At 42.9% G+C, this 239,617-nt stretch overlaps 5 protein-coding genes and 1 non-coding gene across 24 annotated transcripts; 4 read left to right on the forward strand and 2 right to left on the reverse strand.

Moving 5' to 3' along the window:
* Positions 1 to 702: 702 nt before the first annotated feature.
* MRE11 (MRE11 homolog, double strand break repair nuclease) lies at positions 703 to 62,855 on the reverse strand. Of its 4 annotated transcripts, none has more exons than XM_003129788.6 (20): positions 62,779 to 62,855; positions 61,947 to 62,064; positions 59,629 to 59,761; positions 57,043 to 57,203; positions 51,253 to 51,340; positions 49,581 to 49,722; positions 46,948 to 47,062; positions 44,389 to 44,574; positions 43,751 to 43,922; positions 42,304 to 42,384; positions 36,814 to 36,940; positions 35,130 to 35,230; positions 33,768 to 33,941; positions 27,813 to 27,875; positions 18,881 to 19,100; positions 17,652 to 17,732; positions 13,892 to 13,950; positions 11,708 to 11,775; positions 6,211 to 6,289; positions 703 to 3,857 (listed from the first exon to the last, which is right to left on the reverse strand). In XM_003129788.6, the coding sequence occupies exons 2-20, from the start codon at positions 61,964 to 61,966 to the stop codon at positions 3,801 to 3,803; spliced, it is 2,127 nt and encodes a 708-aa protein (XP_003129836.3). In that variant the 5' UTR covers positions 61,967 to 62,064; positions 62,779 to 62,855; the 3' UTR covers positions 703 to 3,800. The 4 variants fall into 4 exon arrangements, 2 of the variants coding, with proteins under 2 accessions (XP_003129836.3, XP_084831857.1); XM_084975731.1 differs by having other exon boundaries at positions 59,629 to 61,624; XR_014815015.1 differs by lacking the exons at positions 703 to 3,857; positions 6,211 to 6,289; positions 11,708 to 11,775; ... (1 more) ...; positions 17,652 to 17,732; positions 18,881 to 19,100 and adding an exon at positions 23,785 to 24,506 and having other exon boundaries at positions 27,007 to 27,875.
* Positions 31,226 to 31,332, reverse strand: LOC146399807 (U6 spliceosomal RNA). The gene has a single exon (XR_014816960.1). It is a non-coding gene; the product is annotated as a U6 spliceosomal RNA (small nuclear RNA).
* ANKRD49 (ankyrin repeat domain 49) lies at positions 62,650 to 70,996 on the forward strand. Of its 3 annotated transcripts, none has more exons than XM_084975733.1 (3): positions 62,650 to 62,812; positions 67,183 to 67,539; positions 69,505 to 70,996. In XM_084975733.1, exons 2-3 carry the CDS (start codon positions 67,282 to 67,284, stop codon positions 69,964 to 69,966), a joined length of 720 nt encoding a protein of 239 aa, XP_084831859.1. In that variant the 5' UTR covers positions 62,650 to 62,812; positions 67,183 to 67,281; the 3' UTR covers positions 69,967 to 70,996. The 3 variants fall into 3 exon arrangements, with proteins under 3 accessions (XP_084831859.1, XP_084831858.1, XP_003129838.1); XM_084975732.1 differs by lacking the exon at positions 62,650 to 62,812 and adding an exon at positions 63,044 to 64,081; XM_003129790.5 differs by lacking the exon at positions 62,650 to 62,812 and adding an exon at positions 63,044 to 63,071.
* Positions 70,997 to 76,547: 5,551 nt separating this feature from the next.
* On the forward strand, positions 76,548 to 98,197 carry C9H11orf97 (chromosome 9 C11orf97 homolog). Of its 2 annotated transcripts, XM_003129791.6 has the most exons (5): positions 76,548 to 76,769; positions 81,574 to 81,678; positions 93,513 to 93,638; positions 93,721 to 93,773; positions 97,682 to 98,197. In XM_003129791.6, exons 1-4 carry the CDS (start codon positions 76,628 to 76,630, stop codon positions 93,747 to 93,749), a joined length of 402 nt encoding a protein of 133 aa, XP_003129839.2. In that variant the 5' UTR covers positions 76,548 to 76,627; the 3' UTR covers positions 93,750 to 93,773; positions 97,682 to 98,197. The 2 variants fall into 2 exon arrangements, with proteins under 2 accessions (XP_003129839.2, XP_013834742.2); XM_013979288.3 differs by lacking the exon at positions 93,721 to 93,773.
* Positions 98,198 to 107,669: 9,472 nt separating this feature from the next.
* Positions 107,670 to 180,555, forward strand: PIWIL4 (piwi like RNA-mediated gene silencing 4). 13 transcript variants are annotated; one of them, XM_084974254.1, is made up of 23 exons: positions 107,905 to 108,322; positions 110,989 to 111,046; positions 122,988 to 123,051; positions 131,773 to 132,304; positions 133,845 to 133,923; positions 137,034 to 137,165; positions 141,203 to 141,417; positions 147,529 to 147,650; positions 149,258 to 149,338; positions 152,345 to 152,542; positions 154,623 to 154,734; positions 161,043 to 161,166; positions 162,491 to 162,608; positions 163,170 to 163,281; positions 164,052 to 164,236; positions 166,944 to 167,016; positions 170,914 to 171,114; positions 172,091 to 172,194; positions 174,606 to 174,676; positions 176,732 to 176,885; positions 178,415 to 178,540; positions 178,643 to 178,790; positions 180,016 to 180,555. In XM_084974254.1, the coding sequence occupies exons 4-23, from the start codon at positions 132,215 to 132,217 to the stop codon at positions 180,130 to 180,132; spliced, it is 2,562 nt and encodes an 853-aa protein (XP_084830380.1). In that variant the 5' UTR covers positions 107,905 to 108,322; positions 110,989 to 111,046; positions 122,988 to 123,051; positions 131,773 to 132,214; the 3' UTR covers positions 180,133 to 180,555. The 13 variants fall into 13 exon arrangements, 10 of the variants coding, with proteins under 10 accessions (XP_084830385.1, XP_084830380.1, XP_084830381.1 ...); XM_084974255.1 differs by having other exon boundaries at positions 132,010 to 132,304; XM_021102054.2 differs by lacking the exons at positions 122,988 to 123,051; positions 131,773 to 132,304.
* On the forward strand, positions 107,905 to 114,477 carry FUT4 (fucosyltransferase 4). The gene has a single exon (XM_013979290.3). The coding sequence runs from the start codon at positions 108,598 to 108,600 to the stop codon at positions 109,798 to 109,800; it is 1,203 nt and encodes a 400-aa protein (XP_013834744.3). The 5' UTR covers positions 107,905 to 108,597; the 3' UTR covers positions 109,801 to 114,477.
* Positions 180,556 to 239,617: the final 59,062 nt, after the last annotated feature.

The following is a 239,617-nucleotide window of genomic DNA, read 5'->3' on the forward strand; positions in this document are numbered from 1 at the left end:
TAGTATAATAAACTTACACGTGTCCATCACCCAGCTTCAATCCACTTTCCCTCCCCAGTCCAGATTATTTTGAAGCAAATTCCAGACATTAGATTATTATGACATTTAATTTGACACTTTAGGTGTTTCCATCGTGGTTCAGTGGAAACGAACCTGGCTGGTATCCCTAAGGATGCAAGTTCAATTCCTGGCTTCGCTCAGTGGGTTAAGGATCTGGCATTGCCGTGAGCTGTGGTGTAGGCCGGGAGCTACAGCTCTGATTTGACCCCTAGCCTGAAAACCTCCATAAGCTGCGGGAGCGGCCCTTAAAAAAAAAAAAAATTATACACTGGAAAGCAGTAAATTATCCTTACAAACAGACAATGATGGTTTAATTAGGAGAGTTTGAGAAAGAAGGAAAAATCAGGATGTCAGAGTAAGTACCAAGGTGAACATACATGGAGACTGAAATATTTCACTATACAATTTGATGGGGTGGGTTTTTTTGTCTTTTTTGTTTTAGAAATATTAAAAGGGAATGAGATACATAAATGATGAAATGTGGACATTTTTCATTCAAGAACATGGAAGCTCACTGGACTCAAAAAAACCCAAATCTTTATTCTACAAAACTTTTATAATAAATCTTAATGGCAGTTGGCTTTAAGAAGCCATAAAATACTTTGAGTTAAACATAGGAGAGAGACAAAAACAGACATCAGATTGTATTTGGGGAAGCTTATTTTTAATTATAGTACATTCAACAGAAAAAATTTACAATGGGAAACTTTTTAATTCAATTTTTTCTAATAAATTTTTTCCTCTTTATTAAAACATAAAACATTTGCTTCTTGAAATTTTCTATGTAAAATTTATCAAGTTTGCAATTTCCTTAGTAACAGGCTGAGCCAGGTGAAATATGTATAGCAATTAACGTGTAAAATTAGAAAGCTAATTTTGGTTTTACTGCATAGATTTAGTATTATGGCATAGGTTCCAAACTGACTGCAAAACCCACACTGACTTCTATATTCTAGATTTGGAAGCACCACCTTGTGGCCAAAGTCAGAACTTCTGAATGGTCAAGACTAGCTTCCCAGAGAAAACAGGTGGGCTTCAGAGGCACTGGTAAAATTCTATTTCCTGACCTATAAAGAGAATGAATGCCATGAGACTCCCCTTATCATTCATTGTCTGTTAAACCACATGACTTTCTTGTTATTGTGTCTCATAAGTTGAAAAGTTCAGGGGGAAAAATGTCCAATGGGCCCCTGAATTGAAAGTCATATGCCTAAATGCTTGAATTTTCTAAGTGCAGTTTTATTTCCTAGAACTGTAAATGCACTATTATATTTTTGATATAAAACACCGGAAAGAGAGCTATTCTTCGGTAAACGATGGAAGGATTTTTCCCCCGGCATGTTTCCATCACGGCTCTCTCCCAGCCGCTGCAGGGGCCCTACAATCATCTGGAATCCGCAACTATACCAACGTGTCTGAAAACCGCCCCCCAAACCCTAGACCTTACTGCATCGACACAGACTATCAAGGATATGGAGCATATTTTACTGTGGAGCAATATTCCTCAAAAAGGTCCCCTGTTTATTTACTGAATTTCCAGGAACTGACCCACGCTATTCACAAAATGACCCGAATTAGCTGAGAATTTCACCCTCTCTCGCTGCCACAGAAGCACTTCTCCCAGGAGCTAATAGCTGCATCACATTCAGTGCCTCTTTCATAGTGCAGAGCAGTTTTAGAAAGGGAGAAAGCCTTACTCTCGAGAGCTGTTGGGATGCTTTGCTAGGCTTTCCACCTCCTTCACTCTGACCCTCACCCCAGCACGTCTCGGGCTGAGCCTGCCCTGGGCAGGGGTGGCACTGTATCGCCCAGAGACCGCCACCACACCAGCTCCTCTCCCACCCTGGAAAGCAATTCTTGGTCATTGTTTCATCTCTGCTTCATTCAAATACTGGGGAAATTAAAGATGAGGGCAGAGGTGCCCGAGAATATTTTGCATGACAAGGCCTTCTGCTGAGTGATTGCTACCTGCTAAAATAATCGTTATGCTCCAGTGAGGTACAGAAAAGAAGACTCTTTTTTTTTTTTCTTTTCTTTTTAGGGCAGCGCCTGTGGCACAAGGAAGTTCTCAGGCTAAGGGTCAAATCAGAGCTGCATCTATGACCTACACCACAGCGCATGGCAATGCCAGATCCTTTAAGCCACTGAACGAGGCCAGGGATTGAACCCACAGCCTCATAGATATTAGTCAGATTCTTAACCTGCTGAGCCATGACAGGAACTACCAGAAAATATTTTTGAAGAAACTAAGGTTACATCACAATTCTTGACTTAGTGGGGGAAAAACTGTAACTGTAATGTATACATGTAAGGATAACCTGACCCCCTTGCTGTACAGTGGGAAAATAAAAAAAACAAAAAAACAAAAAAAACAATTCTTGACTTAGGCCCTTTCAAAGGGCTAAAGATATGGAGGCAGCCAGTACGCAAATATTGCCTTTTCCAGTTTGACTTATTCTAGGTATGACGATACCAATAATCAGGAATATCACTCGGTCTAGTGTTGATTTCTACATTTGAAATGTCAGGCTGTGGTACTGCCAAGGTCTATAACTTCCCTAAGGAGTTCTGAAATACAGCTGCATCAGAAGATGAAAAGAAGGAATACTCTCGAGGCTCTTTTAACTGAGTCTTAGAAAGGTGAATGGGATTTTGAACTTAAATCTGAAAAGGTCAAATTCTTACATCCCCCTGAACATAAGTAAGAAAATGTAACATGACCTGCTAAAATGACCTGCTTCTCTAAGATTTTGAAATTGCCCATGTTCGATGTTAAAATAAAATATTATAAACGAGAAACCTTGGCATTGATATCCCACAGAAGTTATATTTCAATATTTTCATCTAATATAACCGTAAAGGTCAACTGACCACTCTATCTAAAAAAAAGTAAAAATTCTTCCTCTTTTTCTAAGATACGGTTAAATTATTTTAACCCTTTCCTCCTAGAAACAGACGAGAGAGAAAGAGAAGATCATTAACAATGGAAAATTATTAATAATGGAAAATAATGGAGAAAACTACTACTGTTCAATGGTCACACAATTTTTTGAAATCTTGGCTACAACTGCAATGAAAACCTCGATAATCTGACAGGTCTTTTTAATATAAACATATCTAATTATTCAAAGTCTATGTCATCATTCAAATTCTCTGGCTGACACTATCACAAGCATTAGAAAAAGAACACATACACAGGAATAAACAGTGAGCTTAGGCACAATTTCACAGAGATTGTTTTACCTGCAGGAGATCCAAGATGTGTAGAAACTACTAAGGTTATAAAAGGGTTAGACTCCATAAGCTCTTTCCCTCAACTTTGGCTAAACATGAAATACTCACACAGTCTTTGATTATAAAGCAGAAACATACAATGGTGTGTTTATTTTAGTCCTTAAGAATGATATTTAAGCAAAGTTCTCACTCAGTAAGGCGTATACGAATGTATGTCAGGAAAATACCATTCCAAGTTTCACAGAGCATTTAGAGAACAGGTAACACATTGACACATAAGGAGAATCAATGCTATTCTATATGCCCTGAAGCTGGGAAGTTTCCTTATGGAGTCATGTTCAGGAAATATTAAAAAGCAAAAATCTTTACACATTAGTGTCTTTGTTAAGAATCATTTGAATTCTTCAGTGAACAGGACTACTCAAGAAACCTTCAGCTGGTAAACTTTTAATGCAATGTTTTGATCTTTCCCGACTCTTGAAAACTTCAAACTGCCATTAAATATATTATCTTCTGTTTCTTCTTAAAGAACTAAGGTTCATAAAAGGATCATCATCGTCATCCTGAAATGACATCCAAACGTCAAGTTAGTGACTGTCCCGTGTCCCACTGAGACAAGACAGTTCTTTTGGGCAAAACGATAGTAAGAGCTATTTTCTCCTTTCACACGGGATGGACTTTCACTTCTCTGCTTTCTTTATAAATATGAATAGTTTGTCAATGTTTTCTCTTCTTCCCTTCCTCAGTGGCCATTTTATTGTTAAAATCAATAAGTTCAATTCTTAGCAAGCATTAAAAATAAAAATGTATCCTGCTCTGTATGTGTGTATATGTACACTCACAATACATACCACAGATATTTTTCTCAATTATTCACCCTGATGAAAGCAAGCAAGGAGTGGGTAATAGATTCTCCAAGTCATTTCTATTAGTTTTTTTTTTTTCATTTACATTTTATTACTGGTGTATCTGATGTTCTGGAAACTCAGAGCCAAAAAAATAATGAAGCCACATGACCTAATTTAGAAATAGCTGTAATTTTTATTCCCATTACCCATTTAATGCTAGAAATAGGTAGCTACTCTCGGGCTGATGCAAGAAACAATCTAGCAAAGCAATCTTTTTAATATTTTTTTGGAAAAATAAGTAGATGGACTATTTTAGTTTCTAAGCGTTCCCATGCTGCCAGGCTGTAGATTACATGCATAGGAAGAACAGGCAGGAATATCAGATGCTAACGGAGAGTTTACTTAGAATGAAAATTAACAAAACCTAGATAAGCCCAAAATACGTAATTTGATAAAGATGACATATAATCAATGATTATATATTCTAATATTCTATAACTAAATATTCAGAAAAGAAAAATTTGTAGTTTTGATTTACGTTTAAGACATTAATAAAAAGGGATAATTATTTGGTGTCAGGCTTTGTTGGTGATATGAACATACCCAGATGTCTGCTAGATTAGCTGTCATCTAGTGATGCCTTGAGAAATACCAATTTGCTTTCATTTACTGGTTCATTTCTGCTATTATATAAAAGGCAGAACTTGTTAGTAAACCAGCAGGAAATCCAAATGAAAGAATAATAGAGAATTTGTTAATAGTTTTTCTTTGCAGTTGACATGAACAATGGATTTCGATTAAGTAACATATAACCGTATGTGTATCTAGATATTTTGGAATCGATAAGCCAGTTGACAACTGCGCACTTCTCTCCAGGGGGCAACATGTTAGTGTTTCGTAGGCAGACTGAGCTCATGCTGCCATTTTCCCCTGCAGCCTGAGTTCTGGGGAGGCTTCTCCTCAAGCTGTTTCAAAACCACAGCTGGGATACAGGGAACATGACAGCAGCAGCTAAAGCTCAAAATCAAAGGTGTGAGTCACATGTTACAACAGGGATGAATGTGGAGGACATGATGCTCAGGGCAGTAAGCCAGGCACACACACAAGGACAAACACTGTAGCAGTCCACTCACAGGAAGCACTGAGAGGGGTCAAAACCATAAAGAAAATAGAAGAGTAGCTGCCAGGGGCTGAGGGGAGGGGGAAATGGGGCGATGCTGTTCAATGGCTATAGAGTTTCAGTTTGGGAAGATGAAAAGCTTCTGGAGATTACTGCAAAGCAATGTGAACACCGGAGTTCCTGTTGTGGCTCAGCGGGTTAAGAACCCAACAAGTTTCCATGAGGATGCAGGTTCGAGTGCTGGCCTTGCTCGGTGGGTTAAGGATCCAGAGCTGCCACAAGCTGCAGCATGGGTCATAGATGCAGCTCAGATCCGGTATTGCTGTGGCTGTGGCGCAGGCCTGCAGGTGCAGCTCCTATTTGACCCCTCGCCTGGGAACTTCCATATGCTGCAGGTGTGGCCCTAAAAAGAAAAAAACAAAACAAAACAGTGTGACTATGCATAACACTAGTGATCTAACCGTATATTTAAAACAAGCTAGAAGGGTTCGGTTTTATGTAATGTGTTTCTGCAGCGACTGAAAAGCGCCACCACGTACCGCCTTAGGTGGGAAAAGGGTAGCGCGTGTACGGGGTCTCAGTGAACATTCTATTCTAAGGTGATGTTAAACGCTTTCACGGTCTCATCATCATCCTCCTCATCTCTCCAAGTACAAATGACAGAAGCTGGAAAAACGATTCGGATCCTACTACCACGTGGGCAAATTAAATAAGAGCGGAGTGAACATTATGTGTTAAAAACCCGCAAGCCTTTCACAGCTGCGATGTTTCCACGGATGAGCACTCAGCAGAGGCTGTTCACTAGCTCGACATTAACTACAGTTCAAAGGGCGGGGATCAATGGAACCACCTTTAGAAATAATTTTCGGGCAACTAGCTTGGCAGGCCCTATTTGGATTTCATAAACAGTTAAACACGTTTTTCAGATGTATAATATGACTTTATTACCTCATCTGATTCAAAATCGACCCCTCTAGCCACCTGGCTCTGGGACGCGCGTTTGCTTGATGACGACGTGCTCAACCACCTAGAGCAAAACACGAGAAAAACAGAGAAAATGAGCCAAAGACCTCATCACAGGAGGGAGCCTTTCTAAGTTTTCCATGTTTGTAGCAGCCGAGGATAAAAATAATACATTCCCTTCGAGCTACGTTTAAGAGGCAGGAAAAGCTTAGTGGCGAGGAAAAGGACTCTTCTGAAGTCAGGGTTTGAATTCCAGCTTGCCCTTCACTAGCTACACGGCTTCAAGCAGGTTATCCGCCTTTCTGGGCCACCATTTCCTCACCTGTACGAAGAGGATGATAATTTTTAAAAAATTAAATGTGTTAGGAGTTCCCATCATGGCTCAATGGTTAACAAATCCGACTAGGAACCATGAGGTTGCGAGTTCGATCCCTGGCCTTGCTCAGTGGGTTAAGGATCTGGCGTTGCCGTGAGCTGTGGTGTAGGTCACAGACGTGGCTCGGATCTGCTGTTGCTGTGGCTGTGGTGTAGGCCGGTGGCTACAGCTTCGACTCGAGCCCTAGCCTGGGAACCTCCATATGCCGAGGAAGCGGCGCTAGAAAAGGCAAAAAGACAAAAAAAGAAAAAAAGATTAAATGTGTTAGTGTACTTGAACACTCTGATCAGTGCCTGACACCTATGAAGGACCTCGCAGATGTGTGCTTTCATTACAGGTCTTAATGTGTATGAACATGTATCTTGCTACCATCCCCCACTCCTGAAAATGATGGGGGAAATACTGAAATACTCCATTTGAATATTCTAACTGAAATATTCTAATTCGAATCTCAGTTATGTTTCCATAACAGGATAAAAGGATCTTAGGAAAGGCTCATCTCTTTCTTGGGTTGCCTCCCTGTTTATATTACTTGTGTTCAGTCCAAATCAAACAGCAAATATTTACTTGCCAGGTCCTGTGATAGGCCCCGGGAAACAGCAGGAAGCGAGATAATTGGGAATCTACCTTTATGAAGCTGAACTTGTAGTAATGGAACTCATATTCCTATGTCTTTTTACTAATGAAAATTTTAAGTCATCTAAGAACAGAGACCGGCAACCTTGGCCAGCAGGCCAAATCCAGCCTGCCTGTTCTTTACGGCCTGTGAGCTAAGAATAGTCTTCACGGTGTGAAATGGGTACATGAGTACCTACAGAATATCCCCAATTTTGCCTCTCGGCCCACAAACCCTAAAATATTTATCACCTGGCCCTTTAAGAAAAAGTTTGTTGACTGCTTTCTTAATGAAAGCAGTGTTTGTAAATTCTTAGCCAACAATTTATTACCATGCTTTGGGATGATATCACAGCAAAAGAAATATATCTGCAGGTCTTGTCTGGACAAATACGTTGTGAGCCAAGAGGTCTTATGTCAGAAGGAAACAGAAAAACCCACAGGTTCTTAAGTGCAGAAGTAAAGGGATGCCGAGCAAACCTGAAGAGCATAGCTTTAGAGGTAAGAGACCAAGGAACTTAATAGTCATCTGGGGAGTCCCCATTTTCTGTACTTGACCTAAGCAGTGGCTGGCCATTGTTGACTTGTTTCCATCTGTGACAGGAAGAAGCAGGTCACTGAAGGCATAAAGCCACAGGGTCAGCCTGGCAGCTTAGGCAATGTTGCTGCAGAGGCTGGAGGAAGGATGGGTACAGAAAGACATACCCACTGAGACCCGACCGCTTGCTGATGTCTCCCCACAAAATGATGCTGAGAAACAAGCCAGGTATCTATACCAGATGCTGGCTCATCTGATCACAGCAGGAACCCTAATTCTGCACCAGGGGATCTAAGACACAAAGATCTAGTCTATGAGAGAGCACCTGTTCTTGGAGGGAATCGAAGAATGGTTTTACTGGTTGTTTTTTTTTTTTTTTTCCCCTGCTTTTTAGGGCCGCACCTGCAGCATATGGAGATTCCCAGGCTAGGAGTCCAATCGGAGCAATAGCTGCCGGCGTACACCACAGCCACAGCAACGCCAGATCCCAGCTCCGTCTTCGACCTACACCACAGCTCATGACAATGCCGGATCGTTAACCCACTGGTTGAGGCCAGGGATTGAACCCGAAACCTCATGGTTCCTAGTCAGATTCATTTCCGCTGCACCACAAGCCATGACGGGAACTCCAGGTTTTTTCGTTTATTTAATTAAAGTTTTGCAATGTTGTGCCAATTTCTGCTGTACAGCAAAGTTAAAGTGACCCAGTCATACGTATATACATTCCCTTTCTTATACTATCTTCCATCATGGTCTATCTCAAGAGACTGAACAGTTCCCTGTGCTGTACTGTAGAACTCATTGCTTAGCCATTCTAAATGTAATAGTTTTTATTTACCAGCCCCAAACTCCCAGTCCATCCCACTCCCTCCCCACTCCCCAACGGCAACCACAAGCCTGTTTTCTATGTCTGAGTCTGTTTCTGTTTTGTGGATATGTTCATTTGTGTCACAGTTTAGAATCCACATACAGTGATAGCATATGGTATTTGTCTTTCTGACTTCTCTTACTATGATAATCTAGTTGCCTCCATGTTGCTGCAAATGGCCTTATTTCATTCTTTTTTATGGCTGAGTAATATTCCATTTTACATATGTACCACATCTTTGGTTATACTGTTTTGACTGCTGGGTCAAATAAATGGGCTTTTGTCCTGGATGTCAAAAAAAAAAAGTTTTATTTGATTAGCTTCATGTGCATGGCTCAAAAATAAGGCAAAGAGGGTGTAATAAATCGAGTACCAGGAGCTACACATCTTCTCCATTTTTGTATAGATATAATTTGGAGCCATAAGTCAGACTTCCTACCTAGAGTCGTTCAGCCAATTATGTCAGTTGTAGCAGTGTTACAAGCATAGGATAACATATGAAATTGGCGTTGGCGCATAAAATGTGCCCCTAAAACGTTAGCTCCCCCCATTACAAGGTTTAATAGAATCCCATCAATCTCTCCTCCTCCCCCTGGCCTCTTGTTCGTTGCTTTAAGATAAGGGGGGTACCACCAGCTCCATCAACTCTGGATGGGTCCTCTTATCCCCAGTACAACCAGGGCAGAGTTTAGAACAATTTCTCCAGGGAAAAGTGGGCAGGTTTCCATTGCCCATCCGGCAAAAGGGAGTCTAACAGCTGGAGGTTTTTTCCTCTTTAAAGTTACCTGCCAAGAATATTAGTGCTTTTACTGGTTACCATTCTTCCTATTATTCCTGTTCTATTTCCCTGGCCTGTTATTTACTTAATAAGCACTTGCAGAGGTGTTCCTACGTGCCAAGCACTGTACTTAGCATTTCACAAACATGAACTCACTCAAGCCTCATAAAAACCCTTTGAGGTAAATATTATTATCTTTATTTTACAAATGGGGACACTGAGGCACAGCAGTCAAAAACCTTGCACAAGGTCCATCCTTAGTAAGTGGCAGAGATTAAATACTTCCCATTATGAGTGGAATAATTATACGAACCACACCATTGCTACATAATTCTTCAAAAACACCCTAAATTGTTGCTGTCATCAGGAACACAAATCTGCCAAGGCTCATTTCCGATTTCTTGCCAAAATGTTAGTTTCTAAATTGCCTCTCATTATTTAAATTATTATTACATGCACCGAGGTCTGAGAGCGGAATCTAGTTATTATGTTAAGAAGCCACAGCAGAGGTGAGTTCTAGAGTGGAACGCCTGGCTATGTGACTAGCTGGGTGACCTTAGGTAAGTCACTTAAGACTCCCATGCCTCACTTTCTTCAAAGGTAAAATGGGGAAAATACAGTTATAACTTTATTTACCTCTTGGAGTGATTGTAAATATTATACAAGCTAATTCACATGCAAAGGCTCAAAACAGTGCCTGACAGGTAGGAAGTGCTAAACAATTCAGTTATTATTACATCGTAAGCAGCTATGAAGTCAATAGACACTTATTCTACTGAAGAACAGATTACCCAAATGGTAACACAACCCAAGTATTTTTTCATTCATACCCTTACATATGTCAAACACACTAAAACTGTATTTTCATTAGTTTCAATAATGAAAAATAAGGACTTCCCCAAGCTAAGCTTCCATATTCCTCTCAATTATGGATTCACTACTGAGGAAAAAGAAAATCAGAAAGCTAGACCTGTTTTTGTTTGTATATACTTTAATTTACAAAGACAAGAACAACCAAACAAGCACTTAGAAAGGACTCTCTTCCTTCGATGTCCTGATATTCTTTCAATAAATCACTTTTTTTTTTTGGCTTTTTTGCTTTTTAGGGCTGCACCTGCGGCATATGGCGGTTCCCAGGCTTGTGGTCGAATCCGAGCTGCAGCTGCCGGCCTACGCCACAGCCACAGCAACATCAGATCTGAGCTGCGCCTGCAACCCACACCACAGCTCATGGCAATGCCAGATCCTTAACCCACTGAGCGAGGCCAGGGATCAAACCTGTGTCATAGTGCATGCTAGTCAAACTCATTAACTGCTCAGCCACGATAGGAACTCCTAAATCACCTTGTTTTCATTTAATCAAATTTAACTTTTATCCTTAAGCAATGAAAAAAAAAAAAAAAAAGCTGAGATTATGAGATTGAGAGAAACATGGAAATAGAGCTTTTTCCTTACTTTCCTGTTAATTTCTGCAACTTCTACTCTTAGCTTCCATGCTCACCCCCACTGATCCAAACAATCCCTATCGTTAAAATTGCTGGTAAATTTTACTCCATGAAGCTTTTCCTTCTATGATAACCTCCACTTCCTTGTTCCTTTCTCTGAAGGCCCATGCCCCCATCTAGTCTGTATCATAAAATTTCATATGCAATGATGTAGTGACTCAATCATCCTGTAATGGACTGAAATGTGTCCATCTCTCTCTTCCACCGGGATTCACCCTCCTGAACGCAGTGTCCAGATTAGAACATTATGTGCTCCATCAGACCTAATATACTAACACTCACACGGAAAATGAGTATAGAAAAAGCTGTGATTTTCTTAAGCAGAAATTTTCATGAAGTGAGCTTTTGTTAAGCAGTGTTCACCTAAAATGTTCACTCACAGAAAAAAATGGTTAATTGTGAATGCAGCCACGCCTGACAGAACCAGGCCAAAACCAGAAAGGACAGGAAAGGCATAGAAGTACTCTTAGCACAGCATTCTGTGTAATTTAGTATAGAAAAACATGAAGAAAAGCTGACATTGAATATTAACAAAGCTATTTTCTGTTCATTCAACAGAACACAGTACTCCATTAAGAAAATCACTGGGTGATAAAGGCAAAAGGAAATGAATCACAAGTTATTTGAATTTTCAATGAAAATACTTGTAATACTGCTGCATCAACTCTGTAGACTAGCCCTTGGTCGCATACATGACCAACTGAAAATAAATCTGTTAACCTGCTATGGCACAGACAAATGTATGAGTGGAATGCTGGATAATTTTCAGAGGTTTCTTTTTGCAGGAAATCACTGTACCTACCTTTGATCTGTTTTTGAAGTGGTAGGAAAAATGTCTTCTTCCGTATCTGACTCATCCACCTCAATCACCTAAGGGGGAAAAAACAAAACAGCAGTCTTTGTGGGAATGCACAATTTGAAGAAAAATGAATGAAATAACTCAATCTCAAAGTCTGTTTTTTAAGTGGCTTTTTTTTTTTTTCCTGTCCTTTTAGGGCTGCACTCACGGCACATGGAGGTTCCTAGGCTAGGAGTCTAATCCGAGCTATTGCTGCTGGCCTATGCCACAGCCACAGCAATGCAAGATCCAAGCTGCGTTTTCGACTACAGTTCACGGCAACGCTGGATCCTTAACCCACTGAGTGAGGCCATGGATCGAACCCACAACCTCATGGTTCCTAGTTGGATCCGTTTCCACTGCGCCACTACGGGAACGCCAAATATTCCTTTCTTTTTTAAGTTATAAGAAAGGAGGCAGAAACCACGTAGGCAGCAACCATTAAAACTAAAGTTCAGGCTGACCTCCCTGCCAATGTCACTCTTCACTTATAAACGGTGTTCATACATCATGTGTGAGCTCCCTTCTCTCCTGCCACCATGGCAGCCTGGGCACCTAAAGGAACATGCAGTTTGATTGATGACTGACTCACACAGGTTATGTGCTAACAGTGCCCTGTGATTTTCTGGGGTTCTTTTTTGGGGGGGTTCTTTTTTTGGTTGGTTTTATGCCCCATTAAAGGTACTGATTATCTTAATATTGATTCTTATCATCTAAAATACCTATATTTTCTATTATCTTGACACTTAATACATATATTTGCTCTATCTTCATCTGACAAAGCCCAAGACAAAATAATGAAAAAACCCCAGCACTTGAGACCACCCCCACCCGACTCCCCATCCAGTCTGACACTGAACTATTCATCAAATGCCATTAAACGAAGTGGTCCGAACAGCTATACATCCAGCCAATCTATCTGCGTGTTGTCCATGACACTCTCAGGAGAATTGTCTCGTATGTGCCTGGAAGGACTCAAATGTCTCCAGTGTTCCCCTCATCTACCACTTTGTAACCCCAATCAAAAAAATGAAAGAAAACGTTAGTTTGCCATGACTTGCTCTTCTCAAACTCATGTTCTTGACTTCTGAAAGAAAAATCCAGAGGGGAAGCTACCTTCTAGATTTTGTTTTCAGACACAGTCCTGAAGCAAGAGCAGGTGACAGCTGAATAGGAATAATGAAATGGAGCTCAGGATAAAAGCTAGCACTGGTATACCCATATATAAGTGTAAAATAGGAAGACGAGGGGGGAAAAAAAGAAAGATGACGTTAAGAGACATTAAAGAACAATAACAGAATCTGAACTGTGTCACAAACTTGAACCACCAAGCAGAAATGAAATTTGAGAAAATGCTGCTGGGGCGGTATGACAGAGCAATGACTTTCAACTAGGCGTCATTTTTAACCTCCACTCCCATTCCAGAAACATCTGGACACGTCTGGAGACACTTTCGATGATCATAAATAAGAGGGGGGCACTGCAGGCATCTGGTGGATAAAGGGCAGGGATGTCACCTGGGAAGTAAGACACGTGTTTCCAAAGTAAGGTGACAGGAGAGTCAAGCCCATATTGGACTCTTCTCAGAATCCAAAGGATGGGCACAAGTTTCATGTTAGATCTGAGCTGAACACAAGAGGTCCGTAGGCTTGCGGTTTGTCTTGAGTTTAACTTCAGCCATTAAGACACCAGTCAGCGCATTATGAGAGTAAAAGTAACAAGAGGAAGCCAGGAATAAATAAGACCTCTCTACACACTGATATGCACACTCCATACACATGGTATTCGTATTCCATGAAAGGGCCCTTTCAGTTCCACATTTAAAATATGACTGGGTCCATACATTTAGGATTTGCAATTATGTGATCCATTCTTTTAAAAAGAGAGAGACCAAAATAAATAAGTAAATCAATAAGTAAATACATGCATTCTCAGGAGGTCCCTGTTGGCTCAGCAGGTTAAGGACCCGGCACTGGCAGTGCTGTGGCTCAGGTCACTGCTATGGCACCGTCTAGATAATCAGCAAAGTTCTCCATTGTTCTAACAGTCCACACGTTTTCTTCTTTTACGTACGTTGTAGACCAAAGAACTGACAATCATAATGTAGGAAACGTAAGTTATCAGTACACAACTGTACATCTTTCTTACCTCCGAATAATTCTTAGGAGCAGCATTTTGAGACGGCTGCTTTCTTGCAGATTTAAAGGCTATAATGAAAAAGATGAAACATCTATTATGTTATTCGTAAAATAGCTTAGAAAAATTTGCACATTTCTTTAGCTGAAGATTTCCTAAGGCCTATGTGCACAAACCTCTAACCACGAATCAAAAAAACAGCTTCCATTTTTTAAAATCTGAAGGGAGATCTGCAATTATATGTCTGCCTGCCAGTCTCATATGATTTGCCGGCAAGTAAAGTAACCAGCAGTGTTCACAGGTACATCTACACCAAAAATATGTTACAGAAAAATACCTGAAGGATCAAATCTGGTCATCTAATGGACTGAGCTCCAAATACAATGAAAGTAAACCCCCCCATGTCTTCCTTGCCTTAGAGTGGGCACTGTCTTTCCCTGGAGCCAGCTTAGGAGCCCTGTGGCTCCAGTAAGCGCTTTCTTCCTCTCCTCTACTTTGTTAGAAATAGTCAGCACCTAACAAACAGTCCAGAGGGAGCTCTCTTAGAAAAGAGAGATATCTTTCATTCCGTGATAACTTTCCTATGAAAACCGGACATTTTCGGCTTTCTAAACTTGGGTTTAGAAACATGAAGTTGAGTTAATTTTTATTTTTCCAGAGACCAAAACTGTGATATTGTGATTTTATAGGAAGAAATGTATGTTGAGCCTTCCTTCCCATTTCTGGCACTGAGCTCCTAAAATCGTCATTTCCTAAATCCAGGAGCACCATCAAGGTGCCTTTTGTTATGTTAATGAGGTGATTTGGGGACCACACCTAAGAAGGGAGGCTGGTTACCAGGGGATCTGGCGCTGCTGTGAGCTCTGATGTAGGTCACAGATGTGGCTCGGCTGTGGGCTGTGGCGTAGGCTGGTGGCTACAGCTCCAATTAGACCCCTAGCCTGGGAATCTCCATATGCCGCAGGTGCGGCCCTAAAAAGACAAAAAGACCCCAAAAAACAAAACAGCATTAATAATACTTAAGGCTGAAAACCACTGGAAGAATAAAAAGAGGTAGATAATGTAAATTGCTTTGGCAAGGGTCTGGTGGGTTTTCAAATGATGTCACTAGTAGCAGTGGCTACAGCAGTGGCAGCCATGGTAAATTAAATGCAAAGGCTGAGGCTTCTTTATCACTTAGTCACTATCCTCTGCAGACAAACTTTGATGGAGAAATCTGGGCTGTCAACTCTTATTCACAGCTGCTGCTGGCTATAACGGTAATACATACCTTTCCCAATAAAACTCCAGTAACAGTGACACATCTCTACACTCCACGGAGCTTGTCATAACAGCTGAACCTTTATTTGTCTCTCTCTGCATGCCTCCATTTATAATGCAAATGTAGAAGCTATAGTTTTAAAGTTGCTTTTGTCCCAAAGTTATAGCAAACTATAGCTGGTACCCCATAGTTATTTTGTCAGAGATTGTATTAAAAAGTCTTTTTGGCTGAGTGCTGGAGGTAGCCAGTTCAGTTGCAAAACCATTAGACCAAATCAATTACATAAAAGACAAATCTAGACTAATTTCCTTAAGTTTATGTAAACAGTGCCACTCATAGGAACAGCAGCAATCATTGACTGGATTCTCACTAAGAGCTGTGCGCAGCAGTGTATATGCATAGTTCATTTAATACTTGTAACCACTCTGGGAGGTCAGTACTACTGTTCCAATGGGAGGACAACGCGAAAAGGTCATTCATTCATTTATTTAACTGAAAACTTAGAAGTGAAGAGAAAATGAATAGCATAGAGGTAATATCTGAAGGGATATAAGGGTTTCTAGAATTCATAAAAGACATCAATTTACAGTTTTATGAAGCTCAATAAATCCCAAGCAGGATTAAAAAAAAAAAAGAAGAACTGCAATATTAGATTCTTTACTCTGAAACTGAAGAACGCCAAAGATGGCCAGCTGGAGGAAAAATAAGTGTACTTAAAAAAAAAAAAAAAAAAAAAAAAAAAGGCAGCAAGTTAAACTAATAGCTGATTTCTGATACAGTGGTTAACTACTTGTTCTAAAGGCCAGAGAATGTGGGGTCAGGAGTTCCCGTCGTGGCTCAGTGGTTAATGAATCCAACTAGGAACCAAAATCCCTGGCCTCGCTCAGTGGGTTAAGGATCTGGCATTGCCGTGAGCTGTGGTGTAGGTCACAGACGCGGCTCGGATCCAGCGTTGCTGTGGCTCTGGCGTAGGCCTGCAGCTACAGCTCCGATTCAACCCCTAGCCTAGGAACCTCCACATGCCCATGGGTGCAGCCCTAGAAAAGACAAAAAAAAGAAAAAAAAAAAAGAATTTGGGATCAATCCAAGCCCTCGAGTTTACATGTTGTGAGACCCTGGGTAAGTTGCGTCTTTCCAAAGCCTCAGTTGCCTTTTCTGCAAAACAGAGAAAATATAAGTACCTAGCCCAGTGAGCGGTCGAGAGGCACGCATTAATTGTTTCATAAATATTAGTATTATCAGGACTATTAGTGGTTTTATTACTCTAGGGCAAATTGCTTAGTTCAATTCCCTCACCTATAAAAGAGGGAGCGGGTAAAGTTGTTCTTAAGTCTTCCAGGTCCAGTTTATCAGAAATAAACTGAAATCTGTATGTGATTAGCTTTTCCCATCTATCCTCATTGGGCCAGCAGTTCTTAGCCTGGAGCCCATGGATGGGCTTTCATGGGGATCCCTGAGCCCTCTGAAATTGAGTACAAGTGCATACACTTATCTGAGACACAGCTTTTGGAATCCCCATCTCAGAATGGATTTAAAGTCACTGCCTTTGGGACTATACAAATCAAATCTATTCAGTCGTTGACATGCTAGAACTTAATCGATATAAAGACCTGAATTTTTCCCAGGTTAAATATTCCAAATTCCTCCTACCCAATTTTTTACATTGAATGGCTTCTCTTCTGAAAAAAAGAAGGGTAAATAAAATTGATAACCTTCTTGATTATGTAAATAAAATGCATATATTTTATCTGAATGGTAGAGAGATAAAAATACCACGACCTATTTTAACAACTACTTTTATAAATCTGACTTACAACTTTGGCTCATCTCATAAACCATATTTAAAATAGTTTATTAAATATTTATGTTAGTTTTTTTTGTTTTTTTTGTTTGTTTGTTTGTTTTTTGTCTTTTTTGCTATTTCTTGGGCCGCTCCTGCGGCACATGGAGGTTCCCAGGCTAAGGGTCTAATGGGAGCTGTAGCCGCTGGCCTACGCCAGAGCCACAGCAACGCGGGATCCGAGCCGCATCTGTGACTTACACCGCAGCTCACAGCAACGCCGGATTGTCAACCCACTGAGCAAGGGCAGGGATCGAACCCGCAACCTCCTGTTTCCTAGTCGGATTCGTTAACCACTGCGCCATGACAGGAACTCCTATGTTAGTTTTAAAATGGTTTATAAAAATAGATTCCCTTAGTTTGAGGTTAATTTTTATTTATTTCTGTATTTAAGTAAAAAATTTTTTGGCAGTGCCCACAGCATGTGGTGATAATCGAATCTATCTAAAATAAGGAATTATAAAAATTAATTTTTAAAGCTCATCCTCTTCACCAACCCCCTTGGATGGCAAAGATCTTTTAAAATAGCATAATTTACCCTATGATTCTAATAGTGCTTTGCTACCCAGTGATGGCAACACAAACCAATAAGGTTTACTTGTGGGGTTTCCTAGCTCTTCCTGTGTTGGAATTTATTAATAACTTCTAGATGACCTGCAGTCTATACTCACCATCAATAATAGTCATATTTCTAGATGTTGACATAGTGGCTTTTGAACTTCTGCTTGGAGTAGAAGTCTCCAGACCAGTGCCTGTTGTTAGAATAAAGAGCAGTCAATATATAATCCGACCAGCAGCAAAGGTTTTTTGTTTTAACAACACCAAAATGAAACCCCAATAAAGTTAAATCAAAACATAGTTTGTGTGTAAAATGCCAAAGATATATAAAAGAAGAAACATCTAGGGTCTGATCAACTGATCAATTTGATCAATTTCAGTGACCACACTTAGATCACATTTGGTTCACATTGACCCCATTAAAATTTAAGGAAAAATTTTATAAATGTAAGGATAGCGAAAACAATTATCACTAGAAGATGGAGCTTTCTCTCCCTGGAGATTTTTAACTAAAGTACTATCCATTTTACCAGCCTAAAATTCCTATGGATAAATATTTAATAAAAATCATTTTTAGATATTCCTAGGGGTGGATTTTTATCCAGGAAGTCACTGGATGACTATATTGTTTGGACTATTCGATGATAGTAACACAATGATGGCGGCGTTCCCATGGTGGCGCAGTGGATTAAAGATCCGGCTTCCTTTTTACAGCGGTGCAGATTCGATCCCTGGCTGGGCACAGTGGATTAAGGATCCAGGATTGCTCCAGCTCCAGCTTGGATTTGACCCCTTAGCTCAGAACTTCCATATGCTATGGATGTGGCCAAAAATAAAAAAAAAAAAACTAAACACAATAGCAATTAATGTTAATGACTGCTTTAAGAAATCCACTTGTTTGGGGGCAGTTTTCTTTTTAAACAAATTTTAAAAAGCCACTTTATACGAATGTGGGCATTTGTGTTTTATGACACTAACAAAAATAGCAATTTTTGTGATCTGGAGTTTTCGTCCTGCCGTCAGTGGGCATTAGCGAGCCATGTTCCTTAAGTGTTTGCCTCGCTATTACTTTGTACATATGAGAGTACATATGTGTATTAAATGTACCTAATATGTGAGAAACAGTGAAATTCTTTAAAAAAAAATACGTGTTAAGAACTCCAGGTGCCTGTGGCCATTCAAGTAAAATGTACAAGTCAGAATATTAAAGACTGACTCTCTGCATTATAGAGACACATTTTTAGAGGGCTGTGCAACAGTTCGGACACGGAGCATATAACTCTGACTCTGCCACACCCCTGCCAGCTGTGAAGGTGGAAGGAAGACTGCAGTCGGGGCGAACCTCTTCCTCTCTGAGACGCTCCTCTCGACACCAAGCTCTGCCCTCTTCCTCCTCTCCGGCCTCTTCCTCGGCCTCTTCCTCTGCTGGCCGCTGCTGTGATGCTGTCATCAGAGTCATTGGCCGTCTGTTCTGCCATATCGATGCTCATGAGGTCTTCAGCGCTAAAGGCAGAAGCGGCGTCCTCTTCCTGGGACCTGAGGGCTCTGGCTCTGTTCATGGCCTGAGAGGGACGACAAGAGGAGGACAGTGCACGTCAGGAGACAGCGCAGCCTCCCGAGTCACTCAGCTGGTCACTCGGATGAACACGTCGTGTGGTTGAACTGTCTGAACGATTACATTTTTCACTACTCATGCTATCAAAATGTAAAATAGGGGCATTCCTGTTGTGGCTCAGTGGGTTAAGGACCCAACACTGTCCCTGTGAGGACGCAGGTTCAATCCTTGGCTCGCTGGGTGGTTAAGGATCCGGTGTGGCCACAAGCTGCAGCGGAGGTTGCAGACGCAGCCTGGATCTGGTGCTGCCGTGGCTGTGTGTAGGCTGCAGCTGCAGCTCCAATAATGTGACCCCTGGTCTAGGAACTTTCATATGCCTTGGATATGGCTATAAAAAGGGAAAAAAAAAATGTGGTATAGGAGAAGCCCTCTCCCCTATCAATCAAATTCTGTGCCTATAATTTGTCGGATCAATTTACAATACTGACACTACCTGTAAAAGGAGACCTTTGGAAAAGGTACACTGAAAACGATAAAATTTCACAGAATCAAAAGTTTCAGAACTGGGAGGAATGTTGGCAGTAACGCCATTTGTAAGAGATCATCATCATTTGAGCTACTTTGTACAACGGGCTCTTGATAAATAACGAGAAAAAACTTAAGAAAAACAGCTCTTACCTCTGGGTGGTGAACTTTCAGGGTGCTTTTGTTTTCTTCATTATTCTTAAATATTACAAATTTGCTATAATATATGTTTTCTAAAATAGTACTTTTATAATCAGAAAAACATAAGCAGTAATCGCGTGAAAACAAATGGTAAAAAGAATTAATAGAGCAAAGCAAATGAAAGCCTGGAAGACTAAAAGCCTTAGGACCATGGTTTTAATTTGATAAACTTTAATTTAATAAGAAACTGTCTAGAAAAGATAAGCTTGAGACTTAGTGAAATATCCTAACTCTGAAATGAATACAGATTTTCTGATTAAAAATAAGAGCAATACTGCCCTGACCTCTTCTTTTAAGCCAATCAAAATGTAGCAAGGAGGAGTTCCCATCACGGCAGAAGCAAATCTGATTAGTATCCGTGAGGACCTGGGTTCGACCCCTGGCCTTGCACAGTGGGTTAAGAATACAGCGTTGCCGTGAACTGTGGTGTAGGTCGCAGGGGCAGCTCGGATCCCACGTTGCTGTGGCTGTGGCGTAGGCTGGCAGCTGTAGCTCCAATTGGACCCCTAGACAGGGAACCTCCGTATGCTGTGGGTGGGGCCCTAAAAAGACAAAAATAAAAAAATAAAATAAATAAAGGTATAACAACAAGAAAAAAGGAACAAGGATAACAAAGCCCAAACACCATATATCTTCAATAAAATGAGAAAACAGCTCTACCTCTGAAATACAAAACCTATGAAGAAGAGTTGATGGGCAGAGGGAACATCTGGCAGGGCTTGAGGGGGAGGGGTACGTGCTTCAGCCAGTGCCCAGAGCTCCAAAAGTGGTCCACCCATCCCAGAAGGCCATGACGACAGCCTCTGTCCTTGGAATGACAAGCTCGGAGTCTAAGAACAGGAAGCTAGAGGATTTCTAGGCTCTCTGGGGCGCCACAACATAGGCGAGGCAATGAGAACAAAGCAGGCGGGGCAGAGGTAGGAGTAAAGTGGGAGGTGGGAGGTAATCAGTGTCACGGTGAGGAACTTAGTAGCTAAAGAGAAAGAACAGCGAAATGACTACAAAAAGGGCCCAACCTGGCACCACAGCTCAAAAAGAAAAAAAATTTCAGGGAATTTCACCCAAAAAATATGAAGAAAAAAACAGAAAAAGATGTCAATTCATCCTTCTTGTCCCAGAAGTATGGTCAAATCCTCATAATTTTCAAATTCCGTATTTGGAAAATCACCGACTCACCATAATTTATTTGTAACCCCCAAAACAATACTCCTGATACTTTTGGGGTCATTCACGGACATGTGCAGAGCAGTCATAATTCTGAATCACCTGACACATACAGTCCCAGGTGAGGTCACACAACACAACACTGAGTCTTCTACCATCAGCTTTCACACTTTTAAACAAGTGTCCTGGAAGTTTCTGTTGTGGCTCAATGGTAATGAATCCAACCAGTATCCATGAGGACACAGGTTCAATCCCTGCCTCGCTCAGTGGGTTAAGTATCCAGCATTGCTGTGAGAGGTGGTGTAGGTCACAGACAGGGCTCAGATCCCGTGTTGCTGTGGCTATGGTGTAGGCTGGTGGCTGCAGCTCCAAATTTACCCCTAACCTGGGAACTTCCACATGCCACAGGTATGGCCCTAAAAAGACAAAAAGAAAGAGAGAAAAGAAAAATATCAATCAACTCTAAACAGTAAAAAAAAAAAAAAAAAAAAAAAAAAAAATTATTATACTTTCTAATCACAATGCAATGAAATTAGAAATTAATTTAAAAATTCCTGATTCCAAACTACAAAACAAAAATTGTAGACTATCTAGAAAATAAAAGTAAAAAATATCGCATAACAGAACATATGAAACAAAGAAATGAATGGTTAAATTAAAGCAAAGAAATGAGGATGGAGGGAGAAAAGAAGACCTAAGGAAAATAAACAGGAGTTCCCGTTGTGGCACATTGGAAAGGAATGTGACTAGGAACCATGAGGTTGTGTGTTCCATCCCTGGCCTCGTTCAGTGGTGTAGGTTGCAGATGAGGCTCAGATCTGGCATTGCTGTGACTGTGGCATAGGCCAGTGGTTACAGCTCTGATTAGACCCCTAGCCTGGGAACCTCCATATGCTGCAAGTGCAGTCCTAAAAAGGACAAAAGACAAAAAAAAAAAAAAAAAAGAGAGAGAGAGAGAAAATTAAACAAATTATGACAAAACACTGCTCATTTTTAAGTAATTTGGAAAATAAATTAACTAAACTGAGCCAAGAAAAGATAAACAGTCTCAGCAGACTAATTAACAAAGAAAACTCTGAGAAAATTGTTAAAAGAACTAGGTTCCTGGAAAGGGCAACCAGAAAGTTTCATGGGTAAATTCTACCAAATCTTCAAAGAACAGATGATTCCGTGGTTATTTCAATAGTACTAGAACATAAAGAAAGCAAGCCTCGAATTTCTTTTTATAAAGCCAGCATAACATGGTACTGAAAACTGACAAAGGACAGCATGCACCAGAGGAAAATTACAGTATCTTACCTACGAATATCAAAGCAAACAAAGGGAATCCAAGCTCACATGGAGAGACCAGTACACCCACTACCAGGAGGTTCACAAAGGGATACCAAGGATGAGTCAGTAATAGGATATGAAATAATATAATTCACCATATTAACAGAACAGAGGAGGAAAATTCCTGCATGTTTATCTTCACAGATGGGAAAAGGCTCTTAATTCACTGCCCACTCTGGATTGAAACAAACAAAAAACCTTTCATCTTGTACATGACAAAAACCCTTGCTCTGCTACACAAATGCACACACAGTGTGCACACGCTTTAACCTGAGTGCTCTCATAAATCAGAGAAAGACAAACGCCTGAGCCAAAAACTATTCTGTGCAAAAAATATGACCAAGTGACTCATATAAAGATAACTTATACGAGTTACTCAGCTCACTAGTGATAAAAGCAGTATAAATGAAAAACCACAGTAAGGAGTAATTTCTCACCATTATTTCTACTACATCGAAAGACGCAGTAATACATCATGATGGTAAAAATGCAGGGAAATAGTCACTCCTAAATACTAATCGGTCAGCACGTAAACTGGGGTAACATATTTGGAGAGATACAGCAGAATCTAGCAAAACATAAAACGCATATGCCTTTTTATGATTATCACTTCCCTTTTTTCTTTTTCTTTTTACAGCTGCACCTACAGCCTATGGAAGTTCCCAGGCTGGGGGTCGAACTGTAGCTGCAGCTGAGGCCTATGCCACAGCCACAGCCACACCTGGATCCGAGCTGCAACTGCCAGAATGCAGGGTCCTTAACCCAAAGAGTGAGGCCAGGGATCAAACCCACATCCTCACTGACACGATGTCAGGTTCTTAACCCACTGAGCCACAATGGGAACTCCAACAACGATTATTTCTTAGACTGAATTACCATCATTGCTAAATTTCATACTTTCCCTTTGTCTAAATACTCTGTCTTCACTTTAGCATCCCAAACATTGTATGCAAATATTTTAACTCTATCTTTTCTGTGTAACAGACTGTGGAATTTACTGATATCTTGGAATTACACTACTTCTAAGAATTTATCTCATGAGGGCTAGGCCTACAGCCAATAGCCACGCAATGTTTCCACATATTTTTTTGTGAGATTTAAAGACATACTACCCTGGTATTACATTTTTTTTTTCATTGTGGTAAAATATACACAACATAAAAATTTACCATTTTAACCATTTTTAAGTATATATTTCGGTGGCACTAATACATTCGCACTGTTGTACAATCACTGCCATTATCCATCGCTGCACCTTTTTTATAATCCCACACTGAAATTCTATATCCATTAAACAATAACCCTTCATCCTTAACCCCCAACCCAATCCCTTGGTAATCACTTTTCTACAGTGTATGAATTTGACTACTCTCGGTATCCTGTATCACAGAATCATAGAGCATTCTCCTTTTGTGCCTGGCTTACTTCACTTAGTACGTTTTTCAAGATTTGGGGTTTTAATTTAAAAATTTTTATTATAGTTGATTTACCATATTCAGCAATCAAGGTTTCTTTTTTTTCTTTCTTTCTTTTTTTTAAGGGTTGCGCCTGCAGTATATGGAAGTTCCCAGGCTAGGGGTTGAACTGGAGCTGTAGCTGCAGGCTTACACCAGAGCCACAGCCTCACCAGATCTGAGCCACATCTGCCACCTACACTGCAGCTCATAGAAATGGTGGATCCTTAACCCACTGATCGAGGGATCGAACCCGAATCCTCATGGATACTGGTCAGGTTTGTTGCCACTGAGCCATAGCAGGAACTCCTCAAGGTTTATCCATGCTATAGTATGCATCAGAACTTCATTCCTTTTAAGACTAAATAAGACTCCACTGGGTGTATACACCACATTTTGTTTATCCATTCATCTTTGAAGAGATGCTAGATTGTTACCATCTGTCAGCTGCTACAAATAATGTTATGAACATTGGTGCTTAAATGGAACAAATATCTGTTCAGTGCCGCGGGAGGGGCCCAAGAAATAGCAACAACAACAACAACAAAACAACAACAAAAAACACAAGACCAAAAAAAAAAAAAAAAAAAAAAATATCTGTTCAAGTCCCTGCTTTCAATTCTTTCTGGTAAATACAGAGAAGCGAAATTGCTAGATCACATGGCAATATCATGTTAAATTTTTTTTTTTTTTTTTGCTTTTTAGGGCTGCTCCCGCGGCATGTGGAGGTTCCCAGGCTAGGGGTTGAATCAGAGCTGTAGCGGCTGGCCTACGCCTCAGCCACAGCAATGCCAGATTCGAGCTACATCTGCACCACAGCTCGAGGCAATGACAGATCCTTAACCCACTGAGCGAGGCCAGGGATCAAACCCACAACCTCATGGTTCCTAGTCAGATTTGCTTTGGCTGCGCCACAATGGGAACTCCCACGTTTAATTTTTTGAGAATTATACTGTTTTCCATAGTAACTTTTATATTCCCACCAGCAATGTGCAAGGGTTCCAATTTCTGCATATTTCTTGCCAATAAGAATACTAATACTCTCTAATTTTTGGACAATAGCTATCCAAAGATGTATGGCATGGTAGCCTGTGGTTCTAATCAAAATTTTGATTAGCATTTCCTAATGATTTTGTGACATTGAGCATCTTTACATGTGCTTTTTGTTTACATATCTTCTTTAGAGAAATATCTATTTAAGTCCTTTGTCCTTTTTTTTTTTTTTTTTTTTTTTGTCTTTTTGCCATTTCTTGGTCCGCTCCCGTGGCATATCGAGGTTCCCAGGCTAGGGGTCAAATCGGAGCTGTAGCCACTGGCCTACACCAGAGCCACAGCAATGTGGGATACAAGCCGCATCTGCAAACTACACCACAGCTCATGGCAACGCCGGATCGTTAACCCACTGAGCAAGGCCAAGGATCGAACCCACAACCTTATGGTTCCTAGTCGGATTCGTTAACCACTGCGCCACGACGGGAACTCCAGTCCTTTGTCCATTTTTAAATTAGGTTGTTTTATTGTTGAATTTTAGGAGCTCTTTACATATTCTGGTTATTAATCCTCTATCATATATATGATTTGCAAATATTTTCTCCCATCCCATTTGTTGCCGTTTTACTCTCTTAAGAGCACTTGGTATTATAGTTTAAAAGAGGATATCAATCCTGCCTCAATTCAGAGAGAACATAAGAAAGAAATCAGAGGCCAGTTCAATTATGAAGTATGGATCAGACTAAGAGTAATTTTTCCATTTTTAAGGGAGTATACGAGTTCCTACTGTGGTGCAGTGGGTTAGGAATTCAACTGCAGTGGCTTGGGTCAGTTTGGAGGTCTGGGTTTGATCGCTGGCCCAGTGCAGTTAGTTAAAGGACCCGGTGTTGCTCTAACTGCAGCACAGGTCACAAGCTGTGGCTCAGATTCAGTCCCTGCCCTGGGAACTTCCATAAGCCGAGGTGAAGCCATAAAAATTAATTAATTAATTAAAGGACTATTTTTTTAAAAAGAATATGTGACAGATGCCATATATGATCTGCACAATCTAAAATCCTTACTGTTTGGCCTTTTATTTAAATATGAACTTATAATTAAGAAAGTACTTGAGGAGTTCCCATTGTGGCTCAGCAGGTTACTAATTCGACTAGTATCCATGAGGCTGCAGTGGGTTAATGATCTGGTGTTGCTGTGAGCTGTGGGTTAGGTTGCAGATGTGGCTTGGATCCCACATTGCTGTGGCTGTGGTGTAAGGTGGCAGCTGTAGCTCCAATTCAACCCCTAGCCTGGGAACTTCCATATGCCACAGGTGTGGCCCTAAAAAATGATAATAAATAAATAAATATATTTATAATAATTATAAAATAATACATTTATATTTTTATTTATTATTTCATTTATAATTTATTATGCTTTATAAATAATTTATTTTATAATAAATATAAGTTAAATTAATATATTTTATTATATTTATATTTTATTATATATTATATTATATTATTAATATATTATTTTAAGCAATATATTATATTATTATTAAAATATTTGTATCTTTTTAAAAAATGGGGCTCCAATTAATTCTCTTTATTTTTGTAGAGAAAATAGTGGCGGCACAATACTGTAAATCAAGTATAATTTTTAAAAAAGCAAAAAAAGGGAGTTCTCTTGTGGCACAGCAGGTTAAGGATCAGCAGTGTCACTGTAGTGGCTCAGGTCACTGCTGTGGCAAAGGTTTGATACCTGGCCTGGGAACTTCCACATGCCATGGATGTGGGTTAAAAAAAAAAAAAAGAAAACTAAGAAAAAGAAAATAGTGGGACTTGTAAAAGTAAATTCGAGGGATGTTTCAAATGCTTCAACTATTTCTAATTCACTATCTGTTGGCTACAGTTCTGAAATATTTAGGGACCGAAAATGGATTAGCAGGACAGTTGCACTAAATCAGTGAGGACGAAACTCTAGGTCACAGGATTTTCTTTCTGCATATGTCTGTCTCACCTACTAAATTAAGACTCTCTGGAGTTCCTGTTGTGGCGCAAGAGTTAACGAATCCGACTAGGAACCATGAGGTTGCGGGTTCGGTCCCTGCCCTTGCTCAGTGGGTTAACGATCCGGCGTTGCCGTGAGCTGTGGTGTAGGTTGTAGATGCGGCTCGGATCCCGCATTGCTGTGGCTCCGGCGTAGGCCAGTGGCTGTGGCTCTGATTCGACCCCTAGCCTGGGAACCTCCATATGCTGAGGGAGCGGCCCAAAGAAATAGCAAAAAGACAAAAAAAAAAAAAAAAAAAAAAAGACTCTAATGGACACAGACCATACCTTTTTCATATTTACATTCCTAATAAAAAGCTGAATGGCTATGCATAACAGGTACTACACAAAATGCTGAACGAAAGCAATCAAGTCAAAAGCCCCAAAGTAAATAACTGAAAAAATAATTTTGAAATTCTAGGGGCAATCATAAATCAATAAGGACAATGAGAAAATAGGAAAATATATGTCAATCATAAATTCTCCCAGTACCGGAGAGAGGCCTGAAGTTTAAATTAACAGGGATAATCTCAAATTCCTAATCTGCAAAGAGACAGAGAGGACAGGGAGGATGGAGAGCAAGCTAATTTCAACATCTGAGAAAGGCCAGCGGACACCATGGATTTACCTATGACGACATTGCCAACCAAAGCACTAAAATTTCTTCCTGTTTGCTCAGTAGGGTAGAATTTTATCTTATACAGATAAGATGTTGAGAGCAATTGGGTATTATTTTGATTGAGAGCTGTTTTTGTAACAGATTAGTGTCCTTTCCCCAAACCCTGCCGCCCCCCACCCGCAAATACACAAACGCTCAACAAGAGCAAAAGGAAAAAAGAGACTATCAGCAAGCAGAATATTTGCAGATTTGACTGAAATAAGCCAAAGGCAGCTGATCACAGCCAACTCCTGCTCCGTTCTACCCACCAAACCTGGGTCCTGGGGACTGACTACTCCGAATAAACCTACTAGTTTCTCTGATTTAACGAAATGGCACATAAGCAAAGGAATTTACAGAAAAATTACCTCTTGAACTTCATCATCTTCCTCGTTAGTATTCTTCTGCCTGCTTTCTCTGAAACGACGTACCTGGATTACAATGAGTAAATCACAAACGTGTTAGAAACGTGTCTGTTGTGTAAATACACACCTGATTAACAGATGCTTTCCATTACAACATCGGACTTGGAAATTCAAGTATCGTTTCATTCCACAAAAGGTTTAAGAAGTCATATATTCCCAGGGACTTACATTAAAATTTCAGAAATGTACTCTAAAAAAAATGGCCCCAAGCAAAGTCATATTACCTGCTGCCAAAATATTCCACGTCACTGAAAAACAGCCTGTCAGACTGCAGAGGGAAAAATTCTAATGTGCTATGGGTATTATACATCAGTAAAATAGTTTTAAAAATCTCCCTTTTAGGAAGTTTAAATTATTTATCACATTGCTCAAATCATTCTTGGGCACCGGGCTGCAAGTCATCCAGGAGACTCTCTGAAATGGTACCGAGTGGGTGGGCCCTTGAAGATCCATTCGGTCAACAGTCAACTACCAAATATTTGCTGTTTGCCAACCCTGGGCCTTGTAACATGAAGATACAAGTTTCATTTTTACTTCACTTTTACAGAACTACATTTTCCTACTCATAAAGCTCTTACAGTTATGTAGCTAGAGATAAGCTCCTTTTTTGTGTGTGTGTCCTTTTGCCATTTCTTAGGCCACTCCCTTGGCATATGGAGGTTCCCAGGCTAGGGGTCCAATCGGAGCTGTAGCCACCAGCCTACACCAGAGCCACAGCAACGTGGGATCTGAGCTGCATCTGCAACCTACACCACAGCTCACGGCAACGCTGGATCCTTAACCCACTGAGCAAGACCAGGGATCAAACCTGCAACCTCATGGTTCCTAGTCGGGTTTGTTAACCACTGCACCACAATGGGAACTCCAGCTCCTTTTAAAAATAATTTACTCAGCACATCTCTCTCTCTCTCTCTCACTCACACACACACACACACACACACACACACTCTCTCTCTCTCAAAAGTCATGATGACGTCACTCCACGTAGGGATGGTTCCGTTTTTGGTGGAGATTTTCTTGGGCAGAGAAGTCTTTTTATTTATTTATTTTTAAGCAGCTTAGGTTCACAGCAAAATTGAAAGGAAGGTACAGAGATTTCCCATATCCTTCTGTCCCACACAGGAGTGTGCATAGCCTCCCCCATTAATATCAATATTCACCCCCGCCCCAGAACTGGCACATTTGTTATAACTGATGAACTCACACTGAGACTTTCCATTACAACATCGGTCTCAAACGCCACAGTTTACCTTAAGGTTCACTTGTGGTATTGGAGAGTCTATGAGTTTTGACAAATATATAGTGACATGTATCCAACATTATAATTTCAGAGAGTAAATGTCGCTGTCCTAAAAAAAAATCCCCCTATGAATCTACCTATTCATCTTCTCACCCCATCCCTGCCCAACTTCTAAAACCACTATCTTTTTACTGTCTACAGTTTTGCCTTTTCCAGAATGTTAAACAGTCAGAATCATACATGACGTTTTTTTCAAACTGACTTCTTTCACTTAGTAATATGCATTTAGGTTTCTTTCATGTCTTTTAATGGCCTGATAGCTCATTTCTTTTGAGCACAGAATAATATTCCCTTGTCTGGATGTTTCACACTTTTCTTCACCTATTGAAGACATCTTGGTTATTTCCAAGTTTTGGCAGTTATGAATAGAGCTGTTATAAACATCATGTGCAGGTTTTTGTTTAGACTTAAGTTTTCAACTCCTTTGGGCAGATAAGATAATGCTGAAAGAGTATGTTTCCTTTTATAAGAAACTGCCAAATGGTCTCCCAAAGTGGCTACACCACTCTGCACTCCCACCAGCAGTGTGAGAGTTCCCATTGTGCCCCATCCTCACCAGCATTTGGTGTGGTCAGTGTTCTGGAATGTTGCCATTCTGACAGGTGTGTGGTGGCATATTTCATTGTTTTAATTTGCATTTCCCTAATGACATGTGGTAAGGAGCATCTTTTAATACACTTATTTGCTAACTGCTTATCTTCCTTGGTGAGGTGTCTGTTAAGGTCTTTGCCCATTTTTAAATTGGATTTTTAATTTTTTATACTGCTTAGTTTTAAAAGTGCTTTGTATTATTTTGGATAACAGCCCATCAGATGCATCTTTTTTTCAAGTTTTATTGAAGTATAGTTCATTTACAATGTTGTGATAATCTCTGCTGTACAACAAAGTTATACATATATGCACACATCCCCAGTCTGTGACTTATCTTCTCGTTCTCTTTATGCTACACAAAATTTTAATTAATTAAAAATTATTTAATTACCAGCTTATCAATTATTTATTTCATCAATTTATTTTATGGCCACACCCATAGCATATGGAAGTTCCTGGGCCAGGGACTGAATCTGAGCCACAGCTATAACCTATGTCACAACTGATGCAATGCTTGATCCTTTAACGCACTGTGCCAGGCCAGGGATTGAACCCGTGTCTCCACAGCAACCTACTGCAGTCGGATTCTTAACCCACTGTGCCACAGTGGGAACTTCTCATGAATTTTTAAAAACTGAAGGTATACATGCATACATACACACATACATACATATATATATATGTTCTTTTTCAGATTCAGGTATTACAAGATATTGAATATAGTTCCCTGTGCCATAGTTGGTCTTTGTTGTTTAATCTATTTTATACATAGTAGTGTGTTTATGTTAAATCCCAAATTCCTAATTTATTCCTCTTCCCCCCTTTCCCCTTTGGTAGCTGTAAGTTTGCTTTCTATGTCTGTGAGCCTACTTCTACTTTGTAAACATCTTCATTTGTATTGTTTTTAAGATTTTGCATGTAAGTGATGTCTTCCTCTCACTTCACTTAGTATAATAATCTCTAAGTGCGACAATTCACTTAGAAGGATAATCTTTAGGTCTATCCATGTTGTTGCAAAAGGCATGATTCCATTCTTTTTATGGCTGAGTAATATTCCATTGGATATACATATATATATACATATACATATATATATATATATATACACCACACCTTTATCCATTCATCTGTTGATGGACATTTAGATTGTTTCCATGTCTTGGCTACTGTGAACAGTGTTATGAACACTGGGGTACATGCATCTTTCCGCGTTAGAGTTGTCCTGTTTTCCATGAACTGTGCTTTTGATGTCATACCTCAAAAGCCATCACCATACACAAGGTCATCTAGGTTTTCTCCTATGTTATCTCCCAGGAGCTTTACAGTTTCGCATTTTGACATTCAGGGGAGATGGTCATGTTTTATTTATGGCACTTATCTGAGAGATCCACCCACTAAAAATTTATGAACCTAAAATATTCAGAGTCACAGAGTGACTGGTTTTATTTTTTTGTAACAATGACTTAAAAATATGGAACGCTTCACGAATTTGTGTGTCATCCTTGTGCAGGGGCCATGCTAATCTTCTCTGTATAGTTTCAATTTTAGTACATGTGCCGCCGAAGTGAGCACAAGTGAGTGGTTTTAGAGTATGGATTTGCCTGCCTTCCCTGTGAAAGTACTTAGTATTGAATATTACTGGTTGTACATTAGTTGACACCATAAGACTTTGAAAGGACCATGTTAAATAACTAAAATCACAAAAAATAAAAGCCAAGGGGAATGAGTTTTAAAAATAATGTTGTTTACAGAGTTCCCATTGTGGCTCAGCAGGTTAACCTGACAGAGTCTCTATGAGGATGCGGGTTTGATCCCTGGCCTCACTCAGTGAGTTAAGGATCCAATGTTGCCACAAGGTGCGGCATAGGCTGCAGATGCGGCTGAAATCTGGTGCTGCTGTGGCTGCCGCATGGGCTTCAGCTGCAGTTACAATTGACCCCTAGCCTGGGAACTTCCATATGCCATATGCCACAAGTGTGGCCGTAAAAAGAATAAAAAATATTGCTTTATTCTCCAGCTCAGGGGGAATTTAGAAAATTAGGAAATGATCCCTATAATCTCACTACCTGAACATAAGCACTGATAATGTAGGGAATATTTTCTCATTCTTTGCACAGACACACACACACATAAAATAAAACTAATAGAGGTCACATTGCGTATAGTTTTACATCTTTGGAATTCTCTTCCCACTCAACACTGAAACTACTTTTCCATGGTCCTCAAAAGAGTACATTTTAAGAGCTGCATAGTATTCTAGAGTGTGCATGGGCCAATATTTATCTTCCAAAACACTTCCAACTTTTCCCCACTGCAGCTAACACTGAGACAAATTACTCCACATACAAATGTTTCATTACTGTCTTAGGAAAATTCCCCAGGGCTGACTTAAAGAGAAAATTCAGCCTCTTGAGGTACAGTGCCAAAACGCTTTCAGAGCTGCTCTTCAAATTCAATATCCCTGCTAGCAGGGTGCTAAATATCTTTCTCAAATTGTTACCACATTGACAAATAAAAAATACATTTAATTCTAGTTTCTCTCATTATCCTAAGTTAAATACCACTTTCCTAGGCTTATTAGCTATTTATATTTCTTTTGTGAACCACCTATTAAGGTCCTCAGTTCATTATTCTATTGAAATGTTTAGAATTCTTAGGATTCATAAGAACCCTTTATATTAAGACTATTAACCTTTTATTCTGCCCATATATGAATATTTTCTTCACAGCAATACCTTATAATTTTGTTTTCTGACAATTTGACATGCAAATATTTAAAAATTTGGTGTAGTCAAATCTAAAGAGCTTTTCTTTTCTTACGCTTAAAGAAATTGCATTTTCTAGTTGAAATTCAAAATCTCAAACAAAACTAAAAAATTGAAATAAGCAGAAATTTCCCCCTACAAGGTTCATTTTAAGCATATTCATGATGATCTTCAAGAGAAGACACTATCTATGGGGAACAAAACTATCATTTTTTTAAGATATTTATTTTTTTATTATAGTTGATTTACAATGTTCTGTTAATTTCTGTGGTACAGCAAACTGATACACACACACACACACACACACATACATACACACATTCTTTTTCTCACATTACCCTCTATTGTGTTTTTTTGCTTTTGTCTTTTGTCAGGACCTCACCTGTGGCATGTGGAGGTTCCCAGGCTAGGGGTCTAATAGGAGCTGTAGCTGGGGGTTCCTAGGCTAGGGGTCTAATCGGAGCTGTAGCCACTGCCCGTCTGCAACCTACACCACAGCTCACGGCAATGCTGGATCTTTAACCCACTGAGTGAGGCCAGGGATCGAACCAGCAACCTCATGGTTCCTAGTCGGATTCCTTTCCCCTGCACCACGAAGGGAACTCCTATCCTCTATCATGTTTCTCCACAAGTGACTAAAGTGACTACATATAGTTCCCTGTGCTATACAGAAGGATCTCATTGCTTATCCACTCCAAATGCAATAGTTTGCATCTACTAATTCCAAACTCCCAGTCCATCAAAACTAATGTTTACTGGACTTCCTGTTGTGGCACAGCGGAAACAAATCTGACTAGGAACCATGAGGTTGCAGGTTCGATCCCTGGCCTCGATCGGTGGGTTAAGGATCCAGTGTTGTCGAGGTGTAGGTCGCAGATGCGGCTCAGATCTGGCATTCCTATGGCTCTGGTGTAGGCTGGCAGCTGTAGTTCTGATTAGACCGCTAGCCTGGGTGCATATGCCACGGGTGCAGCCCTAAAAAGCAAAAAAAAAACAAAAAAACAAAAAAAAAACCCAACTAACGTTTATTGGGTATCAACCATATTTAATCCTCTATTATAGAAGATTAGACATTTTATAATTGAATACTCATTTTACAATCTCAATTTTATAAATGGAGAAACTAAACAAATCAGAGTAGTTAATTAGCGATTTATGAAAAAAAAACAAACAAGCCTCAGAGCTACTCTTAAAGAGAGACTGTGTAACTATTAGATTTTCCACCCCAAGTTAGTCACTCACCTCTTCATCGATTTTATCTTCCAGGGCATCAATATGACGTTCCTTAAGAAATCGCTGTGTTTTTTCCAACTGATATTTCACTAATTCCTGTATGGCATCTTTTTCTTCCTTGTCTACAAATTCTTGTACTGCTTTACCCATTCCCCTTTCTGTTAGAAGCGAGAGCTGCACATTCTGTAAGAGACACATACATCAACTGCATGCAAGAAACAGTATTCTTTACCAAGGAATTCTGTACGAGCAAGGAAAGTTACAGATAATGTTGCCAGGGAAAAAGACAAAAACTTCACCTGGTTATTGGAGGGAAAACAAAGCGAAGCAAAACAAAACAGTGGACAGTTAAGTAAGCCTGCTGACAAATATTCAGGGCTAGGAAAGCAAAGTAAAAACTAGAAATAGGAGTAGAGTTACAAGACTGAAAATGCAGAGGCCTCAGTGGCTGGGCGTGTGTTTGGAAATGGCAGTGAAGGACTAAAAGACTAACTCAGAATAACGGTGGGAGGCAGAATTAGGGCCCCCTAAAGATGTCCCCATCCTCATCTCTGGGACCTGACTGTGTTACACGGCCAAGGAGAATTAAGGCGATAGATGGAATTAACCTTGCTCATCAGCTGGCTAGAAAATTGGGAGATTGTCAGGGACTATAATCCAGGTAGGTCCCGTGTAATCACAAGCATCCTAGAAAATAGAAGAGGGGAGAGAGAAGAAGGGAGTCAGAGAGAAACACCTGGGGAAAGACAGCCAGACAGATACAACGCTGCTTGCTTTGAAGAAAGAAGGGGACCTTGAGCCAAGAAACCTGAGCATCTCCAGAAGCAGGAAAAGATAAGGAAATGGATTCTCCCCTAGAGCCCTGCCAATAGCTCAATTTCAGTCCAGGGAGACTAGTGTCAGATTTCTGACCTATAAACTCTAAAGCAATAAATCTGCATTGTTTTAAAGCACTAAATAAGCTTATGGAAACTTGTTTCAGCAGTATAGGAAGCTAATACAAACAGAGGGTCTCCAAGCGGCACATACGCATGACAGTAAGCAAAGCTTCACCATCCAAGGAGCTATATTAACAAAGTAATTCTGAAATTACATCCAGATGCAAGAAAATTAAATCCTGAATTCAGACTTAGAGATTAAAGAGGATAACAGCATCAACAAGGACAGATAAGATAATAACAATATTAATAACTAACGTTGATTAAACACTTACTTTGCATGATGTGTAATAATATAAAGGAATGTAATTATCACCCTACCTCATGGAAACATTTTGAGGATTCCTTTTGTTTAAACTATCAAATCCAAAATGAAAATCTGTTATTATAGGGCAGCCATTATTCAAATTGTGAACTGTAATGAAGAAATTACCTTCTCTGCAGTTTGAAAATATTGCTTGACAAGGTCTTCTACCCTGAGAGTTGTTCCTTCTGAAGGTTTTGGGATGAACTTCCCCAGGTTGATCTCTTCTCCTAGAAAAAAGGAAGTCCATGAAAAAAAAAAAAAAAATAGCAGCTTCTACTTTAACGTTAAAGGGTCCAAACCCCTTGCAAGTTGCTGTAAATGAAGGAACTCGGGCCAAACTTTATCAACTGTCAGCGTGCTCAAGGTAGTAAATTTTGAGGCAAAAAAATGGCATTTTTGCTAATATTGAGAGGCGTTTCCCCAAAGTCTGTATTTCTTATCCTAATCTCCAAGGAGTATGCCTCTCAGAGCTGGTCTTTCTGGGTGGTCCCCAGACCTCTGAGAGCCCCTCTTACCAGTTCGGGGAGCTCAAGGTCAAAAGTACTTTCACAACAATACTACGAGGTGAGGTGCCTTTTCCACTGTATTGACATTTGCACTGATGATCCAAAAGCAAACGCGACTCAACTACCCCTGCCTTGAGATGGATCAAGGCAGTGGCTCTGAGCTCTACAAACAGTCATCACCTTATACTCACAGCTCAAAACAAAGCCAGTTTCACTTGAGAATGTCCTTGATGAAACAGTAAAAAGTACTAATTTAATTAACTTGGCTTTTAGGCATACTTTTTATTCTGTGACAAATGGGAAGTATACTTAAAGCAACTTTGCTGCATTCCTAAGCAGAAGTGTTGTCTCAAACAGCAGATAAAGAATAAAAAGAGTTACTAGGTAAGACATTCAAAAGCATAGGGGCCAGTATGTGCTCTGCTCATAACCTTTGTCAGGGAAATGAATGCTATCTAGCAGGTGTGCAATCTGGTATGGAAAATACAAGGACAAAAATGATAGGATGCTGCCCATAAGAACAAATGATGACTGGGAGTTCCAGTCGTGGCTCAGCTGAAACAAATCTGACTAGCATCCCTAAGGATGCAGGTTCAATCTCTGGCCTAGCTCAGTGGGTTAAGGATCTGGCGTTGCCATAAGCTGTGGTGTAGGCTGACAGCTGCAGCTCAGATTTGACCCCTAGCCTGGGAACCTCCATATGCCACGGGTGCAGCCGTAAAAAGACAAAAAAAAAAAAAAAAAAAAGAACAAATGATGACAATACAAGGTGTTTAGTGCTACAACAGAGGTAAGAACAGAAAATATGACACACAGAAGAAATAAATGATTTCTTCTCAAAATAATGTGAAAATAATGTGCAGATAGCAAACACAGTGACCATTTGACTCAGGACTTTTAAACAATCTCTAGAGTGTGTGTGTAGTTACTTGGCAGCATGTTTAAAAAATCTATGTCTGCAGAGAAAGCTCCCCATTTCTTTATTGCCAGACTCAGGTGTAGATACCTGCTACCTAAGAGATCTAATTATTCCAACTATCAGTTTATTTGTCTAAGATATTAGAAAGAATCATACTAAAACATTTTCAATTATTTTATACTTTTATTAGAGATTGATTTATGTAAAGCCTACAAAAGTATTTTTATTTATTTATTTATTTTTTTGGCTGTATGCATGGCATGTGGAAGTTCCTGGGCCAGGGCTGAACTCATGCCACAGCAGTGACAACACCAAATACTTAATTTGCTGTGTGACCAGGGAACTCCTAAAGGCAATTTTTAATTTGTAAAAGTAACTAGCTTACCCATGTTTTCCTTTTGTTCTTTATGCCTGAAGAAGTGGATAATATCTTTTGGATTAGCTACTCGATCCACAAATTTTTGGCTAAAGCGAAGAACACTGAAAGGTTCAAAACCTCCACTATAGTCCACCTGGAAATAAGAATACAGATGACCAATTTCAGTATTTATATGTATGTGTAATATTTAAGTTAATATGTTAAATGTTCCACAATTAAGTTTAAAGATCATGATAATATATCATTTATTCTACTGAGAAGATAAAGTTTCAAAGATTTATGCTTATGCAAAAATTTATTTGATGCAATCAAGATGCGGTTAAAAATTCCTCCAGCGTCAGAATGAGCCCATCCTCCCATGATACGCTAACAGTCTAGGTACCAGGAACATTATCTGAAAAGGTGAAATTTCTAAAACAACTTTTAAATTTTTAAAACAGAAGGAGAAGTTCCCACTGTAGCACAATGGCATTGGTGGCATCTTGGGAATGCTGGGACATAGGTTCAATCCCCAGCCTGGCACAGTGGGTTAAGGATCCAGGGTTGCCACAGCTGTGGCTTAGGTTCAGCTTCATCTAAGATCTGTTCCCTGGCCCAGGAGCTCCACAGGCTGGCGGCAGCCAAAAAAGAAAAAATAGCTAACTAACTAACTAACTAACTAGCTAAAACAGAAAGAAATTCTCCACCGAAATAAAATGCTGGCCCTAAAGGCGTTTGTTAACTGTCTACTATGCTTTCACACTAGACCAAATCAAATGCTAGGAAAATCCATGTAGGAAAAGAAGCAAGTCTGTGAGCTTTGAGAAATGATTACCTTCAAAACACAGTACTGCCACCCCTTGGTATATGCATGGAATTGGTGCCAAAATCCCTGAGACCAACTTCTGCGGATGTCCAAGTTCCTTACGTAAAACGCATAACAGAGCCAGCCCTCCACATCTGCAGGTGCAGGCCTATAGATACAGTGGGCCAACGGCTTCTGGGCCAACCATTTCTTTTTTTTTTTTTTTTTTTGCTTTTTTTGCTTTTTTTTTTTAAGGGTCACACCTGTGGCATATAAAAGTTCCCGGGCTAGGGGTCCGATCGGAGCTGTAGCTGCACACAGCCATAGCAACACCAGATCCAAGCCATGCCGGCAACCTATACCACAGCTCACGGCAACATTGGAGCCTTAACCCACTGAGTGAGGCCAGGGATCGAACCCGCGTCCTCATGGATCCTAGTCAGGTTCATAACCTGCTGAACCACAACAGGAACTCCCCAACTGTTCCTATTTCAAGCTAACAGTGCTCTCAAGGCAGCCTCTGTCTGAAGGAGTACGGAGTGGTCCCAAGCCCTTCACAAAGAAGAACGCGATATTGCTTTCAAGAGATGTGACCATTTCCCTAAACAAGCTGTTCTCAAAGCAGCCTCTGGGAATGAGCACTGCACCACATCACCACCCTATTCAGACAGCTGCTAACCTCCACCCCACTCACATGCTTCAGCACACTGAGCACTAGTGAGATTTCTGTTCGCACATCTGCTACCTGTTTATTACATCTCCCCTATAAGCCTCATCTATTTTACCATCAGTGTATCCTCTGCTCGCAGAAAAAAAAAGATACTCAACAGATATTCATTCACTGAATTAATGAATCAATGAGGGTCCTCTAGTCAATACAATGTACTTTTTGAATATTATTTACGTGAAAATATTTGTTCTTTTGTTTCACCAATGAATGAATAACTTATTGTGTTTAGGAAAAAGAATGTCAACTTTCTATCGAAGTCTATTTGGTTCCAATGGTATCAGGTAGACACAGATGAGAAACAGGGAATCTTCTGCCCTGATAAAGGGAACTATGTGGTTGCCCCATAACAACCATGTTTGTATTACCCAGAACATTCTACAGCTGCTGTGTTCTGAAACAGAAAATGTCAAATGCTCGGGCTATTGGGTCTCCTCCAAACTCTTCAGATATTTTTAACAACTGCATTCCAGCCAAGCTTTACTTATAACTTTCTCTTCCTAAGAGTCACAAAACTCATTCACTAAGCAAACAATGTGTGGGTGCTCTGCTCCAGGCCAGGGGAGCAACCACAGATGAAACAGCATCTTGGATGTAAAGAAACTCACAAGCTGACTGGGATGATAAACCATGTAAATGAGTAACTGCAAACAAAATGTGACTGGGGCTGAAAGAGCTGTGTACAAAATAGACTGAAGACACGAAGGAAGAAGCATCGACTCTGAGGGGAGGGCAAGAAAGGCTTCTTTTACCCAAATAGACAATTCTCCAAAGGAGACATACAGATGGTCAGCAGGCACATGAAAAAATGTTCAACATCACTTATCATTAGAGAAATGCAAATCGAAGCTACAGTGAGGTACCATTTCACACCAGTCAGAATGGCCATCATTAATAAATCTACATATAACAAATGCTGGAGAGGGTGTGGAGAAAAGGGAACCCTTGTACCCTGCTGGTGGGAATGTAAAATGGTACAACCACGACAGAAAACAGTATGGAGGTTCCTCAGAAAACTAATTACAGAACTATCATGTGATCTAGCAATCCCACACCTGGGCATATATCTGGACAAAACTATCACTCGAAAAGATGCATGCACCCTTACGTTCATTGCAGCATAGCTCACAATACCCAAGACATGGAAACAACCTCAATGTCCACGGACAAATGAATAGATTAAGAAGATGTGGTACATATATACATACAATGGAATACTACTCAGCCATTAAAAAAGAACAAAACAATGCCATTTGCAGCAACATGGATGCATCTAGAGATTCTCATACTAAGTGAAGTAAGTCAGAAAGAGGAGGACAAACACCATTTGATATCACTTATACCTGGAATCTAAAATGTGCACAAATGAACTTACCTACAGAACAGAAACAAACTCACAGACAGAGAGAACAGATCTGTGGTTGCCAAGGGGAAGGGGGAGGGAGTGGGAGGGCCTGAGAGTTTGGGGTTAGTAGATATAAACTATTATGCTTAGAATGGATAAGTAATGAGGTCCTACTGTACAGTGCAGGGAACTATGTCCAATCTCCTGGGATAGAACATGATGGAAGATAGTGTGAGAAAAAGGATGTGCATATATATGTGTGTGTGTGTGTGTGTGTGTGTGTATATATATGAATGTATGTATGACTGCTTTGCTTTGCTGTACAGCAGAAATTGACACAACACTGTAAATCAACTACACTTTAATTAAAAAAAAATTTTTTTAAAACAAGAACGGCTTCCTTTGAAGAGCAGATGCTTTAAGTAGGTGTTCAAGGAGAGAAGTACATTCCATGGAGCAGGATCAGCGTGAACAAAAGAGTGAAATAAACTCCACTGGGCCCAGGGAACAGCAACGTTTAGTCTAATATAACTGGTGTTTAGGAGGGGTTAGCAGAAAATGGGGTAGAAGCAAAGACATGGGTTTGAACCATGTCATGTAAAGCCACTGAACGCCACCAAGAGTTTAGACTTATTCCTGTCTGTGCAAGGTGAGATTGTTATGTCATTTTCAGCAGTAAAGGCATGCAAGATTGGCTCTTACAAAGATGATTGTGGCATTAACGTGGCGAGGCTAAAAGTGGGGGAAGAAGGAAACTGAAGGCGAGTCAGGGAGGCAGCTGCAGCTATAGGCCAGGTAAGAGATAATCAGGGTGCAGCTACAGCAACAACAAGGGGACTGGGGGTGGGGGGGTGGGGGCAGGTTACCTAATTCATTTAGCTCTTGTAAATCTATGAAGGACAAACCAAGGGACAAGAGATCCAGTGGCTCAAGGTCATATAGCTAATGGCAAAGCCAGACTGAATCCCAGGCAGTGCGGCCTTAGACTGTACTCACTGTCTCACACTCCATATCCCAGGGCCTCTCTGACTGTAACGAGCATATAACTCTCTTGAGAATCTTGTTGAAATGCAATTCAGTGGGTTTGATGTGGGGTCTAAGATTCTGCATTTTTAAGAATCTCCCAGGTGATACCAATGCTGCTGGTTGGAGGCCCGCACCCCTTGTGCTCCAGGCTTTAGAAGGACTCTTGGACCTCAGCAAGGAGATTTAAGCTGGAGGTAAAAATTTGGAAGTTGTCATTCTACGGGTGGTTATTAAAGCCATATGCCCTGACTAAAAAGAAGACAATGAGATGGGAGGGGACAAATGTAACTTGTAGAAGAGAATGCCTAAGAGTGATGCAACACGATGAAACAAATCTATTGGATTTGACAATTGAAGGTCATTTTTCCACCTGAGATGGTGGGTCAGAGAGCCACGATTATGGTGAATTGAGGAAGAGAATGTTCGATGAGCAGTACATAGGCTATGCATTCTAAAGAGTTCGGAAGAAAATTAGAAAGGGTAGGAGCTAAGAGCAAGGCACAGGGACCAAAAAAAAAAAAAAAAAAGCTGCTGTTATCTGTTTGTATATATCATGGTGGAAAAGTTAAGCAGGTTTAGAGGCACAGTAAACACCTAAAAATTTCTTGGAATTTTTTAATTCTAATAGGTTTTAAGCATTTGCTATGTCAGGAACTATTCTGAGATCTTTGGCTATATTAGTTAGCAGGATTCACAAAGCCCCATGCTTCTGTAGAGCTGAAAGTTTTGTAGCTAAGGACAAACAATAATCAAAATAAATAAATTGTATATAGCTGTTTAGGAGGATGGGTTGTGAGGAAAAAAAGAAAAAAGAAAAGAAAAAGAGAAGGGGGAGTTCCTGTCGTGGCTCAGTGGTAAGGAACCCGACTAGTATCCATAAGGACTCAAGTTCGATCCCTGGCCCTGCTCAGTGGGTTAAGGATCCCGCATTGCCACGAAATGTGGTGTAGGTCGCAGACGCAGCTTGGATCCCGAGTTGCTGTGGCTGTGGCGTAGGCCAGCAGCTGTGGCTCTGATTCAACCCCTAGCCTGGGAATTTCCATATGCCATGGTGTGCCCTAAAAAGACAAAGAGAAAGAGAGAGAGAGAGAAGAGTAAGTGAAATCAGGAGTGTTGGAGAGAGGGCCTGGGGCACTGTGATCTTAATTAGGCTGGGGCTCACTGAGGTGACATCAAAGCAGAGCTGGAGGAGGTGAGAGTGTGTCTGATCCAGTGGAGGGACTGCAAGGAGGCCTGCAGGGGAGGGAGTAGTAAACAGTGAAGTCAGACAGCTCGGCCAGCCTATCAAACACAACAGACTATCTAGAAAAAGACAAAGAAAAAAAAAATCTAACTTATCAGAATGAAACTATGATTAAATCAAATCCCAACAGCTTTATCATTTTTTTCACCAGTGATGATTATGACTGTTCTTTTTTTTGTGTGTGGCCCCACCTGTGGAAGTTCCTGGGCCAGGGACTGAAGGTGAGCCACTTAGTGACAACGCTGGGTCCTTAACCTGCTGAACAAGGGAACTTTTCTCTTTCCTACTTTTCAAAAAAAAAAAACCACGTACACTGTACAGTACTATCCTCTGAAAATCAATAAAGCTGAACTGATCTAAACAGGACTTACTCGCAGTCGTATGAGAGGCTTCTCTGGCTGTCGAGAATTTCCTAGACGTTCCCGTTCTGCATTTTCAAGGATTTCTTCAATCTCAAAATAAAGGAAAAATATCATGATAACTAGGGGGAAGGGGTTCTACTGGCCAGCATCAGAAGCAGGGGTCAGAGGTTTGTAAAGCCCCTACCGTGCACAGAACAGGCTCCCACAGCAAAGCATAACCCAGTCTAAAATGTCCATTGTGCCAAAGTTGAGAGATCCTGGGCTTCCTGCCTAGGCCTGGACAATCCATTCATTTTTCATCTCTCTGGCTCCAGAGACTAGGGTTAAGGACAAGTCCATGACCTCAGTCCAGGGAAACTCAATGCTAGGGGTCTCTTCGGAACTACTGGGGAGAATGATTCTTCCATCTATAAGGACAATTTAAGTCTGTGGGCCACCACATGAAAATGCCTTCCTTAGAGTGAAGCTTAAGAAAAAACCACCAGAGAGGGTGGCGCAGGACTAGACCCAGAAACAGAGAGAGAGAAACAGCAATGAGCTTCTGGATCTTGAAACCGGCAAACTCTTGAGGTTTTCAGTTACGTGAGTGACATGTTGCTGGTGAAGCTGTGACCCCGGGTGAGTTACATTATCTAAGGTTCAGCTCCTCTCTCTCTAAAATGTGGATGGTAACCTCTACCTACCTCTAGCACTGCTGAGTGGATTAAATGCAAAATGCTGCCAACAGCACCCAGAATATATAAGAAGTCAATGAATAGCAATGATTATTATTATCATTACCATTATTTTTGTAAGAATAAAATGCAAAGCAGAAGTGACTACAGGATTTGAAATGCGTGTCAGCAATGAAGGTTATTGGGCTGTCAAGTCACACGGCATTAATCACATTCACCCAACCTCACAGGAGCCCTAGCACTTCTGCAGAGGTTCAGGGATGGCAAGCTGCATGGGGAGAGCGATGGGACTCTGCAGTACCTTGGAAGTGACAAGGTGCATAGCAGACACATTTTAAGATTTTTATCTGGGGGTAGCTTTCAGGGCGAAAGGGCTGCCTGATGGAGATTATTAAGAGAGAGAATGTGTTAGCCTCTCTAAATATCCTGCCATTCCCCAATCAAAGCCGGCTTTCATTAATACAAGGAACAAATTATCACATCAGCATAAAACGGGAGAAAAGATTATATAAAGGTTTTTGAGAAGGAGGACAGGATCTAAGAGAGTGGCTTAATTAAACAGAGGATCTTCTGTAGATAACATGCCTCCATCTCAAAGACTTTAAAAAAAAAAAAAGATCTTTGATACAAAACGAAACTCATTTACTGAACCACAGTGGTTCCTTATGGGCTTCCAGACAATGTAACAAATACAGTGACTTCCCTCTAATTCTACCCAAGTATTTAATTCAGGGAAAATAACCTCTCAAGTAATCCCATTGACCTTTATCTGCAAGAATTACCTTCTCCAAGCAGAAGCTTTGTATGACTTGGGTTACTTTAGGATTATCTGGGTTAAAAATGTCTGGATGATCAGCCAGGACAACATCCTCCATAAAAAACTGCCGCACCGTGTGAAGAGGAATTTTCTGCATATTCATCTTCCTTCCTTTAATACGCAGCAAGCCCACATGTCTGAAATGGGGGAAGTGAAAGCCTAGTCACACTATAAACCTCCTCAGGAAAATGTGTATATCAAAACAATCACACTTCTAAATTTCTACAACATACTTATAAAAATCATACCCTTAAAAACCATTTTTAGTAATTTAATGTTCTATCACAAAAAAAACCTAAACATTCTTCTTCCCCACCCATCCATCATTTTTCCTATAGCACTCTAACTTAAAATTTAATTCATAAAGATTTTATCCTTGAATTGGCCTAATGAGCAGCAAAATCATTAATAACACTGGGATATTCTCCTGTGGAAATTAGCTTGAAATCTGGGAAAATACTAAGACTATATTGAACGATCAATCTTTGTAAGTCAACCTATTACATAAATAACATCAGCATCAGTACCTAAAGTCTACGAGAGGATTAGATGGTTAAAGCACATATTTCTGAAAATGGATTTGAAAACATAATAATTACTCACTTCTTTACCGCTTCTCCTGGGGAAAGAGAAGTAACCACTGAACTTCCAGGTTGTGATACGTAAAAGAGTTGTTGTTCATTTTTGGTTGGGGCTATTTTACACTCATGTTCATGGCCCCAGATAACAAGGTCAAGGAAGTCATCTAAAAACTGTTCTGGAATGAAGTTAGTCCTTCCGTGTCTGCTCCTGTACCAAGATTTTTAAAAATAAATATTATAAATGTCCAGAGATAGCAAAAAAGTGCACATGGATAAGTCTATACAGCTCTTTCTTTCTCCACTCATTCAAGCTTTAGTACAGCCTTTCTACATGTCAGAAAATGTTCAAAGGATTGGGGCTACAAAGCTAAGAACTAATTCCTCCCCTCAAAGGGTTTACAAACTTACAGGCTATAGACACATAGACGCCTCAAAAGAGAAAGTGGTCAATTCGACATACAGAAGCTGGTCACAAAAGGCTGTGAAAAGGAATCACTCCCACTGTGGCAAAGTCAGGAAAGCAGGAGCTCTATCAACTGGAAAAACCTCAAAACTGGTCTGAGCGCATAGCAAACAAGGAGAGTACAGAAAAGGCAAGTGAGTTTAGTCTAAGTTTTATAGAATAAAAACAAATCTCTAAATATGTCCAGTCATTTTAATATGTTTCTTTCACTGATTACAGAAACAGTGAGAATAAGAATGTCAGTTGCACGTAAGAGATGAGTTTTCAACATTAAATAAAACATCGTGTGAATATGAGATTTGCAAACTCTTATTTTATACCCAGAGTCGTTGTGATTATTAAACAATACGTGAGGAAGACAAAAAGGAAAAGTTTTCCTTAACTTGGACTTATATCACTGGGAATTTAAGCAAACATGTTCAAATACTTTAAATACTTGAACCAGCATTCACTAAGGCAAACTGATATTCATTCGTTCAACAAATATTTACTGAGTGTCTACTATGTATCAGGTATCCCAGCCTCTTCTAGATACTGAAGACACAGCAGTGAACAAAAATCCTTGCTCTAATGGGGAAAAAAAACAATAATACAATATACAAATGTACATGCAAACACACACACACATCAGTGATAAGTGGTATAAAAATTAATAAAGGGGAAAATGACAGGGAAGAAGGAGGCCACTACACACAGGACGGTCAAGAAAGTCCTCTCTGACAGGTGACAAATGAGCAGAGAACTGAGATGACAGATCAGGAATACAAGGGAAGAGAGTCCTAGGCAGAGAATGAGCACATGGCAAAGGTGCTGACGTGGGAACGTGTTCCATGAGTTCCAGAACAGCAAGGAGATCAGGGTGGCTGAACAGAATGAATGCAGGGAAAAGCAGGAAATTAAATCAGAGTAACAGCAGCTCAAATATCCAGGAATGTTTTTGTAGAAATCATTTTTATGTAAAAAACAAATGATGCTATCACAATTACTGAAGAAATGCAGAATAACTCAAATACAACACGATATAACTGTGCCTTCATGGAGCACTGACTCTCTCATGACTTCTCTCACCGGGAAGATGGTGCTGGTAAGTTGACTCTGATTTGTGACCTAGAAGCTGATCAAAATATCCGTGTAGAAATATTTTGCATGGGAGTTCCCACTGTGGCTCAGTGGAAACGAATCTGACCAGCATTCATGAGGATGCAGGTTCGATCCCCGGCTTCGCTCACTGGGTTAAGGATCTTATGTTGCTGTGAGCTGTGGTATAGGTTGCAGATGTGGCTCAGATCTGGCATTGCTGTGCCTGTGGTGTAGACCAGCAGTTGTGGCTCCGATTCAACCCCTAGCCTGGGAACTTTCATTATGCCACAGGTGCAGCCCTAAAAAGACATTAAAAAAAAGAAAAGAAATATTTTGCGTGACAGAATCTCGTGCTCAGGGTTTACTTTCTTCTGCACAAGAGACAGAAACTGGTCCACATATAGAAACAAATGAGAAATAAAGTAAAATGTACTCCAGAATTCTTAAAGCTACTAACAAAAGAAAGCTGATCTAGGAGTTCTCTGGTGGCCTAGCATTTGTCACTGCTGTGGCTCAGGTCACTACATGGCTCTGGTTTGATCCCTGGCCTGGGAACTTCCATAAGCCGCAGGTATGGCCGAAAAAAAGAAAGCTGATCTAGCTACATTTAATATTCTAGAAACACATACACACACACCAGGAATAATGATTAAGAATATTCATCATAAAAGGTTTTTTTAAAAGAAATTGTGGAAGACAGTGCTTCCCTCTAGAGTATGTGGATAGAGATGGGGACAGGAGAGGGCACAAGATAACGCTCGGGTTATGTCCCACTTCCTTCTGAATTCAGGAGTATTCATTTTAGGGCTATTCATGTACCTTATCCATATGCTAGAACAATTCTTTGTATGTATGAATACATATGGAAAACACTTTCAAAATGCACTCACACAATGTATACCTAAGGTCTTGCCTCATCCTGCACTGGCAACCTTCAAAGAATAAGGAGCATTTCACTGAAACAGGTTAAGCTTGTAAATAAGAGATCTGCGGGAACCTCAATATCTGACTCAGAAAATTTTCAGGGAATACTTTTACCTGTTCTGATGAAGCACAAATAAGTTAAACCAAGAGTTCTCATCTTCTTTTGGTCTCAACATTGTTACTTTTTTATTGATGAACATTCGATAGAGCCTTTCATCTGGAATGGATCCTGAAATGGATATTACGTTATTGTAAAAGTGGTTTCTCACTTGGTTTTTAAAAATGAATATGCTTTGCTTCTAAATTACATGCTTCTCTGAATATTTTGTTTTCCTATTAGAGAGACATTTGAAAGCGGACTCATTATTTACAAATGAACATGTTCCAGGTTCACGCTGAGGACTGCTGGGAAGTCAGTTGCATTTCAAATGGTTTCTATGTCAGGCATACATACCTTTAAAATGTGGAAAATGAGAAATAAAAATTTGAGTTTTCTGAGCTTTAATTCTTAGTAAAATTTTTAATAACACTGTTTTTCACTCTCCCTTTATTATAAACATATATACACTTTCAACCTAACATATATATTATACACAGGATGAGATATTAAAAAGGATCAAATTAAAATGTATTTAAAAATAATCTTACATATGCTTGCAAATAAAAATGCTGTGCTTTTTAATAATTTAATGACTTTTAAATAACTCTTCCTGTACTCCAAAGGATCACCTTAGTCTAGTGGAAGAAGTCAATCAAACAAGTAAATACACTTGCAAATTACAATTTAAATACTATAATAAAAGGGAAAAAAGCCAGGAGGATAAGATGGGGCTTATCCGTGCGAGGATAAGGTTGCCACTTTAGGAAGTAACTGGAAGGCTGGAAAGAAAAGCCAACAATGCAAAAGTCTAAGAGCTAGAAGAGGTCTAGCTTCTAAAGAGAATTCCTAGAGGGTGGCCAGTGAAACAGATGTTGGAATGCAGAACATATAACTGGGGACAAAAAAGTCAAGGCACACAAAATCCAAGGCACTGGAAGGCTGATCTGCTTAGGTGTCAGAGAAGCACTGAGAACACCAACAAAACTGGAAGGTAGGCAGGTAAAAAATTTGAGGGAATGGAGAGGGCCCTTCAGCCAGTTGGCAAGTGGCTCCAAGGGGACTGGCTATTGCAGGCAGGAAAGGAAGTGGCAGCTGGGAGCAGGGAGAGCAGCGACTTGCCCTCCACCTCTTCTGCCCTAAAGTCCATACGAGGCCATGAGAAAGCTGTGTGGGACACAGTAACCTCTGGGCCAGTTTCACGGAAGGTTGGGGAGTGCGGGCAGCATTCAGAGACTAATGCTATGAGGGAACCTGCTAACTAAAAAGAGCTCTAGCTACAGAGAGAAGGGCTGGGCTGAGAGTAGCGGGGAGGGTAGAGATAGCATCCCTTAAGGAAAATAGAACAGGATGAGATAAGAGTTTGGGAGAAAACAGATGACTAAAGTCGTTTGCTTCTGGCAGGGACTGAGGCTTCAAGGGATCTGTCCTTAGTAGGAAAGTGGGAGGATCAAGCATTTTCTACAGATACGATCCCTAACAACGCCCGGGGATTAAAATACCTGTTAGGGGAGTTCCCATCATGGCTCAGCGCAATCTGACTAGTATCCATGAGGACACAGGTTCAGGCCCTGGCTTCGCTCAGCGGGTTAAGGATCCAGTGTTGCCGTGAGCTGTGGTGTAGGTCACAGATGCAGCTCAGATCTGGCATGGCTGTGGCTGTGGTGTAGGCCGACAGCTGCAGCTCTGATTCAACCTGTAGCCTAGGAATTTCCATATACCGCGGGTGCAGCCCTAAAAAGACAAATAAAGAAAATACCTGTCAGTAGCTTTTTAAAAAAGTGTGTTTCACTTCCTGCTCTCTCTCTTACAAAGTCAGACAGAACACCTCGATCTCATTTTCCGTACCTCTAAAATATAGATAACCATGATGCTGTTCTAATTGCTAGAGGACTGATGAAAACTGGGCAGACTATAAGCTTCCTAGAGAGAGTATTTTAATAAACCATCGTAATTATTCTTTTAAAAATATATACAAAGAAAAATGAAGTTAACAAGATCTTCTATAGCTTCTATTATACTAAAATCACTCAAAAAATAATAAAAACTACATTGAGGCTATAGCATCAATTTTTTTCTCAATTTCTCTTGGGACACTTTAGGTTGGTTTAACATGAAACAATTTTTAAAATACTCTTTCAAATGATGCAACTGACAAGGGCTTAATTTCTAAAATATACAAAACAACTTATACAACTCAACAGCAAAAAAAAAAAAAACCATTAAAATACTCTATATGCAAAGCAATAAAAACCACTGAATTCATACAACAAATATCAAGCTGAACATAACCCAAGGAAAACACAAAAAAATAGACTTTGAATGCATGCTAAGGTCTTTGTTCTTTCATTCATGTAGAATAAAGCCTACGAAACAAGCTTTTCCCTACGGGACGCTAAATAAACTCCAGAGAGTGAAACAGATAAAGCAAATTTTCTGATCACTGAAGATGACAGCTCTAGACTAGCACTGTCTAATTAAAATTTTCTACCAAAACCTTTTATCGCTCTTTCAAGTCATCCACAAGGAATAATTATATTTGCTTCACTTTTTTCCAAACAGCAGCAAAGTTAACTCCAGAATTTGATTTCCCAGTTGCTTAAACAATTAAACATTTATTGACATAAACAGAAAAACAAAACCATCTTACCTAAGCCATACAGAGCAACTTTTGTGCTTCCTTTTTGAAGCAAAACTGGGCTAATGTCTATCTTCTCCACAGACATTGAACGTCCAAAGTGATTTATAAGTCCAGCACAACTTAAAATATCCAGGGCACAAAGCGAGTCTGCCTATATAAAATATTTTAAAAGAATATTAACGTATATCCAAAAAATAGATAATCTGCTTATCACATCATTACCTATTAAAAGAATACTCTATATAGTAGCTACAAAAACATACATTAGAATAGTGTCTTCTCAAAACACAATTACAACTGTAAAAGTATTTGCTACCCTTTTCTATTTTAAGTGACCCACTGCGACTGGAATCACGTGCTAAATGCAAAGTTAACATTTCATCAAAACTTACCATGGTGCCTCGTCCACTGGAAAATAAAAGTCAGCTATGACATCCATGCTTTGGGAGTTCCCATCATGGCTCAGCGGAAACAAATCTGACTAGCATCCATGAGGACTCAGGTTCGATCCCTGGCCTTGCTCAGCGGGTTAAGGATCTTGCATTGCCCCAATCTGTGGTGTAGGTCCAAGATGCAGCTCAGAACTGATATTGCTATGGCTGTGGTACAGGCCAGCAGCTACAGCTCCAGTTCGACCCCTAGCCTGAGAACCTCCATATGACATGGGAGCAGCCCTAAAAGAAAAAAAAGAAAAAAGAAAAAAAATCCATGCTTTGTAATATAAAGTAGACCTTTTAAGAGGTGAGAAAAAGACTAGTCAACTCATGATTTATTAATGACCGGATAAAACAAAAAGACATTTTGAATTTAGGACCCCTATTATTAAAGACCTTCCTCAACTACAGTGGGTTTATGTCTCAATAAATCCATTGTAAGGTAAAAATACTGTAGTTGAAAATGTAATTAAAAAGCCCCTAACCTAAGGAAAATCCTAGTTTAGCCTAGCCTCCCTTAAACATGCTCAGAAATGCTTACATTAGCCTAGAGTTGGGCAAAAGTATAGTATAAATACTTTCGCAACCAAGTACTGAGTATCTCAACGAATGTACTGAATGAGGTACTGAAAGTGAAAACAGAAGGTTGTATGAAGTAAAGAATGTTTCTAAGCATAGCAGTTGTTCACCCTTGTGATCCCATGGCTGACTGGGAGCTGCGGGAGCCCAAAAAAGATCAACATTCAAAGTACAGTTTCTACGGAATGCGTATCAATTTCGCATCCTTGTAAAGTTGAAGAGTCTTAGGTGGAACCAGCATAAGTTGGGGACCATCGGCACTTCCATATCAAAGAGAAGATAAGATGATCTAATTTAGATTTAAAAGTGCTCCTCAAACAATCATTTCCTACCCGGGAGATTTATGAGATGAAAGATACAAAAGCACTTGGTAAACTGTATGGCACTGTACAAATGGGAGGGGTTTAGTCCTCCTCCTGGTTACTTGTTGTTAACCTCGACCTGCATGAAATAAAAGCATATCTCACATGCCAATTATTAGTCCAGATTTGTAAAAATTACCTAAAAAGCAGGAGAAAGCCTTCTACGAATGATAAAAGTCAACTTGAACTTTTGACTCAATTTGACTAAAAATTGCCAGGAAGAAGTAGAAGAATGCTTTCCCCAGACAAACTAAACTGATCCTTTCTAAAACTTCAACAAACTTTAAGAACCCAGTAATTACTTACCCCTGTGGGATCATCGTGATTGCCATGAATGCTAAACACTGGAATTGAAATGTTGAGGTTGCCATCTTGGTAGTTCACCCATGGAAACCTTAAAAAAAAGAAAAGAAAGTTAAAGTTCAATAAGAGACAAAAGTTGTTTCCTCATTAGCCTCCTTCAAAAAAGTAATGAATTATATTATAGGCAAACTGAATGATCGAAGCTGGCAACTGATGGCCAGTTTGGCGCCTCAGAAAAAAAATATGGAGTTCCTGTCATGGCTCAGCAGTTAATGAATCTGACTAGTATCCATGAGGACGCGGGTTCAATCCCTGGTGTTGCTCAGTGGGTTAAGGATCCGGTGTTGCTGTGGCTGTGGTGCAGGCCAGCAGATGCAGCTCCAATTTGACCCCTAGCCTGGGAACTTCCACATGCTTTGGGTACAGCCCTAAAAAGACAAAAAAAAAACCAAAAAAAAAACCAAAAAAACAAACCTGCACTATTTCCAAGCCCTGAAAAAAAAGACGAAATTAATAAATAAATTCATAGGTAACGATTCATTTTAACTCAAATTTGATAAGATCTCAAAGAAAAACACTTTAAAATTAAACCATACAATAAATGATGCTTGTGAACTATGACAGAGTTGAGTATCTGATTAATGGGAAATTAAGAGGCTTTCAAAACGCTAAAAGCCTTTGTATAAGGTTTATTATTTGTCAAAGGGGGAGCAGAAGAAACACAGCCAGTCTGGTATCCAAAACACCTAAATTAAATATTCCAGCTCTATCACTTACTACTTATACAATTTAAAGCTTCCCACCCACTTTTGTCCCTAGTCACCAAGCTCCTCCTCTTAGAAGCAAATGACTTAGCTATTTCCAGTGCATCTGCACAGATGCAAATAAACACATCTTCCTTCTCACACAAACGGTAGCACAATATGGATTCTGCACCTTGCTTTTATTTGGGGGGTGGGGGGGGATCAGACATTCTATGGATTATTTTAATGTGTTTAAATAGTTACCGATCAATGGACATTTAGATTATTTCCAGTCTTTTGTTTCATAAATAATGTTACAGTGAGTAATCTTGTACAAAATTGCCCTTATGAGAGTACAGGAGACTATCTAGAAGGAAACTGTATATCAAAAGATATGCGTGCATTTGTAAATTTGATAACTACTTCCAATTTTCCTCCAGAGAAGTTGTATAATTCACACATAAGACAATGGCAATGCACGAGACCACTTCCCCTTAATCCACCAACATAATACGTTATCAAGCTTTTTCAATCCATGCCAAGTGGTTCTAAAACCTAGCTGCATGTCAGAATTCTCTAGGACTCTTTAAAGATCCAGCCATGTCCAAGACACACACACACACAGAGATGAACTGACCTGGAGACTGGACATCAGCATTTTTTACGATTCCTAGGTAATGATCATGTGCATCCAGGATTGGAATCACTGACCTATGTCAATCCCACAGGAGAAAAATATCTCCATATACTTCATATTGTACCTTTTATGCTTAAATGCCACTTTACTTCCTTTTCTGTGAACTATGTCCATATTCTTTAGCTACTTTGTTATTAACTCATGAATTTTTTAAATGACTTCAAAGAACTATTTATCTATGGGGAAATTTAGATGTTAATTTGCAAATATTCTTCCTGGTTGAACCCTGACTTTTGACTTTGCTTTGGGTAGCCACTGCCATACAGAAATTTACAAAGAGAAACATATCAATCTTTTCTTTTATGGGTACTGGATTTGTATAATACCTAGAAAAGCCTTTTCCACATCCAAATTTTTTTTATAATGTCTAACAGTTTCTTCTAGTTCTTTTATTGAATAAGCCATAATTCTCCCAAAGATGAGGCACCACCTTTATCAAATACTAAATTCCTACCTGTATTGAGGCTCTTTCTGGAATTTCTAAACTTTTTCATTTATCTGCCTGTCAATTCATGAGTCATTCCACATTTTTAATTATTGCAGCATTATAATACACTGTATTTTTTTTCCAGCATTGTGACATAATTGACATAGGATGTTGTATAACTTTAAGGTATACAATGTGTTGATTTGATATACTCATGTACTGCAAAATGATACCCACACCTAAGGCTTACCATACACTTAGCTTAACACCTATAGTCTGTCATTATTGTGTAGAAATGTAACTGATTTCTATACACTGATTTTATATTTTGAAACTTTACTGAATTCATTTTTTAGTTCTAAACAGTTTTTTAGTTTTAGTTTAGGGTTTTCCATATATTATCATGTCATCTATAAAAAGATAATTTTCCTTCTTTTCTGATGTGAATTCCTTTTATTTCTTTTCTTCTTTCTTTTTTTTTTTTTTTTTTTTGTCTTTTTAGGGCTGCACCAGGAGCATGTGGAAGTTCCCAGGCTAGGGGTCAAATTGGAGCTGCAGGTGCAACTTAGGCCACAGCTCACAGCAATGGCGAATCCTTAACGCACTGAGTGAAGCAAGGGATCAAACCCGCAACCTCATGGAAACTAGATGAGTTTGTTACCACTGAGCCACAATGGGAACTTCCTTTTATTTCTTTTTCTTGCCTAATTGCTCAGGCTAGGACTTATAATACTGTTTTGAATAAAAGTGACTAGAGTGGGACTCCCTGTCTTTTCCTGACATTGGAAGATAAATGTTCAGCTTTTTACCACTGAGTTTGATGTTAGCTGCAGACTTATCATAAATGGCATATGCTGAGGTACATTCCCTCTCCTAGTTTATTAAGAGCTTTTATCAGGAAAGGATGTTGAATTTTGTCAAATGTTTTTTCTGCATCTATTGAGATATCATATGGTTTTTATTCTTCATTTTATTAAAATTATAAGGAATATTAAAGAGGGAGTAAGCTATAAATAATATTCAGAAAGAGAAAGAATGGGAAACAATGTTTGAAAACATGGTTTTCAAAGGTAAGAATTTTCCAAAATTGCTGAAAAAAAAATTCCTAGATTGAAACGCATAAAAGCCCAGGCAGGATAAAGGGAACTAAATCCACAACTAAATATGCCACAGTAAGACTGCAAAATGCTAAGGGCAACAAGAAAAATGTAATAACTACCTGAGTGCTTTCTTTATGCGAGGTACTAGTCTAAGAAGTTTTTTAAATTAATTACTCCTAACAACAATTCTGTAAGATTAGCACTATTCTTTTCCCACCTTATGATGATGAAACTGAGGTACAGCCAAGCCAGGATTTGAACTCAGACAGTCTTATATCAGAATCCATGCTTTTAACCACAATGTTATACAGCTTTTGCAGCAACTAAAATGACAGCAGACTCCTCAAAAGCAACAAAAAATAAGAGCTTACCACTGAGAGCCAATGATAAACTACAAAAAACTGTACTTCAGAAAAGAAACAGAATGTAGACAAAAGGAAGGAAATACAAGTAACAGCAAGACTGAACAAAGAAATAGGTAAACACATCTATGGGGCAGGTGAAGCAGTTCAAAAATAAAATGAAGGAAGAGGAGTTCCCGTCATGGCTCAGTGGTTAATGAGTCAGACTAGGAACCATGAGGTTGCAGGTCCGATCCCTGGCCTTGATCAGTGGGTTAAGGATCTGGCTTTGCCATGAGTTGTGGTGTAGGTCACAGTTGCAGCTTGGATCTGGTGGTGGTGTGGCTGTGGTGTAGGCTGGCGGCTACAGCTCTGATTAGACCCCGAGCCTGGGACCCTCCATATGCTGAGAGTGCGACCCTAGAAAAGACAAAAAAAAATAAAAAATAAAAAAAAAACAAATGAAAGAAGAAAACGCTAAAGTTTTAAATTTGAATAGAAGACAGCTAAAGACACTGATCAGAATTCTTAAAACCAAGACATACGTTAAAAATTATAGGAATCTTTTAAAATCTAATTCTTTTTTTTTTTAAGGGTCACACCCGTGGCATGTGGAGATTCTCAGGCCAGGGGTCCAATTAGAGCTACAGCTGCCAGCCTTCACCACAGCAACATCAGATCTGAGCCATGTCTGCAACCTACACCACAGCTCACGGCAACACCAGATCTTTAACCCACTGAGTGAGGTCAGAGATTGAACCTGCAACCTTATGGTTCCTAGTCCAATTCGTTTCTGCTGCACCATGACAGGAACTCCCTAAAATCTGATTCTATACTCATCAAATTATCAATCCAAAGTTAAAAACAGCCATTTTCTTACATACAAAAATCTCAATCTCAGTTTACCTCCCAATATAAACTCATTTTAACATATATATATATATATATATATATAAATAATAAGTAAATATGGCTGTGTCTGTTTTCATGGATCACCATATATATATGTATATGTGTGTGTGTGTGTGTGTGTGTGTGTGTGCGTGTGTGGCATGGAACAGCCAAAAAAAAAAAGTGAAAAAAACACCACAGTTACAACTGCTGTACGCAACGACCACTGACGAATGCTAAAATTACTGGGCAAACTTTAAAGAGGAACAGAATAGTTGCACAGCCTGCTCTAAAATATTAACTAACTACTGTGGTGGTTTTAACATGCCCATAAATTCTCAGACACTCCTTCCTCATTCCAGGAGGTGAAACTCAACTCCTTCTCTTTAAGTACAGGCTGGACTTCGCAACTCACTTCTCACAAAGAGTGTATGGAAAGGGAAAATTGTAACCTGACCGTGGTGACACCTGGCAGAAACCATCTTAACCAAGTGACCAAGGTTAACCTCACCAGGGACAAACTGGCTTGGCTCCCCCACCCCCTGCTTTTTACGGCCACACCCGGGACACGTGGAGGTTCCCAGGCTAGGGGTCATTTTGGAACTGTAACTGCCGGCCTACACCACAGCCACAGTAACACAGGATCCAAGCCACGTCTGCGATCTACACCACAGCTCAGGGCAACGCCAGATCCTTAACCCACTGAGCAAGGCCAGGGACTGATCCTGCATCCCCATGGATGCTAGTCAGATTCATTAACCACGGAGCCACGACGGGAACTCCGGGACAAACTTGTTACTGGCAGGTGCTCCTCACATGCTGGGAGAACCATGAGGAACAGTCTTCCCCCCAAACCAATAACCCCAGTTTCATCATAAGAAAAATCCAAGTTTCAACTTTCAAGACATTCTACAAAATACCTGACCATTACACCTCAAAAGCGTCAGTGTCTTTCAGGAAAAGACCAAGACTTTGGCATAGGCGGAAGGAGATTTTCAGACCATTTCAACTGAGGGCAATGTGGTACCTGCATAAAGCTTAAGAAAAAACATGAGAGTACCTTTATGACGTGGGGTTTTAGCTGGATAAATAAGCTAAAGAGCTTGTAAATAAGTCCCCAAAGCACAAATCATAAAGAAAAAGAACAACGTATTTGACTATGTATGTCAAAATTAAATATTTCTGTCAACAAAAGGCCCTATAAACAAAGTTAAAAGACAATCCACTGATTGGGGGGATAAAAATGCCTGACAAAGGGTTAGTATCTAGAATATATAAATAACTCCTGTAAATTCAGTAAGAAAAGACAAAAAATAAATAAATAAATAAAAAACCCTCAATCTTTAAAAGGGACAAAGGATATAAACAGAAGAGATACCAAACGTACAATAAAAATTTGAGAAGATACCTAGTCCCATTATTTATTAGAGAAAAACGAATGAATACAATAATGTGCAGGAAATTCAAAGAGCGACATTTACCAAGAAAACAGCTTATAATGAAGGTAACATGGCGGATTGTTACTGTTTATGTGTCTTATGCAGAAAATATTATGCACAAGGAAGCATTCACTTAAGCACTTAAATATACTTACTTACTAAAACCAAAGTTGACTGACTGATCGCTGATAATTTCAAACTGCACAGGACGATCCCCCATGCAATATTTCCTTAATAACTCGAGGCAGGTATGTAATGTTTTTCTTGAGGGTTTATTTTCATGAAAAAGGTCACCACCTAACAAAATAAAATCCACCTAAATGAACAGAAAATAGTATGAAAATTAGTATGTTTTATAGGTGAAAATTATTTTTTAATTTCAGATCAAGAGATAGAAAAAAATCATAAGATACTATCACGGGAGTTCCTATTGCGACTTAGTGGTAATGAAGCCAGCCAGTATCCATGAGGACACAGGTTTGTTCCCTGGCCTCACTCAGTGGGTTAGGGATCTGGATCCAGCATTGCCATGAGCTGTGCTGTAGGTCTCAGATGCAGCTCAGCTCCCATGTTGCTGTGGGTGTGGTGCAGGTCGGCAGGAGCAGCTCCGACTGGGCCCCTAACCTGGGGACCTCCATACACCATGGGTGTAGCCCAAAAAGAAAAAAAAAAAAAAAAAGACACTACTATGTACGGAGATTTAAAAGATTTTATTTTTTCAAAGGGCCTTCCTACCGGGTTATGTATCTGATTCCAACTTAGAGTCCTAGGCCATCTTCGAAAAAGTCATCTCCAAATTACTACCCCAAGTCTCTGACTCGAGCTACCCAAAGTGATCACATTTCTTGTCTTCAAGTTCTCCAAATCAAACATAAACTTAGCACTTTCGTAAAACCTATGGAAGGGACAGTCTATGCAATCTAAGCTATTCATTCCATTCATTCAACGAGCAGAGTTCTACAGGCACTGGCAGCTAAGGCAACAGTAATCTACAAAGTAGATGAGGTCCCTGCCCTCATTAAATACAGACAGTGTGCTTACCGCATCCTGGGTATGATGAATAAAATACGATCCCTGTCCTAAGTATGTTCGAAATCTCCTGGAAGAGACAAACTGCTGTGTATCTAAACGTAAATCAGACTCTGACAAGCACTAGAACCAACACATAAACAAACCAGGAGGAGAGATGACTTTACAAACAACTCTAACTGAGGGAAGGAAACACATCTGAGGACAAAGTCTGGGAAGAATGCGCTAACAGGGCAGCACTGGAGTTGTACCATGAAGGATAAATGAGGTTTGGGGAAGAGAACTCAGGAACAACCAGAGAGAAGGGAAATCATATGGGAAAAAAGTCCAACACACTTTCCAGAAGTATACCGTCAACCTAGAGAAACTGAAATTCTTAATGATCCAAAAGAAGCCGGAGTCCAGATCACTGTGGGCTACGCTAGTGAGGGGGACAGAACATGTCACCCCAAAATGGGCCACTCTGGCATGTGTTCAGGCTTGAGCTGACGACAACTAAGACCCCAAAAGAGTCACGAAAAGCTTTTTCGCCTTTTTCTCAACTGCTGAAAAGAACCTCAATAGGGGGCAGGTACTAGGAAGAAGCTATGACCAGAGATAAAGTCTTATGTACAAAAGACTTATTTGCATGGCATGGCAAACACCTATTTACCAAACATCTGCTCCTAACATCTGCTCTTCTCATCTTTCTGCCACGTGTCTTCCTCCCCTTGAACCCTGAGTCCTCTTCCCCCTTCTCCTTAGCGTGGGATGGCAGATAAGCCTCAATTATACCACTTCCTGGGGAGTCTCCTATTTTTGTGGGGTTCCCATAAGTATGAAATTTGTTTCTGTTCATCTGTCTCACGTCAACTGAATTATCAGACCAGCCAAAGAACCTAGAAGGGAAAAGATTTTTGCCCCCACAGTGGCCAGAGAAGCTTCCTCTTTTCCATTCCACACCAGCACTTTTAAAAAGCCTCAAACTCACCTTGCTTTCGTGCTATACTCTGTTGCCCGAAGACTTTTTATTAAATTGGGTACAAACTCCCCAATCTGGCATTTGAAGCCACTGATGCAGCTCAAACCACATGTCTGGTCTTTCAGCATGTTTTCTAACATGGGACCTATGAGTGAGGCACACAGAGTCGACGTACCTACTGTCTCACCTCCGTGCCCTTCCTCCTGCTTCTCGGGAGATGTGCGCGCCTGTATGCCTGCCACCCCTGCAAGCCCAAGCTAAATGCCGCTTCCTCCATTAATCTCATCTTGCTGTCCTCGGCCAAATGCCATCTCCTCTACCTTTAAACTTGCAGGAAGTGCTGTGTATTGTTTTCTTAAGGCTCTTATCACACACAACCTTGCACGAGCATTGTGGACATTTGTCTTATCTCGGATACTGACTGGCTGTATGTTCTTTGAGAGCAGAAACTGTGATTGTCGTAGTTTCTGATGATGTTCGTTTGAAATAAAAGCTGCCACAGGGCGCTGTACTCAAGTAAACACTCCACAAATATTTAAAAAATTTTTACAGACTATTTACAAAAGTACTCCTACCTGACAGAAGAGAAAAAAAGCACACAGAATCTGCTTGGGGCTTTCACGTATACTGATATTTAAGCTGGCAAGGTGAGCACACGGGTCTAAACAACACATCTCTAATGTTAGGAAGAAAAAGAGCGTGTTGCGTAAGGGAACTTGGTAGAAACTACAAAAATGCAAACCAAACTCACATCGTTTTCCTGGGCAAGTCCTAAAATTTCATCAAGTGTAGCAAACGTATCATTTCCTCTGATTGCATCTTTTTCCATAAATCCGAGATGAATATCCGTGGCAACTAAGATTTTAAATGTATTTTCATCATCACTGTATTAAAAAGGAAGAAACACTTCAATGTAATTCATTAAAAGATGTTCAAGCAAATTGAAACCTAAACCTATAAAATAACAGCAGTTATGGAGTAAAATCATCTGTTCAGCCTTAAACTAGGTCTGAAAATTTGAAGCTTTCAATAGATTATTCATGTCATAGTTTTCCTAACACTAATATAATACAGAAAAAATGTATATACATTTTTCAAAGGTTCTGTAACTGCTTCAAAAATCTACAACCTCGTTACAACCGGTTTTATACACTTACACGTAACCTGGATCAGAAAGCTTGGTTGTTCTCCTATTCTGTTCCAAACAATCAAGAAGATTTGACCCCAGTATCTAAACTTGTTGTTTATCTGCTTTGCACTTTTCTAAGAAATTAGAGTTAACAGTTTAATTTTAAAAGGTCTTCTATGAGTTCCCGCTATGGTGAAATAGGTTAAGAATCTGACTGCAGCGGCTAGAGGAGCTGTGGAAGTGTGGGTTCAGTCCCTGGCCTAGTGCAGTGGATTAAAGGGTCCAGTGTTGCTGCAGCTGCAGGCATAGGTGGTAGCTGTGGCTCAGATTCAAGCCCTGGCCTGGGAACTTCCACATGCCACAGATGCAGCTGTAAAAATAAATAAATAAATAAATAAATAAATAAATAAATAAATAAAAGCCTTTCTTCTTACTTTTTTTTGGGGGGTGGGGCTCACCCATGGCACGCATAAGTTCCTGGGCCAGGGATCAAACTCAAGCCACAGCAGTAACAACACTGGACACTTAGCCCACTGAGCCATAGTGGAACTCCTCAACTTACTTTATAAGTAGGTTTTATCCTAATAAACTAGCAACTTACATCCAGGCCCCCGAAGAGGCTTGCTAGGCTCTACCCTTCATATAACTTTAGTTTTTCATTAACAAATTTGGCCAAGTAACAAAACAGTTTTACAATTCCATTTAAATTTGGCAGTGTTCAAAAGTACTTTCATGTGAAGCAGCAATGTAATAGTTATTAATACTCTTACATTTAATGTAACTTTTAACTTTCTTTAAAATATTTTGCTATCACTGATCTCAATTCCCACATGTAAACAGGTTAAGTATTATTATTTCTGAGAAACCGGAAGGCTAAATACAGAGAAATTAACTGACTTATCATGAAACAAAATGGCAGAAACAGGACTAAAACCCAAGATTAAAACTCAGGCTGTTTTCTCTCAACCATATGAACTTAAAGAAAAAACAAAAAACAAACAAACAAAACTTTATCTCTATCTCCAAAATTCAAACCTTTAAACACAAGAAAATTTTCCAGAAAAGATTTCTCTTCAAACACTCCAAAAATGAGGAGCTCCCGTGGTGATGCAGCAGAAACGAATCCAATTATACAAATGAAGAAATTGAGGCAAGGTTCACAGACTTGCTAATCTGCCCAAGGTCACATGGTGTTAATCAAAAGTTAAAACCAAGGTGAAAGACTCTACCTACGTTTACGCTTTTTCTACATAACTTTTTCTAGTCCTTTTATTTATTTTCATTTTAGTCAGACTCATTTCCAATATACTCAGTACTAAAGCACTTTCCTCCCCTAAAAATCTGCTTAAACCGACTTGCATTAGCTAGTAAGACTTAGTTATTAAAAAATATTTATAGGAGTTCCTGTCATGGCTCAGCGGTTAATGAATCCGACTAGTATCCATGAGGATGTGGGTTCAATTCCTGGCCTTGCTCAGTGGGTAAAGGATCCCGTGACCCTGAGCTGTGGTGCAGGTTGCTGATGCAGCTTGGATCTGGCCTTGCTGTGGTGTAGGAACTGCAGCTACAACTTGGATTGACCCCCACTTGGGAAACTCTATATGCTGTGTGTGCAGCCCTTTAAAAAGAAAAAGAAAAAAAAAAGATAAAAAACATTTATAGCTTCAATATTTTACCAAAAACCAAGAATATAAACATATAACAATATGCCAATCTACCGCAAGACCCCCAACTATAGCTACATATTATCTTTTGTCAAAAACCATACAGTATGATATTTACTGACATTCCAAACATCCTTTTTGATGACTAACACTTCTGTTCATAGGCAAGCTTTTGATTTACTCGTAATTTATTACATAAGTTTTCTTTTATGATGATCATAGTTGATGGGATGTAGAAACCCAAAGCAACAGAGATTCTGGAAGACAGGAGCTTACAGGGTATCTGCAGGACTCATTTCTGCGGTCAGTCCAGCTCCTCCCGGATCAGTTTTCTCTCCAAGTACCCCTGGGTCCTGCGATCAAATGTGTCAGAAAACTCACTCGATTCCAAATCCTAAAACAAAATTATATTATTTAAAACACATTTTTAAAAAGCAGACTGGTAATTTTGGAAGTCTCATTTTCATCTAAGCACCTACTATACTTTTTTAAGAACAGAAAATAGTGTCTCCAGTGCCATTCTAGTTTGACCATTATGTTTCAGCTCCTCTCCTATTTCCCTTCACCATGCCCTGTGGGAAGCTAACTTCTGTTAAATGAATGGGCAATAAGGGTCACACCCAGTTCTGTTTTAATACATCAACAACTCTCCATGTGCCGCAAAGTTTAATTTGCATAGACAGGCTACTATGAAGCAGGGAAGTGACGCCGGTATTTCCTGCTTAAACACAGAACTGTTTTTAAAGAAATGGGCTTGTTTTGATAAGAGAAGGGCCCAGTGTTTAAAGCTGGTGTAAATAAACAGAAACACGTGGTCTGCGGAGAGACAACATCAAGTGTCAGCAGCTTAAGAAAAAGGGCCAGGCTATTTGCGGGAGGAGCGCAGCCACCGCGGAACGGTGGGAATTCCAAGCCTCAACAAGCCCTCACCACTGGACTATCGGAAACCAGAACGCGCCAACCTCCAAGGCTCCTCCCCAGCCTTCTCCGCCCATTCTTGCCACAGGGTCAATCCTCTCCGAGCCCGGGATACAAGAAACGACTCCTAAATTACCCCACACCGGGACTCTCCAAAGCCCCACCCTGGGGACCCGAAGTTGTGTTTTACCCGGGAAGAAGGAGGGAGATCCGCGAGAAAAAAGGTAACGGTACAGCCCGAGCTGGTCTCTCAGTATAGGTTTGGCCAAAGACCTGAATTAGGCGGGAGAGAAACAGCAGCTTTTTCTCGCGAGACTTCATTGATGACGTAGTAGTTTAGTTCTTCTCATTGGTTGAGGATGCTGTGAGGTCGCAGGGAAAGTAGCGGCGACGCCCCGCCCTCATAGAGGAGCCAATCCTGAGTAGCCGAGGGGACGAACCCCGGAAGCGAAGTTCCCGGCGGCGATTTCCCCCTCCCGCAAGGTAGGTAGCTCTTTCTTATCCGGGGTCCGCTTCCAGCTTGCTTGGCGCCACCTAAGAATTCTTGGGCTCAAAGGGGCGGGTCACCTGTCGACCCCTGCGGAGCCCTGTAAATAGGGCCGCCGCATGGGTCCTAGGTAGAGCAGGAGCGGCTTCCTTGTCCTTAGCAGTTTGGAAGGCCGCAGACTCGACTCCCGGGCCAGTGAAGTGACCGGCGGGGACTGGTGGCCTTCTAGCCTCACTCCCACTCCCGAGATTGAGCATTCGGACTCTAGTTTGCAGGCCTTTCCCTGCGTCCTCTTACTGTCTCCCTGGATCCTTGGTTCAGCACATCTATGTTGCTTTGTGCAGACGGCAGTAAAACAGGGTGCAGTAAAAAATAATGTGAAACTTTTGAATTAGAAAATATGGACTTTAAGTTTCATTGAAAGTTGTTTAATCTATCTGAACCTCAGTGCCTTCACCTGTAAAATGGGGTTTACACACCCCCCACCCCTGTCACTGGGTTGTTTGTGAGGAGTTGATATAGTTTAGATCTCTATGGAATGTGATCTTTAGCAAAACATAGACTGTTTCTTCCTGGTGGGGTATCATCAAATAGGAGTCTTGATGGACTCTTTAAATCCTGAATCAGGAATATGCATCTCGGTTTAACTTTTTAAATCCGCTACAGAATCTTTATATGTAATTAATTTTATCTGAAACAGTAAATTCAAATTATAAGGAGCTTTTTTTTTTTAAGTACTGGATTTATTTTATTTTTTTAATGATTTTTATTTTTTTCTTTATATTTGATTTACAGTGTTCTGTAGTTTTGGGGTTTTTTTTGGGGGGGGACAACACCTGTGGCATATGGAGGTTCCCAGGTCAAATTGGAACTGCAGCTGCCACCCTATGCACAACAACACCAGATCCAAACCATGTCTGCGACCTACACCACAGCTCACAGCAATGCAGGATCTTTAACCCACTGAGCAAGGCCAGGGATCAAACCTGAATCCTCTTGGATACTGGTAGGGTTCATTGCCACTAAGCCACAATGGGAACTCCGAGAGTTTTCATAAAAAGGAGGGGGGGGCCTTAAAATTTGTGCTATAATATTACTATAATTGATATAATTAACAAGTGAACTTAACATTATTTACTGGTATTTATTTAGTGTTTAATGAGTAGATGTATGATCTTTTATGTCGTAAGTTTCAGAGAATAATTTGAGAAAAAAGGAAAAAGTGAGATTATTAGAACATAAAGCCTTTCTGACAGGGTCTCTCTGTTGACTCTGAAACCTGGACAGTTTTTGGAAATCCTTTAGTAAAATTCTTATATTGTGCAACAAAGAAGTAAGTCCAGAGAAGGTACTGATCATATGTGATAGATTTAAACTTGAGTTTACTGCTCTTGGCACTAGTAATAAAGTGTAAAATGTAATGATGCATTTAAGATTGTATCAACTAAAATTTGTGAAATTAGGTAGGAAAAAATCATTGTGTTAGTGGTATGCCTAACTCTTGAGCTTCTCAGAATTAATTTCAAGTAAAATCAAGTGATAGGGCTTTAATTCAGTTTAATTTTGCAAGTATTTCTCTCTTTCTTTGTCTCTCTCTCTCTTTTTTTTTTTTTTTCTTTTTTCTTTCTTTTTTTTCCAAGGCCGCACCTGCAGCATATGGAAGTTCCCAGGCTAGGGGTTAAATCAGAGCTGCAACTGCCAGCCTACAGCATAGCCATAGCAACCAGGATCTGAACCTCATCTAAAACCTACACCATAGCTTGTAGCAACACCAGATTCATAACCCACTGAGCGAGTCCAGGGATGGAACTCATATCCTCACAGAGACTATGTCAGGTCCTTAGCCTACTGAGCCACAGTGGGAACTCTGAATTCTACAGATAGTTCTTAACACCTGCTGTATATAAGTGGAACACAAAGGTAAGTTAAATATAGCTCCTGTCCTTAAGCTGACAGTATTTTAAGAGGCTCAAACAAGAACAAAATTAGATAGTATGTAGCAGCAAAAAAAGTAGAAACGAGAGATGATTTGGAAGCTCAAGAAAGATTTAATGAGATAGGCAACCTCTGAGAAGAATCTTGAAAGACTGGTAAGGTTTCAACAAATATAGTTGGGAAGCCGAGAAATAATATTTTTTAAATATCTATGATTCTCATCTCTTTTATTGAAGTTTAATATGCTGAGTAACTCTCTAAGTTGATATTGGTTTATAAATTATTATGGCAGCCTAGCAGAGTAAATATTTCCTTCAGGAAGCCTTCTCTAATCCCTTAGGACTGGGTTAATGGCCTAGGTTATGACCTTCCTGTATATTCATTGTATCTGGACCTGGTCTTATCATGGTACTCATTACACTGTGTTTGCCAGTCTCACTGACTAGAGAGTAACCTTTTTTTTTTTTTTTTTTTTTTTTTGGTCTTTTTAGGGCCACACCTGCGGCACATGGAGGTTCCCAGGCTAGGGGTCAAATCAGAGCTGTAGCCGCTGGTCTACACTACAGCCACAGCAACGCCAGATCCTTAACCCACCAAGCAAGGCCAGGGATCGAACCTACAACCTCATGGTTCCTAGTCGGATTCATTTCCACTGCTCCATGATGGGAACTAGACAGTAAGCTTCTTGAGATTAATTGTTCATTAATGAACAATACTCAGAGACTGGCACAGACCAAAAATTCTGTTCATATTTGTTGAATGAAGGAGTGAATAAGAGCCAAAATTAAGTTTCAAAACAGGAAACCAACAAAGATCTGTAGTTGCCTATCAGTGAATAAGACTAGGTTTTTTTTTTTTTTTTTTTTTGGCTTTTTGTCTTTTTAGGGCCCACCCACAGCATATGGAGGGTCCCAGGCTAGGGGTCTAATCGGAGCTGTAGCTGCCTGCCTACGCCACAGCCACAGCAATGCCAGATCCTTAACTCACTGAGTGAGCCCAGGGATCGAACCCAAAACCTCATGGTTACCAGTCGGGTTCGTTAACCACTGAGCCATGACTGGAACTCCAAGACTACTTTTTAAAGTAGTGAATTTTTCTAAGCCTAAAATTAATTGCTAAAGTAGGAATAGAGTAATTACTACAGATGTCATTATAAAGATCTCTGCATTGATGAGACATTAGGACATATGTCCTTAGGGGGCTATTCCAGCTCTTAAGAATCTCTGAATCTTGGAAGTAGGGGGTTTTGTTTGTTTGTTTTTAGGAACTAAAAGGTTTTGCATCTGTTCTGTAGGATTTGTGTCTCTAGTTTCTACAAATTGTGTTATTGTGTTAAAGTTTCAAGCATTGTAGTTCCAGTTGAGGCTCAGCTGGTTATGAACCCAACTAATTATCCATGAGGACGCAGGTTCGATCCCTGGCCTTGCTCAGTAAGTTAAGGATCCAGCATTGCCTTGAGCTGTGGTGTATGTCTCACACTCGGCTGGGATCTGGCGTTGTTGTGGCTGTGGCGTAGGCCAACAGCTGCAGCTCCAATTTGACCCATAGCCTGGGAATTTATATATATGCCTTAGGTTCTACCCTAAAAAGCAAAAAATAAAATAGTCTTTAAAAAATAAGCATCAAGCATTAATCACTTAGCATAATATAGCATAGTATCTGAACTAATAGATTCAAAATAGTTATAACCCATTGACTTAGTAGAAGAAAACAACCAAAAAATAATGAATATTAGACCATTAAAAAAAGAGATGAGGAGTTCCCATTGTGGCTCAGTGGTTAACGAATCCGACTAGGAACCATGAGGTTGTGGGTTCGATCCCTGGCCTCTCTCAGTGGATTAAGGATCTGGTGTTGCTATGAGCTGTGGTGTAGGTCCCAGAAACAGCTCGGATCCAGTGTTGCTGTGGCTCTGGCATAGGCCAGAAGCTACAGCTCTGATTAGACCCCTAGCCTGGGAACCTCCATATGCCGCGGGTGCAGCCCTAGAAAAAGAGAAAAGAGAGAGAGAGAGAGAGAGAGAGAGAGAGAGATGACTGAAATCTATCAGCTCCACTATTTGGGTATTAATAAATATCAAAAAGTTTAGTGTTTATTTGTGTGTGTTTGCAATACTTACCTATGCTTTTGATAAAGCTATTTTGCTCCTAATTTTTGTATTTGTGATTTCAGATCTTGATGAATAAGAGAAAGCAGACATAATTCATCCCTGGAAAGATTATTTATACCCTGGCATTTGAAATGCTTTATTATTTAGAATAGTAGTAAAAAATGGAAAAAGAGAAAGTAAATGATGATGGAAAACCAGACCCAGAGGACTCCTTGGACTTTTCTGAACATTTTAACCAACTTGAATTGTTGGAAACACATGGACATCTTATTCCCACTGGTACCCAAAGTCTCTGGGTAGGAAATTCTGATGAAGATGAGGAGCAAGATGAAAAAACTGAAGAGTGGTACCAGTTGCAAGAAAAAAAAATGGAACAAGATCCAAGCAAATTGCTTCTTTGGGCTGCTGAAAAAAATCGGGTAAAGAAAAAAAAAAAAAAGTTAAAGAGGAAACCTTAATTTAATAGAGAAAGCCATGGGAGTTCCCATTGTAGCTCAGTGGTTAATGAACCTGACTAGTATTCATGAGGACACGTGTTCATTCCCTGGCCTCGCTCAGTGAGTTAAAGGATTGGGTGTTGCCATGAGCTGTGGTGTAGGTCACAGACTCAGCTTGGATCCCGTGTTGCTGTGGCTGTGGTGTAGGTTGGCAGCTGCAGCTCCAATTAGACCCCTAGCCTGAGAACCTCCATATGCCATAGGTGCAGCCCTAAAAAGACCAAAAAAAAAAAAAAAGGGAAAGTAAAAGCCAGAAGACCTGTCCCTAAACTTTGCTTTGGTCTGTATCATTGGGCAAATCCGCTGTTTCTGACCCTCTCTCTTCTTATCTATAAAAAATGGCCACCATAATATCTGCCTCTTTTACATAAGATATAGAGGATCAAATGAGGCAATGTACACGAAAGCACATAGTAAGCTACAAGATGACAGGGGTATTTGGGGGGCTTTAAGGATATAATTAACTATAAAGAGAGCAAGCAGTCATCCATATTTTTAAATCATTTATACTAAGTCATTACAATGATCTTAAAGACAAGTACCATTTAAGAAAGAAAGGGTGGGAATTAACATCCCTTAAATCCCAACTCTACTGTGTGCCTTACTACATTTTTTTGCTGAAGTATAGTTGATTTACAATGTTGTAGTAATTCCTCTGTACTGCAGAGTAGCAAAATGATTCAGTTATACATATATGTACACACTTTTTAAAATACTCTTTTCCATAATGGTTTATCGTAGGACATTGAATATATTTTTCTGTGCTGTACACAGGATCTTGTTGATTATCCCTTCTGTGTATAATATGTTACATCTGCTCCCCGCAGCCTCCCATTCCCCCCCTTCTGCATCCCCCTCCCCCTTGGAAACCACAAGTCTGTTCTCCTTGTCTTAGTCTGTTTGTTTCATAGATGAGATCATTTGTACCATATTTTAGATTTCACATATAAGTGATATCACATGGTATTTGTCTTTCTGACTAACTTGACTTACTATGATAACCTCTGGTTGCCTCCCTGTTGCTGTGAATGGCATTATTTCATTCTTTTATATGGCTGAGTAGCCTTACTGCATTATTGATTTCATTCCTATGAGATAGGCACTATTTTTCCCTTTTACAGATGAAGAAGTTGAGATTTGGGAATATTAATTTACCCAGAGTCATCCAAGTAGGATGATCTTAATATCAAAAATCTATTCTTCCCACTTGGCCACTTCTACCTTGTTTAACTCAGCTCCTCCATGTCTGTGTTAATAAACTAATACCTAAGAAATCTTGCATTTGGGGGTAACTTTTTAACCCAAGAGCAGACTGCATCCCACCAGAGGTCCTCAAACCAAACGTAAAGCCACTCCCAGAAAACATGTGTCTCAGGTTGTTTTAGTTAGAAGGAATCGAGCTTCTTAATCTCTAGATTTCCTTGTTACCATGGCATTCTACTGATGAAAGTTTATTTTTTCAGGTTTTATACTTTGTGAAAGTATATTGTTTTGATAACCTTACTACGAAAGATCCGTCTGTTCCATTATTATGTCTTCATCACAGATGAAATATAAAACGTTAAATATAACTCTAGCCTGTATTATTCGTCCAGGACCACAGCTTTTGTGCAATAAGACTTGGACCAGGAGTAAGTGTCTGGTTTGGTATTCAGAGAATCCCGTGCTCAGAATCAGCAGTTTCTGGTGAATACTAACTTGTTATGGTTAGTTGCCCTCTACCCCCACCTCCCAAAGAAAAATGTGATTTTTCTTTTGCAGTCGTCTACTACCAAGGAAGTTTCTAGCTAACTTAACTCAACCTAACACCACTAGACACTTGAATTTTCTTGGTCTCGCGTTGCGTTTTGCGTTGGGTGTTTAAAAGAGCTCTCACTTCCCTCTCAGCTTAGCACTGTGCGGAGACTGCTTTCAGAAAAGGCCACCCACGTGAACACTCGAGATGAAGACGAGTACACGCCACTCCATCGAGCAGCCTACAGCGGCCACTTGGACGTGGTCCGCGAGCTCATCGCGAACGGGGCAGACGTTCATGCCGTGACGGTGGACGGCTGGACACCCCTGCACAGTGCGTGTAAGTGGAACAACACCAGAGTGGCTTCTTTCTTACTGCAGCACGACGCGGACATCAACGCCCAAACAAAAGGTCTCTTGACCCCCTTACATCTTGCGGCTGGAAACAGAGACAGCAAAGACACCCTGGAACTCCTCCTGATGAACCGCTACATCAAACCGGGGCTGAAGAACAACCTGGAAGAAACGGCGTTTGACATCGCCAGGAGGACGAGTATCCATCACTACCTCTTTGAAATCGTGGAAGGCTGCACAAATTCTTCACCTCAGTCTTAACGGTTCTAAGAACTTTCTTAAGTTTCTACGTCCCAGTGCCTCCTTTTGTGTGAGATGTGAAGTATCCCCATAACACAAGGTTGCCGTCCAATGTCTTAAGACAGTGATTCCGTGGTACTCAAGATCCCACCCTTCCAAGTGGACTGCCTGACCTTGACGTCAACATATATTAGAAAGTTGTTTGGATCTATCCTCTAATGATTTCCGTGGAGTTTGTGCTTTTTATCACATCATTTTAACTTACCTATACTGAAAAACTTGTCACAGGTTGTACAGAAAACTAATGATATTTTTGGTGCTGACCCAAGAGAAATGTATTTTTAAATATCCCCATCCTAGATCTTTGTTGAGTATTTAGTATACTGACATGTATTTTTATAAGGTAAGGTAACTCAGAATTTCATTTAAAAGTCTTAAATACACAGGTGCAGTTCAGCAATCTTCTCTGCATTACCAATAGCCATTTGCTTTCATTGGAAACCGTAAGATTCAAGTGACTTACAGAAAAAAAAAATCAAGAAACCTAAATCTTTGTCTTTTAGAACCTAGACCATTTCTGGGAAATAGTCAGCTAGGTGTTTAATCCACGAATGTTCTCTACTGGCCCACTGACCACAGTCTACACAGTCCTGTGGACCGTGCTACCTCGCCCTGTTCAACCTGCACCACCCTTCTTTCTGCTGGTGAGTCAGCAGGACCCTTCAGACACTCTCCCAGCCGTACCTTGGCCCAGGAGGCCAGCATATACCTGCTCTCCAGCTAGTTTCACCTGCCTGCTCCTGCTGATTTGGGCACGGCTCAGCTAGTCTCTCAAGTTCACAGGAAGTGTTCTTTTCCAGGGTCCTCTCACTGTACAAACCACACAAAGTGACAAGGGAAAGGGAATTCGAAGAGTGAAGGGATGATGATTCTATCGGAGCTAGAACCCCAAAGTGGCTCAAGCTCTTATTAAAGGCCACAGTGTGGATAGCAACAAAAGCTTAAATATAACTATTCCAAAAAAATAAAACATTTTGGACAACCAAAAAAAGCATGAATTCTTTTTTTACCTGTGTATCTCTTCCCTGGATCCACAGCATACATTATTTAGTATAATATGCATATATATAATACACATTTTATACATTTAATATAATATACATTTGGTATAACATACATTTATTGAGTATCTACTCTCTTCAGCAGCGGTTTCCCATTGCCTACTTAGCCCCTCTGTGACTAAACCAAAGGGTTTTCTCTTAACTTCCCAAAACCAGAACTAACACGGGAAAGGTAACTAAACCAGTAGCCCTTTGCTTTGGTTATTTTTGTGTGTGTATAGATATATGTGAGTTATCTAAAAATTATACATGTTACCAATTCACCGGAATTTTAAAAAACCAAGCAAAAAGTCAGTTGTAATTGCAAGGGGCAGTTTCTCCATTAAATGACAGAGTAGGAAACTGGAGTTCCCACTGTGGCTCAGCAGGTTAAGAATCCAACTAGTATCCATGAGGATGCGGGTTAGATCCCTGGCCTTGCTCAGTAGGTTAAAGGATCCAGCATTACCATGAGCTGTTGTGTAGGTTGCAGACGCAGCTTGGATCTCTTATTGCTGTGGCTGTGGTGTAGGTTGGCAGCTGTAGCTCCAACTCGACCCCAAGACCGGGAACCTCCATATGCCCTAAGAAGCAAAAATAAAAGAAAGAAAAGGAAATTTGGTTTAGTTATGATAAGAAGGATTTTGTTGGTTTTAAAATACTGAAGACTAGAATCTAGAATAGATACCAAGGTGGTTATAGCATCTACTCTAAAGAAAAAACGATAGCATTAAACATCCCATTGCTTACTCAATTGCCTTATTACTTAAGCAGAAGAAAGACTGAGATGACTTCTGGAAATGTGTTTGAAACCTAGAGAATTAAATACAGAATGTAAAACTTATCTACCCAGATTTTTACTAATATTCCATTAAGTAGCACAAAGTAATATATTACCTTGGGCAATATATTGTTTTACTTCTTTGATAAAGACTTCATTTTTTTACACTAATTTTTTTTTTTTTTTTTTTTTTTTTTTTTTGCTTTTTAAGGTTGCACCTACAGCTTGTGGAAGTTCCCAGGCTAGAGGTTGAATTGGAGCTGCAGCTGCCAACCTACACCACAGTCAGAGCAATGCAGGATCCGAGCCATGTCTGAGACCTACACCACAGCTCATGGCACAACACTGGATCCTTAACCCACTGAGTAAGGCTGGGGATCGAACCCACATCCTCATGGATACTAGTTGGATGCATTACCACCGAGCCACAATGGGAACTACCCCCACTTCTTTTTACATTAAATTAAGTTTTTGTTACAAGAAAAATTTAGTCTTGGGTTTTGCCTCCATCTAGTGGGTATTTTTGTCTTTTCCATTAAACTAAAAAAAAAAAAACATTCTATTTTTATTCTTCATTTTTAATTTTTTTGGAATAAAAAAAGTAAGGAAAATGGTAACCACAGTTAGTGGGTAAAACAGTACATTTTATACTTATTTTAATCAATATTTTATTCCCAAGAAGATTTGAGATGGCATATAATTAGTGGTATGCATGTAATAATTGGAAATAGAAAATAAGAAGCTGTTTAGGAGAAGGAAGGAAATAAACCACCTAAATTAATACAGTTACAATTGACAAATTTATCACCAAGCTTTTTGGTATTCAAGGCAAAAGGAAAGACAATAGGAGTTCCCTTTGTGGCTCAGCAGTAGCAAACCCGGCTAGCATCTATGAGAACGCAGGTTCAATCCCTGACCTTGCTCAGTGGGTTAAAGGATCCCATGTTGCCGTGGGCTGTGGTGTAGGTTGCAGATTTGGCTCTAATTCAACCCCTAGCCTGGGAATTTCCATATTCTGTAAGTGCGGCCCTAAAAAGCAAAAAAAGAAAAGAAAGACAATAATTGCATTATTCTTTATTACTTGATCAAAGTAAACCACACTGTTTTTTATGAGTAAAAATATCTTTAGACCAATATTTTTCTAGCTAAAATATGCTTAATTTTTGTATAATTTTGTGGAGTTATAGCAAACACAGTTCGGAAATCTTGATGAATTCTACAGAGTCAACGCACCCATTTAACTACCATCTAGAACAAGCTGTAGAACAAAACCTGCATCCCTAAAGTCTAGCTTGTGCTCCCTCTCCCCAAGCTCCCTCAAAGGTAACTACTGTTCTAACTTCTAGCACCATTATTTCTTTCTGCCTACATAAAAAGAATAATTTAGGAGTTCCCGTCGTGGCGCAGTGGTTAACGAATCCGACTAGGAACCATGAGGTTGCGGGTTCGGTCCCTGGCCTTGCTCAGTGGGTTAACGATCCGGCGTTGCTGTGAGCTGTGGTGTAGGTTGCAGACGTGGCTCAGATCCTGCGTTGCTGTGGCTCTGGTGTAGGCCAGTGGCTACAGCTCCGATTGGACCCCTAGCCTGGGAACCTCCATATGCCGCAGGAGCGGCCCAAGAAATAGCAAAAAGACAAAAAAAAAATAATAATAATAATAATTTATTATATATATTTTTGTGTTTGCTTCTTTCACTAACCATTATATCTGGGAGATTCATCTATATATTTGCATGAAGAAGGATCTTGTTCTTTTTCATTGTTTTATTCTGTTATATGAACCTGGGCTACAATGATGAAAGCGTGAAGTCCTAATGATTGGAGCACCAAGGAATTCCCTAGAACATACCACGTATAAAAACTAACTCGAAATTCATTAAAGACATAAACATATGACCTAAATCTATAAAACTTCTAGAAGAAAACACAGGGGAAAGTCTCCATAACACTGGTCTTGGCAATAATTTCTTGGATATGGCACCAGAAGTACAAGCAACAGAGGTGAAAATAGACAAATGGACTATATCAAGTTCCAAAACGTCTGTACATCAAAGGCAATAATCAACAGGGTGAAAAACAACACAGGATGAGACAAAAATATTCACAAATAACATAGCTAATAAGGGGTTAATTATCCAGAATATACATAAAGAAATTCTACAACTCAAAAACAAAAGAACACACACACAAGGAATACAAAACAAATATCCTGATTTTTAAAAATGGAAAAAGGACTTGAGTGAATATCTCTTCAAAGAAGATGTACAAACGGCCAATAGAGAAAAAAGAGATTCCAAAAAATAATTCAATAAAAAGTCTTTAAAATGAAAGGCATGCATTTCTAGATTGGAATGATCTGCTGAGTGCCCAGGAAAATGGTTGATTTGTACCCACATTAAGATGTATCATCATGAAATTTCAGAACAATGAGGACAAAGGGAAGATGTTTGTCTCATGTTTCTAGAAAGAGCACATCCTATCCAAGGGGTCAGGAATAGAATGGCAGTAGAATTCTCCACGGCAGCAATAGATACCAAAAGACAATAGTGCAATGACTTTAAAATTCTGAGGGAAAATTCTTTCCATCTAGAGCTCTTTTCCAGCTAGACCCCTGCTTTAGTAGAGCATAAAATAAAGACACTTTTAAACCTGTAAAGGACTTGGACATTTTATCTTCCACATACCATTTCTCAAAAAGCGCCTGGAGATATGCTTCACCAATAAGTAAACCAAGAAAGAGAAGAAGACAGAATCCACAAAGCAGGGGTTCGATGCAAGTGAGAGGCATGATGGTGAAGGGAAGTCCTTAGACAATAGCTGTGCAACCGCAGGTCTGGAGAGCAATCAGTGCAGATTGAAGCAGATCGGAGGTCTCTTTGGAAGGAACTTTTTCAAGATGATGAAACTGATAATTTCCTCCTGTGTTTGAACATATTAAGAGATTTAACAAGGAAAGTTTGGGAATTAGTGATTAAGGACATTAAAAATCAAGCAAATTAAAATGCAAGGCAATTACTGACTGCAGGTAATTTAAAAAGAGTGTACAGAAAGAGGAGTTGCGGTTGTCGCTTAGCAGTAATGACCCCGACTGATGTCCATGAGGATGCACGTTTGATCCCTGGCCTCACTCAGTGGGTTAAGGGATCCAGCGTTGCCCTTGAGCTGTGGTGTAGTCGCAGACACGGATAGGATCTGCAGCTCTGATTGGACCCCTAGCCTAGGAACTTCCATATGCTGCTGGTGCAGCCCTAAAATGGAAAAAATAAAAAATAAAAAAATAAAAGAGTGTACAGAAAGAAAAAGTAACCTCAGGTTATTATGTGGTGGATGAGCTCAGCTACAACTAGAGTTTACACAGCCGTAGTAATGAAAACTCTCTAGGCAAAATTTCAAGTTATCTGCGTTGGGAGTTTGAGGATGCAGTAAGTATGCGTGCGGTGTGAACCATGGAGAAGAGCTAAATCCTCATCTTCTATAGGAGGAAATCAAGATATGATACCTAAAACTGAAAAATATAAAAAGCAGCAACAGTTGCTGTGGCTCTGGCGTAGGCTGGCGGCCACAGCTCTGATTAGACCCCTAGCCTGGGAACCTCCATATGCCGCAGGAGCGGCCCAAGAAATAGCGGAGAAAAAAAAAAAAAAAAAAAGCAGCAACATAAACACTTGGTTAAGCGGCTGTAAATACTAAACTCTGGGCCAAAAGGTGCAAGTGGTTGCCTCTGAAGTAAAATGGAGGCAGATGGGGTCTCCTGTATTTGGCTACAAACCTTATAGAAGTATTTAACTTTGCATGTTTAACTTTCATAAAAGTAAAACCATAACACGATTCACTTTTTTTTTTTTTTTTTTTTTTTTTTGGTCTTTATAGGGCCACACCCTTGGCACATGGAAGTTCTCAGACTAGGGGTCGACTTATTTCCACAGCCACAGCAATGCAGGATCCAGGGCCACCTCTGCTACCTACACCACAGCTCAGGGAAAGACGGGATCCTTAGCCCACAGAAGGAGGCCAGGGATGGAACCCACGTCCTCATGGGTACTAGTAGGGTTGGTTACTGCTGAGCCACGACTGGAACTCCCATAATTCACTTTTTTAAACGACTGCAGAAACAAAACAAAAGCAACCTCACTCTCCAAGTAAAACTCTAGATTTTCCTATTTGCTATTCAATTCAAACTTTTCTGAATTTTTGTCTGTAAAGTTATTATATGGATTGAAATAGACTGTGAATACAAACGTGCTTGGATACTACGAGTCGTTTAATAATAACAAGAACTTAACAATCCAAAAATTGGGACTCCTTAACATTCATTTATTCAGTCATGCTCTGTGTGTAGCAGGGAGCAGGACAGGTCAAGAATAGCGCTGCGTGAAACCGGAGACCTTACCTTGAGCTCACCTGTCTTGTCCCAGCTCCCACCCCTACCTGTTCCGGGTGGTGATCTATTCTTCAGCCTTCGAGGCAAACTTTTCTGAACTCAGATTCCACTGCTTGCTGAATGTCAGTTTCCCAACCGGGGACTAGTAAAGCTTGTTTTTCAAAATTGGTGTGAGAAACAAACGAAAGATTAATGGAAAATTCTTTGCTTTGGTCGGTACGTAATCGCAGCTCCCCAACTGCAGCGCTACCAGGGAGCTCAGGACACCTGGTGACGCTAGCCGGAGAGTTGCTGGAGGCGGGGAGGATCCGCAGTCACCATGGCAACCTGAGACGCCTCGCGTTCCGGTTCCTCCCCGCGGGCAGCAAAGCCGAGAGGGCCAGCCAGCCAACCTTCCGCCCTGGAAGAAGACCCCCGCGGCATGAGGGGGGAGGAGGCGGTGACCGCGGGGGTGGTGCCCGAGGCGGGCCTTGACCGGGAGCTGCCTCCGCAGCCCGAAGGCCTGGGGTACGGAGCGCGTGGGGACCCCGGCGGCGGCGGCCCCCAGGAATCCCGTAAGCAGTGTGAGTTCCTTTGCAGTCGCGGACGCCGCGGGAGGGGGGACCTCGGTGTGAGGAAGCGGTGAAAGGGGAACTGGGGCACACCGGAGGGAGACGCGCTGAAGCCGCCAAGGTTTTGGAGGGAGGGAGTAGAGCTGTTGTTTTGGCAAAGGCAGGGGTGATGGTTTTGTGGCCAAAGGCATCTAGTCCATTTCCCCGAGCCCTCCTTTATAAAAGGAGGTAGCCTCCAACTTAATTGGTAGTGGCATTGGCCTGAAAGCTATTGAAAAAAACTGTGTGTGTATCAAGACCATTAAACTACAAATATATTTGATATTTTAACATAAATATATAAATATTAATATTAAAATATCGACTGCTAATTAACATACATTTAAAATTAAAATATTAAATTCCGTGTAAAATACAATCTATAAATTTAAGTTTTACATATAGTAAAATATGAAATTTATTTTTTAACTATATAAATAATACATATACATACTTTTGGCAGTACCTTCATTTTACAAACCAGGAGGTCTAGACCAGAGAAAAGGAAGCGACTTGCCTCCTGTCCCTCAGGGCTGGAGAAATCCTTAAAACATTTAAACTTCCATCTGATTCTCCGTTTGTAAATTATGATTACCTGTCTTTTAGAGTCTCACAATTATGGGCCACGTTTTAAGGTATTGCTGTTGTTTCCCCCTTGCCCTGCCGAACACACAAACATTCAACGGAAGCAAAGGCAGTTCTGGTTCACCGCCGCAAATCAAGGTGGTTGAAACCCGAGTCAACGCCAGGTCGAAGTGCTCATCCATTCTGTTCCATAAATTTACAGATAATACACAGCCCCCTGTGCCCCACGGGTCTTCAGCGGGTGCTAAGGAATGATGAGGGTGAAAATAAGAGGCCAAAGGGGAAGGAAGTGGTTCCCAGCCCTTCAGCAGCGCTTCTTTAATTGCCTCTCAGGAGAGCCGCCCGCCCAGGAGTTCTCTTGGATCCCTGGGCGCAGGGGAGAACCGGGGAGGGGGGGGGGGGCTGAAGCGCTCAGCTTCTGCGCCTCAGGGAACCACACCCCCTTCTCAATTCTCAAAGGGACATATCTCCCATCTGGGTAGCCACCTGGCCCCGGAAGCCACCTGGCAAAAGGACCGCGTCCTTCTGCATCAGCCACAATATGCCTGTTTATGATACCTCATTCCTGTTATTCTCAACAGCATGCAGAGGCCTTATTTAGAGCCTCTACATTCAGTATATTTAAGTATTCAGTATATTTAAATAATTCCTTACTCAGAATTAAAATTCTATCTGGGAATTTTGCTGTTAAAGATGCTGGAATTTAAAAGTTCTTTATTCCCTGTGGCTATAGGAGTAAAAGGTGGAATTAACCTTTCACTCCTCAGTTTTACCAAAGTCCTGGGGTTTACTGAGTCCTGGGGTTCCCTTGTGGCACAGCGGGTTAAGGATCCTGCCGTCTTTAAACTGTATAGTGGTGGCTATATGAACACCCACCAAATCTCTCATTGACTGAGGGTTACCTTTATTATTTTCCTTTTTTCTTTTTTCAATGTTGTTTTGAAATAATTTGTAGTGCTCTTACTGTGGTGGCTGAACTTAATACTCTCCATTTTATTAAATCACTGCATCCAGTATTCCAGGTACCATCAAATTAGTATAGTGTGGTGGGACTATAACCTCCCTTGATCTGAATATTATACTTCTGTTAAGTAGATCTAAAATTACAGTAGCTGTTTTGGCAGACACGTTGTATTATTAACATACATAACAAATTCAGTCTATGACATCCTGCTTTCTGTTTTCCCCTTTGTCCAATTGAAAGCATTTGACTCCAGTCTATTCTATCCTTTACTTACGTAGTTCCTGTGTTTGATCCTAAATATAAGTCTATATTTATCCCCATCAATACCATCCTATGGATTTTAGGCCTTCATTTCAGGTATAGAAGGTCCTCAGTTTGCCATTCGGCACGTAAAACGTTTACCAGGTTCGTGCCATTTTCACATTTGGTGATTTGGCTGAAAGTTCCTATATCCAAATTAGCAAATTAAATGATGACCCCAACGATTCGAAGCAGAGTCTCTGGGAAGCCTCTGATCCGTCCATCAGCATCTTTGGCGTGGGCGCTCTGCTTCCTATAAATGCACATTATTAAATGCCTTGCTGAAATGCAGATACATTGTGGTGACATCTCCCTAATCTGGCTCGTTTAGTAACTTGGGTTTGAGAGAGTCAGGTAGGTAGGACTTAATTTTTATGACTGGTTTTGTAACTTCTAGGAGTTACTTTCTCATCTACAAAGTAGGAATAATTACGCTTGCATGTGGGGTGATTGTGAGGAAGAGAGAGAGTACATGTAAGCTGGGTAGGGCTTGGTAGCTTTCGATAAATTACAGCCATCCTTACTAGCCAGCTTGCTTGCTTTCCTTTCCTTCAGCAGGGAATATTTGCCTATACTGGCGCTTTATTACTCTCATTTTTTCATAGTTCCTCAAAACCTTTAGTGATTTCCTCCGTAAATTCTCATAGCATAAGTTCTGAAATTTATCAAGAGACTTGAACTTAGAGCAAGCGATCTCTTCTTCTCTCTACTGAACTGTCATAGGCTTTTCTTCTTTCTTTCTTTTTTCTGAGCCACACATACGACATGTAGAAGTCCCCAGGCCAGCAATCCAATTCATGCCATAGTGGTGACCAGAGCCACCGCAGTGACAGTTCCAGATCCTTAACCCGCTGTGCCACCAAGGGAACTCCTTTCTTAGTCCCATTTCATAAACGCTTTTTCTGCCCAAAGATCATGATTTAACCCAAAAAGTTTAAACCACAGAGTTCCCATCATGGCGCAGTGGAAACGAATCTGACAAGGAACCATGAAGTTGTTGCTCCGATCCCTGGCCTCACTCAGTGGGTTAAGGATCCAGCGTTGCCGTGAGCTTCGGTGTAGGCTGAAGATGTGGCTTGGATCTGGCATTGCTGTGACTGTGGTGTAGGCTGGTAGCTGTAGCTCTGACTCAACCCCTAGCCTAGGAATTTCCATGTGCCTCGGGTGCGGTCCTAAAAAGCAAAAAAAAAAAAAAAAAAAAAAGTTTAAACCAAAGTTAAGCTTGAGGAATACTGACCCTCATTCATCTCTCATTCATATGACTCCTAACCTGGGGGAAACAAGAACAAGACCCAGAAAGTATCTAGTTCTACCTTGCTCATGTCTGAGGTTTCATGACCACCCAGACCCACAGCCAGAAGCAGCAGGCCCCTTACTCCCTTTGAGCCAATCTGCACACAAGTCAAATATATATACTTGTGTTCTTTATTGGTTATTCTAGAAAGAATGATACCTGCCACATTATTGTGTTGGTTGTTTAGGTTTTCCACGGTCCCTTGGATTGAGCTTTTGAGCACTAGCACGAGAACTACTGGTTCCCAGACGTTTACAAGGCTGTATGGGCAGACGTGCACATAGAAGAATCTTTGGGCTCCACCTAATTGAACAGTGTTTAGTTCCACTTGAACACACACCTGTTGAGCATTTATTGTGATGTCAACCTCTGTCCTAGGACTCTGATGAACTAAACAGACAACATCTCTGCCTTTATGGCCTAGTAAGGAAGACAAATAAAAAGCTAACAGTTGGAGTTCCCATTGTGGCGCAGGTGAAACAAATCCAACTAGTATCCATGAGGATGTGGGTTTGATCCCTGGCCTAGCTCAGTGGGTCAGGGATCTGTTGTTGCCGTGAGCTGCAGGGTAGGTTGCAGATGCAGCTCAGATCTGGCATTGCTGTGGCTGTGGTGTAGGCCAGCAACTATAGCTCCGATTCCACCCCTAGTCTGGGAACTTCCACATACTGTGGGTGCAGCCCTAAAAAGCAAAAATAAAATAAAAAGTTACACAAATGTATATAAAGTAAATAAGGTCAGATGCACATTTCAATAAATCAAATGAAAGAAAAGAGGAGAGTACTATGAGCAGAAGTAACCAGGAACAGTTGAAGATTGTGGGATCTGGGAAAGTTTCCCTAAAGAACTGACATTTCAGCCTAGACCTGAAATTCAGGTAGAAGTTACCCAAGCAAAACAAATACGAGAAAGGCAGTTCAGGCAGAAACAAATAGAATGTGGAAAGGCTTCTGGGTGGGGATGGACAAAGGGCCATGAAGTTAAAGAGTTTAGAGAAGAAGAGAGAGAGGCTGGCAGGAGAGACTGGAGAGACAGACAGACGGACAGATGGGCTCAGCGGGTGTAGAGCTCCCTGTGGTGAGCAGAAGAAATGGAGCTAAAGTACTTAGAACAAATAACCCATCCTCTACTATAGCAGTAGTATCTTACAGGGTCAGGTTTAGAGACCAGGAAGTCATATGTCCATCAGAGGTTCACTACTACAGTTCAAGTTTAATCTTTTTAAAAAGCATGATTAAATACTGCTAGATGGTTCTATATTATGTATCTGGATTGTAGGCTCCATGCATATATCTGTCTTATTCACTGCTGTGTCCTCTGCCCTGAGCCAAATGCCTGGCACAGGATTGGTCTGCTTAATAAGAATTTATTGAATAAATGAACATTTTCTTTGAACTGATAAGGAAAACTCTTTTCCAACCTAAAAGAGGTATGGAAACTTTGTCCCAAAATGTAAAAGTCTCCCCCCAAGTTAAGAGTTACAATGGAAATGATCTTTCCAAACTAAAATCTGTGGGATGAATGGTCTGCCTTTTTTATGGAAGGATTTCTCTCTTAAATAGTTATTTGTGTAGGTAATGGCTAGAGGGTTGGGCGGAATTTATAAGTAATTAATTTTGTTAATGTCTTTGTAGGGAAGAAATTTTTATATTGTGAGCCACATAGGAGAATTAAGGAAGTACTGGAAGAAGAACTTTATATTAAGAGAGATGAATGCCACGTTAAAAATCCACCTGCAGGTAATCTCTGTGACAAAAGATGTGTATTTGTGATATGGATGTGAAACTACCTACTTGATGGCAAAGCGATTATTGCATTACAAAACCATGACTATCAAAATAAAAATGTCTCCTTGGGACATTCTTGAGCTAATTTTATAATTGTTTGGTCTATGTCCAAACAAACTGGGAAAAAAATGCGCTAGGTATCAGTATCTGCATGACTGTCCCTCATTTTTGGTGGTTATTTCTGTATTAGTGACAAGTAGAATTTTTTCCAAGTGACCCGAAAAGCACAATAACATCTTCGATCCTTATCTATAGCAGGTATGACCTGTAACAGTGGTTCCCAAAGTTTAGACTGCATCAAAATCATCTGAGAATTACCTGTTAAAAGCAGATAGCTTGCCCATAGAGTAACTGGCTCAGTAAGTCTAGGAAGGGGCCCAAGAATTTGCATTAATTCTTAGAACTACTAAATGCCAAGGGGGTATTGATGATACTGGTCCAGGGATCCCACTTTGCAAAGCACTGACCCAGAAGACTCTGAGTCATTTAAATAGGTTGAATCATCCCAGGACTTTATTCCACGTATACCTAGTATATGAGTTATATGGTCTGGGCCTTGACAGCTCTCACTGATGGTTCATTTGAAAAATACTCTGAAAAATCCCTTGTAGATTTTATTTTGAAACCACTGGAGTCCCTCATTTTCATATTTCCTTCTCAGTGATTCCTCAGTGCACATTTCATTCTTTGCAAACCATGAGATTTTTATTGCAACCATCGTGGGTCCCAGCAGTTGCCTGAAGAAATAAAAGCTGCAGAATGACCTACTGAATTGTTTCTCTGAAACCCAACCTACATATGCTATTTCCCTGGTTAAAAAAAAAGAAAAAATTAAGTCTATACTGTTACATTTTGGGTTAGCGTTGTTGTCTTCGCAGACTACATAAAAGCTGATTTATACACTACTTGGATGTTGTATTATTCTTATTGGATACATTTGTTATGAGATGGTCTAAATGATTAGGAAAAATCATTTGGTTTCTAAAAATTTGTTTTCTAGGCAATCCTTTCAAATATTCTTCATATAAAACGGACAAGGTTTGGGCTACATTTTTACAGCACCCAGCAGAGGTCGCACAAAGGTGCTATTTTAGCCTAGAAAAATCTTTCGAAGCTAGTATTGATTCTGTAAGTTTAAGTTTTAAAAGGCTCTATTGAAGAAAAACAGAAACCGGCTATATATTTTTTTTTCTTTTTCTTTTTTTAACAGCTGGAAGTCCCATGCCTTTGGGGCTCATTTTGCCACTTAATGAATTAACTGAACAATTAAAAATCTCTTAAAATCTCAGCTTATTCTTCCATTAAACGGGGATCTTTATACCTCTCTCACTTGGCTTTTGTGAGGATTTGTGGTTAGAATAATAAAGCCCTGTCCTCAGGTAGCTTATGTTCTAGTGGGAGAGATTATCAAGAAGCAAGTATACAACTAAATATATAATTTCAGGTAGCATAGGAAACTAGCACCTAGCAGGGCGCTGGCAGCTGTGAAACCGCTGGGTGGCGCCTGGGGGGCGGGGCTCCGGTTCACTCCGTCTCAGAGCTGGAAGAATTCAATGAGAGGCAAAGTGAAAGTTAAGAAGTGATTTATTGGAAGAGGACATCTGTGAGAAATATAAGTAGGTGGGCAAAAGAACTTAGTGGGCTACAGTTTTTAATCAAAGGGAGAAAAAGGAGGGGGGAAAGACCGCCTTCTTCCTCATTCTGGAGTAAACGTCAGGCGTCCATCATCAGCTCCTCCTTGTCCCGCAGGGAGCCGTGTTCTTATCCGTACTTGGTCAAAGCGAGACTGCAGTGGCGCAACAGAAATGAGCAACAAGGTGGTAACACTGAGTAAAATATTCTAAATCATCTCCGGTTTCAGTATAATGTCACCTTTCTCTATATGTTGGGTTTTTGTGTGTATGTGTTTAAAGAAGCATATGCCCTGGGACTTATTAACTTACTAATCTCACTGGGCAAGGATGTGGGTTTCATTCCACCATTGTTTGTTTGGGGGCATGGCTCTTGTTTCAGTTTTGTAGCTTTGCTGTGGAGCTTTTTTTTTTTTTTTCGTCTTTTGTCTTTTTAGGGTCGCACCGCGGCATATGGAGGTTCCCAGCTTAGGGGTCTAATCGGAGCTGTAGCCACCGGCCTATGCCAGCCCCACAGCAACACCAGGTCCCAGCCGTGTCTGCGACCTACACCACTGCTCACAGTAACGCCGGATCCTTAAACCACTGAATGAGGCCAGGGATAGAACCTGCAACCTCATGGTTCCTAGTCAGATTCATTTCTGCTGCCCCACAACGGGAACTCCAAGTTTGCTTTCATGAGTGGTCATTAACTTACAGGGGTTTCCTTTGCTCTTTTTCTACTTACGGTCCCCTAGTGGGATTAACTATTAAATCATCTATTCTGTCCCTACCAACTGGGGCCAGACATTGGAACTCCTCACACAGTGTTTTTAGCTCCTTTAAATGTCTGATGAAAGATTTGGCTTCTCTTGCTGGAAAACACACCTTGTTATTTTTACCTGGAATGCTGCATGGACCTCTGAGGGGCTTCTATGACTTCTATAGCAGCTGTTCCTACATGTTAAGAGTAAGTACCCTTGACCCATTGTTTCCACTTCTTTACTTAGCATTCGCTCTTTTACCTACCCCGGCTAGGCTTGTGCTGCCACATGTACAGAGAAATTGTTCTTTTCCAAATCACAAATGATCTCTTTCTCTCCTTTTTTTTTTTTTTTTGGTGACATGTGGAAGGTCTCTGGCCAGGGATCAAACCTGCGCCACAGCAGTGACCAGAGCCACAGCAGTCACCACACCGGACCCTTAACCCACTAGGCCACCAGGGACCTTCTAAATGACCTTTCTTTTGAAGGTCAAGTCCAGTGATCTAGAAAGCCAAATCCAACCCACTAACTCAACTTCTCTGCAGCATCTGACACAATAGTTTATTCCTTCTCTCTAGAATGCTCTCTCAACTTAGCCTCCAGGTTGCCATACTCCAATCTCGGGGTTTGGCTCATCCCACTCTTTCTCTGTCACCTTTACTTATTCGTCTTCCTCTTATGCTCTGAAATGTGCGGGATTTTCTCTAGCTTTACACCCTCCCAGGGGAATCACATCCAGTCCTAGTTTGCTATTGACTCCAAAATCTATATTTCTAGCCTCTGCTTTTCCCCTCAAAAGTCCCAAAAGCCTTACCTAACTTGGATGTCCAACAGCCTCGCAAAATTAACAGAGTTCCAGAACTGAACTCTTACTCTATATCCCCGCTTTTAGTTTTTATTTATTTATTTTTAATTTTTATTTGTATTTTCTATGGCCACATCTGTGGCATATGGAAGTTCCCAGGCTAGGGGTTGATTTGGAGCTACAGCTGCCAGCCTACGCCACAGCCACCCCAACACAGATCTGAGCCATATCTGTGACCTCTGCTGCAGCTTGTGGCAATGCTGGATCCTCAACCCACTGAGCGAGGCCACGGATTGAACCCACATCCTCACGGACACCATGTTGAGTTCTTAACTTGCTGAGCCACACCGGGAACTCCACATATCCCAGCTTTTAAAATTCTGCTCTTTGGTGTTCCTTTCCATCTCAAGAAATGGTACCACCATGCCTAGTTTAGACCTAGAAGGCAAATCCTTTCTCCATATTCAGTCTATCAGTGAATCCTGTTGAATCAACATTTAAAAGCTATCCTAAATTTCCCCACCTGTGACCTTGCCAAAGCCCCCATCATCTCTTGCAGGGCCAGCAATAGCCTCCTATGGCAGTTTCTACTGTTGTCCCCTACAGTCTGCTCTCTGTCTCTAACAGAGGGATCTCTTACAAACATAAAGCATTTTCTGTCACCTCCATGCTTAAAACGCCCCAGTGGCTCCTTATTATTCGTAGGCTAAACTTCAATTTCCTTGTGTGGCCTGCTCACCTCTCTGACCTCCTCCCCCATACAGTCCTGCTCCACTTTAGCCACCGAGGCTTTCTTGAAATTCTGCAACATCCCAAACCCGTTCTTATCTTTTTACTTTACCCAGAACATCAAATGTCTTCCTCCCTCTTTGAATGGAGTTTCAGTTCAAATGTCACCTTCTCAGAGGGAACCTCTTTACTAGGTTAAGATAGAAAATATACCCCAACTTACTGTCTCATCCCCTTCTTCTTTCTGCTTTCTTCTGTCATTACCTGCAATTATACATTTATTTCTATTATCGCTTATTGACTCTCTCTCCCACTAGACCATAAGTTACCTGGAGACAGGGGCTTTATTTTGTTTACCATAAATCCTCACAAAAGCCATTTGATACAGGTAGTATGATCCCCACTTTATGGCTGAGTAGACTGAGATTTCGAGAGAGTTTTAACTGCCCAAGATTATGCATTAAATACGATTATGCATTAAGTAGGTGGCTAAACCAGATTCCAAACTCAGGTCTGACCCCAAATTCCATTGATTTTTTTTTACTCGCTATAATGTCTCTGATGACCTGTTATGGCTAAATTCAGTGGATACTGTTCTGCCCTTGGCTGGCTTGAGATTTCTGCAACATCTGACACAGCTGATGGCTCTGTCCTTAAACCCTGCTCTTTTCTCAAGCTCCTTGGTGCCCAAATGTCCTAATTATTCTCTTACTTCTCTAGATATTCTTTCTTACCCCCCTTTAATAACTCTTTTTACTCACCCTCCTCTTCAAATATTGTATTTATGAGGGTATTATCCATATTCTTCTAATCTTGTTCCATTGGCTGTCCCTGAATTGTCCCAGCATTTCCACCGCTATCTCACTACGATGCCTCTGAAATGTGTCTCCACGTTAAACTTTGCCTCCTGGTTGACCCATTTCATACTCTAGATCAACATGTTGAAAACCAAACTCGCACCTCTTTCCTACTTGTCCCTTCCCATGTATCACCCACCCCAGAGAGTGGCACAGGCTAAGGTCCAAGTTCAACACCAAAGAGCATCCTCCACACTCGCTCCAGATCTCATCTCTTCCACATCTAATTAGGCTGTCAGGGGTATCTTTGTTTGCCCGAGGATCCCAAACTCAGGTTGACTCACATGCCAGGTTCATCTTGCAAAGAGACAGACTATTCAGCATTGTATTTTTTCAAAATATACAAACCAGCGGCCAACATCTTAAAAATCAGGAGCTTTTACATACAAATTTAGATCGCTATATTATCTTGGGTGAAGAGGGAGGAAGGAGGAGAAAGGAAGATGTGACAACAGAGCTGACATTCACACCTGGCAGCAGCGGCTAGAGGCGGGTTATACTGCCCCCCCACCTGCCCACCCCGCTGTTAATCATGGCACGCCAACTTCTCCAGTCAACTGGGGCAAATCACAGGTTATGTTTAGCCAACCACTGCAGACTTCCTCTTCTCGTAAAAAATATTTCCGTGGTATTCATACCTACAACAAAAATGGAGAAAGAGGGAAAATTGAGAGAGTCAATTATTTCTTACCTCTGGCTTGCTTTATGTACAATTACCTGCTGGCCCTTTCTCTCTCTTTCTAAATATATAAATAATATAAAAAATTTATATATACATATATATGTATACATAACACACACATATCTAAATATGTATATATTGTGTATATGTTTATATATAATATATATGTATACATAATAATATATATGTATTTTTCATTTGAATTTATGACTCGAGAGAAACAATATATACTATTTCTCATATTTCTTAGATACACCCAAATATTTCTAAATTCTAGGGATATCAAGGTATATGCATATGTTTTTTAATTTATGGCTTTAGATAAAAGTATATACTATTTCTTAGATAACACACATCTATCTAAATTCTAGGAACCCTAAGGTGTTTGCATGTACCCACACATATTTGTGTGGTTCTCTATGGATTGGTTGGGTTTGCTTGATATTTTTTCTCTTTTGTTTCTTTTTGATTAAATTGAAGTATAGTTGACTCATAGGATTATTAGTATCGGGTATATGAAGTGATTTGATATTTTATAGATTATACTTTATATAAAGTTATTATAAAGTATTGACTATTATTCCCTGGGTTGTATATTACATCCTTGCACTTAGTGTTTGACTTTTTAAACACTCAGACCTACATGTTCTCACAAAATCTGATTCGCGAATGTGAGATTTCAATCACAGTCCAGATTTTTCCTCAGCCATCAATGCAGCACCAAAACACTGTGTAACGTAGCAAAGGGCGGGGAACTTACCCAAGAGTTTATGCCTTTTATTGAGGGGTGTTTGTTCTGAAGTTAAGCAACTTAAATTAAAGCATGTTTTGCTTGTGACTGAGCTAACAATGACAATTGTAGAAGAATCCCAAAGCAATGGACCTACGTTTTTTCTGTCCATTTTTTCTTCTCCTTTGGTTGAATGAAATTAATAAAAAGTCAAAAATTTCTTCTTCTTTTTTTGTCTTTTTAGGGCCGCACCTGCGGCATATGGAGGTTCCAGGGCTAGGGGTCCAATCAGAGCTGCAACTGTGGGCCTACGCCAGAGCCACAGCAACGCCGGATCCAAGCCGCGTCTGTGACCTACACCAGAGCTCACGACAACGCCGAGTCCTTAACCCACTGAGCGAGGTCAGGGATCGAACCCCAGTCCTCATGGATACTAGTCAGATTCCTTTCTGCTGAGCCATGACGGGAACTCCAAAAGTTTCTTCTTTTTTGAGTTGAATGAACTTGGCCAAAGGTCAAAAGCTCCAGAAATTAGGTTTAAAGGATGTTTCGCAGAGCAACCATTATATTTCTTTTGAAATATGGTTGTTTCAGTAGCAAGACGGCACTCAGGAAGAAAGCTGTTGGGTGTAGGGCCCTCGGCTGAACGAGGTCTCCCAGCTCTTGTGGTCGTGTTATAACAATAGTTAGTAAGAGCTGTGAAGATCTTGAAATGGCCAAGCTGGCCCAGGTGTTTGCTACTGTGGACCCCATACCCGGGTCTGGGAAGTGGCATCAGGGAGGAAATGTGGTCTGCCAGGTCTCCAGGCCTTCCTTCTCTGGGCGTTGGATGCTTTTCAGGCTCCTGAGGCAGAGATAGATGGATTCAGTGAGAAGGTGGGGGGCAGAGTGCGGGAGGGGTGTCTGTGATGATGCGGTGGTAATTGTCAGGCGAGTGTGGAGACAAAGAGAACGGGCTGGGCGGTCGGGCAAAGAGAAGGCAATTTATTGAAGGGAAACGAGGGGGCGAGGGGGCGATGACCCTTGAGAAGAGCCAGCCCCCTGCCCTTCTGGCTGGTCCTTTTTATACCCCACGGATGGGAAATTGGATCCCCTGGAGGGGGGTTAGTTTATCTTTAGCCTGAAGCTGGACTCTGGTGGTCTTGCACTCTTGAGAAAGCCGGAGGTGTCCCACGGTAGGGTGGGGTCTCGTCTTGGGAAAGTGGCACCAGCGGCGAAAACAGGATGTTGCCTGAGCAAGGTGGTCAGTCTCATGGGTCACTGTGACCTCATGTTTTGTTTTCGAGGTCAGCACAATGAGCCATTTTAACAATGAGCCCCCACGTAGCCCCTGACAGTAATGATGAATAATGATCATTATTTATCTATTATTCTTATCCTGGCCGTCATTCACAGTATGTCTCCTGGACATCAAAGATTTTACAAATTATCTCTTTTAATCTCTATAACAATCCCAAGCTCTTCTTACTCCCCTTTTGCAGGTCTGGAAGCCGAGGCTCAGGGGGAAGCACAGTGACTTGACCGCAGTCACTACAGTAGAATAACACTTGGAAGCAGGCTTGTCAGAAGCTGAGGTCTTTGCTCTTAGCCATTGGGTTACATGTTAAAACCTGAGATTATGTTTTCTCACAAGAAAAAAGATTTTGAAACTGTAGTGGGAGCAAATAGTATTTCTCTTCAGTAAAAACAGGATCTTGTCCAGGCTTAGGTTCAAACTGGAGGCAGAACAGGTTTCAGAGGCTTTACATAGACCTGTCAGGTAAGCACAGGGGCCTGGATCCACAGGATCTCATCATTCTGAAAAAAAGAAATGCAATTTTCCAGTCAGATCTGCTGTCAGATGTAATGGAATCTGGGCAACCTAGAGAACTCTCTGGATAAGTAAGAATTTAGCCAACATTATCATTCATATATTCTCAGTGGTTCCCTGAAGATTTTCCCCTCCTTAAGACTTAAAAAAAATGAGAGAGAGAGGAGTTCCCATTGTGGCTCAGTGAGTTACAAACCCAACTAGTATCCATGAAGATGCGGGTTTGATCCCTGGCTTCGTTCAGGGGGTTAAGGATCCGGCGTTGCCGCGAGCTGTGGTGTAGGTTGCAGACACGGCTGGGATCTGGTGTTACTGTGACTGTGGTGTAGACTGGCAGCTGCAGCTCTGATCCAACTCCTAGCGGGGGACCTTCTATAAGCCACAAGTGGGGACCTAAAAAAAAAGCAAAAAAGAAAAACAAGAGAGAGAAGTAGGCTTATGAGACATGCATTATGGAACGATTGCATACATTTTGCCATTTGTTTTAAAACTATTTCTACATTTCTAAACATTCCTATAGAGGACCATGTGGAAATAACATATTAAGTTAATATTTTCAAATTGCCAAGGGCTCGTGTATCTTTCTGGCTAAAACCTGCAGAGGTTACAGTAGTCGTGAAAAATCTGATTCATGAAGCTTACTAGTTTTCTTTCACACAGCCTTTCCTGTCCCAGTGAATATCAAAAGCATACTGCCAAATCCATTCTTTTAGGTCTATATGTGCCTGAAGACATGGAAACTTAACTTTTGTCAAGTCTGGTTTGTTTATTATGTTTAGTACAGATTTAGGAAATATAAAATGTTGCTCAGCAAGTGTGGATGTGTTTACTCTTCTTTAATTCATTCAACAGAAATGTTTTGTGCACCTACAGTATACAAAGAATTTACTAGACGCTAAAGGCCTGTCAAGATAATTACAAACCAAACAAACCAAACAAAAAAAGATAATTTCAGAGCCCAGAAGTCACCGAACATAAATTTACCTAAAATGTTCTTCCTCTGACCATGTTTATACAAAGGAAGCTAAGACAATATGTTTGTAAACTGGCTTTTCAAGCTCTAATGTTCGTTATTCATGGTCCGGAAACAACACAAAACTATATTTAAAAGACACACTTACCTTCTCTGATACACCAGGCCAGATCCCACTGGCTAATATCTTCAGCATAAAGACTTGGTTTTGTAATTTTAAAATTCAGGATAAACACACATCTAAAAAAGCTGCTGAGTAGAAGAGATTTGGGGGCAGGAAAAGGGAGAAAAAAAAAAAGACTTTCTGGAAGATTCTGAGCTTCAATAAAGGACTTCATTCCTCTCTCTTAGCTTCTCTCTGGTGCCTGCTGCCCTTTTCCTTTTCAGGTTAAGCTGCGACACCAAGCCCCCCACCCCCACCCCGCCGCCCCCCGGTCTTCCTTCCTCCTCCTGGAGAGCTTTTGCCCAGAGCTCAGAAAGCTGGATTTCCCTTTCAAGAACCGCTGCTTCAAAGGAGATTCATGTTTCTTTCTGGTCCTCTTTTTCCCCAGTTGAATATATCACTTTCCGTAATTTCTTCATCCAAATACCGTATCGAATCAAAATCATGCTATTTTTTTTTCCTGCAGCCTCCATCCCCAAGTACAGTAAATACTTATGCAGAATTGCATTTTGCTTTGAGGGTTTTTTCCATGCGTCTTTGAGCCCATGCACTTACATTTCAGGTATTTTCTCTGTGAGGCTGCAAATGTTCAGCTCTTCCTGTGACTGCATCTGAAAGAGCACAGCTTGATTAAATGAATACCATTCTATGAGTTCTGCCTCTAGATTTTTAACTGTTTTCCATTTGCCAGATCTTCCCACAATGCAGGACAAATCTCAATCTATGTCTTTGGTCTCTTGTGGGGTGCCACAAGGGGAAGTGACTAAATGTTTGTGGGCTCCTGGATCTGAGAGTTTATTAGCCTAGAAAAGGGAGCAGCCTTTTCTCTTTCTAGATGGGGCTAAAAGAGGAAACTGGCTTGATCAGTGGGGGAAGATTGCGATTGGCTATAAGGAACAGCTTCAACTTTGTAAGGCTCTGGCAGAAGGAGATTGTGGCTTCTTCCTTGAAGGTTGTTGAAGAAGAGAGAGGAAACTAATCTCCGCAGATAGCCTCAGCCCCTCCATTCAGGATGGGGTGAGCTCTGACATTCAGTTTGCTGAGTCAGCTTAGTGACTGTGCCTTTGGGAGTGGAACCTCTGTCCACGCTTGGACAAGAAAATGATTGTCTCTATAAAAATAACAGCTACCGGAGTTACCGCTGTGGCTTGGTGGAAACGAATCTGACTAGCATCCGTGAGCACACAGGTTCGATCCCTGGCCTCGCTCAGTGGGTTAAGGATCTAGTATTGCCATGAGTGAGCTGTGGTGTAGGTCACAGACATGGCTCAGATCTGGAGTGGCTGTGGCTACAGCTTTGATTCGACCCCTAGCCTGGAAACCTCCATATGCCGAGGGGGAGGCCCTAAAAAGACAAAAAAAAAAAAAAAAGTAAAAATAATAGCGACCACTTTTTTGAGTGTAAAGCACTTAGGGGCACTTTATCCAAGTCCTATAATAATCCTGCAAGGTAAACATCCCCATTTCCAAGGCAAGGAAACGAAAATATAGGGGGTTAAATAACTTGCCCCAAGACACACAGCGAGGAGCCGGAGGAGGAAAGACTGAAACCCAGGTCTCTGACACCCAAAGGCTGTGCCCCTACTCCTTACATGATGCAGACTCTTTCAGGGAGGGATCAAATGGCAGGGTGTACGCCTCTGGGAGCGCCTTGCACCTGCGGAGAAGAGTGGACATTTTCAGCTTCAGATATGGGAAAAATAACTTAGGGCACCTGCCTGAATTCACTTCTTTGCTTGACTTGGGTGACAGTTTTCCACACAGTAGATTTTCACTGAATGCTTGTTAACTGCTTCTAAAAACCTAAACAAGTGATTTTTAGAATATGGAGGAAAGTCCAATGCAAATCATGACTAAACCCATGCTCGTTGATGGTATCAGGATTTAAGACTTATTTGCAATGTGTGGACATCACATCACCCATATTTTGCTATGATGTTTTCCAGTGCGTTCAGTGTTTCTTTCAAGGGGGAGCGTACACGGCATCTAGTTTTGATTTAGAAGATTGTTGGATCTATTGGATGAATTAACGTGGTAACTAGGTTATATTACCTTTAGAAATTGTTGTGCTTCTAAGAGTTAAATCAGAATCAGAGGAGATTGACTGAATGAAGTCTATATAGGAGCCATTATTTATTCCCGATCTCTCTGTTTGGCTATTTGTATTTCCTCACTGACTTTTCATCTCTTTCTTTAGGGGCAGGTTAAATCATTGACTGGTATCATAGATAGAGGTTTAATTGCATAGTGAGTAATTGAATGAGTGAACGGAAGTTACAGATTAAACAAATGCTAAAACCCTTGGGTGGTTTGATTAATTAAACCTCCACTGTGAGTGAAAAAAATAATCACCATGTAAATACTTTAAAAATGCTTTGTGTAAAGAGAAGCTAATCTGGGAGTTCCCATTGTGGCTTAGGGGTAAGGAACCCAACTAGTATCCATGAGGATGGGGGTTTCATCCCTGGCCTCACTCAGTGGGTCAAGGATCCGGCGTTGCTGTGAGCTGTGGTGTAGGCTGGCAGCTGCAGCTCCTATTCGACCCCTTGCCTGGGAACTTCCATATGCTGCAGGTGCGGCCCTTAAAAAAAAAAAAAAAAAAAAAAAGAAAGAAAAAGAAAAAGAGTGAATTCTCATCATCTTCCTTTTGAAAACCTTGACAGTGGCCCTGGAGGGGATCTGGAGCATCCAAAGGAATCTCCCTGTGGGAGGCTTGAAGCCAGGACCGCCAACCAGAAACAGTTTACTGCCGCAAGCCAAGTACTATTCGAGGCACGGAGGGCTGAGAAGTAAGACCCGATACCCTGATTTCCACCCCAGCTTGGAGGGTGCTGAGCAGTGCATAACCAGCCGTGTGTGTTTTCTTTACAGTCCTCAGTCAGAATCCAATCTTCTTTTGACTCGCTTCCTCAGGTTATGAGCAGGTGAGCCGTAGTGCCTCATTGCAGAACCGCAACCGTGACAGCTCAACTAACCACTTTATCCCATGGATACAATAGAAGTGCACAAGCTTTTGAGTTAGACTCCGGACTCTTTCCTTTCCTTTTTATCCACATAAAACTTTCCAGCGCACAGGCTCAGCGGGGTGGAATCTTCCTCTGCCCTTTCTTCTCGCTGGATGATGTGTGTGTACCAGTGGAAAGAGGAACGGGAGACCAGGGAAATTCAGGAATGATAAGGCAGCTGTTTTACTTGGCCCCACTCGTGTTGCCCTATTTCACGTAGGCGGCAACCAGGCTGGCCCGGAAGACAGTTCCTCACAGACACTATATTTGGGGGAGAAAACATGACTCATCCTTCGCGGTCTCAGCTGGTGACAGCCAGCAATATTTGGGGCAGGCCGTGGAGAAGGCAGGGGTCTGCCAGGGACGCACCCACAGTGTGCTCCTAGCAGACGGACATGCAGTTGGGGCCACACGTCCTGAAAACGGCTCTGCAGTTGGGAGGGAACCCTGGGAAGAGAGAAGTGGGGAAGTGCCAAGCTTAGGGATTCTTAACCAAGATAGGAATCACTTTTTTGCCTGGATTCTTCATGTATAATTATCTATGAAACCTCTACCTCGGAGTTCCTGTCATGGCTCAGTGGTTAATGAATCCGACTAGGAACCATGAGGTTGCAGGTTCGATCCCTGACCTTGCTCAGTGGGTTAAGGATCTGGCATTGCTGTGAGCTGTGGTGTAGGTCACAGACTTGGCTCGGATCCTGTGTTGCTGTGGCTGTGGTGTAGGCTGGCAGCAACAGCTCCGATTAGACCCCTAGCCTGGGAACCTCCATATGCCATGGGAGTGGCCCCCCAAAAAGACAAAAACAAACAAACAAACCCTCTACCTCAAGCACATCTAATAGGTACATTTCATTTCACAGAGGAGGAAAGGTTTTGAATACTTGGCCCAAGTCCCTTACTGGTGAGCGGCAGTCCCTAGACCAGACCAACTCTGTGAGCCAAGCAGTGCACAGGAGCTGGAGTGTCTGGAGACCCTGGAACAGGGTGAGGGCTCAGCCAAAGGGCCACAAAGGAGGGTGGGGGTCCCCAGAGAGGCAGCCTCTGGAACATGGATTCAGGAGGGGGAAATTATAGCTACTAAAGACTGAGACCCAAGGTGAAAAAAAACTTGTTCCTTAAGGGGATTCATGTAGCAAAAAAGGAACCAGTGATGGAGTCCTGGGTTTAATAATAAAGAAGTAGAGTAGCCCCCATTTACCATGTGCCAAGCATGGCAGTGAGCGTTTTGTATAGTTATGTAATCCACATGGTCCCGAGATGAGGGTTTTAATCTCTCTTTTGCAGGTGAGAAAGCTGAGGCATAGAGACTTTACATGACCCAAGATCCTATGTCTAGGGGATGGTGTGGCCAGAACTATAAACCTGTGTTCATTCGACTTCTGCCACTATGCCTCAGCTTCTGGGCCAGCATGGCAAAGGCTCCACTCATTGGACAACAAGGGTGGAACCAGTTATGGGTGGTGGTTAAACGGGCACAAATGCCAGAGCTATGGGAATGCAGAGGCAACCACCTTCAAAACACACAAAGATATCAGTGTCATGAAGCAATGGCTGATTCAACCCAAGTCTGGGACACTTGCCCATTAGGGGCTGTTTATTTCGCCTTTCCAACCACTTTGTCAGGTCCCAATTCAAGTAGGCAAATCCATCATTCTAAGAAAACCCACGAAGCAATTTACAGATGATATATATATATATATATATATATATATCATACACATATATATTTCTTTTGCTTTTTAGGACCGCTCCCACGGCATATGGAGGTTCCCAGGCTAGGGGTCCAATTGGAGCTGCAGCTCTGGCCTATGCCAGAGCCACAGCAACATCATATCCAAGCTGCATCTGTTTCCTACACCACAGCTCCTGGCAACGCCGGTTCCTTAACCCACTGAGGGAGGCCAGGGTTCGAACCTGCAACCTCATGGTTCCTAGTCGGATTGTTTCCGCTGCACTACGACAGGAACTCCAAGATGATTTTCTAAATACTGCATTTTAAGACTGGTTTGGAGAACAAATTACCTTCTTTTGACAACATAGAAATGCAATAGATCACCCAATTGGTTAATTACCCAATTGATCAATTGTCCCAATGGGGACATGCGATAAAATGTGTGTCAGATGTTGATCGTCACTACTTGACTTTCATCCATAGAATTTAGGAGAGACTTGTTCACAGCTCCTGCTCACTGACACTTGTCCACACCACCTTCCCAGCAGCCCCCAGGCTCTATCTCCAGCCCATGTCAAGCGCTTACGTAGTGACCACATTACAGTAGAGAACTGTTATTAGCTTCATCTCTGTAAGTTACCAGCTGCATTTTGCCATATCAACTGCTACTATCTGCTATACAAATCCCTATGGATGAATCCATAAGAATCAGTCGATGACTGATAACTGAGAATTAGATATTTCTCATTATCAAATGAAAAAAGAGACAAGGCACAGACATGTCATAGATGAACAAAAACCACAGATAACTTTCAAAAACTGGTCAGTACTAATTCATACACTGTCAGAAGCTCCATGAAGGCAGGACCCACGTCTCTTCTGCTTACCGCTGTGTGTCTCGCTCTTAACACCGTGTCTGGCACAGTAAGTGATCAGTTGCTGTGTGTCACGAGAATGGCCGGTGAATGATGAAACAAGAAATGCTTATGTGTTAATGCCTTCTCTCTGTCCAGAATCTTCTTGCTGCTAACCCACATAGGTTTAGCCCAAAGATATACGGTTTTGCCCACTTGAACTGCTAAATTAAACAGAATGCAAATGATAGAAGGAAAAGCGAGGGAACTATGTGAATTATGAAAAGTTACACAGACATAAATTTTGGAACGGATGCCTTCAAAGGAGATTTTTCCATGAAATATAATATTTCTAGGAACCACTCTTGTAGAGCATCCTTTAGGTAGAGAATTTGGCCAATCCCTACTGCCCTCTTTTTCCTCTTCACTGGTGCTTTTCCCCGTTTTCGCATGAGCAACGAGATCATTGTAGTTGTTCCTCTTCTAACATTTAATATACATCATTTCAAATTTAAACTTAGGGAGTTTCCACTGTGGCTCAGTGGTAACGAACCTGACTAGTGTCCATGAGAATTCGGGTTTGATCCCTGGCTTCACTCAGTGGGTTAAGGATCCAGCCTTGCCAGGAGCTGTGGCATAGGTCTCAGATGTGGCTTGATCTGGTGTTGTTGTGTCTGTGGCATAGGCTGGCAGTCGCAGTAGCTCTGATTAGACCTATATCCTGGGAACTTCCATATGCCACAGGTGCAGCCCTAAAAAGCAAAAATAAAAATAAATAAATTTAGACTCATGATCGTCTATTGTAGTTCTGAATTCTAAAATACTTTTCAGTTAGAGACTTTGAAGCATCTTCTGCTTTCACTATACTAACAAAATGGAGTCATTTAATTTTATCATGTCCTTGTTATTTTGTGGCATGTCACTAATAATATTAAAGTTGTCTAGTCCAGCTCTTGTCAAGCTTTAATATGCCTACAGATCACATGGGTATCGTATTAAAAAGCAGTCTCTGATACAGCAGGTCTGGGGTGGGATTGGAGAGTCTGCATTTCTGACCAGCTCCCGGGCAATGCTGATGTTGCTTGTCCAGACGCTGGACTCTGGGTGAGTAATGAGGGGTCTAGACGACTGAGTTCCTCAGTTGCTTGAATCACATGGGTATGGCTTTTACATTCTGCTTTACCAAATGAAGCACTGTTGGGTACAATCGATCAAATTTAGATTAAAAGAGGGTTGGGATGAAAGGACATTTCCCCAACATAAACAACATACTTATCTGTTTGCATATTTCTTTACTCTAGGATGAAATGGACAACTATTCCATTGAGAAGAAACCTCTTTCCCCTGATGCCTGAAAAACAGAAGAAACCCAAGCTTATTTCATAGTTTAGATGTGTTAAAAATGTATATTTGTCTGGGGGGTTCTTATTGTGGCTCAGTGGGTTACGAACCTATTATCCGTGAGGATGCAGGTTCAATCCCTGGCTTTGCTCAATGGGTTAAGGATCCAGTGTGGCCATGGGCTGTGGTATAGGCTGGCAGCTGCAGCTCTGATTCAACCCCTAGCCTGGGAACTTCCATGTGTTGCAGATGCAACCCTAAAAAGCAAAATAAAAAAGTATATTCGTCTGTAATTCCTATTATTTGTATAAGCTCCTATCTATAAATGAATCCAAAGTAATGACAGACTATTGGTAAAATTGCTAAGTACCTGAAAACAGTGAAGGAAAATATTATATTTATTTTTGGTTGTCACAGTCGAATACAATCAGGCTTCTAATTCAACTTATTAAATATGTCAAATGTGATCAAACAAAGGCATGTTTATTGAGTCTTCACTTCGAGGTAAACATCATAAATATTAATCTTTCACTGGAGTATAATTACGTTCATCCATTAAAAAAAATTCAGTTATAGGTAAAGGTTAGTGAATAAATAATAGATGAAAAGTTTCTGACTCAGAACCATTTTAATGCTCTCCTTGGTAGAGCTAGTCATTTCTCTAGAATTTGTCCACTAAATAGTAAAGAGCCAGGAAATTTATGAGGAGATCTTAAAAACGGTTCGGGGGGCACAATTTACAAATACTATTTGGGCTAAAATACAAATACTACTGGGCTAAAAAGAGGTTAAAAAGGAGAGGGGAAAAAAAACCCCTTCCTTTTGCCCCCAGTTGTCAAAAGTAATGTATAAACAGTATAGAAGAAAATGAAAAATAAAGAAAAATAAAGGAGCCATTCCCGTTGTGGCACAGTGGAAACCAATCTAACTAGGAACCATGAGGTTGTGGGTTTGATCCCTGGCCTCACTCAGTGGGTTAAGGATCCAGTGTTGCCATGAGCTGTGGTGTGGGTGGCAGACATTGCTGTGACTGTGGCATAGGCCTGCAGCTGTAGCTCTGATTAGACCCCTAGCCTGGGAACCTCCATATGCCTCGGGTAGAGCCCTAAAAAGCAAAAAAAAAAAAAAAAAAAAAAAAGAAGAAAGGAAAAAAACCCATCTATAATTTAATACCCAAAACAACCACTGATAGCATGCTAATATACTTGTATTCTTTTTTTATGCCTATTTTATTTTACATGTTTAAAATCACATTTTATAGTATATACAGGGATTTGTTTTCCCTTTTAACACAACGTAATTTCCCTTTTGTTAAAATATAACAATAGTTATAAATCTTTATATGTTTATACTCGTGTTTTTGCATTTATTACACTACCTTTTTGGACATTTGGGTTTTTCAGATTTTTCATTTTACATGTAACCATTGTGATTTGCTTACCCCCTCCTCAACTTAAAAATTTCTTTTTCCTAGTATTTTGGTAACACACCTTTCATTCTCCTTCCTCTCCTAAGCTCATCTTAAAACTTCCTCCAGTTCATGGTTCCCAGACTTATTTCTCAGATGTCCTGAAATAAATCAAGTCAGGTCAACAAAGAGGCCTGGCTATGTTCCTTCCCTCCTGAAAAATATTTACCCTATGAAACAGTCAATAATCTCGAGTCAAAATCCAAACTTTTCCAGATTTAATATAAAAATTTCCACTTAGTTAATACATATTAGAAGAGACCCCACATGTAAGCCAAGTCCAGCCACTGCCATGTTTATGGAACGGTCTCATCCCTGGCTACTTCAAAAACAGTGCTGTGAGCCAGCGGCTAAAATTGGAGAGATTACATTTGCAATTAGTCAAGAAAGAGAACACCAAAAACTACATGGAGTTGAGGCAGAGAGAACATTCACTCTTCTTACAAATCTGAAGTCTTAACCTCCCCCAAATGCTTACCATCAATCTTTTTGCATGTGTGTTAGGACAATACACAAAAGGTGCCTTGGGTGGGGAGAACTGACTTTTATTCCTTCATTAAAAATGATGTCCTGTTTGCACTTGGGCTCCCAGTGAGACTTTACAAACACAGCCTCAGGCGTTTCCTTCTGCATTTCCATTCTACTCCAGCCCGGTAAACAAACCCCACGGTTTAGTCTCAGCCCTGCCACCTGAGCTGGGCGTTCTGCGTCAGCTCCTCCCTTCCTGCCCCACCCCCCATCCCCAGGACTGATCTGGCACTGCTTCCTTGCTAGGGCTTCTAGCCTTCCCTTGGGGGCCCTGAGCTTTGGGGGGTTAAATTCTCTTCTTTATTGCCCACTTCTTTCTTTCTTCCTTCTTTCCTCCCTCTTTTCCTCACCTTCTTTTCCTTTTTTTGGCTGCATTTGAAGTATGCAGAAGTTCCCAGGTCAGGAATCAAATCCAAGCCACATCTGCAACCTGCCCCACAGCTGCGGCAATGCTGACTCCTTAACACACTGCACCACAGCAGGAACTCTCCCACTGCATATCTTCTGAACTGAATTCATGGACAGGGTTTTTCATGCCAAGACTGTTTATAATAATGATTTTTTAAATTACTATATAATATGATGCATCTTTATAATTATTATTATTATTACTAAACAAGCATTTTTGGCCATTTTTGAATACACATATAAAGAACACAAAACTTAAGCTCATAGGTCAATGCTTTTGACCTGCAACTCTCCCTCTCTATTAATAATTAGCCTGATGAAGATATGAAACACAAAAGGCTCCTTCTCCCTCTTCCTAGTCAATAGTCTCCAAAGGAAACCACTATTTTTTATAGTTAAATTTGTCATTTTTTATTGTTCCTGACTTTATAATACTTAGAAAATCATACTTCTCCACCCTAATATTTTTTTAAATCTACCCATATTTTCTTCTTTACTTTTATAAGTTTATTTTCAATTGAAATATTGTAAATTTACAGTGTTTCAAGTGTGCAGCAAAGTGATTCAGTTTATATCTATATCTATCTTCTCTTTATCTGGAAACCACTGTTTTGTGTTCTGTCACCCTAGATTAGTTTTACTTGTTTTTCAAAATCTGTACATGGATTGCCCCATATGTTCCTTTTTTTTTCTTTTTTTTTTTTTTAGGGCTGAACCTGTGGCATATGGGGGGGTTCCCAGGCTAGGGGTCAAATCAGAGCTGTAGCCGCTGGCCTATGCCACAGCCGCAGCAATGCCAGATTCAGCTGTGTCTATGACCTACACCACAGCTCACAGCAATGCGGGATCCTTAACCCACTGAGCAAGGCCAGGGATTGAACCCACGTCCTCACTAATGCTAATCAGAGTCTTTGTTTCCACTGAGCCACAATGGAAACTCCTAAGTTCGTTTTTTTGTGTCTGGCTTCTTTTTGTCTTTATAATGACTGAGATTTCTTAGTCTAATGTGTTTGATTCTTTTTTGTTTTCCTGTGCCTTTCCATCGTACTAATATTTTACAGTTTACCTAATCTCTTGATGATAGACTTTGGGTTATTTCCATGTTTAGGCTATTTTGAATAAAGTCATCACAAACATGTTTTACTGTCCTTTTAAGTAGCACTATCTACTGTGATAATGACAATGATCAATTCAGAAATGACGACCGAGTGACAAGGCAATCAAGGAAATGTTGCTTCAAGAGGTGGCTGGGCAGGGTCACAAAAGCCTAACACATCGCAGCTTCGGAAGTCAACCCTTGGACTCTTTGGGTTTGGAATTTCTCTACAGCTGTAATTCACAGGGGTGGGTCAAGTATAATAGCAGGATGTCCCACAAGGGCAGAAATGTTTGTCTGCTTGTTCAAACATACTTCAGGTACCTGGTACATAATGGACATCCATTAAATGTTATTTCATGAAGTGATAGCTTTTGCAAGTTTTTAAGCTGAAACAAGGTCTGAACTTAATGTCCTGAAAATATCAAAATAGAACAATTCCTAGTCTTTTTTTGTGTGTGTCTTTTTGTCTTTTAGGGCCAAACCTGGGGCATATGGAAGTTCCCAGGCTAGGGGTCCAGTCAGAGCTGCAGCTGCCAGCCTACACCCCAGCCACAGCAATGTTGGATCTGAGCTGCATCTGCAACCTACACCACAGCTCATGGCAACGCCGGATCCTTAACCCACTGAGCAAGGCCAGGGATTGAACCTGCATCCTCATGAATATTAGTTGGATTTATTACCGCTGAACCACAACGGGAACTCCACAATTCTCGGTCTTGTACACTTTAGAAATAGCTCTGCAAGCTGATAATGGCAAAGGAGTTATGTCATAATAGATCAAAATAAAGAAATACTGCAGTCTTTTATCTTTCATTTATTTATTTATTCTTTTTACAGCTGTACCTGTGACATACAAAGTTCCCGGATTGGGGGTCAAATCAAAGCAGCATCTGTGACCTATGCTGCAGCTTGTGGCGATGCTGGATCTTTAACCTACTGAGTGAGGCCAGGGATCGAACCCGAAACCTCACAGGGAAAGGTCCTTAATCTGCTGAGCCACAGCAGGACCTTAGTCTTTTATCTGTTAGAGGAACATAGCAAATCCTAGGGTCATCAGATCAAAATCTCGTAACAACAATCCCCCCATTGTTCTTTCTCAAACTGTGGACAGGGAAATGGGCCCTGGAGAGTTTCAAGGGAACCATAGAAGCAAAGCGGCTGTTCAGTGACGAACAGTGGGCTCTGGAAATGGGTGACCAGACAGCATCTCCAGCTCATTCACACCTAATTTCTCTGACTTCAAGAGGGGCTGCTATTCCCTTGTTGTCTTGGATGATCCTAGAAATTAAATCTTTGAACAGTAAGCTCACTCAAAGAAGTTTCCTTTTTTTGCAGGGTCCCCTGGTGCTGCCAGGATAAAAGTAGTTCCTGCAAGGCAGTTAGACAGTCAGGGCACTGTTTATTCTCCTGTCTTTCTTTTCTTCCCAAGACCAAATGTTTGTTAAATTGAGTTCAACATTGCTAAGGGTAAACACAGACCAACAGTTTTTTCAGAGAGGCTGAAAATAATATAACCACTATTTTATTGTGATTTCATCCTGTTGAGTCATGCAGAATTTCTGGGCTGTGGTTTATCTGGCCACACTCAGTTGGATGCAGAACTATGTGGCTGTCCCACTGCTGCGGGAATGCTTTTTCCTGGCTGTGCAGGAGCAACATGCATTTACCTTGCATTTCCGCACTTTCCCAAAAGCATGAATATGTCACTGATTTTGTTTAATCCAACAGGATTCATATTTCAAGTACCCCAGACCTCTTTGAGAAGAACAATCACAGGAACAAGTGTGATGAAACCCGGTCTGACCACTTCCTGTTCTGAATGGCTGCTTGGAGAGGAGTTTGCTGGTCAAGGAAGAATCCCCTGATTTCTGTGGAAAATCCATCTTCTCTCCCTTTCTTTAGCCTGGGTGTGTGTGAGGAGGGGGGTCGGGACAGTGTGAAGGAGGAGGTTGTCACAATTCTTTCCTCTGTCTTATAGAGACCTGGGCTGCCTCCCTGAGGTGGGGTCTTGTCTTGAGTTAGGGTCTGATTGCCTTGAGGATGGCCACACATACGTTCTGAGGTGGAGCTGGTACCAGAGTGAGCCCAAATCAGACATGTCTGAGTTCCTGAGACTGTACATAGTTTGGGCCAGCTCGTTTGACTGAGGACCCACGTAGACGTCAAGTGAGTGGGGGAGATAGTGCTGGTGAACCTGAAGAGGGTTTGGGGAGACCAGTATGAGTCTTACATTTTAACCCTGCACTCGTGCTATAGTGTTTATCTTAGTCATTATTTTACAGTCCAAAGTCTTTGGCATATTCGTCATGAATTAGGAAGGTGAATAGTTTCGTAAGTGCCTCATTCATGTAAAATTAATAGTGGTGTTCACTTATTGCTTTAACAAATATTTATTGAACCCCTTACATATGCTGGGCATTGCCCTGTGTGATATTAACAGATTTATTTCAATGTCAAAATCATTTTCTTTCGTGTAAGTCTTGTATTCCATAAATTTTACATGTGACTGCAAACAAACTCTGTGCTATGAAAGTCGTTTAACAAGAAGAATGAAATAAGCCCTACAAATATTTTAAATATGGTACAAATGTTTCTGACGTTAATCAGGATTTCACTACATAACTTCCTGAACATCCAACATTTTTGCATTACTTATTCAGTCAAGTAAGAGTACAGGAAGAACTTGAGTGCATAAGAGTAAAACCCTAAAACAAATGTAATAAATTCTCTAATTGACTAATTCCTAACAATATCTCTTAGGGGCTGGACATTTTTACTCTTGGATAAAAAGAAACAATTTATAAGTTGGTACTAGTTTTCTTTCTTTCTTTTTTTTTTTTTTTTTCTTTTTCAGCTGCACTCACAGCATATGGAAGTTCCCAGGCCAGGGATCAAATCTGAGCCACAGCTGTAACCTACATACACCACAGCTGCAGCAATGCCAAGTCCTCAACCTGCTGCACCACAGTGGAAACTTCAGTGTTAGTTTTATTTCTCTCCAGGACTTAATAGGTCAATGAACAATAGCTTGTGGATTGTCGTTGATCTCACTAATACTTTTAAACTAACAATCATACCATTCTAATCTGCCCCATTATATACAGTTAAAAAAATTGTACCTGACAAAGGAAATCATCTCGATAATCTCTACTTTTCTGCATACAGATTAGCTTTTCCAGCTATACCTGCTTATCGGCTGCTCTCCTTTTCTAGTAAGCATGTAATACTGGAACTCTTGCTCTTTCCTCTCTTCCAGGAAAACAACACTGAAGGATACTTGTCAGGTCAATGTTCGGTCGCAGAAATCCCAGATCCTACCAAAACCAGAACTCGTTTGCGGGTAGCCTGGTTCACAGCCCCCAGTCTGACTGAGTTTGGTGCTGGTGGGAAGCTGAAGGCAGTGAGAACATGTCCTGAGGTGTCCCCAGAAAGCATCAGATGTCTCTGGTGAGGCGCAATAGGACAGGCTTCAGATGAACTCTTTCCCTGGGGAAGAACAAAGCATGAGTTAGGCTGTTAGGAACCACAGTTGGCCTGGTTCTTGCCCCCAAAGAACTCAATAGCTGATTCTTGGACCCATTGTATATGGATCCCTCATTCATCTTGATAAAATGAGCCTTGAATTCTGGAGCTCTGTTCTACACACCTTTGGCAAATTCAGGGGCCAAAAGCCCTTCCTTATACCTGAATTGTCATTGTGCTTGCGACTGAAATCTAGTTTTTGCTGTAGGACATTTTGTGGAAATTGAGAGGCTTTTTCTTTTTCTTTTCTATTTTTTCTTTCTTTTTCTTTTTCTTTTTTTTTTTTTTTTTGCTACACCTGTGGCATGTTGAGGTACTTGGGCCAGGGATCGAACTCATGCCACAGCAGTGACAATGCCAGATCTTTAACCTGATGAACCACCAAGGAACGCCCACAGAGGCATTTAATTATACAAAGAATCACTTGTTTATTGTTACCAAATTTAAAAGAATCATAGGGGAGTTCCTGCTGTGGCTCAGTGGAAATGAATCTGACTAGTATCCATGAAGATGCGGGTTCTATCCCTGACCTCGCTCAATGGGTCAGGGATCTGGTGTTTGCCGTGAGCTGTGGTATAGCTCACAGACACGGGTTGGATCCCGAGTAGCTGTGGCTGTGATGGGACCCCGAGGCCTGGGAGCGTCCATATGCTGTAGGTGCGGCCCTAAAAAGCAAAAAAAAAAAAAAAGTCATAGGATGTTTGAAGTTCTAAAGTGATTTAGAATTCATTTAGTGTAAGAGTAATTCCTTTGCATAAAGCCAGTAGACACACTGTTCGGCTTGCCCACTATCCCTTTCCTCTTACTCTTCAGATGACAGCACTTCGCTTTTTCCTTTGGGGAAAGGCCTTCCCCCCCACTGTTAGTCCATGAGGCTTGCGTAGAACTGATTCTACCACCCAGGTCCAGGAGAGGGTCTAAAGAGAGCCCACACCCCCTGACCACAGTGATTACTTCAAGAATGAGCATTCAGTTCAGGTTGGGCCATTGAGACCCAGCCTAATTTGATGGCATTTCCGATGCATGTCACCAGGGTTCTGATTATTATATGTGCAGTATTTTCCACTGAAAACTTCTGAAGGGGCTTCTTACAGTCACAGGAAGTCATTCACCTGGCCATTTCTCCTGATACTGACCCACATTCTAGTGAGGAACAGAGATTCTAAAAGGTCATTTCAGTAATATACGAAGAACCTTCATTCATTCATTCAAGTATGCGCTGAGATGATGCATCCTACTAGATGCCCGGTTCTAGAGGTGGATACAAGCAAGCAAGTCAACAATGACCAGATGCCAGGGATTGCTGCTCCGGCACAGTAGGTTAAGGATCTGGCACGGCCACAGGTGTGGCCCAGTTTGCAACTGTGGGGAGGGTTGGATCCCTGGCCTGGGAACTCCCACGTGCCATGAGTGCAGCCAAAAAAAGAAAGAAAGGCAAGAAAAAAAATCGACCAAATGCCGACATAAATGTTAGACTCTTATCTATGGTGCCTTATGTAATGGAAGTTGGGGGGGAACGGGCGTAAAGGTGTAGACTTTTGAATTGCATTAAAAGAAAAGCCAATATGTCCTTTTCTTCATTTAGCTGAAAAATGAGTCATGCCTGTACAACGTTTTCCTTCTTTCTTTCCTCCTTTCTTTCTTTCCTTCCTTCCTTCTCTCTCTCTCTATCTCCCTTCCCCTTTTCTTTCTTGCCATGCTCTGTGGCATAAGAGATCCAACCTGAGCCACAGCAGTGACCCAAGCCACAGAAGTGACAGTGCCAGATCTTTAACCTGCTGAGCCACCAGAAAACTCCTAGCCTTTTCTTTTTTAATTAAAAATAATGGAGTAGGCGTTCCCCTTGTGGCTCGGTGGGTTAAGAACACGACATAGTCTCAATCCCTGGCCTCGCTCAGTGGGTTAAGGATCCGGTGTAGGATGCAGATGCAGCTCTGATTCGACATCTAGACTGGGGACTTCCATATGTCACAGGTGTGGCCGTAAGAAAACGAAACCAAAAAACAAGAGTGGAGAATAACTGAAGCTCCTGTTTCAAAGGCAGTCTGCTTAATTAGCTTGAAAATGATTCTACAGAAAGAAAAACATTATAAAAGGTTTTCGTGTGTAGAAGTGCCACTAGATTGATGGGTAGCCCGAGCACCTAATGCTGTCCATTCAGCTCCCAAACTGCCCCTGTGGGCAGGCAGGCATTGCCACCTGAAAATATTTTTATAGAAGCTTTTACAATCTGTACATGGTTTTTAATGAAAAGGTTCCACACAATAAATCCAATGGGCAAACCTGGTTTACTTCTTCACAGTAAAACCCAAATGGCAAAGCATCAAAAACACATGACAAGCTGGCCCCATTCCTAGCAAATCTATTTCTTCCTAACATCGGTAACTTACACAGCACTGGGCTAGGGCACCAGGGATCTCCTCCTATGATCTAAAAATTCTCTCAAAACTGCCTCCTTTCCTTAGGTCAGCAGCCCACTCATTCCCTATTTAGAATTTGCTGACTAAAAGTTTAATTACATGAATGAAAACCCCAAAGTCAGAAATTCAAATTCAAGCCCTAGGCGAAAAAGAATTCCAGTCCCTGTAGAAGTAGATGCCTCCTTGCTTCATTAATAAAACTGAAGAGGCCAGTGTCATACTCCTTTATACCCTAAACTAGGGTGCTATAATATTTATTTATCTTAGTCATCATGTTATAGTCTAGAGTGTTTTGCGGAATCGTCCCCAGTGCAGATTTTCTGCTGTTTCTTAAGCGCTTAGTAAAATTAAGGTGATGTTCATTCATTCGTCTCACTGAATAGGCAGGAAGTTCCCTGAGGACAAAGGCCTCAAGGGCCATATTTTTATGTTTGAGTTATGAGTTCGCCCAGCGCTGGTACAAAGAATGCTCTGAGCCAGCAGGCGGAAGGGTTCATTCAGAGGGGGGAGCAAAGGCAAAGAACTGTTGCATTGCTCAGAAAACATTCGAGTCTTCTCTAGCCTCTGCTGCGGAGGTAAGCAAAGCGAATGTTCTTATGACAGAAGGGTTTCCTGAACACGTGGTTTCACAAAATGCACCGTCTTTGTGGGTCGCACCGCGGGACAGGCGGGTCACGAGGTCAAGGTCATCTGGCCCGTTTCCGCGGTCTCGCCGGCTCCCGCCCTCCGGCAGGCGTCGCTGGCCCGTAGCTGGGCCGAGAGGAAGGAAGCGGATCTTCGGTCCTGCCCCGAGGCTCGGCATCCCCGGGCCGTCTTCCTCCCACGCCCGCCTGCTCTCTCGCCGCAGCGGCTTTCGGAGGGTCTCGCGTCCCCTGCACGTGCCCACGGCTGACCCGGGCCCTCACTTTGGAAAGCGAGGGTTCGGGCCACCGCGATTGAGGGCCGGGACGCAGTTGGGAGGGAACTCGGGCGGGCGCGGCCCCGGGAGCCTGGCCGGGGAGGAGGTTGCGCGCAGAGAGGCCCGGGACCCCTGCGACGGGATCTGGAGTGGCGGGGCGGGGAGCGTCCGCGGCGAGGCGGAGGAGTCCGGGAACCCTGGAGGAACCGGAGAGAGGGCGGAGGTGCCGCCGGAAACGCCCGGGGCCTGGCAGGGCAGGTCAGGCCGGGGGCGCGGTGGAGGGGAGGGACCGGGCGGCGCCGGGCTGGGCCTCCGGGCCCACTCCCCTCGCCCTGGAGGTGCGCGGGGCGGGGAGTGGCGGGGAGGCAAATGGGACCCGTGGAGCTTTAGATCCCGGGACCGCCCTCTCCCGCTCCAGGGCCGGCGGCGAGTGGCAACGACGGCCAGAGCCGCAGCGGCAGTATGAGAGCCGGCGCCGAGGCTCCAAGCCTGCGGACGCGCGGCGGGCGGCGGCGGCCCTTTCCGCGCTGGCCATGGGTACGCGCTGGGGCCGACGGCGCAGCCGGCGTGGAGGCCAGGGGCTGCCTCTGGCCGCCTGGGCGCTGGCAGCCGTCGGCCTGGTGTGCACCGCCCTGACCGCCTACGTCTGCTGGAAGCAGCTGCCGCCGCTGCCCCGAGCCGCCTCTGCCCCGCCGCGGCCAGTGAGCGTGCTGCTGTGGTGGGAACCCTTCGGTGGCCGGCACATCTCTACCAGGCCGTCCCCCGACTGCCGTCTGCGCTTCAACATCAGCGGCTGCCGCCTGCTCACCGATCGCGCGGCCTACGGGGAGGCCCAGGCGGTGCTTTTCCACCACCGAGACCTGGTGAAGGGACCCCCAGACTGGCCCCCGCCCTGGGGCGTCCAGGTGCGCCCAGCGGAGGAACAGCAGGTGCTCGTGTTGGACGACGAGGAAGAACCGGTGGCAGCTGCGGCCGAAGCCCTGGCCGCCCGGGGTCCCAGGCCCCCCGGCCAGCGCTGGGTGTGGATGAACTTCGAGTCACCCTCCCACTCCCCAGGGCTGCGAAGCCTAGAGAGTAACCTCTTCAACTGGACGCTCTCCTACCGGGCCGACTCGGACATCTTCGTGCCTTATGGCTACCTCTACCCTAGGACCCATCCTAGCGAGGAGCCGCCGGGCCTGGTCCCGCCGCTGGCCCGGAAACAGAGGCTGGTGGCCTGGGTGGTGAGCAACTGGGACGAGAGCCAGGCCCGGGTCCGCTACTATCGCCAGCTGAGCCAGCACGTGCCGGTGGATCTGTTCGGCAAGGGCGGGCCCGGGCAGCCGCTGCCCGAAGTCGGGCTCCTGCACACGGTGGCCCGCTACAAGTTCTACCTGGCCTTCGAGAACTCTCAGCACCTGGATTATATCACCGAGAAGCTGTGGCGCAATGCGTTTCTGGCTGGGGCGGTGCCGGTGGTGCTGGGCCCAGACCGGGCCAATTATGAGCGCTTCGTGCCCCGCCGTGCCTTCATCCACGTGGACGACTTTCCAGATGCCTCCTCCCTGGCCGCCCACCTCCTATTCCTCGACCGAAACCCAGTCGTCTACCGCCGCTACTTCAGCTGGCGCCGGAGCTACGCCGTGCACGTCACCTCCTTCTGGGACGAGCCTTGGTGCCGGGCCTGCCAGGCTGTGCAGAGGGCCGGGGACCAGCCCAAGAGCGTCCCCAACCTGGCTGGCTGGTTTGAGCGGTGAAGCCAACCTCCCTGGGTATAACCCAGGGAGACTGAGTCGTCAGCTTTCGGGTCCTGTGCTGTGCATCTCCTTAACTGCTGAATCGTGGGACTAAATTTTCTAAACAACCATTTTTAATCTGTTGGAACAAGTTGATTTACCAATGAATATTACTCAGCATAGACTGGGGTGGGAAGGATCCTGGCTGCTTATGGTTTGCGCACAACTAACAGTTGGGCTCCCTCTGTTGTCCAAGGGCATCCGTGGTCTGGCATGAAGACGTGGTCCTTTCTCACCTTGGAACCGGTGCAGAGGTGAAGAGGCAGATTGACTACAAGAAACCATTGTCACTTGCCCTGAATTTCCTCATCTGTCACAGGTCATATCTGTGGCCTGTGCTGAGTCCAGATCTCAGGCACTGCCCCACCTCTCACATGTCACTGGGCCAAATGCAGCAAATTCCTGATTTGATAAAGAGTTTTGTTACAGGATAGTGAGAGGAAAGTGGGGCTTTCCCCATGTCCCTGGATTCCTCAGGTGCATCTCCTAAGGTGAGGAGGTGATCCAGGAATCCATGGACTTCCTTAGAAAGTAGTTTGTTCTCCTGCTTTATGAATGGACACAAGATGCTGGATGTCCTTGGAGAAGAGTTAGGATGAATCTTTGGTGTACCTCATTTTGCATAAATGTATTCCTGAAAAGCCGCTTTTGAATCAAATTCTCTGCTTTAGGAGAGCACAGTATTTAACGGAACCCTATGGAGAATCCCTTTACAATGTGAAAAATCGTCTCCTAACTGATTTCTTCTGTCTATGTTTTTCGATAACTTGGATTTTTACATATTAAAATAACAGATGTGAAAGTAAAGCAGAAGCACCCGTCTTCCTTCTTCCCAGAAAACCAGCCTGTGTTTACAAACAGAAGAGAAGGAAGCCACAGTGGCACTTTTCACATTATTTATTTTGTATCTTTACTGGAGCTGAAATTTACACTGGAATGTCATTCTCCAGGGGTGCTGGCATTACCTGTCTGCGGAACAATGAAGGAGGTTGTACTGCTTTGTGGAATCCTTTTGCAGGAAAAAAGTTTCCTGGTGTCTGTTAATGGCAGTTTTTGTTTCTGTCTGCCAGTTTGTAGTTAAATGTTTAATCGCTAGAGAATAGAACCTTCTAAGTGCCTGCAGTAAAACGTTTATCCTTTTTTTTAAAGAAATCTGCACTTCCCCTGAGGGCCACCAGGTTCCCCTCCTGAACTGCCTAGTGGTACAGTAAGTATATCCTCACCTGTCTACTGCCCTTGAGACTGTGCTATGGGACCAACTTTGAAAATACATGCATTGACTTTAAGAGTTGTTGAATGAGCTTATTAGGTGTCACCATGTGCCTACCCTATCCTAAACACTGAGCTTGGGGCATGAGGATGTGTAAGGCGAGTTACAGCTCTTTAAGGCCCTTACCATCTTCTACTGTCAAAAAGTAAAGAGTGAATTTTGATAAATCACTTAGCAGAACTTGTTTGTTTAAAGGGATATTTGTTTTTTTAAATTGAAGTATAGGTGATTTCCAATGTTAGTTTCAGGTATACAGCAAAGTAATTGTTTATACATATATATATATAATATATATATGTATACATATATTATTTTTCAGATTCTTTTCCATTATAGGTTATTATAAGATATTGAATATAGTTCTCTGTGCTGTACAGTAGGTCCTTGTTGTTTATTTTATATAGCATAGTGTATATCTGTTAAGCACAAACTCCCTATTTTGGGGGGAGGGATAAATTAGGAGCAAACTGACATTCTTAATAATACCGTAAATCAATTATGAGAAAGCCAGTTGATTTAAAGTCTGAAATAATGGCTTTTTTTTTTCCTCCTTGGTTTATTATAATAAGCATCCTCAGTGATTAAGCATTGCGGGGAAGGTCCACAATTGATTTGTGCTGTAGACAGTAATTGTGCATTTGATTAGTACAATTAGCTGCTTCCTAAAGTAACTTTTATCTCTATGCATATAATGCAGACTCACTAAAATCTAGGTGCTTCACGTTTCCCCTTTTCCCTAAAAGGAGAAATTAAAATTCCTGGATAAAATTTTCTCATTAAAATATTATAGAATATTCCAATATCACAGTAGCAGCCAACCAATAAAGAAAGAAAAGTTCTCTTCCTAAAATAAGTATTTATGACCTATTGGCCAATGATCTTGGTGTTACTGGGAATTTACATGGGACAGTGGGGGATAATTTGGATTTTGGAAGTAATCTGGTTTAGATTTGAATTCCAGCCATGTGACCTTGGGCAAATTAGTAATAACCCTGAGCCTTAGCTTTCTTATCTGTAAAATGGAGTGAGAAACTACTTCATAGCTCCTATGAACTGTTCAAGAAATAAAGTAACGAGGTGCCTGACACATAGTGGCTACTCAACTGGTGAGAGAGAGAGAGATTTTTTCACCCTTCTTGGCAATGATTTCAGGGTACCTCCATATCCATTTATATGGATTATAAAATTAAATCTCATGATATGTTACAGAATAATCTGAAATAAAAAGGAAGGGGCCTCATATTATGTATTTCAAATGAATCCCTAAAACTGAGCCATACTGTTTCAAGAATCATTGCTATTTACACTGAGCTGAGCTTGAATTTGCAGACTAGGAAGAAGCACCTCTTTGAAAAAAAAAAGTTGTTTTTTTTTTGGTTAAGTTATATAGTTAAGTAAGTAATTATTATTTTACTAATGCTGTCCTTAGTATTAACTAAGTATTTAAAACTAACCAGGTTTTTTTGTTGAATACTTACCATAAGGAAAGTATAATTGCAGTTTTATTTATAAGCAAATTTTGCATAAGGAACAAACTATCTTTTAAGCTAATCTCATCAAAGAGCAAGCAAAATGCAGCAATTGCTCATTTTGTTATTTTTCAAGCCACTTTAAATTGAGGAGGTTGGAGTACCCCTTGTGGCTCAGTGGTAATGAACCCAACTAGTATCCATGTGGATGCAGTTCTGATCCCTGGCCTCACTCAGTGGGTTAAGTATCCTGCATCGCCCTGACCTGTGGTATAGGTTCCAGATGCAGCTTGGATCCCGCATTTCTGTGGCTGTGGCCGTGGCTGCGGCATAGGCCGGCAGCTGCAGCTCCGATTGGATCCCTAGCCTGGAAACTTCCATATGTTGCAGGTGTGGCTCTAAAAAATAAGTAAGTAGGTTAAAACTTCACCTACATTAATATAAAAAGACATATATTTCAAATGACTTTCATAAACTTGTCTTTCAAATTTATTACAGATTTCATATTTTTAGTGCTTGATGGCTAATTACAGGAGTGCACGTGGAATGATGGAGACAGTATGACTTGCTTTCAGTTATTCACAGGTCCTTTTCCTCGGCAGTAATTTAGAGAGAGGGTAGCTTCATGGAAAGAGCTTGCAATTTGGAGTCAAAACCTGAGTATGTGGTTCTACCACTTTCTGCCCCTGTGGCCCTAATTAGGCAAGTTACTTAAGTTAGCGTCCTCCTTATAATGCAGGAATGCCCCTGCGAAATAAGGATTAAATGTGAAGATGTCTGCCAAGGTGCTTCGTACATTGTAAAGTGCTAGACAGTTATGGGATGCTCTAAATTTTCAAAGCTCTAGAACAGGGATCGGTACGCTTTTTCTGTACAGGGCCAGAGAGTCAACATGTCAGGCTTTGCCAGTCCTACAGTCTCTGCTGCCCCTACTAGCTCTGCTGTTTTTGGTGCCAAAGCAACCATGGACCATCTGTGAATAAAGGCAGTGCCTGAATTTGGCCCCTGGGCCATACGTTGTTAACTCTGCTCAGGATTTTTAGAGATATAAGGAATTTGAGAACTTTCCTATTGAGGGTTTCTTAGAAAGGATTTAAGAGTTGGAATTTAAGAACTTTGCAGGCACTTCTTCCTGGGTTACCAGACCAGCTTTACGGCATTTCCTAACTGTTTATCTTGGGCAAATGATTTAAGCTTTCTGTGTTTTGACATTCTCATGTCTAATTGGAGGTAATCATATGTAATTTACGGAGGTGTCGGGCAAGTTAGAAAAGACACTCAAAGTACTCAGGACGGTGTTGGGTACACAGGAGGCATCTGGAAGAAGCTGGCTGTGATGATCACCAGTCTGTTTTACAGAGGAAGGAGCAGAAGTCCAGATCCATTTAAGGACTTGTCTAAGGTCACAGTAATAGTGGCACAAACCCTGCTTGCGCAAGTCACAACCCTGTCAAGCCTCTGTCACTTGAACTGCAACATGAGGAGGTTGGACATCTCTTGGGACCTTCTAGTTTTGTTGCCATCCTTCTGCTAACTGGCACCCTAGGGCTTAAAGAACTATATTTACATCCCTAAGTGTCTTCCTTACAGTCTGGAAAAGACTTATTCTACACCGCATTAGTAAACTGGCAGAAAAACCAGGTACCAGAGTTGGAGACTCTGATTTACCATATACATATGGTAATATATGTATATTATATATATATGTCTTTTTTTAGTCCCATGCTTTAAATATCAGGGGAACCAAGTTCTTGGTAATTAGTCTGGTGAATAATTGCATTGAATACATTTCAAGTCATTCTTGGGTGTGTCTCAGGGACTTTTATGTTACACATTCTTATATTTATGTGTGCTCGTTCAGGTTATTTTGACAAATAATTAAAGTAATGAGACAGAAAATGACTCCTTGTTTATAATATATATGCCCTCCATGCACTAATGCTTTCAACCACGATATGAAGGATATTTCTTGGTCTAGGGGTTTCTGTAAGTTCACTGGTTCTAGAATGGTAACTGAAATGTGATGCTTTGCCTCTGCTGAGCCACACAAGGTCTGGTTCAGCTCATCCTCTTGTCTTTCTTGCCTGGCCTCCTCACTTTAACCTGCTGACTCGTCTCCAAGGACATAAGCAGTATATTCCATTCCATTTCATTTTGCTAAGTGCTCTGATGCCCTCGGTACTGTCTCTAGCTCCTGTGCACAAAATTAAATAATGGTTTGTTTTTTTTTTGTTTTTTTTTTTTTTGTCTTTTTGCCATTTCTTGGGCCGCTCCCGCGGCATATGGAAGTTCCCAGGCTAGGGGTCGAATCGGAGCTATAGCTGCCAGCCTAGGCCAGAGCCACAACAAGGTGGGATCCAAGCCGCATCTGCAACCTACACCACAGCTCATGGCAACGCCGGATCCTTAACCCACTGAGCAAGGGCAGGGACCAAACCCGAAACCTCATGGTTCCTAGTCGGATTCGTTAACCACTGCGCCACGACGGGAACTCCCAATAATGGTATTTTTAAAAGAGGTGGAATAAAGACTTGGAGCACGGTGGTGGGCAGGAGTACCTTTCCTCTTAATTTGGATGCTCAAATTATGAAAGGGAAAAATATGAACTTGGAAAAACAAAAAACACTGGCTACTTTCTCTACCTTCTCTTCTCCAACAGAGGCTCACTGATGTGCCCATTTAAGTATAGAGTTTGAAAAATGATGATGGCCAGAGATGACGGCCAGCTGAGGGTAGGAGCAGGTGTGACAAGAAAAGGGGACTCAATAATGAAAGAGTTAAAAGAAAAGTGCATTATTCAGCAGAACAGATGGTGAATGTATGTGGGGAGTGAAGATAAAAGGAGAACCCTTGGAGTCAGTGCTTAAGAAGTGTTTGAAGCGAAAGGGAGAAGAGAAGATAGAGGAAGAGGGAAGATAAGGGCAAGATGACAATGAAAGAAGCAGGATAAAGGAGGAACATAGCCCCGAGAATGAGGAACAGTGTAAAACCTACCATGCGATGCCACTTTCCCCAAAAGACACCTTTGTGTCAACTTGAAATGCCCCATCTGTTGCCAAATGGAGGATGACATCCAGGAGTCTGAACTCAGTGACAAGGAGTCAGGAACTTCACAAGGAATAAACTAACATTTCAGCAGAAATACAGAACTGTCACTTCATTGATTACAACAGCTTCTTGAACTCTTATGAATGCTTCTTTCTCATTGTGGGAAAATGAATTCCTTGCAGGGTTTTTTTTTTTTTTTTTTTTTTTCTTTTAATTTCCAGTCAGCATACTTCAATTGTACTCAGTACCCACTATGATTGATTGATTGATTGATTGATTGATTAAGGGTCACAGGTGTGGCACATGGAAGATCCCAGACTAGGGGTCGAATTGGAGCTACAGCTGCAGGCGCAGCAATGCGGGATCCTTAACCCACTGGGCAAGGCCAGGGATCAAACCTGCGTCCTCATGGATACTAGTCAGGTTTGTTTCCACTGAGCCACAACTGGAACGCCTCAATATCCACTTTTAGAAAAGTGTTTTATTTTTTAATATAGCCAGAATCACCAGTTGATGCTTTTGAAGAAGGGTCGAAGGGAAATATGGAAGGACATTTAATACCTTATGAGTTTCATGGGGAACCCAACTGTAAAACTCTTTTTTTTTTTTTTTGTCTTTTTGCTATTTCTTGGGCCGTTCTCGTGGCATATGGAGGTTCCCAGGCTAGGGGTCCAATCGGAGCTATAGCTGCCAGCCTACGCCAGAGCCACAGCAACGCAGGATCCGAGCCGCGTCTGCAACCTACACCACAGCTCACAGCAACGCCGAATCGTTAACCCACTGAGCAGGGGTAGGGACCGAACCCGAAACCTCATGGTTCCTAGTTGGATTCGTTAACCACTGCGCCACGACAGGAACTCCTCAACTATAAAACTCTTTCAGGTACGTTGTAAAGAAGTGGATTTTTTTTTTTCCTTTTTTTGTTTTTTTAGGGCCACACTCGTGGCATATGGAGGTTCCCAGGCTAAGGGTCAAATAGGACCTGTAGCCACTGGCCTACACCACAGCCACATGCCAGATCCAAGCGACATCTGTGACCTACACCACAGCTCGTGGCAGCACCGAATCCTCAACCCACTGAGCAAGGCCAGGGATTGAACCTGCCATGGATGATAGTCAGATGTGTTTCTGCTGAGCCATGATGGGAACTCCAAGAAATGGATATTTAAGATCTTCAAATTAATTTTTGAACATTACTGAATATTCCCTAAATCTACTAAAAAATAGTATCCTGTTAGATCATGAGTGCTAAAAATCTTACTCTGAGTTATTTTGCAAAGGGGAGGGGAATGGACTATTCAGCAACATTTGACAAACTTTTTTTTCTCTTTTTTGGCTGCCCCCTCAGCATATGGAAGTTCCCTGGCTAGGGATCAAATCTGAGCTGGAGCTGTGACCGCAGCTGCAGCAACACCATTGCACCGGGGATCGAAGCAGAGCCTCCACAGAGACGAGCCAGATCATTAACCTACCACACCGCAGCAGACATTCCAACAAACATTTCTTCTCTGTGCAGGCACTGTGCTAGGACTTGGGGGTGTAAATAAAACTAAGGCAAAGACTGTGCTCAAAAAGTGTATGTTCTGATGGGTGAAACATTTTGACAATCCTAACACATAATAAGCGCTGTCCTAATAAAGGCATGTCACACAAGGACAGATTAAGTCATATGCGGAATCACAGAATTTAAGGTGAAAAAAAGCAAACTTTCAGTAGTAGCCTTGGAGGAGTCGGGATTGCAAGCCAGGGAGGAACTTCATCACAAATTAAGTCTTCTTCATGAAATTTTTCTTTATGAAAATTTTCTTAGTGAAATTTTTCTTTATGAAAAATACAAGTGCCGCAGCCTGTGGTCTCAACACTCATCTACCTGACTATTCACTATTCAGTTAAAAATAAATGTCATTATTAAGCATCACCTTCAAAATGACTAATCCCTATAGGGATTTTCCTCTCCTAGCCACTAGGAACACCTACCCTCACCCTATAATTTTCTCCTCATAACATTAGGTAAGCATTTTAGAAATCTCTGTTCCACTACCTGAAATTTATTCTGAAATATAATTAGGCACAACTATCACACCGATCAAACAAACATCTTTAGATAAAAATGTCTCATCTAAGGTGGATCAAGCCTCCTTCTTTGGGAGGTAAAAATTTGTGGCTTTTAAATAAAGTTTTTTTTTTTTTTTTTTTTTTTTAAGAGTTGCAACGTTTATTTCAGGTTCTCTCTCTCTCTCTTTCTCTCTCTCTTTTTTTTTTTTTCACCACACAGGCAGCATGTGGACATTCCCAGGCTAGGAGTGCCACACAGCAGCAATGAGAGCCACAGTGATGAGAACACAGGAGCCTTAACCTGCTAGGCCATCAGAGAGCTTGAACATTTGTCTTTTTTTTTTTTTTTTTTTTTTGTCTTTTTAGGGCCACGCCCTTGGCGTATGGAAGTTCCCAGGCTAGGGGTCGAATCTGAGCTGCAGCTGCCAGCCTATGCCACAGCCACAGCAATGCAGGATCCCAGCAGTATCTGTGACCTACACCACAGCTCACAGCAATGCTGCATCCTTACCCCACTGAGGGAGGCCAGGGATCAAACTCACATCCTCATGGCTACTCCTCAGGTTTATTACACTGAGCCACAATGGGAACTCTTTTTTTTTTTTTTTTTTTTTTTAATGGTGCCCTTGGCACATGGGAATTCCTAGGCCAGGGATTACATCAGAGTCACAGCTGCAGCAATATCAAAACCTTTAACCCTCTGCAATGGGGTGGGAATTGAACCTGTACCTCTGCAGCCACCCAAGCCGCTGCAGTGAGATTCTTAACCCACTGCCTCACAGCAGGAACTCTAAACAAGGACTCTTTGCTGGAAGCTGTAGTTCACTCATCTGTGCTATTTTTTAAGCTCCTACTGTGCACAGGGTGCTTTACATTTTTTTTTTTTTTTTTCAACTCTACATTAAAGACATTGTGGTAGTCAGTCTCCAAGACCACCTGCATTGGTCCCTGCCTCCTGGTATCCATTGGTTCTGATTTAGTGACTCATTTCTCCTTCCTTCCTTCCTTCCTTCTTTCTTTCTTTCTTTCTTTCTTTTTCTTTCTTTTTTGCCTCACTGGGGGCCTGTGGAAGTTCCTGGGCCAGGGATTGAACCCATGCCACAGCAGCAGCCTGAGCTGCTGCAGTGACACTGTAAGATCCTTAACCCGCTGTGCTGTCTCTTTTGAGAGAACTCCAGTGACTCATTTCTAATGAAGAGAAGAATATGGCAGAAGTGAAAGGTGGACACTTTTGGGATTAGGTGATAAAAAGCCTGGTTTTCCATCCTGGGACTCTTGCTTTCGAGCTTGCTTGCTCTGATAGGATGTGACCTGCAGTGGGGGCAGGAAACCGAGGGAGGCCCTCTGGCCAAGCCAGTGAGGAACTGAGAACCTGGGTCCAACAACTTGAAAGGAACAGGGTGCTGCCAGCCTTCAGCTGCATGAAGTTTCAGATGAGACCCCAGGCCTGGCTGACATCTCGACTGCAACCTCCTAGGAGCCTGCAGGGCACAAGGCGAGCCACACCCAGATTCCTGACCCCCAGCACCTGTGAGGTTAAGTAAATGTTTGTTGTTTTAGGGTTTGTTTGGACATATTCGTTATGCAGCAATAACTAACTAATGCAAGAATTATCCAGATTTTAGAGATAAGAAAACTGAGAAACAAGACTCGTACAGTCATGCAAATTGTACCCCAGCCAGGTGTCCATTTGATTCCAAATCTTTCATTATAGGACTTTGCCTTTCATTAAGTCCTTTAAGTCTAAGCTCTGCAGTAACTGTGACTATGCCCCTCTGTCCTAGTTTACATAATTTTCATTCATCTTCAGTGGCTTATATGGGCAATCTTCTCAACTACTCTGAATGGGGATTTTCTTATCTGTAAAACACGGGGGCCCATATTTAGCACGGGTTTACCAGGAAGCTTGCTGGGACCTCAGTGGCTGGACATTTGGAAAGAAGCAGGAGCCATGCCTGGGAAGGGCTTAGACAAGGTCAGATGACTCACTAGAGGCCGTCCCTTTGGGTGGTTGCCAGCAGCTCTTACTGTGGTATCGACAAGAACCTAGAGACCTCATGGTGAGGGTCAGTGTCAAGTTAACATCAGTTGTGATCTTGTGGGCTCAGTACAAGGGTCTCCAGGTGACACGACTTGGGACCAGATGGGTGGCAGCACCATTGCTGTTTCAGGTGGTCAGTCCATGTGGTTTAAAGGAAGATCACAGCAACATGCCAGGAGTGTAGAAATGAGGTCCAGTCCCTAGGAGGATGAGGTTGCCAAGCCAGAGAAAATTCTAGGTCTTCTGAGGAGGGCTGGGGAAGGAAGGACTAGAAAATTTAACTGCTGTGAGCTGCAGTATAGGTCACAGACGTGGCTCGGATCCCACATTGCTGTGGATCTGGCGTAGGCCAGTGTCTACAGCTCTGATTAGACCCGTAACCTGCCACGGGAAGCGACCCTAGAAAAGGCAAAAAGACAAAAAAAGAAATGAAAGAGGAGACATTACAACTGACACTACAGAAATACCCAGGATCATGAGACTACTAAGAACAATTATAAGCCGACAAATTAGATAACCTAAAATAAATGAATAAATTTTTTAGAAATACACAACCTACCAACACTGAATCAGGAAGAAAAAGAAAATCAGAACATACCGATAGGTAATAACAATATTCAATCAATAATCAAAATCTCCCAATACAGAAAACCAGAACCAGAGGGCTTCCTTGGCAAATTCTACCAAATATTTAAAGGAGAATTAATATCAGTATTTCTTGGCGTTCCCATCATGGCTCAGCAGTTAAGGAATCTGACTCGTATCCATGAGGATGCAGGTTTGATTCCTGGCCTCGATCAGTGGGTTAAGGATCCGGCATTGGCCTGAGCTGTGGTGTACGTCGAAGATGTGGCACGGATCCAGTGTTGCTGTGGCTGTGGCATAGGCTGGCAGCTACAGTTCCAATTTGACTCCTAGCCTGGAAACCTCCCTATGCTGCAGGTGCAGCCCTAAAAAGACAAAAAAAAAATTTTTTTTAATTGAAAAATGAGCCTACCAAGGTGAAAGTGCTTATGGCCAAGGAAAATTAAAATGGCATGTTGCAGTCATTGGGGGGTGTGGTTTTGTTGCTGAAACAGCCTCTGTCCACCAGTGCCTAATAGAAACATGGAGAGTTTTGAGCAAAAGAGAAAAAAAATAAAAAGATTTATTGCTTTGCCAGACAAAGAGGACCAAAGCAGGCTAATGCCTTAAAAATTGTGCCCTCCTTTGAGAGAGAATAGGAAGGGGTTTTATAGTTCAGGAGTAAACAAGGCTAGAAAACAAGGCCACAGATAAGAATCAAGGCAGATGCAAGCATTCGTTCTTCAAAGTTGGCGTTTAGTGGCCCTGGGACTGGTTCTGGTGGGTCCTCCTTCTTTCTGGAATAAAGAGTACTTTATAACATCTTTCATTTTGGAGGGGTTTAGTTCTGCAGAAGAATTCAAAGCTATTTTTATGTAGATTCCTTGAGGAGGAACTATGACCTGGCCCAGTCTTGCACTCTTGAACTATTTGCTCACTATTCCTCTCCTATCTCTGTATCTACACACCCTCCCCTTCCCTGATTAGCAACTGTTTGAATTTGCTTTTTGGAACTCAGGGAAGGTTATGGAGGCCGAACAAGGCCTCTTTCCTAGAAACAAGAAATGGGGGACACAGAAAGCCCTTCATGCCCAGTACCCCCAGAGGGTCCTGCATGGTTGCCCCTTGTATGTGTGTAAATAAATTTAAATCTTTCCTGAAGCACCATGGAGCACACACAGATAAACAGAAAACATTTTTGCTGCATGGAATCTTCGGTGCTTGTAAGTTCCTCTCTCCAGAAGCAGTTAATTGACTTTCAGAGCATTCACTATAGACCAAGAGGCAGACGTATGTTTTGGAAAGATTTCCAGCATAACGGCTAGTAGTTAACATGCATAAGGGGAATTTTTCTTTCTTTGGATATTTTTTTTTTGAGAATAATTTTTAAAAAAAATTTTAAATAGTTATTTCCTTTCTTTGGATATTTTAATAACATATTTCGTTTCTTTTCTTTTCTTTTTTTTTTTTTTTGGCTTTCTGCCTTTTCTAGGGCCGCTCCCGTGGCACATATTTCTTACAAATTGTTGAGAGAGACACAGGCACTCTTCATGTCACAGATAAAAAAACTGAGGCATAACAACCAAATGCAATGTATTATCCTGACCTAACTACTCTGGACAAGAAAAAAAAAAAAGATGATTTAAAGGACATTTGAGGATAATTGTCAAAATTAGCTATTCACTGTAGATTAGACAATAGTATTTTATCCATGTTAAATTTTGTGGTTGTGTAACCGAGCAGGGCCCCCGTAGGGCTTCTGGGTGCAAAGCCTTTCCGTGTCCTCCCTTTCTTATTTTTAGGGAATAAGCTTCGGGCTCCAAGACCTTCTCTGAGTTCCAAAGAGCAGGTCCGAACAGTTGCTAATCAGGGAAGGGAGGGGATGCTGAGACCAGGGAGGAGCAGTCAAGAAACAACAGGGCAGCTTCGGGGCAGGGTCCTGGTTCAGCCTCAAGGAAACATCTTTGCGCCCTTCTGCAGAACTAAACCCCCAACGAATGGAAGATGGCAACTACTTGATGAAGCATTCTTCATGCCAGAAAGGAGGACCTCTGGAACCAGTCCTGGGGCACTAAACACCAGCTCTGAAAGACAATGCAAGCTTGCCTTGACATCAGTCCTCATCTAGGTCCCTATTTTCCACTCTCCAAACTACAAAACCACCTCCTAATCTCTCCCAAGGAGGGCACAGTCTTTAAGGCTTTAGCTGGCTGTGGCCCCTTTGCCGGGCAAAGCAATAAAGCTCTCTTTTTCTCCTCCACTCAAAACTCTGTCTCCACATTTCTCTTTAGCAACAGCAGACAGAGGCTGAGTTTTGGCAACAATTGGATTGGGTTGTATGAAAGAATGGGAAAATATTCTTAACAAATACACACTAAAATATTAGGGAGTCAAAAGATATGATTTCTATAACACACACACACACTCACACAGTCACACACACACGAAGAGAAAATAGTAAAGCGCAAACACCAAAATGTTACCTGAATCTTTGTGGAAGGTTCTTTATGCTAGTACTGACATTTTCCTGTAAGTGTGATATATTTCAAATTAAAAAGTTAAGAAATGAGACCGTTCAAAATTAACCTAGCAAGTATGGTTGAAATAAAATCCAAAGAATACAACACTATTGATATACTAATTTCACAGGTATGCCATTATTTACAGCATTTTCCTAATAAAAATCATTTTTAAAATTAAGGTACAACCACAGGACTGAATAAATGAAGAACTGATTTTACAGCTGACTTGCAGGGTGAGTTTAGGTAACTCTTTTAATTGTATTTTCCCTCATTGATAAAATTCAGACACCCCTGCTTGAGTTCACAGTGGACGTGAAATATGTTTTAAATGAGTGAATATGAAACTGAAAACATCTCTGACTTGAACACAGCCAAAAGCCACATTGGGACTTTAACCCTTTTTTTTTTTTAAATTGGTCTTTTTGGGGCCACACCCATGTCATATGGAGGTTCCTAGGCTAGGGGCTAGGGTGGTCAAATTGAAACTAGATGCCAGCCTACACCTTAGCCATTGCAACTCAGGATTTTGGAACTGACAGCACTAATTTGCCTGAACCTAGCCAGAACCCAGATTGGGACTTGAACCCAGGGTTTTAAGTTAGAATCACTCACCGTGTGTCTGGACTCACCGAGGTTCAGGTTCTTCATGTCTCCGCGCAGAAGGAATTCGGCGAGAGACAAAGTGATAGGCAAGAAATAGATTTGTTAAGATAGGAGCTTGTGAGAGATGCAAGAGGGCAGGCATGGAAGCTCTGCCCCAGGATCTGGTGGGCTACAGTTTTATCCTCCAAGGGGAGTGGGGGTTGGAAAAGCCTGCCTCTTCCTTTCTGGGAGTAGCAGCTCCTCCTGGGTATCTGGGTATCAGCAGAAGAGCGGTCCTCAAACTCTTGCCCTTGGTCTGACTCTGAATGCAGACCTCGTCCCATCCCCCACCCAAGGACCTGAGGCAGTTCTGGTGCCTCCACTAGTCAAGCAAAGCTGCCTTGCTCTGATGGCTTTTTTGAGCAATTTATTTGCTTACAGTGATCTCCCAATGTCCCCTAAGTGTCCCTCTTTAACTATGGTCCTTTATGGGGACTTTTACAACTACCTGTGCCTACTCCATCCCTATTAATCTGAGCCGTGTCTGCAATGTGCACCACAACCACATCGATACCAGATCTGAGCCGCATCTGCACCACAGCTCATGGCAATGCCAGATCCTTAACCCACTGGCCAGGCCAGGGATCAAAACCTCATCCTCATGGATACTATCCAGGTTCCTTAACTGCTGAGCCATGATGGGAGCTCCCATGTATTTTTTTTTTTTTTTTTTTAATTAGAATCATTCACCTGGTGTCTGGACTTACAGAGGTTCAGTTTCTTTGTGTCTCAGCACAGAAGGAATTCAGTGAGAGACAAGTGATAGGCAAGAAATAGACAAGTGATAGGCAAAAAAAAAAAAAAAGAAAAAAAAAGACAGGACACTTGTGATGAATACAAGCAGGCAGGCAAAGAAGCTCTGCCCCAAGGATGAGTTGGGCTACATTTTTATAATGCAAGGAAAGTGAGCTTACATGGTTAGCTCCTCCTTCATACCCGTTAAGAGAGTATCTGACCCTATGAGGTCAAACTAGCAAGGTGTTCATTCGAATCAACAGAGGAGGGATAACATATGCTACAATATGTTAAATTATCTCAGGTTTCTGTATAATGAGGGTCTCCTACTTTGGAATGTCATCAGGAGGTCATCGTTCCCTTAAATGCCTGTCCTTGGTCCAAGGTTGATGATCTTGCCGAACTTGAACGCAGGCCTCATTTTATCTCTCAGTCAATGACCTGAGATATACCCTGTCATTTTATTTATAGTTTTATAGTTAAAGTAAGCCAGCTTCATTCTGATGACTTTCTCGAGCAATTATTAACGTACAGTGGTCTCCCCAAATTCCCTAGGCTTCCCTTGCTATGGTTCTCTTCTGGGACTTCTACAGTTCCAGCTACCTGTGTATCTATCCTATTCTATCCCTATCAGATACTACATTCTTTTTTTGAACTAGGCTAACCTAGGTTCCCTCCAAGATAGAACGTGAGATAAGAACCTGAGATAGAACCTGCTTGCATGCAGGTAGTTAATTTTGGGAAGTGATTGCAAGGAAGGAGAGTGAAGCAGGGAAGGATGAAGTCAACCCAACAGTACATTACCAAGGTCATCGCCACTGTGGTGTCTGATACTCAATCCCTCTCCGACCCTCTGTGAGGCTACAGAATGCACCACACAACAGTTTGCTCCATGGGTGGGGAGGGAGTATTTACCCACCATCTCCCACATCACAATGGCCAAGCATTCCCCAAGGGATGTTAACTCCTTTGAGCTTCTGGGGTTGTTCCTGTGGGTATGTTTCCTGCAGTAGCAGAGAGAAGTCCGGGGACAGAAGTGAGAGATTAAGTTGAGGTTACACTGTGTGAAGCTGATGGCCACAGCCATGACTGGGGTTGAAAGGTAGGCAGAAGAAAACGTGAAGGGTGACACAAGATGAGAGTTGCCTGTGCCTCGAAACACCATCGCCAATATGTGTACCTGAAGGGTTTTTTTTTTTTTTTTTTTTTTTTTTTTGTCTTTTTGCCATTTCTTGGGCCACTCCCACGGCATATGGAGGTTCCCAGGCTAGGGATCTAATCGGAGCTGTAGCCTAGGCCAGAGCCACAGCAATGCGGGATCCGAGCCGCGTCTGCGACCTACACCACAGCTCATGGCAACGCCGGATCCTTAACCCACTGAGCAAGGGCAGGGATCGAACCCACAACCTCATGGTTCCTAGTCGGATTCATTAACCACTGTGCCACAATGGGAACTCCCTGAAAGGATTTGACACAAGTACAAAATATGGCAAAAATTGTATTGAATTGATTTTGTAAATTGTGTCCATCACACATCCTTATAATGATAACCAATAATTCAATTTTTATTACAGGCCAAACATTACACTAAGGGTCATTATTAGTATTTCATTTAATCCTCAAAACAACCCTGAGTGGTAGCCTTATCTCAATGCTTCTTAATCTAGGACAATTTGTCCTACAGGAGTCATTTGGCAGTGTCTACAGACATTAAATTTTTAAAACAATTTACCTTATTGAAGTATAGCTGATTTACAATGTTGTGTTAGTTTCCAGTGTACAGTAAAGGAATTCAGTTACATATATATGTGTATATGCAATGTGTATACATTCTTTTCCATTGTGGTTTATCACAGGATATTGAATATAGTTCTCTGTGCTCTACAGTAGGACCTTGGTGTTTATCCATTTTTTCTTTCTTTCTTTTCTTTTCTTTTTTTTGGTCTTTTTGTCTTTTTAGGGCTGCACTCATGGCACATGGAGGTTCCCAGGCTAGGGTTCCAGCCACAGCAATGCTGGATCCTCAACCCACTGAGCGAGGCCAGGGATTGAACCTGCATCCTCATGGATGCTAGTCAGGTTTGCTAACTGCTGGGCCACAATGGGAACTCCTATGCATTCTCTATATAATAGTATGCATCTGCCAATCCCAAACTTCCAATTGACCCCCCTCCACCTTTGGCAACCACAAGTCTGTTCTTTATCTATGTATAGATATTTTGGGGCCCCACAGCAAGGACGAAAATATACTGGTGTCTAGTGAGCAGAAGCCAAGGTTACTGCTAAACATCCTATAATGCATAGGACAGCTCCCTAAAATAGCAAATTGTCCAGCCCCAAATGTGAATAGTGCCAAAGGTGAGAAAGTCTGGCATAACTTTCCCCCATTTTATAGTTGAAGAAACTGAGGCTAAAGGAGGTTAAGTGTATTTTCTTTTCTTTTCTGTTTTCTTTTTATGGCCACAACTACGTCATATGGAAGTTCCAGGGCTAGTGGTCAAACTCAAGCTACCACTACAGGTCTACACCACAGCCACAGCAACACCAGATCTGAGCTGCATCAGTGACCTATGCCACCGCTTGTGGCAACACCAGATCCTTAACCCACTGAGCGAGGCCAGGATTGAACCCATGTCCTCACAGACACTATGTCAGATTCCTAACCTACTGAGCCACAACAGGACCTCCAAGTGCATTTTCTTGAGTCATAACAATAGTAAGTGATGGAGCTGGGATATAAATTCTAATCTGTCTGACTCTAAAGCCCATGTACATTGTAACCATGCTATTACAGGGAATATACAAACGCTTTTAAAATCATATGTGGAGGGTACAGTGTGAATGATTTGTAGGTCAGTTGTAATTATAACAGAGTTAAAATGCAAGTAGTGATTGGAAATAATTGATATTTCTGATTTCATAACGAGTTAGTATTTGCACAATTGAAAGGATCTGACTGAAGTTGCCTACATGTGTTCTCAGCCTTTCTTGTTCCTCTATAATAATGGTCTCACATCAATGAAAATCAAATTTACCAGGAGGTGGTCAATTTGGAAAACATGGGATAAAGATTATTTTTATATTTGGAAACAAAGCATAGGCTTTCGAAAGTATATTCCTTGTCCAGATTCTGTTTTCCACCTGTCTTACATTCTACATAGCAATTTATGATCATGCACAACTTTTAGATTTATTTTCAAAAGAAGAACTTTCTTCTTTCTTCCTTTCTTTTCTTTCCTTTTTTTCTTTTTTTCTTTTTAGGGCCACACCTGTGGCATATGGAAGTTCCCAGGCCACAGCCACAGCAACACCAGATCTGAGCCGCATCTGTGACCCAAGCCACAGCTTGCAGCAGTGCCAGATCCTTAGCCCACTAAGCAAGGCCAGGGATTGATCCGCACCCTTATGGATACTAGTCAGGTTCTTAACCTACTTGGACCACAAAGGGAACTCCCAGACTCATTCATTTTCAAGAGAAATGTATTATTCATTAGCGTAGTTTCACTGAACAAAGTCCAAGACCATCATACCTTTGCACTTGCCAGCCCTCAAAGTTAATGATTTCCCAGGACAATGTAATGAAAGAATATTCTGATGTAAAATAAAGAGAAGGCAAGGTGTGGCATTTTACACTTTTTCCTCTAGCAAGGGCTATATCTAAAGCCAGGCAGATGCCTTAGAGGGAGGTGAATAAGAGACAAGTGGATATGGTGTGGGCTTGGCAGGTAGACGGACCTGAGTTGTAATTCTCAGCTTTGCCACACACACTTGAGTGAGTCACTTAAGTTTCCTAGGCTTCAATTTCCTCATCTATAAAGAGGCAACAATAATGTTTTCAACAGAGCCTGGCATACTACAGGTATTCAGTTAACATTAGATACTATATTTATCTAATTGTAGGGTTTCAAGAACAGAAAATTGAATGAATCACCTTCTTCAATTCACTGTACATGGTTCTCATTGATCTGTGCCAGTTCTATACTGTAATGTATTTTCTTTTCCTTTCCACTTTCCCCATTACCACTCCTCTTCTTCTCCCTTTGTAGATACTCAGTTTACTGTGTTTGGCATATATCCTTGGCTAATTTTTTGAGTAAAGATATATATTGGATATATATCTTTACTCAAAAAATTAGAGTTCCTGTTGTGCGGAAAAAAAATGAACTCAAATAGTAACCATGAGGATGGGGGTTCCATCTCTGGCCTCGCTTAGTGGGTTAAGGGTCCAGTGTTGCCATGGACTGTGGTGTAGTTCACAGATGTAGCTCGGATCCTGTGTTGCTGTGGCTGCTGTGGTGTAGGCTGGCAGCTACAGTTCCAATTCTACCCCTGGGAACTTTCATATGCTGTGGGTGTAGCTCTAAAAAAAAAAAAAGGCAGAAAAAAAAATTAGTACATATCAGAGTTCCCATCGTGGTGCAGCGGAAAGGAACCTGGCTAGGAGCCGTGAGGTTTCAGGTTCAATCCCTGGCCTTGCTCAGTGGGTTAAGGATCCAGTGTTGCTATGAGCTGTGGTGTAGGTTGCAGACGCAGCTCAGATCTGGCATTGCTGTGGCTGTGGCATAGGCTAGCAGCTGTAGCTCCTATTAGACCCCTAGCCTGGGAACCTCCATATGCGATGGGTGCAGCCCTAAAAAAAGCAAAAAAAAAAAAAAAAAAAAAAAAAGAAGTACATATCAATGTACATGTGTCCCTGATGTTTTTTTTTTTTTTTTTAAATAACAGGTGTTATTTTGCCACAGAGTAGATCTCAATCTTTCCTTGTTTTGTTCTTAATTCATTACAATGTGTTAAAGACCTAGTTATGTTGCTGAATGTATCTCTAGGTCATTGCTTTGACTGCTGGCCTAGTATTCTACTCTATGCATCTACCACATTTTACCTACTTATTGCCTCATCTGATGGACACATAGCCTGCTCCCCACACAAATGTGCCCTTATAATCTCAGCACAAGCTTTTTGATATATCCACAGCTCAATTTACCAAAGTTTTACATATATTCATGATTCAAATAAGCTTTGAAAATTAGGAACAGAAGGGAGCTCCCTTAAAATGATAAATACAATAAACCAGATATTCATAGCAAACTCAAAACAGAGACATTTCAGAGACAGTGTCCTTAATATCAGGAAAAAAATAAAAAGAGCAGCTATCACAGTCATTTTCAACATTGTACAGGAAGACTTGACCAACATGATAAGACAAGAAAAAGAAATAATAATAAGAAGAAGGAATGAGATTACATTATTATTTGTAGATGATATGATCATGCAAATTCAATAAAAGCAAAAGACATGTGATGTGAAATGAGTTGAAAAAACTCGATAAACAATATCAACTTACAAAAATCGATACCATGTATCTACACCAATGATAACTAATTAGAAAATATAATGAAAACAAGATACATTTCAAAAGACTGTTAAAACCACAATTTCCATAAATAATACACAAAATTTTTATGAGAAAATTAAATTTTATTCAAGGATATAAAGAGAAACTTGAAGAAATCTAACACTGTAGGAAGGACAGTTCTTTCCAAACTAATTTATATATTCCATAAAATGCCAATTAAAAATTTTTTTTTTTTTTTTTTTTTTTTTTTTTTTTTTTTTTTTTGTCTTTTGTCGTTTGTTGTTTGTTGTTGTTGCTATTTCTTGGGCCGCTCCCGCGGCATATGGAGGTTCCCAGGCTAGGGGTCGAATCGGAGCTGTAGCCACCGGCCTACGCCAGAGCCACAGCAATGCGGGATCCGAGCCGCGTCTGCAACCTACACCACAGCTCACGGCAACACCGGATCGTTAACCCACTGAGCAAGGGCAGGGACCGAACCCGCAACCTCATGGTTCCTAGTCGGATTCGTTAACCACTGCGCCACGACGGGAACTCCCCAATTAAAAATTAAATAGGCATTTTAAAGAAGGCTGACAAACTTCTTTTAAAACTTATATGGAAGAATATGGTTCACAAAAATAAATCAATTGAAAAAATAAACAAAGAGTAAAGACTTACCCCACCAGATTTTAAGAGCAATAGCAAGAAATAAATGGAGTTCCTGTCGTGGCTCAGTGGTTAACAAATCCGACTAGGAACCATGAGGTTGCGGGTTCGATCCCTGGCCTCGTTCAGTGGGTTAAGGATCTGGCATTGTCGTGAGCTGTGGTGTACATTGCAGATGTGGCTTGGATTCTGTGTTGCTGTGGCTCTGTTGTAGGCCAGCGGCTATAGCTCCGATTTGACCCCTAGCCTGGGAACCTCCATATGCTGCAGGAGCAGCCCTAGAAAAGGCAAAAAGACAAAAAAAAAAAAAAAAAAATTAGTTAAACATGGTAAAGTACTGATGCAGAGCAGATATAAATAAGTAGAGCAGAAATAGAGGGCACAAAATTAAACCTAGGTTTATTGATACGGCAATTTGTCATTTGCTGGATGTGGCTCCACAAACCATTACATAAAGAATATACTGCTTAGGAGTTCCCATCATGGCTCAGTGGTTAATGAATCCGACTAGGAACCATTAGATTTCGGGTTTGATCCCTGACCTCGCTCAGTGGGTTAAGGATCCGGTATTGCCTTGAGCTGTGGTGCAGGTTGCAGATGCAGTTCGGATCCCATGTTGCTGTGGCTGTGGCATAGGCCATCAGCTACAGCTCCGATTTGACCCCTGGCCTGGGAACCACCATATGCCACGGGAGTGGCCCTAGAAAAGGCAAAAAGACCAAAAAAAAAAAAAAAAAAAGAATACACTGCTTAATAGATGATAGATGATGTTAGGGGATAATGGCCCACTATATGGAGAAAGAGTTCAAATCCTTACCTCATACCATATAGATCATATAAACATACATGTATATTTATTATTTTTCATTTTAGGGCTGCATCTGCAGCATAAGGAAGTGCCCAGGCTAGGGGTCAAATTGGAGCCATAGCTGCCATCCCACACCACAGCCACAGCAACACCAGGTCTGAGCCACATCTGTGAACTACACCAAAGCTTGCAGCATTGTAGGATCCTTAACCCACTGAGAGAGGCCAGGGATCGAACCCATATCCTCATGGATGCTAGTCTGGTTCTTAACCCACCAAGCCACAGGGAACTGCTATACATTTATAAATATAAATGAACACTTGAAGGATACAAGATAGCTAATGTGAACAGTAAACTAAAAGAAAATATCATATAATTCCCTTGTAATCCTAGGGCAGAGACAATTTTCATTTAACCACCCCCCCCGAAAAAACCCAAACACCGTAAAATTAAAAAATGGTAGATCTGACTACCTCAAAATCAAGAATTTTGATGAAAGAACTTTATAGTTAAAATTAACAAGTGATAAATTGGGAGTAGATATTCACAATGTTAAAAAAATATTTAGAAATTCCCCTAAATCATAAGAAAAACATGAGAAATCCAATTTAAAATCACAACGGATATAAACAGACAATTCATAGAATGAAAAAAACCAAAAAAACCCCAAAAACTCTACAGCTATTACATCCATGAAGATGAGGTCACCCCCTCCAACCCTCTCCGTTTTATTTTATTTTGTTTTTCATCCATGCACCTTTTAAATTAATGCTCCCAGTACCACTGTAGGCGAATGGGCTATCTCCCAGAGACAACAGTAACATGACAAATTCGGAGACATCCAGAAGCCAGGAATAGAAGCGAACAGAAACTATAGATGAAAAAGCAACAATGTGATACAACCTTACCTATACATAGGATGGGCAAATACTAGCAGGTTGCAAAATGTCAAATTTGAGTGGTAAGGGGAGGGAGAAGAGAAAAGTCTGGGCCACAGCCCTCCCACCCCCTCCAGTCCACGCGCCCCCGCGCCCGCGCCCCCGCCCCGGAGCCTGGCGGGCTGCGTGCCTCCCCCCACCCACGCGTGAGGCTCCAGCCCAGGAGCCAGAGAGCCACCGCTTCCAAGTCCTACGTTGCAGCTTTGCCATCTGGATGCCAACGAAAAAATACCCTCGTTGAGACTTTGCTGCCTTTGAAGACACTGTGGGCTCACTGGGAACATGAGTGGACGGGCCCGCGTGAGGGCTCGAGGCTTGGCCCGCAGCCTCGGTGCCACGGACGTGGGGCGCATCCCGGCCTCGGCGGCGTCGGTGGGTAGACCGCTTGCTGACGTTATCCCGCTCCCTCCTCCCTCCATCTCCTTTGGGACACCACTTTCCTGGGCAGATAGCCCTTCCTCTCTGCCTGGACGTAGTGGCTTATCTTCTTTCTCAACTCTAGGTCTTTCCGGGGTTTCTCATACTTTTGTTTGTTTGTTTGTTTTTTCCTGCTGGGGAATTTATTTAAGTAAGATACTAATTAATGTAGATATTTTGGCCAGTGAAAAGGGCTGCAAATTGGAGGCAAGTGTATTATTCCTTTCTACTTTCTGAGTTTAAAGTACTTTATTCGGTTTGAAGTCTCTTGGTGAAAATGGCTGTACCTTCCTCGGTACCATTATATAACATATAATCTAATATGACCTGTCTTGCTAATTCTTATGTAAAAATGAATAATCTCAAACACTCATGTCATTTAGAATCTACTACTGCTTCTTGAGCAGCCGCTGTGCACGGGGCTCTTACTAGACTTGGGCGACTAGGTAGAATTGAGCGGCAAATCAGCCATGTTTCAGTGATGTTACAACCACATGCTCTTAGGACCTGGAGCCTCTCTTATAAGGATGGAGAGTATTGAAGTGGGTAGTGTGTGGTCAGTATGCCTTTATTTACTCTTAGGAAGAAGGCGTCTCTGGACCTCAGCCTTTTTTTTTTTTTAAAGCAGGTCAGAACAAGTAATCTCACCCTGAAAAGAAAATACTAATGGCTCCCTTCACCTATTTTCTGAACTAATTTTGGACCAGTTTATTCAAGAGAGTCATCATCGGAACTGGTGGCTCAGGTCCTCTGGCTCTATTTCTTTTCTTTTTTTTTTAAATCTATGTTTTTTTCATTTTTATTATTTGAAGTGAGAATCGCAACTATTTATTTATTTTTGTATTTATTTATTTATTTTGCTTTTTAGGGCCACACCCACAACATATGGAGGTTCCCAGGCTAGGGGTCGAATGGGAGCTACAGCTGCTGGCCTACACCACAGCCACACCAGATCTGAGCCACGTCTGTGACCTACACCACAGCTCACGGCAACACCGGATTCTTAAACCCACTGAGCGAGGCCAGGGATCGAACCTGCAACCTCTTGGTTCCTAGTCGGATTTCTTTCAGCTGCACCATAATGGGAACTCCTCCATTTATTTTCTTGCTGCAGACATGTTCACATCAGAGGGCCATGTCTGAGGGCTGCAGAAGCATGAGGCCTGCACTTACCGGTACTGCCTGCTCTCTGAAGAGCTCCTTGGGTACAAGGATCACACCTTTGCCTCTTTCCACCTCCAGGGACTAAGGACTGTATCCGGCTCATGGCTGGCACTGAAATCAAAGATTGACCAATGGGGAAAACCATCACTTATCCTTACCTTTTTTTTCTAATCTCATCGCCTCTCTCCAGCATCTTACCTGTTAACATTTTCTTTTCCTAGTTCATGGTAATCTGATGCCATAAGACATGATACTGTTCTCATCTTGTGATAGCATTTTAGTTTATGATTTAGCATCTTAAATCTGACCAAATATTTTTTGCCCATTTTAGCCTCCCTCTGTTGCTCTTAGTGACAGTGAAGCATCTTCTAGCACTGACCCCGTGGGAACAAGCAGGATTTCACAGAAATGTAAGTGCAGCTTTGTCTGTTCCATCTAAATGGAACAGGAGGGATCCTGCTAAGTCTTACAGCAGCAAACTCATTTCTTGAGCCATCCCATCTTCTCTCTCTTTCTCTCTCTCTTTTTTTTTTTTTTTTTTTTTTTTTTTTTTTTTTTTTTTTGGCCGCCCCTGGCGGCATATGGAGTTCCTGGGCTGGGCCAGGGATCTGATCTGAGCAGCATTTGTGACCTCTGCCACAGCTGCAGCAGTGCTGCATCCTTTAACCCACTATGCCAGGCAGGGGATGGAACCAGCATTTTGGTGCTGCAGAGAGTCTGCCGATCCCGTTGTGCCACAGTGGGAACTCCCCATCCTCTCTTTCTTAAAGGATCTCCCTGTGTGTGTTGTTTCGTTGGAACTTCCAAACACAGAACCTGCCACTGAATTTCCTGACTGTCCTAGCAGTTGGGAACCCACAAACACTAGAAAGATAGTTTTTCTGATTCTGTTTACTGAATAGTTTTGGGAAAAGTATTTAAAAATTCTTTGTGAATATAAATGCCAGTTGCCTTGCAGGGATGGTAGAAACCTGCCGTGCCTGTTGCCCCATCTCTCTTCATCCTTCTCCACCCTTGGTAGACGTCACCATTTGGTGGTAGCCCTCTTCCCTGCAAATCCAGATACAGCCTCAGGATACTCTACATGCTGCTCCAAGTAGCCTCTACCATACCGTGCAACTTGGCATGCGGATGCACTAGTTGCCTGGGGCTGCCATGGCAGAGTGCCACGCACAGGGTGCTTAGACAGAAGAACGTATTGTCTCATAATTCCAGTCCTACCACCACCATTCAAGTGTTACTTGGCTTTTTCTCTGGGGTTTTCTTTCCACATTCGCTGCATATTCTTGTGACTAGCACATGATGGAGCCTTTCATCTTTTAAGGGTAGATTGAATTTTTTTTTTTTTAATTTAAAGACTGGAGTTGAATACACATTACATAACATTTACCAGTTTCACAGTGTTTAAGTGTGTATAGTCCAGCGGCATTAAGGACATTCGCAGTGTTGTGCAGCCATCATCACGGTCCATCTCTAGACTTTTTCCTCTTGCCGAACTGAAACTCCGTGCCCATTAAACAGTAACTCTCCATTTGCCCTCTAGATCCTGGCAACTATTATTCTATGGTAGAGTATTTTTCTATGAATTTTTATGAAAATGTCTACAAATTTTTATGTCATTATTCTGTGGTAGATTGAATTTTTAGAAACCCTAGAACAGTAAATGATATGGATAATCTAGTGAGAATAGTCAAATTTTTAAAAATTAAATAAATTTTGTGGTCTTCCTGGGAGACTTAGACTCCAGAGGGAAGGGTATGTGTGGACAGCAGTTGGGGGCATACCAAGTGGTCGTGCCATGTGGGTAGCTGCATACAGTGACCATGTCAAAGGGCAGTGATCAAGTCAGAATCCCAGAGATTTGTCAGACTATTAGTCATATTACTTTATAATAATAATTCCACACTATAAAATTTCTATTTTCCCATTATCATCAAAGTGCCAACGTTGTATCCAAAAAATTAGCATCTTTTTGTACTTGTTTATAACAGAAAATGTTCATCTGGAAACATTTTAATTTCACATTTTCTAGAATCTAACAGTACGTGGGATGCCGCAAGGTGAAGTGCTGACTTTCATGCCTGGGGAATGATCTGGCATAAAAACTGATAGCAGTGTCCGGGCGTTTCTCGTCCGTGGTTGTGAAAAGTGAGAGGTTTAGCCCCAATCTGTATAGAAGTTGATGTGGACAATCTCAGTCTGTAACTCTTTATTTTATTTTTTTTTAGGGCCATACCTGTGGCATATGGAGGTTCCCAGGCTAGGGGTAGAATCAGAGCTGCAGCAGCCAGCCTATGCCACAGCCACTGCACGCCAGGTCCAAGTTGTGTCTACAGCCTACACCACAGCTCATGGCAACACTGGATCCTTAAACCCACTAAGCAAACCTGTGTCCTCATGCATACTCATTGGATTCCTAACCCACTGAGCCACAACAGGAACTCTTCGTCTGTAACTCTTTGGGGTGTTAACCAAGAGCTACAGGAGAGAGACCAGCTCCCCATAAATGGGTGTGGAGCAGGGATTAGGGGGAGATGCCTCCTTAGCCAAGAGAAGAATCAGACCAGCCTCAAATGTTCTGAAGTAGGACTAACTCACAGTCTGCTAATTGGAACAAAGCATGCCCTGCTTCCTTCACAATTTTCAGTTTTCAGGCTGAAGACTTCTGTATAGTCAGGATTGTTTTCTGCAATGTGGGCTAGTTTTATTAAAAGCCACAAAAATCTGAGTTTTGGTTCTAGATGCATTTTTTTTTTTTTCGGGGGTAGGTGGGTGGTGGTCTTTTTTAGCTCCACAGCTGTGGCATATGGAAGTTCCCAGACTAGGGATTGAATTAGAGCCATAGCTGCCAACCTACGCCACAGCCACAGCAGATCTGAGCCATATCTGTGACTTACACTGCGGTTCATGGCAACGCTGTACCACAGAATGAGGCCAGGGATCGAACCTGCATCCTCATGGATACTAATTAGGTTCTTAACCCACTGAGCCACAGTGGGAACTCCTTTAGATGCATTTTGGATATCAAAATTGTAAATAATATCATTAACCTGAAGCATAGTTGATATATATAATCTCAAGAATATATAATATTATAGTATCCTTATTATTATTACTTTTGTTGTGCTGCACCCATGGCATATGGAGGTTCCCAGGCTAGGGGTCTAATTGGAGCTACTGCTGCCGGCTTATGCCACAGCCACAGCAATGCCAGATCTGAGCCGTGTCTGCAACCTACACCACAGCTCACGGCAACGCCGGATCCATAACCCACTGAGCGAGGCCAGGGATCAAACCCACAACCTCATGGTTCCTAATCAGATTCCTTAACCACTGAGCCATGACGGGAACTCCTGTACTATGGTGTTATTGATGCAGAACTTAGTGCTGGCAGCTGATCAGCATAGCGCACAGCAGCCCAGAACTTCTGGGCTCAGGTGATCCTTCACCTCAGCCAGGACTACAGGTGTTGCCACAAGGGGGGTCAATGCCCACTGGCATGTTTCTCTTCATATTTTAGATGCAGGTGGTATATCTTCTGGAGATGCTGGTTGTACCTTCAAGGAGAGAGGTGGGAAAATCAGAGGAGACATCATGGATTTGGCTGTTTGTACTCGAGAGACATTGGCCCACGTGAGAGACTGCAAAACAGGTACCCAATCTTCATGTTACTTACTTTTTATTTTATTTTATTTTATTTTTTGTCTTTTTGCCATTTCTTGGGCCGCTCCTGCGGCATATGGAGGTTCCCAGGCTAGGGGTTGAATCGGAGCTGTAGCCACAGCAATGCGGGATCCAAACCGCGTCTGTGACCTACACCACAGCTCACAGCAACGCCGGATCCTTAACCCACTGAGCAAGGCCAGGGATCGAACCCGCAACCTCATGGTTCCTAGTTGGATTCGTTAACCACTGAGCCATGATGGGAACTCCTACTTACTTTTTAAATGTTACAAATCTTGCTCAAGAAATTTTAATTTCTAGATCTAAAATAAACAAGTTCGTATATTGACTTAAAAGATATGTATTGAACATCTGCTATATTCAGGGCTTTCTTTAATACTAGTTTTAGCCTTAATTCTCTACTAATTTTAATAGAAAGAAGAACATTTTCTCCAAAACTACGTTTCATTGGTTGAAAACATTTGCTCCTTACACCTGGAGTAGGGGGGTCCAAAAAGGTGCTTTGTCTCTTTCCCAACCTTTTGCCTATTTGGGGAATAAGAGCCTTTCTGAACTTCAGCTGTAAAAAGAAAGATGTAGCCTATGTGGGGAATTTTTTACTCAGAGTCTGGGGTCACCCCTGAAGTTGCACCTAGAATTGTGGGTGCACGTACTGCGCCACTGATGCAGATCAGTTTTTTTCAAACTTTTAAAAACCATGCAGCAAAGTCAGTAGAAATATTGTTATCAAGCCTGCGTACACACACAATACAAATACAATTGAAACAAAGTTTCATGAAACAACTGTTTGCCCTTCCTATGGGCAGGGCACTCCGGTCCATTCCTTTGTATTCTAGGCTTTTCATGAAATCGGATGGTTCACCTCACTTTCAGAGCTGCAGCACTAATGGGTCATGGTTACTCCATGTACTGGGGCAAATGATCTCAGAGGGGTATTGCTAACTCTGACATGCTAGATGTGACTTCTCTTTGTCCATTCATTTGAGCAGCTGAAATGCCTCTGGGAGAACAAGAACAACCAAAAAACCTTTTAATGAAAATAGCACAGTGATTCCTTACTCCTACTGCATATCTGTAGGTCAGTGGAAAAAATGTTGCCTGCCTTATCAGTAAACAAAGGATGTTGTAGCCATCAAACCACTACAGCCAGCCCGATAGTGAGCGCTGAGGGAACTCAGGATGGAGACAAATGGGCTGCATGTTGCCGAACCCCCAGCCACTGCAGCCACCCCCACTTGTACACCTGAGGGGATTCAGGATGGAGAGAAGCAGGATACTGGCCCCAGGTAGCCACAGGGCATGTCAAAGGAATGGTTTCCGTGAGCCCTGACTTCCGCATCTTCCCATACAGAGAAAAGTGCTAAATGCCTTAACTCGATATATCTTGTTTTCTTTTTCTTTTTTAAAAAAAATTTATTGAAGTATAGTTGGTTTACAGTGTTGTGTTAGTTTTATTGAGTAGATTTTCCTGTACCTTAGGTCCCTGTTCCATATGCCACAGTGTGCATATGCCATCCCAAGTTCCCAATCCTTCCCTCTCCCTCTCCCCCCCATCCTTCCTTTTGATAAACATACGTTTGTTTACAAAGTCCGTGAGTCTGTTTCCGTTTTGTAAATAAGTTCATTTGTATCATTTTTTAGATTCCATATTTAAGTGATATCATATGATACTTGCTTTTCTCTGACTTACTTCATTAGTATAATCTGTAGGTCCATCCATGTTGCTGCAAATGGCATCATTTCATTCTTTTTTATGGCTGAATAATATTCCCTTGTACATATACATGTCTTCTTTATCCAGTCCTCTGTTGATGGACATTTAAGTTGCTTCCATGTCTTGGCTATTGTAAATAGTGCTGCAGTGAATATTGGGATGCATGTATCTTTTCAAATTATGGTTTTCTCTGGATATATGCCCAGGAGTGGGATTGTTGGATCATACAGTAGTTCTATTTTCAGTTTTTTGAGGAACCTCCATACTGTTTTCATAACAGTAATACTTTGATGTTTTGACTACCTGATCTTTGTTGCAAAAACTCCTGTATATCCTGGCTCCCCCATCACCTCCTAGGAGCAGTTTCTCAGAGTTATCTGAGATGCTGTCTCCCAGGCTTAAGTCCTCAGTTTTGTCCACTGAATAAAAAATAATTCTCAAATTTAGGTTGTGCATTATTTTTTCAGTTGACACTCAGGTCAAAACTGAGGGAATACGGCATAAGGTACACGTGACACTTTTTCTTTCTAACCACCCCAGGGCTCATGTTTGCATTTCCTCCATGAGGAAGGCGCAGGAGTGTCAGTTTGGTCATTCTTTTCTATAAGACAATCACTGGGTGATTCTCTAGCAGGAGAGGTGAAAAGTACTTCCTTTGTGCCCTCCTAGATTCTCTCTTGGAGGGAGCTTATGCCAACCTGGGCACTGACTAGCTACATTGTGGCAATTGCTGAATTTGTCCTGCAGATGTTGAAGAGGTGGATAAAAAAATTCTGTAGGGGATCAAATTCTGGAAGCACATGGCCTCCTTGTGCCTTTAAGAAACAGGGAGCCCTGTCTGTTCTCACACGGGGTGGATGTGAAATTTCCTCCTTCCTCTCCAGCCCCTCCCTGCCGCCCACCCCATCTCTCAGGGCCATCTGAGAATTACAGATGGAATCACAGAGCCATCACAGCCAACACTGATTGCAGTTGTTCAGAATTTTCTCAAGTAGGGTGAACTTTTGATTATCTGGCTTTCCAAGAGGAGGGGGCCTGTAATCATGGTAAAAACTGAACAGCGTCTTTATAATCTGAGAGCACGGTAATTTCAGAGCCAATCCATTGACATGGGGTTGTGGTCAAGGAAAGTGTGGTGTTTATTGTAAGGCGCTGTAGGAGTCTAGGACAGCTCGTGCTCAAAAAGCCCAAACTCCTTGATGAGTTTCAGTAAAGCATTTTTTTTTTTTTTTTTTTTTGGCTGTGCTGTCGGCATGTGGAAGTTCCAGACCAGGGATCAAACCCACTCCACAGCAGCAACGCAGGATGCTGCAGTTATAATGCCAGATCCTAAACCTACTGCAAGGGAGCTCCTCAGCAAAGCATTTTTAAAGACCAGGTGAAGTAGAAGCGTCCCAGGATATGGGATCAGCTCGCACACAGCTCTCTGGTTGAAGTGAGGTGACAGGGGTAAACATTATCAATCTTTTGGTGCCAGAAGTTCTGGGGGTTGTGTGCTCCTGGCTGTGTCATCAAGTAGTTAATTTCTTCCTTTTTTTTTTTGGTGGTTTTTAGCATCTGTAAAACAACTGAGGAAATATGTGTCAGATACTATTATCTAGGTACTGTTATACTGTTATCTTCAGAAAGGAGCTAAAGCAGAGGTCCTGATAGAAGAAGTCTGTCCCAGGAAGGCCCTGGGGGTTCCTGCTTGGTTACAAAACTATTTCTTGAATGATATGAGTTGCCTAGAATCAGCTTCAGGGCAAGCTTTGGAAGGAGTCCTAGGGTAGTTGAATTTGTATATTTCTCTTCTCCCCAAAACAAGAATGCTAGCATCTGCTCTTAGGTTCTTAGGAAGCCTGGTTTGAATAAGATCCTTTTGTTTTCAGGACTCCCATAAGGTTATCAGGCTGCTTGTTACTAGAGCTTACAGAGGGTCACTGAACAGGAATCCTTGCTTTCCAGGATTCATATGCAAATACTTTTTTTTTTTTTTTCTATTCTAGGGCCACACTCGTGGCATATGGAGGTTCCCAGGCTAGGGGTCCAATCAGAGCTCCAGCTGCCAGCCTACACCACAGCCACAGCAATGCAGGATCCGAGCACCCCAGCTCACGGCCACACCGGATCCTTAACCCACTGAGCAAGGACAGAGATCAAACCCGCAACCTCATGGTTCCTAGTCGGGCTTGTTAACTGCTGAACCACGAACGGAACTCCTGTATGCAAATAAGTTTTTTGAAAGCTGTGATATGACCATAATGTGGGGTTTGGGGTGTTTTTCTTAATTAAAATTTTTTTTTCTTTAGGTTCCAGTGGAATACCTGTGAAGCTGGTCACAAATCTCTTTAATTTAGACTTGCCTCCGGACTGGCAGCTGTACCAGTATCACGTGACTTACAGTCCCGATATAGAATCTAGGAGGCTGCGAATTGCTCTGCTTTATAGTCACAGGGAACTTTCCAGCAAGGCAAAAGCATTCGATGGTGTCATCCTTTTTCTCTCGCAAAAGCTAGAAGCAAAGGTATAGTATGGTTAATCTGGTAATACATACACACACATGCATACATTTATGCTCCTCCATAGACATTTAAGAGGTTAGCTCTTTTCTCCACAGCTGGAATCAGTGTTTCACTCACTCCTTTTCTCTTTACTGTTCCTGTGCCTGAGAGCAAAGGACTTCTTAATTAAGACCTCATCAGTAATTGATATCTTAATTAAGAAGCGGATGGTCTGGCATTTAAAAAAGAAGAGCTGTAATATAGACACTGCTTTTTCAACTGCCTTTTTTTTTTTTTCTTTTTTTAAAGGCAAAGTGTCCTTGAAATAGGAGTCCTTTTCAAACTTTTCCAAAATAGGCAAGAGTTTAAGAAATACCACTTAGGGAGTTTCCATCACGACTCAGAGGTTAACGAACCCAACTAGTATCCATGAGGACGTGGGTTTGATCCCTGGCCTCACTCAGTGGGCTAAGGATACAGCATTGTGGTGTTGCTGTGGCTGTGGTGTAGGCCAGCAGCTGTAGTTCTGATTTGGTTCGACCCCTAGCCTGGGAACCTCCATATTCTGTGGGTGCAGCCCTAAAAAAGGCGAAAAAAAAAAAAAAAAAAAACATAAACGAAATACCATTTAGCCTATGGCCTCCGAGCTTTAAATTTACTTTTATTTATTTATTTCTTTGGCCCCTGCCCCATTGTATCCATGTGTCAAAGAGCTTTGCATCAAACCGTAGATCTGTCATTTCTTTCATGAATTGTTCCATCATATGAAATATGAGTTTTTAAAATCAATCTTAAGAATTTTTGGGAGTTCCCGTCGTGGCGCAGTGGTTAACGAATCCGACTAGGAACCATGAGGTTGCGGGTTCGGTCCCTGCCCTTGCTCAGTGGGTTAACGATCCGGCGTTGCCGTGAGCTGTGGTGTAGGTTGCAGACGCGGCTCGGATCCCGAGTTGCTGTGGCTCTGGCATAGGCTGGCAGCTACAGCTCCGATTAGACCCCTAGCCTGGGAAACTCCATATGCCGCGGGAGCGGCCCAAGAAATAGCAAAAAGACAAAAAAAAAAAAAAAAAAAAAAAAAAAAAAAAAAAAAAAAAAAAAAGAATTTTTGTAACGGTGTGACCACTGGATGTGGCAGTTACATCAGTCCTATCCCTTTATCCACTTTTTTTTTACACCTTTGATACTTCCAAGGCTAAAATCAAGATATTGGTATTGTAGTTTTTATCATATACTTTGTTCTAAAGCAATAGTATAATCACTACAAAGAAAAAGAACTGGTTTCTGTATGAAAAATTAAAACAGAGTTTTCTCTCTCTTTTTTTTTTTTTTTTTTTTTTTTTTGGCGTTTCAGGGCCGCACCCGTGGCATATGGAGGTTCCAAGGCTAAGGGTCGAATCGAAGCTGTAGCCGCCGGCCTACACCACAGCCACAGCAACAGGGGATCCAAGCCATTCTGAGACCTATGCCACAGCTCAGGGCAACACCAGATCCTCAACCCACTGCGCGAGGCCAGGGATCGAACCCTAGTCCTCATGGATGCTCGTCAGGTTTGTTAACCACAAAACAGAGTTTTGATGCTTCTGTCCCTTGGAAAGCTTAACCTTTTTTAGTTCAGAATTTTGAACAGGATGGCAACAAGGACATAAATGTAAATTCCTAGATTCCATGTGAATCTTTGTGAATTTCCTCAAGAAATGTGTTTCTGAGCACTCTTGGGACCTGTATGCTTTCATGAGATGTTGAGACTTAGAGGAGCTGCTTGAATGTAGAGTTTTAAAATTATACCGTATGATTAGACTTAAGGACTTGGAAAGTCGGGATCTATACATTTAGAAACATAGTTCTATTCATCCTAAGTCCTTATTGATCCTTCAACATTTTATCCTATAGCCAGATGTTGCTAGCATGCTGATATGGTCTCTCAGTCTTAAATGATGTATTATAAGAGTTTTATTATCATTAGAGCTCAGGGAGCTCCTGCTCTGGCGAAATGGGATCGGTGGCATCTCTGCAGCTCTAGGATGCAGGTTCGATCCATGGCCCAGCGCAGTGGGTTAAAGGATCTGGCGTTCCTGCAGCAGTGGCTCAAATCTAATCCCTGGCCTGGGATCTCCATATGCCATAGGGCAGCCAAAAAAGAGGAAAGAAAGAAAGAGAGAAAGGAAGGGAGAGAGGAAGGAAGGAAGGAGAAAATGATTAAGGATCATCTTGTTTTTCTAAAGACATTTGTCCTAACAGTTTGGAAATTGGGGAACATTAAAATTATATATACCTTCCTTGAATGGTCCACCATTCCTCACTATTACCTGACCAAAGTGGAGAGGTTTTATTCTGCAAATGCCAGGAGTAAGTTAATGTAACTCATTTCATATTCAAAATAAGCGTGTAGTGTGTGCCACACATCTTATCGTTGGAGATGGAGTCTGATGAGGCAGGGAGTAAACAGCCGGCAAAAACCTGGTGCGACAAATCAGGCCTGTGGCTTTTATTTTTCCAGACACAGTTGCTCCTGTTTGCTGTTCTCATGCATTCATTCTACACTTATAAAGAGCCTACTGTGTGCCAGGCAGGGTGCTGCCACCATGGAGGAAATGATACAGTCAGTTTCCTCGATCCCCGTCTCGCCCTAGCAAAACATTGGAGCGGTGGATATTTTACAGATTTATTAAACTGAAAGTACATTGTCACAGAGGAGGAAGAGAGAGAACTCATGTGCATGCAGGTTAAAAAAAAAGAGGGCCCAGCTCACTCTGCAGTAGTCTTTATACCTCACCATGTGGACCTGAGTGGAGACCCAATTTGATCTTCTGATGGGTCTTGGGCAGGATGCCTTATTTGCATGGGGAACAGGTTCTATAGAGGCGGGATGAGGAATGGGCGACATCCCTTCTCTAGCAGGGAGTGAGCCTCGCAGGCTGGTCAAGGTGGGGGAAGGGGAATTACAATGAGAGGCAGCCAGAGGCTTTTGGGTTTCATCTCCTTAAAGGGGACCTGAAGCCTAGAACAGAAACAAGGGTAAATAAAACAAGGTTCTTGTCATCAAAAATATTACAGTGTAGTGCTGAGGTTATTGGCAAATAAATGCAATGCAAGGTAGAAGGAAATAAGTGCCATGATGATAACGAGCAGTTTTGTTGAGTACTTGTGAGGTTTTAGGTCCTGTGCTTGGTTGTTCTCTGGCTAAGCACGGGCACAGCTCTCTTGAGCCGATCTGTACTGTATGTCCCAGCTGCTATTACACTCAGCAGATTACGATGGACAAGCATGTCCTCTGCCAGACTCTTTGGATGCATGGACTCATTTGATTTTCTCATCACCCCTGGAGCCTCAGAGAAGTTCGGTATCTTACCCAAGGTCTTCAAACGGAGATGATGGAAGGAAAGCGTATCCCAGCAGGACCCTTCAGTGGGCATGATCTTCCATTTCTTGGGTAGGATTTGGGTCAGTGAAGGGGGCGAGGGGGAGGACCGGAAGGAGCAAAGGCACAAAGATAGCAAGTGAACGGCATATTGTAGAAACTTCTGGTTGTTCAGTTTTAGCTGGGAAGGAAGGGAAGTTGTGGCTCCTAAGGTAGGGAGACCTGTCCTGCTGAGAAATGGAGAGTGTCCTCCATGGACTGCCGCTGGAGCCTTTGAGAGAGAGTTTCCATGGAGCTATGTTAAATTTCAGGGACTCTGATCACATCCTATTGAATGGTGGACAAGAGAAAGTGAAGTGGAAGATGAATGAAGTGTCCCTGGAATAATCTGGACAGGATGTCGATAGAGCTTGAGCCTCGCACCATCTTTAAGGCTTGCCTGGCAAAGCAATAAAGCTATCTTTTTCTCCTTTACCCGCCCCCCCCCCCCGCCCCCGCCAAAAAAAAAAGAGTTTGAGCAAAAGTACAACACACTGCTGTGGATAGAGATAAGATCCATGAATTATCCCCCTCAATCTTCACAAGCCTGGTCTCATTCCCACAGTAGACATGGGAAAAGATCTTAAAGAGTTGAAATAACTTGCTCCATGTCATACAGGCTGCAAGAGGCAGAGAACCAGGGTCTGTCCACCTCTAAGTCACATGCTCTTGAGCTTGGTGGTAAATAATTGATGTGCGAAGCTGCCATGGGTTGGAGACACTGCTGGTGTAGAAGGGCAAAGCCTTGCCACCCCATGAGGCAGTGGATGGAGGGCGGGGCGGGGGAGGGAGTGAAAGCTCACTCTGAGGGTGAGGGTGTGGGGTCCAGAACAGGCAGGAAGCAGGGAGGCCGTGGTGTTTGGTGGTGGAGGTGCGGGGGTTGGGGGCGCTGATGAGTTTGCGCTTAGATGGCTGTTAGGGATGTTGTTCCTGGAGACAGCAATCTGGGCGGGGACCATCTGCTGCCCACCACTCATCCCAGAAGCCTTTGTTGTCTTATGCTTTTGTCCTGACATCCCAGCAGCAGTCTGAGAAACGCCTCCCTTCTCTCTTAAGCCCACCCCTCTCTTCCTCCCTCCCCCACCTCTGACTTCTGTACAGTTTTACTAGAAGCAAGAAACACCTCAGTGTTTCCCTGGGAAAGGATGCATTTCTCTTTGCTTCCATGCTATGAACCACCCCTGCCCTGCATTCTTGGTTCAACCTAAAAGCAGGCAAAACTACAGTTTCACTATAAAAAATAGGGCTAAAATACATAAATGCTTGCTAATAAACTGACCTCTTCTAATTCCTTACCCTTCTGAAAAATCCTTGATTATTGATTTTTTTTTTTTCCTTTTCTTTCTGGCCACCCCTGCCGCTTGTGGAAGTTCCCAGGCCAGGGATTAAACCCCAACTATAGCATTGACCCAAACCGCTGCAGTGACACCACGAGATCCTTAACCCGCTGTGCCAGAAGAGAACTCCAATCACTGACTTTTATTGACTGATGTGTTCATTCTTTATTCCAGAAATCTGTTCTGAGCCCTACCTGGTCTAAGGAGCTTTAAAGTTAGCTGGGCATGGAGTTCCCATTGTAGCGCAGTGGAAACAAATCTGACTAGTATCCGTGAGGATGCAGGTTTGATCCATGAGGATGCAGGTTTGATCCCTGGCCTTGCTCAGTGGGTCGGAGATCTGGCGTTGCCGTGAGCTGTGGTGTAGGTCACTGGTATGGCTCGGATCCTGCATTACTATGGCTATGGTGTAGATCACAGCTGCAGCTCCAATTCGACCCCTAGCCTGGGAACTTCCATATGCCTCAGGTGCAACCCTAAAAAAGCAAAAAAAAAAAAAAAAAAAAAAAAAAAAAAAAAAAAAAAAATTGGGCAGCTGGTATAAAGACCTATTCCTGCATTCATTATATTAGTAGAACACTGTTCCTGATGATAAGAATCTAGGGATTTCTCTAGACCATTTGAAAATTGATAATGCAGATTTCCTATCTGTTTAAACTGTCACCATTTTCTCCTCTCTCTTCCCACATTCATTTCCCCTCTTGTCTGTCCCCTATCCTTTGCTTTCTTCTCTGCCCGTCTGTTTTTTTTTGATAAACTTTTCAGAGGCTTCTGTCTGAAATGCATGAACTCTCAATGGGCAGGACAGTCCACTAATAGGCTTCTGGGCATCCATAAACTCTTGAAAATGGGTACATTCTGTACATATATGGCATTTTCTTGGGAGAATGTCAGTGACTTTTATCTGACTTTCAAAGTAAGCTGCAATCTATCTTCCTGCACCTCTCCACACCCCAAAAGGGTCAGAACCACTGCTCTAGAATTTTCTCTGGACTAAATCTTTTTTTTTCCGGGGGAGAGGGCTGAACCTGTAGCATATGGAAGTTCCTGGGCCAGGGATTGAACCTGCCGCCATAGCAGTGACCCAAACTGCTGCCGTGACAATGCCTGATCCATAATCTGCTGTGCCACAAGGGAACTCAGGATCTTTGAATGCTGAGTCTGGCCCTGATGCTCTATTAAGAAGTTTGAAAGTAGAGAAATAGGTTGCTTTTCCAGGATTAGCAAAATACAGAGAAAAACCCAAACATAATGTGATGATTCGATTATTGCTCACGTTGCTAATGCCTTCCGTTTCGTCTGTGTTCATGCGCATCAAGTTGTGATGGCTTTAGCATATCGACATCCGGTGTACTTGAGGAGTATCTACAGAGTGCCTTTGGAGTGCTCGTTTTTTCCAGGTCACAGAGTTGTCCACTGAAACTCAAAGAGGCGAGACTGTGACAATGACTATCGTGCTGACGAGGGAGCTGCCGGCAAGTTCTCCCGTGTGCATCCAGGTCTTCAGTATCATCTTCAAGAAGTAAAGTGCCTTCCATGTGAATTTAATTGAGGCTAGGGATGCCTCTCAGCGTAGAGTCTGGGTATCAAAATTATGAAGGCAGCGTGCCAGCAGCAGTGTCATCTTTAGGGCCATTTTCCATGTGCTTTCGTGTCCTTGTGCAGTAATTGCACTACGGTCCATCAGAGCCTCTAACCGGTGCCTCTGGTACTTTCTAGTGTTCCCCATGTTGAGATGAAGGACTTCAGGGTTATGATGTCTTGGTGGTAGCAAGGCGGGTGCCTGGATGCCTTTTTCTTTTCTTTGTTTTCTGTACCCACTTTTAGCCTCCACCCCAGACTTGAAAGTTGGGTGTGTCTAGCTTAGTAAACGGATGGACTGGTTTTTCTCCTAGTTGATTTATTTGGGGTGTGAAAGGCCATCGCCCTCTGCTTTCTGCTCTCACTGCCTCTCTGATCCCATCCCTTCCCCATGTGACCCCAGGGGCAGAAGGAAAGTTGTCACCGAGCTTTTCAGTGATCTTCAATCTGATCTGAGGATCACTCGCTTCTGTGTCAACTTGGGTGTGGGGTGGCCCTTGACAAAATACAGGTTCCCCAGCCCCTCACTGGAGCTAATGCACAGAAGATCATGAGTAGGGCCTGAAAATCCACAGCTTTGGCAAGCTTCCCACATGACCCGTGGGAGCCCAGAAGGTGAGAAGCTCTGTTTTCCTGCTACTTGTGTGGGTCCCTAGGATCTGTTAAAAATCTAATATTCGAGCCCTTTGCTCAGCAGTAGCCTCTGGACACGATGAGCACAGGGGAGCCTGGGGTTTGCTGAGCAGGCACAGAAAGAACTGCCCACTCACCCAGATGCATTGTTTCCTCTTTCTAGAAACATGCCATCCAGAGAACATGGATGCAGAGATTTTCATACTAAGTGAAGTCAGACACAGAAAGACAAATCTTAAGAAGTCACTTATATGTAGAATCTAAAAAAATGATACCAATGAACTTATTTATGAAACAGGAATAGACTCACAGACATAAAAAACAAACTTAGGGTTACCCAAGGGAATTGAGGGGAGAGGGAAACCAGGAGTTTGGGACTGACATACACACACTGCCATATGTGAAACAGACAAACAGCAAGGACCTGTGTAGTGCAGCAAACCATATTCAGTATCTTATAATAACCTGTAATGGAAATGAATCTGAAAAACAATATATAACTGAATCACTTTGCTGTACCTCTGAAATTAACACAACACTGTAAAGTAACTATACAAAAAAAGACAGAAGGACCACCCATCTCAAAATAGGGAAGGGACCTGAAGAGCCTGTGGACATGGCTTGCCTCACCCCATCCAACCAACAATCACAGTCATAACTGCTAAGTGATCACCTCATTATCACTGGAGTTAAACCCAGACAGGTAGATCGCATTCCACTTGTGTCATCCCCAAATATAAAGGGATAGTTTTTATATACACACTCATATCTGTATTTAGTAGCTAAACCCTTCCGGCATTATAACAATAAGAGTTCTGGATTTTCTACTATTTTTATTTGGGCATGGGTACAAACTTAGAAGTATACTGTTGTTGATTCATGCTTAACAATGATTTAAAACATATATACTTGCAGGATCTTAAAAAAGTTGTCCATGTACCAAATTGGACGGAACTTCTATAAGCCTTCTGAGCCGGTGGAAATTCCCCAGCACAAGTAGGTTTATTTATATTTTCTGTGACACTGAAATTGTTCTAATGTGAACATCGTAATTTATGATGCAATATTATACCATTATGCCTCCTATGAGAGACACCAATGGTATGAAAAGTAATGGATTTTTTTAATTTTCAAGTTTTTTTATAGAGTGGTGAAAGTCAAAAGCTAGCAGCCTCTTTTCTTTTATTAGTGTGCTGGGTCATTACCATAAATCCTAGAAGGAATTTATAAACTGAGTTTTCTGTGTATGACAAGTAGTAATGAGAGCATGGAGTTCTGTTGTGGCTCAGCGCTAATGCACCCGACTAGTATACATGAAGATCTGGATTCGATCCCCGGCCTCCCTCAGTGGGTTAAGGATCCAGTGGTTGCTGTGAGTTGTGGTGTAGGTCGAAGACTCAGCTTGAATCCAGCATTGCTCTGGCTATGGCGTAAGCTGGCAACTGCAGCTCCAATTTGACCCCTAGCCTGAGAACTTCCATATGCCTTGGGTGTGGCCATAAAAAAAAAAAAGTAATGAGAGAAGAATAAGCTGTATTATGTTATACCACATAGCTTGTGATTTGTTTTCTTTTTAGGGCCACGCCTGTGGCATGTAGAGGTTCCTGGGCTAGGGGTCGAATCAGAGCTGAAGATACCAGCCTACACCATAGCCCCAGAAACACGGGATCCAAGCTGCATCTGCCACCTACGCAGCAGTTTACGGCAACGCCAGTTTCTTAACCCACTGAGTGAGGCCAGGGATTGAACCCAAATCCTCACAGACACCATGTTTGGTTCTTAACCTGCTTTGCCACAATGGAAACTCCTGGTGCTCTGTTTTCATGCTGACATAAAGTTAGCACCACCAGGGTGGTCGATAGGAAATTATCAGGTAAGCAGAGGTCACACAAGCCACTAGGCTAAGCCACCCTAACGAAGGATAGAAGTGTTAGGAACACTTGCAGAATTTTCAGCCTCAACTGGGAAGTCGATGCGGCAGGGAAGGTGGTCAGCTGGGTCTTAAACTGGTTATTAGTCCGTTCTCCAAAATATGTGGTTGAGCCAAATACAGAAGCAACCAGGAACCCAAGTGAGAAGTACAGATGTTCCTTGACTTAGGATGGTTCCATGTAACGACATTTCATTTTTTTTTTTTTGTCTTTTTGCCATTTTCTTGGGCCTCTCCTGTGGCATATGGAGGTTCCCAGCCTAGGGGTCTAATTGGAGCTGTAGCTGCCGGCCGATGCCACAGCCACAGCAACACAGGATCCGAACTGCGTCTGCAACCTACACCACAGCTCACGGCAACGCCAGATCCTTAACCCACTGAGCAAGGCCAGGGATCGAACCCACAACCTCATGGTTCCTAGTCGGATTCGTTAACCACTGAGCCACGACGGGAACTCCAAGGACATTTCAATTTTACGATGATGTGAAAGTGATACACATCCAGTAGAAAGCATCCCTTGAATTGTGAGTGTTTATCTTCTCCGGGCTCTCCATATGCGGTGTGACGCTCTGTCATGATGTTGGGCAGAGGCAGGGCGTGATCCCAGGCAGCCATGGGATCCTGGGGGTAAATAGCCAGTAAACAGACACGCAGTCCGTGCCCTTGTAACTATTCTGTTTTTCACTTTCAGTACAGTATTAAATAAGTGACATGAGAAACTCAAGACTTGATTATAAAATAGGCTTCGTGTTGAATAATTTTGCCCAACGGGGTCTGCTAATGTCAGTGTTCTGAGCATGTTGAGTGGGTTGGGCTCAGATGTTCAGTAGGTTAAGTATGTTAAATGCATTTTCGACACGGGATATTTTCAATTTATGTTGGGTTTATCAAGGTGAAGACCCATCATAAGTCAAGGACGATCTGCGCATTAAAACATAGAAGGTGGGGGCAGGGTGTTTGGTCTTCCACCAGGTGGAGGGAAAGGTGGGGTTTCTGTGCATTAATTTAGTGTGTCAGGGTGATCTGTGTAAAGCATCTTATTCATTCATCCCTGTCGCTTTTCTCTCCACCTGGGTTAGCAATTCTCGTGGGTCTGGTGTGTGCTGAGCTGAAGTTGGTCCTAGTGTACATGCTTGTCCTGAAGGCTGGTGCTCGTATCATGGTGAATGAAGTCCACAAAATATAAGAAGAAAGTATTATTATTATTATTTCTGCTGCCCTGCCACATATGGAGTTCCCGGCGGGGGGTTCAGATCTGAGCTGCAGTTGCAACTTACGCCACAGCTGGGGCAACACTGTATCCTTAACCCGCTGTGCCTGACGGGATGGAACATCCCTCCTGGTGCACAGAGATGCCACCCATCCTGTTGTGCCACAGCGGGAACTCCCAGGAACTATTTTTAAAATATTTGTCTATTTTTTCATGCTCCTTCCCTAGTTTTTTTTCTTATTCCAAGACTTCAGACCATGATATTCATCAAAGGAGTTGTAGCCAGCGATAGTTTGCTTGGTTCAGCTGTATGTGGTATCACTTAGATTCTTTTAATTCTCATTAGTAAGTCTATGCATTGTCTCCACCAGTGAGTCAGGGTGCTTTTCTGAACCTAAGTGTTTGCATGCTGGGCCAGAGAGCTCCATAAACAGGTTAACCCTATAGCTGTGTTCCCAGCCTGGAGCAATTTTGCTCCCCAGGGAACATTCGGCAAGGTCTGCAGGTGTTTTTGGTTGTCACAGCTTGTGACACTTCATAGATAGAGGCCAGGGATGTTGCTAAAATCCTGCACTGGCAGGACAGCTCCTAGCAAAGAATTATCCAGCCCAAATGTCAACAGTGCCAAGGTTGAGAAATGCAGAAATGCAGCTCTAGAGGAATGTATTTTTATCCTAAATATGTCTTTAAAGACATTCTAGCTGAAAAGAACTAAAAGGGATTCGTCAGCCACTGAGAGAAATCAGACTAAAGAAAGACGGTTTCATAAAATCCAGAGAATGGAAGTATAAAATCACCATTGAACAATGTTTCTCTAACATTTAAACCATTTATTGAAAAATGCGTATTTTTATTTTTTAAGATTATCCCTTTGGCCTGGGTTCGCCGTTTCAGTATCACATTTTGAAAGCAGGCTCCTGTTTAGTGCTGATGTGAGTTATAAAATACTCCGGAACGAGACGGTTCTGGAGTTCATGACTGATCTCTGCCACAAGACCGGCAGGTCCTGCTTTATCGAGACGTGTGAGAAAGAGCTGCTTGGGCTCATTGTCCTCACAAGGTAAAAGCCTGCATTGAAATAGATTTTTCTCTAAAGAATGTGCTATTTATGCCACGTGGGAACGGGAATAGCATCAGGCACTGCCTGAGCACGGATCCGATCAGCCTACTCACCCAGGTTTAGACCTGGTCGTCTGCATTGTCTAGAGTTCAGGCTTCCTCATGGGGTGTGGGGGGCTGGCCGCAGTTCCTTTCTCCTGCTGTACCCCCTCCCCGGATCCCCCGCGGTCTGTGCTTTGCTGCCCCAGGCTGGCTGCTGGATGCCGCATCCCTAGTTCTGCCTTGTAGACTCCTATAGAGTCTCCCAGTTGTTACTGCTTTTCTGAAGCCCCCACCTGTCCACTCAGTTGGAATTATTCGGTTCCTGCCCCTGTGCTTCTCCCAAAGCCCAGGGCTTAGAGCGACCTCTTTGGACCCACTTTATTTCATTTAATTACATCACAGTGTAGCCGAGCCGAACCCTATGTGGCCTTCCCAGGAAGACCCCAGCCCCATGTCCTCTGCGTCAGCTCCCCTCTGAAGCACGGGGATAACAGTATCTGGTGCACTTCCCTTCACCACAATCCGGGGTCAGTGGATGGGCTTTCCTTCACGTGGGCCAACGGACCCAAGTTTGGTACTGTAAAAACAGGGTGGAACATCAGGTCTGTGCCTCATCTTTGCTATAAGATTATGGAGTCCCTGGGCTGAGCCCTTTCAAGTCTGTGGGTTTATCTCTGTCTGTTTTGCCCTCAGTGCACATTGAACTGAATGGAACATGGGCAGTTAGGTGACTTTTTTTTTTTTTTTTTGCCTTTTTAGGGCCGCACCCACAGCATATGGAGGTTCCCAGGCTGGGGATCTAATCGGAGCTGTAGCTGCTGGCCCACCTACACCAGAGCCACAGCAGCGCCAGATCCAAGGCACATCTGCAACCTCACCACAGCTCACGCCAACGCCAGATCCTTAACCCACTGATGGAAGCTAGGGATCGAACCAGCATCCTCATGGGTACTAGTCAGGTTCGTTTCCGCTGAGCCCCGATGGGAACACCCATGAACACTTTTTTTTTTTTTTTTTCAGAGAACCCACTAGCCTGCTTCTAGTCTGGCTTAAAATTTCCACTTGAAGTCGTTTTTCTAGGTTACGGAGCAAAGAGGCAGCACTAGTTGAATTCCACGCCCCCTACCCCCTTATCCTGCTGTCAAGATCATGAATTAGTTTATCACACTATTTCAAAGTCACCTTGCAAGGCACCAAGAGCCCCGGAGAAACTTGACAAGGAGGTTTCTGTCCCCAGGCTGGGGCAGCCTGAGAGGATGCTTTAGGCCACAGTGCTCGCTGAAGGGGAGAAAGGGCTTAGATGAACTTAGCCCACCTGCTTTGCAGTTTTGTGCAGGACCAGCCTTCGATGGGAGGTTAAGTAGGCTGCCACAATTGTGGCCAATCAGCCTTCTTGGAGTACTATTTTATTTTAATTCATTTGTCTTTTTAGGACCGCATCCGCAGCATATGAAGGTTCCCAGGCTAGGGGCCTAGACCACAGCCACAGCAACGAGGGCTCTGAGCCGCAACTTCGGCCTATACCATAGCTCATGACAACACCAGTTCCTTAACCCACTGAGTGAGGCCAGGGATCGAACCCACGTCCTCATGGATACTAGTTGGATTCATTACTGCTGAGTCACAACAGGCACTCCTCTTGGGGTAGTTTTTAATCAGAAAAACTAGCAGGGAATTAAGAAAATCTGAGTGACTCCAGGAGCTGATGGGAAAGTTTTGAGCAAGGCTTTGGCCTCTGAACACTTAAGAATGATTTCCCTGAAGTTGCAGCATCTCAGTGAGAAAAGCACATGATGGGTCTAAGGATGCTCCCGCTGGTGTTTTTGGAATATGGAGGTCTTCTTGTCAAAGGAAGTTATTATAAATTCATGCTCTCCTCGGATGAGAGCTGATCATTTTTTAAAAAGTGATTATTCTTGAATTACTATTTTCATAATTTCTGAAATTCTAGAGAATACTCTGAATTAAAGCTGTCGTGACCTTGCCACTGAGCCTGGGGGATTTGGGAGAAGAACTTAAAGATTTCTTGCATTTACCAGATACAATAACAAGACCTATCGCATCGATGACATCGACTGGTCCGTGAAGCCCACACACACATTCCAGAAGCGGGATGGCACTGAGACCACCTACGTGGATTACTACAAGCAGGTCGGACTTGTCTTCCTTCAGCCTCATGACCCTTCCTTTCGGCTCACAGGGGTCTCGCAATTCCTCTCCAGTCTCCAGAGTCCCCTGGACCATCAGGCTGAGTCTGCCTCCAACATAATTCTCTGACCTGTCCCTTCCCCTCCATCGCTACCACCCCTGGCTTGGTTCAGGCCCTCCTCCTGTTGCCAGCTGTCCCTCCTGTCATCTGAGCTATCTCCTAGAAGCTTATCTAGGAGCTCCCGGGTGGTTCAGTGGGATAAGGATCCGGCATTTTCACTGCTGTGACTCTGGTTACTGCTGTGTCACAGGTTCATCCCTGGCCTGGGAACGTCCACACACTGACGGTGTGGCTGAAAATAAATAAACAGGAGTTCCCCTTGTGGCTCATTGGGCTGAGAAGCTGACTAGTATCTGTGAGGATGCAGTTTCGACCCCTGGCCTCGATCAGTGGGTTAAGGATCTGGTGTCGCCGTGAGCTGTGGTGTAGGTCAGATGCAGCTCGGATCCAGCATTGATATGGCTGTGGTGCAGGCTGGCAACTGCAGTGCAGATTCGAGCCCTTGCCTAGGAACTTCCATATGCCACGGCTACAGCCCTAATAAATAAATAATACAATTTAAAAAGCATGTCTAATAATGTCACCTCCCTGCCTTACATATTTCCACGGCTCCTTAGAAGGCAGTTCTAAGCTGGTGGGCAAAATTTTCAAGGCCCTTTACGCTCTGGCCCCTCATTGCTGACGTCCCATTTCCTCCTGCGTCCTGCTGTGCTCACCCTCTGTGGTTCCCTGAGTCCCTAATGCCCCTGTGTGTTTTCCACATGGGGCTTCCTCTTCCTGGATGTGCATTCACAGCCAGCCAGTCACTGAACACCCTTCAATATGCAGCTTGGAAGTCGCCTCTTCCGAGATGTCCTGACGCTCTGCCCAGGGCTCTCCTGCCTGCACTTAGTGCTCCCAGCTATCGTGGCAGGACCTGAACGGCTCGACTTCCCCTCTCAGCTTGGAGCTCCTGATTTCCGACACCAAGGGCTAGCTCGGTATCGTGCAGGTCGTAGATACTCAAACATTCACTGATGGAATCTCCTGCTGATTCTGGGAGCCTGATTTATAAGGATGACACATCTCTCATCCCCACCGTCCATCCGAACAGTTCCTTTCAGAGGTGCCTTCTCTTTAATGTGCTGTCATAGTCCAGTCTCCAAAAGCTCACTGCTGTTTTATTTACTTATTTATTTTGCCCCTTTTTTTTTTTTTTGGCCATTTCTTGGGCCGCTCTTGTGGCATATGGAGGTTCCCAGTCTAGGGGTCCAATCGGAGCCACAGCTACTGGCCTACACCAGAGCTGCAGCAACATGGGATCCGAGCCGCGTCTGCAACCTACACCACAGCTCACAGCAACGCCGGATCCTTAACCCACTGAGCAAGGCCAGGGATCGAACCTGCAACCTCATGGTTCTCAGTCGGATTCGTTAACCATTGAGCCACGACGGGAACTCCTATTTTGCCTTTTAGGGCCACATCCCAAGCACATGGAGGTTCCAGGCCAGGGGTCGAATCAGAGCTACAGCGGCTGGCCTATGCCACAGCCACAGCCACACCAGATCCGAGCTGCATCTGTGACCTACACCACAGCTCATGGCAACGCCGGATCCCTAACCCACTAAGCGAGGCCAGGAATCGAACCCGCAACCTCATGGTTCCCAGTCAGATTCGTTTCCACTGCTCCTTGATGGGGACTCCCTCACTGCTGTTTGAAAACCAAAAACAAACATAAAGCAAAACCTGGCCTTGACCTTTCTACACCTTCAAGAAAGGTGATCTCCTCCTCCTTAGCTCATTTCTGTGGAAGGTCGTCTAACTAGATCTGAGCGCCTCTTTAGTTCTTCCTTCCTGAAACCTCAGCCGTCTGGTATCTGGTTCTGCTGCTATGGAGGTAGCTCTCTAAGGTCAAGGTCAGTTACTTGACTTCTTAAAATAAGTTGACTTCTTATTTTAAGGGGTTTTGGGTGGCTTTGGATGCTAGTGACCACTCCCACCGAGCAGAACTCTCTGCCTTGGCCCCTCAGCCCATCCCTGGAGGTTCTCAGGTCTTCCCCCGCCTCCTTTGACCCCACCCCACCCCCACCCTGCTTTCCCCGGGACAGTAAAAACTATCATTCGCCATGGTCCCCTAGGTCGGATCTTTTCTTCATATTTTGAGATCGTTCAGATACAACATTTTTGCCTTGCCCTCATTCCCCATCTGCGTTTTCAGACCGTATTTGCATGAATATCCCACAGGCACTTAAACTAACATCATTCAGACTGAATCCACTCTTCCCCACTCCTGCTTCTCCTTGGAATTCTGCCTCTCGGGAAATCACAGTGCTTTCTTCCTCTCCTTCACCCACACCTCCTTGTTCAGTTGTTGCCAAGATGAATTCTGCCTCCTTTATCCTTGAGTTCTCCCTGGACCCTCTTCTCCTTCCCAGCCATGTTCCCCCTTCCCTTCCCAGCCCTGTCCCCCCTCCCCAGCTATGTCAGGCCCCTGTCCCCTTCCCCCTCCCCAGCCCTGTCCCCACTGCATTAGTGCAGAGTCTCTCAGAGATTTCTGTCCTGGGGATCGCAGCCCCCTTTGTGGTTTCCTCACCCCAGCTCTCTCCTCACTGGGACCCATCATCCTCAGAGAGACTTTTCTGAAATGCTGCCCAGAAATGTGGTAAAGAGCCTAAACTCTGAAATGAGATGGTCCCGCACTAGCTGTGTAACGTTGGGCAAGTCACTAATGGTGGAGCCTCTGTCAAGGGAGCCATCTGTCAGCCTTCATGGCGCCAGGGAAGCACTAACCCAGGAACTAGTCTGAGCTGAGCTTTTCATCTGGTGCCTGCAGGTATGAGCACTGGGTAAACAGCCTTCAACTCCAGCATCACGCTGTTTGACTCCATCTCACCCCTTAACCTCACCCGCACGGCATTCCCACCGTGCCTCCACGCTGCCATCCACCCCCCCACCCCCGTCTACTTACTGTCACTCAGCCTTCACTCATGTCCAAGAGACACTGGCATAAAGCCATACTGTACCTTTCCTCTTCCCCACCTGGTGAAATACTAGGTCAAGGTCAAATGTCATCTAGTTCCTGAAGTCCTTTCTGACTTTGCTGCCTGTCACACACAGAAGAGCTGGCCATTCTCTCTCTGAGCATTTGTAGCGCAGATCACATTGCTTCTGGAACACGTTTTCCCTAAAGAACTCGGATGGCGTTTGGCATTTGGCAGAGCATCTTGTGCAGAACTGTGCTCCATATGTGTTTGTTTATTAAACACAAAGTTTGTTAAACATTTGGCTTTTCTCCTGCATGGTTGAATTCATTTTTCTTTAATGTATTTTAGGACCTGTGACATTCTGAAAAGAGAATCATGATAAAATCCCCCTCACTTTCTCTGTAAAGAGTTGTGGTGTGCTGCATATATATTGTAATTAGGGAGAAAAAGAAACAAAATGGGGCCACTTTCTAGAATGTCCTCCTCTCTGTCCCAGGAAAGGAACGATCAATTTTGGTGTAGTCAGCTCTCAAAGTGGAAGGCATCTTGGAGTTCCTGTTGTGGCTCAGTGGGTTAAGAACCTGATTAGTATCCATGAGGATGTGGGTTCGATCCTTGGTCTCGCTCGGTGGGTTAAGGATTCAGCATTGCCGTGAGCTATGGTGTAGGTCACAGATGTGGCTTGGATCCAGCCTTGCTGTGGTTGTGGCAGAGGTTGGCAGCTGCAGCTCTGATTAGACCCCTAGCCTGGGAACCTCTATATGCTGTGAGTGTGCCCCTAAAAAAACAACAACAACAAAAAAGTGGAAAGCATCTTGATATCGACCTTCGTATTTCTCTATTTTATCTTATCATGAAACATATTTTCAAATGCTCAGAAAGTGGGGGCACAGGAGAGAGTAAAGTTCACCTCCTACCAGAGCTTAGTGGGGCGTGTTCATGGCCATGCCCCGGGTGAACAGAACTCTCTCTTCCTCTCTTCTCTTCACGTCCCTGTTTTACTCGAGCTGTTCTGGGAACTCCTTGTGCTTCCATGTTTTCTTCAAAGTGCTCTCTTGGATTCCACCTCCTTCGTGAAGCCTTCCTTGATTTACCAGCCATAAAATGTTTTCCCTACCACCCTGTCCCCACTCCTCGCCAGGGACCCGGTCTTAAGTGGTGTAACAAGCAGAGATTCCCAAGTCTTAAGGGATGAATCCTGGCTCTGCTGACTTCCAGTTATGGGACCTTGGAAAAGTTCTTTGATTTCGGATGGTGTTTGGGCATCTGTGAAGGGGATGATGATAGCATTTGACTCATGGGTTTGTTGTTAAGATTCGAGGGGGAAACATGTACGTGCTTAGTGGATATTATATTATATTGTGCTTCTGCCTTGCTTTGTAGATGCTGTCGTTATATGTGAAGGCAGGGACTGTGCCTCTTACCTTATTCCTGCAGTTCCTGAAATATAGGAAGCACGAGATGTGAATTAATGAAGTTGTGTATGACAACACTCTTTCTATGAAGACTTCTCAAGCTTTTTAGTTATAGCATTGCTGAAATCACCATTTTTAAATTTCTTTTTCCTGAATTGTTTTTTATTTTTTATTTTTTTAATTAAATTTTTTTTTTCTTTTTATGGCTGCACCTGTGGCATATGAAAGTTCCTGGGCCAGAGGCCACATCTGAGCTGCAGCTGCAGGCCTATGTCACAGCCACAGCAAGCTGTATCTGTGACCTACATGGCAGCTTGTGGCAACGCTGGATCCTTAACAACTGAGCAAGACCAGGGACTGAACCTGTACCCTCACAGAGACAGTGTTGGGTGTTTAACCCACTGAGCTGCAAAGGGAATTCCTGTTTTTTATTTTAATGACTTAAAGTCCTTATTGAGTAGGGAAACACTCACTTCTGGCCTCCTTAATTGCAATTTTTGATGTCATCATCGCTTAGTCCGGGGCATTTTGTAAATTCTAATTCCAGTCATTCTGTCATCAGTGTTGAGTAAGTTATGCTGGGAATGAGTGTGAATGGGAACCTTTGCCTTTGGAAGGTAAATGAACTCCTAGCAAGGTGAGAATGTTGAAATTCAAGTTTACCAAGGAAATGGGGTGGGGTAGGAGCTAATGATTGCCGAGGAGCCCTTATACCTTGTGGTTTACTGGGGACACCTCTGAGCCCCTGTGCCCCCCATTCCATAGATGAGGAAGGGTCAGTAACTCCCTCAATGTCACGTTCCAAGTAAGGAGAAGAGCTGTGACTCAGGTTTACGTTCATCAGACCTCAAACCTGCTTCCCTCTAACATCATATTGTCCTGAGATGTAAGGACAGTTATGCTCTTTTGGGGAATCTGAGGTTGACTCAGTATAACATCATATTGTCCTGAGATGTAAGGACAGTTATGCTCTTTTGGGGAATCTGAGGTTGACTCAGTATAACCCTTGCCTCCAGCTTGTGTATAGGTATTTTCAAAAGGAACACAGATACTTAGAGCCTGTTAATTATGCCTGGGGTGGTCTGCCTCAGTCTCCAATGATGGAAATGAGGCTGTTGAGTCAGCCGCAGTGGGGTCTTTGCACTAAGGATGGAGCCATCTGCAGGCTGTTTGACTCTGGATGAACTCAGAAGAGAGCAGGGAAGGGAGTAACAAACAAACAAAAACAGTGTCGGAGTTCCTGTTGTGGTTTAGCGGGTTAAGAACCTGACTAGTATCTGGGAGAGTGCGGATTTGATCCCTGCCCTTGCTCAGGGGGTTAAGGATCTGGCCTTGCCTTGAGCTGCAGTGTAGGTTGCAGATGCAGTTTGGATCTGGCATTGCTGTGGCTGTGGTGTAGGCTGGTAGCTGCAGCTCCAATTTGACCCCTAGCCCGGGAACCTCCCTATGCTGCAGGTGAAGCCCTAAAAAGAAGAGAGAAAAAACAAACAGTGTTGCGTTATAAACGATAATAAAATTATGAAACTGGCCCTGAAGTATAAAAGATAGGTCCTGTGGAGGCATTCCCTAGTGGCTCAGCACAGTAAGGATCTGGTGTTGTCACTGCTGTGGCCCAGGTTCGACCCCTGACCTGGGAACATCCACTTGCCATGGGCGTAGCCAAAAAAAAAAAAAAAAAAAAAAAGTGGAAAGGTCCTGGAAAGGAAGTAGAAAGGAGTAGGTAACCATAGGGATTGGTGGAGACCTTCTTTTTTTCTCTATTGAAAAGGATTGTTTATTCACCTTGATATGACCTTGCTGCTTATACGCAGGGATGCGCATTTTATGGTATTTCTAAGTTAACTTTTCCTTCCTTCCTTTTCCATTCTGTAGCAATATGACATTACGTTATCTGACCTAAACCAGCCAGTGCTTGTTAGTCGGTTGAAAAGCAAGAGAAATGATGACACTGAGGCTCGGATGATCCACCTGATTCCTGAGCTCTGCTTTCTAACAGGTAAGGTTTATGTTTTATACTCCATCAGGCTCTCCATCACAGGCTCCTGACACTTAGCTGTGGGGAGAACCTCCTTAAGTTAGCTGAGTGCCAGAGCTCTAATTTAATCCATGGAGGATGGCCCTTTAAGTTATTTCTTTGATCGTAGAGAATGTGGGAGGATAGAGTGCCCTTGGAAATTGCTTGGCACCATGAAAGTTACATTTCCTCTATCGTGTGTTTTCCATTAGTTACTTTTTTGGGGGGGGGGGTCTTTTTAGGGCCACGCCTGTGGCATACGGAAGTTCCCAGGCTAGGGTCCCATCAGAGCTGTAGCTGCTGGTCTACGCCACAGCCACAGCAACACGGGATCCGAGCCATGTCTGGGACCTACACCACAGCTCACGGCCACGCTGGATCCTTAACCCACTGAGCAAGGCAAGGGATCGAACCTGCATCCTCATCAATGCTCGTTGGATTCGTTTCCACTGAGCCATAACAGGAACTCCTCCATTTGTTACTTTGATGTTAAACTGACTTCCAGGTATTTTCCTAAAACTGAGCTGCTTGCCCTCGTTTTTTTGGAACGTCGCTAGTTTAGGAAACTACAGGACTTTAATTTTCTTCAGGTGTATTCTTTGGGTGCCAAAATGATCCTTACTTTCTTTCTGCATGAGCTTCCAGAAGGTAAACTCCACTCATTGTAGAATCTGAATAACTTGTCTCAGGCACTTTTCATCACATTCCTCTGGTTGCCAAGGTGAGGCTAAGAAGGGAGGACTTCCTACATTTTACGTTTTTGTTTTGCTCGGATCAGTTATGATGTGTATGTATTTCTTTTGTGATTAGAAAAGTTAATAAGGACATCAGCCTTGTGGGGAGAAATGTCTGTTTTTAGAGTTACTCTGACCTTTCAGATCTGCAATTTCCATGGTAGCCTCTAGCGATGTGTTCACTGAGCACTTGACAGGTGTCTAGCAAGGCTCGGGGCTTAGATGGGCGAGCGCTGTTGAACACAAGGTGGATGTCTAAGGTGCAGTTAATGTGGAAACGACCTCATTAACAATGTTTTTGCATTGGTTACATGTTGATAATATTTTGGATATACGGAATTAAGTGATATATACTATTTGAATAATTGCATCTGTTTCTTTCCGGCTTTTTAAAAATGTGGTTTCTCGAAAAATTTAAATGCCATGTGGCTCGCATTGCTATTGGATGGTGCCGTCCAGATGGTGAGGCTGATTCAGTTTAAGTGAAAAGTTTTATTACCCTGTGCCTGAGATGGGCCGGAGTTACATCAAGGCCTGTTCATTTTTTCTTCGTTTTCATTCACAATGAATAGGGCTTCCCGGCCAGGCAACCTCTGATTTTCAGCTGATGAAGGCTGTGGCCCAGGAAACGCGTCTCAGTCCTCTGGGAAGGCAGCAGCGTGTGGCCAGGCTCGCAGATGACATCCAGAGGTATGGGGACAGCTCCACATCCAGACGCTCCACAGCATCTCTTTATTAACTAGCTTGTTACCAGGAATAATATCTCGCCTTTATTAAGCACTTAGCATGCGCCAGGCAGTGTGGCAGCCCTGTCTGTGTATTGTGTTTAATCTTTACATCAACCCTATGGATTGGGAATGAATGTAATTAGTCCTACATTTTGCCAAAAAAGAAACCATGGCTTTAAAAGCGTTTCGGAGTTTGCTCAAGGTCACATGTTATTACATGGCAGCACTGAGAGTCGAAGCCTGGGCTGTCTGGCTTAAAGGCCCATTTTGCCACCCCTGGGGCCACACCAGAGCCTTTCCATCTCTGCGTGTCCCCCGTGGGCCCAGGCTTCCCGTAAGTCTCTTGAGCAGGGGGAAAAGGGTAAGTAGAAATAGAGGCCAGGAATTCTCAAAAAAATAAGAAACAAAAAATAAATAAATAAATCTGTCTTTGGATGGTTCAGAGAGTTATAGTTCTGTCTTTAATGATTAAAATTCTTTCGAAAATAAGCACTTTAATGATTTAAAACTCACCTCTCCACAGAAACAAGGATGCTCGTTTTGAGCTCGAGACCTGGGGGCTGCACTTCGGATGCCAGATGTCTCTGACTGGCCGGGTCGTGCCTTCAGAAAAAATCCTCATGCAAGACCATATAGTAAGTGCTCTGATTTTATTTTCATTTGAAAGTATTTTCCTAAACGCGTGTCCGTTTGCTCATATGTGAGAGTGACTAGTGGGCTTTATAATGTAATATTCATTTGGTTTCTCCATGGCCACATCTCTGCTCTTCCTTTGCTCCAAACCTGCAGGTCCCTCAGGTTTCCTTTTGCCTTTTCCGTTTCTTTTTTTAGGGCCACACCCATGCCACATGGAAGTTCCCAGGTGAGGGGTTGAATCAGAGCTGCAGCTGCTGGCCTACACCACAGCCCCAGCAATGCCAGATCCGAGCGACTTACCCTGCGACTTAACGTCACAGCTCATGGCAACGCTGGACCCTTAACCCACTGAGTGAGACTAGGGATCAAACCCTTGTCCTCATGGATACCAGTCGAGTTGTTAACCTGCTGAGCCACAGCAGGAGCTCCCCTCTGTTTTCCTTTCTTTCTTTCTTTCTTTTTTTTTTTTTTTTTTTTTAAGGGCTGCACCTGCAGCATGTGGAGGTTCCCAGGCTAGGGGTCCAATTGGAGCTACAAGCTGCCAGCCTACGCCACAGCCGAAGCAACACGGGATCAGAGCTGCGTCTGTGACCTACACCACAGCTCACAGCAACGGCAGATCCTTAACCCACTGATCGGGGCCAGGGATGGAACCCACATCCTCATTTGTTTCTGCTGAGCCACAGTAGGAATTCCCCTCACTGTCTTTTTTATTTAATTTTACTCTGAGTAAATGTATTCAACCTATCAAGATCTTAATTTTTTCCAGTGTCAACCTGTGTCTGCAGCTGACTGGTCCAAGGATATGCGAGCTTGCAAGATTTTAAGTGCACAGTCTTTGAATAAATGGCTGATTATATTTAGTAACAGAGCTGAAAGTGTGACGGAGAGCTTTCTGAACTGCTTGAGAAGAGTTGGAAGTCCCATGGGATTTAAGGTGGATCACCCCAAAATGTGAGGAGATGCTGAAAATCATCCCAACTTTTCCCCTGTATTAATTTGGTTTAGTTAGAGATAATGGCTGATATAGCTACAAATGTTACTTTATATCAGTAAAATTTCCTAATATAAAGGGCCAAGAAAATAGTTACAAGTAGATAGATGTGGCAAGTTTTATCCAGTTAAAATATATTTTATGTTCGTCTTTTTTTGCTTTTTTTCTTTTTGCCTTTTTTAGGGCCGCTCCTGCGGCATATGGAGGTTCCCAGGCTAGGGGTCAAATCAGAGCTGCAGCTGCCGGCCTGCACCACAGCCAGAGCAACTGGGGATCCGAGCCTCATCTTCTACCTACACCACAGCTCATGGCAGCGCTGGATCCTTAACCCACTGTGCGAGGCCGGCGATGGAACCCACAACCTCATGGTTCCTAATTGGATTCTTTAACCACTGAGCCACAACAAAGACCTTATGTTGGTCTTTGTAAAACCTTATTTTCATAGTTCTTCCTAGGCAGTAGCCTCATTCCCTCAACAGCTTTCCAGTACCAACTAGGGTATAATTCTTCAATAAATCCATGTATTGCCTCCTCAACTTTTCCTTAGTTCTTCCATATCACTTATTTATAAAACTTAATAACAAACAGGATATTAACAAATAAAAGTTGAGTTTCCTGACTTATTGGATAGATTTTATGTTTTGAAATTTAATGTGAAAATATGTCTGTAATAAGTTTTTCTTATTCTGTTACTATAGCCTGAGGTTTTTTTTTTTTTTTTTTTTTTTTGCCTTTTAGGGCCACCCCTGCAGCATATGGAGGTTCCCAGGCTAGGGGTCAAATCAGAGCTACAGCTGCTGGCCTATGCCACAGCTACAGGAATGCAGGATCCGAGCTGCATCTGTGACCTACACCACAGCTTATGGCAATGCTGGATCCTTAACCCACTGAGCAAAGCCAGGGATGGAACCTGAGTCCTCATGGATACTGGTCAGATTTGTTAACCACTGAGCCACAACAGGAACTCCACTATAGCCTAAGGTTAGTCATCTAGCTAGTTTTCTGATAAAACCAAGGTCATTTTTTTAGCTTTTGAACATTTATTATCTACTACTGTATGCTAGATAGCATGCTGTTTTCATGGAATGAGATAAATATGATGCTTTCAGTTTACGAAGGGGTCCATTCATACTCAGTCATACTCAAAATTGAATATTGTTTTGTTTTAGAAAAGCCATAAAGTTGGTCATACATTACTTCATAACTTGCTATGCTTAGAAGAGAGCAACAGATACTTGTTTTTCTTCATTGTTGTGGAGGTGCATGTCCTAGTTGCAGGGTGGAAAGTTATTCTTTAAACATGGTTATGAATTAATTACATTAGCATCACAAGCATTCTTGAAAACCATAGCTGTCCCAAAGTCTCATTTTACACTGGCGTGTCGAATTCTCCTCTTATCAAATCTGTTAACAAATCTCCTGGTTTGAGTTTCACCTGCTCTAATTTCTCTTAACCTATGAGGTAATAGAGCAGGAAAAGATTCATGAAAGAAGCCACAGTCCAAGAACTTGGACTTGCACCATAGGGTCCTACACAGATTCCAGCAAGGCAGTGCCCATGATCTATTCTTGGCCTGATTTCTTTTAAAGTTCTTTTATTCCATCATTTTCTTTTCCATGAAGTATTTATTTACCCATGAGATCTATAAGCATAGGTTTGCAACCCATCTGAAACAGCACTGCCAGCCATTCCTGAAGTTCCCTTGGAACCAGGAAGTGGCAGACAGTGGTCCTGCCACCTGCTGGGCAGGTGTTAAAAGGCTGCTGGGAATTGGGACAGCCTATTCATATATATGTATGAGAGGCTGAACCTATGTCAAGAAAATACATATGTAAATGCCTCTGCATGGGAATTTTTTTTAACCCTCTGGCCCCTAACATAATGTATGCACAGAACTGATCATTGCTAAGTACTTGTCCACAGGTTGATTGATTAAAGCTAACTATTCCAGGCTTCAAACAAGGTACCACTAAGGAAAAAAACAAATAATTTTATGTCTGAATCATAGATTATCTGAATATCTTGATCTAATTAACCTAATTATTTTTATTTTCAATTCCCGGGGAGAATTGCTAGTCTCGCTTTAACTTGAACTCTTTTTCTGATGTTTGATATTGAGACTTGTGGTTTCAAAAGTTCACTTATTTTTTTTAATCTTTTTGTCTTTTTCTAGGGCCGCTTCTCACAGCATATGGAGGTTCCCAGGCTAGGGGTCCAATCGGAGCTGCAGCTGTCAGCCTACACCACAGCTCATGGCAATGCCGGATCCTTAACCCACTGAGCAAGGCCAGGGATCGAATCCGAAATTTCATGGTTCCTAGCCGGATTCGTTAACCACTGAGCCACAACGGGAACTCCAGAAAGTTCTCCTTCAACCCCAATTTAAACAACAGAATTGTTATTTGAGTAGCAGACCCTCTATACAATGGAAAAAATTTTATTTTTCAACAACCTGTTTTTTAAACTAATAAAAATGCTAATTAAATGTTTCTGGTTTATCTTGTGTGGGAGAAGCAATTTTAGATTCAAAAGGATTTCACTTTAATGATTTTTTCCCTCAAATTATAGTCTGTTATAAAAACTGATGAATATTATTTTTAGCTGCGTGTGACTTTGTGCTACTAAGAAGAGAATGACGCATTTTCAAAATTAATCTTTTTCTGTAGCATAAAAGTACAAGAAAATCCAGCTGCGTTTCTTCACGCCATACAGAAGCATGTGGATCCTGAGGTTCAGTTGGTGAGTACAGGGTAATGTTTTTGTGTTTCGGGGTATGATTTTGTTTTTTCCTTATACCTAACAACTTTGAAAGAAGGCGTTTGAGCATATTCTCCCATGATATGTTTGCAAATTGCTGTGCATTTTCCCAGGCACCCAAGAAAGAGCCCCCAAATCTTAGTATTTTAATCAATATATTATTTCCCTTCATGTTTCCATTATTAATTCTTTTTAAAAAATTTTTTTTTATTTTGGTCTTTTTGCTATTTCTTTGGGCCGCTCCCGCGGCATATGGAGATTCCCAGGCGAGGGGTCTAATTGGAGCTGTAGCCACCAGCCTACGCCAGAGCCACAGCAACGCGGGATCCGAGCCGCGTCTGCAACCTACACCACAGCTCACGGCAACGCCGGATCGTTAACCCACTGAGCAAGGGCAGAGACCGAGCCCGCAACCTCATGGTTCCTAGTCGGATTCGTTAACCACTGCGCCACGACGGGAACTCCTCCATTATTAATTCTTAAATGCTCATTGCTATTCAGCCTCCTGAATGTCTACATATTTTCCAACTTGTTGAGGGGTCATCTTTACTTAAGATTTAAGACAAATCACCTCCCGTCATATCCCATAAATGTTGTGTCAGTGTGTTCTCCCAGGGTTTCAGGAGAGTCTTGGAAGGTTTAGGGTTTCCCATGTCACCTCAGGCCCCATGTTTATGCTTCCTCTGAATTCTTGCCCGCCTTCACGAGGGCTTTTTCCTCCTGCATTGCCATCACCCCAAGGAACCCATAATTGCTTCATTTCCCAAAGTGTAGTGTGTGCGAGTGCTGTGTGTGTGTGGGGGGGGTGGCGTATATAGCTGACTTTGCTGAGGGTTTGGGGCCAAGGCATGGTTATATCACATGCCAACATTCCATGCACATTAAAATTGACATCCCTTTCCTTAAAAATCTCAGCCATTTCTGTGACTTGGAAATGTTCACTACGTCTCCCACTGTTTGTGGTGCTTCTCCTGCCCATCTCCTGTCTTACCTCCCTGGCTCATCCATCCCAGCTCCCAACATCCCTGTTCGTTTCTCACGCACAGGAGTTTAACTCTCTGTTTTCCTTTTAGTCAGAGACACACACACAAAATAGTTCACAAGGATGTTATAATAAACAAAGGAAATTCTCACCATAAGAGCATTTATTTTTCACCTAAAAAAAGTAAAATCAGATTTCACATTGTGGCGCAGTGGAAACGATTCTGACCAGGAACGATGAGGTTGTGCGTCCGATCTCTGGCCTCGCTCAGTGGATTAAGGATCCGGCACTGCCGTGAGCTGTGGTGTAAGTCGCAGATGCGGCTTGGATCCCTAGTTACTGTGGCTGTGGCGTAGGCCGGCGGCTACAGCTCTGATTGCCCTAGCCTGGGAACCTCCATATGCCGCAAGTGCGGCCCTAAAGAGCAAAAAATTAAAAAAAGTTATATCAAACTTACAGAAAAGTTGCAAGACTAGAACAAAGAACTCTAATATTCCCTTCACCCAGATTCTCCAATTGTTGACATGTTATCATATTTACTTTAACCCTTCCTCCCTCCCTCCCTCCCTCTTTCTTTTCCTATGTATGTATGTGTGTGTGTGTGTGTGTGTGTGTGTGTGTGTGTGTGTATCTATCTATCCATCCATCTACCTACCTGCCTACCCACTTAGGTACTTATCTACCTACCTACCTATTTTGTCCTGAACCATTTGATAGTAAATTATAGGCGTGATGTCCAGGTTTCTTGGTAGGGAGCTACCTTGAGACTATGTGAATATCCTCTTCTCATCGAACTTTTATCCACTAGTTTTAGAATCCATTGTAATTCTTTGAAAATTTTGTATTTTTTCCATTTTTCTTCATTTATTGATAATTCGTGTCTGAATCCATTACTGCTATGATGGTTGCCATATAGTGACTTTCTAATTTCATACTTCCTTCTACATTTATTAAGTGGCATTATATTTTAAGGGGGAGCTTTCTCTTCTCCCGTTTTTTGTTCGTTCACTTATTTACATCAGTATGGATTCCTATTTTATTTACCAGCTTATAGTCTATTACTATTATTATTTATTTTGATGTTCAAATTGTCCCTGGTTTTGCCAATGGGAGCCCCATTCGAGCTGGCTTCTGTGTCTATTTTGACCTGTTCCCATCTTTTTTGGAACACTTCCTTACTCTCTGGCACAGCAAGATATTCCAGATTAATCTAAGTTTTGCTGCCCAACTCTAGATTCATATATTTCTCCAATAAGCCCAGATTCCTTTTTGTAGAGACCCGTATTTAGAGACCAAGGTCTGGGTACTGGGTGTGTTTATTTGCTACTGGGGTGTCACTGCCCCTCAGTGAGAAAAGCTAGGAAATTGTGCATGTGTGTGTGTGTGCACACACGTGTGTATCTGATGTACTTTATACACACACACACACACACACACATGATACTTGCATCTATTTTATTACTGTATGTTGCTAGGTATATATTAAAGCATTTTATTAACATTTTAAAGTATTAAAAACGTTTGCATCTCCCAGTACCACAAGAAAGTGTCCCCTTTTTCCATCTTTGTACCTCTTTTCTCTGACAGTGAGAAACGTGGCTCTTATTTCCCGCATTCTTGCTTAGCTCCCCATCCCTGGTGTGTGCCAGTCTTACCTGGCTCCCACCTTCTGATCCTGGTCCGCACTGGGTCACTGACTTTTACTGCCGTCTACTTGCTTAGCTGGAACTCATGGGATGGAAAGCAGGAAGGCCCTTAAAAGAATTTTGCTAATAATTTAAAATAGTTTCCCCTACTTTATGTAATTAAGTGTAAATAATTTTAGCCCTCGACATAGTGATTTTGAACAGTTCTATAAGTAAAAAAATAACTTTATTTTCTGTTAATTATGACAGTGCCTGTCTTTTTTTCTTTTTTCTTTTTGTAATTTGAGGGTTTTGAAAGTAGAGAATAAAATATAGGAAGGAGATGGAGTTAGGCCAGGAAAGGGAAATACCTGATGGGAAGTAGAGGCAGTGACCGAGAGGGTAGAATTTCAAAATACCAGGGCAGGTGTTCCCGTCGTAGCTCAGTGGTTAATGAACCCAACTAGTATCCATGAGGTTGCGGGTTCGATCCCTGGTCTCGCTCAGTGGGTTAAGGATCTGGTGTTGCTATGAGCTGTGGTGTCGGTCGCAGACGCTCAGGTCCTGTGTTGCTGTGACTGTGGTGTAGGCCAGCAGTATAACTCTGATTTGACCCCTAGCCTGGGAACCTTCATGTGCCACAGGTGCAGACCTAAAAAGACATAATAAATAAATAAATATTTAAAAAATAAAAATAAAAATACCAGGGCACCTGATCCTTAACCTACTGAGCACCTGAAGCTTCTTTCTCCGTGTTTTCCCTCCCCTCACACCTTACACCCAAGTCCTGGTAAACAAAACCTGTTGTTGCAGCCTTCTTTTATGTTGGCTGTCCAGTGCCTAATGGGAAAAAGCCCACAGTTTTAGCGACTGCTCCACTTTGCTTCTCTGTGGCTGACGTTTGCAGGGGAAACAGTGGGGATGAGAGCTGGAGAGCCACAGGGAAGGGTCGCTGCAAAGAAGGGAGGCAGCTGGGGAAAGAGCCAGGACAGAGGGAATGTGAGGAGACTAACAGACTCCAGCTGGTAGAGAAGCGAGGTAGGGTTGGAAGGAGGCTTTGTGGAGTGGATGGCTCATGAGACAGAGTTTCAAGTGGCTCAGCTTCATTGTCGGGTCTTCACAGACCGCTTAAGAGAAGACCTGTAGGTATGTTAGTATTTGCTCCTTGGGAACAAGGCCAGAGATGTTTGGAGAATCCATAATTCATTTTTTAAAAGCTTCCCCTAAACATAAGTAAATCGACTTTCTTTGTCCTGTTTTTGTTGCATTTAGGTGATGTGTATTCTGCCTTCTAATCAGAAGAGCTATTATGATGCCATTAAAAAGTACCTGAACTCCGACTGCCCGGTCCCCAGCCAGTGCGTGCTTGCCCAGACACTCAGCAAACAAGGAATGATAATGAGCATTGCCACCAAGATTGCCCTGCAGATGGCCTGTAAACTCGGCGGCGAGCTGTGGGCTCTGGAGATCCCTGTGAGAAACCCTCACTCTCTTCCTTTTGCTCATCAACCCATCTCTTCATGTGTTTTTAAAATGAAATCCAAGTAGGAGATATTTTCCCTTGATCCCGGAAATACTTGCTTTGTCTGTTTGTTGGGTTGATTTGTTGCTTGCCTGTGTATCTGCTGTGGGTTTCATCACCCCAGCCTCCAGGAGGGGACCTGGGAGGGAAGGTGAGCCATGGTCCCTGTTCCCAGGGAGCTTCAGTCAAGCAGACAATGGAAAGAGCATCTGGTTTGGCACAGACTTGGAGGGAATTGATCTGGAGCTTCTCAGCCATGGTTTGCAATCTGGGCTCCATGGCCTCTACCTTTCCCTGCTTTCAGCAGGATGCTACCTCATAGAGTAGACTTGTATCCTGGATGGGACCCCCCAACCCCCAGACTTCCAGGGCTTGGGGAGCTGACAGAGCGTGGGATCCAAACCTCCAAGCTGTGTTGGGGACTGACAAAACCCTCTTCTCGTTCCTGAACCGTAGCCACCCTTGAGGGGGAGGGAACATTATCCATCCCCTTAACCAGAATGTATGAGGTTCCCCCTGGCTGCTCCTCCTGGAGGGTATAGACAAATGAGGATTCTTAGCTGAAGAACGGGGAATGGAGTCTCTTTGGATTCTTTAGGCCCTTAGGCAGGGGATAAATGGACTGACCACTTTGCCAGAATCTCTTAAGCCGCTGATGGGTCTTGCCCACCCTCGCAAAGGAGGGTGGCTGTTTGGACTGCAGTGGGTCTCTGAGGCAGGGCATGTGCTGTGCTCCTCCCTCTCTTCTAAGTCTCTTTGATTTCTGGTTTAATAACCTGCCTCCTTTGGACCTTGATCACCCTGGCACAAAGCTTAAATCAACTGCTTTAATAACCAGGGACAGTCTTTTAAAAACTTCATATTCAGTCATTGCTTGAGAAAATAATACCATCATTCCATTAAATCATGACCACTTTCACGTTGCAGTTGAAGGCCCTGATGGTGGTTGGGATTGCCGTCTGTAAAGATGCGTTCAGCCAGGGAACGGTGGTGGTGGGATTTGTGGCCAGCACCAACCCCAGAATCACCAGGTACTTTTGAAATTGCCCCAGCATCTTCAGTTATGTAGACTATTGTGGTTTCTTCTAAAGACACTACAGAAAGGGATAGTTTTTATTCTTCACTCATTTTTATTTTTATTTATTTATTTATTTATTTGTCTTTTCTAGGGCCACACCTGCAGCATATGGAGGTTCCCAGGCTAGGGGTTGAATCGGGGCTGTAGCCACTGGCCTACGCCAGAGCCACAGCAGCTCGGGATCCGAGCCGCGTCTGCGACCTACACCACAGCTCATAGCAACGCCGGATCCTCAACCCACTGAGCAAGGCCAGGGATCGAACCCGCAACCTTATGGTTCCTAGTCGGATTTGTTAGCCACTGCGCCACGACGGGAACTCCTTCTTCACTCATTTTTAAAATATGAACACCTATGGCCCTAAATTATACTTACATATACAAACATGATGGATAATACTGAGCTAAAGTGTAGCTTCATTAAAAACTATTTTTATAGGTGTTCCTGTCATGACTCAGCGGTATCAAATCCAACTAGTATCCATGAGGATTCGGGGTCGATCCCTGGCCTTGCTCAGTGGGTTGAGGATCCGGCATTGCTATGAGCTGTGGTGCGGGTCGAAGACACGGCTCGGATCCCAGGTTGCTGTGGCCGTGGTGTAGGCCAGCAGCTATAGCTCTGATTCGACCCGTCACCTGGGAACTTCCATATGCCGAGGGTGTGGCCCCAAAAAGCAAAAAACAAAAACAACCCCCCCAAATTATTTTTGTACAGACATTAGGACAAACTATTGCTTATATGTAAATCATATTCCCCAAATGATGGCTGTGTAGAAATTCCTGTGCAGTTATTTCTCAGAACACCTGCATTATATTGGGTGCTGTTCTGGGAAGCTTATCTGTTTTATGTCAAGCAGTGGAGAAGCAGATCACCTGGCTTTACATCCTGATCTTCCACTTATTTTATGTACATGCTCAATACATGTTTGTTACTATTGCAATTATTATGTTACTATACTATTGTTACTGTATAGTTTGTTGCTGTTACTATTACTTTTGTTTTACTCAAAGCCCCTGGATGTGGTGGTGGTGCACACAGCTGTGAAAAATGTAGGCAGGATGACACATGAAACATGGACTCACAGCACCCATGCCATTGTAGTTCTTAGAACTGGTGTGGCATTTGTGTCTAAACAGTGTGCTTCCAGGCTGCTTACAACATGTCTTCTTCCTAGAATTAAACTCTTTGATTGACTCCATTCAATTTGTGATTGAGTATATGTTTGGGATTGTGAGGCCCAGGAAAATCGTAGCATAACTGCGTGCCTCCAGCTTCAGTCTGGGCTGCATGAGATCCCTGTTCTGTGTGTCACTTCCTTAATCAAACACATAAGGGACTTCTGGCTTATCAGTAGCAGTTTTAATGGTGTCATGACTGCTGGCATATTGAGAGAACTAGAATTGACGTGGCCACATAAGTCCTGATCTTCATTTTCCAAGTGCTTTTAATGAATAATTTTAGGAGGAGAATTGCTTCTGAAATCTAGATAGGTTAATTCATGTTAAAATTTCAATTGCTGGAGAGCCCGTCGTGGCTCAGTGGTTAGCGGACTCGACTGGCATCCATGAGGACACAGGTTCGATCCCTGGCCTCGTTCAGTGGGTTAAGGCTCCGGCGTTGCTATGAGCTGTGGTGTAGGTCGCAGATGTGACTTGGATCCTGAGTGGATGTGGCTGTGGCATAGGCACGTGGCTACAGCTCTGATTGGACCCCTAGTCTGGAAACTTCCATATGCTGCAGGTGTAGCCCTAAAAAGACAAAATGACAACAAGATAAAAAAAAAAAAAAAAGATTTCAACTGCCAAAAAAGCTCACCTGTAGAAGTGAAGTTTATGCCTGAGAAGTCTTTGAATATTTTGAACATAGAAGATCTACTGCTAAACCAATAAATTCCTTTATAATTATAACGCAGTGGTCTCTATTTATCTGTGCTTATTATGTACCAAGTGCTGTACTAGGTACTTTTCATATAGTATCTAATTTAATTTTTACAACTCTGTGAGGTACTGACTACCTACTATCATGTACATTTCCTTGGTACAGATGAGGAAATGAGACTTAGGTTCACATAGCAAATCGCCTAGCTGATGAGTGTATCAGCCAGGAGTAGAACTCAGATACGGCTGATGCTAGCTAGCCCTGTAGCAAGAAATGGTGTTTGGGGGTGTATGTGAGAGGAAGAGCATTTGAATGTATTGTGATCATATTAGGAACAATTGATTTTTACACATAGTGTCTATTTTTAAAATTGAAATATAGTTGATTTACAAGGTTGTTATAATGTCTACTTCTTGATTTCATACTGGTGCATGTGTACCATAGAACTTTTGAAGGTGAACTTCAGTTTTCTTCTGTGTTTACTCTAGGTGGTTTTCCCGCTGTATCCTTCAGAGATCAACAGCTGATATTGCAGATTGCTTGAAAGTCTTCATGACGGGTACAAAAAATGTAGTGGCGGGGAGGGGCTGCAAGGCCTGTTCCTTCAGACCCAAAGGCCACAAAACTCTAGCCCACCAGACAGGTGGAAACAGGCTCTTTTTTTATTTTTAAAATTTTATTTATTTTTTTATTGCTCAATGAATTTATTTCATTTATAGTTGTACAATGATCATCACAATCCAATTTTATACGATTTCCATCCCACAACCCAAGCACTTCCCCCCACCCCTCAAACTGTCTCCTCCAGAGACCATAAGTTTTTCAATGTCTGTGAGTCAACATCTGTTCTGCAAAGAAGTTCCGTCTGTCCTTTTTTCAGATCCCACATGTCAGTGAAAGCATTTGATGTTGGTGTCTCATTGTATGGCTGGCTTCATTTAGCATGATAATTTCTAGGTCCATCCATGTTGCTAAAAATGCTGGTATTTCATTCCTTTTAATGGCTGAGTAAGAATATACACAATGGAATATTACGCAGCCATGGAAACAGACTCTTTAAGCCTGTCTGAGTCAGCTGGTACCCAGTTGGAGATTCCAAAGCTGTGTCCTGACTCAGGCTAACAGACAGGCTGTGTAGAATTTACATTTGTCTGTGTGTGACAATCTGAAAGCCAGCAGGAAAGAAAGTTTGTAGTTGCTGGTGGCTCTGGCAAGCAGCGTGAAAGCCAAAAGAAATCTATGCTGGAGGAGGAAGGATTATGACAGACTAGCATTCAGTCTAGAAACAGGAGAGAAGTTTTGGGGACAAGGAAAGGGATGCTGGCGGATCAAGTGTGGCATGGCAGGAGGAGATGGGGAAGCTAGCACATGGGGAGGTGCCCTCCTCCCAGAGGGATGCGGGGGAAAGAGGGACCTGGGGCTCCCATGGCCTCCGGGACCCTAGCCCAGATGGGGCTTGGCCATTCCCTGGCTCCGTGACCAATGCGGCCCCCTACCTCCCTGATCTGTAGCGTCCTATCTGTAAACTTTGAGGGGTTGTAAATATTTGCTTCTCAAGAGGTGAATTTGGTAATGAATTTACATTATGGTCATCTATCAAACTAAAATGGATTCCTTTCTTCCTTCCTTCCTTCCTTTCTTTCTTTTGTGCTTTTTAGGGCCATACCTGCAGCATATGGCAATTCCCAGGCTAGGGGTCCAATGGGAGCTGCAGCTGCTGGCCTGTGCCACAGACACAGCCATGGCAGATCTGAGTTGTGTCTGTGACCTACATCACAGCTCATGGCAATACCAGATCCCTGACTCACTGAGCAGGCCAGGGATCAAACCTGCATCCTCGTGGATACTAGGATTCATTTCCACTGCGCCACAATGGGAACTCCTAAAATGGATTTCTTGGATGATAAATTCTCCTAAAACAGTGGTGCCATATATGCATGAAAATAGATTCTATACCATATCACTTTCCCCTCACTTCAAAACCTGGTTATTATTATTATTTTTTTAGTAGTTACGAAAAGTTTCCATTGGGTTTTCTGTTGGGTGGAACTTACTGTCTGGTCTCTGCTCCTTAGGCAATTTCTAGTGAGGGTGAATGGAAATTTTTCAGGGTTCATATTGTCAGCGAGATTAACAGGCGAGTCCATGTAAAGAGATGCTTTTAGAGGAACAGCCAGCTCTTTTCCTCATGTTTTCATGTTTATGCTCATTAGAGAAGAAAATTACCTGAAATTATTCTTTCCTTATTGAGAGGATTTAAAGATTTAAAGAAACCAAATTAGTATTAATTCAGTTTGGGGGAATTGGTATGTCAATTGCATGAATGAAATTTTAATATATTACTTAAACATTGAAATTTTACTAAGGAGATATGCTAAGTTCGAGAATATGTTATGCCATAGAAACCATTATGAGTCCTCAAATAGCGGAGATGCAGGGCTTTCTGTAAAGGGTTCTATTTTTATATTATCGCAAATACAACCCAGATTAGGTGTCACCCTGTCTTATTGTGGTCTGAAATAGCAAACTCTTTAAACCTTGAACTATATGGGAATTTTATTCTTTGCTGGTATCGGACAAGTCCTTCTTTGCTGACTCACACCCCTTTCTGCAGGAGCACTCAACAGATGGTACAAGCACAACCACGGCTTGCCAGCCCGGATCATTGTGTACCGGGACGGAGTAGGGGACGGTCAGCTGAAAACACTCATTGACTATGAGGTTCCCCAGCTGCTGGCCAGTGTGACAGATGCCAGTTCAAATACCAGGTATCAATTTAGTGTGCTTTCCCCCACACTCCCAGTTCTAGCACATTCACCGTAACTATTCACTGTGACTAGATACCAGCATCTCTCTCTCTTTTTCTCATGTCCATAAGGTTTGATCCTTTTCTGCCTCATGTTAGATACGAGGGTAGCTGGGATGATCTAATGTAAATAGTCTGGGTGGCATGAGCCTCTGCGGACTCTGAGTGGGGCGCCAGAGGAAGGCAGGACGCTGCGATTCAGCAGGAAGCCTGCGGGCGACTGGCAGCTGAAGAAGCCTCATACATATGAAGATGCTAAGGGGGAAAACAAGCTGTGGTTTTGACCTTGAGGCCCAATCAACACATGGGGGAAAACCTCCAAAATGCGGGCACTGGTGTGCAGCTCAGGTCTGCGGAGGTGCTGAGAGCAGCGTGGGTGCCATGAAAGCTGGGCACGTGAAAGCTTGTAGAAATCAGACTGTCACCATCCTAACACCGGGCACCTTGCTCTGCTGCGACATTTCTTCCTTCCTTCCTTCCTTGCTTTCTTTGAGGACTGCACCTGTGGCTTATGGAGGTTCCCAGGCCAGGGGTCCAATCAGAGCTGTAGCTGCCGGCCTACACCACAGCCACAGCAACTCCAGATCCGAGCCTCGTCTGTGACCTACATACACCACTGCTCATGGCAACGCCGGATCCTTAACCCACTGAGTGAGGCCAGGGATCAGACCTTCGTCCTCATGGATGCTAGTCAGATTTGGCCCTAATGTGTAGCTCATCCATCCATCCATCTGTCCATCCACCCAGGCTTGTGTTTTGCAGGATTCAGAAGCAATGATTTGAGGAGTAAGAGGAACTTGTGGCTCTCCCTTTGCTTTCAGAAAATGAGAAGGAGCGTGAAGGTGAAACAGGGAGATGATTGATAATGGGAAGACCAATCTGGTCTCCATGGATAATTCTGGAAAATCTTTTTTTTTTGTCCTATGAACCATTCTTCCCTGACCTCCTTAAATAATATAAATTGGTCAGGTGACTGGGCATAACACGCTTTTGCAACAAATGAAGACAACCCTTAATTTAAATCACTTTGTGTCTGGGTGGAGAGGAAATTGGGGGTAATTTTAATTTTCTTTGTTTTGCTAATGAACTAATTTATTTCCTGTAAAAATTGCCACAAAATTTAAATAAGTAGAAAACTGGATTTCTCGTTGCAGCTCAGCTGGTTAAGAACCTGACATAGTCTCTGCGAGGATGGAGATTCGATCCCTGGCCTCGCTCAGTGGCTTAAGGATCTGGCATTGCCACAAGCCGTGGTGTAGGTTGCAGAGGTGACTGGCATCTGGCGTTGCTGTGGCTGTGGCGTGGGCCAGCAGCTGTAGCTCCGATTGGACCCCTAGCCTGGGAACCTCCATATGCCACGGGCGTGGCCCTAAAAAAAAAAAAAAAAAAAAAAAAAACAGAAGAAGAAAGCTGCATGGCTCGATTTTAGTTATCTCGTTGTTGTTGTTATTGTTGTTATCGTTCTTACTATTTTGCCTCTCTGGTTCCAAGCCCCAGACTGTCGGTGATCGTGGTCCGGAGGAGGTGCACGCCGCGGTTCCTGACCGAGAGCGGCCGGACGCTGGAGAACCCGCCCCTTGGCACTGTCGTGGATCTGGAAGCAACTCGGCCTGAATGGCAAGTCTGTCGGAAAATCCCTTGGAACAAAGCTTTGACTCTGGGGTCCGCTTTGCCCTGTTCTGCGTGCCTTCTCCCTCACACTGCTTCCTTTCCCCTCAGGTATGACTTTTACCTGATCAGCCAGGTGGCCCGTCAGGGAACCGTGAATCCCACCTACTATAATGTCATCTATGATGACAATGGCCTGAAGCCCGACCACATGCAGAGACTCACCTTCAAACTGTGCCACCTGTACTACAACTGGCCGGTGAGTGACCGTTGTGGACTTAGGTGCAGACTGGTACTCGAGGTGGCCACCCAGGAGCTGGCACCCGATGCACTTTTGTATCTTCAGCCCTGGCATCATGTCTGGCTTTATTTGATTTATTTATTTATTTTTTTTAGGGCCTCATATGGAGGTTCCCAGGCTAGGGGTCGAATCGGAGTGGCAGCTGCCGGCCTGCACAGGCTACATCCTAGCAGCGCAGGATCCAGGCTGCATCTGCAGCCTGCACCACAGCTCATGGCAAGGCTGGATCCTTAACCAACTGAGTTGAGGCCAAGGATTGAACCCGTATTCTCATGGATACTAGTCAGATTCATTTCCACGGAGCCACGACAGGAACTCCCATGTCTGGCTCTTTACCAAGGAGGAATGAATGAACGATGATTCCCTTCCTCCACTGTGAGTGAAACACCCTCGCTCATAGACGTAAAAGAGCAGTCACTATTATAATGCATTAGCACTTATAATTTCCATAAGTCTTTATTTATTTATTTATTTAATTTATTGCACCTGTGCCACATGGAGGTTCCCAGGCTCGTGGTTGAATCGGAGCGGTAGCCACTGGCCTACACCACAGCCACAGCAACTCGGAATCCACGCTGCATCTGTGACCTACACCACAGCTCACAGCAACTCAGGATCCTTAACCCACTGAGGGATCGAACCCGCATCCTCATGGATACTAGTTGGGTTTGTTACTGCTGAGCCACAGTGACAGCTCCCTGGAAGTCTTTCTTGTATACGTTATTTGAGGCCAGCCTGGGAGGAAAGGGGTACTGGTATTTCTAAGTTACGGATGAGGCAGTTGAAGCTAACTCAGAAGTTTCACACCAGGTAATGGTGTCTGGTGGGAAGGTAACAGGTGTGGCTACGTCTGTTTTCCTGTCCATGAGGCCCAGAGCGGCTGTCAAAGTCCAAAGCCAAGACCTGCTCTGAGCCCCTCGAAACACCAAGTCGTAGGAAACTTAGATCAGCCCTCAGTGTGTGGCTCCCAGATCCCAGCACCACGAGACCAGACTGGCCTTCCCCTGCCTACCCCCATCCCCCAGTGAATTTCAGTTCCCAGGGAGCAAAGTTGCCCTTCGTTGGTTGGGTTTAGTTCTCATTGACTTACAACCCCTTCTATCTAGTGGATGAAAAAACTCAGGAAGAAGTATCCTTGGAAGAGCAAGTTATTCTCTTCATTACTGTCAATACTTCTCCGCAGGGCTTAATCAGTGTTCCAGCCCCGTGTCAGTATGCCCGCAAGCTGACCTTTCTGGTGGCACAGAGCATCCATAAAGAACCGAGTTTGGAATTAGCCAATTCTCTCTTCTACCTGTGATGACACGAAGCACTGACATCCTTAGAGGAAGGATCTGAGGAGCACTTGGTGTGCTTTGTACAAATCCACCAGGAGCTCGAGGCTGTGACTGGAAGGAGATTTTTAGTTTTAAATAACTTCTGGGGGAAAAAAAAAAAAAGCCCCAAAACCTTAATCTAAAATGGCTCAAAAGAAATGTACCATGTGCTTGGGGGTGAGTTCTCATTTTGGTATGTGGAATTAAAATGTAGCATCATCTGTGAGTAATACCACAAAGCTGAATATGCTCTCAGAAAATACGTGTTCGTGTGATGACTTGATGGTAGGTAAATTGGGTCTAATTTCCACCCTCGGTTTTGCAGAAGTTTTCTTAAGTAATGTTATAGAGTGTTTTGTGGAGTGGCTTAAATCATTGTTAAAAAATAAAGAAAATTCAGAGCATCACCTATGTGTTTATTGTTATTTGAACCGCAGTTGATATTTCACGTGAACTTCATTTTTTACAGGTTTTCTGCAAAGACTCTTAGGCAGTAGACCACCTCACCATCCTTATTTGAGTTATATTTCTAGAAAGGAACATGCCATTTATTCTCATTTTCTCTCTGGCTTTGCAAAGCCAAAGCGTGTGGGAGCTCCTGAGCCAGGGATTGAACCTGCACCACAGCTCTGGCCTGAGCCATAGCAGTGACAAGGCCGGATTCTTAACCCACTGAGCCACCAGGGAACTCCAATTCTCTCTTTTTTTAGAAGTATAATTTACAATGTTGTTTTAGTTTCAAGTGTGTAGCAAAGTGATTCAGTTATACATACATATATATGTATATAAGGAATATATATATTCTTTTTCAGATTTCTCTGTTCTCTTGGGGGGAATTTTATTTCACTTAATAGCAACTGCTGTCATTGATGACCTTGCTTCCTACTGTGCGGAAAAGCCAGATGCCATCAGAAGAGAACTTGCAGGAGTTCCTGTCGTGGCTTGGTGGTAACGAACCCACCTAGTATCCATGAGGAGGCGAGTTCGATCCCTGGCCTCACTCAGTGTGTTAAGGATCTGGCGTTGCTGTGAGCTGTGGTGTAGGTCACGGATGCAGCTCAGATCTGGCATGGCTGTGGCTGTGGTGTAGGCTGGCAGCTGTAGCTCCCATTTGACCCCTAGCCTGGGAATCTCCATATGCCTTGGGTGCAGCCCTAAAAAGACACACCACACACACACAAAAGAAGAGAACTTGTACAGGCTCCCATCCCATTTACCCATCTAAGGGCGTCTCTGCACATAGACTCCGCCCTTCCTCACGTGACCATAAACAGACTTGTGGAAGGTGCTCCCCGGGTGTACAGAATCCTGTTCCCTCTGACATACCGAGGATGCTGCTCTAACAATCCTCCTCCCCCTTTTGCATCATCAGTTCCCCCCTCACACTGGATCATTCCCATTGGATTGTAAATAAACTCTTTCTTCTCCCATATTAAGAAAGAAACTTTTGGGGAGTTCCCGTCGTGGCGCAGTGGTTAACGAATCCGACTAGGAACCATGAGGTTGCGGGTTTGGTCCCTGCCCTTGCTCAGTGAGTTAACGATCCGGCGTTGCTGTGAGCTGTGGTGTAGGTTGCAGATGCGGCTCAGATCCCGCATTGCTGTGGCTCTGGCGTAGGCCGGTGGCTACAGCTCCGAGTGGACCCTTAGCCTGGGAACTTCCATATGCCGCTGGAGCGGCCCAAGAAATAACAAAAAAAGACAAAAAAAAAAAAAAGAAAGAAAGAAACTTTTCCCTCTCCAGCTCCCACCCCCATTTCTTTGCTCCTCTTTACAGAAAGTCTCCTCAAATGAGTACTCAGTGCTTGATGCACCCAATTCCATACTTGGCACAGAATTTCACCACAACCACTACAGCAAAATTGTTTGGTCAAAGTGACCAAAGACCTCCGCTTTTGCTAAATCCGAGTGTCAATTCTCAGTCCTCATCTTAACCTGAGCTGCCACAGCATTGACCCACTAGGTCACTTCCTCCATCTGGAGATGCGCTCCATGGCCTCTAGGATAACACACGTGCCTGGTTTCCTGCCTGCCATAGCCATCCCTCAGTCTCAGTTTCCTTTGCTGGTTTCTCCTCATCTTGTATCCCTTTCACACAAGAATGGCCCGGGGATGCGAATATGGTGACGTGCACAAATATTGTGATGCCAGACAGACTGGAGTTCCAAGTTCTTCTTCCAAGAAAGAGATGGTGGGAGGCAGTAGTGGAGGGGGGAGCGGAGAGCCAAAGATTCTCCCTCGAGGGAATGAGGGGAAGCAGACACCAACACAGAGATTGTGTAAGATGTCCCTGGACATCGTCCTCTAACTGGAGAGTTTCATCCGGGTCTGGCAAAAATGCACCCAATGTGGTGCATTCTAGTAAGAGGAACAGGAACCTTTTGTGGGGTGTGCGGGTGGAGCGGGGGTTAATGCATTGCAGGCACAGTGCCAAGCACTTTACATGCACCTTTAATCTTCATGACAATTGTATGAACTTGGCATTATAATGATCATTTTACAGACGCTAAAACTGAAATTAAAGATGCCATGTGGTTCACCAAAGTTTAAAACATAAATAACTAATCTTGGAGCTAGAATTTGTCCTCAGATGGGTTTAACTCCAAAATCTATGATATGAACCACAAGATTCTACTGCCTTAATAAAAGGTATGATAAGCTGGAGTGTAGGTCGCAGACCCAGCTTGGATCTAGGATCTTGTGGGCTGTGGCTGTGGCTAGCAGCTCTAGGTCCAATTTGACCCCTAGCCTGGGAACTTCTATATGCTGCACCTGTGGCCCTAAAAAGCAAAAAAAAAAATGGGGGGTTATTGTAAGATTTAAAAAATTTCTCCCAGAGATCTTAGATGAAGGAGTTCCTTATTTGATTTAAAGTTGGCATCTTATAGCAAGACTTTAGAGGCAAGGCGCTGTACAAGTCCAGAGTGGTTGTGTTTTCGTGTTGATTATATTGTTTTCTTCCTGCCACATATGAGGATGACAGTGCCACCAGCTACGAGCCGGCTGGTATAAACCTACAGGCATCATTATGATTAGGCAATCCAAAAGTCTGTAGAGCTTACTTACTAAATACTACCCACGGTAGTGGCTTTTTACCATTTTAACCCACCAGGGGGCACACAAGGACTATTGTATGAGCTCTTTGGCATTGCCATGTCCGTGTGGTACAACAGAGTTTGGAAGAACGGTCAACTTCACGTCATCTCCAGAGGGCAACATGGATTAGAAACTCTTCATTTGAGCTCTGGTTCCAATTCTTTTTGCTTTAGGAAATGATAATGTCCTCTCTCTGACCCTGTTACCCAATCTGCAATAGGAGAAGGGCTTGGAATAGGCCAGTGGTTCTCAATTTCGGAAACCTGAGAAGTTCCCATATTTAAAAACTTAAAAAAAAAAAAAGAATGAAAGAAAAATACCTGAGCCCATCTCCAGAAATAGAGATTTTATTGATCTGAGATGAAGCCTGATCATGAGGTGATTTTGGTGGGGTGTCAGGGTTGAGGACAACTGGTCTAGGGCAGCCCTGGGTTTGAATCCCAGAACTATCACTTATGAGCTTGAGCAAGTGACTTAACCTCTCTGAGTTCAGTATATCCACCTGTAAAGACACCTAACAAGGTCCGCATTGTAGGGTTGTTGTAAGGATTAGAAATGTTCAGTCTAGAGTACCTGTGTGTAATCAAGAATGCCACATTATTATACTTCATGAGAAGAAAAGGGTCAAATGATGTAATTTAGTCAACAAATACTCATGGGTCCATATAATGTGCCAGGCACTGTGATAAGTTCTAAAACTGGCAGAACACTGTAAATCAACTGTACTTTAATAATTTTTTTAAATTGAAAGTGAAAAGTACAATTTAATCTGAACAATACAACTCAGGCATGTGACAGCACTTCCCAAAAGCAGTTTACTTTTCATGTCTGAGGCTTTGAAGTGTGTCAGGAAGATGTAAGAGTGAACTGTCCCATGGAAAACTGCCAACCTGAAGTCCAAAATTTTTAAAATGTGACGTCTCAAGGTAAATAGTGGTTTTTTTTTTTTGTCTTTTCTAGGGCTGCTCCCGTGGCATATGGAGGTTCAAAGGCTAGGGGTCTAATGGAAGCTGCAACCTCTGGCCTACACCACAGCCACAGCAACTCCAGATCCAAGCCACATCTGGACCTACACCACAGCTCACGGCAATGCTGGATCCTCAACCCACTGAGCAAAGCCAGGGATTGAACCTGCAACCTCATGGTTCCTAGTTGAATTTGTTAACCACTGAGCCATGACAGGGACTCCTCAAGGTAAATAGCTTTAAATTTGGAAAATAATTGATGGATTAAAAGAGAACCAAATAGAAATTCTAAAAACGAAAAACAGAATCATTGAAATAAAAAAAATTTCAATAGATGTATTGAGCAGGAGGCTAAAAACAGACAGAGGATTAATAAATCAGAAAGCACACTTTAGGAAAGCACTTCAAATGCAGTACAAAGAGACAACATGGAGTGTAAAATGAGACACCTCACCACTCATTTGGTAGAAATTCCTGAAACAGGGAATACAAAGAACGAGGTAGAAGGTGGAGGCATGTCTCAAGAGATGATGCTTTCAAATGGTCCACAACCGAAACATACATTCTTAGGGTGAAATAAATCACAAGGAGAATAGAGTGAAATAAATCACACTAATATAGTGTGATGAAAGTATAAAACATCAAAGAGAAAGGGAAAATCTTCAGATTCTCAGACAGAAGTGTAGACTCATGGACTGCCTGCAAAGAAACAATGGTACCACCTGTAGGCTTTACGTTGTAAGAATACATTAGAAAAAACTGTATAATATTTTCAAAGTTTTGAGAGAAAAGAGAAAATAATGAAGCTAAAATTCTATGTGCAGCTAAGTGATCTTTGAAGAATGAGTGGCAAACTTAAAAATTCAAATATAATGAGAATTTACTGCCCTCAGACCCTTGCTGAAAGAATTACTAAAGAATATACTTCAGCATGGTGGAAAATAAACCCATGGAAAAAAGCAAGGATGAGTAAAAAAATGAGTAAAATATGTTGTAACTCTAAATTAATATTGTCCCTTTAACAAAAACCCATTTTTAAATTCCCTGTTAGTAAAAAGTTGGAACTCAACAGGGGCAACAGGAACACAATGAGATGAAAGCATTTAGGAACAAGCTAAAGTGTCCCATGTCCTTACCTTGTTAGGGAGGAGGTTAGAGATAGTAACTTTACATTTGATTAGAAGAAAAAATAGAAAGAGACCCACCTTGAATTAATAGCAAAAATAAAACTGGATAGCAATATTGGTATCAAACAAAACAGAATTTGAGGCTAAAGGTAGGGATATTACACATTTGTAAATGCAGCAAAATTAAAAAGGTCCAAGAAGAGGGAGTTCCCACTGTGGTTCAGTGGAAACGAATCTGACGGGTATCCACAAGGATACAAGTTTGATCCCTGGCCTCTCTCAGTGGGTCAAGGATCCCGTGTTGCTGTGAGCTGTGGTATAGGTCACAGACAGGGCTTGGATCCAGCATTGCTGTGGCTGTGGTGTAGGCAGGTAGCTGCAGCTCTGATTTGACCCATAGCCTGAGAACTTCCACATGCTGTGGGTGCGGCCCTGAAAAGAAAAAAAAGAAAGTCAATGAGTAAGTATGGATTAGTGTAACTTTGAAATACACAAATAAAGATGAAAAAAAAATCACAGAAATTACAATCTCTTTAATCCACAACTTAACGAAGAGACTTTAACATGTGCCTCTCAAAAGTTGACCAAAAGACAAAATCATTAGAAGTTACATAGATGAACTGAAAAAAAAAAACAGAGTTAAAAAATATGCTTTAATAATAGGCACAAAGCTAGTCTTTACAAATTCCAGACAACTGATATCTTATAGCTGCCACTGTAGAGGCATTTGATTAGAAGATAAGGTTTACATTTGATTAGAAGATAAAGTTAAAATGCATGTGCTGAATCATTAGAAGGGAAGAAAAAAGGATAAAGGATACTTTCAATTCATTAAAGAAAGAAAAGTGGAAGAGTAAAGATAAAAAGACATAGTATAGAAGCAACAAATGGTACATATATACACAAAATAAATTTTAATATACAATAAAATAGTTTCAATTATTTAAAAAAGTTTTAGTATAGTTGATTTACAATGTTCTGTCAATTTCTGCTATAAAGTTATACATATACATATATATATTCTTTTTTCCACATTATCCTCCATCATGTTCCATCACAAGTGATTAGATATAGTTTCCTGTGCTATGAAGCAGGATCTCATTGCTTATCCACTCCAAACTCCCAGTCCATCCCACTCCCTCTCCCTCCCCATTGGCAACCACAAGTCTGTTCTCCATGTCCATGAGTTTGTTTCTTTTATGTAGATAGGTTCCTTTTTGCCATATATTAGATTCCAGATATAAGTGATATACCATATGGTATTTGTATCTTTCTGACTTACTTCATTTAGTGTGAGAGTCTTTAGTTCCATCCATGTTGCTGCAAATGGCATCATTTTGTCCTTTTTATGGCTGAGTAGTATTCCATTGTGTATATATACTACATCTACTTAATCCATTCATCTGTTGATGGACATTTATGTTGTTTCCATGTCTTGGCTGTTGGGAATAGTGCTGCAATGAACATATGGCTGCATGTATCTTTTTCAAGGCAAGTTTTGTCCAGATATATGCCCAAGAGTGGGATTGCTGGGTCATATGGTAGTTCTGTATTTAGTCTTCTGAGGTAACTCCATACTGTTTTCCATGGTGGTTGTACCAATTTACATTCCCACTGACAGTGTAGGAGGGTTCCCTTTTCTCCACACCCTCTAGCATTTGTCATTTGTGGACTTACTAATGATGGCCATTCTGACTGGTGTGAAGTGGTACCTCATTGTAGTTTTGATTTGCATTTCTCTAATAATTTGTGATGTTGAACGTTTTTTCATGTGCCTGTTGGCCATCTGTATGTCCTCTTTGGAGAAATATCTATTCAGGTCTTCTTACAAGCTTTTACAAAGCAAAGGAAACCATTAAAAAAAAAAAAAAAAAAAAAAAAAAAAAAAAAAAAAAAAAAGACAGCCCACAGAATGGGAGAAAATAGTTTTAAACAATGCAACCAACAAGGTATTAATCTCCAAAATATACAAAGAACACATACAACTCAACAGCAAAAAACCAAACAACCCAACTGAAAAAAATGGGCAGAAGACCTAAATAGACATTGCTCCAAAATAGTTTCAATTATTACGGAGAATATGAGACTGGATCTAAAAAAGTCTAGTTATATATCGTATATAAGAGGCACATCTAAAATAAAACAACATAGACAGAGTTCTAAACAGTTTAGGGCTTAAAGGAAATCACACTGAAAAAAAATTTTTAATTAGAAAAGAGCACTACATAACAATAGGATAAAGTTAAATTGACATTCAAGGAAATTTATGGCTTAAATGTGCATACTAGAAAAAAAGACTGAAACATATTTAACTAAGCATTTAACTGAAAAGCTAAAGAACAGAGAAACACCCAAAGAAAGAATTAGGAAATAAAGATAAAAGCATACATTAATGAAAACTAGCATGAATTAAAAAAATTCAATAGATTGTGAAAAAAAAAACAGACAAAATCTGATTTTTTTTTTTTTTTTTGACTGCCTAGTTCTGAGCTGGCAGATCTAACTGGAACCCTAACTCACTGTGTTGGGCCCCGAATCGAACCCTCATCCCAGCACTCCCAAGATGCCGCCGATTCCACTGTGCCCCAGCAGGAGCGCCACAAAATCTGATTCTTTAATCTTTGTTTACTTTTTATTGCGGAAATTTCCAAACATAGACAAAAGTAGAGAATGGTATAAAGAACGCTCATTGACCAAACTTCAGCAATTATCCCGCTACAGCACATCATTTCATACATATTTTGTCACAGTTATACTCTTTACCGCATTATTTTAAAGCAAATCTAGACATCTTACAATTAAATTCTGGTTCTTTGGGGAGAAAAACTAGTAGAACAACAGGTTAGTGAGACTCATGAAGAAAAAGGGAAGATAAAACAACATCAGGAATGAAAAAACCAACCAGCATAAATTTCAAAATCTCACACAAATACTGTGACACCTTTATGCCAATAATTTTGAAAATTTGAAAGAAAGATATAATTTTCTAGGACTATGTAAGTTAAGACAATCTACCCCCAAAAGAAATTTAAAAACTTACTCTAGTATGGTGTTGAAGAGTGCAGATCCTACGGTCAGACTGCCTGGGTTTGATTTTGGCTCTGCTAGGTGTGAAATTCAGCAAGATACCTAACCTCTCTTTCCTTAGTTTCCTCATATGTAAAATGGGACTGAAAACTGCACTTAGGTCATAAGACGGTTGTGTTGATTAAAATAAGTATTCGTTGTTGAAATGCTTCCTTTGGAACAGGGGCCTGGCTCTGTGTGTTACCTACTGCTAATATGGTAATGACAAAATGACAAGAGATTGCATCTGCAGTTCAAAAATGTTCTCCCTAAAAAGGAAACAGAGCCAGAAAGATTTACAGCTGAGTGTTCCTATGGTCAAGGAACAGATAATTCCCATCTTACAAACTGTTCCAGAGAATAGACAGAGACAAAGCCTTTCAGTTTATTTTAGGAGACAGTATAATTTGATTCCAAAACCAAAGACAGTATAAAAAAGAAAACCCATGCCAACCTCACTTATAAACATAGATGTTAAAAATATAAGTAAAATATTAACCAATCCAGTTGAGTAGAATGGAGAATACATTTTAAAAAATATGAACAAGAATGATTTATCCCAGGAATGTATAGAAGTTTTTTTGTTGTTGTTGTTTTGTTTTTTTTTTTTTTGGTCTTTTTGCCATTTCTTGAGCCACTTCCATGGCATATGGAGGTTCCCAGGCTAGGGGTCCAATCGGAGCTATAGCCACTGGCCTACACTAGAGCCACAGCAACGTGGGATCCGAGCTGCGTCTGCGACCCACACCACAGCTCACAGCAACGATGGGTCCTTAACCCACTGAGCAAGGGCAGGGATCGAACCTGCAACCTCATGGTTCCTAGTCGGATTCGTTAACCACTGCGCCACGACGGGAACTCCAGGAATGTATAGACGTTTCAAGAAAATCTGTCAATGTAATTCACCATACTAACAGATTAAAAGAGACAATTTACATGATCACTAAAAAGGTGCAGACTAAGCTATCAGGAATATTTATTACTAATTTTTTATTTTATAAGATAATTCTTTTTTGTGGAAGTGTAGTTGATTTACAATACTTTGTTACACTCTGCTGCATAGCAGAGTGATACTTTTAAAAATATTATTTTCCACCATGGTTTATCAAAGGACATTGAATATAGTTCTCTGCTATATAGTAGGACCGTGCTGTTTATCCCCTTTGTGTGCAATAGCTTACACCTGCTAACCTCAACCTCCCACTCCATCCCTCTCCCAAACCCCTCGCCCTTGGCAACCACAAGTCTGTTCTCCTTGTATGTGAATCTGTTTCTGTTTCGTAGATAGATTTATTTGCGTCATATTTTATTTATTTATTTATTTATTTATTTATTTATTTTTTCTTTTGTCTCTTTTTTGCCTTTTCTAGGGCCGCCCCTAGCTCCCAGGCTAGGGTCGAATAGGAGCTGTAACCACTGGCCTAAACCAGAGCCACAGCAACTTGGGATCCAAGCCGCGTCTGCAACCTACACCGCAGCTTATGGCAACGCCAGATCCTTAACCCACCGAGCAAGGCCAGGGATCGAACCCACAACCTCATGGTTCCTAGTCAGATTCCTTAACGACTGAGCCACGACGGGAACTCCTATTTGTGTCATATTTTAGATCCCACATATAAGTGATATCATATGGTCTTGGTCTTTCTCTTACTGACTTACTTTGCTTAGTATGATAATCTCTAAGTCCATCCATGTTGCTGCAAATGGCATTTCATTCTTAAAAAGATAATTCTTAACAAAGTATAGATAGGAGAAAATGTGAACATCCTTGGCTTGAAAAAAAAGCATCTAATCAAGACCTATATCATATCATAACAAATTTTATCATGTAACACAAAATAAGTGATTAGAAGCGTTTCCATTAGAGTCAAAAACAAGACAGAGATATCCACTGCCACATTATCAATACTGTGTTACAGTAATTTTATTAATATAACATATAAATATATAGTAATATTTATAATAATATGTAATTATATAATTATTATTTATTATATAGTATAGGAATATGTTATGTACTATATAATGATCATATAGCCTTAGCAGTACTATGTTAAAGATTCTAGGCAATAAAACAAAGGACATATGTAGATCAAAAAGAAAGAGACAAAATTATAATTTTTGTTCATGGTATGATTGTCTATTTAGAAAAACCTATCAAATCCTGCAGAACTGATAAAATTACCTAACAAGATCAATCATATAAAACTACCTTCAAAAACAAATAGCATTTCACAAAGAAAATAAAAAACTGTAACTTAGCAATAAAAGGAATTTGATGCCTGAGTAAATAAAATACTTGGTAAAATTTTCGCTGAGAAAATGTCAAAAACTACATTGAGAAACATGTAAAAATATCTTTAAAAAATATATTACAGTGCTCATGAATAGGACAATTCAGCATGGTAAAGATGGTACTGCTCCCCTCAGCAAAATCTAAAATTATTCTTTTTTCTTTTTAGGGCCACACTCGTGGCATATGGGAGTCCCCAGGCTAGGGGTCAAATCAGAGCTACAGCTTCTAGCCTATGCCACAGCCACAGGAATGTGGGATCCGAGCCTTGTCTGTGACCTACACCACAGTTGATGGCAACGCCAGATCCCTGACCCACTGAACAAAGCCAGCCAAGTCCTCATGGATACTAGTCAGATTAGTTTTTGCTGTGCCACAAAGGGACCTCCCCAAATCTAAAGTTTTGATGCAGTTCCACTGAAAATCCTAACGTGGTTTTCTGTAGAACCCACAAAGTTATCTCTAAATTCCTGTGGCAGAGTAAGAGCCCCAAATAGCCAATATAAGGTCTGGATGGTGGGATTATGTACAGGCGTTCATTTTCTCTTTCATTGTTTTATTTCTCTGAATTTCCCACTTTTCCAATTAGTTTTGATATCAGGAAAAATGCGTATTTTTCAAACTCCTGCCATTTATTGTGTGGCAGGTATGATACATTGATATAAATCATACATCCGGAGGAGCACCAAGACCTGACCTTGTTCCTATCTGCACAAGGGAGCTATTGGCTCCATCCTTCTAACACCTGTTTCCAAGATCTGCCAGAGGTACTTGCTGAAAGGGCAAAACTCTACGCTCTACCCTGGGAATTTCTGGGGAAGAAGCCTGAGAATTTACTTGCTAACAAGCATCCAGGTGATTTTTTTTTTTTTTTTTTTTTTTTTTTTAGTTGTTCAGATAAGTTTAGAAAACTGAATCAGGTAGTTCTCTAAGACTCAGCTCAGCATCAGCTCTGCTCTCGAGCTCTCTCCATCCCTTTCAGGCACTTAGACTCTCCCACACAGCACTCCGTCACCTCTTTCCTTGTAAGGTGTGGTAGACGGCTGTTTATGCATTTGTCTCTGTGACCATTCTGCATGTTTTTGGTGATCTCAGTGACAGCATGTGGTAGGCTTTCAATATGAGTTTACTTGGATACCTGCATGAAAAAGATAGATGGATATGCGGGTTTAAAATAAATTGGATGATTTGAGAATTCCATTACCATCTATCTTCAAGCTCCTTGAGAATGGTATCCCTGGTTGCTTTATTTTTTATTTTTATTTTTTGCTTTTTAGGGCTGCACCCTTGGCACATGGAAGTTCCCAAGCTAGGGGTGGAATGGGAGCTACAGCTGCTGGCCTACACCACAGTCACAGCAACACAGGATTCAAGTCATGTCTGCAACCTACACCACAGCTCCCCACAATCTCAGATCCCTAACTCATTGGGCAAGGCCAGGGATAGAACCTGCATCCTCAAGAATACTAGTTGGATTTGTTTCCACTGAGCCACAGCGGGAACCTTCCCCTTGTTGCGTTATGACGGGTGGGGTGAGCCTCTTTTATCACCTCGGAGAGCATAATAATCATTTTATATTATATTGCTTTAGGCTTGGATAATGGTCAGAGAAACTGGAAGTGTAAATATGTTTCTGAATATGTGGGAAATGAAACCCAAACTCACATTGGGTGAGTCATGCTTAGAACAGACCAGCCAATGCTCAGAGCTGAGCTGTCCAACATGGCAGCTGCTCCTCGCATGCGGCCTTGGAAATTCGAATTCAAAGTGATTAAAACTAAATGACATTAAAAATTTAGTTTCTTGGTCACACATTTCCAGTGCCCAAAGTCCACATGTGGTAGTGGCCACTGGATTAGAAAGTGTATAGAATATCCCGATTATCACAGGAAGTTCTGCAGGAGCTTGCGGACATAGATTCTTCTTCTTTATGCTTCAAAATCCAAATCGGATACTTCTCTAATGCAAGGCTTTTTCTCATCCTTCCAAGCAAGGTTCTGTTTGTTTCACAGTGTCAGTCACATCCAGGTTGCTACCTTGCTAGGGCTTACAACAGGGTTCTCAACGGGGTGCGGGGGGATTTGGCTGCCAGGGGACATGTGACAATGTCTAGAGACATTTTGGGTTGTCATAACGTATGTGAGTGCGTGCGTGTGTGTGTGTGTGTGTGTGTGTGAGAGAGAGAGAGAGAGAGAGAGTCTGTGTGTGAGTACGTGTGTGGGTATCTGTGTGTCTGTGTGTGGTACTGCCACGTAGTGGCTGGGGGCCAGGGATGCTGTTGAGCATTCGGCCCGGCACGGGATGGTCCCTCCCCCAGGCAAAGATTTATCCAAATGTCCATAGTGCAGAAGCTGAGAAACCCTGGTTTAAGGCCTTGTTAGGGAGAGACACTCACCAACAGACAGTGCTAGTGGAATGTGGGGAGCAAAGAGAGAGAGGAGGGTACAGAAATGGGGCAGGGAGATCTCCGAGCTGGGTCTGGAAGGAGCCAGAGGGCAAGTCACTCCTTCGATGGTCCTATAACCCTTTTCACATTCCTCTTTATAGCACCTACCCATGTGTGTTAACCACAGGTTGACACATCCTTCTCCCTGTCACTAAGTATCTTCTTCAAGAGCAGATCCAGTGTCTAGTTCATTGACACGTACCCTCCCTGTTGAGTAATGGGGCCACACAGCAGAAACATGAGTTTGCACAGGTGAACACAGGAGGGGAGGGTATTTTCTCCCTCACCTTCCCCCAGACAGAAATGCCTCTCGATGTTCCTTATGGGGATTATTTTGCTGGCTGGTGAAACGTTTTCTAAAACAAGGTGCGGGAGTTTGCTGAGTTGTCACCAGAGTCTTTAGAAAGAGGCCTGTCCTCAGGCAGTTGTTCCTGAGAGATGAATTGGGGGATTTAGTTCACATACCTTGGCGGCCTAAGACGCTGCACCTCTTCACCTCCCTGATAGCATCAGTTCATCAGGCAGGACAGTCAAGTCAGAACAGCCCATGCTGAAAACAGAGCAAGTTTCCCCTCTCGCAAAGCATCTGGAGCCAGGGGACCAGGGGACAGCAACTCCGTGCAGAAGCAATATCAAGCCCTGATTTAACGCAGTGATTTCCTTTGAATGGCATAGACTTCCCTGTTACTCTCCAGTACATTGGGAAAACATTCCTGTAGCGAAGTGAGCAAACACCACCTTGCCTTTTCCTTTCCTGGAGGAGGTTTGTACCTATTAAGCCTTTGATTTAGATTTTTACAAAACCGCATCCTGAGCGAGTTACCCATGTCTTAGGTGGCAAATCACATCTTACACACATTTTTAACATCCAGGATAGATATAAAGGTTCACGAATCACAAAGGAAAAGGAAAACAATTCAGTAAAATGTAGGCAAAGGAGAGAGGCATGCAATTCACAGAAAAGGAAACCCAGATGGCCAATAAAGACCTGAAAAACTTGTTTACCTTCACCAGTGATTAGGAAAATGCTAATTCAAACAACAGCAGGCATTATGCAGGCAAAAATTAAAATCTGAACTACAGAGAGTTGGTGAGGATGTAGGAAAACAGGAACCCTGGGAGAATGTAAATTAGAAAAACCATTCTGGAGAGTAATTTGGCAATTTCTGGTAAAGTTGAGAATGTTCAGCCCCTTTGAGCCCGTGCACCCTGTGGTGTGGGTGCAGCAGAGTTTGAATATTGGATGTTGAAAACAAGGTAAATACCCATCGGTAAGAGAATCGATAAGTAGATTGGATTACTATACAGCAGGTGAGATAGATGAACTATAAGGATACATACTAACGTGCAAAACACTCCAAAACACAGACACAATCGAATGAAAAAAGCAAGTCATGGAAGTACATGCACAGCATGAAAATATTTATATCAGAATCTTAAAAAAACCCAATAATACTATTCAGTGTTATACAAGTAATAGAAGTTTAAAAGCCTTTTCAAAGTAATACAAGTTTAAAAACATATGCCCCAAAGGCATACACTAAATTCATGACATTGGTTGTCTCTGATGGGGGGAGAACGGAGGTGAACAAAGAAGACTTCTAACTCTACCTCGTGAAGTTCTATTTCTTTATTTTTAAAATGAGGAGCAAAAATAACGCAATATTTCCATGTGTTAATTCCAGGTGGAGGGCTGGGGGGTTATTCCCTGTCTCCCTCCAGATCCACGCTTCACGCTCTCCATCCTGCAGTGTTCCAGGATGCTGGTCCCTCTACTTGGCTTCTCCGCCCTCTGGCTCCCACTGCGTTTATCCAGCTGGGATCAGGGGCAGAAATGGAGGAGGGAAGACAGCGAGGCTGGGTATTTATTCCTCCACTCCTTCCCTCTCTGCGGAAACGCAGGATCCCCCTTGTCAGGTGCTGGTTACAGCTCCCCATCTTGGAGTTCCCATCGTGGAGCAGTGGTTAACAAATCTGACTAGGAACCATGAGGTTGCGGGTTTGGTCCCTGCCCTTGCTCAGTGGGTTAACGATCCGGCGTTGCCATGAGCTGTGGTGTAGGTTGCAGACGCAGCTCGGATCCCGCTTTGCTGTGGCTCTGGCGTAGGCCGGTGGCTATGGCTCCGATTGGACTCCTAGCCTGGGAACCTCCATATGCCGCGGGAGCGGCCCAAGAAACAGCAAAAAGACCAAAAAAAAAAAAAAAAAAAAAAAAAAAACCAACAAAACAGCTCCCCATCTAGCCCCTTTGAGATGCTAAGGCTCCCGAAATCCGTGGAGGAAACCACCCTCTCCTGTGGTTTTCTCATATCCTGCTTACTGTTTTGCCATATATTTCCTGTCAGGACCCTTCTTGACATAAGGGTATATGTTGTTTGCAATTTCTCTGCAATTTTTGTGTTTTAAAATCTATACCAAAAAAAAAAAAAAAAGTATTAGAGATGTAAAGAGTTGAGAGGAAGGAAGCTAAAATATATGAAACCTTCTCAAGAACCCGGAATGCCTCGAGGAACTAGGCATTCAGTAAATGAGGACCTTCAAGCTGATGTTTGATGTGAATCATGTCCCCTCTCCCATCGGCCACACAAGAGTCCTGCTGTCCTGCAGAGATGCAGCCCAGAGCACTCACCCCTGCTCTGCCATCAACTTGACACGGAACAGAGGTATTACCGTAAGTCAGCAAGTTAGGCTCCCTGTTTGGTTTCCTTCCATCAACTTGACTGAGCGTCTCTCCTCTGTCAACCACTGAGCCAGATGCTGGGGGTACAGAGTCATCAGAGCCATTCCTATATATCACCCACAAGATGGGGCAGCATTTTTATCTGAATCAGAAACTTATTTTATTTTATTTTATTTTATTTTATTTTATTTTATTTTATTTTATTTTATTTTACTGTGGTAAGCACACTTAATGTGAGATCTACCTTCAACAAATATTTAAGTGTACAATACGTTATTTTTGACTATAGGTACAATGTTCTAGAGCAGCTCTCTGGAACTTATTCATCTTGCTTAACTGAAACTTGATTGTCGTTGATTAGTAACTCCCCCTTTCTCTCTTTCCCCAGCCCAGGGACCACCATTCCACTCTTTGGTTCTATAAATGTGACTTTTATTTTATTCTATTTTATATTATTTTAATGGCTGCACCTGTGGCATATGGCAGTTGTGGGCCAAGGGTCAAATTGGAGCTGCAACGTCGGATCCTTAACCTACTAAGCAAGGCCAGGGATCAAATCCGCATCCTCACAGAGACAACATCGGGTCCTTAACCCGCTGAGCCACAATAGGAACTCCTAAACGTGACTACCTCAAGTAAGTGGAATCACGCAGTATTTGTCTTTCGGTGACTGGCTTATTTCAATTAACATAATGTCCTCAAGGTTCATCCATGTTCTTGTTTATTGCAGAATATTCTTTTTTAAAAAAAGACAATAGTAGTCTATTGTATGTGTATATCATATTTATTCACTTGTTGATGGATATTTAGGTTGTTTCCACATCTTGGCTGTTATAATAAGTAGGGCTGCAAATGAACATATGAGATTAACATCTCTTCAAGATCCTGATCTCAATTATTTTGTGATCCTACAAATGGGATTATCGGATCACATGGTAGTTCTTTTTTCAAAATTTTTTGAGGAACCTCCATAGTGTTTTTCACAGTGTTGCACCATTTTGCATTCCTGTCACCAGTGTGCATTGCTCCAACTTGTCGCATCCTTGACAACACTTGCTATTTTTTGCTTTCTCTATAATAGTGTCCTGACAGGTGTGACATAATATCTCATTTTGGTTTTGATTTGCATTTCCCTAATGATTAGTGACCGTGAGCAGTTTTTCATGTACCTTTGGCCATTCCTATGTCTTCTTTGGAGAAATGTGGATGCAAGTCCTTAAATTGGATTACTAGAAGTTTTTTGCTATTGAGTTGTGGGTCTTCCTTATATGTTTTGGAGATTAACCCCTTATCAGGTTATATATAGTTGCAAATCAGGTATATGATTTGCCAGTAATTTTCCTGTTCTGTATTGGCCTTTTCACTCTGTCGGTTATTTCCTTTGTTGTGCAGAAGCTTTAGTTTGATGTAATCCCACATGTTTGTTTTTATTTTTGTTGCCTGTGCTTTTGGTGTCATATCCATGAAATCATTGCCGATACCAATGGCACCAAGATTTTCCCCTATGTTTTCTTTTAGAAGTTTTACAGTTTCAGGTTTTCCACGGAAACCTTTAACCCATTTTGAGTTGATTTTTGGGACAGTGTAAAGTAAGAGCCGGAATCTGACAAAGCAGAGATTAGCCTCAGCCCCAGGGGGTGCTCGGACTAGAACTCCGTGAGGTCTTCCATGCAGAAATGAGAACGCAGCTGAGATTTCCCAGGAGCGTCTAACTGTCATTGGTTCCAGAAACGGTGGTTGAACACACTGTGTGTGAGGCTGACACAGTCTGCGAGGGACACTGGCGTGGTCTCCTTCTTCCAGAGCAGGGCAGGCCAGCAGACCTTTCTGGGCCGCTGGGAACGTTCTCTCTGCTACCACTTGCCACATGTGCTTATTAAACCCTTGAATGGTGGCGATGACTACGAAGAAATTGAATTTGAAAATCTTAGTTAACGTAAATTCATTTAAATTTAAAAATCTCTATGGGGTTCATGGTGACGGTATCAGAGAGTTCAGTCTAAAGCATCACAATCTACCAGGACAAAGAGCAGGTTGTAATTACAATCATTATATGAGTCAAACATCATAAGGAATATTTTTTTTCATTGAACATGCGTATCCTGCCCAGGGGGAAGGTGGGGAGGGAAGGATTGGGAGTTGGGGATTAGCAGATTCTAACTATTATATACAGGATACAGGATGGATAAATACCAAGCTCCTGGAGTTCCTGCATTGTGGCGCAGTGGTTAACGAATCTGACTAGCATCCATGAGGTTGCAGGCTCGATTCCTGGCCTCACTCAGTGGGTTAAGGATCTGGCGTTGCCGTGAGCTTTGGTGTAGTTCCCAGACGTGGCTCAGATCCCGAGTTGCTGTGGCTGTGGTGTAGGCCCACAGCTGCAGCTCCAATTCGACCCCTAGCCTGGGAACCTCCATATGCCGCGGGAGCAGCCCTAAAAAAAAAAAAAAAAAGAAGAAGAAGAAGGTCCTACTGTAAAGCACAGGGAAGTACAGCAACATCTTGAGATAAATCATAATGGAAAAGAGCATGAAAAAAGACAATAAAAGAATGAAAAACATTATGAAAAAATGTATAAATACCTGACTGGCTTTGCTGTACAGCAGAAATGAACACAACATTGTAAATCAACTGCACTTCAATACAATTAGGGAAAAACCCATTTCTTAAGGATGTGATCTGTGCTGGCGTATTGCGGAGATGATGTGGCCTTGGTCCCTGTCATGAAGAGGCCCATGATCTAGGGGGACTTTAGCAACAGCCAGGTCAAATCCTTCCTCTTGAGAACGTTTTTGTAACACATGGAACACACAGGTATAAACAAACCTCTCTGGCACTAAGGTCTTTCATGGCGTGGAACTGGGGAGTCTTTCTTTAGTCTGCCCCACTCGGAACCTCGGAATCTTGACTGTGATCATAAGACACACAAAGAGGACAACATCGGGGCTGATCCTTGAACTTGGAACTAGAGGAAGAACACAGGATTTGATGGAATGGATGCAGGCCCTCGGGTAAGCACGACTCCCCGTTCACACAGCTCTCTGTCCATTTGCATAAGCCGGCTGTAAACACACCAGGGATTCTGACCCCCAGTCTCCTAAGGAAGACTCGATAGGTGCTCTTTGGCAGCATGGCTGGCTTTAAAGACTGGCCCCGTCTGAATTATCCTCTGTGTGTCTCACTTTGTTCTTATCAGAACAATCTGTGCCGGAACATTCCCTTCTTCCTTCCGGGCTTTTGTTACCTAGACCTTTTTTGCTTTCTGCACAGACTCAAAGCACGCGCTTTCATAGCCGTTTCTAGGGAAGGCTTCTCAGTGGCGGCTGCGGCTCTGACTCTAAATTGGACCCCCTGTGCCTGTACTCGTCTTCTCTGTCGCTGCTGTGCTCTTTCAGAGGGGGATGGCTGTTCTTCTAAGTGCTTGGTCCTGGGAGCATCATTGTAAACTCATTAACTATTAAACAGAGCCCATCCTGCTCCTTCCACTGCTCCCCTAAAGGGCCTTGCTGCTACATCAGGTCCCAGATGTGCACAAATGAGATTGTGGTGTGTGCACAAGCAGGCCGCCGACCGTGAGGCCTTACGCCATATGCAGTGGACAGCTTTTGGGGTCTCTTTCTCTGAGAACTAACTCTCTCCTCCCTTCTCTGCATGCTCACCATGGGTGGCAGCTATGATCGTAGCATGTGTCCCCACGGTGGCCAGAGATGACGGCATTCGAGGTGAGCGCCTGGTCCAGGGTTCCTTCTCTGAGAATTTAGAAGTAGGGAGTATGGGAGATAGACAGAGGGGGAGAGAGAGAGAGAGAGGCTGATTCTACCTGGGGCAGCATGGCACTGGGGCTGTGGAGCATCTGTGGAGATCAGATAAAGTCAGTCCACGGAGACAATGACAAAGCAAAGGAACATAGAGACAGAGCTCTGCCTACGTCATTCCCCAGGCCAAGGTGCGTTATTATCCTTGGCCCACAAATCCTCTTTAGTTCCTTAAAACAAATTTCCCTGAGGTTGTGGAAGTGAGTTGGAGCAAGTTGATTTCTGCTCTCTCTCTCTCTCCCTCACACACACCGTAGGAGCCCAGCAAATGGAAGGGGTGGTTGGTAGAATTTCAGCATGGCCTCCCTTGATTTCTATCCCTGCTCGCCACATTCTGTGTAATCCTCTCACCTTCAGTTATGGGAATTGTTCTTGTATAACTTGCTTTTTTTTTTCCCCCATTTTTAAAAAAGTTTTATTGGAGAATAGTTGACTTACAAGGTTGTGATAATTTCTGCTGTAAAACAAAGCGATTTAGTTGTACATTTATGCACAATTCATTTTTCTTACATTCTTTCCCCATTTAGATTATCACGGAATATTGGGTAGAGTTCTCTGTGCTATACAGCATGTCCTGGTTGGCCAATCATTCCATATACCTCAGTGAACATATGCCAATCCCAACCCCCCAGTCCATTGCTCCCCTGCCATCCCCTTTGGTAACCATAAGTTTGTTTTCAAAACCTGTGAGTCTGTTTATGTTCTGCAAGTAAGTTCATTTATATCCTTGTGACTTGCTTCTAACCCATAGAATAGAGTAAAATGAGAGAATTTCGAAATCCCTAATCAGTTCATTTTAAGAGCTTCTTCTGGGTGGGTCTGATCTAATCAGGTGAGCCTTTGAAAGAGCCTGTGGGAGTCAGAAATCCTTTCTTTCCTGCTGGCTTTAAAGAAACAAGTGAGTGAGTTCTATAGGTATGAAATAGTGAATTATACCATAGGGGGACAAAATATGCCACCCTGAAGTGTCTCAATGGCACGTAGATTGTAGATTATTTCAAGCTGAAAGCAATCGAAGCCTAAAAGACTCACAAGAAACTTTGACCTTTTCCCTTAGCTGCAGGGAGAATGCAGATAGCTGTTCATTCACTCAGCAGAGCTGTCCCCGGAGCTATCTGCAAAGAACAAAGGCTAAGTGTGGTGGGGGATGTCTAGGCCAAGCCTAGAGATCAGAATCCACTCTGTGTCCCATTGTCTCTGCAGGGTCCTCCCCCCCCCAACCCCGCAAACATTTATTTACCCAACGTTAGCTTTTCCATCTCCATGTGAATTGCCTTCCTCCCCTTTGACCTCCCAAACCACCAACCCCTTTTGTCTTTAGCAAAACAGCGTATTTGAGATCTTGAGCCATTTTAGTGAGTTGCTCAGTTTTCCTGGGCTCTCCCACGTCTACACAGTATTAATCTTTTGTGTGATTTTCTCCTGTTCTTCTGTCCATGTAATTCTTAGACTAGACCGAAAAGCCTAGAGGGGTTGAGGAAAACTTCATCCTCCCTGATGCATGAGCTTGAAAGAGGACCCCAAGCCTCTGATGAGACTCCAGGCCTGGCTGATAATGTTGGTTGCAGCCTCGTGAGACCCGGGTACACAAGGCCTGGACTTCCACTCAGTGGAAACTAGTTTAAGCTGCTGGGTTTATGGTGATTTGATACACAGCAATAGAAAACATATGAAGGCAAATGGATGGTTTTTTTTTTTTTTTTTTTTTTTTTTTTTTAAATTCAAGGCCCTACCCCCTTCTCTCCTTTCTCCTGCACTGTTTTCAGATCTGATCAATAATTGGACCCTAGAAGGTGAGAGTAGCTATATTCCTAGCTTTTTTTTTTTTTTGCTTTGCTTTTCAGGGATATCCCTGCAGCATATGGAAATTCCTAGGCCAGGGGTTGAATCAAAGCTGCAGCTGCTGCTGGCCTACACCACAGTCATAGCAACACCAGATCCTTAATCTACTGAGCGAGGCCAGGGATCGAACCCACATCCTTGTGGATACTAGTCGGGTTTGTAACCTGCTAAGCCACAAGAGGAACGCATATATTCCTTGTTCTTACTTTGTCATCCTTCAGCCTTTTACTTCAACAAAATCTTAGGAGAGTCTTAACGCTGTCACGGAATCGGTGGCTTGTCATAAAGAATAGCTCTGCCACTGGCAGCAGGGAGGAGAGTGGGAAAGGGAGATTTTTTAGAAGTGCCTGGTCCCCAGGATGAAAGTCTGTGGGTAACCGTGCTGGCCTCTGTGGGCAGAGGCTTACTGGTGGGACTTTCTTCATCTCTTCATAGACATGCAGTTCTCTGGAAAATTAGGCAGAGGTTCTGCTTTGGCAGGAAGAACCCTGGCTCCCTGCTCACCTCTTCATCCAGCTCGCTCCCCCCATGGGCCGACATCTACAAGCTATGGGCACCAGCAGGCCTCCTGCCATTCAGAACTTTTCTAGAAACCATGGAGCCTAGGAGATGTAAGATTTGGGTACCGGGGCTGTTGAACCCTCTGGTAACCAACCCAATTGAAAAGCGTAATAAGAGTTCCCACTGTGGCTCAGTGGGTTAAGAACCCAACTGTATCCATGAAGCTGCAGGTTCAATCCCTGGCCTCACTCAGTGGCTTAAGGATCCAATGTTGCCATAAGCGGCCGCATATGTTGAAGATGCGGCTCAGGTCTGGTGTGGCTGTGGCTGTGGCTGTGGCTCGGCTGTGACCACAAGCCTGGGAAATTCCATATGCCGCAGGTGCGGCCCTAAAGAGAAAATAAATAAATAAATAAATAAAAGAATACTAATCTATGACCTCCACATAATGTTTTCCAGCTTTTAAAGTACCGTAAGCTTCATTTATCACTTGGTTCTTTCAAAAGCAGTGAACATAAAGCAGTGATCATCAGCCCTCTTTTATAGCTGAGGACACTGAGGCCCAGAGACATTCAATGACCTGCCCGAGATCACACAGTTCAGGGAATGGCAGAACCCAGGCTGGAAGCCAAGTCCTTCCTCACGGCAGGTCCAAACTCACTTATTCTTTCCACAAAGTCGTGCCAAGGGTCTTTCTGATGCCAGACACTGTGCTGTGCCCGGGGGAGGTAGCTGTGCACAGAGCAGGTGTGGTTCTGAGCCATCAGATAAACCACTACAGAAATAATTAGTTCAGATGTGATCGGGAAGGAGACATACAAGGTTCTGTGAGAGTTTATTGGAGGGATCCCTAGCCCAGCTTGCAGAGTGGGGAGAACTTCAGAGGCAATAACAGTGAAGCCAAGATCTGAGAGCCAAAAATTATCAACCAGGAGAAGATTGGCAGTGGGGATGGAATTCCAGAGCCATCTTCCTGGAAAAGTAAATAGTGTTAACATGGCTAGGGAAGAAAAACAGATGAGTGGGCAAGATGAAGCTAGGGAGGTGGGCAGGGGCCAGACCACGAAGTGCCTGAAAATTCTGGTTAAAGGTTTCGGCTATGATTCAAAAGCAGTGGAAAGCTTTGATGGTGTTTAACCAGAGGAGTCACACGCTCAGATTTGTACTTTTAAAATATCCCCCTGGCTGCTGCGTAGGAAACAGGCTGGATGTAGAAGACGGCAAGAGTGGAAATGAGGAGGTAAATGAGCTACTGCAGTGGTCCAAGCAAAGGGTGTGATGAGAACATGGGCCATGGGGAGGCCGGAAGTAGACAGGCTCCATGATTGGATGTGGTGGTAGTGAGGGAAAAAATACCACCAAAGATTTTCCTCTTTCCTTGGTGCTTTTCTCCCAGGCTAGGCTTCTTGTATTTGCTTTCCTTCTTACAGAACAAAGACAAAACTAGGCCTTTCCACACAGCAGCTGGAACACAAAGGCAACACAACGGGCTTCAGCTTAGTCTCAGAAAATCTCTCCAAATATCCTCTTGTTAGGAATTCCCAGGGTATCAGGAAAGGAGGCAGAGTGTTTCCACTTGATGCGCACATGTTTTTTTTTTCGTTGTTTTTTTTTTTTTTGCTTTTGAGGGCTGTACCCGCAGCATATGGAAGTTCCCAGGCTAGGGGTCCAATCGGAGCTATAGCTGCCGGCCTTCACCACAGCCACAGCAATGCAGGATCTGAATCACATCTTCAACCTACACCACAGCTCACGGCAACACCAGATCCTTAACCCAATGAGTGAGGCCGGGGATCAAACCCTCATCCTCATGGATCCTAGTTGGTTTCATTAACCAACCACTGAGCCATGAAGGGAACTTCTGAAGCCTGCCTGTTTGATCCAACTCTCTGAAAAAGACATTGAATTTCTTCCCAAACAAGAAAAATAAAGATAGTAATGATAAAGCATTGTTAGATACTATGAATGGGTAAATGTCAGGTTACATAAAAAGTTCAAAATAATATATTGATATTATTCCATTAAAAGCCAAAGGATGGTGGTATTGGCAATGATAGGAGAATTTTTTAGAAACAGAAAAAAAAAAAAAGGTTTTTTGAGTTCATTTTCTATTCAAAATTCTGGGTTGTTGGGCAGCAGTTTATGACCAGGAAGAGTCAGGTGCCATGGAGAATGGGAGACCAGAAAGAAAGGGATTGGGGGCTATTCGATTCATGTCTATTAAAGAGCATTGTAGTAGAAAATACATGGGCTTTGGAATCTGAGCTTTGTTCCCATTCTGCTTCTTCCATTTCTTAGCCGCATGATGTTGAATCAATGCCACCCTTCCTGTATCACAAATGGTGATAAAAAAAACTGATAAAACCTCCATGTCACAGGTTATTATGAAAAGTAAGACAGTGTATTCAAGACCAGTATAGATATGGGAGTTCTCATGGTGGCTCAGTAAGTTAAGAACCCGACTAGTATCCATGAGGATGTGGGTTCGATCCCTGGCCTCAGTAGGTTAAGGATCTGGCGTTGCTGCAAGCTGCAGTGTCGGTTGCAGAAGTGGTCTGGATCTGGCGTTTTGCTGTGGCTGTGGCATAGGCCAGCAGCTGCAGCTCTGATTCGACCCCTAGCCTGGCAACTTCTGTATGCTTCAGGTGGGGCCCTAAAGGAAAAAACCAAACAAAATCAATATAGATATAAAACAAAGTACAGGGTATATTGTACAACACAGGGAATGTAGCCAATATTTTGTAATAACTATAAATGGAATAAATCTTTAAACAATGTGAATCACTAGGCTGTACACCTGTAACTTATGTTGTATAGTAACTATCTTTTAATTAAAAAATATGCCTGGCACAGAGTAAACATTTGGTAAATGTTAGCAGTAAGGCTGTCAATATGCTTATACTTAAAAGTTTTTGGCCCTTGGTGTTAAATTGAAAATTCTTCATTCTCACTAGCAAAGACAGAAAAGATCATTTCAATTTGAAGTCAAGGGCTCCTAAAACAAGTGTTTGATTTTCAAAAAATCAGCAGCTATTTATTGAACATCACTAGGTGCTAATCATTTTGCAAAGTGATGTGAGAAGACCAAAGAAGTGTGAGACAAACATAATAGACATAAGACCCAGAAAGCGACGTGCCCTCTCTGCTTATGGTCATGTAGGCGGAAATCTCACGGAAGGATGGAAAATTTTGTTGACCCCCTACCAACAGTATCACCTATTCGGTGCTATGCAAACATCTTTTCATTTTAACCCTTGTGAAACTCCCTTGAGTTTTTCTTTTTTTTTCTTTTTAGGGCCACACCCATGGCATATGGAGGTTCCCAGGCTAGGGGTTGAATCTGAGCTGTAGTCGCTGGTCGACACCACAGCCACAGCAGTGCCAGATCCAAGCTGCATCTATGACCTACACCGCAGCTCACGGCAATGCCGGATCCTTAACCCACTGTGTGAGGCCAGGGATTGAACCCGCATCCTCATGGATACTATTCGGGTTCGTTAACCACTGAGTCATGACAAGCACTCCACCCCCCCTCCCCCGTGAGTTCTCATTCAAATTCCCATTTTACAGATAAGGAAATGGAGACTTAAGTAATTTTCCCACATTTAAACAACCAGCAAGTGAGGTCAGGTTCAAACCCAGGTTCAAAACCAACAGAACAGAACAGAGAACATATATAACTAGCACTAGCGAATTCTGAGATTGGTGAAAACTTTAAGAATGTGATAATTCTTGGCTTTTAAAAAAGTTTTGAATAAATTAAATGGGGGGAGGGGGATTATTTTAGAGAAGAATTTGCCAACCTGAGGATTCCTGGTGGTGTCCCGACAGAATTTCTGAACAGAGATCTAGCACTTAAATTAAGAATCTACACTTCCATGGTCTCCATCTTGCTAAATCCGAGTCAGTCCACAGACTTGGACGGCATTGGGCAGAGTCATCCACATTTCTTCCTGGAAGTGCTTTCTTTGCCTGGCTTCTGGGACATCAAGCTCGCGTGGTCCTCCGCCCACCTCACTGGCTACCCCTTCCCAGGCTCTTTTGCTGGGTCCTCCACCTTTCTGCAGCCTCTGAACGTCAGAGCACCGGGGTGGGGCTGGGGGTGGGGACTTGGGTCTATTCTCCTGGGTCTCTCCCCGCTCCCTGATGATCCTATCTTGCCTCCGGGCTTTAAATCCCCACTCTACGCCCGACTACGTCTCTTGAACTCCAGACAGAGATATTTCACTGCCCGCAGGCAGCTCCATGTGGATTCCCAGTAGACATCTCAAACATGAAATGTCTCTGATTGTTCATTTCTCTTTCCAACCTGCTCCATTTTCAGTCTTTCTCATCTTGGTTGACGAAAATATGCGTCTAGTTGCTTCAGACAAAAACCATGAGTCATCAGGGATTCCTTTCTTTCTTATCCAATCTATTAGGACATTTCTGTCAGCTTAAACCTCAACGTGGACCCAGCACTTGGCTGCTTCTCATCACCCCCTTGACTACCACCTGGCCCAGGCTATTGTACATCTCTCTTGGATGTTCTTTTTCTTTTCTTTTGTCTTTCTTTCCTTTCCTTTTCTTTTCTTTTCATTTCTTTTCTTTTCTTTTCTTTTTTCTTTTGTCTTTCTTTCTTTCTTTCTTTCCACGCCACAGCACATGGAGTTCCCCGGCCAGGGATCAGATCCGAGTTGCAGTTGCAACCTACACCATAGGTGCAGCAGCGCTGTATCCTTAATCCACTGTGCTGGGCCAGGGATCAAACCTGCATCCAGCCCTGCAGAGATGCCTCAGATCTCACTGTGCCACAGCAGGAACTCCTCTCTTGGATGATACAGATCATCCTAACCCTTTTATTCCTTCTAGTCTTGCCACCCTCTTCCCACTTCCACTGCCTAGTCTCAAAACAGCAGCCAGATGATGTTTTTAAGACATAAATCAGATGTCACTTTGTCAAAACTATCTCTTGAGGTTTTTTTGTTGTTGTTCAAAGTCCTCTATATTTCTCAGAGAGGAAGTGAACACACTTGTATTCACTTTTTTTTTTTTTGTCTTTTTGTCTTTTTCTAGGGCCGCATCCCTGGCATATGGAGGTTCCCAGGCTAGGGGGTCTAATTGGAGCCGTAGCCACCTGCCTACACCACAGCCACAGCAATGCCAGATCCAAGCCGCATCTGTGACCTACACTACAGTTCATGGCAATGCCGGATCCTTAACCCACTGAGCAAGGCCAGGGACCGAACCTGCAACCTCCTGGTTCCTCGTGATTCGTTAACCACTGAACCACGATGGGAACTCCTGTATTCACTTATAATTCTCTCCTGATACCATTGCCTGCTGACGAACTGTATCCTTCTTTACCTGGCAGACTTATCATCCATTTTCCTTGCCACTGGAGTGCAAGGATTTTGCTCTGTTTTATTTATTACATGTCTCCTACCTAGCGAACATTAGGAGATATTGGGTGCTCAAAAAGTATTTGCCAGAGTTCCAGTGGTGACTCAGTAGTAACAAACCCGACTAGTATTCATGAGGATGCAGGTTCAATACCAGGCCTTGCTCAGTGGGGTTAAGGATCTGGCTTTGCTGTGAGCTGTGGTATAGGTCGCAGATGAGGCTTGGATCTGGTGTTGCTGTGGCTGTGGTATAGACCGGCAGCTACAGCTCCTGTTTGAGCCCTAGCCTGGGAACCTCCATATGCTGCAAGTGCAGCCCTAAAAAGGAAAAAGCAGAAAGAAAGAAAGAAAAAAGGCATTTGTTGGACGTTGCCGTGGGATCTTGTTGAAGACCCGTCCTTAGCGTTGTGATTCAAGGCGTCTACCACATGGGGGGTGGATGCCCTCATGGCAGAGAGTAAGGCACAAGTAAATATGGAAAATAAATTAAGAGCAGTATTAACTGTTACAGGTGATTATTTGTGATACTGGTTTTCCAAATGGAAACTTCATTGTTAATGAAAACCTCTTTTCAAATGAGACTTCTTTCTAAATTAAGCAGAGCAAACAAACCAGGCCAGTATCAATTTTGCTGTCACATGTCAGTAGAAAATCACCTGTCCGCTGCCTTAGGAGGAGTTAGTCATTGCCTGGGCACCCAAGGGACCCAGGTTAGGTGGTACTGAGGACAGACATGGCTTACCTGTCACCAAGACTGTTGATGGAGAATGGGCTAAATTCACCAAGCTCTGAGTGAGATTTTTCAATTTTTTCCTCCTTGGAAGAATCTGATTAACCACAAGTAGAAATAAGTTTGGTTTCACAAAGTAGACACGTCCCGGTAAGCTGCAAATCAACATTCCATGAATTCAATTGTATAAAAGGAGCACTTACTCTTTTTTTTTTTTTCTTTTGTCTTTCTAGGGCCACTCCTGTGGCATATGGAGGTTCCCAGGCTAGGGGTCAAATCAGAGCTGTAGCCACCGGCCTACACCACAGCCACAGCAACAGCAAATCTGAGCCGCACCTGCGATCTACACCACAGCTCATGGCAATGTTGGATCCTTAACCCACTGATCAGGGCCAGGGATCGAACTCACGTCCTCATGAATACTAGTTGGGTTCATTTTCAGCTGAGCCACAACGGGAACTCCAGCATTTACTCTTAACAGGAATCCAAATTGGGGTTTGGGGAGACAGGGAGCCCCCCAATCTCCTACATCCAGGGAGCCTGCTTGCTCTTGGTAAAGTGGGTTAGTAGTATCTCAGTCATAGGGTTGTTGAGATTATCTGAGATTGTCAGTGTATATGAAAGTGATTTGTAAAGTATAATGCGGTATCTAAATGTTGGTCTGTGACTAAGTAGTAAAACATTTTCATAAATCAAAACGCTTCTCCCGTAATCCTCCCATGATTCATTTACCTTGTAAGTCTGGATTTTTACATACCAACCTCGGTCAGATTTTTATGGTTGTTTTTGTATTTGCATTTTTTCAAATCACCATTTCTGTTGTGAAAACTGAAAATGTACCTAGTCAGCTCCCTGTTTTTTTCGATCCATTGATTCAAAGACCAGGTGTTTCAGGTCAGGATCTGCTTTGATGGATGCTTTTTGGAATTCCCCAGGGCCTTCACCAAACTGCCCAAGGTGGTGAGTTTTATGGGTTGAATTGTGTCCCCTGACAAAAAGGTGAAGTCCCAACTCTCCATATCCGTAGGCATGACTTTATTTGGAAATCGGGTCTTAGTAGAGGTAATCCAGTTAAGATGAGTTTGCTAGGTGAGCCTTAACCCAATAACTGGTGTCCTTATATGAGAAGGAGAGAAGCAGACACAGCGATGGAAAACTACGTGATGACTCAGTGATGACGGAGATGGGGTGATGATGGGTCCAAACGCCAGGGATTGCCAGTGACAACAGAAGCTGAGGGAAAGGATAGGACAGATGGTCTTTCAGGGCCTTTGGAGAGGGCGTGGCCCTGCTTATGCTTTGATTTGGGACTTCCGACGTCCAGAGCTGTGAGAGGGTAAATTTATGATGTTTTAAGCCACATGGTTTGTGGTATTTGTACAGTAGCCCCAGCAAACCAACACGGCAGCTCTCCCACAGGCGCATCTGCGGTGGGCCTGGTCCTGTGACGAGCACGGGGACGTATGGCTCTAGGTTTGCTGAATAACCCGCCACGTCCACAGAACGAGGAAGAGACCAATGTAACCCTGAAATGAATGGTCTGAAATGAAGGCTTACTTCTTCTGTCCCTGTAGCAACTGCACTACTAGTGTGAGAGCAACACTCTTGTTGGCTTTTTCTCCGACTACGCTCTTTCCACTTTAATTGTGAAGTTGTTTTTTTCTTTTTAAAGCACTTTGATGGTTTTTCATTTGTTTTGTAACATTAAACATTTTTTTGAACTTAGGAAAAGCTGCTTTATTTATTTCAACACTCTAGGGTAGGGTAGATGCATACTTTTTTTTTTTTCTTTTCCAAATGCCTCTGGGGAGCATATAAATGTATCGTTAGTCTCTGTTTTGACTTGTCTTTGTGCTTTGATGCCATTATTTAGCATCTTTGAAATGCATGCATATTTCCATTTTACAGTATCTTATAATGTTACATTTTTATTAGTGGGAAAAAAAATGAAAGGGAAAGCTATATGAGGCTTATCTCAACCTGAAAGAGAAAAACTCAGAAAGCAATTTGGTGACCTTCTGGTCCAATGGCCCACGACTTCGGCTGCACTTCATAGTTACCTGGGGCCCTTTTAAAATACTATCGCTTGAGTTCTACCCCTATTGATTTTATTTTAATTGATTCAAAGTGGGGCTTGGCCTTTGGTGCTATTTTTTTTACATTTTGTCTCTTTTTAGGACCGCACCTGCTGCAGCATGTGGAAGTTCCAGGCTAAGGGTTGAATCAGAGCCTACACCACAGCCACAGCAAGCTGAAGCTTGCGGCAATGCCCAATCCTCAACCCACTGAGTGAGCCCAGGGATCAAACCCACATCCCATGAATATTAGTTTTGTTCTTAGCCTGTTGAGCCACAGTGGGAACTCCCCTTGGTACTGTTTTAGGTGTCCCAGATAATTGCTGGTCTGACTTTCTCATTTCACAGAGATGTTGTTGATCCAGAGAAGTCAGTGACTTGCCCAGGTTTAAGAAGCCAAGTGCCCTGCTACTGTATCCCCAAGCATCCTTCTTCTCCTTCTCCAGATGGATACTTTCCGGTCACTCATCAAGGCAAATGTTGATTCCTCTTGGGACCGCTTCTTACCCACCAACCTTTAGCTTCTCAGGCCAGCTAAAGGCCTCTCCTCTGTCCCCTGACCTTTCACAATCACTGCTCTTTGTCACCCACTTTGTTTCTACTCTTTTAAAAAAAATAATTTAAATATAGTTGATTTATAATATTATATTAGTTTCAGGTATGCAACATAATGATTCAAAACTTTAATAGATCGTACTCTTTAAAGTTATTATAAAATATTGGTTATATTCTCTGTGTTGTACGACTTGGAGCTTATTTATTTTATACACGTTAGTTCTTATCTCTTAATCCCCTACCTTTATCTTGACCTTCCCCCTTCCCTCTCCCCACTGGTAACCAGATTGCTCTCTATATCTGTGAGTTTGTTTCTGTTTTGTTATATTGATTCTTTGTTTTATCTTTAGATTCCTCACATAGGTGACAACAGATTTTTCTTTCTCTGACATTTCACTTAGCACAATAGCCTCCAAGTCCATCCCTGTTGCTGCAAATAGCATTATTTCATTCTTTTTTATGACTGAGTAATTGTTCTTTGTATATATGTACCACATCTTCTTTATCCATTCCTCTGTTGATGGACATTTAGGTTGTTCCATATCTTGTCCACTTTAAATAATGCTTCTATGAATTTTGGGATGCATGTATCTTTTTGAATTAGAGTTATGGGTTTTTTGTTTTTTGTTTTTTTTTGTTTTTGGTCTTTTTGTCTTTTCTAGGGCCGCACCCGCGGCACATGGAGGTTGCCAGACTAGGGGTCTAATCGGAGCTGTAGCCACCAGCCTATGCCAGAGCCACAGCAACTTGGGATCCAAGTTGTGTCTGTGACCTACGCCACAGCTCATGGCAACACCGGATTCTTAACCCACTGAGCAAGGCCAGGGATCAAACCTGCAACCTCGTGGTTCCTAGTTGGATTTGTTAACCACTGAGCCAAGATGGGAACTCCTGTTTTTTTGTATATACCCAGGAGTAAAATTGATGGGTTTAGTTTTTGAGAAACTTCTATACAGTTTTTCTCAGTAACTGCACAAATTTACATTCCCACCAATGGTGTACAAGTGTTCCTTTTTCTTCACATCTTTACCAGCTTTTGTTATTTGTGGTCTTTTTTTGATAGCTATTCTGACGGGTGTGAGGTAATATCTCATTATGGTTCTGATTTGCATTTCTCTGATGAATAGCAATATGGAGCATCTTTTCATATGCCTGTTGGCCATCCATATGTCATTGTTGGAAAAATGTCTATTCAGGTCTTCTCATTTTAAAAATTGGGTTGTTTGTTTTTTGACATTGAGTTGTATGAGCTATTTATGTATATCTATTTATATAAATATTTACATATATTTATATACATATATAAAACCCCTTATCAGTCATATCATTTGAAAATATTCTCTCCTATTCAGTAGGCTATCTTTTCACTTTGACAATGATTCCCTTTGCTGTGCAAAAGCTTTTAAGTTTAATTAGGTCCCATCTGTTTATTTTTGCTTTTGTTTCCTTTGCTCTAAGAGACAGATCCAAAAGGATATTGCTATAATTCATGTCAAAGAGTGTTCTGCCTATGTTTTATTCTAGGATTATTATGGTTTCTGGTCCCACATTTAAGTCCTTAATCCATTTTGAGTTTAATTTTTGGTATGGTGTTAGAGAATGTTCTAATTTCATTCTTTTACATGTAGCTGTCCAGTTTTCCCAGCACCACTTATTGAAGAAACTGTCTTTTCTCCAGTGTGTATTCTTGCCTCCTTTATCATAGATTAACTGACCATAAATGCACCCATTGACCTAGGCATCTGTTTTTGTGCCAGTACCCTAATGTTTCAATTACTGTAGCTTTGTGATATAGCCTGAAGTCAGGGAGTGTGATCCATCCTGCTTTGTTCTTCTCAAGCTTGTTTTGGCTGTTCGGGATCTTTTGTGTTTCTATACAAACTTAAAATTTTTTTGTTCTATTTCTGTGAAAAATACCCATGATGTTTTCATATAGATTACATTGAATCTGTAGATTGCCTTGGGTAGTATGGTCATTTTAACAATATTAATTCTTCCAATCCATGAACACAGTGTATCTTTCCATCTATTTTTGTCATCTTCAGTTTCTTTCATTAGTGTCTTATAGTTTTCTGAGTACAGGTCTTTTACCTCCTTAGTTAAATTTATTCCTAGGTATTTTATCATTGCCAAACATTTTGATTAATCAGACTTTCCATTAGACAGTAAGGCCCTTTGGGGAGATAGGAAATAGCCTGGTGGAAAATCGCAATAACTTATTCTAAAGCTTGGCAAAGGAGAGATCCTCATTATTGCAGTTTCCTAATTTGCACATAATTCTTATGGTCAAGTTCATCTCTGATTATTATTAAGTTCTCTTGCCCTTTTACTTATCCTAATTTACTAATGTTTATTGGATTTTTTTTTTTTTTCTTTTTAGGGCTGCACCCATGGCATATGGAAGTTCCCAGGCTAGGCATTGAATAGGAGCTGCAGCTGTCGGCCTATGGAATCCGAGCCACATCTGTGACCTACACCACAGCTCATGGCAATGCCAGATCCGTAACCCACTGAGGGAGGCGAAGGATCAAAACTGCCTCCTCATGGATCCTAGTCAGGATCATTAACCACTGAGTCACAAAGGGAACTCTTATTGGAATTATTATTTTTTTTTTTTGTCTTTTTGCCATTTCTTGGGCCGCTCCCGTGGCATATGGAGGTTCCCAGGCTAGGGATCTAATCGGAGCTGTAGCTGCCAGCCTATGCCAGAGCCACAGCAACATGGCTACACCATAGCTCATGGCAACGCCGGATCGTCAACCCACTGAGCAAGGGCAGGGATCGAACCTACAACCTCATGGTTCCTAGTCGGATTCGTTAACCACTGCGTCACGACGGGAACTCCTAATTAAAAATTAATTTATTCTCATGGCTGAAAATTTGGAAAGCATAAAAAATTACATAGATAAAATAAAATTCCCACTGAATCAGCACCTGAAGTCTTATTTTTAGTGTGACTTCTTAATTAATCAAGCACTTGTTGAATGCCTATCATACATTACTTGGTGTCAATACCTGGGTTCAAGCCAACCCTCCATCTCTGTGTCCTTTCTTTTCTTTTCTTTTTTAATCTTTAGGGTCACGCCTGCAGCTGCCAGCCTATTCCACAGCCACAGCAACTCAGGATCCAAGCTGCATTGCAACCTACACTGTAGCTCACAGCAATGCCAGATCCTTAACCCACTGAGTGTGGCCAGGGATCTAACCCACATCCTCATGGATACTCATGGAATTCTCTTGTTTCTCCTTCTATGTTATTTCTTTACATACACATTTGCTGTCAGCTCCCCCTCCCACAATGGAGTGTAGAGACCCTCAGCTCCAGGCAGAGACCTGTTTATGTACTGATATATCTCCATCACCCAGCACAGGCCTGGATCAAAGGAAGCACTTGATAAAGATGTCTTGGCACAAGGAGGAACTGGCCCCTGACCACCCTGTGGGCCCCTCAAGGGCAGGGGCCACCCAGTCTGGTGCAGTCCCTGACACAGCATGGGTGTTCATTAAGTGACTATGGAAGGAATCAGGCTGGAGTGTCCTTCAATCAGAAATGGGAAAGCCAGGGAGTTCCCATCATGGCTCAGTGGTTAACGAATCTGACTAGGAACCATGAGGTTTTGGGTTCGATCCCTGGCCTTGTTTAGTGGGTTCGGGATCCGGCATTGCTGTGAGCTGTAGGGTAGGTTGCAGACGCAGCTTGGATCTGTTACTGTGGCTGTGGCGTAGGCTGTTGTTTACAGTTCCGATTAGACCCGTAGCCTGGGAACCTCCATATGCTGTGGGAGTGGCCCTGGAAAAGGCAAAAAGACAAAGAAAGAAAGAGAGAGAGAGAGAAAGAGAGAGAGAGAGAGAGAAGGAAGGAAGGAAGGAAAGAAAGAAAGAAAGAAAGAAAGAAAGAAAGAAAGAAAGAAAGGAAGGAAGGAAGGAAGGAAGGAAGGAAGGAAGGAAGGAAGGAAGAAAGAAAGAAAGAAAGAAAGAAAGAGGAAAGCCAGAGGTGGGTATTTGCTCCCTCCCTGCCCTGCCGCTTACAGACCATGCTGCAGGAAGGAAAGAAAGAAAGAAAGAAAGAAAGAAAGAAAGAAAGAAAGAAAGGAAGGAAGGAAGGAAGGAAGGAAGGAAGGAAGAAAGAAAGAAAGAAAGAAAGGAAGAAAGAAAGGAAGAAAGAAAGAAAGAAAGAGGAAAGCCAGAAGAAAGAAAGAAAGAAAGAAAGAGGAAAGCCAGAGGTGGGTATTTGCTCCCTCCCTGCCCTGCCGCTTACAGACCATGCTGCAGGAAGGAAAGAAAGAAAGAAAGAAAGAAAGAAAAGAAAGAGGAAAGCCAGAGGTGGGTATTTGCTCCCTCCCTGCCCTGCTGCTTACAGACCATGCTGCAGGAGCAGGCCTGAGGGAGTGTCTCTGCTCCTTGGCTGGACCCTGTAGCTAAGGGTGTTCTCTCTGTGTGCATCATGTCCCTCCCTCCTCACCCCTGTCTCTCAATCGCAAATGGCTCTGAGGCTGTGTGTCTGCCCTGGAGCCTGCCCACCGCGTAGAGATGGGCCTTAGGTGCTCTGTGGCTGGGCTCCAGCCACCTCTGTTGGTCCTGAGAGCTTCCCAGTGTTTGGATCTGCTCCAGGGTGGTCCCAAGATGAATGTGGGAGCTCTCGACCCGGACTACTGCCAGAAGTGGGGCCCTTAAGGCTAAAAGGTGAGACATAGCTTAGCAACGAGCAGTCCTGACAACCAACATTTGTTGAGTGAATGAAGGATTTCAGGGGCAACCCTGGGTCAGAGATGCTCTGTCCCGAGGGTAATGAGGAAGGAACAGGCCTGGCGTCCCAAGGCCAGTGGCCACTCCGCTCCTGCCTGGCCCCTCCTTTTCACCCTGAGCCGTTGGCACCTCTCTGTCATGAGTCTACTCTGCCCCCTGGACTGGGAACCATGAGCTCTGCTGCTGGGGACCTTGGAAGGGGAGGACCCGCCCCCACCTGCCCCTTTGCCACATATATTCTGGAAAATGAGAAGAAAATGGGCCAGAAGATCACTCTGGGCTTTTGCTCCAAGAGAACAGTTTCTCTCTCCTTCAAAAAAATCTACCCACTAAGGCAGAAGGCAGAAGGAGCCCGGCAACTCCGTTTCAAATAAAATCCTTTTGCCTAAATTATCATATTTCAAATTGGAATCACATCCCCACCCCTCCCCGCCCCTGTGGCCCCTTCCTCATTGCTCTTTATTCTGCGTGAAGATGCGGTGGGGAAATGTGAATTCCACTGATTAAAAGCGGGCTGCGATGGGCCCGCCACCCGAGAGGTCTGGGGAGACACATCCAATTAAAACCGACAACCTTTTCAAAGACCCAAGTCGGGCATTTCATCTCCTCAGCGCTTCCTCCAACATGTCAGCGTTACCTGCGGCAGGTCTTCCTCGTTTTTTTTTTTCCCCTCACCCGATATAAAATTTAGGTCAGTAACTGCATAATCCACAAAAACAACCCTGGCCGCCCATCTCCCTCCTCCCACCTCTGGAGCTGGATGTTTGGAAATCACATAATTGCGTCCAAATGCTGCTCTGGGCTGACTTCAGTGTTTGGATGAGAACCAGGCCCTGGGACGCTGGGTGCCTGGTGGGCTCAGCTGCCCGCAGCACCTGGGATGAGAAGAGGGCCTGAAAGGGGGCTGTGCGATTCCATAATGAAGGCAAAATAAGCTCCCAGCCCAGGACCCCGGCTGAGCTAGTGATCTCTCTCTCTCTCTCTCTTTTTTTTTTTTTTTTTTTTGTTTTTTAGGGCTGCACGTGAGGCATATGGAGGTTCCCAGGCTAGGGATCGAGTCAGAGGTACAGCTGCCAGCCTCTGTCACAGCCACAGCAATGCCTGATCCCAGCCCTATCTGTGAACTACACTGCAGCTTTCAGCAAAGCTGGATCTTTAATGCATTGAGCAGGGGCCAGGGATTGAACCCAAATCCTCATGGATACTAGTTGGGTTCTTAACCTGCTGAGCCACAGGGGGAACTCCATAGTTTATTTTTTATCCTCCCTGATATCCCAGAATCAGCTTCTAAAAGTCTGGAGACCCAGACTGCTTCCCAGCTGAGGGTCTGCAGGTGGGAAGGGCTGTGCCTGAGCCCCTTTTCTGGCAGGACCCCCTCCTGGAGGGGACACATAGCTGTATTCCAGGAGTCTGAACACTAGAGCCCTTGACTGCAGCTTATTCCAGTTTTCCGGAATGTCCCCACAGTCAGATGGCTGTGGGAATCCCAGGCTTGGGCCCCGGAGCTTTCCCCATTAGCTTGCTGCTTGGAAGAACTTCAGGGTTATGGTTCCTTGGGGTCGGAGGGTCCCATCTCTCCTGGTCTGTGTGACGTCCCCCATAGCCACCTCCACTTGCTCTTGGCTTCTTCACCTGGAGGGGGGAACTTCTAGGGAGCTGTGTTCTCAGGGAACAGACAGGATAGCTCGCCACAGTAGCATGGCCCACCTGGCCACAGTAGGAAGAACATGCGTCCAGTGGCATCTGTGGAAAGTTAAGGCTATTTGGAGAAGACACCTGCTGTATCTATGAGCTAATCTCTCCTGCAGGGTCAATGCCAAGCCCTTTCAGGTAGTGCAGTGTCAAGTAGTCCAGCACAGGGCTGAGCTGAGGAGGCCTCCTGGGGTGGCAGGTGGGGGTGGTTCCAGAGGGGCCGGATGGAAAGGACGAGTCATCCTGCCTCTATTTATGATACGACAGGAATATGAGACAAAGGAACATGAGAAAGGCCACATGAGGTCCCACACGTGACCACCTATCCTCGAATCTCTTGCTGACATTTGGTTTGAGGGACGTGCTGGCCATGATGCCGTCTTACCAGTCAGCAGGGCAGCCATGCTTTCCCCACACAGCCTGGAAGAGAGACAGGCTGGGAGAACCGCCCCCCAACACACACCCAACCCCCGGCTCTGAATCCCGGCCTCACTGCTGACCTGCTCTGTGGCTTAAACCTTAGCCTCTCTGAGTCTCGACGTCCATCCTGTAAAATGAATATATGGATACCCACCCCGCCAACCTCATCAGATTTTTTTCTTGAGGTCAAAAGTCCTGTCTACAAACCATTACTGATTCCACGGAGGAGTTTGTGCCAGAATGTAAACAAATGATCGCTAAACAAACAGTTTAGTTCAGAGGACAGTTTGCTTGCTTACCACTGAGGCTTCCTTGCTGAAGGAAGCAGTGCTGGGGTGTGTTCTTTATCTCATCATGGACCTGCCCCTTTGAGCAGCACTTCTTTAATGTGACATCAATGGGTATCTCTTATTTTTAAAAATTTTACGGCCACTCCCACAGCATATGGAAATTCCCAGGTCTGGGATTGAATCCAAGCCACAGCTGTGACCCAAGCTGAGCTGCGGCAGTGCTGGATCCTTCAGCCTACTGTGCTGGGCAGAGGATCAAACCAGCACCTTTGCAGCAACCGAGCCACTGCACTCAGATTCTTAACTCCCCAGTGCCACAGCGGGAATTCCGCGGTATCTCTCATTTTAAGTGCCTTTGTTCCACTCACTGTATTCTCTCCCCTGACCCTCAGCCGGGCCACCTGTCGAATGTCTACTCACATTTTGTTTTTTGGGGGGGTCTTTTCGCCTTTTCTAGGGCCGCTCCCGAGGCATATGGAGGTTCCCAGGCTAGGGGTCTAATCGGAGCTATAGCCACCGGCCTACACCAGAGACACAGCAATGTGAGATCTGAGCCACATCTGCAACCCACATAATAGTTCATGGCAACGCCAGATCCCCAACCCACTGAGCAAGGCAAGGGATCGAACCCGCAACCTCATGGTTCCTAGTCGGATTCATTAACCACTGCACCACGACAGGAACTCCTCTACTCACTTTTTAAGATGCAACTCAAGTGCCTCCCACCTAGATTGCCAATTCCCTTCCTCCTTGGTCTCCACTGGTGACAATTATGAAAGCCATCTCTCTCTCTCAACTAGGCTGTGGCATTCTTGAGGTCATAGTTGTCTGTGTCCAGAGACTGGCATGGAGGAGGTGCCCAATGCACATATGTTGGATAAAACAAAGTTTAAAAATGTGAGATGTGCTACCTCTCAGCTATTTCTTGGGCAGATGCCATTAAATCTACTAAAGAGCCGAATGGTGCAGAAGTGGTGGTTGAGATGCACTTCTACCTGGAGGATGGGAAATAAATGAAGCAATGGCCCTTTGAAATGGAAAGATTCTGGAAGTTTCTTGTCACCCTAGAGGTTAAAGATCCAGTCTTGTCACTGCAGCAGCTGGGGTCACTGCCATGGCACAGGTTCTATCCCTCTCTGAGAACTTCTGCATGCCTTGGGTGTGGCCAAAAATAAAACGAAGAAAGATTGCTTGGACCTTTTAAAACTTTTTTCTTTTTATGGCCACACCTGTGGCATATGGAACCTCCCGAGGCTTAGGGTCCAATTGGAGCCACAGCTGCTGGCCTACACCACAGCCACAGCCATAGCGACACCAGATCTGAGCCGCATCTGTGACTTTTGCTGCAACTTGCCAAATCCTTAACCCACCAAGCGAGGCCAGGAATCGAACGTGCATCCTCACGGAAACAACGTTAGGTCCTTAGGCCACTGAGCCATAATGGGAAATCCACTGTGGAGCTTTATTTATTCAACACACAATTATTGGTCCCCTACCACATCCCAGGCATGGCATGAGGCACTGGGGATACAACAATGAACCAAAGGCAGCATCGGGTCTCCAGAACCAGCATAGCTCACTCTCCACGTGTCCGTGTCCGCTTATAGAAGGTGGAGGCCCTGATGCTGGGACATCCACCCTGGTGCCTCCATCTCCTGATGCTGGGGGCTGATCATAGCGAGTTGATGGAAGTCTCGCTTTTCGAAGACTCCCTCGGAACCTCACCTCCGGGGAGGAAGAGGACTGCTATTGAGATGGCAGAAGCGGGTGGAATGTCCAGGAAGGGCCACAAGGAGTTGTGGACGAGAGGAGGCTCCGTCTGAGTCTTCCAAAGCAGAGCTCGCTCCCCTGTCCTCCACCGTGTCCCAACTCGATATGCTGCTCCTGCACTTGCTGGGCTCTCTCCCTTCTTGGCACCTCCTCCCTCTGTATACATGGCGCATCATCGTGGTGCTTGCCAAGCTCCGTTGTCATCATGTGTCTATGCATCTGCTTCTCTTCCTGGGCTGTGAGTTCCCAGAGGCACAAAGCAAGCTTCCTTCTTTTCATCTTTTGCCCGGTGTGTTTATTTCTGGAATAAGTGGATAATTATCTCCATTCACACAAATGAAGACCCAGGGTCTGAAATACTCTGTCCTGCCTAATGTCGCGGGCAGAGCCAGGACTCGAGCCAGACCTTCTGTCTCCAGGCCAGGGGTCCTTCCCTGAGGCCCAGCTACACCCAGCAGGATGGCCCTCGGGATGATAATTAGAAAACCACTACTCCAGATCAACTTTCCTGTTCTGAGAACTAGAAACTGAAGCCTACCAGGGGCCAGTGACCAGGGGTGTAAAAGTTTGAAAATAATGGCCAAGTGGGGCCCTGGATGTAGTTCTTTAGTCTCCAGCTCAGTGAATCTGGAAGTCATTCTTTTTTTTTTTTTTTTTTTTGTCTTTTTGTCTTTTTTGTTGTTGTTGTTGTTGTTATTTCTTGGGCCGCTCCCTCGGCATATGGAGGTTCCCAGGCTAGGGGTCGAATCGGAGCTGTAGCCACTGGCCTACGCCAGAGCCACAGCAACGCGGGATCCGAGCCGCGTCTGCAACCTACACCACAGCTCACGGCAACGCCGGATCGTTAACCCACTGAGCAAGGGCAGGGACCGAACCCGCAACCTCATGGTTCCTAGTCGGATTCATTAACCACTGCGCCACGACGGGAACTCCTGGAAGTCATTCTTGACATTGACTTCTGCTTTACACGTCATCCTATGTGCAAAGTATTCCTACCATATGATCCAGCAATCCCACTGCTAGGCATCTATCCGGAGATAAGCATAATGTGAAAAGATACAGCACCCCAGTGTTCACTGCAGTGCTATTTACAGCAGCCAAGACATGGAAGCAACTTAAATGTCCATTGACAGAGGAATGGATAAAGAAGATGTGGTACATGTATACAATGGAATATTACTCAGCCACAAAAAGGGAATGACATAATGCCATTTGCAGCAACATAGATGGACCTAGAGATGATCATACTAAGTGAAGTGAAGTCAGACAAAGATAAACATCATATGACATCACGTATATGTGGAATCTAAAAAAATGATACAAATGAAATTATTTACAAAACAGAATCAGGTTCACAGATTTTGAAAACAAACTTATGGTTACCAAAGGGGCAATGCTGCAGGGAGGGATGGGCTGGGGGTTTGGGATTGGCACATGTACACTGAGGAATGGCTGGTCACTGGGGACCTGCTGAATAGCACCAGAAACTCTACTCAATATTCTGTAGATAATCTATATGGGAAAAGAATCTGAAAAGAATAGATATTTGTGTATGTGCATAACTGAATCACTTTGCTGTACCCTTGAAATTAACACAATATTGCTTTTTTTTTTCCTTTTTTTTAGGGCTGCGTCTGTGGTATATGGAAGTTCCCAGGTGAGGGGTCGAATCAGAGCTATAGCTGCTGGATTGCACCACAGCCGAAGCAATGCGGGGTCTGAGCCGTGTCTGTGACCTACACCACAGCTCATGGCAATGCCGGATCCTTAACCCACTGAGTGAGGCCAGGGATTGAACCCGAGTCCTCATGGATACTAGTTGGGGTCATTACCACGGAGCCTCAATGGAAACTCCCTAACGCAATATTATAAACAGACTATACTTCCATAAGATTTTAAAAAATGAAAACAAAAATAAAAGCAGAAACAAAAACCCCCGAAGTATTCCTAAATCCAGGGGATTCCACCTCCTTCGACACCTCTGTTTCTCTCTTGCCATTGTCACTGAAGCAGGTGGGCCCTCAGCATCCTTCCAACTATTGACCCTGCGACCCCAGCGGTTATCCTCCATAGGGCAGTCAGAGGGGTCTTTCTAGAATCATCCTCAATCGCGCCCTTTCCCTTGTTGAAAGCTCATTTAAGTTCCTGTGGTTCCCGGTGTCCCAGGAATAAATCTAAAGCCTTCACCTTCGGTCCTTTTGCTCTGCCTCTTCACGCTCCAGCTTTGTCACCATTCAACCCCCACACCTGGGGAGTCGCCCCGGCCACCTCTCCATGCCCAACTGCAGCCTCTCTCCCTCTGCTCTGGGGTCCTGTGTTTCAGTCCTGAGTCCTGGGAACGAGGTCTTTCTCGGCCCAGTCCCTTTGGGCTGGTGAACTGGTTGCCTGTCTGCCTGGCTTTGCTTATTATTTCAGACTTACCCCGAAGCCTCCGACAACCCCTGTGGGCTGGTCCAACACCATCCCCTGCCTCCCTTCTCCCCAGCCCCTCTCTACCAGCGGCTCCTGCCCCCGCATTGCGGGTCTGGATCTGATCCTTCCAGCTCCCCTGAGTGCGGAAGAGCTATCGGAATGAATGAATGGAGGACCCGATGAATGAATGAGTCCACCTTTGTGTTTTCTTCCCTCCTTCCTGTTCAAACACTCAGAGCCCTTTTCCGACACGTGGGCTCAGACGAGTCTCGCCATGACCTCCCTACCCCAGGACTGCTCTCCCTGAAGTGGCTCATTCTTCAAAATAATCTCCGCTTCCTTGCTCTGTCTCCCGATCAACATGTCCCTCCCCCGCAGGGCGGCTGGGATGGAGAAAGGGTTCAGGCACAGGCCTCCTCGGGAGGTGTGGGGTTTCGTCCCAGCCCTGTCGCTCAAAGACGTCTCCTAGATCTGCACAAGGTTGAGTAAGATCATAATCATGGCAGGTAGCCATTCGTGTAAAAGTTTAAGGCCCAGAGGAAGGAAAGCTGAAATTGTGGGAGACGCACTTCTGAGCAAGGCTTTGCCCTGTCCTGATTGATGCCTTGGGCCTGCCTCTCTTCCGACATTGAAGCCCACAGACCCCCCCCTGCTTCTTGTCTGCATTTCCCAACCCCCACGCTCAAACTGGGCTCGGGAACGTAGCCTCCCCCCTCCCCCCGACCCCCAGAACTGCCAATAGGGCAAGTCTTAGCAACGTGGCTGTCCCAGGCTTACACTAAGACATTTTGTCTTGTTTGATCGAAAGCAATCCTCACCTCTTTCTGAGTCAGGCCGAGCAGGTGTTAATAGCCTTATTTTATAGCTAAGGAATCCAGACTCCAACATGTGGAAATACCTGTTCACCAACACAGAACGAAGTGGCAGAACCCAGGAGGCAACACCAGGTTTCTTGACCCTGAAATGGTATGGCTGCCCCTGTAGACCAAGGGATGGAATCAACAGGGGTCCTTGCCCCTTTATTCCTTCCCTTCCTACCTGTCTTCCTTTCCTTTGTTGGGATGCAGGGACTAGAAAGAAACGGGCTCAGGGGCAGGGGACTTAATCCAAGGTGATGAAAGCTGTCTTTGACAGTTACACAGACCTCACAAAGAGTTTGGGGGGCCCAAGGCAGGGAGCTGGTGTGCCCCTGTGCCTGCAGACAGAAACGAGCATCTTTCAGATGAACACCCAAGTCTTATCCAAATAACCATGCACGGGGAGGGGAGCACTCATCACCTCTACAGGAGAACGTGCTCCAGTGCGCCCGCCCCACATTAGACGCCATTCAGACTCGCTGTGAACAGCTTGATGAGAAAGACAGCAGGTACCACTTCCAGGCCTCTCCCTGGAGGATGCCCAGACGGCTGACATTCCTCCTTGGGGTGAACTAGGAGGGGTCTAGACCTGTCCTGACTGCTATGGGTGGAGATTCTTGGCCCTCTAACCTGCAGAAGAGACTGGGCCACCCTTGGGCAGACAGATTCAGGCTGGGCCCAGACAGCTCCCCTCAGGCGTCCTGGGCATCCAAGGGAGGGAACAGCTCAAAGTTCTCCTTTTCCAAGGAATTACCCGCAGCAGCCGCGCCTAAGAATCCACCCTACCCCCGAGCCCTGGCTGGTCCCTGTGGCGAGATGGCCCTGCCTTCACTTACCTGGGTGCTAAGGAGAGCCTGAGAGAGCAGCGCTCCTCCCAGAGTGGCCGCGGACCCACTTCACTCCACGGCTCTGCCTGCCGTAAGGCCAGAGCAATGATGACGCCACCCTGCCCATATCACAGTCCTGTGCGGAAGGTGCCAGACGTCATTCAGGTGAAAGTGTTTTGCAGATTCTAAGCAACTTTCACCTGAATGGGGATTATGAGGATGATATGGGTCATTATGGACACACCTGAATGGTGATTATGGGGATGATATGGGTCATTATGGACACCCAGCCATTGCATCCTGGTAGAACTGAAGACAATCTGGGGGAAATAAGCCCCAGAGTCCTGAGGACATGCTGCTGAAAACGTGCCTGCCTGTCATTTCAGGGCCAGAGAGAGGAAGGCTGCTGTCCTTTCAGAGAGGGATGCCATAGTGCATTTCCAGGTGCCCTCCTGGAGGAAGAGAGATGGGATGGAAGCTCCACTGCAACAAATTCCCTGCCCATCCCCACACTGCTGAGTGCCGTTCAAGGTCCCGTTCTGGGACCAGCACCTGCATGCCCAGCTGACATTAATTGGTTCTCATGGCAATTTGGGCTGCTCCGCAGAATTACCAGATGGCTGGGCAGAGCTCCTGCTCCTGAGCCTCCCAGGATGGGATCCAGCTACGAACCAGCTGCAGGCCCCTTGGTTTCCATTCCCAGGGCTCAGCCCACTTAACCACTGGCACAGTTTCCATCTACAAAGCATCTAAGGCTCCCAGTGTAAGAGGACCTGGAAAGGCCAACTGCTTCCATCGCTTGTGGGGCCAGCTTTATGAGCCACACTAGATCGGGTGGATTCAAGAGCCGACTCGAAGAAGTATTATGTTCAAATCCAAGTATGACTGCCTAAAAAACTTAATATTAAGAATTTGGGGGAGTTCCTGCTGCAGCACAACAGAGTCAGCAGCATCCCTGGAGAGCTGGGATGGATGTTCGATCCCGGGCCCAGCACAGTGGGTGAAGGATCTGGCCTTGCCACCGGCTGCAGCATAGGTTACAACTGTGGCTTGGATCTGATCCCTGGCCCAGGAATTCTACATGCTGTGGGGCAGCCAAAGAGAAAAAGAAAACAAAAGAAGAGAAAAGAAAAGGAAAAGAGTTGGGGTGCTGGGGTTAAGATACACTTGGACTCGAGTGCTAAGTCTTTCATTTACAACTTGAGGGCTCTAGAGCATTTTTCTAACCTGCCAAATGGTGGAGGATAATAGTACTAAGCCCTCTGGGTTGTTGTGAGGAATGAATGGGACAATGGAGGTGCCTGACAAGTAGCCAGGATTCATTATGTTCTTGTGGTTTTGAATTTCTTGGTCTAAGATGCTTCCACTCTGGAAAGCAGAGAAACAAGGCCCTGACTATAATTATTAGTCACAGGAAAATAAGCACAGTTGCCCAAGCTAGAAACCTGGGTGTCATCCTTAACTCCTCTCCCATCCGCACTCACCAAGCCCGACCACACAGGCCCAGCTCCCCAGTATCTTTCATATCGGTTCCCTTTACCAGGCTACTCGCCGCATTGATCCATGATAACATGGCACCTACATCGCAATATCAGCCTCTTTATTGATCATTTTACTCATCACAGACGTGTGTGCTTGACAGTGAGAGCTCATCGTTTGAGAGAACCAGCATTTCTAGAAGGAACAAAATGAGGTGGTCTTGGACCCCACCGGCCTAGGTTAAAGTGCCTTTTCAAGTAGACTGTTGAAATTGCCAAGGAGCTCCTTGATTTCTGGTACAAGAGGCCCTTCGTGATCTAGTTCCTGCCTCTCTCTCTCTCTGGCTTGCTTTCTTGAGTCTCCTCTCAAAGTGCTATTAATGCTCATGGGAATTATTTGCTGGATAAAACGTGCTCTCTTTTTCTTTGCACGTGTAATTCCCCCTGCTTTTAATACCTCTCACCTCCTTCATCTGGAAAACTCCCACTGGTCCTTTGGTCTCAGCTGAGGTGTCCCTTCCTTTGGGAAGCCCCCTCCCCCTCCCCTAACACATATGCTTCAAGGTAGATTAGGTGCCTTACCTTTAGAAGGGACGTCAGCTCCTGGGAAAATTTTTTTTTAAAGGGCTGCACTTGAGGCATATGGAAGATCCCAGGACTGGGGGTCTAATCGGAGCTGCAGCTGCCAGCCTACATCACAGCCACAGCAATGCCAGATCGCAGCTGCATCTGTGACCTACACTGCAGCAGATGGCAACGCCAGATCCTTAACCCACTGAGCAGGTCAGGGGTCACAGCTGCGTCCTCATGGATACTAGTCGGGTTCATTTCTGCTCAGCTACAACGAGAACTCTGTTTTTCATTCATTCTTTCATAGCATGTGTCACCTTCATTGGCTGGTCTTCCCCCTCAACCCCCAAATTCCTCTACCTGCTACCTCCATAGATGGTGAACGCCCCGAAACAAAGATACATCCTAACATCTCTTAGCATATCAGTCTCCGAGGGGTACCCACGTCAAAAACACATGCCACTGAGCTTGGGGAAGAGTGCATCCATTCTTCTAGAATTCCTGCAAAGGGTCCCTACTTGGGCTGCCTTAGAGCCTCTGCCGATTTATATAACCAGAGGTCAGTGGGCAAAACGCCTATAGTGAATTTATAGCCCAAATTACTTCTTCAAGGCAGTCCGAACAGGGATTGAACTGATTTCAAGCTGCTTTTCAGGCTTTGTAATACTGAATCTTTTTCCTATCTGCCCTTATTTCTGAGGCACCGCTCTCAACATGACAAAGAGAAGCCTAAGATTCCCAGGTTCCCTCTCCTTAGTGTGCTGAGAGTGCTGAAGTCTGCCTAAATTCTCAGCCTTTCTTTTTTGATTTTTTTTCTTTTTCTTTTTGATGCTTTCTGCTTGGCTGATCAGCACGACTCCATCCACCTTATGACTAGACAAACGCTTTGAGGAGAAAAGCAACTCAGGTTGTCACAATCACTTCCCGATGCTCCCCTCTCTCTTGATCCCTCTGTTCCCGGCTCCCTTGATGGGCCGAACTTCAATTTGTGCCAAAAGCTCTACTTAAACCACTGCTCTGCGTGCTTCTTGGCTTCTCAGTCTCTCACCCTTAAATCCCTTGAGGGGAAAAACGGGGTGGACTATCCGGATCACCTCCGTAGGAGTTTTCCCTTCACCCCGAGGCCTTGGCCCCTCAAGTCCTGGCTTTCAAGGAAAACGCTCTAGTGCCTTCAGCCACTTTTAAAGTCTAGTCTTTTCCTATTGCTTGTTTGCTTACTTATTTGTCAGTGGGAGGTCTGATCTGTTGCAAATCGATCTGATGATGCTGACACCAGTGAAAGTAAAGTCAGTCGTTCCTCCCTTTACAAAAACTTCCCCTTAAAGGTGGTTCCCACCTAAAGACACATTCTGAATAGGTTTTAAAATGATAAAAATTTATCTGGATTATTATACAGTCAAGACTCATTATGAAGCAAATCAAGCCCTATGAACTTGGGGCCAGAGAGAGAAAAAAACCATTTAAATCCTGTGGGCAATTCTGTCTAATAAACCATAATAAATGTGTTCCAGAAGGAATGTGAGATGGGAGACGGGATTCTCAGGCTCCTCGGGCAGCTTCAGTTTGAGATCCTTGCCATCCTGAAGGCGATTCTAGATAAAAAGGGACAGTACGATGTTTATCTCAAAGCCACCTCATCTGAAGAAATGGGAGTTTATGGCGTTCCCATCATGGCTCAGTGGTAGCGAACCCAGTTAGTATCCATGAGGATGCAGGTTTGATCCCTGGCCTTGTTTAGTGGGTTAAGGATCCAGCACGGCCATGAACTGTGGTGTAGGTCACAGGTGCTGCTCTGATATGGCATTGCTGTGGCTGTGGTGTAGGCCGGCAGCTGCAGCTCCAGTTCGACCCCTAGCCTGGGAATTTCCATATGCCACATGTGCAGCCCTAAAAAGACAAAAGAAAAGAAAGAAAGAAAGAAAGAAAGACAGAAAGAAAGAAAAACAGAAGGAAAGAAAGAAAGACAGAAGGAAAGAAAGAAAGAAAGAAAGACAGAAAGAAAGAAAGAAAGAAAGAAAGGAAGGAAGGAAGGAAGGAAGGAAGGAAGGAAGAAAGAAAAGAAATGAACTTTTACCTCTAAAGGATGCAACAATTGTGTTAGACTTATGGAAAAATGTATTTCAGTCACCACAATGATAGCTTTATGGGAGATTTCCTATGCTATTTTGAATTCTATGCAATTTTCACCTTGCATGCCAACGCTCAAGGTCTAGTTCTGTGTCACATTGAACTCAACCCATGGGGCACCCATTTTTCTGCTCTAATTACCTCCCAGAACCAGTGCTGAGGAAAAGCAGCTTCATGGAGAGGGGTCATCATGCTCTTCTAGAGGTTTGGGAGGTGGCAGCCACCCTCAGGAATAAGGAGAGAGGACAAAAATCTGGAGGCCCTTTCTTCCCCATGTCACCACGAAGGCAGGAGCCGGAAAACAACAGCAGTGGGAAGATACCTTAATCTTCGTCAATTCCCCATATTTAAAAATATATCTTCAGTGCGTTTCCCTTGGGTGATTAAAATGAAAAGGGCCTCTGAATGAACGGAGAACCACAAGGACAGGCAAGTGGCAGCTCTGAAGAGCAGGGCAGCAGGCTGGATGGCCCAGACCCACCATGAGGGGCGAGAGGGAGGGATGCCTCTGCAGGAAGGCTGGGCTTCATCGAGTTTTACCTGAGGATCTGTGGATTTATAATTCTATACAAATGTACTCTGAAATTTGGTAAGCCGGAGTTCCCACTGTGGCTCGGTGGAAAAGAGCCTGACTAGTATCCCTGAGGATGCGGTTCAAACCCCGGCTTTGCTCAGTGGGTTAAGGATCCGGCTTTGCCATGAGCTGTGGTGTAGGTTGCAGACGTGGCTCAGATCCCGTGTTGCTGTGGCTGTGGCACAGGACAGCGGCTGCAGCTCTGATTGGACTCCTACGCCCAAAGTGGAAAAAAAAAAAAAGAGAGAGAGACAGAGGCTGGCCCGAGGTAGGAGAAGAGTCTGAGCTACTCCATGCTGAGGATGCTGAAGGAGGCTTTGAGAATCACGTTTGATGATGTTCTCTTTGAAGTCCTCCTATGAGTTTGCTGGTATTGCCCCAATTCAGTACCACGGAGCGCGGTGGCTTAAATAGAAACGTATTGTCTCAGTTCTGGAGACTAGAAGTTCAAGACCAAAGTGTCTGCAGAACTGGTTCCTGCAGGGGGCCATGAGGAAGGCTTTGTTCCATGCTTCTCCCCTCGATACCGGTGATTTGCTGGACATCTCTGGTGTTCTTTGGCCACCAAAGAACCTGATCTCTGCCTTCATCTTCACATGGTGCTCTTCCTGTGTATAGATCTGCCTCCCAATTGCCCCCTTTTATAGACACTAGTCAGATTAGATTAGAGCCCACCCCAATGACTTCATTTAAAAAATTCTTTTCCATGATGGTTTATCACAGGAGAGTGAGTATAGTTCCCTGTGCTATCCAGTAGGGCCTTGTTGTTTATCCATCCTATACCTAAAAGTTGGCATCTGCTAATGCCAAACTCCCGATCCATCCCTTCCCTAACCCACCCCCTTGGCAACCACAAGTCTGTCTTCTATGTCTGTGAGTCAGTTTCTGTTTCGTAGATAAGTTCATTTGTGCTGTATGTATATGTATATTTTTTTGTCTTTTTAGAGCCACACCTGCAGCATATGATAGTTCCCAGGCCAGGGTTGAATCAGAGCTGCAGCTGTTGGCCTACACCACAGCCACAGCAATGCCAGATCCAAGCCTCATCTGCGACCTACACCACAGCTCATGGCCACACCAGATCCTTAACCCACTGAGCAAGGCCAGGGATGGAACCCGAAGCTTCATGGATTCTAGCCCGGTTCATTACCGCTGAGCCACAGCGGGAACTCCTGGTGCCGTGTTTTTGCTTCCACAAATAAGTGATATCATATAGTACTTGTCTTTCTCTTTCTGACTTACTTTGCTTAGTAATAATCTCTTGGTCCATCCGTGTAGCTGCAAATGGCATTATTTCATTCTTTTTTTAAAATGGTGAGTAACATTCCATTGTGTACAAATACCACATCTTCTTCACCCATTCATGGGGCTTCATCTTAACTCAATGACTTCTGTAAAGAACTTACCTCCAGATGAGATCACATTATGAGGTACTGGGGTTGGGACTTCAGCATATCTTTGGTGGGGGGGGGAAAATTCAATGTATAACAACTACCCCCCTCATTCCTCACCAACACGCAAGGGCTCATACGAGCTGGAGTTTAGCAGAACCCCCACTGCTAAGCCACGGGTATCGAGAACACAGAAGCTACAAGCAGGAGCTCAGTGTGCGAAGGAACCATGGACTCACAGAAAATGTGAAGTCTTTGCATGTCTACTGACCTGCAAGCCAGGGTGTGACAACTTTTCATAAAATTCCATTAAAAGCAGGGGTTGGAGTTCCCATCGTGGCTCAGCAGTAGCAAACCTGACTAGTATCCTTGAGGATATGGGTTCGATACCTGATATCGCTCAGTGGATTAAGGATCTGGCGTTGCCGTGAGCTGTGGTGTAGGTTGCAGACACATCTCGGATCCAGTGTTGCTATGGCTGTGGTGTAGACTGGCAGCTACAGCTCCAATTTGACTCCTAGCCTGGGAACCTCCATATGCCATGGGGGCAGCCCTAAAAAGACAAAGAAAAAAAAAAAAAAAGAAAGCACAGATTGATGTTTTATTACAATCTTTCCACACATGAAAAGGCCTCCAGTCAACCAATTCAAAGACCCACTTTTGGTAGGGCTACTTTCTCAGAAAAGAGACTTGTTGCCTCATTATTAGATGAAGATACAAAAAGAAAAGAAAGATTATTTGGTTAAATAATTGATTAAGCATTGAGACAATTGGCTGATAGTCAGCAGGTAGGAGGTTGGGTGATTAGATTCCCAGGATAAAGATTCCTCTCATTAAAGTTGATCAGAAAATTGATTGGTTAAGTAATTTATCAGGAACTTTCTTCCCAGAAGTAGATGTTGAATTTCATCCATCAGAGAGGTTCTGTCCTAGACTAGATTTCAGATGCTTTTCCTCTGACAGGGGTTCCCACCTACTGGGCTCCAGCTGACACCAAGGCTGCATTCTAAGGATCTCGTGTCCTCGTGGCACCCCTTTCGTGCACAGGTCTTCAGCTCCTCTGCCCTCAGGGTCTGCCCTCCTCCATCAGAGCAGCTCCTGCCCAGCCTGTCCTCACACATCCAGAGATGGGAGTTAGTCTCCTCTTACTAAATTCAGCCTCTTTCGGAGGCCTTGTGCCTTTCTGCCTCTCTCTCTTACCTGCCTCAGTCCATTTCCTCTTGGCTCACTGTCCCCCATCCACCCTGGCTTCCTTGCTGTTCTTCAGACCTGCCAAGCTCTTTGCTGTTAAGAGTTTGGCACCTGCTCTTCCCTCCGCCCCGAATGCTCTTCTATAGCGAAGGCTCCTCCCACCATTCAGAGCGGCTGTTCCAAGACCCCTCCTCACTGAGGCTTTCCTCGTCCCTCTCCACGGGACCGCCCTCTTTTACGCTGTTGACTTTCTTCACAGAGCTTACCACCATCTGCCTTTTTTTTTTTTTTTTTTTTTTATGTCTTTTTAGGGCCGCTCTTGCAGCACATGGAGGTTCCCAGGCTATGGGTTGATCTGGAGCTGCAGCTGCAAGCCTACACCACAGCCATAGCAATGCAGGATCTGAGCCAAGTCTTTGACCTACTCCAAAGCTCACGGCAATGCCAGATCCCCGACCCACTGATCTAGGTCAGGGATCGAACCCGAGTCCTCATGGAGGCTAGTTGGGTTCGTTACCACTGAGCCACGACAGGAACTCTACCACCATCTGCTTTTGTCTCGTCCTTTTCGCTCACCTGCCCTCCCTACCAGATTGTTAGATGAATCCGGGCAAGAAACAGGTCTGTTCACCACGGTCTGGCTCATGTAGCAGGTGCTCAATAAGTTGTTGATGAATGTTCAATAAGTGTACAGAGAAGCTGTGGCTCAGAACAGTTGAGTAATTTGCGTAAGATCACACAGCATTAAGTGATAGACGGGGAAACTAGTGTGAGTCACTCCAAAAGCCCTACTCTTTTCACTAATCTGTCTTCTTTCTCTGTTAATCCTGGGGCTCCTCAACAGTTCTTTGTTGCTGGTCTTTGAGCCTGACTTGTAAGAGCTCATTTCTCTCTCATTTCCCCTTGGCCTGGAGGCCACATACCCTTTCTTTTTTTTTTTTTTTTTTTTTTTTTGTCTTTTTGCTATTTCTTTGGGCCGCTCCCACAGCATATGGAGGTTCCCAGGCTAGGGGTCTAATCGGAGCTGTAGCCACTGGCCTACGCCAGAGCCACAGCAACACAGGAGCCGAGCCGCGTCTGCAACCTACACCACAGCTCACAGCAACACCGGATCGTTAACCCACTGAGCAAGGGCAGGGACCGAACCCGCAACCTCATGGTTCCTAGTCAGATTCATTAACCACTGTGCCACGACGGGAACTCCTTTTTTTTTTTTTTTTTTTTTTCCCACATACCCTTTCTGATGCTGTGTCCCTCCCTCACCCCCAAGTCTTTTGACACCCAATTTGCTCCAAGCTGGTTGCCCTTCCTTCCAAAGCACAAGATACAGGGCAGCCCCAAAGCATCTCTTCTTCTCCATCTTGGAAGCCTTTCGTTCCACACTCGTGCAGCCAATGGTCATTAAAAGGCTACTCTGGACCAGGCTTGTTCAAGCCATCCCTCTTCTCTCAGTCCGGGCTTTCCGTCACTACACTGCTCCATCCTCTTTCCTTCTCAGTTTCTCTAAAACACAAAGAAATCAGTAACCTCTTCTATCTTTTCATCAACCACTTTCCTGCAGGCTCTCGGGTCCCTCCAGGGCCCTGTCCCTACCTGCCTGGTCCTGTCCCTGGGTAGGCAGAAAACAACCCAGCCCAGCCCAGAATGAGCATTAACATATCAAAAAACTCTGGTTTACCTGGTGGATACTCCCACTCAGCACAGCCCCTGAGGCTCCCATCCAAGGAGATTTTGAGGCCAAGGGTTTCCGGTATTATATTTCCTTATAAGGTGACTGGGATGATGCCGACACCACCTCCCCAGCCTTGCTCTGTGTCCTCCAGCCCAGATATTAGGGGGGCAGGTTGGGCTTGCCTGGCCCTGCCTTTTCTCAGATGTTAGTCCAGGATGAGGCTAAAATGAGCCCCACCCCCTCCCAGTGTTAAAACTCAGCTGGAGCCACTCGGGGTCAGTTACTTTTAGAAACCATCCCTTTGGGGCTTAGAGCTGAGCCACAGAAACAGGTGATAGAAACTGGGCCTGGAACCCGCCAGGCAAGAAAGAAGATCCAGATCAAGTTCAGGAGCTGGTATCAGATCCAGGGGCCAGGGCTGCAAATCCAGACCGACACAGTGGTCACGGTCGAATCAAGGAGAAATTGCACAAAACCAAGCCAGAGCTGCCTGTAGCTCTTGTTGCAATGCTAAGGGGGCAGCGGGGGGGCAGGGGGGGGGCGTACATGGTGGGAAGGGAGTGGACACTGTGCCGTAGCTTTATATACGGTGTCTTAGGGGATCTCATTGGTAGGAGCTATTATTTTGCCTCTTTTAGCATGAACTAAATGGAATGTCAGAGCCCTTATCACACAGTCAACACACAGCAAAGCAGGGATTCACACCCTCGCCTATTTAACATATTGCCTGGTACTTAACTGTTTTCTGCCTGTAGGAGTAGCAGAAAGGGAGATTTCAAACGTACCCACAACCCATGAGACTGGACCCCGAGGTTGCCTCACCAAGATTTCTCACCTGGGGCCAGGTCCTAATTGCCTGGGACGTTTTGACAAAGGTACCAGTGCCTGTGGCCCCCATGCCCCAGAGGTTCTATGTAATTGTTCTGGGGCAGGGCCTAAGAATAGGTATTTTACTATCTCCCAGGAGATTCTCTTAAGCCCCCTGGGTCAAGAACAAGGCTCTGGGCTTGGTTACTGATCAGTTCCCCTGGGGCGAGCTGGGGAAATAGGTGGGGATAGAGGTTTACGCCCAGCTCATCTGGGTTCCACTCGGGCTACTTGGTCAGCAACGGCATTGCCTACAGGAGATTCTCTGGTGGAGAGTTGATCTTCTCCAGATCTGAAGTCAGGTAAAAGTTTAAAACAGCCTTCCCACAAAGAGAGGGTGGAGGCCCGGAACCTGGGAACATAGGATCCTGTAAAACAGAAATCGTCAAAGAAAGGAGGCGTAGAATCAGCCTCATCTCTCGTTCTGATGTGTCGCTGTGCCCCTTTCACCAAACCTTTATGGAGGGAGGAGACTCTTGCCGTGTAGCTGGCGGGGCTCCCCGCCAAGGAGTCCAGGGGAGTCCACCTCTGAACACACTCAGGCTAACTGTCCTGGCACATTTAACTCACCACGTCGATGCAGTTTAGCACTTGATTCTGTATCTCTGGTGTCCTTTTGATGTCTAATTATTTCATATTTAATTACTTCAATCTTGCCTTCTTTGAAGTCTCCAGGAGGGCAGGGAGTGTATCACGTGGGAGACAGAATATAACATCTGAAAAACCTCCGATGGACCCAGCTGGGACATCCCTGAGTCCTCTTGATGGCACGACTGGCCTCATCTTGGAAATTAGTATTGGGTCCCAGTCCCTGAGAAGGTGATTTAATTGGTCTGGAATGTGGCATGAACATCATGCCTTTTCAAAACTGCCCCAATAATGAATGAGAATATGCACCCAAGGCCGAGAAACAAGATTGAAGGATAATCAAGAGCTATGTGAAAAAAAAATGGTCAAGACAGTTATGTCTATGGGGGAAAAATAGGGTTATTTATCTTATTTTTGCTAGTCTGTGTTCTCTAATTGTTTCTCCGCATTGGTTATATAATTTTTAAAAGGAAGGCTTGTTGCCAAGGGGGAGGGGGAGAGTGTGGGATGGGCTGGGAGTCTGGGGTTAATAGATGCAAACTTGCATTTGGAGCAGATAGGCAGTGAGATCCTGCTGTAGAGCACAGGGACCTATATCTAGTCATTTATGATGGAGCATGATGGAGGATAATGTGAGAAAAAGAATGTGTGTGTGTGTGTGTGTGTGACTGGGTCACTTTGTTGTATAGTATAAATTGACAAAACATTGTAAATCAACTCTGATAGAAAAAATAAATATAATTAAAATAAAAAAAATTTTTAAAGGAAGACTAAAGCAAAAATGGAACTAGACTAGTTATTCCTAAAGTGTCTACTCTTTTTTTCAGAGATCGAGCACTGATGATAACTTGTGCCAAGTTGGAATGGGTCCTAGTCAGGTACTATCCTCATTCACTCACCAAATATTAATTGAGCACCTGCTGTATTCCATATGATAGGCACTGACTGGACATATAAGAGCGAATTTTACAAGCATAATCCATGCTCTCATGAAGTTTACATCTAATGGAGAAAATTAACCGTCAGACAAGCAAATAATAGACTTCAAGAAGATGTTCCAGTAGGTACAAACAGCTGAATACTACATTGTCTTATAAATCACCATAATAGAAATTGCAGGTATCTGGCTTACATTTCCCCTCCTATGACCAAGGCAGGCATTGCTTATTGATTATGTCACCCTTTTCTGATGAAGCGCAGTATCCACGTCAACATAACCAGTCTGAGGTGATGCTTGAAATAAAACAAATGGTATCCCAGGAATGAGCTATGAATTGTCTTGTTGAAGGTAAACCAGATAAACTTGAAAGGTAATTGAAACCTTCTGGTATGGCCAAGGAGCTCATATTGGAACACACATATTATGAATAACATTTATAAATTTCTGGACAAAATATAAGAACTCCTATTTAAAGGTACTAGAGAAAAAAAAATCCGGCAGAAATCAGAGGAGACCGAACGATTGGAAGAAGAGTATGGCATGGGGAAATTTTCCTGATTTATAGCTTTTATTTTTATTTTTCTCTCTCTTTTTTTTTAAATGTCTTTTCTAGGGCCACACCCACGGCATGTGGAGGTTCTCAGGCTAGGGGTCCAGTCGGAGCTATAGCCGCTGGCCTATGCCAGAGCCATAGCTACGCAGGATCCGAGCTGCGTCTGCGACCTACACCACAGCTCACGGCAACGCCGGATCCTTAACCCACTGAGCAAGGCCAGGGATCGAACCTGCAACCTCATGGTTCCTAGTCGGATTTGTTAACCACTGCGCTACGAGGGGAACTCCGATTTATAGCCTTTAGGCTCAGAATAGGGCCTTGTCTGTGATATGCAGGGCAGAAAGGAAGCCCTACACTCTATACATAAACTCTGCCCGGATCAGCGGCTCACCCTGAATCACGTACATAAGAGGCAGAGTTTATGAGTCCCAGCCTCAGTTAAAAGAGCTGGACTGAGATTCCAGCTACTGCAGGGAAGATAGAGTTTTGCAGTTTGAGTTCAGCCACTTTAAAAGCCCAAATAAAGAAAAGTCAGGACTCATCAGCAGAGCATAATAGAATCCAGACTTTCTACAACACAGCATTCATAATGACCAGGATACATTCCAAAATTATTCAACATACAAGAAAATAGGAAAACATGACTCATTTTATAGAGAAAAGATAATCAATAGAGACCAAATCTAATATGACTTAGATAACAGAATTGGCAGACAAGAATTTTAAAGACATTATTATAAATATGTTCAAGTGTGTAGAGGAAAATATGTCTGCAATGAATGAAAACAGAAAATCTTAGCAGATAAATAGAAATTATTTTAAAAGAACCAAATGAAAATATATGAACTGACAAATATCCAAAGTAAAAATTCAATGCATGTGCTTAAAAGCACAAGGAGGATGAAAGAAGAAAAACTCTGTGAACTAGAGGTTAGATCAGCAGAAATGATTCAGTCTGAGGAAAAGAGATTTAATAAATGTGCAAAAACTCATGAATCTTTTCAACAATGTCAAAATGTCTTTTATAAAAATAATGGAGCCCCAGAGAGAGGGGAGAGAAATAATGCAGGAAAGTATTTAAATAAATAATGAGTGAAAAGTTTATAAATTTGGTAAAAAAACAAATATTTACAGACTCTAAAACCTCAATAAACACCAAGAAATATAACATCAAAAACAAGACTGGAGTTCCCGTTGTGGTGCAGTGGTTAACGAATCCGACTAGGAACCATGAGGTTGCGGGTTCGATCCCTGCCCTTGCTCAGTGGGTTAACGATCCGGCGTTGCCGTGAGCTGTGGTGTAGGTCTCAGACACCGCTCAGATCCCGCGTTGCTGTGGCTCCGGCGTAGGCCAGTGGCTACAGCTCCAATTAGACCCCTAGCCTGGGAACCTCCATATGCCGCAGGAGCAGCCCTAGAAAAGGCAGAAAGACAAAAAGACAAAAAAAAAAAAAAAAAAAAAAAAAGACAAAGATAAAAACATTCAGGCATATCATGGTGAAATTGACGAAGATTCAATGACAAAGAGAAAATCAACAAAATAATGCCGAGAGAAATTGAAGATGCATATGAGTGCAAAGGTACATCAAGTTAATGGATGAAAGACTCTGTGTTGAGGTGGAAACTATCAAACTGATCCACAGAGGCGTTACAATCCTAATCATAATCGTACTATGCTTTATAGTCAAAATTGACAAGGCGCTTCTAAAATTTCTGCAGAAATGTAAGGAAATTAGAATTCTAGAATTCTCAAGACGTCAAATAAGTCTTGAGAAAAGAAGCCAAAGATGTAGACTTACACTGCTTGACTTCAAGATTTACCCTAGAGCTACAATAATCAGGATAGTGCAAGGCTGACCCAAGGATCAACAGACTGAAGGAACAGACTAAAGAGCCCAGAAATAGACCACACTTAGACATTATTTTATTTTTGACAAAAGTGTTAAAGCAACCCAATTGGGAAAGGACCAAATGGTATTGAAATAACTACATGTTCATGGGAAACAAATGAATCTTGCCCTAAATCATACTAGCCACAAAAATCAATTCGTGATGGGCCATAGATCTAAACATACAAGTTAAAGCTAGAAAACTTCTAGAAGAAAACATAGGAGAATGTCTTCATGACTTGGAGGAAGACAAAAGCCAAAAAGGAAAAAAATAAAATAAAATGTAGACCATCAAAATTAAATCTCTGTTCATGAGAAGAAATATCACTAAGAAAGTGTATAGGCAAGCCACGGAGCAGGAAAAAATACTTGTAAAACATGTCAAAAAACTGGCATTCTAAATATAGTAAGTACTCTTGAAACTCAATAATAAAATGACAACTCAATTTAAAAATCGCCAAAAGATTTGAACAGACAGTTCATAAAAGATGGTAAAGGAATGGCCAATAAACACACGAAAACATGTTCGACTTCTTTAGTCATCAAAGACATGCAAATGAAACCACAAAGAGATTCCACTCCACACTCAACAGCATGGCTAAAGTTAGACTGACAACACCCAATGTTGTCAGAAGGCTATAAAGCAAATGGAACTCTTGTACATTGTTGGCAGGAAGGAAAAATGGTCAAAAACATTGGGAAACATCTTCCAGTTTCGTATAAATTAAATACATACCCATTCTAAAAACACACACAGAGATTCTATTCCTAGGTATTTACCCAAGGGATACAAAAACACTTGTCTGCAAAAGAAGAGTGTCCAAAAATGTTCATATTAGCTTTATTCGTGCAAGCCCCAAACTGGAAGACCAGATGTCCATCAGTAGAAGACTGGATATACTGTGGCAAACTCATACAGTAAAATACTATTCATCAGTGAAAAGAAACCAACCACAGGAATGGATGGACCCTCAAAACATGCTGAGTGAACAACAATTCCACAAAAGAAAACAGATTATATGATTTTACTTACACTAGTTACCATAATAGGTGAAACTGATCTATGGTAAAAAAAAAAAAAATGAGAAGATTGGATCTCTCTAGGAGTCCTAAGGCAGGAGTTTGCTAGGGAAGGACAAGGGAATTTTCTGGAATGATGATTAATGTTCTGTTTCTTGATAGGGTCTGAGTTGCATGGATGTATGCATTTATAGGAACTCATTGAATGATATACTGAAAAGTTTCACATTGAATTTTATATGATTTTCATATGAAAAGAAATAAAGGAGTTGTAAACAAATTCTGAACTCTGGCTAATAACATTGAAGTATTTGGGGGAAGTGTTTTAATATCTGCAATTCACTCGGGAGTGGAAGAACAAAACAAATTCATTGAGTTGCTGGATGAACAGAAGAATGGATAGAGAATTCGTATACGATAAAGCAAATACAGTAACATGTCAGTTGAAGAAACGACGTGGTATGTTTATGGGTGTTCACTACAAAATTCTTTCAACAGAATTGAAGATACTTGGCAGACTGCCTCCGAGATGGCATCCTGGCCCTGGGCAAAGCCACGTGAGTCTAGCTGATGTACAGGGGACCTGGGTAGGCAAATGGGGCTCTATTTGGTCTATTTTTATTTGCTTTATTCTAACAGTGGTGATGAGCTTGGGGGTTGAGGCAAAGCAAAGGGGACCAAATTTCTCTTGCCTTGCATAAGACCCACTTGCTCACGCTCTCTGCAATTGCCTTGCTTACCAGACGGTGACTTTAAGAGTTGTCAATGCATATAAATATTGAATTACTATGATGCACTGTGATGAACACACATAAAACTACTATGCTGTTGTATATCAATTATATTTCAATTTTTCAAAAGTCCTCAACTGATTTGTTCTAGAAATCTGGAACTGCAGGGGCTGCCAGACACCACTTAACCTACTCAGAGCCTCTTGTGAGCTGCTCTCGGTGCAAGGCTCTGAAGGTACTACAATAAACCGAATAACAATGGCTCCTACCCTTTTTCGCTTTTACCACTG

Source organism: Sus scrofa, chromosome 9, assembly GCF_054392235.1.
Source record: "Sus scrofa isolate SSC_HxYL_T2T_F1_AM1 chromosome 9, Sscrofa_HxYL_maternal_Yorkshire_Landrace_v2.0, whole genome shotgun sequence".
Classification (NCBI taxonomy): Eukaryota; Metazoa; Chordata; class Mammalia; order Artiodactyla; family Suidae; genus Sus; species Sus scrofa.

What these genes read in the sequence shown, in the direction of transcription:
- MRE11 (XM_003129788.6), bottom strand. Translation starts at nt 61,966, where the DNA reads ATGAGTCCTGCAGATACCCT. An exon ending in AGAACAAAAGGAAAACATGG is followed by an intron (nt 35,231 to 36,813) that starts GTAAGCTAGTTA and finishes CCTTTTTTCTAG; the next exon opens with GAGAAGAGATCAACCTGGGG. An exon ending in AAGATAAAATCGATGAAGAG is followed by an intron (nt 27,876 to 33,767) that starts GTGAGTGACTAA and finishes ATTGTAATCCAG; the next exon opens with GTACGTCGTTTCAGAGAAAG.
- FUT4 (XM_013979290.3), top strand. Translation starts at nt 108,598, where the DNA reads ATGGGTACGCGCTGGGGCCGACGGCGCAGCCGGCGTGGAGGCCAGGGG.
- PIWIL4 (XM_084974254.1), top strand. Translation starts at nt 132,215, where the DNA reads ATGAGTGGACGGGCCCGCGTGAGGGCTCGAGGCTTGGCCCGCAGCCTC. An exon ending in AAGGTGGATCACCCCAAAAT is followed by an intron (nt 164,237 to 166,943) that starts GTGAGGAGATGC and finishes CTTTTTCTGTAG; the next exon opens with CATAAAAGTACAAGAAAATC. An exon ending in ACCTGTACTACAACTGGCCG is followed by an intron (nt 178,791 to 180,015) that starts GTGAGTGACCGT and finishes ACTTCTCCGCAG; the next exon opens with GGCTTAATCAGTGTTCCAGC.
- ANKRD49 (XM_084975733.1), top strand. Translation starts at nt 67,282, where the DNA reads ATGGAAAAAGAGAAAGTAAATGATGATGGAAAACCAGACCCAGAGGAC. An exon ending in GGGCTGCTGAAAAAAATCGG is followed by an intron (nt 67,540 to 69,504) that starts GTAAAGAAAAAA and finishes CTTCCCTCTCAG; the next exon opens with CTTAGCACTGTGCGGAGACT.
- C9H11orf97 (XM_003129791.6), top strand. Translation starts at nt 76,628, where the DNA reads ATGAGGGGGGAGGAGGCGGTGACCGCGGGGGTGGTGCCCGAGGCGGGC. An exon ending in CGTTAAAAATCCACCTGCAG is followed by an intron (nt 81,679 to 93,512) that starts GTAATCTCTGTG and finishes AAACCTTGACAG; the next exon opens with TGGCCCTGGAGGGGATCTGG. An exon ending in GAGGCACGGAGGGCTGAGAA is followed by an intron (nt 93,639 to 93,720) that starts GTAAGACCCGAT and finishes TTTTCTTTACAG; the next exon opens with TCCTCAGTCAGAATCCAATC.